At 42.2% G+C, this 215,422-nt stretch overlaps 5 protein-coding genes, 1 long non-coding RNA gene, 1 other non-coding gene and 1 pseudogene across 25 annotated transcripts in view; 5 read left to right on the top strand and 3 right to left on the bottom strand.

The window, feature by feature from the left end:
• TADA2A (transcriptional adaptor 2A) overlaps positions 1–4,576 on the top strand; it is a 49,224-nt gene extending 44,648 nt beyond the window's left edge. For all 6 annotated transcript variants that reach the window (XM_035026626.1, XM_035026628.1, XM_035026625.1 and 3 more), the window contains 2 exons: positions 2,314–2,387; positions 3,714–4,576. In XM_035026626.1, coding sequence (XP_034882517.1) covers positions 2,314–2,387; positions 3,714–3,899 — 260 coding nt within the window. In that variant the 3' untranslated portion in view covers positions 3,900–4,576. The remainder of the gene's footprint in view (positions 1–2,313; positions 2,388–3,713) is intronic.
• A 9,675-nt stretch (positions 4,577–14,251) lies between these two features.
• On the top strand, positions 14,252–40,326 carry DUSP14 (dual specificity phosphatase 14). 3 transcript variants are annotated; one of them, XM_035026623.1, is made up of 3 exons: positions 14,252–14,752; positions 37,371–37,459; positions 39,000–40,326. In XM_035026623.1, the coding sequence occupies exon 3, from the start codon at positions 39,092–39,094 to the stop codon at positions 39,686–39,688; it is 597 nt and encodes a 198-aa protein (XP_034882514.1). In that variant the 5' UTR covers positions 14,252–14,752; positions 37,371–37,459; positions 39,000–39,091; the 3' UTR covers positions 39,689–40,326. The 3 variants fall into 3 exon arrangements, with proteins under 3 accessions (XP_034882514.1, XP_034882512.1, XP_034882513.1); XM_035026621.1 differs by lacking the exon at positions 14,252–14,752 and adding an exon at positions 15,697–15,797; XM_035026622.1 differs by lacking the exon at positions 14,252–14,752 and adding an exon at positions 17,320–17,493.
• A 3,655-nt stretch (positions 40,327–43,981) lies between these two features.
• Positions 43,982–123,878, bottom strand: SYNRG (synergin gamma). Of its 10 annotated transcripts, none has more exons than XM_035026611.1 (22): positions 123,758–123,878; positions 117,558–117,598; positions 113,898–114,019; positions 100,912–101,042; positions 100,011–100,116; positions 99,364–99,475; positions 94,497–94,799; positions 93,377–93,610; positions 92,381–92,458; positions 89,912–90,108; positions 89,055–89,303; positions 87,298–87,431; positions 82,769–82,887; positions 82,511–82,573; positions 76,327–77,274; positions 66,606–67,199; positions 65,123–65,286; positions 64,273–64,326; positions 63,675–63,771; positions 61,651–61,799; positions 45,991–46,101; positions 43,982–44,635 (listed from the first exon to the last, which is right to left on the bottom strand). In XM_035026611.1, the coding sequence occupies exons 1-22, from the start codon at positions 123,832–123,834 to the stop codon at positions 44,504–44,506; spliced, it is 4,215 nt and encodes a 1,404-aa protein (XP_034882502.1). In that variant the 5' UTR covers positions 123,835–123,878; the 3' UTR covers positions 43,982–44,503. The 10 variants fall into 10 exon arrangements, with proteins under 10 accessions (XP_034882502.1, XP_034882510.1, XP_034882503.1 ...); XM_035026619.1 differs by having other exon boundaries at positions 66,606–67,064; XM_035026612.1 differs by having other exon boundaries at positions 113,898–114,016.
• Positions 65,920–66,026, top strand: LOC118025361. The gene has a single exon (XR_004683296.1). It is a non-coding gene; the product is annotated as a U6 spliceosomal RNA (small nuclear RNA).
• Positions 123,879–124,176: 298 nt separating the features above from the next.
• LOC118024645 lies at positions 124,177–127,771 on the top strand. Its single transcript, XR_004683159.1, has 3 exons — positions 124,177–124,369; positions 126,191–126,319; positions 127,685–127,771. It is a non-coding gene; the product is annotated as an uncharacterized LOC118024645 (long non-coding RNA).
• DDX52 (DExD-box helicase 52) lies at positions 125,858–148,692 on the bottom strand. Its single transcript, XM_035026609.1, has 15 exons — positions 148,576–148,692; positions 147,334–147,532; positions 144,070–144,200; positions 142,297–142,482; positions 140,573–140,716; positions 139,851–139,962; positions 138,921–138,993; positions 138,203–138,406; positions 135,698–135,788; positions 132,908–133,030; positions 132,624–132,774; positions 132,339–132,414; positions 130,760–130,831; positions 130,086–130,178; positions 125,858–127,034 (listed from the first exon to the last, which is right to left on the bottom strand). Exons 1-15 carry the CDS (start codon positions 148,660–148,662, stop codon positions 126,977–126,979), a joined length of 1,800 nt encoding a protein of 599 aa, XP_034882500.1. The 5' UTR covers positions 148,663–148,692; the 3' UTR covers positions 125,858–126,976.
• A 13,591-nt stretch (positions 148,693–162,283) lies between these two features.
• Positions 162,284–163,035, top strand: LOC118025025 (annotated as a pseudogene).
• Positions 163,036–193,944: 30,909 nt separating this feature from the next.
• HNF1B (HNF1 homeobox B) overlaps positions 193,945–215,422 on the bottom strand; it is a 52,023-nt gene continuing 30,545 nt past the window's right edge. For 2 of the 3 annotated variants that reach the window (XM_035027360.1, XM_035027361.1), the window contains exons 5-9: positions 214,890–215,050; positions 209,467–209,599; positions 205,633–205,827; positions 203,146–203,264; positions 194,901–194,921 (exon numbers count right to left, since the gene is read on the bottom strand). In XM_035027360.1, coding sequence (XP_034883251.1) covers positions 194,901–194,921; positions 203,146–203,264; positions 205,633–205,827; positions 209,467–209,599; positions 214,890–215,050 — 629 coding nt within the window. Of the gene's footprint in view, positions 194,922–203,145; positions 203,265–205,632; positions 205,828–209,466; positions 209,603–214,889; positions 215,051–215,422 lie in introns of all 3 variants that reach the window. The other variant, XM_035027358.1, reaches the window with a different exon arrangement.

Genomic DNA, 215,422 nt, shown 5'->3' with positions numbered 1-215,422 from the left:
CCAATGTTCATGAGCAGTTAGTTTACTGTGGTTGTATCTACCACAGACTTTGAGATTTGTCTCACAGGGGATCAATTAAAGGATTTGTATCCTGGGGCGCCTGGGTGGCTCAGTCGTTAAGCGTCTGCCTTCGGCTCAGGTCATGATCCCAGGGTCCTGGGATCGAGCCCCGCATCGGGCTCCCTGCTCCGCGGGAAGCCTGCTTCTCCCTCTCCCACTCCCCCTGCTTGTGTTCCTGCTCTCGCTGTCTCTCTGTCAAATAAATAAATGAAATCTTAAAAAAAAAAAAAAAAAGGATTTGTATCCTGAGCAGAAACACAAGGATTTCTTTATAAGTTGGAGACTTGAGGTATTTCTGTTTGTTATCTTTATCTCTTTGGGTATGTCCTCTATTTTGAGGTTAGTTTTCAGAGCAAGCTTAAGCCAGATGTTATCTGGTAATCCTTGGTGCTTGATAAATCAATGAATGGTAATTTGGGGTGGTATGATTTATAGAGCTCTGATCCAAAATTGTAGTGTTTTTTTTGCCACTTCTCTTGGTTATTATTCACCCTGCTCCATATGCTAGATTAGCCACTTTCCCGTATCAGAACATACAGACCATTCCCCTGTAGAGACAGGACTAGTGAAAAAGATGACCCAATTGCAGTTTTACCATTCTTTGGAAGCTTGAAACAATAGACCTTGTGATCCCATTTAAAATCTCTCAGATTCAGGATCTAGGGGTGCCTGGGTGGCTCAGTCATTAAGCGTCTGCCTTCGGCTCAGGTCATGATCCCAGGGTCCTGGGATCGAGCCCCACATTGGGCTCCCTGCTCAGCAGGAAGCCTGCTTCTCCCTCTCCCACTCCCCCTGCTTGTGTTCCTTCTCTCACTGTCTCTCTCTCGGTCAAATAAGTAAATAAAATCTTAAAAAAAAAAAAAAATCAGATTCAGGATCTAGACAGGGCTCAGAGATGGCTACTCTAGGGATACTTTTTAAAAAATTGATTCCTTTGTTTCAGGTGATTATTTCTTAATACTTAAAAGAGAAAAGAGTCTTTTAGAGAGTAGTCACAACAGCTAAATGCAAATTTTATTTTCCAAATTTCTTATTTCTAACCCTGCCCCCCGAATCTAAATACAGAAATACAAATAACAAAAATATAGTACAGTGATAATTAATAATTTGGTGTTTGCATTTTTGGAACCATCTGTACTCATTTATTCTTTGTTGCTTCCTAGGCTGGTATTAGCCTTTCTCGCCCCCTGTATTTAGGTTGAGGAGACCCCTTGTTCCTCTTCATGCTCTCCGTTGCTCCTAAGGCAGTACAAAGTAGAAAGCCTGGATCATTAATTACAACCTAGCCTCTGGTAACTTTGGTGAGGTACCAAATGATTTTAGTCTCCCTTTTTGAACACTTAGGGGAAGGCTAGCCCTACTGGTTATGGAGAAGCTCTTTTGCGCTTGTTGATACTACAGAGAAGCCTGTTTTCTCTCAGAGCAGCCTCTAACACTTGCTCCCTATTTCTCGCCACCTCCTAAAAGGCACCCGCCATAAAACTTGTTAATACATTATTCTACATTTTCTTTTGCCTAACTCAGCCCACCTATCTCCCAACTGAACACTAATCCCAAATATGTATTCAAAACAAAAGCAAAAAATCTTACACATGAAACTTCCCATCCTGGGCAGTGACCTCATACTTGGGTTTCTTTCTCAGTATGTGAGTTCACCTCAGCTTCTGGTTTGCCATATAATGGCTCATTGTTCCTCTGTGTGGATCTTTCAGGTAAACAGGGCTTCTTTAGAAGGAACAGATATTCCCTCACATAATAAATAAGAAGGGCCTTTTGCTGGCCTAACAGTCTGCCTTTGATCCAAAAGCAAATGGTACTTGGTTAATTACTGTGTTTGCCTTGCGCTCCTGGCAGAGTCCTGAGGGCTGGGAAGGGTCTCTCCTGTGGAGCTGTTCTTTCCGTTCATCAGCCGTTGGGGCGGGCAGCGTATGACCGTCCTTCACTGGGTGACATCTGGGCTTTAGAGTTTAGAATCTTACTGGGTTGGAAAGAGTAGCAACTGGGTTGCTAGGGTGTATGTGATTGTGTAGTTTAGCAGAGCAAAGGGCACGTGAATTACCACTTGTATTTTCAGGCAAACATTGGGGTGCCCACGTTGCCAACTAGACTGAGGCCTGAGGTGATGGGTAGAGATTTCTTAGAGCTGGACATCGTGACCTTGTACCTCACTGGCCTGGTTGCAGTGGGCTGTGTTACTTCACACCTGAGGAATTGTCACTCCTATGAAACACATACCTTTTTCTGTGTCTGTAGGTAGACGAAGTGCACCACCCTTGAACCTCACTGGCCTCCCTGGCACAGAGAAGCTGAATGAAAAAGAAAAGGAGGTAACAAAGAGAAGGGGGGCTAGAGGAGCAAGAGTAGGGTTGATTATGACATATAAATCTAAATAATGGTAGCTGTTGTTTATTGAGCATTACCATGTACCAGATACTGTACTAAGTGCTTCATGTGAATGAAATTGTTTATAAACTTAAAATAACTTGTATATGAAAATAGTTATTTCCTATTAGAATGGTCACTTTGATGAGCTCTACATTTATCCCAACAATACAACCATCACTTAAAAGATTGCTTCCAGAGCATGTATGTAAGCCATAAGTAAGGAACTTCATCATCACATATAGTCATATACTAATTTTGATTAAAAATGCCATGACCTACTTTTCTTTTCCACTAAAATCATCAGACTTGTCTTCATATTACTTTTGGCTGTCTCAAAAATTTAAAGCCAGCCTCAAAGGAGTCATCCTCAAGCATTTTCCAAAAAATGTGCCTAGCTCTGAAGTCCATTCCAAAAGAGGAACCCTCTTCTGTTCCTCATGCGCTCCTTTTACAGTTCCCAAGATCAGTCTCCCCATCTGCCACTCCATGTCATTAATTCAGGTCAGACAGTAAGGGGAGTCATGGAGTGGGGGCTGTTAGTCTTTGATTTCAGCCCCCAGGAGCAGTGAAGATTAGTTTGGGAATAGAGAGGAGTGTATATTCTATTTCAGTTTTGCTGAAGAAGGTCACAGGCCTTTCTGAGTCAAGTATTGAGTGGCCGGGAGTTGCAAGCAGTTTTTATCCTTACCCACAAGCAGTGACCTCATACTGCTCATTGCCCTGGGGTGCCGTGGCAGGTGAACTGGGACTGAGCCAGCTTTCTAGATTTTTAGCAGCTGAAGTAGCCTCTTCGCAAGGTCTGTATCTCCTCCTCCTTCAAAGTAGGAAATGTAGTCACAAAAGCAGGGATGACTACTTTATGCCGATACTAAAAATAATGTGATTCACACTTGGAAACCCAAGAATCTGCACCCCCGCCCCTACTGTGCCCTGTGGCTCTTCCCCGACTGGCTGTGTTGGAATGTGCTGGGCCGAGAGCTATGTGGACCCAGGCTGCTCCTCAGGACACATACTTGTGCTCCTTGACAGACCCAGGTGAGCCTGCTGGGAGAGACATCAGACTCTGGCTTTCTCTTCCTCAGTGTCTGTAGTGAGGGAGAATTCTCTCCAAGGAAGAGACTAAATGGAATGTGGTCCAGCCACCCAGCAGCTCCTATAAATAGTTGGAGGTTGATGTCACTTTTTAAATTTTATTTTGGCTATACCTATTGGATTAAATTATGAGAATGACAGATGTTAATGTTTATTAAATTTGCCGTGTCTTGCAGCTCTGTCAGATGGTGAGGTTGGTCCCAGGAGCCTATTTAGAATACAAATCTGCTCTATTGAACGAATGTAACAAGCAAGGAGGCTTGAGACTGGCGCAGGCAAGAGCACTCATCAAGATAGATGTGAACAAAACCCGGAAAATCTATGATTTCCTCATCCGAGAAGGATACATCACTAAAGCCTGAGGCTCTGAGGGCTTCGGATCAGAAATCACAAATTTGGAATGTGGTAGGCCAAAGGACAGCACAGGCATTCTGGAGAGTTTCATTGCTGAGCTGAGTTCTCATTGTAAAAAGAGGGGAAGGACAAAGGGAACCTTACGCTGTATTAATATCTACTTTTCTTTTCCACCCTGCTTTAAAACACTCCTGTTGTTGGTGTTGTGCTGCAAAGTTATGTGCTAGATAAGCTATTATTAAATGTGAGTGGGCCTCTATTCCCAACACCTCTTGTAACTAAAACAAGAACCATAGTACCTCACATCAGAATGTCGGTAGAAATAGAACTGAAGCAGTCTGTAGTCCCGGGAGTCCAGATCTTTGTACTTGGGAAGTTGGTTTTCTGATTATCTGTTTTGCCTTCAAACATTACAGAAAGATCTAAAATAAAGAGAAAGGTTATAGAGTATGAGAAAGCTTTCTCTTTCCTTCTGCGGATTTTTTTAAGCTGATGACTTACGTTTATGAGCAAATGGGAGGAAAAATCTCCCCGTGATGGTCTTGTCCCAAACTACATCTTCCCCTTTTAATGTCTGGCTTTCTACTTGACTGTCTAATCTGCAGTAGACTCTTGAGGAGGTGGCACCGGATATAAAATGTCTGTTATTTTTAGAATTAATGGATTAAAATGTTTTGCTACCTAATTTGTGGGTGTGTCAAGTATTCTGGTAACTAAAGCACACTTAGGGTGTTGAGTGCCCGCCTCATCGTTTCTGCTAACATGTGTGTCCTGGAGTCACCCTGTTCTTACCCTGGGTTTCCCAGGATACCAGGCCCCTGAGGATGGAGATGACACAGCTAACCTCGGCTTTGCTTGGATTGAGACCTAAACCGTAATTTCTCAATGGTGACAGGCTAGCCTGCAAGAAAAGCAACTTTTAAAACAAAAGTAAAGCAGTTCATATATGGGACTCACTAGATATGAGGGTGAGTAACCCCACCACATCTGAAACTTGATCCTCAAACCTTTCCACAAAGTAAGCCAAACGTGGAGTCATGGTTATCCCGTTTCTGTTAGAAGCAAAGTTGTATGTAGAAGTAACTTCAGAATCTGCACAAATTATCTCCAGTAGCTGAATGATTCTTCAATTCTTTCAGCATTCAACATATCTAAGTAAAATATTGTATGTTTTGTTGGAAGTATTTGCTCAAACTTTTTGACTTACGTAAATATGCATGCTTACCTGGGGGTTGCACATGAAAAGGAAACTCTTAGGATCTGAGGGAATTAGAATAAAAGACTTCAATCTTGAGAAAGGGTGACTTGTGGAAATGCTGTCTTGTCTTTACATTGTTATACCTCTTAGAAAATGTGCTCTGCCACTACCATCACCCCTACTTGGTTATAAAGGGATTTCTTCTTGTTCCTGAAAGGTAATTCCTGTTCTAAAAATTGGGGATGCATTAGACACCAAGGTTAGGTGGTGTCTCTTATAGTCCCAAGAGTCCTTAGTCTTGATTAAGGAAGGCTCCCTGGGAGAGGTGAGCTCTTGAGGCAATGAGAGGATTGAGAGGAGAGAGAGAAAGTGGCAGATGGAAGTGGGAGACAGTTGCAGACGTAGTGGGTGGAGGATGATGTGGAGGCAGCAGTGGGAGTGAGGAAAATGATGCCAAGAGGTTTAGTTGGCGAGGACACAAGGGGCAGCTGGGGTAGTTAGGAGTGGGAGGATGGGAGGACAGTCTGATAGAAACCTTGGAACCAGTCAAACTCTGAAAAAACTGATGGGGTGGGGGAGGGATCTAGATTTGATGAGGAAAATGGCATGGTTGAAAATAGTGATAGAAAAATCAGGCTGTAATTTCAAATGATTAGATTTTAGGAAGTAGGGTTATTATTGTGGTAAGCCCAACTGTACAAAATTTATGACCTAGAATCCCTGGTAGGTTTCTCAAAGATCAAGCCATATTTTGGGTAAGGGCTACTCTTCAGTCAGAGTCACCATCTTTTTGCACTTAAAATAGAAAAGCACTTGGTGATATTTGACTTGGCTGGTGTAAATACATTGTTTCCTTCTATGTTCTTACCACCAAAGGAGGCCCTTCTTGTTACTCAAAATTCAGAGCTAGCAAAGGCCTTAAAAGTATACTCCATCCTTCCCCTTTGCTGCTAGACAGAGTTGGCTATAAACCAACTACACTGATCGAGGTCTCTCTTAGTCCATAGCATTCTGAAGAGGGAGCATTTACTCAAACTTGGTGACATCAATACTTTTTACTGTTAGGAATTTTTATTGCAATTTAAAGTTAAAGGTTTCTGCTGGAATTTTAGGTATGTCCTTTTCTGCCAGGGGTGGGAAATAAAGATTAAATTTCTTCCCATGTCATGACCCTTTCCATGCTCAAAGATCTAGACTCTCTTGAGACCAACTAACTCCATGGTTTATCTCTTTTTGGGTTCCAGTTTTCATCCTTTTCTTGTTTACAGTACCCCCTGCGTTCCTCCTCCCTGCCCCCACCTCCCCCCATTTAAATCTGAACTCAGCTAACTAACCAGTCCTTGCTGAGAGGTAAGAACAAGCTTCCTAGTTTTGAGTCATGAAACCAGCTTGTGGTCAGCCAGAAAGGGGAGAAGACCAATGACATTCATCAACAACAACAAAATTCCAGTTGGTAAGTCACTCCAGCTTTAGGAACTCTGTAGCTATGTAATAAGAGAACTAAAATGTCCAGTGTAAAGAATCAGAGACCCAAATTGTAGAGAGAAGCTTGGAAAAACTCGTCCGTAACACTCTTCCATTTATCTCTGGGTAGGAGAGTGGTGCTGTGTTCTAAATAGTACCCTGGAATACTGCCTATCCATTTTTAAGGATGTCTTTGCGGGTACCTTATAGATAGACGCTCTATTACTGTTAACGCAAGAAGCCTTTCCACAGCTCCTATGTACCTGGTTTTTCATTTGTCTGAATTTTTTTTTTAAGATTTTATTTAATTATTTGACAGACAGCGAGAGAGGGAACACAAGCAGGGGGAGTGGGAGAGGGAGAAGCAGGCTTCCCGCGGAGCAAGGAGCCCGATGTGGGGCTTGATCCCAGGACCCTGGGATCATGACCTGAGCCGGAGGCAGACGCTTAACAACTGAGCCACCCAGGCGCCCATCATTTGTCTGAATTTCTAAAAATTAAAGTTTGTTTCAGGAAGTATTGATCTGGAAGTTTTTGCTTTCCTTCCTAGTATGCTTAGCCAGCTGTGGTTAACTTCTCCCTGACCTGCCAGAAAGGGACACAGCCATGCCTGTAGCCTTGTGTAGGAACTAAGACAAAGAATTTCTCAATCAGACACAATAACCACCTCTTCTGAGTGTGATGTGAGATGGAGCCGGATCTCTGATTGCAAACAGGGTCAGAGCAGCCTGGATAGGATAGTCATGGGCATGCCAACATAGGCACTTAATTTGCGAGAACATTAAGTGAGCATTTAGTGAATATTTTGGAACCTAAGTAGCCCATCCGTGTAGTATGCACCAGAACTTAAGTTTGCTGCTTTTGAGGAGTTGGGGGCTGGGAGACGGGGACAGGTGAATCATTTGAGAAGCCAGTTTGTAAATCTAATGGAAGGGAGTTCTTTTTCTGTTCAGTTTTGCCTGCTGCCTTGGCTTCTGTCAGTTGAGATGCGCCATGGTAAGAGTATCGACTGCTCTTTGATTTGACCAGGCTTACTAGTCAAGAGACAGGTATTTAAGGGAAGCGTGATTGTCTTAACATCTGACATTAAAAGTCTCTGTCACGATGAGTTACTTGCTTGTTATGTATTGTGTACTGGGCCCTCTTCCCTGTTAAGAGCAGGAATAACGAGGAAGTTGAGATAAGAATCCAGAAAGTTGACCATTAAAAGGTTTAAAACCCAAAACTGAGAGCTACAAAAAAAAATTTTTTTTTTTTATTTAATAGATGTACCTCCCTTTTGTCTTTGCAAGCCCTATACTTAACCTTTGCCGGCCCAGACTTGTTAGATGTCTTTCAGGGCTGGATAATTAAGTCTGAGCCACTTATTTTCTACTTTGGAGCACAGGAGGTGGATTTCTGTGGCACCACACTAATTATTTGCTTGAATTAATCATTCTTAACCAAGCAACACTTTTTTTTCCGGCTTGCTCTGGTTTACCCTGAGGTCTTCCGTGGAAGCCTGCTAATAATCCTGCCTTGGTCTAGAGTTCTGTTGAACAGAAGTAGCATCTTAGGAAGTGTGGAAAGGAGGAGACCTCATAGTTGTTTTAAGAAACCAGCACTTTATTAATCAAAGTAAAAATGCTGAAATGCTGTCATCTTATCACCCTTCTTCAGTGAACTGACAGCCAAGTTCCAAGTCATGACACTTGCAATGTGTCTCTCTTCTCCTTGGAGAGCTGTCTGCCAAGTATATACTCTGTTTCTGAAATTGTTTGCAATGACCTAACCTTCTCTTTTCTCCCATTAAACAATAGATAACTCCTGATTTGGATTTTCCCCTATGATCACCCTTCATTTAGGGAATTCCTTAAAAACATAAAAATGTATTATTTTAAGAAATAAAAAATTAATGGAACCTGCACTGGGGAGCTTAATTTTTAAGATTTTATTTATTTGGCATGGAGAGAGAGGGAGAGGGAGAAGCAGACTCCCTGCTGAGTAGGGAGCCTGATGCGCACTTGATCCCAGGACCCTGGGATCGTGACCTGAGCCGAAGGCAGACGCTAACCAACTGAGCCACCCAGGTGCCCTGGTGCTTAATTTTTTAATGTTCCCAATCAGTGTCCCCTGTGAGAAAACATACTGAACTGGAGCTAAGTGTCTTACGTTTTATGTCCATTTTCAATCTTAGGATGTTGTCTAAGATGAGAAGGGCAATTTCCAGGGTTATTTAATAGCTTCCCCCCCCACACCCCAGAAATATTGAAAAGGAGTGAAGAGTTCAGAAATGCCATGAAGACACTAGCTCCCAAGTACCAGGGGCCTGAGGGGTGGGTGGACTGATCTGAACTCTCCGTAGAGAAGGAGGGGGCAGCAGGGTTCCCACCCTGACCCCATGGGAATTTGCTGTCTGCCCTGGAGAGGTAGAACGGTTCTAACATACAGTATCCTGTTAGAAGCCTCTTTTTAACCAAGGACAGGCCGCAGCAAAAAAAAAAAAAAAAAAAAAAAGCCACTCTACTGGGGGCAGGAGCCAGAGCCCTTATTTTTTTTCCCCAGAGGAGAGCACTTTGATTTATTTTTACCAGAGGGTATTTTACCTAAGCTCTAGCCACAGATTCGTGACAGCAACGTCAAGCTTACCTGGCAGCCCTCCTCCCCCACCCCACGAAAATCTTGCCTTGTTTCGGGTGTGCACGGTTTCAGATTCAGGACACCTGTCAGATCGAAGTCAGCATAGGTTTAACTTCACAATGCAAAGCAAAATGCTTTTGAGAGCAAAATCTCCCAGGAGTGCCTCCGCCCCCAGCAACTGCAGAAAAGAAGGCGTCTGTGGGAGAGAAGGGTGGCTATAGACGTCATTACATCTTCCAGATCCCAGCTGTGACCTGGCTCAGAGTTTTACAGTTAAAAATAACCATGGCTGAGAGTTGGGGGAAAAAAGTAAACTGTTGGGTCTCCATGGAAACTAGGAGAGGGATAAAAGCAAGTCATGGATTTCCAGCAGATGTGGCAAGATGGGGTGGATATAGGCGTTGGAGCTTAGAGGCTCTCTGGTGAAAGGGGATACCCCAGATTAGCATCCAGGATGTAACCACACGTTGCTCCAAGGCTCTAGGGATACACTTTGCAGTCAAGATATGTTTGCAACTACAGTGTGTAATCTTAGGTCTGGCGAAGAATTATTTGAGGCTTCCAACTTCCTGTAACACAGATTTGCTACTATTTGGCAAAGTAGAGAGCTGGTGAACAACATAGTAGGTTAGATGTCGCCTTTTAACCTATCTGGGAACCTCTGCTACCCCTGCCCCATTCATAGTCCACTCTCATTTACAAAGTCAAAGGCTCAACTTAAGTAGCAATTCATAACTAGAGGGGAAGTCTTCAGGCTCTTGAGTTGACATGGACATTTATTCCCCTTGAGTGGGATCAGGTTTTTTGTCTTTGATGTTGTAGTAGATTATTTACTCCCCTTGAGTGGGATCAGGTTTTTTGTTTTTGATGTTATAGTAGATTATGCAAAGTGGCATTAATTACCCAGGATGTCACATGCTCCCCAGTGTTCATAGCAATGTCCACAATAGCCAAACTGTGGAAGGAGACGAGATGCCCTTCAACAGACGAATGGATAAAGATGTGGTTCATGTATACAATGGAATATTACTCAGCCATCAGAAAGGATGAATACCCACCATTTGCATCGACATGGATGGAACTGGAGGGGATTATGCTAAGTGATAATAAGTGAAATAAGTCAAGCAGAGAAAGACAATTATATGGTTTCACTCATATGTGGAACATAAGGAATAGCGTGGAGGACCACAGGGAAAGGGAGGGAAAACTGAATGGGAAGAAATCGGAGAGGGAGACAAACCATGAGAGACTCTGGACTCCGGGAACCAAACAGGGTTACAGAAGGGTGGGGGGTGGTGTGCAGGGATGGGGTAACCAGGTGATGGGTATTAAGGAGGTCACGAGTGGGGATGAGCACTGGGTGTTATACGCAACTGATGAACCACTGAACACTACATCAAAAACTAATGATGTGGGGCACCTGGGTGGCTCAGTCATTAAGTGTCTGCCTTCGGCTTAGGTCATGAGCTCAGGGTCCTGGGATCGAGCCCCGCATTGGGCTCCCTGCTCAGCTCAGCCTGCTTCTCCCTCTCCTACTCCCTCTGCTTGTGTTCCCTCTCTCGCTGTGTTTCTCTGTCAAATAAATAAATAAAATCTTTAAAAAAAAATTCTAAAAAACTAATGATTTACTATATGCTGGCTAATTTAACATAATAATAAAATTAAGTATCTTAAAAAAAAGTGTGGGCGCCTGGGTGGCTCAGTTGTTTAAGCGACTGCCTTCGGCTCAGGTCATGATCCTGGAGTCCCTGGATCGAGTCCCGCATCGGGCTCCCTGCTCGGCGGGGAGTCTGCTTCTCCCTCTGACTTTCCCCCTCTCATGCTCTCTATCACTCTCTCTCAAAAAAAAAAAAAAAAAAAAATCTTAAAAAAAAATACCAATTCTGGTATTGTTACTACCAGAGGTGATTAACTCACTTGGGGAGAAGTATCTTCTTCATTTACTCTTCCTTAAAGGTTTCTTTAAAAACTTTTTTTTTCGGGGCGCCTGGGTGGCTCAGTTGGTTAAGCATCTGCCTTCAGCTCAGGTCATGATCCTGGAGTCCAGGGATCAAGCCCCGAGTTGGGCTCCCTGCTCATTGGGGAACCTGCTTCTCCCTCTCCCTCTGCTGCTTCCCCTGTCTGTGCTCTCTCTCTCTGTGTGTCAAATAAATAAAATCTTTAAAAAAAACCACTTTTTTTTTCAAGAAATACATGCATATATTCTGTTGTAAAAAAGATTTTTAAACCCCTCAGGGTGCCTGGGTGGCCCAGTCAGTTAAGAGTCTGACTCTTAATTTCAGTTCAGGTCATGATCTCAGGGTCCTGAGATGGAGCCCCGTGTCAGGCTCCATGCCCCACAGAGAGTCTGCTGGAGATCTTCTCTCCCCCTCTCTCTCTGCCCCTCCCCCACTCATGTGTGTGTGCTCTCTCAAATAAATAAATAAATCTTCTAAAAAAATCTGTTAAAACCCCTCTCTTTTCCTTTTTAATAACATTTATATGCTTTCTTGTTACCTGCCCCAGTGTATTAGAAAAACCTGAGTGCTAATTCTTGTCCTGCTACTTAATAATAATGCAACCTTGGGCAAGTTTCTCAGCCCCTCATGGCTAATGTGTGGTTGATAATACCTACCTGACTTAGTGTGATGAAAATGAAGTGGGATAACACACCTGGCCCTCCTTTCTTTTTCCTCCCCATCGAACCTTTGATATTTTCATTTAACTCCAGCCAGGTATGAACAGCGCTTGATTTTCCTGTACCACACAATTCAAACTATGCTAAAGTCTCACAGAGGGACAGTAAGATCTAAAAGACACAGAGCAAATGTTAAAACAGGTAGATGTGCCTTTTTCAAGGATGTTTCTTTGGAATTCTCATCACTGTGCATCACTGTCACAGCCCCAGGGCTGAATTAAGGGCAGAAAGCTTCAGACACAGATATTAAGTGACCTAGTTGTCATAGGTATGTTGTAATATTCCCTTATATAATGCCTAGCTCAAGAAACTTGAAGTCAGGCCACAAAACTGTGTATACACTATTGTAACTGTATAAATAAAACTAAAAAATCATGTATAGAAAAGACCAGAAAGTTGCGAATTGCTGTTTTCGTAAAGTAGTAAAATTATGGGTGATGCTTTCTCTCTCTCTTTTTTGGCAACGTGACATTTGCTTATTAATGGAAAAATAATATTTTTTTAAAGAGATTTTATTTATTTATTTGCCAGAGAGAGAGAGGGAGAGTACAAGCAGGGCGAGTGGCAGGCAGAGGGAGAAGCAGGCTCCTTGCTAAGCAAGGAGCCCAATGTGGGGCTCGATCCCAAGACCCTGAGATCATGACCTGAGCCGAAGGCAGACACTTAACCATCTCAGCTACCCAGGAGTCCCTGGAAAAATAATATTTTATGAGAATGATGAAAACTCTAAAAATGAAGTTTGGAATATTCTACATGTAATAAAATTAGTTAATCCTTATGATAGCCATATAAGGTGCTATCTTACATCTTATAAAATAGCACAAGACTTCAGCAAATTTCTGTAGTAGATAAATGTGTGTGTTTTAAATTCTATTTATTTATTTGACAGAGAGAGCACAAGCAGGGGGAGTGGCAGAGGGAAAAGCAGACTCCCCGCCAAACAGGGAGCCCGATGCCAGACTCGATCCCAGCACCCTAGGATCATGACCTGAGTGAGCCGAAGGCAGATGCCCAACCAACTGAGCCACCCAGGCATCCTGATAAAATGTGTTCTGGGACTATTGTCCTAGTTCTTTTATCTTTTCCACGTTTATGAGTTTCCTCCCAGACACCTGGTGTCCACTGTTCTTCTCCAACATGTCAAAGGACAATAAAGATTTACTTCTTTAGGAGATTTGCATTTTTGTAACTATCAATGGCATATACTCTGGAATTAGGAGCATTAGCAAGCAGGTGTTCGAAACATCTGTGAGCCTTGGGACCTCATGGTACCCAGAAATCAAACTTCTGTAGACTTCTGTAGGTCAGGGGAGCCCTGATCAGAGCTGTTCCCCAATGCTGACAGATACATCAAAGCTGTTGCCAATTTGTTAACCAGAGGCAATGATACGAATGGGAGATGCAACTGTTCTAAGGGACTCATAAAGGTCTGATTAGTCTAATCTAAGTCATTGCCCAAGCAATTAAGGAGAATATTTTTGGAAAAGCGGACTTCAGAAGCCAAGCAGAGTAGAAGTTTCCACTCTGTACTTACTGCATCTAATCAGATCAACTCTCATTCTGCACAGAAGCTGTACTGCTCTCAAGCACTGCTTATTTAGACATAGTGGGGATGAACCACCCCTTCCCTGGGCATAGACAAGTCGTACTTCTGTAGCAGATGGCCTCTAAGATGTATCTACATCTGAAATAGTTGTTATAAAAATATCTATGTACAGTCTAGTAATGTGCTGTCCAGTAAGGCAGTCACTAGCCTCATGTGGCTATTTAAATTTATTAAAATTAATTAAATAAAAAATCCAGTGTCTCAGGCACACTAGAGCCACATTTCAAGTGCTCAGACGCCACATGGGGCTAGTGGCTACTGTGTGCAACAGTGCAGATACAGAACATTTCCATCACATCAAGTTCAGTACTGGACAGTCTGATCTAGAAGATAATACCTTCAAACTGCATTTTTGTAGAGGCACAGGTCAGCCTGCACTTAAAGGTGTAAAGCACCTCCCTGCCCACAGGCATATATATATATATATAGTCACTAAATGGTCTTACTGACTTTAGCACTTCTTCCTACTTTTCCTTAATCTCTAGATCTTTGCACATACATCACACTCAACACAAACTCTGTTTTAGCCCTCCTCCCTCCTTTTCACTGATGAGGATGATTCTTTAGGGTAGATTTAGTTCCTATAATCCGTGAAAATGCCCAGCTAACTAGAGCTGTACTGGAAACCTGCCTTGTGTAAGTAACAAGCTTGAATCTGAAGAGGGATGTATCTGTGTTGCTGAGTCATTGAATTGACTGAAGGAAGGTCTGCGGGGCTGGGGGGGGGGGGGGGGGGGGAAGAAGCTGCATACAATCGTTTCTATTAGAGATTTTGCTATTTTGGTGTTCGCATGTCAAAATAAGTCACTAGATGAATTGGTGGTGGAGCAATTTAGTGCCGGAAAAATGCCTTTCCCAGGCAAGATTCGAACTCCTAGTGTTTTTTCTTGAATCAGATTCTGTTTTGTTCTCTTGCCAAAAAGATTAATTTTGCCGAATTTTAAAGCTTTAACTCTCTCTTTAATGAAGGCAAAAATAAATCTCTCCAGCCCAGGCCTTTTTAACTCCCCTAAGATTATCACTAAAATGCCTTCATGTTATATTTTTGTCTGGGAAACAGAACTTTTAGACATTCCTGCACCCACGGGATGACTCTGAATCCAGTCAGAGATCAGGAAGAGCATGAAAAAGCCTCGGAGCTTTTGGTTGAAGATGCCGGGGAGATGTAAACCCAAAGCGCGTGTTTTTTTGTTTTTTTGTTGTTGTTGTTTTGTTTTTAACCTCCCTCCCCATCCCCTCCCCCCAAACCTAGGACTACTCGTTTGTTCAGCAGTTCTGACGCCAACGATTTACAACGGTGAGGAGCTGGGGCTGGTGAGTAAAGGGGCTGGGCGTGGTCAGGGCTCGGGTGTCTGACTCACTGCGGAGCCTTGAGGAAGTCCTTCATACCTCCCCTCACCTGCCAGGGCAGGTTGTGCTGAGAAAGTCCGTTCGCATCTACTCATGTTACAGATGGGCAAACCTAAATTTAAAAAGACCCTCACAGTGACACAGCAAATAAGCCCTCCACGAATCCATGTGTTCAGCCTGGGCTTCGGACACCCTACAGCTCTACCTGGGAGGCACGGTTTGTGGATCTGGGGTTTTGACAGTCCGATGGCACCTGCGGTGTAGGATGGTGGGTTGGCGGTCTCAGGGCCGGCAGGAGATGACCTATCTATAGCTACTTTTGAGTCTCGGACAAAATAGCCTCCCAGAGTTACTAGAAACTGCCTGTACCTGCCCAAGCAAAATTCATCCAGTAGTTGCCATGAGATGTATTTTCCCTTCACTCTTCGGTCCTAATTCCTGGGCTCTCTCGTGCTGGATACAAGGTGGGGGTGGGGTGAGAGGCGGTGATTAGTCACTTACTGCAGTCTTCACACCTTTTATATTTGTGTTGTTTCCTTGCCTTTAACCCTCTCGCAACCAGAAAGTACCCAGTACACCACCCCTGCTCCCCCGCCCCAACCCCGAAGTGGCGACCAGAGGGGTCGTAGGATGTGAAACACAGGAGACTCCAGGGAACGCCCGACCCGAGGGGCATCCAGGGCAGCGGGGGTGCGCGCCCCGCAGCTCCGCTCGGCGGCGGACGGCGCAGTGCGCACGCGCACCGCCCGCCGCTCCGCGCGTCCCCCGCCGGCTTCCCCCCCGCCCGCAGCGAGCCTCTCGCGCGGAGGCCCCTCCCCCGCCCCGAGCGGCCCGCCCCCCCTCGGGAGAGGGCGGTGGGGCGCAGGGAGCGTGCGCGCGGCCCGCCCCGGGCGCGGGCGGAGGGGAGAAGGAGGGGCGCGCGCGGCGGGTAACCCGCAGAAGCCGGGAGCCGCGCAGGAGGACGGAGTGCCAGCCGCCGCGGGGCCGAGCCGGTAGGGGGCCGCGGGCCCGGGCAAGGACCGGGGGCGGGCGGGACTTGGCTCTGACGCGACCCCGGCGGGGGCTGGCGGAACCCGGCGGCCGGGGCCCCGCGCGACCCTCATTTCTGGAAACTTTGTGCCGGCCCCCACACCTGCTCTCGGGCGGTTCTCGCCTCCTCTGGGCGGCCGGGAGGGGCGAGGCCCGGGGCCCTCCGCAGCGCCCCCTCCTCGCCGGCTCTGGGCGCGCGCCCCCCGGCTGCGCCCCGGTGCGGCCGACGTCCCGGCCCTCGGGCTCCTTAGCCGGCGTCCTATGGGCTCCCCTCCTCTCCTCCTCCTTCCTGACCCTCTGCACTCCGGCCGCGCCATGGTCTGTCCAGCCCCTCACCCGCCATCAGCATCCACCCGCTCCGAGCCTCTGGAGCTGTCGGCGGCTTTGCTTCTTCCATAGGTTTCTGGTGCATTGATAAAAGCAATTTGACTTTCAGCAATGCCAAGTATTCAACTTGAGTGTTTCTCTGCGGTGGTAGATTGGGGTGCACAGTGCTAACGTCTCTTTTTATTTCTCCGAAGTACCCTCCTAAGTACCCTCTCTTCAAAGCGAAGTTGAGTTGTTTGTGTGTGAGAGGAGTCGCCTGCTGGAGCTGCCTTAGTGAATTGTATAACTATATTTTATTTAGGTGGATGTTGCCATTGGTACCAGCAAGTGTTATGGTAACTGGGCATCCCAGAGGCGAGGGAAGGAGGAGTGACTTACAATTGCAGTTCTACTGTGTAGGGATTTAAAACAAAAAACAAAACAACAACAACAACACAACTACCTTGTACTTTTCATCCAGCAGGACCTCAAGGCATTTGGCATGTGCTATAGCCGTTCATTGTAGTTTTATTAGGAGGGGTAGGTAGAGAGCATTGCATCTCATTTTACAGATGTAAAAACAGAAGCAAAGAACCAAGTCCTGATTCTTTACTAATCTTAAAGGAATATGGACCAAGATCTTTAACCCTGAGTTTCCTGGAATTCCTAGTCCATTAGGCTACACAGAAGGAAACTGGAATGTTGGAGCACCCTCCCTGAGATTGTACAGAGCAGTTAAAAGTCAGAGAGGCTGGGGCTGGGTGTCAGCGTGGTTGAGGCTCTGCTGCGTAAGAGTTAAGTGATACTGGACAAGTCACAGCTGCTCCCTACATGTTTCCTGTTGTTTAAGATGAGGGGAACAAAGGTGCTGTCTTCTTCGAAAAGTTGCGTGAGTGTGTCTAGAGGCTCCACTCCCTTGAGCTGCATTTGGTGATTGTTAGTTGTGGTGGATTCATAAAGGCTCCCATTCTTGGGCTCCTTTTAAGAAATGCAGAGAATGAGGCACCCCGGAATGAATAACTGCCTCTTCTTCACCAGGGACACCTGAGAATTCCCGTCAGGGACCGGCTGAGGCAGGGACCCTGACCTGGGGTGGGGGTGGGGGGGGAGGGTTGTCGGGTGGAGGTAGGAAGGCGCCCTGCACAGGCGGCTTTGACACATGGGCCCTATTCCTGCCTCCAGCTCTGACTCATCTTCTGACGCTTGGGGGAGGAGAAGGTAGTTGCTTGATATTTTTGGCTTTCCCCCATAAAACAGGAGACGGTTTCCTTCATTCCAAGTCGTTTTAACGTCAGTGTCAAACGTGTCTATGCTGAGTTCTCATCTGAAATCTGTCATATTGGTTGAATGCAGGTATGATTTCTGTAATATTCCTTAATAGAATGGCATAAATGTGTATTCATATAAAAAAAATACTGCTCAGGTGTGTAAACCCAGGCAATCCTTTAAAGCTATAGCATGAAAACCTTAACATTTTTAAATGATGGTCTATAGGGAGGAATTTGTGTTTGGTAAATTCCTTTGCATTTGGGATTTTAAGGCAAGGTAGATTGAAAATGCTTTTTCTCACTGTCACCAGAAATTCATTAATAATTCTCTTTGTAAAACTTAGAGTTTTACAGATAAGGTTAAAGCCTTCTTTTTAGTATCTTTCCCAAAAGTAACTGCTGTGTATATCTTTATTGATTTGTATATAACTTCTTAGACTTTTCTAAGCATTTTTATGTGTCTGCGCAGTGATTTTTTAATTGAAATGAATTATTATAAAATTAACCAGCTCTGTTCATAGAGTTTTGGCTTCTGTCCACAAGAGGTAGCATGTGTTTTAAGTACAGCTGGTTGTAAAGGTTCATTACCTCTGTAGCATGGTAGTATTTCTCAGGACGATGCGCAAATGATCCCTTCTTAAAAAGCCTTAAAAGCACTTAAATCATTAAGATCCTAGGTGTTACTCTCAGATGAAAATGAAAACTTTTCCATTAAAAAAAATATCTAGGACTACTACTGTATCTACTCTATAAGGAAGCATAAAAGGGAGCGGAAGGCAGGGAGAGTTGCTAAAGCAACAGCCCCTGGGTATAAACTTACAGGTGAACATTTAAGGTAGTAGTTTTACTTATTTATGAAAGCTTCACTGGGAAACAAAGGGAAGTGTTAATGTGGGCACAGTTGAGATCAGTAGTTTCAGGAGACATGTGAGTTCAAACAGAATTCACATCAGGAGTTTATATATTAGAGGACTTTTGCCATGCTGAAGGTCCAGTGCTGAATATTGGGGTAGAAGGCAAATAAGGTCCCTGAAAACCGATGAAACTGATAGGCTAGTAGTGACATTTAGAGAGGGAGTGTTCTTTCCCCACATTGGCCAGAATTGTAATGTTTCTGAATTCTTGGACATCAACATTTTGTTTACTTAACTTTTTTGTGAATTATAACGCACAGAAAAGCATACGAAACAAATGGGTAAATTACTGATTTTTTTTTAAGAACACCCAGCTGTAACCATCTCGAAGGTCAAGAAGCACCTTCCTCCCGTACTTTGCCAATGACAACCTCTCCCCTCACCCCAGAAGTAACCTAGCCTCATTTTTGTGGAAATCACTTCCTTTCTTGTTGCTAGTTTCTCTCTCCTAAATATTAATGTCTAAACAAGTTTGTTTTGTCTGTTTTCATCTTTATGCAAATGGAATCAAAGTAGGTATTCTTTTAAATACTTTTTTTGGGGGGTCAACATCATACGTGGGTGTATATATACATGTGTGTATATAGGAATATACATACAGACACTTACAGTTTTTTAAAATTCTTGCAGCATGGTATTTTTTTAAAGATTCATTTGTGTTGTTATCTGTGACTGTAATTAGTTCATTTTTGTATGAACATAGCACAAGTTAACTGTCATCTGTTGGCGGACAGCTGGGTCGTTTCTGGTCCGGGGCAGTTATGAACAGGGCCTTCAGGTGTGTTTATCTGCAGCTTTACTGGGTGATGCCTCATTTCCTAAGTGGTTGGTACCAATTTACATTCTTCCAGTGGTATCAGCCTTGAATTTATAATCCACGTATTTGTTGTTGAACCTCAGTATGTTTGGATATCACAGTATGTTTGGATAACCACAGTGTGAATGAATGAATGTCACCTAGGTGGTCTGATCCCTGGTCCTTTGTGTACCAGTGTATTTATATATACTTATAAGTTTAATTGTGTGGGTTGGACCAACATACCACCCAAGGCCAGAGATGGTTTTTCCACTCTATTTGGTTGACAAATACCCAAGAAAATCCTTCCCTTTTTTTTTTTTTTAAACAGATGTGTAGTTATAGGAAAATTTAAATATGCAAAGGGAAGAATAAAAGTGTCTAGTTACCTAGAAGTCTTACTTTTCTTAAGGGATTTTTTTTTGAAAAGAAAAAAAGATTTTTTTAAAGTTTGTTTATTTTTTAGTAATCTTTACACCCAACATTGAGCTTGAACTCACAACCCTTGCATTAAGAGCTGCATGCTCTTCCGACTGAGCCAGCCAGGTGCCCCTCCCTAAAAGTCTTTTAAGGGTTTTGGGTGAATCCTACCTCTGGGGCCACTCGATGCTGCCTTGACTTGGTGAATGCCTGCCGTGATGCCCAGCCCTATGTGTAGGTCGGCAGTGCTGGCTTTATAGTGTGTGACGTGTGCAGGAACCCAGGCCAGTGCTTGTTAAAGTACCCTCGGAGGACCCTCCGAGAATGCTGTGTGCGCGTGCAGATCCTTGAAGAGGCACTGAGCACAGACCAAGGCTCCTCTTCCCTTGGCGTTTCCAAAGGAACCACAGCTTCTTTGCTATGGGAATAAAGTACTCTCTTAGAATCTTTAAAATGTACTTCTTTCCAAATCTTCCTTAGTATAACGTAGTAGAGATAGTTAAACCTGGGTTTGAAACAATTTCTGCTTTTGAGAAGACAGTTGCCAGGTTAACTTTAATTGCTTGTGTTTGGTGTTGCTAGCTGGATTTAAAGCTAGGTGTGTGGGGAGTGTGTGTCCAGGAGAGACAGAGGTGGGGGGAGGGGAGAGAGGGAAGGGAAGGGGGTAGGGATAGGGAGAGATGGGGAGGTTATGTCAGGGCAGGTATTTGTTGAGTATCTACAGTGCCTAGTATTATTTGCTAACAGTTTGCTTCCATCGTTAGAGTAGAATGTTCTACAGTTCTGTAGGTTTCGAAAATACCTTCAGGGCTATCCCTTTTCTTAGTTGGTGGGGTAAAGGAAGAATAGTCCAAAGAATGTGAGATTTGTAGTTCTTTTTTTATTTCTTCTGTAAGGCATCTTAGAAAAGGGCTATATGCTCTATTTTCCGGCTTTCATAAATCATGAGAACTTTTTCACTTACATGTTAAAGTTTTTTTCAGATTCTCTAAAATGGTCATAACTTTAAAAACTGTGTAAATTAAAGAAAGTACAAAAAGGAGTGTGCAAGCCTCTGAATCCGAGTGATGGGGGGAGGAGTCCTATTTGTGTTCGTTGGTACCCCTTCCGGCGGGCAGTACTTGATGGAAGAGCTCCGGATTCCACCTGTTGTAGGGAAGGGGGTGGAGGGTGGGTGCCAAGGCTGTGGCCCTACCGGCCACACAACGTCACCTACACCCACGGCCCTCCCAGCTCCCCTTGCCACTTGCCATTCTTGCTCTTTGCACTGACCCAGTTTTAACTACCCCTACTAGGGCACCGACAGTTTGGCCAGTTTCTCCCCTGCCACCGTGCCTTCTCAAAGTCTCAGCCCAAGGGGCCCTTTTTTTTTTTTTTAAAGATTTTATTTATTTATTTGAGAGAGAGTGAGAGAGACAAAGAGCACAGGAGGGGGGAGCGGGAGAGGGAGAAGCAGACTCCCTGCTGAGCAGGGAGCCCGATGCGGGACTCGATCCCGGGACTCCAGGATCATGACCTGAGCCGAAGGCAGTCGCTTAACCAACTGAGCCACCCAGGCGCCCACCAAGGGGCCCTTTTGAAATTCATATGCAACTGCTGGTCTTCTGCCTTTGTCCCAGAATAGTTTCAGCATCACAGGCCTATGCATAGCAGCAGATCTTGATTCCTTAGGTCTTTGAGTTTGTGGGTAACACAGGAGAGGACTCTTCAGGTAGAGCATGTTGCTTCTGTTGAACTAGTAAACATTTCTGTGGGAGATAGAGCGAGCATGGGAAGCACCAGCCTTCCTCGTTTGGAAGAGAGAGACTATGAGGTGAGCTTGCTTGAAGTTTTGAGGAAGTACTGGTAAAAATAAAATCCGGGAGAGTACTGTCAGCTTTGCAAGTTACATACAAATTTGAAATCAAAATTTATAATTAAGAATTTCACTAATTTAGCCCTTGTGCCGCTCTGGTGTCCTTGCCAAGTTCTCTTACCAAATCAGCTGTGAATCTGGCTCCCATGTGAACAGCAGGTGCAGGCCAGAGCCTGGAGGGGGGGTTTGTGTTGACAGCCATTTGTTGTAGTTAATTTTCTTCTATTCCAAATAATTTTTATTTTTAGAAATTTCAATCATATACTGGGGCACCGCCTGGGTGGTTTAGTTTTTAGTTGGTTAAGTGTCCAGCTCTTGATTTCGGCTCAGGTCATGATCTCAGGGTTGTGAGATTGAGCCCCGCGTCGGACTCTGTGCTGGGTATGGATCCTGCTTGAGATTCTCTCTCCCTCCCCCTCCCCCCTTCCTCATGCTCTCTCCTTCCTTCCCTCCCTCTCAAAAATAATAATAAATGAATAAATAAATTGCAGTCATATGGAAAATTACAAAGAACAAATTTATATCATTACCACCCCAAATTGGTGATACTTTCTTTTATCAAAAAAAAAGCAGGGTGAGGATTATAAAGTTGAATCTTCCTTGGGGCCCTTCCTTTCCTTCCCCACTGAGGTAACCATGCCCCATGAATTTGATAGGTTTCACTTCAGCCCACTTGATTTATTTAAATATCTGTTCATTTAAAATAGTGCATTTTTGATGAATGTCAGATGGACACAAATCTTCAATAGCCTTTATTTTTTTTTTCTTAAGATTTTATTTATTTATTTGACAGAGAGAGACACAGTGAGAGAGGGAACACAAGCAGGGGGAGTGGGAGAGGGAGAAGCAGGCCTCCCGCAGAGCAGGGAGCCTGACGTGGGGCTCGATCCCAGGACCCTGGGATCATGACCTGAGCCGAAGGCAGACGCTTAACGACTGAGCCACCCAGGCGCCCCTTCAATAGCCTTTAATTTGCATTGTCACATATGTCGTGTTTAGGGGACAGAACTCTTTCAGGGTTAGAGGTTGTACATCATTTCATATGATTCTTGCAAAAACTGGAGAAGTATTCAATGTTTTACAGAGTTTCAACTACCTGGTTTAAACTTTCAGATAAAGATGATCCAAAATGTAAATGAAGTGAAACTTGTTTTCATACTGGATTACGTCTTTTTGTTTGTTCGTTTGTTTTTGTGGGGCTTGAACTCACAACCCTGAGATCAAGACCTGAGCTGAGATCAGGAGTCAGATGCTTAACTGACTGAGCCACCCAGGCGCCCATCTTCTTATTTTTTTAAGTAGGCTCCATGCCCAACACAGGGCTTGAACTCATGACCCTGAGATCTAGACCTGAGCTGAAATCAGGAGTCTGGACACTTAACCACCTGAGCCACCCAGGTGCCCCTTAATATTATCTTAAATTCCTTTTGCAGAGATACTTGCTAGAAATAAAAATTCCAGGCCTTTACCCCTGGAGATCCTGATTATTATGTCTGAGGTGGGGCCTAGGAATATGCATCCTAACCAGTAGCTGATGTGATTCTCATGCAGCTGTCCTTAGGTCCACACTTTGAAAATATTCCTTTGCCATAGGACGATGGCTTCAGAACATAATTTCAACCACGCCTTTTCTGTAAAGGCCAGGTAGTAAATATTTTAGGCTCGTGGGCCATGTAGTTTCTCCAGCAACTACTTAACTCACTTTAACAGCAAGAAAGCTGCCGTAGTTAATCTGTAACAAATGAATGCAGCAGTGTTACAATAGAACTTCATTCATGAACACTGGTTTTATATGCCATGAAGCGTACTGTTCTTGTGATTTAATTTTTAGCCATTCTGAGCTCATGGGCTATACAAAAACGTGGCGGGCTCGACATGGTCTGTCTGCCGTGGTTTGCCCACCCCTGATTTGAAGCGGAGTAGAGTGAGGTTCACCGGCCGCCGCATTCTTTCATAGCATGTGAATAACAGTAATACAATCTATATAAATTATGCTAATATAGTAATATAATATAAACAATTGTCATAAGAATTACGTATATTGTCCTATTAGACTATTTTTTCAGGAGACAAAGACAAGGGAATAAAAAAAATAAAGACAAGGGAATAACTTCAGGATCCTTTGCCTTTGCACTTATATTTAGCTAAAAACTTGATTCCTCCCTTTGCTACAGGGGGGCCCAGACACACCCAGTTGCCCTCAGAGTGAGGTAGGGCTGCTGTCCCAGCAGGGAAAGGGCACGGAGCTTCGTCGGGTTCCCTCCTTCTAGTAAATTCAAGAGCCTTACGTGGCTGGTTATCTTACTCTCCTCGGGAACTCTAGTGGGTAATTAGATGCCTTTGATTTATAAAGAAAAAACGGGAAATTAATTTATCAATACTTTATAAATGAAGTTAATTTGCTAGGAAATCACCAAAAATGTGGAATTGGGTCATGGGTATGATAAAGAAATCCTTGTAGAGAGAAAGTTGAGGCTCATTGCTTGGGTTTTAAGGGTGTTGGTACATCCACTAAGACATTAGAGTAAAATGGTCGAAGTTTGTCACTTATTCACTGTTGAGCTTTTAGTCCTATGAACTTTAATTTATAAATCCTTTTTTGTCTTCCTTAAAGTAATAATGAACTTTTAAGGACTGAGATCTTATTTATAAAAAAAAAAAAATCTGCATTTTCTGAGATTTCATAGTCTTGCTTCTCAGAGGTGGTAATGACTTTGGCAATTTTGAGGCACATTTTTATCTATTTTGGGTTTAATTGCTGTGTTTTTTTGTTTTTTTGTTTTTAATTTTTTATTATGTTAATCCCCATACATTACATCATTAGTTCTAGATGTAGTGTTCCATGATTCATTGTTTGTGCATAACACCCAGTGCTCCATGCAGAACGTGCCCTCCTCAATACCCAGCACCAGGCTAACCCATCCTTCCACCCCCCTCTCCTCTAGAACCCTCAGTTTGTTTTTCAGAGCCCATCGTCTCTCATGGTTCGTCTACCCCTCCGATTTCCCCCCCTTCATTCTTCCCCTCCTGCTACATTCTTTTTTTTTTTCTTTCTTAACATATATTGCATTATTTGTTTCAGAGGTACAGATCTGAAATTTAACAGTCTTGCACAATTCACAGCGCTTACCAGAGCACATACCCTCCCCAGTGTCCATCACCCAGTCACCCCATCCCTCCTCCCCCTGCTGTTTTTTTTTTTAAAGTACTCTGCATCTAGATGTTATGACCTATATAAATCAAAGTTCACTGCTTAACCAAGAGTCTATGATTCATATTTAATTTTTACCACTTAACTCCTTGAAGATTTTAAAGTATATAGGCTCTGGCACAAATTGGTTTCTAGTTATCACCAAACAGATTTAAATGTGATTGTGGAAGATTTTGCAAGCATTTTCTTGGTTTAGGTTTATCACATTTTTCACATCCTAAGACCATCTCATACCACATAGCAGTTTAGGATTTTTTAGATTCATATCTACATTATTGATAAAGCACAATGAGACTGACCTTATGTGCCTTAATTTCTTTCCTTTGCAGTTTTTGTTTTCTTCCCCAATGAAATGACATTTTGGTAGTCTTTCAATCAGTTGACCTGTCGTGGTCAGATTGTATGACTAATCAACAAATGGACAACTCATGAAAAAGGGGTTCTGGTCCCAGTGGGGTTACTACTTTTCTTTTTTTTTTTTTTTTAAGATTTTATTTATTTATTTGCGAGAGAGAAGGAGAGACAGAGAGCACGAGAGGGAGGAGGGTCAGAGGGAGAAGCAGACTCCCTGCCGAGCAGGGAGCCCGATGCGGGACTCGATCCAGGGACTCCAGGATCATGACCTGAGCCGAAGGCCATCGCTTAACCAACTGAGCCACCCAGGCGCCCCGGGGTTACTACTTTTCTATGTAAAGTCTGGGAAAGCCTCTTAACCTCCATTTACCTCTGATTCCTCATCTGGGAACCATGACAGCAGAACAATACTGATTCACGTGAGGCTGAGCATGTTCATGGAGCTTCAACAAAACAGGCACTGGAGTTTTTTGTTTTTGTTTTTTTTTTCCAGCAAGTCCAGTGGGACAGACTGAGGCTGATTGAGAGCGAAGCTTCTCGCACTTTACTGTTGATATAGATCACCTGGGGTCTGTTCACTGTAGAATCCCATTCCATAGGTCTGGGATGGGGCCTGAGATTATGCATTTCTATCAAGCTCCAGGTTAATGCTGCTGGGTCTGGAATCACACTTGGAGGGTTAGGGGTTATAGAAAAGGGCTTGAGGGCACCTGTGTGGCTCAGTCGGTTAAGCGACTGCCTTCAGCTCAGGTCATGATCCCAGGGTCCTGGGATCAAGCCCTGTGTAGGGCTCCCTGCTCAGTGGGGAGTCTGCTTCTCCGTCTGCCCCTCACCCTGTTCTCATGCTCTCTCTCTCTCTCAAATAAAATCCTTAAAAAAAAAAAAAAAAAAAGAGAAGGGCTTGTGTTCTCTATTTGGAATCTGAAAATAAGAAGGCTCTTGGATGTCAAGAATGGTAGTCTTATTTTTTAAATTTTTTTATAAAGATTTTATTTATTTGAGAGAGAGTCGGGGAGAGTGCACAGAGTGGGCATGGCAGAGGGAGAGGGAGAAACAGACTTCCTTCCAAGCAGGGAGCCCGATACGGGGCTTGATCCTAGGACCCTGAGATCATGACCTGAGCTGAAGGCAGACACTTAACCAACTGAGCCACCCAGGAGCCCATAAATGGCAGTATGTTTTAAGTGGACTGGAGAAAAAGTACGATAGTATCCTCTATGAGACACCTCCCCAAGAAACAGACAACTCTGTTTTTTAGCCCCATTGACTATTTTACTTTGCTTTGATCCTGTGTCTTCTCTGAATTGCTAAGGTACCCACTGTTTGCACCACTCATTTGAGTCACTTAATGGTAGTTGATCTCCTATTGTTATTCAACTGTTTTATAATGTATCTTGTGTCATCTCTTTAAGATGATAAAATCCTAGCATAGGGTGATGGTTTATGTTACACCTTCATATCCTTGTTCCAGCTATTGCTGCCTAGCACACCATTCCAAACTCAGTGGTGTAAAAACAACCATTTTTATTTTGCTCATTGATTCCTATAGGTCAGGAATTTGGACCTCATGTAGTGGGGACAACTTGTCTTTGCTCCACAATGTCTGGGGCCAGTGGTGGGATAGTCAAAGACTGTAGGTGACTCGATGGCTGGGAGCTAGAATCATCGATTTGTCTTTACTCACGTATTTCGTAGTTGATCCTGGCTCTCAGCTGGGACACCAGCTGGCTGCTCTCTGAGACACCTGTGTATGACCTCACCACATGGTAACTGTTGAGCTTCCTCACAGCATAGCAGCTGGGTTCTGAGAGCAAGTCCCAAGACAACAAGGTAGAAGTGTGTGACATGTTTATAATGTAGCCTTTGAAGTATTATTTCTGCTCTACTCTTTTGGTTGAGTTGGTCATATTGTAAGAAGGTCAAGTGGGATGGGAGATATTGTGGTCATTTGTGGCAAAGACCTTTTCCCTCATGGTCATTTGTGGCAAAGACCTTTTGCCTCAATCCCCACATCACTTAGAATAGTGTTGAACACATGGCATGAACTCAGTAAAGACTGTTGTGTGAATGAGTGGCAAGTAATTTTAACACTCAGGTGGATGAGGACCAAATTCAAAAATTCACTTCAGATATGAACAGATTACCCCATGAGACCCAAATAAATATGTGCTTTCACCTTTTATAGTTATTAATACTCTCTTCTCAGTACTCATTCTATTTCCAACATGGGAATCTCTGAACTTATCAGTAAACTTCTTAAAGTCTGTGCATTTATATATGTCACTGTACTGTCATACTTTTTTCCCTGCTCTAATCAGGTGGACTGACTACCCATGTCATTCTTTTGGACTCTAACCAGCAGCTGGTTAGAGTCTCTAAAATGATTGTCCTTTGTTAGGCTCAGTTCATGGGATGGTGGTGCACATGAGGACATAGAGGTGATCAGTCAGATCACAACTATTTAGGCAGTTGCTATACAGCACATTATGTGTCACACTGGGGGAATATCTGTGGCCAAACCAGAATGGTGACTCTGTCCTTAGTTTTATGTGTCTTATGTATGTTTATCCTCATCCCAGGACATCTTCATATCATTTCATTTATGTGGTGGGAAAAAGCAAAAACAACCCCTCTTCCATAAGTAAGATGTTGAGGTGTTTTAGCCAAATTACTAAAGCTTTCCAGACGAGCAAGAACAATTTGTATCTTTTATTTCATTTTAATACAAATATAACTCAACATTTGTTTGAGTTTTATTTTTTTTAAGATTTATTTGTCAGAGAGAGAGAGAGCATGAGCAGGGGGAGCAGCAGGCAGAGGGAGAAGCAGACTCCCCGCTGAGCAGGGAGCCCGATGTGGGGCTCGATCCCAGGGTCCTGGGATCATGACCTGAACCGAAGGCAGACTCCCAACCAACTGAGCCACCCAGGCACCCCTATGAGTTTTATTTTTAAGAGTATTTTAATTTTTTCCCCAGCAGAACACATTTCTGATTTAATAAAAATTAATGAGAAAAGTAGCATTTATTTATTTATGGCAATGTAGGTTAACCTGCTTCTATTTTAAAAAGGGTGACTTTAGCTAGTTCTTTAAAAAAAAAAAAAAACCTTAAATATTTAACAGAAGGAGAAAATGTGATTACATGGGCTTTTCAGGTATAAAAAAATAACAGTGTCGGCCTCCAGTATATACTGTGTCCTTCTGAAATTCCTAAAGCAGCTAAAAGTAATTTAGTCAGATCATTTACACGGTCATCTTTAGCATCCTATGGCCATTTTCTGCTTATTCAATGTGAGAAGAGAGAAAGCAGAATATAGAATTTTAGTTTCCAACAGCTAATTTTAGTGGTTATTTGCTATGATGAAAAAAAAAAAAGCAAGCAAACTAGCCTCCATGGCATTGGGGCGGATGCTCTGAGTACCTCGTGAGCGCAGGTAGCGATTCCAAGGCTGCGCCAGGTACGGACGCCAGTGCTTAATGCAAGGCTGGTGCCCCCATCCCACGACCGCCCAGCGCACGGAGCAGTCCGGTGTTACTAGCTTATGCATCGAGAGTACGGGCCACCGGGACAGACACTAGCTCTGTGTTTTTGCTGAGCACTTTAGTGCTTTGATGTTTATTATTCAGACAGACCAGCAAGATGTTTCTTAGAACTTGTGGGGGGAAAAAAAAAGTACCTCTCTGGGGTTGGTTTAGGATAGGTCCTCCCTTCTGTCTTGCACCCACCCCACCCCCATTCTCCTGGCCCGGAAAGCATTTTTCCCGCCAAGAGATAAATGCAGCTGCCAGAGCAACTTGCAAGGACTGAGTTGACCACCATGGACAGCGACGTGAACGTCCCTGGGTGCTCCTCGGAGACGGGTGTGCTGCAGTGGGAGTGGGGTGCTCACTCAGAGTACCTTGCGGTCGCGGGTCCCCCCAGCCTGCCTCAGCCTCTTACTCCGCTCATAGAGCCCCTCGGCCTGTCCTCCAGTACACGCTGACCGAGATGATTTTGATGAGCCTGTGATGTAATACACATGAATTCTTTCCTTCTTCACGGTCAGAATCTCCTGGTCTTGGCCTCAGAGCACACTAGGGCTTCCTGTTGTGCCTTCCGTGGAACCATTCCCTGCTGAGGCCCCTCTGCTCTCAGGGGGGCCGTCTGTGTCCTGAAGGGTACACCAGTCTGGCAGTATTTCCCTATTCCGGGCCACAGGAGAAACTGGGGTAGCTCAGCCTGTCTGGGCTTTTCTGTAAGCAGCGTTTAACCACTTGTCCTCGGCAGATGCGGGACCCCTTTCCCGCACTGCGGGTGCCGGCTGCTGGTGTCGCAGTGCTGTGAGGTCACAGTCACGCAGGAGGGCAGCGTGTGGGCCTGAGCTAGGAGCCCAGACACCTTGGGCCTTCTGGTTCGGGCACGTCTCGTCTCCAAGTGGGACTCAGCTCGCCCTCTCGGAGCCTTCCATTTTCTGGTCTGTAAAGGGGCCAGGAGCGTTTGTCGGAGCATCAGTAATAGCTGTGCCCTCTGCGTGCTCCCCAGCAGACGTCGTTTCTCTGAGCGTCGGACCCGGCTTTGGCAGGGTGGTGCAGGTTTGCTGGCACGAGACTGGCTGGCAGCAGCAGGGAGGGAGCATCATGTCTGTCTCACTTGGATTCGGCCCTGAGGACTCACAATCTGTTTTCTCTGCAGTACCAAGTACCTTCTCACTGCTCAACAAAGGAGAGTTAGCAGAGTAGGTTAGGCTTCCGGACCACCCATTATTTACCCTTGATGAACCCCTTCTGCTGCGAAGACCGTGAGTCTGGGACCTTTGTCTCAGGAGGGCAAGTGGCTTCCGAACAGAATGATGATTTGGGAGACCACAAGACTGAATTACTAGTAATTAGACAGTGACTAAATAACCTGGTTGGAAGTTTGATTAGCATCTGCCAGATTTTCCTCAGTCAGGAGGGAGTTAGCACCCGCAGTCTGAGAGCCTGATTTTGTGTTTATTACTACAGTGACTTTGCTTTTTAAATCACTGGGATTGTGCCACGGAAGGATGTGGAAGTGGCGCGAGACTGTACTTTGCGGCAGGACAGGATGTTCTCCTATATAAATTCTGCCCATTTCCATCTAAAACACATACCTGCACACATTTCCTTGGGTGACTACTTCCTGTTCCTCTTCATGGTGCGATTTCACCTAAATACTGCGTGTCCGCCGGTATCCAATTGCGGGCCCCCAGAGAAGGCTGGAACCTTGGGGGAGGCAGCACCCTTCAGACGAGGGCAGACTCTGGAACTTACCAGGACCAGCACTCTGAGTGCCTCGGTCTTGACGTGGGGAACCGGTGGCTCACCCTGGCGTCGACCTCTGCAGTGGTTCTCAAAGTGTGTCCTCTGACTGGCAGCATCACCTTGGGGATGCCAGTCCCCCCCCCCCCCAACCTTGCAGCTACTGAATCAGAAACTCCTGGGGTATAGTTCAGAAATCTGTTTTAACAAGACTCTGATGCAGGCTAAAGTTTGAGAATCACTGTATTATGTAGCTATAACTGTTTCATTTATCTTTTTATTGAGGTGTGATTGATATATAACATGTTTCAGGTATACAGCATAATGATTTGATATTTACATTAGCACAAAATGATCATCACAGTAAGTCTAGTAACATCCATCACTATATAGTTACAAATTTTTTTTTGTAATGAGAACCTTTTTTTTTGTCACGAGGTGTGTTTTATTTTCATTAAACATACAAATAATTTGCTATAATATCCCAGGGCAAACCGGAGAATTTGGCATTCCGACTGGGGGGGGTCCCCTCAGAGACCCGCAGGCTGGCAGTGTCGGCACGGAGTGCCCGGGTTCACAGTGCAGCTTGTCTCTCATATCCATCTTGCAGGTGGCTCTTCTTCCTCCACATCACAACTGGGGTGTCTCGAAGATGATGGGGTGTGCAGTGAGAACTTTTAATAAGATTTACTCTCAGCAATTTTCAAATATGCAATACAGTAATATTAACTTGTATAATACATCCCCATGATTTATTTTATAACTGGACGTTTGTATCTTTTGACCTCCTCCGCCCATCTAGTGCCCCCTCCCCCACCTCTGGCAACTACCAGTCAGTTCTCTGTGTCTGTGAGCTCGTTTTCTTTTCTTTTTAGATTCCACATATAACTGATAGAATAATTGTTCTTTCTCTGACTTATTTCACTTAGCAAAATGCCCTCAAGATCTATTCATGTTACCTCAAATGTAAGATTTTCTTTATGGCTGAATAACATTCCATTGTGTTTATATACCACATTTTCTTGATCTCTTCCATCTGTCAACGGACCCGTAGGTGGTTTCCGTGTCTTGGCAGTGAACGTGGGGGTGCATATATTTTTTCAAGTTAGTGCTTTTGTTTTCTTCAGATAAGTACCCAGACGTGGACTGCTGGATGATATGGTAGGTTTTTTTGTTTTGTTTTGCTTGTTTTTGTTTTAAGTAATCTCTACCCTGATTGTGGGGCTTGAACTCATGACCCCGAGATCAAAAGTCACATGCGCCACTGACTGAGCCAGCCAGGTGCCCCTGGTCGTTCTATTTTTAATTTCTTGAGGAATCTCCATATTCTCTTCAATGGCAGCTGCACCAGTTTCCATTGTCGCCAACAGTGCACAAGTTCCTTTTTGTCCACATTCTTGCCACCACTTGCTACTTCCTGTCTTTTTGGAAAAGGCATTGTAACAGGTGTAAAGTAGTATCTCACGGGGGTGTAACACACTGATTTACAGATGTTGAACCATTCTTGCATCCCTGGAACAAATCCCACTTGACTGTGATGTATGATTCTTTCAGTGTATTGTTGAATTCAGTTTGCTAGTGTTTTGTTGAGGATTTTGCATTATGTTCATCAGGGATATTGGCCTGTAATTTTCTTGGGTGTCTGGTTTTAGTATGAACATAATCCTGACCTTGTAAAATGAGTTTGGAAGTATCCCCTCCTTTTGTATGTTCTGGAAGAGTTTGAGAATGGTGGTATTAATTCTTCTTTAAATGTTTGGTAGAATTCACCAGTGAAGCTGAGTGGTCCTGGACTTTTGTTGGAAGGTTTTTGATTTCTGATTCAATCTCCTTACTAGTTGTTGATCTGTTCATAGTTTCTATTTCTTCATCATTTATTCTTGGCAGGTTGTATCTTTCTAGGAATTTGTCCATTTCTTTTAAGGTGTCAAATTTGTTGGTTTAATTGTTTAGTCTCTTATCCTTGGTATTTCTTGTAGTATTGGTCCCAGCTTCCCTTCTTGCATTTCTGATTTTATTAATTTGAGTCTTTTCTTTTTTTCTTGGTAAGCCTAGCTAAAGGTTGTCAATTTTACCTTTTCAAAGAACCAGCTCTTAGTTTCATTGATCTTTTCTAGTGTCTTTTTAGTCTCTATTTCATTTATTTTTACTTTGACCTTTGGTATCTCCTTCCTTCTAACTTTGGACTTAATTTGTTTTTCTTTTTCTAGTTCCTTGAGGTGTAAAGTTAAATCTTTGGAGAGCTTTTTTGATTCTTGATGTAGGCATTTATCACTATAAACTGCTCAGAACTGCTTTTGCTGCATCCCTTAAATTTTGGTATGCTACATTTCCATTTCTCTCAAGGTAGTTTCTGATTTCTTCTATGAGCCTTTGGTTGTTCAGTAGCATGTTGTTTAATCTCCACATATTTGTTAATTTTCCAGTTTTCTTCCTGTAATTGATTTCTGGTTTCATACCACTATGGTTGGAAAAGATGCTAGATACCACTTGCGTCTTCTTAAATTTATTAAGACTTGTTTTGTAGCCTTATAATCTATCCTGGAGAATGTTCCATGTACTCTTGAGAATATGTATTCTCTTCTAGATGGAATGTTTTGTATATGTTAAGTCCATCTGGTCTAAGGTGTTGTTTAAGACCAATGATTCCTTACTGATTTTCTGACTTGGATGATTTATCCATTAATGAAAGTGGATTGTTAAAGTCCCCTGTTATTATTGTATTGCTGTCTGTTTCTTCCTTTAAGGTTAATATTCCTTTATATATTTAGGTGCTCCTATGTTGGGTGCATTATTTTTAAAAGAATATATTTTTTTAAGATTTTATTTATTTATTCATAAAAGACAGAGCGAGAGAGAGGCAGAGAGAGAAGCAGGCTCCCTACTGAGCAGGGAGCCCGATGTGGGACTCAATCCCAGGACCCTGGGATCATGACCTGAGCCGAAGGCAGATGCTTAACCATCTGAGCCACCCAGGCGCCCTAAAAGAATATTTTTTAAGTAATCTCTACACCAAGGTGGGGCTCAAGCTCACAACCCTGAGATCAAGAGTTACACACCCCACTGACTGAGCCAGTCAGGCGCCCCTGCTTGGCACATGATTATTTACAAATGTTATATCCTTTTGTTGAATTGACCCCTTTTTATCATTATGTCATGCCTTTTTTGTCTCTTATTAGTCTTTGTTTTAAAAGTCTTTTTTGTCTGATTTAAATATAGTTACTCTGGCTTTCTTTTGGTTCCCATTTACATGTAATGTATTTTTCTATCCCTTCACTTTCAGTTTGCATGTGTCCTTACATCTGAAGTGAGTCTCTTGTAGGCAACATATAGATGGGTCTTTTTTCATATTGCCATTTTGTTCATTGTTTTCTGGCTGTTTTGTAATTCCTATTACTTTCTTCTCTTGCTCCCTTTGTGATTTGATGATTTTGTGGTATGCTTAGATTCCTTTATCTTCTGTGTACCTACCATAGGCTTTTGCTTTGTGGTTACCATGAGGCTTACATATAACAACTTAAAAGAGTCTACTTTAAGTTGATAATTCAACTTTGAATACATTCTAAAACTCTACACTTTTACACACACCCCCAATTTTATATTTTTGATGTCACATTTTATCTGAGAGCGAGCAAGCAAGCACGAGCAGTGGGGTGAGGGGAGGGCAGAGGCAGAGGGAGAAGCAGGCTCTCCGCTGAGCAGAGAGCCTGATGCAGGGCTCAATCCCAGGACCCTGGAATCATGACCTGAACCAAAGGCAGAGGCTTAACTGACTGAGCCATCCAAGCGCCCCATTAAATTACTTTTTAAAGGTTTATTTTAGAGAGCGCACTTGTGAGTGTGGGGAGGGGGAGAGGGGAAGCAGACTCCCCACTGAGTGTGGAGCCTGACTCAGGGCTCTGTTTCACAACCCTGAGATCAGGACCTGAGGTGAAACCAAGAGTCAGACACTTAACCAGCTGAACCACCCACGTGCCCCTTTGATGTCCCATTTTACATCTTTTTAGTTGGTATATCCCTTTACTAGTTATTGCGGTTATAGTTATTTTTACTACTTCTGTCTTTTAACCTTCATAGTAGTTTTTTTTTTTTTTTTTTTTTAAGATTTTATGTGTCAGAGCGTGCGCACACAAGCAGGGGGAGGGGCAGAGACTGAGGGAGAAGCAGGCTCCCCACTGAGCAGGGAGCTCCATTTGGGACTCGATCCCAGGACCCTGGGATCATGACCTGAGCCGAAGGCAGTCGCTTAACCAACTGGGCCACCCAGGCGTCCCCATAGTAGCTTTATAAATAAGTGACTAATCTACCACCTTTATATTATTCTAAATTTTACTATATCTACCTTCACCAGTGAGATTTGTACTTTTATGTGTTTTCCTGTTATGAATTAGCACCCTTTCTTTTCAGCCTAAAGAAGTCCCTTTAACATTTATTGTAAGGCCAGTTTAGTGGTGATGAACTCCTGTAGTTCAAAACTCTTTCTCTCCTTCACTCCTGTATGACAGCTTTGCTGGGTAGAGTATTCTTGGAAGTGTTTTCTTTCACTGCCTTGAATCGGTTGTGCCCCTCTCTGCTGGCCTGCAAAGTTGCTGCTGAAAAATCTGATCATCTTATGGGGGGGGGGGTTCCCTTGTATGTAACAAGTTCTTTTGCTGCTTTTAAGATTCTCTCCTTGTCTTTTAACATTTTAACAGCTTAATTATAATGTGTCTTAGTGTGTGTCCCTTTAGGTTCATCTTATTTGGACTTCTCTGAGCTTCCTCGATCTGGATGTCTCTTTCTTTCGCCAGCCAGGTTAGGGAAGCTTTCAGCCATTATTTTTCCACGTAAGTTTTGTGCTCCTTTTTCTTCTCCTTCTGGGACCTCTGTAATGTGAATGTTGGTCCACTTGATGTTGTCCCATAAATACCTTAAGCTGTCTTCACTTTGTTCATTCTTTTGCTGCTTGATTGTATCAGGTAGTTCTCCCATTGAAACCCTCTGGTTTATTTTTCAGTTCAGTTAGTGTGTTCTTCAGCTCTATGATTTCTCTTTGGTACTTTCTTACATTTTCTATCTGTTGAAGCTCTATGGTCACTCTTCTCCCCGGTTCAGTGAGCATCTTTCTGACCATTATTTTGAACTCTTTTCTCAGGTAAATCACTTATCTCCATTAAGGACTTTTTCTGAGATTTTATCTTGTTCTTTCATTTGGAACATATTTTTCTGTTTCTTCATTTTCCTCGACTCTGCATTTGATAAAACAGCCACCTCTCCCAGGCTTGAAAGGAGTGGCCTCTTATAGGCAATGAAACTTAGTATTCAGTACGGCCTTCCTTTTGATTTTCTCTCAGACGTTTGTGATTGTCCCAGCAGCCTATTTATTTTTAGTGGCTCCCAGTCATTGCTCGTGTGACAAGACCTGTCAGTGTTCTAAAGGGGAGGATGTCACTCAGCAGCTTTTAATATATGCAGATAAACATAGTCCTATGGGACTGCAAGTGTCAGTCTCCTTGGCCAGCAGAACCCAGTGATCTAGAGGTGTCCCCTGGACAGCAGTAAAAAATCAGGACACCAGACAAGTGTACAATTCCTTTCCAGGAGATACTGGACACTTGGAGTGGGGCAGAGGGAAAGCGCAAAGATGGCGTCCCCTGGCTTTGGTCCCTGGAGTGAGCCCAAGTGGCCCCCAGGCGTGTGCCAAGGCAGAAGCCTGCCCTTGAGGCTAAAGCTCCAGGACAAGCAATAGCCTTTTTCACAGAAAAAGAGTATTTTTTTTTCCCCCAGTTGGCTGGCTGTGCAGTGCCCTGGGGGTGGTGGCCAGTGAGAATGGTCTCCTCGTTTGTTAGTCTCACGGGGCCCAGGAACGCAAGCCCTGCTGAGCACCAAGCTGGCAGGCAGTGGGTGGCCCCTGGCTGGCAGCCACCAAAACCAGGGCACAGACACGTGGAGAAGCTCCTGTCTGGGAAATACTGGCATCCTGGAGAGGACTGCAGTGGATGCTTACATCCGTGTGTGTGTAACTTAGACGCCTGCCCCTCAGGCCCCAAGCTAGAACTATTTTTAAAGCTTTTAAAAAACGTTAAATATGAACATGTCCTATGATCCAGCCCTTCCGCTCCTGAGTGTTTAACCAGGAGAAAGGAAGGCGTATGTCCACACACATACCTACACATGAATGTTTTACGTCACGTTATACATCAGCTTTACTTGTAATAGCCTCAAACTACAAACAACCCACTTTCCATCAGTAAGTGATTAAACCACGACGTGTCTGTGCCATGGACTAGTACTCAGCAACGAAAAGGATGAACTGTGGATATATGCAGCAACATAGGGGAATGTCAAAATAATTACGCTGAGTGAAAGCCAGGCCAAATGAAGAAACAGATCCTTTCAGGAGGATTCCATTATATAAAGTCTAGGAAATGTACACACAGTGACTGAACATCATTGCTTGCTTGGCAGGGGCTAGAGGGTGAGGGAGGGATGAATTAAAGGAGCATGAGGAAACCTGGAGGGGGTGATGGAGAGATTTACCACATTGAGTCATGGTGTGTGGGGTGTATGCACAGAATTCAAAACTCATCAGGTTGTACACCTGGTCAAGTGGTGTGTCAGTCACACCTCAACAGGGCTGTGAAAGTACTTGTGATGGTTACCTGGGAAAAGCAGAGGGACAGGGAGGGGAGGAACACGCTGGAACAGCGCTTATTGGTGCTCATCATGTCGTAAGTAAACGAACAGCTAAGAGGTCCAGTGTGGAAGAGAAGGTGCAGGCTCCGAGTGCCGTCCGGCCCGTCCGGCCCCAGCAGCCGCTGCTCGTGCAGGTCTCCCTGCGTCTGGCCGAGCCGCTGAGTGGACTGAGGGCACAGGGAAGATGCTCTCGCTTGGTCTGCATCTTTCCCAGGCCCCGTGAGCAGTGCCTTATTACATTTCCTCTCAAAAATTTGCCTTTGTTACGGCCAAACCTGTACGTACGGTTGTTACATCATGAGTTACATGTCCTTAACAAAAAGCTGAGACTCCGGTTGCTATTTCTTACTGGTACGTTCTTTAGGTAGCATGCTTTCCACTTGCTGGTTTTATTCCAGTCAGTTTAGTAATAAAACCCAGGAGGAATTCTTTTGAACTTCCTGATTGGCCACATTGTTGCCTCCTTGTCTTTCTGCAGATCTGATTTGTATCCACTGTGATCAGCACTCTCAATTAGGACTTTCCAGATCCTGACCCAGGACTGCGGAGTAACCAGATTCCTCACAAGTGAGTTGGCTCTGGCACCACCTTTGTCTGTGGCACTGAGGATGTTCTTGTCCAACTGCAATCATTTCAGGGGCCCCTACGGTACCCTGGGTGGGGAGGAGCACATTTCCCACAGGCCCAGACTGTATAGTAGTGTGAAGAAGTGATCTAAAATCTCAGGAAACCAGTATTTTCTATTTCTTTTGTTACTGGTGTCCTATATAGACATTATATAATATTAAACACTGTACTGAGAGAAGGTAGATCTTCAAATATTAAACTAAAATTTAATTCCAGCAAGCATCTGAAGCCCGTGGGATTCGTCTTGGAGTTGAGAATTGGCTGAGGAAGGTGATGTTCTCATTTAACCACACCCAGGGTCAGGTCAACTAAAACGCTCATGAACTTAGACTAATGGATTTTTTTAAGATTTTGAGAGAGAGAGGGTGCACATGAGTGGAGGGAGGGGCAGGGGGAGAAGCAGGCTCCCCGCTGAGTAGGGGACCCTGGGATCATGACCTGAGTTGAAGGCAGATGCTTAACCGACTGAGCCACCCAGGCGCCCCTAGACTAATGTATTTATTAAAAAATTAAGTAATCTCTGCACGCAACATGGGGCTCAAACTCACAACCCTGAGATCAAGAGTCACATGCTCTACTGCCTGAGCCAGCCAGGCACCCAGTAGACTAATGTACGATCATGGCCTTCAAAGTACCTGGGATTATTGCCATGGAAATGCCACAGCATGTTACTATTTAGTGATTAATTTATGAATGATGTATTTTAGAGTGTGAGAGTATGTGGAGGGGGGTGTGTAGAGGGGGAATCTTAAGCAGGCTCCACACCCAGCCTGAAGCAGGGCTCAGTCTCATAATCCTGAGATCACAGAGTCAGATGCTCAACTGACTGAGCTACCTAGGTGCCCCTTAGCTATTTTTTTTTTTTTTTAATAATAAAGGGCTAAGGTGACCATATGTCTTGGCTTTTCTGTAACTTATTCTGAATTCATTATCTTTTCAGTTTATAAAGGCAGTTCCTTGAATATATTATCTAATGTATCATTTTTATACTTTGATATCTTTGTAAGATCTCTATGTCTAGAATTAGGTTTAGGAAAATATAGTCATCATAGCTATGGAACTAGGCAAGAGGTATATGAAGGCACATGGCTCTTGGAGCAATCAAAATTTCTAATTTCTTCCTAATTACCAGGGAGCACCACCCCCCCCCCTTCAAAAAGAGCAAGGCCCTGCAAGATTGTTTTTCAGGAATCAGTTGGGCATGTTTTGAGTTTAGAATTATTTCTAAAATAGGACTATTTCCATTTACACCCCCCCCTTTTTTTAATAGAATCACCAGAGAGCTGAATTTTAACATGGATTTTACATGTTGTCTTTGACTGCTTTTCCTGTTAATCAGTAGAAAAGGATTTATCTACATCCTTGAAAAAATGAACCATTTCTAATCCTTTCACCTTCCTAGTGTACAAAACTAGGGAAGGCCGTGATGCATCCAGAATCGGGAGCATTGAAAGTACTGACTGATACCTGTGTTTTTCAGGAAGGAGACGGTGATTTCGGATTCCTTGGTGGAGGAAAACCAAACCCTCTGGTCTTGCTTCCAACGATGCAAGTGTGATCGCTGGCATCTTCATGAGCTCCAGAGGTCACAGCACACTTCCACGGACTCTCATGGCCCCTCGGATGATTTCTGAGGGCGATGTAGGAGGCATCGCTCAGATCACCTCCTCTCTCTTCCTGGGCAGGGGCAGTGTGGCCTCCAACCGGCACCTCCTGCAGGCTCGTGGCATCACCTGCATCGTTAATGCTACCATCGAGATCCCCAATTTCAACTGGCCCCAGTTTGAATATGTTAAAGTGCCTCTGGCTGACATGCCTCATGCCCCCATTGGACTGTACTTTGACACGGTGGCCGACAAGATCCACAGCGTGAGCAGGAAGCACGGGGCCACGTTGGTGCACTGTGCCGCGGGGGTGAGCCGCTCGGCCACTCTCTGCATCGCTTACCTGATGAAATGCCACAGTGTGTGCCTGCTGGAGGCCTACAACTGGGTGAAGGCCCGCAGGCCCGTCATCAGGCCCAACGTAGGCTTCTGGAGGCAGCTGATAGACTACGAGCGCCAGCTCTTTGGGAAGTCGACAGTTAAAATGGTACAGACGCCGTATGGCGTAGTTCCAGACGTTTATGAGAAAGAGTCCCGACACCTGATGCCTTACTGGGGGATATAAAGCCACCAAAGCCTGCATCAGCAGCCCCTTGAGCAGAACCAGCATCTGCTACACACCGTCTGCTCCCCTCTTCACCTTTCTTTTCAAATGGTTGACTTCTGGTTCTCCCTGAAGTGTTTTTTACACTGGCTGTTCAAGTTTATTTTAAAAGCTAGGGAGGGAGGGGAAGAACATGAGGGGAATGCACACATTGCTAGTATCATTTTTAAAACTAAACATTTTGGAATAGTGTTTATGAAAATCTTTAACCGGCTTTTAATCATTTTTAACAATTTGAACAGTTTAATAAACTGTTTGGTTCTGCTGTATTCTGAATCCCATGCCTTTAGGCATCATGGCAGGTGCGGGAGGAGCTCAGTGCAAAAATCACTTTGGGTCCTGATTAACCCTTTAGAGACCAGCTTTGCCCAAGGCTGCCGACCAAACCAATGCTTAGGGACTATTGATACCAGCTTCAGTCTACTGGATTAGCCCTACTCTTTCCTTTCCTATTATTTAGTGACTCTGTAAGTTAAAAACATAAACCTTTATTATCTAGTTGTTAAGTAATTATAATGAAATCTGCTGCAAACACCCTCTTGGAATCATTGTGCCCCAGGACTATATTAGCATTATTTTTAATAAATATACCTGCATAACGTATTAGAATTTTTACTAAGAATGTCAGGGTGTGTATGTGGATGCGTGTGTTGATGCTGGAAGAAAGATGCTCTCCCCTAACTGCGTTAGAATATGGTTCCTGTGACAGCTGTGAATGCTACTTAAAACAGACACCCCAGCTGGACTATGTCAGTGCGTCCGTCCTTGCAGACGGGCAGATACTCATGCCATTCCCGATGCTGGAACAGTGTGAAACGGCATCGAGTGTGCACTCTGAGGAAGGGCCCTGTTTTCAGCTGTCTCTCCGTAACTGGAGTGCACCAAAGCGGGGAGGCCTCCATCGAAGACACTGTTTAACAAAAGCTATGCCTTTGCTGCATTAACACACACAAAAATGCCCTCGGCTAAGCCTCAAGTGATAAGCAAGTAACAATGGCTTCCTTTGTTGAAACTGGAAAATGTCACCCGTTTCACTGCTCCTAAAAAACATGATCACATAGCTCCTCAGGGACTTGGTAGAAGTTTACTTGGTTCTCCCCTATTCCACACCCCTTACAAACTACTGGGAGTCCTCCAGCTGCCCTTGCGTTGTCACGATGCTGCCAGGTAGGTTGCAGCTTGCTGCTTCGCGGAATAATTTTCTAGATTTTTGGCCTATTTTGGCAAGAAGCCATAAATATAATGCCCATGGCTACATGTTTATATGTATTATATTTTCTAGATCTTACCTGGTCTGTGGCAGTGGTTTCCATCCAAATTCTACTTTGTTTCATACCATTTACTTTTATAAACATGCACCATTGTCTAAATAGGAAAATTAAAATGAAGTTAATAGTTTCAATGGGAAAGCAGAGGAACCCATAAATGCTACATCAGCACATGGTCAAACATCAGTCAAGAGAACGAAACAGTCCACGGCTGTGGCTTCTCTAGGATGAAGGCGAACTGGAAGTCTTGTAGTCTGTGGATTAAGAGTCCAAAAATAACCTCCATACTACAGGCAGGGAACACTTGGTGACAGATGTTCTTGGTAGGAAAATTTCCTGCAGAAATCCTGGCCAGCACCACGACTGGGATGTAACTAAGTACTTAAGAAGCCTAACACCTTATCTAAATGTCAGAGCTTATTAGTGGGTCACAAAGGAAGGTGTGTGACCCAGAGGGCGTTAGGGGAATTTCCATGGTGATCCCCGCGCCAAGCAAACATTGCAAATTTCTGTAATGTAAAGGTCCTATAATCTTTCCAAAGCTTGAGATCACACAAGTCATTAAATAAAAGCAGAAGGCATCCTTAAATGACAAAAAATACGTCCGTGCATACAAAACATGAAAATAATTTAAAATATGCAACCTATAGAGAGTGCTAACTAGTAGCCACAGACAAAATAAAGCATGGCTAGTAACACACCCTGTGCCTCTTCTACCTCAAGCGCGTCCAGACAAAAATCAGATTACACAGGGGCGCCTGGGTGGCTCAGTCGTTAAGCGTCTGCCTTCGGCTCAGGTCATGATCCCGGGGTCCTGGGATCGAGCCCCGCATCAGGCTCCCTGCTCGGCCGGGAGCCTGCTTCTCCGTCTCCCACTCCCACACTGTTCCCTCTCTCGCTGTCTCTCTCTGTCAATAAATAAAATCTTAAAAAAAAAAATACACACGGCCCTAGAATGTTGAGAAGCAAAACACAATACCAAAAGAGAAGAGCGCTTACTAATCACCACTCAAGCGGTGGGGCTGAAGCCGCCTGCACGACTCGTGGTACGGAAATAAGTAACCTTGGTTACTGTTTCCAGGGCCACTGGACTCGGCCAAGAAGAGCCGAGGTGAAGCTGAATGCAACGTGGAGCCATTCGAATTAACTTGTGTACATAAAGGACACGCAGTATTATTCCACACTCCCGAAATCCTTATTGGTGGCATGTGAGTGAACAGATGCTACAAGGGGGGACCATTTCTCGTAGCCAAGGCTTCTTGGTGACGTCTGCTGTGTCCTCCTGCACCTCCCATGGACTGACTAAACCCCTCGTGCTTGGTAAGGCCAGCGGCAATTAGCTTACATCCTGGAATCCAGGAATGGAACCATTCTAGTTAGCAGGTGAGCATACTTTTGAAAATGTCATTGACACAGGCCACAGCGACACAGAAATAGTCCATATGGCATTCCCGAAAACTCTCCGCACTGTAAATTCTGCCGAACTGGGAGACGCTCTTACTGCAGGCAAAGGTCGATTCTGTTATCACGGTTCCTTATGGAATGTACAAGGTAGATTAGAAGCCTGCTTGAATCCTGGGGCCCTGAGGAGACGAGGTGCCGCTCAGGCTGACGTGGAGCGCGGAGGCCTCAGGGAAGCCTGAGAAACCGGCCCACTCGTGTGGTTACTAACACTCCGCGAGCCCCACGGAGGACAACAACCCTGAGGGTAATAATTCCGACAGCTGTGTCAGCTGGAGATGAATCTGGAGCAAAAGAGAAAAGCAGATTCATCTCCTCACTTCTCTGCACTCTGGGGCACAGCAAGGGAAAGCAGAAGCCTCAACAAGAGCTCTTCAACGAAAACATTCTATTCCTTTCCTGGAGAAGATGGAAGCTAATGGGTGTAAGATGGAACACAACAGAATCCCTTCAAGTTTTGTCCTGAGAAGGGAAAACAATCTAATTAGTGATGTAAAGTAGCTATTTTATAGACAAAACTAATTTGTTCAGTTTATAAATAAAAACTAACTCGAGGTCAGACAGCCTGAGTCCTACAATGTGAAACACAAGATTCAGAGTCTCTTCATAAAGCACATAACTTAGAATTCAGAGAAATGTATGTCCTAGTTTGGCCTATTCTTCCCAGGACTTGACGATCCTCAACCATTTGGCTTTTTTGTCCCCCCTACTGATTTTATGCATTCAGTTTAAGTGGCAAAGAAAGTTCCCTACACCAGATAGCAAGCATGAGCCTTCTAGAATGCCATCTATTTTAGAACAATTTTCCTCCACGGCATCTAAGTCTCTCCTGCTACCGTAAATAGCCATCTCACTGTTTACCTCAGTAGGCCAGGAACTCTGGCTTCTAGCCCGAACTAATTTTCAGGTCTCTCACATAGATACTTCCAAGTCGGCAGCACTGGTCCCTGCACCACCATTTCTGGAAGTTTGGACACAGGCCACTGCAAAGAGGTTTCATTCAGCTGCCTTTCCAAATCTTGTCTGAACAAAAGGACCACGTTCACAGTCTTTGAGGTAAACCAAAGTTTTCTGTGGAGGCTCCTAAGGGGAAGGCTATTCATCCTGACACACAAGGATTTGGGTCTTTGTCAAAATGAACATTCAATTCATTGCAAAGTGCCCAAGCATATTTGGAGGAAAAAGTCTTCTTGAAAGTTGACAGTGTTAGAAATGAACAAAAGGAGAATTGGTTCAGTTGTGACAGTAAAGTTGGTCAATCTACCCTCACCTACCTGCCCTTGTTTTGTCCCACGGAGACGAGCAGAAGTTTTTCTATAAAAAGAACATCAGTGGACTCTGAGAAACAAACTGAGGGTTCTAGAGGGGACGGGGGGTGGGAGGATGGGTTGGCCTGGTGGTGGGTATTGAGGAGGGCACGTTCTGCATGGAGCACTGGGTGTTATGCACAAACAATGAATCATGGAACACTACATCTAAAACTAATGATGTAATGTATGGGGATTAACATAATAAAAAAAATCAGTTGAATCACAATTTCCCCTTTTTATTCATGTAGATATCGACAAACTAAGTGTGGGTAAGTGCCTTCTACTTCACAGGCCGACAGTGCTCTAGATCGGAGGAAGCCCTGCCTCCAAACATGCTTGCCAGCTGCGGTCCTGGAACTGCTTTTTCTTCAAACATCAGTTCTTCACAGTATCAGTCCTGCAGCAGCAAGTCATTCCTTAGAGAAAACTGTGGTCCACATTTTCAAACATCTTACCAGAGCGAGAGATAAGTTAGCAACCTTCTGGTACCACGTGCAGTCTGGGCAGGGCTATTTTACCTCAAGCCCCCAAGGCCGGCAGTGGGACCGCAGGGGACAAAGGTCGTCTGTAGGAAGGCCTGGGATCCCAGCAGCTCCTCCTCCTGCTGTGGCTCGGGGGGGCGTCTTCATACAGCTTCTGGAGGGAGGCGAACCTTCTGTTTCTTGCTCCCTGTCACCTCACGGGGTGTGAGGGGAAAACCCCCCAACCACCCGGTAGGTACGTTGTCGAGGAGCTCTTCAGAGCAGATCAGGCAGGATGAGGCCGGGAGGTTTTGGTTCAACACAGTTGATCCAGAAGTTGGCACAGCTGGCGTGATACTGGTGTCCCCCGTAGGCCAGCTTGAAACCGTCTGTCTCTGAGCTGAACGCCTGCCGGAAGGAGAGGGACAAGTGGGGCAGGTCAGGCTGCTTCTGCAGCCAAGCGCCGCTCGCTCGGCGGCCAGCACGCACAGCGCTCCGACAGCCTCAGAAGCTGAGCAGGGAGCTACAGCAATTCAAGTGAGGAAGTTCTTCGCTGCTAATTAAGGGTCTAAAAAAATCTTTACCATTAAACCCAGTTCCAGCCAAAGGAGGCCAAATCTTTCACAGAAAAGGCAGACAGAGGTTGAACCGGGGAGACCATGGGGGGTGGGGGTGTTCATTATATGGGGAACTGACACAGCCAAGGGCCGTGGCTGATTTTTACCCCTCACTGTGCCGAAGGAGGCCTGCCCCGAGGCCTGCCTCGAGGCCTGCACGTTAACTATGCGTGCGATCCCCCACCGTCCTCCCATGGGAAAGACACAGGATTGAAAGCTCCCGGGACTAATGCCACTGGGGCCTGATAACTGAATCAACATAATTAAAAAGTCCAACCAGGTACAGGGTTTGTAAAAAGAGATACTAAAGCACGTAAGAATGACTCCCAGATGACTAATGCTTACAGGGAAGTCCCACTCAGCCAGTCCTAACCTCAGCTCCCCGGGGGTTTTCTAAAGCACTACAAGTAAACAGAACTCCGAACCCCAATTTGTTTTTGTCTGATAACTGCGGAATCCTGCTGCTCTTTGATTTCATTCTCTGTGTCACAACTTTGTCTTCCAGAAGCTGCTCCATCTGTTACCTTGTGCATCACGGAGAAAAATGCCCGCAACACCGGAAGCCAATCATGAGCTACAAGTGCGCAAACAAGACACGAGCGCCCCCCCGCCCCCGCCCCAGACACACCCGTTGGTTAAATCAAACATTACGGGAACAGACAGGCCTCGGCAAAGGGCTCCCGGTCAGAACAGTTCAGGATGGTGGCGGAATCCGTGGATTTGCCTTCCACACTCAAAACTGAGATGGTGACACTAGGATAATGTGTGACCGGTTCGTACTTTTTTAGGGTGTTCTTCTGCAGGCTTCTCTTCTTTCTGAAGTAACGCCGAAACCATAAGGTCAACAGAAGTCCCAGAACAGGGCCTCGTGCCTCCAAGTGAAGCCTCCCACATTTAACCTCCTCTCCTCACCACCCCGCTGTGCTCAGGGCGCCGAAGGGAAGGCCTCTGCCACCGCCTCACGCAACCGCTCCCCACACTGGCCTTTTGTAAGGACCGAGGTACTTCTGGGTCCGATTCCTGGGCTTCATCAAAATCCCCGCCTGCAGTCACAGGCCGGGCAGGAAGGGGGCCAGACAGGGTGGTCCCCGGAGGTCACGCGAGGGAGGCGCTTTGCCAGGGGCAGAGGGAAGGCGTGTCACTTACCCGGCTTCTGGAGTCCACGTTTAAAAGGCACACGCCACAGGCAAGTTCCTGAGCATTTTTAATCCCAGGCCGTAGCATACAAGAGGAAAAATCCAGGGAATTTTCATCGGGCTGTGAGGACAAGACAAATGGGTAAGGGCGCAGCAGTTCTAAATGCTGCTGGCTTCACTCCCAATCACTCAGCCCCAACAGGTCTAGCAGCAAATTTTCACTTCTGATCCCATCAGTACAATTACTCCATTTCCCAAATGTTTACTGGGTACCGGCTGTGTTCTAGGTGTTAGGGGTGCTAGCATGAGCAGCAAGCGGTCTGTCCTCTGAGAACTCACAGTCCAGGGTGGGTGGCCGGGTAGGTACCAGGCGACAGGTGACAGAAGAGCTGCACTAGGGCACACGGGCTGGGCGGCACCTACTCCGACCCAAGGGAAAAAGAGCCTGATGGCAGAGGATGCTTCCTAGCACTTAGAAACACCTTGGCTCAGTTTCAAGAGGTATATGCTACATGAAGGGGACAGGAAAGGGGAGGTAAGACAGGAGACGGTATTTATTCCATGCAGAACAAGCAACCAGGCAAAGGCCTCTAAGCAAAAGATCGGCTGTGGGAAGAAATCTAGGGGGTGGGCGCCAAGCTTATGGAACGAGGTAGGAGATGGAACTCTAGCATGAAGGCCTTGAAAGGAATAAAGGAATAGAAGAGACTTTATCTTGGGAAGCCACTACGGGTTCTAACTGGACCATGACAGGATCAGGTCTGTCTTATGGACAGATCCCTCTGATTGCAGTGTAGGCAACCAATTGCGGATGGCAATCCTCAAGGTATGGGCCTCAGTTATGACACTGTTGTAAGTGGTCCAGGAGACAGTGAAGGAACTTAGAACTAGGGAAGCAACAGTGGGGGATGGAGAGAAATGGTCACCTGAAAAAGCCTGCGTGATGTGTGAGATGTGCAAGAAGGGGAGAGGCCTGGGCAGCCAACAGGATTTGCCATAAGGCACATGAAAGGAGACTCATGTTTGGGGCTGGGGGCTGGGGATAAGAGTTCAGTTTGCTGGGACGCTTGGGTGGCTCAGTCGGTTAAGCCTTTGGCTCAGGTCATGGTCCCAGGGACCTGAGATCGAGCCCCGCATCAGGCTCTCTGCTCAGCCGGGAGCCTGCTTCTCCCTCTCCCTCTGCCTGCAGCTCCCCCAGCTTGTGCTCTGTCAAATAAATAAATACAATTTAAAAAAAAAAAAAAAAAAACAGAGCTCAGTTTGGTATATGCTGAGTTGGAACTGCCTGTGGGACAGCCAAGTTCTGATGTTATGTAAGCAGTAAGACAGATATATAGTTCTAGTGCTCAAGACTGTGAGATTTAGAAGTTATCAGCTAGAAAGAGAAATATAAATACAGCATACAGCTATTATCAGTCCTTACTTGCTATGTATCACATCAAGCTCTTCACATGCATTATCTAATTTCTTCCTTACAACAAATCTATGAAATAGGAGTATAGCCCAATGATTAACAGGGCAGGTCCCAACTTTGGAAAGCTGTTAATTTCTTTAAAAAATTTTTTTCTTTTTTGGTGGGCAGCAAAGTAAGGTCTATTGAGGGACAGTAAAGTGATAGTACAAAGCTCCCAAGGAGGTAGGGGACCTGAAGGGGTTGCCCCTTTAAAAAAATTTTTCTTAATTTATTTAAGTAGTATCTACACCCTACAGGGGCTCAAACTCATAATGTCAAAATCAAGAGTCACATGCTCTACTGACTGAGCCAGCCAGGTGGTCCTGGAAAGTTCTTCACTTCTTTTTCTTCAAAAGTAAGCTCCAGGGGCGCCTAGGTGGCTCAGTCGTTAAGCGTCTGTCTTCGGCTCAGGTCATGATCCCAGGGTCCTGGGATCGAGCCCCACATCGGGCTCCCTGCTCTGAGGGAAGCCTGCTTCTCCCTCTCCCACTCCCCCTGCTTGTGTTCCCTCTCTCGCTGTGTCTCTCTCTGTCAAATAAATAAATAAAAATCTTAAAAAAAAAAAAAAAGTAAGCTCCATGCTGCCCAGTGCGGGGCTTGAACTCACAACCTTGAGACGAAGATCTGAGCTGAAATCAAGACTCGGTCGCTTAACCAACTGAGCCACCCAAGCGCCCTGAAAGCTCATTTTTTTTTTTTTTTTAAAGATTTTATTTATTTATTTGACAGAGAGAGACACAGCGAGAGAGGGAACACAAGCAGGGGGAGTGGGAGAGGGAGAAGCAGGCTTCTCGCGGAGCAGGGAGCCCGATGTGGGGCTCGATCCCAGGATCCTGGGATCATGACCTGAGCCGAAGGCAGACGCTTAACGACTGAGCCACCCAGGCGCCCCAAAGCTCTTCATTTCTTAAAAGTTAAAACACATATCTACTATACTATATGAACTTATACGCAATTCCACTCCTTGATATTTATCCAAGAGAAATAAAAACATGTTAACCAAGTCTTGCACAAAAGTGCAACCTCAAAAGTGTTCACAGTAACTCCATTCACATTAGCCAAACTGGAAATAGTACATCTCTATAGAAAATGTATTAAAAACCCATGGTATATCAATACAATGGAATAGGACTCACTGATAAAAGGGATCAAAGTGATATAACAATGTAAATGAATTTTTAAAACATGCTAAGAAGTCAGACACAAAACACATATATACTATGTAATTCTATATGAAGTTCTAGAACAGGCAACTCTATGGTGATAGAAGTCTATGGAAAATAGATCAGTGGTTATTTTTGGAATCAGATCATGGCAAGAGAGAACTTTAAGAGGTGATGAAAGCACTCCATAAATTGATAGGGTGTGGGCTTAGATGGCTAAATGCATTTGTTGAAACCAATTCAACTATGTATTTAAGATCTGTGCATTTCACTAAGTTATCCCTCAATTAAGAAAAACACTTGAATTATAAAAACAAAACAAAACAAGCCAAAAAAAAAAGTTTCGGAAGAGTTGTTTTTTTTTTTAAGATTTTAAAAGTAACTAAAAAAAAAAAAAAAAAAAGATTTTAAAGTAATTTTGACATCCAATGTGGGGCTCGAACTCACAACCCTGAGATCAAGAGTTGCACTCTACTGACTTGAGCCAGCCAGGTGCCCCAGAAAAGTTGTATTCTTAATGTGAAGAAGTTTTAGATATACCTAAACAGATTTATTTTATTTATTTTTAAAAGATTTTATTTATTTTGACAGAGACACAGCGAGAGAGAGAACACAAGCAGGGAGAGTGGGAGTGGGAGAAGCAGGCTTCCTGCTGAGCAGGGAGCCCGATGTGGGGACAATCCCAGGACCCTGGGATCATGACCTGAGCCGAAGGCAGACGCTTAACAACTGAGCCACCCAGGCGCCCCACCAATTAATTTTGATTTTATGTGCCCTTGAGCAGAGATTTCTCAAACTTGGCACCACTGATAACCTGGATAATTCTTTATTGTGGGGCCTGTCCTCTGCACTGGAGGATGTTAAACAGGATCCATAGCCAATCTGGGGGCAAAATCACCCCCTCCTCCACCATTAAGAATGGACTTTCCAAAGAGAAAAAAAATATGCACACATACATACAAATATATATACACATATAAACACACACATGTACATGAGCTTATTATAAATATTTATTGATATAAAGACTGTGAAGCACACAATTTACAAATAATAAAACATACAATCATCTGTACTGCAAATTCCTGAGTCACTTGAGTCTCACAGTGCTGCTTCTGCAAACATTTGCCCAACGCTTGGATCCACAGTCAGCCTATGCTTGTGCTCACCAGAGCGTGGATGTTGTGAGCACTGGGTGGTGGTTCTCCGTTAAGGACTGAGACCGAGGTGGCACAGCAGACAGATCTCAGAATGTCCCTCATCTGTCAGATATGTGAATGACTCTGCTGAATTGGGTAACGGTTCTCAAATACTGAAGAACATTTCCTCAGCTTCCGGTCTATTCACAATATAGCATTTGCGGACCTCCTTGGTATAAGTACTGCCACCGTGGCTGATTTCAAGGTGCCAGTGTGATGTCGCTGAACATGGTGCTGTGAAGAGATGCCTGCAGTACCATCCTATAGTGTTTCCACATGTGAATGTAACAGACTAGGGTGACCAACTTCTTGGTTTGTTCAAGACTGTTCCAGTTTCAGCTCTGAGGAAATCCCTCAGTCCTAAGCAAACTGGTATCAGTGGTTGTCCAAGGATAGACATAAGGAACCTCAAAAGCTAAGAACCAAGTAGGTGGGAACAAGAGGTCAGGATGGGAGTCGATGGCAACCAAGTAAAAGGGTCAAACAACTGTCCTATCTCAAGAACCCCAAACAAGAGCAGTGTAAGTCAGGTGTGAGCAAGTCAGAGGGTTACCAATGTGGGCTCAGAAAGAGGTCTGAATTTAAGATGGCACATGTCGTGCAGTTTGAGGTGATCATGTGAGTGGGTGGCCGAAGTGCCATGGAGACAAGAGTCCCTGAGGCCAGTGGCCAAGGATCTGGGAGCCTGGCATGTTGGGTGGTTTGTCCTCGTGGATACTGAGGTGACCCAGGATGATGGCAAATTCCTGCCAAAATAATAGCTACATCTTTTATACTTAGTTTAAGCTGAACCCCTGAGGAGTTAGTGTACTGTTTTTGTATTTGAAAAATTGTATTCTTCTTCCCTAGGGGAAAAAAGAATGGCTCCTCCCTACAAAAATGTATAGATTATATAGGTCTCATCCCCCCTCCCCCAACTTTTTAAAAAAGATTTTATTTATTTGAGAGAGAGAGTGCACATGCACGAGCAGGGAGGATGCGGCAGAGGAAGCAGCAGACTTCCCGTGGAGCAGGGAGCCTGATGTGGGGCTTGATCCTAGGACCCTGGGATCATGACCTGAGCCAAAGGCAGATGCTCAACCAACTGAGCCACCCAGGCGTCCCTCCTCATCCCTTTCTAATTTGAAATCATAAACTGTGTATTAGCTTCACAAACCTTTCTTAAACTAACCTGAGCTGAATCCATTCAGATCACACCCAGGGAAGGAAGGACAGACAGTTCTCAAAGAAAAGGGGAGGCAGATGTTTCACCGATATGCATGAGGACTCTGACCTTGAAATGAACCTACATGGCCTTAGCCATAGACAATAACTTTTCTAACGCAATCATGGCCAACTCTGGTCAAATCTAGAAGCAGGTTGTACTATACTTTGTTTGCTGTCCCATTTTGTCATCTATAAAATGGTTAACAATTTCACTTGTTCTTCCTACCTTCCTCAGTTGCTGTTGGGACCCTCAGAGATATATAAAAAGTTCTCTGAAATGCTCTAAATGATTATTAAAATTATTTACCTGACAAAATCTAACAAGCTTTTTTAAGAGGTTAAAAAAATAGTAGCACTTCTATAATCTATGTTATAGATATTTATCATGTTACGGAACAAGGGCTATTTGAGAAATAATTAGAATCTGGGAAAACCCAATCTTGAAATCAATCCAATTAAGAAAAGCCCTTTAATATCTGTTTACCAAAGGCATAAGGAAAGCGAATGAAAAGGTCATATTGTAATCTCCCGTGAAAATCATAAGGCTCTTCATAAATTACCCTGTGGTCAAATTAATCTTTTAAATGATAAAATTAACCTTTATAAATACACAACTATAAGCAGGGGGTTTGTTTTGTACATAGAAGCTGCGGGACACCAATCCATGGCCATAATTCTTTAAGAAGGTACGCCCTCTACAGGCCATTTTAAATTGCACATCACCTACATTAACTGGCAAGTGTTTCATGCATTTGGTAAAGATTTTAATAAGTAGTTACAGTATAAATGGCCTGAATACAGTAAGTCCCAAAGTCAGACTGGGATATATAAATCCCGAGTCTTTAGCCAATAATAAACTGCTAAAATGGTGTCCAAGAAAATCATTATCAAGGAAGAAGAACTTGGTAGTAATTGGTGCTCTTTACAAATATCCTCATTATAATTCTTCTGGACAATGGTAGGATGGGCACTTCCTATTCCCTTAAATGATGCATAGCCAAATAGCATGCAGAGTCAACAGACTGTGATCGTAAGTCACACGTGTCACTTCTGGGAGCAAGCCTTTAAGACTGATGTGCTGTTTGTCACGTTCCCTTGACCCTCCCACGGTGATTAGCTATGTTCCACATGGTGGAGGCTTTGTCCCCTAGGTCCCTGAGTGAGAAGGACCTGTCCACAGGGACCCCTCCAACTTGACATGGACATGTAGCAGAAGCAACACAGCTCTGCGGTTTTACGTCACTAAGACGGTGGGGGGAAGTGTTCCCATAGCAAACCCGACCTAGTTTGACTAATACAAAAAATGATCTCGACACAGTTCCACAAGCAATTCTAGACTTTTGGTGCGAGTTACAATGTAACCATTTTTATTCTTAGTTTCAATGTTTTGTCTAATTTTTCCTACTGCTGCCCTAACAAAATAGCAAAAATTTAGTTGTTTTAAAACAACCTCAATTTATTCTCTTATAGTTCTGGAGGTCAGAATTCTAAAGTCGGCCAGCAACATAGCATTCCTTCTGGAAATTCTAGGGGAAAATCTGTTCCTTTACCTTGTCCAGTTTCTAGAGACCACCTGTACATTCCCTGATTCATGGTACCACCTTCTATCTTCAAAGCCAACAGCAGAGAATCTGTCAATCTTTCTCTTTGGTCCAACTGTCATATGGCTTTTTCTTGTGCTCACTTTATGCCTGATAATCCAGGATAAATTCCCCATTTAAAGACCCTTAGCTTAATCACATCTGTAAAGATCCTTCTACCACATAAGGTAATAAATTCACAGGTCCCAGGGATTAGGACATGGTCATCTCTGGGGGTGTGTGTGCCTTATTCCATCTACCCTATCACCTTCTGTCAACTGAGGATAGCCATGCAGAAACATAATGAAGATTTGGTCTCTAAAACAACACGTGCACCGGCAAGATGACAAAAATGCTATCATTATTAAAAATAAACTGACCTCCTGACATGCCACAGCAGTGGGAAGTAAGTACTCTGAAATTCACTGCTTATTTCACATTGGAAGGAAGTACAAAAGAATCTGTATTGTACTGAGGAAAACAGTGGAATCAAAGCCTGTGTGATTTTCAGTTGACTGGAGGTTAGGAGACTAACAGTCCTGTCTCTCTTCCAAGATTTTATAGGGCAAAATGGATCCGTTTTGTTTTCCAGGGCTGAGTCTGTCTTTGTTCCAAACCTACTGCACTTCATCTCTTAGGTAACCATTCACTCATCTCACTAAAATAGATGATGTTTACCTCCTGAGAAACGCCCAGCTCCTTCACAGTTTGCGCCCAGAGGTGCACATGCTTCCACACGAGAGGGCGCTGGTGCATAAAGAGCGCGCTGAAACTCGGCCGGAAAACTCCCCGCTTCGGTAACTATCAGGGAGACGCCGTCTGGAGTCTGGGGCTGTGTACTTTGCTTTCCTCAGCCCAAGCACCACTACTGTGACAGAGCACTAACACTCTAGGACTTTTTCACCGAAGACAGGTAATGCAGCTGCTTCTTGATGGGAATAGTTTCCTGATGTCTTCATGGAAGAAACAAGTCTATTTTTTAGCATCCTGGAAGCTGGCATGGACACAGTAAGAAGAGTGGACTTCTGAAACTCACGATCTCAGGGTTGTGACATCGAACCCCTGGTGGGGCTCCGCACTCAACGCAGAGTCTTCTTCCTCCTCCTCCCTCTCCCTTTGCTCCCTCCCACCCCACTGGTGCTCTCACTCTCTCTCTCTCTCTCAAATAAGTAAATAAATCTTTATTTTTTTTTTAAAGATTTTATTTATTTGAGAGCGAGCGAGCATGCACAAACAGTGGGGAGGGAGAAAGAGTCTTTTTTTTTTTTTTTTAAAGATTTTGTATTTATTTGACAGAGAGAGATACAGCGAGAGAGGGAACACAAGCAGCGGGAGTGGGAGAGGGAGAAGCAGGCTTCCCGCGGAGCAGGGAACCCGATGCAGAGCTCGATCCCAGCACCCTGGGATCATGACCTGAGCTGAAGGCAGACGCTTAACGACTGAGCCACCCAGGCGCCCCAGGGAGAAAGAGTCTTAAGCAGACTCTGCACTGAGCATGGAGCCTGACGCGGGGCTTGATCTTACGACCCCAAGATCACGACCTGAGTCAAACGAAGAGTCGGACACTTAACCCACTATACCACCCAGGCCTCCCGTAAATAAATCTTAAAAAATAAATAAATAAAACTGGGATGTGCATTCAAATTGCTGACTTGTCAGTTTCAGGCAAGGTTCATCTCTGAGCCTCAATTTCTTCAGCTGCAAATGGGGATGGTACCAGTGACCTCACAGGACGGCTACCAGGGTTCAACGAGAATGAATGGAAAGCATACAGCACGACACCTGACAGGTTCTAGTGCAAAACAAACTATTACAGTACTGGAATCAAGAGCCCGACTATAGCAATTTGGTTCACTAAGGAACTTTAAATTTAAATTCTACCTAAAATGAAACAATGGTATAAATAGTTACAAGCTGGGGCACCTGGGTGGCTCAGTCGTTAAGCGTCTGCCTTTGGCTCGGGTCATGATCCCAGAGTCCTGGGATCGAGCCCCGCATCAGGCTCCCTGCTCAGCGGGAGGCCTGCTTCTCCCTCTCCCACTCCCCCTGCTTGTGTTCCCTCTCTCGCTGTCTCTCTCTCTATCAAATAAATAAATAAAATCTTTAAAAAAAAAAAAATAGTTACAAGCTTCCTATACAACCTCGGTCCTGCTTCTCTCTAGTAATGATTTCTTTGCATTGAGTCTCCCATCCAGAGTCCCTGAAGTTTGCAGAGCTTTGTTCCAGCTGAACTACGCAGATGTTGGTTTGTGTCATTTACATTGGCTTATCTATTTTTATTTTTATTTTTTTAAAGATTTTATTTATTTATTTGAGACAGAGAGAATGAGATACAGAGAATGAGAGGGAAGAGGGTCAGAGGGAGAAGCAGACTCCCTGCCGAGCAGGGAGCCCGATGTGGGACTCGATCCAGGGACTCCAGGATCATGACCTGAGCCGAAGGCAGTCACTCAACCAACTGAGCCACCCAGGCGCCCTCGCATATCTATTTTTAGAGTAAGGTTTCTTTGTGATAAGTCATATCTTATACTTCCTCTGGAGAATGCACACTATTCTTCATGCAGTGGGCAATTCAAGCAAGTTTTATAGACCAAAGACCTACAAGTTATCAAAAGGCAATGACATGGTATAATCAGGAATAATGACAATAACCAAGCAGAGAAGGATTGTTTTTCTGTCACAGCTAACTTGGTGAAAAAGGCACAAGTGGAAAAGCATGGGTAATTAGAGGAATGAATACTCAGTTGTGTTCACGTACAATTTGCATGCAGTCCTGGGTTGTCTAGTTGCAGGCTAATTAATCCCTATACTGTTACCCTGTGTCTAAAAAGAATGTCAGGTAACATTACTCACTAGACGCAGATGCTAGATATGGAAGTTCCTCATGGGAGCTTGATGGAGAGGGCATGACTGTCTGGCAACTCTTCCCATTTACCTCACTTTCTGCCACACTGAGGGATTTAGAATCACCACATGTGAACAGGGCAACACTTCCCAGGTTAGATGGGTAACCAGATCCAACAGGCTTTCTTTGAAATCACAAAAGCAAATTCTATGGCTTTTCTTTTTTGTTTTAAAAGATTTTATTTTTAAGTAATCTCTATACCCAATGCAAGGCTCCAATTTACAACCCCAAGATTAAGAGTCACATGCTCGGGGCACCGGGGTGGCTCAGTGGGTTGGGCATCTATCTGACTCTTGGTTTTGGCTCACGTTGTGATCTCAGGGTCCTGGGACCAAGCCCCACATTGGTTCCATGCTCAGCAGGGAGTCTTCTTGAAGAGTCTGTCCCTCTGCCCCTCCCCTGACTCACATGAGTGCATGCTCTCTAAAACAAATAAATCTTTTTTTTTTTAAAGATTTTATTTATTTATTTGACAGAGAGAGAGATAGCGAGAGCAGGAACACAAGCAGGGGGAGTGGGAGAGCGAGAAGCAGGCTTCCTGCCGAGCAGGGAGCCCGATGTGGGGCTCGATCCCAGGACCCTGGGATCATGACCTGAGCCGAAGGCAGACGCTTAACGACTGAGCCACCCAGGCGCCCCAAATAAATAAATCTTAAAAAAAAAAAAAAAAGTCGCATACTCTACCAACTGAGCCAGCCAGGCGCCCCCCTATGGCTTCCCTAAAAAGGTCTGAACAAAATTAATCCTTGGTATAAAAAAAATCAGCACAGGGATGACAATCTCGGAGCGGGATGATGACAAAGAACAAGCATAAGGAACCCTTCTGGAATGATGGGATAGCCTGTATCTTGATAGGGGTATTAGTTGTTTGGGGTACACACTTGTCAAAGCTCAGTGGTTTAAGTAACACAACTTACTGAGTGGTATAACGAGGTTTGCATTTTTCTGGAGGCCGGCCGGCCGGCCGGGGCAGCCTGGGAGGCAAGCCCTTCTCACAAGCAGCAGCGGTAGCACCGGGGAACTGGCGAGTCGGAGGCGACGTGCACAGATGAACCTGGCTTCCACCTCACCCAGTGACAGCAGCTACACCTCAAGAAGTAAATACATGATAGCAACCCATGCCAGGATTCTCCTCAATTTGTCCTGGCCCCAGACTGAAAAGCATTAATACAGAAGGAGCTTGGTTAAGGTGCTTGGTCTTTCATGATAATTTTTCTTCAAAGAGATCGGGACAAGGAAAGATGCTCTGCTATCACAGCCATCCTTTCCCACCAGCAGCAGGAGAGAAGAGATGGGTAGCTGACCTGAGGTATTTTTTTTTAAGATTTTATTTATTTATTTAGAGAGCACAACCGCAAGTGCGGTGGGAGGAGAGGGAGAGAGAGAATCTTAAGCAGGCTCCACACCCGGCACGGAGCCCAATGCAGGGCTTGATCTCATGACCCAGAGATCAAGACCTGAGCTGAAACCAAGAGTCGGACCGTCAAATGACTGGGCCACCCAGGCGCCCCTGATTGGAGGGTTTGTAAAGAAATCTAGTTTTCAAAGCATTAATTACATGAGAAACTGCCACCAAATCAAAGAGTCTTACAATCTAAATGGAAAGGGGAAGGTTCTTAAGCTGCTCTCTAGTCCTGGGATATAAAATAGGGGGAAAATGTACAGAAAAGAACTTGATTTTTCCTATCAAGTTGCTGCCAGGAGAGACGCCTGGTGTTTCACCTCATTAACTCAGATGCTAAGTAATGACCCTCTTTCCCCAAAAAGGCTTTTGCACATCTCTGGTTTTCCCCATCCAGTTTGCCCATTTCAAGGAGGCAACAGAGTATAGTGATTGAAGAGCAGACTCCTGACTTTGAGACTGAACCCAGGTCTAATATCTTGGTGCCTCAGTTTCTTCACCTGTAAAGCGGGGAGAATGATAGTATCTATCCTCAAAAGTTCTCTATTAAGTAAATTAAAAAGTTAAGAGTTAAGAACAGGGAATAGCACATGGTCAGCGCTCAGTAAAAGTTGGCTGAAGTTAGGAAGCAAAAGATGGGTGAATTAGGAGAGACCCAGACACATCATCTCTAGATTGCTAATGCTTGGTCTTAGATATCTTGTTGCTATAAAAACATGCCACAGGTGAGTTTTGAGGTAAGACTTCCGTAAGACTAGCCAGAGAGGCTCAGGTGAAGTAAAGGTAACACCACAGTGAACTCCATGTCCTTCCCTGTCCCACAGCCACCCTTGAATGTCATGAGCCAACCCACTTGGTTTGTAGCTGGTACTTAGAAACATTAGAAAACCCAAGGTTTCGTCACCCAAACACAACCCTATTGTCACTGTGGCTTAGTTCCTTCCAGCCCTGTAGTAGCAGTTCTGTGTTATTTCAAACTTGGTGCTCCTTTAAACAAACGGCCACACAACATCCTAATATGAAGATTCACACAACTGACTTGACTGATCCTCTAGATTTTTCACTCTTAAAAGGACAACTTGTGCATTTATCTTGCTTCTTTTTGTGAGCTTGTATTTAGAACTGTTGCCTTGGGAAGTTTTCCTACAGGCGGGACTGCTGAGCCAACTACTCTGAATGTAAGTCCTTTAATTCATTTGACTTTTACTGGGTATTTATGCAGTGCCTGGCACTGTGCTCACATAGAGAACAAAATATGAACAACATGTGGTCTTGGTTCTTGTCCTCAAGGAGTTCACAGACAGGGGGAAAGTATATTGCTAAATACTCTTTATAGGGTGATACCGATTTATATTTCTTAATAAATTCCCTAAGGAATCATCCCCATTTTACCACATCGACCCCATTAGGATTCCAATAAGCAAACCAAACAAAAACTGGATTTATTATTAGGTAGAAAATGAAATCTTGCTTGGGTCTGAATTAATGTTTACTGATTAGCTGTGCCTCCCCTTTCACAAGTCACATCACGGTCTTGCTCAGATTTTACTGGGATATTGGTCTATTTCTTGTCTACTTGCAGGTTTTCTTTACGGAGCAAAGACGTGAGCCCACCGTCCGTGTGCCCTGCTGGGCTATTTCCCAGTTCCCATTCAGTCTATTTTCCCACATTCAGAATGACTTCCACTAACTTGTACTTGGAGCTACGCCATTTGGCCCATATGGAGAGATTTCCTAAGAAACGACTCCGTGAAAACTACTGCTTTATTTGCTGAAAGGAGGTTGAAGATAACATAGGTTACATTAGTTTCCTCTTTACAAAAGCCCACAAAAGAAATGCTTTCTGGTATCAGTACCAGGAATAATTATGCGTCTCCCAATAGTGGGTGCATTTTTACGTTATGAACACAGTGAATCACGGAACTCATCATGTCTTCTTTAGGTCAATTCCTAGAAAGGGTAAAGTCAACTAACTGTACAGCTCACCACTAGCAAATGTAAGCCTTTAAAAGCACGCACTTTTGTATACTTAACTTCATTCCTGGCTTTATATTATCTTCCCTCCTTTCTTCTTCCCCTGTTTCATTTTTCTTATCCATTTATTTAAAAAATTTAAACCAGTTATTAACATTATGAGGTATAAAAAGTGCGTATCTAGTTTGAACAAAATTGGAAGGCTCAAAAGGGTATAAAACACCACGTACAAAGTCCCACCAAATATTGCATTAGAACACAAAGAAATAAAGGACACGGTCTGGCTTTTAAGGAGCGGACAACCTAGCAGGCAAGAACCAAGCAAACACAAGATTATCAACAGGCACGTTAAGTGCTCGGACAGAGGGAAATGTGGCTGTGGACACACAGGAAGGGCATCAAATTCAGACTGAAGGGCTTTTTGGAATGACTTCTGGGAGAAGCAATGCAGAGTCCAGAGGGAAAAGCAGTCTAACAGAGAAAGAGGCAAAGGCAGTCCAAGGGATGGAAAAGGCCTTATATATTGAGCTAAGGAGTTGAAACTTGATCCTGAAGACTATGGAGAGCCCACTGCAGGATTTTAAATGGGATTTAAATGACACGACTAGACTGGCATTTCAGAAAGAACAGGCTGGGAGGGTGTGCAGGACAGATCGATAAGGGATAACAAAATGAACCAGCAACTCTAGCGATGCGGTCAGAAGTGACAAGGACCTGAGTAATTTAATACATTAAGAAAACTGAGGTTCCCATTTTTATTATACTTTCTAGCTACGATTAATATGTAAGAATGCTATGAGTTTTTGCCAAACTCAATAAATTTAACCTCTTGAATTCAGATTTCTGTATTTCATATCACCAGATAAACATAATTTTATCTCTTTTCAAATATTTATACTTCATTTCTTATTGTACTGGCCAGAACTGTATTTTTTAAACATAATTACCCAAACTGTATGATTTTAGGCTATAAATTGAAAAATAGTCCAAGGGAACAAAATAGAGATTTTGGAAATGATTTAAACTCTTTAAGAACTTAATATTACAGGGGGGCCTGGATGGCTCAGTCGTTAAGCGTCTGCCTTCGGCTCAGGTCATGATCCCAGGATTCTGGGATCGAGCCCCGCATCGGGCTCCCTGCTCAGCGGGAAGCCTGCTTCTCCCTCTCCCTCTCCCTCTGCTTGTGATCCTGCTCTCACTGTGTCTCTCTCTGTCGGATAAATAAATAAAATCTAAAAAAATAACTTAATATTACAAACCAGAAGCAACATAACAATGGTGAGAAGATCCGCTGTTGAAGGCATGTTGTTGGGAGAGTTGGTGTCCGCCTGCCTATCAGCACAGCATGGTAAGAACTGCTTCCCACCCCACGGCTGCGGGCCCACTCAGATGGGTCACACAGTTATATGTGAGGGGGAAAAGAGAAAGGAAGAAAATGGAATAGCATATTTATTCCAGCTGTGGAAGGAAGATAAATTTCTGACTATTGTGAAATAAAGGATATTATCAGAGACAAACTGAATAGGTATGAATATAAAAAATAAAATAGTTTTGCCCAATGAAATGGAAAACGAAGGGAAAATAGAAGATGAAGAAAATAACAGATATAAGCTTGCCAGTCTATGTGTGTATATATAAATCTATTACAAATATGAAATATGTAAGGTTAATAACAGTATTTCATTGAATAGATGGTCAAACGGTCAAAACAGATAGATGATCAACTTACACATAAAGGAAATAGAGTAAATTATCCTTTGGAATACTGCAGAGCCTCTACGAAATGAATGAAACATAAAAACACCTGGAGGGGGGCGCCTGGCTGGCTCAGTCAGTAGTGTGTGTCTCTTGATCTTGGGGTTGTGAGTTCAAACCCCACATTGGGTGTAGAGATTACTTAAAAATAAAATCTTTAAAAACAAAACAAAGAAAACAAAACACCTTTAGGGACTCACTACACACTTGCTAAATGAAGTGGCGGACAAAGAAAGCTGGAACACAGTGTAAAGAAAAGTACATTTATATATTGTTGGAAGCACTGCCCACTAGCCCGAGCTCTCTGGAAAGCCACACAAGAAAAGTAACAACAGCTACGTATGAACGCACGCACGTGTGCAAACACACGTTCCTACCTTTTAAGTCCACTTGGAGGAACTATATCCCAGAAAGGATAAACAGTCATTTGTTTAATGAGATTCAGATGGAACTATTCACAACAGGATGAAGTGGAAATAATCCAAAGACCTAAGCAAGTAAAGAGGCTAAGTGAACCACAGGACAGCAACAACGTGTGTTGCTCAGCTTTTTAAAAGGACACATATGGGGCCATTCGGAACTAGAAGAGCAAACACAGGAACTCACTGAGGCTCTGCAAAATGCGTGTCTATGTATGTGACTTAAGAAGGATGCAGACGGGGCGCCTGGTTGGCTCAGGCGGAAGAGCGTGAGACTCTCGATCTTGGGGTTGTGAGTTTGAGCCCCATGTTGGGTGGAGAGATTATTTAAATGAATAAAATTTGGGAAAAAAAGAAGCAGCAGGATGTTGACAGAGTGAATGTTTTCCTATGCTCTTGATTTCTGTGGCACCGCAGGCCCGGGGGCTAGCAAGAAGCCAAGCTGGTGCTATTCAGCTAACGGTACACTGATCTCCTTCCTTCACCATAAGTCCCACGATCCAGCAGGCACCTCACCTTCATACTGCAGGAAATGCCGCCGCAGGAACATACACTTCGCTTTACACTGAGGTTTCTGGAAAGGAAAGCAAGTGCTGAGCGTCTACCAGCCTTACCGTGAGTGTGGCCAGGGACATGAAGCCAATGAGGTTATTCCATACTTTATCGATGTCCTTCAGCAGCTGCTGGAGCTTCTCACTGCACACTGCGGTGGCTTTTATCCCGAGCTCCACGCGCTTGGTCACTCTGTACACCTCAACGACACCTGCAGGGTGAGAGCGCCAGGTGAGGGCGGGGAGTGCAGAGACGGGCAGCACAGGGCCCCCCTACCGCTTGCTGGTATCTTAGCTGGAAATATGGACTATAATGTACTACTCCCTGCGACCAGTCTACACGGTGCTGCAGTGTAAGAGCTCACACCACCACTACACTACCTGGGTTCAAATCCCGGCTCTGCCACTTACTAGCTGTGTCACTCTGGGCAAGTCACATAACCTCTCTGGACCTTACTTTCTTCATCTGTAAAATGGGCATAATAAAAGCACCTCACCAGAGAGGATTAAATGGGTTAATACTGTAAAAGGCTTAGAACAGTCCCCGGAGAACAAGAGACACTACGGAAGTATTAACTCATTTTTTTCTGGCTTCTTTATAAGTCCATCTGTTTAAGTTGGGAAATCCCATTAAACTGGCAGAAAATGGGAACATCAAAAGCCTAGAAGAATCTGAATGTCAACATCATCACAAAGTAATTAAGAAATATTTCACTTCTCTGAATGCCCAATGATTTACAAACCCTGTGGCTTCATGCATCTTTTATATATACTTAACAGAACATAGGATGGTTCCTCTCCTGTGGTCTCTGAATTGTGGCTGAATTCTTCCAGCCAGGATGAAAGGTGCCAAGTATCTTCACTTTCTAAGGACAGCCACCAGACACATGCCCAACTTCCCCCCGAGCCTCTAGAAGAGAGGACTGGAGGAATTCCAGGGGGTCTTCAGAGTAGGGCAGCAGGAGCTGGGGTACAGCGCTCTGCTTTTCCTCTTCTTTCCCCAGAGGAAGGGCAGGAATGACTGCTTACCCTAAGCCAAGGGAGGGGGCTTCTAAGACAATCTTTCACAGATACCAGGAAATCTAGACGAGGATAGACAGGCACCCTCCTACTGGTCTGTCTGTGCAGTGGGGCTGTGCCTGACTAAGCAGGGGGCAGGAGCTAGAGCGAGGCAGCAGAAGCGAAGGAGAGACCGCATCCCTTTACCGCCTGCTCGGCCAGCGCACGTCTGAGGGACTACCGTGTGCCAGGCACGGGTCAAGGTGTTAGAGGCACAGCAGGGCTCAAAACAGACCGAATCACTCCCTTCCTGGAGGTTCACTCCAGGGAGGGAAAGAGATCATCAGCAAAAATAAGTAAAATATACAAGCTATTAAAGGCGACAGGGCAAAGGAGACAACAAGCAGGGAAAGGGACAGGAAGTGCAAGGGTAGGGTTAGGGGACACAGTTATGAGAAAGGGAGGCCAGGGAAGACCTCACTCAGAAGGTGGCACCTGAGCAGAGATCTGAAAACGACTAGGGTCCAGCGCACGTGGCTCTGGCCATGGCCAAGCATAAACTTCAGGAGGAGAGCAACACTGGACTGGACAGAGACTGGGGTCTCAAGTTGGACTGGGACATTTAATAGCTGAAGATGGTCAGGGAGGTAAGGAATCTGTGAAGTCATTAAGGGGTACAGAGGAAGAATCGACAGAGCATGAGCAAGGTAAGGCATTAATTGGAGACCCAAGAATTTTGCTGAAATCAGGAGTTGGGACGCTTAACTGATGGAACCACCCCAGGCGCCCCCACAAGGATTTCATTCTAATGCCTCATCTAGGTCAGGTTCTTTGATAAACCAGTAATGCAGACCCAAGTTTACACTGTTGCTGGTATGTGTATAAGGACTTAGAAACTTCGCCACAGGGACCTGAAGTCAAACAATTGTTTCTGTGACTTAAGCATCTTACCTACAAATGCAGATGCTACTTAGTGAAGTCACATGTAGCTTTCTGAAAGATCTAGGTTAAAATACTTAACGTAAGGGAAAACTGAAAATATTGTGAAGTGTCAAGATTTTGAATAAGTAAAACACAAAAGAACATACCTAATAAATACTCCATGCCTTGAGCTGACTGGATTACTTCTGTGCACACACAACTACTACTGATTCCATTTAAAGTATCATTTGCCTTCTTAATGACCTACGGGAAATGAAATCACATCACCTTAGATAATCGAGAATAGTCACTGCAAATCAATTTCCTATTAGGAGAAAACCCAACGGAGAAGCCAGGAGGTGTGAAAAAGCACGACAGGCTGATAGATGTTTATGACTATGCGGACACGAATCTGAGAACTTAACTTTAACCCTGAAGAAACAATCCTCCATTTCTCTGGAAAAGAGAGAGGCTCTTTAAATACTATTTTAATTTAGGCAGTGTTAATGATATCATTTTGTTATTTTTTAAACACAGTGACAGGTGAGGACACAAGTGACAAATGAGCCAGTGTTTGCTATCATATATGTGAAAGAAGCCTCCTTTAAGCTGTCTGGCTTTCCATAGAGCTTCCCTTTGCACGAGGCCATTGAGGGAGGGCTCTCCTCGGGTTTTCCTCTGTCCATTCGAATGAACCAAAAGAAGGCAAAATGGCACAAGACAGCACTTACATGCATGTGAGCACCACAAAAATGACATACTCACATCTAGGGCACTCCCCAGGCATCTCTGCCATTCGTATGCATATCTCTCATTCTCCTGTGAAATTTATAACAAGAACTGGGTTAAACCAGAAAGGCCGGAATCAGAGATGACTTCTGTCCATTTAAAGAGCACTAGAAGACTTTCCTTTTTATTAAAACCCCTCTACTTCAAGCACAGTTTATCTTTTGAAACCACTAATGACTATTCAAAATCATTAATACGTGTAACTTCTGAGCACAGGATTTGCGAATCCGAGGGAAATGTTTTGTAGCAGCTTCCCTCTGTAAATGTTGCCTCATTTGTTCTAGTAATAGCGTAAACTGCGTCAAAGGTGCTCACCACACAGATGTTTCGTACGAGAGCCAACCCTAAAGCACCGGCTTCCCGCGCCGCAGCTAGGCCACTGTGCGCGTGTGAGTGACAAGGAGGGCCAAGGCGGAGAGTTAAGAGCATTGGCTGTGGGAGGAAGACAGTGTGGGACTAGGACGCAGCCAACAAACAAAGATCCGGAACATTGTCCCCCTCTCCTCTATTTTGACGTTTTAACGTTCACTAAGTCTAAAACGATAAAGTCTAAGCGCTCAAAGAAAAGTTCCTTTAAACACTTTCGTCCTTGTGAAGTCTCATGAATAATTTCAATTTTAGGGTCACGGACAACTTTTGGCAGATGTCCCATCTGAGAAGTATTTTCATCCAGGGCTAGTGTTACCATCCTCTCCCTCTAGTTAAGTATTTTATGTCTGGTTCCTTGTGACTTTCTGCCCCCGCTTCCGCATAAGTATCTTTTCTTGAGGCCCTCAGTGCCCGGCTGGTCTTCGACCTGCCCCCTGGAGGAAACTGCCCTACTCACCTCCACCTCTCCTGTCAGATCTCTGTACTTGTCACGGACGACAGGCAGGGCCGGCTTCTCACTCAGCGTGTTGGAACGGTCTCTGAAAGGCTGCTCCAAAGCCGGAGAGGGGGAAGGACGGCTTACTTCTTTATCACCGAGGCTCAAACTCCTTTTGTGTGATCCTGGGGAAGCGGATGGCACAGTCAAGGGTCCTCATCACTCAGGTTAATTCAAGCCAAGGCTTTTCCTTGCGAACACGACCCTCTCTTCTTCAGATGCTTATGTCATGAAGCATCCAGAAACACAGTCCTTATTCATTCTTCTCTGGCAAACTATCCAGGCATATCTCAGGAAGAGCGTGCATTTGGTTCTAGACCACGTCAATAAAGCGAGTATTGCAATAAGGGGAGTCAAATGTGCATGTAAAAGTGAGTGTACCCTGCACTGTAGTCTGTTAAGTGTGCAATAAAGAGCATTTTAAATATCAGTGCATAAGGCTTGGGCTGCTTTTCCAGGCCTTAGTCATGGATTTGCACCGAGCTCCTACCTACTCCCAATCCAACAGGAATCAATGATGCCTTTGCTCAGGATGGGCTTAAAGCAGGAAGGGCACACTCAAATGCCTTTGGGGAGTAGGCAGGTCAAGTAAATGACTGAAGTAGGCCAGCCGGAGACAAGAAGTGGTGGGCCTGTGACACCAGGACAGCGCGTCCCATCTGTCAGAGTGCTACTCAGCCCCATGGGATTGTCAAAAGGGGAGACACAGGCTTAGTAGTGTCAGATAGGACAACTTTTCAAGAAAAGCTAGAAATCTAGTGCTCGATTCGGCAGCACATATACTAAAATTGGAACGATACAAAGAAGATTAGCATGGCCCCTGTGCAAGGATGACACGCAAATTCGTGAAGCGTTCCATACTTTTTAACAATAAAAAATTAAAAAAAAAAAGCTAGAAATCTAGACTAGGAAATCTCATGATTCTTATACACTGGCAACTGTTCCACACATTAAAAAACCTTCTGTGTGGCTCAATCAAAAGTCTGCAGACCGGATCCAGATCCATGGCTACCACGTTGCAGTCTCTGGATTAAAAAATACCGTCCATGGCCAGGGAGTAGGAGCGGAGCTAACTTGCCCACAAGTGGATCAAATCCATTTCTCTGGCTCTTTTAACACAGTACCCCTCTAGCCAACATGCTAATGAACAACAGACTCTGAGCTATGTTTGTTTTTAGCCCCAAAAGCAATTATCTGAGGGATATTGGCATGCCTTCAGTTCAGCTGCAAACCTTTTTTACAGCTATGTGTAACAGACCCTGACTTCAGAGGCTGCAAAATCTATTTCCCTCTAAACCAGAGGCCAACTTTTTATTCGTATGAAAGAACATCTTTAAATATCAGTGCATAAGGGTTGGGCTGCTTTTCCAGGCCTTAGTCATGGATTTGCACCGAGCTCCGAAAAGACCATAGAGTACAATAGTCTACACCAAAAGCTACTCACCTTGAACAGAAAGGTCAAAGGTCGCCAGCTCACTTTTGATCATTTCTTCACTGGATTTCATTTTGCTCTGTGAATTGGCCACCAAAAAGTCAAATTTGCTGATTTTGGGCTTTTCACTTTGAAACTCTCCAAAGTCATCTGAACACTCTTTGGGGGTGTCGTGAGAAGTGCTGCTGGAAGCTGGGCTCGGACAGGTGGTCTCCTGGCTCCATTCGGCTGTTGGCAAGTCCTGTCTTGTGAAATCTTTATATTCCCCACTTTCATATTCCTTTTGCTCACTGGCCTGAGGAATCACATCTTTAAAATTGGCAAAAGCTGGGAAGGCGGTCTCTGGAAGAGCATCTTCACTTGCGAAGGTTGTTACTTTGGAGAGAGAGGTCATGGTGAGGTTTTCGGAACTGCCAAATGAAGTCTCTTTCTTTTGAAGAACTGAGGCAGCTGAGGAGGACCCGCTTCCTGCTGAGAGGACAAATGGAGAGAGTTTTCTGCCCTGAGACGCATCATCCCTGTCTGACCAGTCATAGCTCGTAAGTGTGCTCACTGCAAAATTGCTACTGTAGTTTCCAAAAGCAGCATATTTTAAGTCCTCTATATCTGAAAGGGAAATAAGACCCCACGATTAGAGGCAAGCTCGTGATTTAGGCAAAATGCGCTAAACTCTGCAGAAGCAAAATGTCTAGCATATTTGATTAGTTTTATGCTATGCTGGAGTTAACTAAATTTAGAGCTTGTACTAAAATTAAAGGAAGCGGGCTGTAAAATCTGGTCTTTAAAAACCCACATTAGCTTTGAGTTGGCATTTATATTTAGTTACAAAGAGCCATTTTTTTTTTTTAATGTAAACATTACTATAAAAAGACAGGAATATCATCTACCAGTGTATGACATGGTTCAGGTCATTTAATAAACTGTTCACATACAAACTTTCAAATGTACTTACAATACTCCCTGCCTAAAACTGGTCCCTTTCATCTTGACTTGGTTGGGAAAGGTTCCTTTAACACATGGACATATTAAACGTACATGACAAACGACTTAAAAACTGACAATTTCTCAAAAGGGAAGTGAAAATAACGTTACCTAACTTTTAACCCATTCTTAGGAGTCTCTGTCTCAGACAAGATCAAAGGTAAGATTTTAATTAAGCAGTTACTTACCTAGTTGTTATTGTCAATATGGACGCCACACTGCTGTGATGGAGTATGAGGAAAGAAAAAAAATCAATCTAATCTACTTTAGCCTCTAAAAAATAGAATCAAGCTTCTGGGTTCTGGTGGGTTCCTGTTTCTCCTTCAACTATGTATCAGCCCCTCATTAAAAAAAGAAAAAAGAAAAGAAAGAAGAAAAAGAAATGCTGGGGCAGAAGACTCATTTTACAAAGCAGTCTTATTATTCGTTTAAAGAATTTAAGAGGTAGCATAAAACAGCAGAGAGAATGTAAGATTTTGTTTTAAGTAGGCTCCATGTCCAGCGTGGAGCCCAATGTGGGGCTTGAACTCATGACCCTGAGATCAAGACCTGCGCTGAGATCAAGAGTCGGAGGCTTAACTGACCGAGCCACCCAGGCACCCCAAGAATGTAGCTTTTTGATTTAGACAGATCACGGTTCAATTGCACGGTGCCACCTACTGCTTGCGTGACACGACGCAAGTTATTTAACAGTTCTCATAACTTTGGTTTGCTTCTCCGTAAACCTAGCCGACCATGGCCTTGGAAGGGCGGTGCTGTGACGCGTGTAGAGGGCCCAGCTCAGCGCCTGGGGAGCAAGGCGCGAGAGCGGGCCTTGTACACAGCACAGCGGCCGCCGGCCTCCATCTGACATTTAGTTGCTGCCTTAGGGCCTAAAATGGAATTATTTCAGAGTACCAATGAAATGTCAACTCATCCTTTTAATGGTCTTAATTGGGGGGAGTTTCCTGCTCGTTTTCAAAGGGCAAAGCAGCCGAGGCTGCGGAGCCGCGCCTCCCGCGGGCCGCCCGTCCAGTCTGGCTGACCGGCTGAGTTTCATTTCCCGCTCGGCGGGCCAGGCCGAGACTCCCTCTCTCTCACCACCGCAAGCGTGGTTGGCAAGGCAATGCTCGAAAGTCCTGTGACCCAGGTTTTGCTGACTAAGTCAATAGGTGAACCACACTAGGTCCTTGTGTCTGTCTTCCCCTGAGGATGAAGGGATTCCTGACATTTCCACAGCTCTTCTAAGAGTAGACTCCAAACCTCTCTCTTTCTCTTTCAACTCAATTAGGAAATGGGCACTAAATAATAAAAGTGGAAAACCGTGGATTACACAAAAGGCGAACCAGCAAAAAGCAGATAACTTTCACAGAACAGTGTATTTTAAACCTCTGTGGTGTGAACGGTACCCTTCAAATCTGGCTGGTTAAACAGGATGGGGAAAGAAAGATTCAGGTGAGAAATGTACAGTTTAGAATGAATAAAAAGAGGCCCCAGACAAAAATGCCTTCTTGGAGTCTGGCTGTAGTGTTTTGTCCCTCCCACCCCTCCCCCAAATAATGAAAGGGATCAGCAGGTGCCCTGACTCAAATGAGGTGAACTGCAATCAGGAGGCAGATGCAGTTAAACATGAGAGTCGTCTCCAAGGGGTGCATTCAGAAAAATGTCTCACAACATGGGTATTTTTTATTATCAGACCCTACTAGAAAGCTTTTTGGGGAAGCTGTATTATGAACTGCTCCAAGAATCTCATCTACTAAAAGGGTAGCAATTTTCCCAAAGACCAAAGGTAAATTTAATGAAAAGTTAAGCTCTAGTTCAAAAACCACAACCCAGTTGCTACGTTAATAAAAAGACTCTTTTGCGCAATTATGCAGTAAGAAAAAAACAAGGGTTTAAAAAAAAACAAAACAGAAATGATTGTAATATAATCAGGTAAAAGGCATTATAAACAATAAGGGATTACGTTAGCTGAAGAGCTTTTAAATATTTTTATAATACTACAGATCTTCAACAAACCTTACTTTTATTAAAAATGAGAGGCATAACATTTTGCCTTTTGGAGCAATTTACAGAAATGACCAAATGAAAGATTAAAAAAAAATTTATAATAAAAAAAGAAGAGTAAATATACAAGATATACCAAAATCCAGCCTCAACGTTGATTTTAAAATTTTACTTTGCTTATTTGCTGGCTACTAGAGTGTAAAAAAAAATTTACTGAAGTGCAATGCATTTGAACACACAAGGAAGTACTAACACTGAATTACGTAAGGAAAATGAGAACCCTGTCTTTCTAAGTCTTAGCATTTTTAAATAATATAAAAACTGAGTAGTATTTTCTGGAATGGGGAATCTTAGTAAGCCATTTTCTAAGAAAAATGTAGTAAATCAGTTCACTGAGGGAAGGTTAAGCCAAGAAAATTTCTCATTTCCCATGTTAACAAGTCTACATTTTCTAAGCAGTCAAATTACATGTATTACTGTATGATGGTTTTCAAAATATTAAAGCTGCTGTAAGTCCCAAAACGTAAGTGATGGAAACCCTGTCTGGAAAAATGATGTGGAATAACCCACATTTTGTAATCGCTCAAGTTTCTATAGATGGGTTTTTCATTTGATAGCTGAATTCTGAAAATTGCGGGAGAAACAGGAAAAAGAAAACAGAGAATGGATGCAATAAAATGAAAAGAGAACCACTACTGTATTTCCAGTTCTCCTGGAGAGCTCTGGGGCTGTGCTAGGTTGAACAGCAACTGCACACAGATAATAGGCCAAATTGTGTGCTCTAATACTGGTATTTGTTGGCAACCAGGAATGTCCTATTACAAAGGCCAGAGGAATCAAGTAGGCGAGCTCCTTTCCATCATGGAGCTCAAATCAAGACATGGATTTCTTGCTTATGCTGGCAAGTAACCCTAGCAGTCTCTTCCATAACCTCTGTGCAAATCCCCTCTGAACGGATGCTGAAGACAAAAACAAGATATTTCTTGGAACAAAGAATGTGAGCCGCCACCACACGACGCAAAGGCCATACCGATTTCCATGGAAATTTTCTAAAGCAGTAAGCATATGCCCAGGTGATTAAGTTCCTGGCTTTTGAGAAGGGAGTTTAGAAAAAGCAGAAAGGATACATGTGCAAAGTCCACTATTCTCCAGGGTTTCATATAGCAATAAAAATGTTCATGGGACTAAGGAAGAAATATCTTTTAATTTCCAATAGTGGTTTAATCCAAACTTCACATGCCAAAGCAAACCATGAAATATTCATACATCTCAACTTCTTTCCACCCCTGACCCTGTTCTACCTTCACATGCTCTATTAACTATAGAACCTGGCTATGTCCTGGAAGTCTCAAACACACGGAGAGTTAGTTGTTCAAGAAAAGAGGAATGAAAGTGATCACAGTGTGAGTATGACAGGCTACAAAATGCTGTGGTATAATTGCCTTCTAATGCTCCCTAATCTGCATAGAAACCTCCCATTCTTCCTTTGTCCCGACTCACAGAAATCTATGGTTTAAATGATACCCACACTATCTGTAAGTATGCCCACGTTTCTGCACCAGTGCTTTCAAGTTCAACACAGAAAAGCAGCTATTCTGGGGATATTTTAAGTCAGAAGGGGCTGGGAGGCCAAGGAAGAGTTTCAGGATATACAGTTGACTCTTGTATGATACGGGTTTGAACCACACAGGTCCACTTACACGTGGAGTTTTAAAAAAATAAATACAGTTTAGCACTGTAAATGTATTTTCTCTTCCTTGTGATTTTCTTGGTAACATTTTCTTTTTGCTAGTTTACTTTAATACCTAATACATATAACATACAAAATATGTGTTAATTGACTTTATATTATCAGTAAGGCTTCTGGTCAACAGTAGGCTATTAGTCAAAAGCTGTATGGGGATTTTTGGACCACACTGGGGGCAACAACCCCCATGTTGTTCAAGGATCAACCATACAGTGGGACTGCTCATGGTCATCATGAAAAATCTCATTAAAAAACCCACCATATGAGGACAGAAGATGGCAACTGTAGGTGGGGTCTTTTGGCCATGCAAGAGAGAGGGCAGCACCCAAAAGACCCCTTATGCCCGTGACCTTATCATGCTCTCAAAGCCATTGGCCAACATTTTCCAAAACAACTTATCAAAAGAATTCAACTGATGGAAAACAAAGCTAGAAGCAACTCTTTAAAAAGAAAATAATTTGATTTTGAGTTATTTTAGGATTTAGCCCGGCTTCTTCGATACTGCCAGTGTCCCCTTCATGTTCATCTGCTACTTTTAAAAATCAGCAGAGATTTTAATGTGAACAATCGAGTGACTGTAGAATATGAATACACTTGTATAATTTCTCAGGCACTGATATATGACATCAAGCACCAGCTGTATTACTTTACTTGACATAGGAGTAAACAGAACAGTATTTTTTGTTTGAACCTATAGCATAGAGTTCTTCAAGTCTTTATTACAAGTTTATATTATTATATTATTAAATGAACGTGATTATGTTTTACACACAGTTATATTTAGTTATTTTCTGCAGCTTGTTCAGATAAATGCAGAAAGGGCAAAATAAAGCAGTCCCAGATGGACCAATCTAGCATTAGATAATTCCATTGACAAAGGAATTTCCTCACCAAAGCCACAAGATTGGTTTTAAATATGGCACAAGAAAATCCTAAATAAAGGGCAGTTGGTATCATCACTATATGGAGGCTATACCAAGATCTCTTTCTTCCAATTTAGTTTGCAGCACACATCATAATTAAGACATAATATATTTATCCAAACACAGTAATTTGAATGGCAGACTCAGCTTTTCTTTGAATTAATCCAAACCCCAATATGCAACTTTTTTCTTTCTCAAATGGCCTATTTCAGATACTGTGAGTGATCTCTCTGGAATCCTATTCAAAATCCTCATCTAATGGTTTAATCTCCTGTCTGCCTCAAATTTTGAAAAAAGAACAAAGAACTAAAATCTCAAAATATAAGAAAAAAAAAAAGTCAACCGTGGAAACAATCTTTTTTTCCAAGGTCTTTACTGGTCTTGGGTTTATGATAAAAACAAAACAAAACAAAACAATAATATTCCCAAGGTTTTTTGCTATTAATATACTCTAAAATGGAAAAAATATTTTCCAAACTTGGCATTCTCTTATTGCTAACCTTTATGTGTCTTTCTAGAATTGTTTTCTTAAAAAGGAAAGTGGTTTAAAGCTTACTTTGAGGACATCCCCTAAAATTGTTTTAAGAACTTGCTTTATGGGGGTGCCTGCGCGGCTCAGTCGTTAAGCAGCTGCCTTCCGCTCAGGTCATGATCCCAGGGTCCTGGGGTCGAGCCCCGCATCGGGCTCCCTCCTCGGCGGGAAGCCTGCTTCTCCCTCTCCCACTCCCCCTGCTTGTGTTCCCTCTTTTGCTGTGTCTCTCTCTGTCAAATAAATAAATAAAATCTTTTAAAAAAAGAACTTGCTTTATGGACTATGAGTGTAAAAAAAAAAGACTCAGGGTGGCTTCATGATGATACATTCTGAAGCTGGAAAGAACATGCTCTACAATTAGAGCCCAAGTGCCCATCTCAGACTCACACTGAAGTCAGTCCTGAAGATTTCCTGATATTAACACTGAACACTCTCCATTACAGAGATTATCAATTTAAATTCAGTTTTCATGTACTGTGCTCAGAAGTCCATCTCAATACCATTTCATGGTTTATTTTCAGTCAAACTTACAGGTATCTAGTTATTAACAGATGTATCCCCTGTCCCCAACACTCAACTCTTAGATTTGTCCCCTCAGCTGCTCCCTCTCTTGTCTTGGAGACAGGCTCTGTCATGTTTACTAAGCAGTAAGATCTACTCCGTTTTTTCACTAGAAGAAAGGAGTAAACTTTTCCTATTGCATAGTGTAAGGTTAAAGTTAATGTTTTAATCCAGTGTCATGTTAAAAATTTCTATCAATGGAATTATAAGGGGCAAAGGCTAAACCAATACTTTCTTAGGAGAAAGGTATTTGAAGAAACAAAACAAAAGAGAAAGACCCTCTAATCACAGGAGGTGCTATTGCTTTTCACTTGATACGGACCAGGTATTTCTCTGGTCTAACCCTGAAAAAGTACAAATTACACACATCCCCACACTTTCAAAATATGCCAAAGAATTATTTATTAACATAGGACTTACAGATCACAAAAGAGAGTGGTACAGAAGAGCTGGAAAAGAAGTCATCAGAATAAGCATGCAGATCAGTATTTGCAGAGGAATATACCAAAGCAAGTTTGAAAAGGCACATTCACACAGAAAATGTCTAAATTGAAAAAAAAGACATCAGAAAAGCAGCCAAAAAAAAAAATACTAATAATAAGGCGCTGATTAAAATACAACGATTTTCAATGTCAAAGAAGAGCTACTTTACAGGTAGGTAGGTAGCTAGCTACAGAAGTCTTGCTAACCCTTTGAGAGTGGCACAAATGAGGGTAAACTCTTGCTGCCAACAAAACCAGATGGTTGTAAGGACTGCACATCAAGATGCTTCAGTGCCAGAGAGATTAAATTTGGTGGTGGGGACAAAAGCAGCCTAGTTGAAATTATATGCAGCAAGGGCTCAAAGGGTTAAATGTAATAATACGCAGAGAAATCAGGCAATGTTATTAGTATTATCTACCTTCCATACAAAGAATTATAGCAGGAGTTAAAAGAGACAGTATCCGCTTCAGAGTTAAGTTAGGGTTTCTAAACAAGATTAAGGTCCAGAGATAGCAATCTACTAGGTTTCATTCTCTTTTCATCAGCCCCCTTTTTATTTCTCCAACAAGAAGTACCTTTAACCCTCAAACTAAGAGAGCAAGAGACACTGTGGTCAACATGAGGTTAAAGTAAAACCAAACTGCATTGAAGAAGTCCCTGCCATTTACCTTCGACAATACATGTATGCAGCAGTTTTGCTCAGCAACAGTATAGCTCATTGGTGAGACATCAACCCCTTTTACCAACCGCTCTAAAGGGATACTGCTCCTTTCTGACAGGCGGTTTACAGGTCAAAAAGAGGAAACAATCTGCTTTTGAGAATATCCTCAAACTGAAGAGACTTGGCTTGAACATTACAGGTTCCAAGCTGGGGATGTTCCAAACATACATAAAAGAACATGAGCACAGAAGATTATTTTAACAGGTCAATCAAAACAAGCTCGGTCAAAAAAAAAATCTCCCCTCCCCAAATAAAATGAAAAAAATTAAAAAGAAGGAAAAAGAAAAAGACATCCCAAACCTGATTTAGACTCATCTCATAAAGACACCTAGCTTGGCACTATGAAAGAATATAGATTCACTTTCAGAAAAATAGCTTCTAATTAATAACTTTGGAGTCCAAAAGGCTAGTATACATGTCATGAGATTTTTAAATAAAAATCAGATATTTTTCAAAAAACAGAGCACTTTGCAACTGACCACCGTGGCTCAAGCCGCTCATACAAAAAAGAGAAACAAAATCACTCGATCAAACAAACAGCAGCAAAAAAAATAGGAAAACATCTGAGGAAAAGTACAAAAAAAGGAAGTAGACAGTGGGGCGCAAGGAGCTCTGCAGACAGCCCGCTCCCTCGGACAGTACCCTAGCCAGCCGCCGTGTGAGACGCATCCTGCCTCTGAGAACCTGCTCCTGATCCAGCACGCTGTTCAAGGGTACCTCCGACACTTCAGTCGCCAAAGGATGGATGCAATTTTGTTCTCTGACTTACCAACTTGATATATGCAAAAGCCGTATTACTTTGATGTTTCCGCCACAATCTGTAAACTTGGAAGTGTCTTGTGTGTCCCTCTCTAGTTAAAACACAACAAACCCTTCAAATGCGTAAGACGTTCTCTAGAGTAATACAGTAATACTGAGAGAGTTCTCATTATTAAAGGCCACAAAATGGGTTTATCTTTCTACATAACATACCAAATAACAAACCAAAATAAAAACGAGGACACTTGGGAATCTAGTTTTTATGACAGGAAGCTGGACTAGAGAATAAACCGCTCCAAGTAAATCCATACAGAGTTTAGAGAGGGCTCCCTTGTAAGACGTTTTCAAACATTTTATGAGAAAGTTAGTAGTTACCCTATTCTACCATCTACAGATTTGTTACGACTTAATATTTCCAGTCATAGAGTTCAGGCCGAAAACCGTACCTGAATTCCACTAACAACTCACGCCCTCCTCCTTGCCAGACTCTGGCATACAGGACATCCACAGACAAGCTTTCCCTCCTCTCCTGTGGGGACGTGGCCAACTGCAATACAAGCGGCTAGACATTTTTACTTTCTTGGCCTACCGAGAGTCAGTTTCTGTAAACCGAACAGAATACTACATTGGCAGCTGCCAAACAGACCCATGAGAAGAGAGAAGGCGAGGGCAACACTGACCTCACTTACAGAAATAGAGGAACATTACTGACACTGCAGAAGTCTTTGTAAAATTCCTAGTGCTGTAGGGTTCCTTCAGCAGTGGATTTTTATGTGCCTCTAACACCAAGTTGGTGTTCGATTTCGAAAGTAAAAATATTTTAGCGATCCAATCTAAATTCCACAGTATTCATGGGATCCATATGTCCAAGTGTCTATAGAATCAAATTTAACACTGCTTTAATGGGATTGGCAACGAAGATGTTATTAGAAATTCATAAAGGTAAGAGCCAGAGCCTCACTCTACTGTAAATTGACACCCACCAAACCACCTTTGAAATCTACATCACCATCACCAGAGTAATCTCACCAATTCCTCACCTGCAGCAGGAGGATGCTGGCCACTAACTGTTGGTAAATCCAAAGAGCTATCAGACATGACATGCTTAAGATCTCCTCCCACATCAGCCAGTTTCATGTCAAACTGAACAGAGAGTGCATCTTCAGAGTCCTCCTTGCCAACACTGCTGCCGCCGATGGAAGGGAGATCCAAGGACTTCACTGAAGCAGAGTCTTCTTTGGTGTGTCTGAAAGCCACTGATTTCTCGCTCAGGGATTTGTCTGAGTTCACGGAAGAAAATTTACTGGAGTGGAAGTCAGCAAAATCATCATCACTTTTTCCTGAAGGAGTGTTATCTTTCAGTTCTTCACCACCTAGTCCAGATCCTTCCAGAGAAAGTTGTTTGAAGACATCATATTTGGTAGACGCAGCAGCTGAGTTTTGTCCAGTCTTCACTGTACTGCCCGAGCTGCCGGTTAGAGGAACAGGACTAGCTTCCTCTTTAAGGGCATCGTATTTGTCATCGGCCTTTTGCTCAGCTGAAACAGAGCTATTACTGAAAGCCATAAAATCTGCAAAGTCATCCTGCTCCCCAACAGATGCTGGACTAGAATATTCCCCAAAAAGGTTGAATTCTCCAAAATCATCAGCCAGACTAGACATCTTCGTTGATGCCAATGCTGTCGTGGCTGCAGCAGATCCTGCTGGCGGCGGTCGTGTGGAAACAGCTTTGGATGCACTAAATGCAGCTGAAAAAGACAAGGGTTTCTCGCTGCTGCAGTTAACAGAGGAAAACATGTCTAGGTCTGCTAAGTTCAGAGGACTTTTCACTTGTGTTTGTTGTTTCTGTTGTATAGCTCCTGAGGGAAAGGCCGCTGGAAAAGTTTGGTCTTTTGTTGGTGGTTCTAGTGGTGATAGACTGTCGGCAGTTTTAAAATCAGTGAAGCCGTCATCAGTGCCTGCGGATCGGAATTCTGCAAAGTTTTCTCCTGAAAGAAAAAAAAAAAAAAACACAGCCAAATGAATAAGAATGCTGAGCTGAAAACCACATGATGCACAGCATATTAAATTACAAGCATACTTTTAGAGACTATTCTCTCACCGGCTTGACATTATTTAACTACACTGTAAACCCTACCAAAACATCTCTTTGGAAACTACACATCTGTTTCCACCTTGAAGGCTAGTGATACCAAAAGAAATACAAATCAAACCAAGAACACCTAACACTGTCAGTTTCATTTGCTCATCTAAGTGTGCTAGGTCTCCTAGTGCCCGGTCCTCCAGTTGGCCCAAAGCGCTGCTCTCAGGACTTCTCACTACAGCTAGCCAGCCAAGCACACAAGAGAAGGAGAAGTACGTGCTGAAGGATCCCGAAGAGACACACGTTGAAATAATGATCCTTTAAAGATGAAATGTTTTACATGGTGATCAACCAGGAAAAAAATGTCACAGGTACCAATGAGGTATTATGAAAAATCCTGCATCTAATATTTAGGATGTGAAACACTTTGCTCAACGTGGCACTGTAAGCATATTGTTAGATATCTTGTGGTCTTGCTCCAGTATACGGAGGCATTAATTTGAAGGGAACTTTGATGAAAATTTTTGAAAAGGTATCTACTTATTTGCAAAGCATTCTAGCTAAGGACACTTTTTTTTTTTTTTTTTTTAAGATTTATTTATTTAAGAGAGAGAGAGAAAGAAAGCAAGCGAGTGAGCATGTATGCTCATGTGAGCATAAGCGGGAGGGGCAAAGAATCTCAAGCAGACTCTGTGCCGAGCAGGGAGCCTGATGCGGGGCTGGATCTCACAACCCTGAGATCAGACCCAAGCCGAAACCAAGAGTCGGACACTTAACTGATTGCATCACCCCCTGCTAAGGACACATTTTAAAGTGGTTTTTCTATACCCTACAACAAATAAGCCAATCTCATGGAAAAAAAAATCTGAGTACTTGGGTTGTTCTTGAAATCATCCATCCCACTGTACCAATGAGTGCTTATTCTTATTTATTAAAATTCAGAGGGATTTGAGTAAATAACAACTGTATTAAAAATTTCAAAGGATAGGATTTAAACTTTATATTGTGCTATTCTGAGGAAGGAGTTACTGAAAATTTTTTTCATCATTTTTTAGAGAAAATAGGTACAATGTATTTCCAATAAATAAATTGACTCAATTAAGATGCTGATAGAAATCTAGACCCATGATTCTAAATAGAATTCCTTTTATTATCAGAGTAACGTTATCACTCATAAGTATGAGGTTAAGATGCAGATGATCTCAGTTTTTCTAATGCTGTCTGAAGGTCTTCCATAAAATCCACTAGGTTTTACCAAGTAATGAAAATCAAGAGATAAATCAAAATATAAATATAGCTATACCAACATCACTTATGTGAAAATATGAGTGCTATTTCTGGACAGTTATAAACTAAAATATAGGCTTTAATTTCTTTGTCCATTTTTAAAATTCTATTTGTCCCTAAAAATGAGATATAGAAACAGATGAGCTATAAAAGTATATTTCAAACCAAAATCTAATTCTTAAAACTGTCATTAAAATAAAACAGGCTTTAAATATATTGTGTTTGTAACATGATATACACTTTGATATAAGAAGAAAGCATGGAAAACAATGGAAGCTGATTTAATCAATTCACCAGCATAATTCATCAACACAGAGAAATCTATTTAACATTAGGGAAGTTTTAGAAAGAGAGGAACAGCATTCAAAATTTCTGTATTTTATGTTTTCAAGACATACCACTAATAAAACTAAAGTCAATTTCACAAATTGACGGGAGAAGCAGATGTAAAACTTTAAAAAAAAAATCACCCTTACAATTTTGGATAAGTATATTACTGATAATATTTGTATCATTTCTGCAAATGAAAACGTAACAAGCAGCCAATTTAGTCACACTCTATATTTTTGATGTGCTGCTTTGAAATTATCTGTGAAATTGACAAGTTTTGCTTTGTTATTTTTTTTTTTTTTAAGATTTTATTTATTTATTTGAGAGAGAGAGAATGAGAGACAGAGAGCATGAGAGGGAGGAGGGTCAGAGGGAGAAGCAGACTCCCTGCTGAGCAGGGAGCCCGACGCAGGACTCGATCCCGGGACTCCAGGATCATGACCTGAGCCGAAGGCAGTCGCTTAACCAACTGAGCCACCCAGGCGCCCCTTGCTTTGTTATTTTTAAAAAGAAATTTTAAAAAGAAAATGTTATTTTAAAAAGAAATTTAAAAAGAAATTAAAAAGAAACTACAGCAAACTAAACTTACTGATGAATTGTAAATGTTTCCATTAGAAATGTAAGCTGTGTGAAAGGGTCAAAAAGAAATAAAAATGGGTGGGTTTACAAGTTCAAAAACAAAGGGAATTTTGGGGCAAATAAACTAGTTGCAGTCATTGGAAGCTTGCATATCAGAGGGTACATTAATCCTCTGAATCCCCATAAATTCCCCTCTCTACTTGTCACTTTTTAGGCCCTAAAAACATTTCAACAGAGGTCACTTTTTGCTAAAACTTCAGTAAGAAGGGTCACTTCTCCATACACAGTATTTTCCTCATCTCCTTAAATTTATGGTTTAAACTGTAGGGGTAGGAAAAAAGGAAATAACATTAATCTCTGTCACTTAGTAACCTACGAAACCCACAGTTCTGAACACAATACTACATGATTTTTCATAAATTCTAAGACACTAACATACTTGATGCATTCAGGCCAATGTTATTTTTTTTTTTTTTAAAGACTTTATTTATTTGACAGAGAGAGAGGGAACACAAGCAGGGGGAGTGGGAGAGGGAGAAGCAGGCTTCCCACTGAGCAGGAAGCCCAATGTGGGACTCGATCCCAGGACTCTGGGATCATGACCTGAGCCAAAGGCAGACGCCTAACGACTGAGCCACTCAGGCGCCCAGGCCAATGTATTTTTAATGAAAACAGAATAAAATATTCTTCTAAAATGAACAAAGAGTTGGCACCTCTACCTGGAACTCTTTAACTTAAAGTTAAGGCAGGAATGAAAGCAAGCCAACAAACATGGCAGCAACAATATGGGGTTCTGTTACTAAAGTACTACTAAAAGCAGCACTAAGGTACTGTTTCCATTTTGATGGCACCACGGTCTTTCTCAGGAATAACATACCTATGATATGATGATTAATACCACCCTACACAAAGAACTCTGATATTAAACCATGCTCTTTACTCCAAACTTGCCTTGGCCCAAGAGGTAGGTGAGGAAAGCACTGCTGGGAGTCAAACCCAACTGACAAGCCAAAAGTTCCTCTAGGGTTTTTTTTTTTTTTCTGTGTGTGTGTTTGAGATTTATTATTTTAGAGAAAGAAAGCATGTGAGTGAGCAGGGGGAGGGGCAGAGGGAGAGAGAATCCTGAAGCAGACTCCCCGCTGAGCGCAACCTCAGGACCGAGATCATGACCTGAGCCGAAATCAAGAGTTGGCCCTCAACAGACTGAACCACCCAGGTGCCCCAAGTTCCTCTAAGGTTTATCTTTGTACTCCTAGTGCCTAACACAGGCATTGAGGAAAAAAGTTATTACATCCTAAAGGCTTGAATGAAACAAGGCAACACTTCTAGAACTTAACAGCTATAAGGGATTGAATATTTTTAGAATTGGTGGGTCTTTCTTTTTAGAGATATTTAAATAGTACACTTAAAAAAATTTTTTTTAAAGATTTATTTTTGCAACAGAGAGAGAGAATGTGCGCACAAGCAGAGGGAACAGCAGAGGGAGAGGGAGAAGCAGGTTCCCCACCGCCGAGCAGGGGGCCTGATGCAGAGTTCCATCCCAGGACCATGGGATCATGACCTGGGCGGAAGGCAGACGCTTAACCGACTGAGCCACCCAGGCGCCCTAAGCAGTACACTTTTCCCTCGAACTTTCACACATACATTATCTTTCCTATAATCTCCTCTCACCTCCCCCCACCACTCCCACCCTCTTGGACAGAAGGGTGAGAACAAATGATTATCAAGGGATGTTTCAAATTTGAGCACTCAATACACAAAGACAGAATATGGCACTGTACTGAGGAAGAAATCCTCATGAGAGTATACAAATATCATAGCATGTGCAGTTAAGCTTTGAAGGACATAATTTGACCTATGGATTATCTAAACCCTACACATCAGGTTAGGATTTAACCACAAACATAACTTCCAGTCTTTACACATATGGCTCTCAAACTATCATTCTATATTCCTTTCTACTCTCTTTAAGCCCTTCTATAAATCCCTCTTACCTCATCTTATTAAATTATAGCCAATTTTGAAAATCTTGAAAAGACTGGTTGCTACCTTTTCCATAGTCCACAGACTGATAATAGTTCAAGTTCTTGTTAAACGTTAAAATAACTGAGACCAGTCACAGCCCTCCATTTGATACAGAAGTCTAACTTGGCTTGAAGGCTTCCAGTGAAAGAGAAGCACTAGCTTCAAAAGAAACTGCCTTGGGGTGCCTGGGTGGCTCAGTTGTTAAGCGTCTGCCTTCGGCTCAGGTCATGATCCCGGGGTCCTGGGATCGAGCCCCACATCGGGCTCCCTGCTCCACGGGAAGCCTGCTTCTCCCTCTCCCACTCCCCCTGCTTGTGTTCCCTCCCTCGCTGTGTCTCTCTCTGTCAAATAAATAAAATCTTTAAAAAAAAAAAAATTGCCTCAATTTGGGGTTTGCCCTAAATTTTAGAAAATAATTTCCAATAGCTGAACCACATTTTGTTTCCTTATAATTTACAAAGGTACAAAGCCAAAAAACCCTCACACACACACAATATTATAAAGACATGTTCAGGAATATCACTGAAAGAACTATCAAAAATATTTTTTATTAAAAATTGAGGGGTGCCTGGCTGGCTTAGTCAGAGGAACATGCGACTCTTGATCTTGGGGCCATGAGTTCGAGTCCCACATTGGGTGTAGAGATTACTTAAAATAAATAAAATTTTTAAAAAATTGAAGTAATTTAGGGGCGGCTGGATGGCTCAGCCGATTAAGCATCTGCCTTTGGCTCAGGTCATGATCCCAGAGTCCTGGGACCGAGCCCTGGGTCGGGCTCCCTGCTCAGCAGAGAGCCTGCTTCTCCCTCTCCCTCTGCCTGCCATTGTGCCTACTTGTGCTATCTCTCTGCCAAATAAATAAATAAAAATCTTAAAAGAAAAATTGAAGTAATTTATCCATTTAAGGAATCAAAAACTTACCTGAAGATTTACTCTCTGCGGTCTGTTCAAGTTCTCTGAAAGCACTGTATTTATCACCAGGCTCTATGATGAAAAGACAGAAAGTCCATTAAGTTTAAGAACCTTGAGATGAAACTCAAGGAAGGCAGGCAGGCAGATTGGGTTAACCAAACCATACATACTTGACATGTGGTGTAAGCATTTTATACATTTCTCACAAAAGGCCGCCACTAAAAAGGTTTACATTCATAGGTTTATGAATTGACAGTGTGTTTTTACCTCCAAATGGAACAGTATTTTCAGAGGACTTGTCAGCTGTAATTCCTTTAAACACAGCATATTTATCCATCGAAGCTGATGCTTTAGTTCCAGGAAGTGGCATCAACAAAGAAGGGGCACTATAAGGGAAAATGAAATATTTCTTAATGACTAGAACACTGAATCCTTCCCTTATCAAGTAGAAGCTTAGAATTAAAATGGCGAACAGGTACCTGGTTAAAATTCATGGCTCCCTGCTTTAAAAGTTAGCAACTGTTTATATTCACCACAGAGGCGAAAAAACATTTTTTTTTACACATCCTTTTTCTTGTAAAAATATACTGACACACCGCCCACGTGATAATTCTTTGTTTGATTATCTGAAGAGGAGTCAGACCCACAATGACCATCTAATCATCGCTGTAAGTCACAAAAACAGTTGGAATGGCTCTGGAAATAGATTCTTATAGAATGATGACCTCCTAGAATTTTAACTTAAGGTCCATAAAATTGCAAAAGTGAACTGTTCCAAATACGTATACCCAATATTTTAGAGTAAATTCTGTTAACCTTCATATAAATTATTCTTTGAAATGGGTTCAGAATGCAGAGGTAGAATAGTTAAGATAAACATCTATTTATGAAATGTTGTTCAAGCCAAGATGTAAATTGTTCTTACTTGATCTTAGTGCATTGCTTACTGGCAGAAGTTCACACATCTGATAAGCAGCAGGAGAGTTAATACAATTTACATTTTTACAAGGACCACATCAGCGGTTCCAGAAGCTATCTTTGTAGCAAAACAACAATCACTTCAAAATTAGATAACGATACTTTTGCCTGTGGACATATTTCTTGCTGGATGGAAAAAGAGTGTAATGAGTAGTATCTGTGTGGGTAATTCTTGGATGGCTTAAACACATACTATAAAAACATAGCTTTTTTTTTTTTTTCTTATCACACCCAGGCAGCTCCCTGGAAGAACAACTTTACATATGAATGACTACATTCCACCACTAGTTTGTATCATTCAATACCACACACACAAGTTATATAAATGGATTTCTATTGAGTTTTTTGCCCTGAAGCAAAAATCTTTCCACAGTCATTTAAATCATCTTATCAGTGGCCTACAAGCAAGGTAAAAAACCCAGCTCTTGCACATGCATGCTAATGGAGGTCCACAGTGCTTTAGGACTTAGGGCTGTCAAACATTATAATTTCACATCACTACCAGACAGCTGTGATGTATTTGATCTTGACAAACAGGTCATCATCTATACATTATAGGTGGATTTTTTAAGTTCCATAAGCAATTAAACTACAACTCATCGAACAGAATGTTACATATAAATAAGAGTAATTAATGTTTGAGGGAGAAAAAAATCACAAAGTTGAACAACCTATTTGTTTTTCATGAACTGCCAACTTTAGCTACGGTCTTATAAAGCCCACTGGTAAAATCTACTAAATGTGACATATAATTATCATTAATTTTAAAATTATTTTCAGGATTTGAAAAAAATAGAGGAACTTCAGGTCATGAAATACTGACTGAAGTCAACAAAATAAAATTCTACTCAAAAAAAAAGCTGACTCAGACTGTAATTTTATGCATATTACAAATGAATAATTCATTCTAGTTCTCTGAAATTATTTTAAAAAAACCGAACTGTAATCACCATGACAGTGTTTAGGCCAGTTATATAAAGTACATACCTATTCCAAATGTGAAAACTGTTATTTCTACTATTTAATACTAGTGAAAGATACTCAGTGTTTTAAATTGTTTTAAAATTTAAGAACCTGCAGTCTATTGAAAGATAAGACTTAAGAGAATTTGGCTACCAAAAAAAAAGTATTTTGCTTTTTCTCTAGTGCATCCATTTGTTTTACAATTACTCCATGTGGCTGTCATAGATGATTTTACTTAGTTGCTTACCCTGCTAAAGGTAGAGACATTTTAGACAACAGGCTTGAGCCACGGAAACTTAATCAAGGCAAAAGGGCTCACAGCGACCACCTGGATGAATACAGACAGGGCCATCAGTCCACTCGCTCAAAATATCCACAGGCCCTAACAGACTAGTGGGCTACTTGGCATCGCCACCAAATAGGGAAAATTCCATCTGTGGCCATACTTCCCCATCATCCCCCTTTAAAAACAGCCTGCACCCACTGCCTGGTGGCAGATGGTCTCTCCTTTGCTGTCCTCGCGGTGTATTCAATCAACTTCTATCTCCTTTGTTCTGCCTGGGGTGAATCCTTTCACAGCCTTGCACCACGAGCCGTCACCGGCTTCCACCCTATTGTCACCCCACATTTGGGCTGATTGGAGAGACACCACACTAAATACTGCCACTTAAAAAGTAAAATGAAGCTAACCAACTCAAAACCCCTACACCTTAATCCTTTTTGAACTATTTTAGCATTGGTACCCCATGTCTGTGGTGTCTACTGTTCCAGGCTCCCCAGGGCCCGGCTCACAGTTAAGTATTTTGTGAATGCATAAATGAACGACACTGCTGCCTTCCAGATCCCCTTTCATGCTGACTCAAGGGCTAGCTATTTCTCCTCTGACATCCAGTTCGACACCATGTCTGACCAATTTCTCAGACGCACACTTTTCAGTGCCTGACTCTAAACCCAGAGCACCTCTCCACAGCTCACCACAGGATCACTACGGCAGCTGAATTTACCCACACAGTAGCAGGGATCACTTTCCTCAGGCCACTTATTATCTCTAAAACCCTTTACAGATTAGTCACAAATCATAAGCCATCCCACATTGGTGCTGCCCTTAACTAATGAGATTTTTTTTTCACAGACTAACAATACTCTCCACTCCAGCCTACTTAACACCTTACTTGGCTTTTCATCTTCTTGAACAAATAATGCCCCATTTTTTGCTTAAAAATGCTACCCAAGGGGCATCTGGGTAGTTCATCGGTGAAGAGTCTGAGTCACTGGGTGCCTGGGTGGCTCAGAGGGTTAAGTGTCTGCCTTCAGCTCAGGTCATGATCCCAGGGTCCTGGGATCGAGCCCCGCATCAGCTCCCTGCTCAGCGGGGAGCCTGCTTCTCCCTCTTCCGCTCCCCCTGCTTGTGCTTTCTCTGTCAAATAAATAGATAAAATCTTTGAAAAAAGAAAAGAGTCTGAGTCATGGTCTCAGTTTAGATCTTAATCTCAGGGTCATGAGTTCAAGCCCCGTGATGGGCTCCCAGTGTGGAGCCTACTTAAAAAAAAAAAAAAAAGTGCTGCCCAAAGCAGTCTCACCTAGGCTTAGCCATTTATATCATCATTTAACAAATATCCCTTTAAAATAAACTCATAGTATGGAACACAGATCATTAACTAGGGAATTCATTATACATGTACACACACACAAAGACTGAAGGACCAATTCTAAGAGAATTTTATTCTATAGCATAAATGCCCAGATAACACCAAGCTTCTTTAGAGCAGGTACTGCGTTTTCTGCCTTTGTAGTTCTAGTCCTGCCCCAATGTCTGGCGTACAGCAGGTGGTACGTAAATGTTTTTCAGTGAGTAAATAAACAATGAGTGTGGATTCTTAGACATGAGCAAAATGTTTTCATGTAAGCATGGAAGTAATCAAGTCAGAACTGAAAAAAAAGTCTACAAAGTATGACTATGTATGAAAGTAAACTATTATGTGGAGATAATGCCACACAAAATTGCTAATATCCCATATATCTTGGATCTGGCCACCATCTTAAAGTTTCACCCACTGAGACTTTTTTTTTCCCAGAGGAGTAAACCACTAATTTGATGAATCTGGTTTACAACCTTCATACTGCAACACATTCATCCAGTAATCCTTTATTAATTACATAATATGGTTAAGTACTACAAATACAGCCATGAAAGACTGTCTTCAGGTACGACAGCCTAGTAAGGGAAACAGGTAAACCAGTAACCAGGGCACAGATATCTAGAAGGCACCAGGGCAGTAAAAAGGGAAGGGCCCTCATCTTTGAGGCGGCAATTAATGCAGAGAGGTTAGTAAAAACTTCCTATGTTGTTTTTTTTTAAAAGATTTTATTTATTTATTTGACAGAGAGCGAGAGAGGAAACACAAGCAGGGGGAGTGGGAGAGGGAGAAGCAGGCTCTCCGCTGAGCAGAGAGCCTGATGCAGGGCTCGATCCCAGGACCCTGGGATCATGACCTGAGCCGAAGGCAGATGCTTAACGACTGAACCACCCAGGCACCCCTAAAAACTTCCTGATTTTTGAAATAGAACTAGAATGAACTATAGAGAGAATTTCAGATTGAAGAAAGTAAAAGGTCAGAAGCCTGAAAGAGCAGGATCAGTTTGGAGTCGTTCTGGCATGGGTGGAGCATGAGCTGTGGGGGAAGGGCAATGGTCGAGAGAACAGGCAGCAGCCAGAGCACATACAGCCTTTTTCCACGCCAAGCAGAGCTGACAGAGTTGGTGGTGGTAAGGGAGAGCGCAGGGAGCCACAAATAAATGGATGCCTCTTTCTCATTCATTAAACACAATGTTAACTATATTCAACCCTTTTCTACCTGTTTCCATGCTGGGAATTACTTGTTTTTGAAGAAGCAGGCAACTCTTGGAAATCACTGAATGAGTCATCAAGGGAGCCTGACTTAGAAGCATCTTGAAAATCCTGGAAGTCATCTTCTTCTGGTTTTACCACCTAGGTGTATAGAGGACATTTAAAGAGAGAGAGAGAATTGATAAAAGAGTAAGTAACAAATTTACAACTGTCAAACTCAAAAACTACCTTTTAAATCTCCCAGTTTAGGTACCTAAATTAGGTAGGCATGACTATCTAATTTTAGAAGAACACACTTTAGGTATAACACCAACTCAAGTACCTAAGGCAAGAATCTGTCTTGTATTTTTTTTATTTTGGGGGGTGGTGGGAGGGTCACAGGGAGAGGGAGAGAGAGAATCTTAAGCAGACTTCACCCCCAGTGTGGAACCTGATGCGTGGCTCAAACTCACGACCTGAAATCATGACCTGAGCCAAAATCAAGAGTCAGAAGCTGAACCGACTAAGCCACCCAGGTGCCCTGTCTTGTATTTTTATTTTATTTTATTTATTTACTATTTATTTTTGAAGATTCCACTTATTTGTTTGAGAGAGAATGAGAGAGCACAAGAGGGGGAGGGTCAGAGAGAGAAGCAGACTCCCCGCCAAGCAGGAAGCCCGATGTGAGACTCGATCCCGGGACTCCAGGATCATGACCTGAGCCGAAGGCAGTCACTTAACCGACTGAGCCACCTAGGTGCCCCCCTGTCTTGTATTTTTAGATACTCTCTTGTACAAATGGTAAAAGACTGGTTTAAAGAACTAATCTACACAATTTTAAAGCAGCTAAATCATATTTATTACTGAGAACCTGCCATCTTTAAAAAACATTTTATACATGATATAAATTACAAAAGTGATACAAGCTTGTTATAATCCATTAGTGTATGTATAAAGTCAACAATGAACACTGACTCCTAATCACATGCTCTGGAAGTAAGTACTGTGAACAGTTCATTTGTTTTATAGAAAAATGAGCTTATACTATGTTGTTCTGCACTTTAAAAAAAAGATGTAATTGTAAATATAATGTGGACATCGCTTCCATGTTGTACATGTAGTAGTTCCTTCATTTTAATGATCAAATAGCTTACCACTATATAGATGAAGCAAAACTTATTTACCTTCCTTCTTCTGAGGGACATTTAGCTATTTCTAACTTTTTACTCTAATAAACAATGCTATAACAAATATCCTTGCATATTTTTGTTAATCTGAGTTACTATTTCTATGGGATAGATTCCTAATAGTGTGACTGCTAGGTCAGAATATACAGACATTTAGAATTTGGGCAGCTATTGCCAAACCTGCCTTCTAAGAAGGCTGTACCAGCAAACCATTTTCCCTACATTTTCCCTGACACTATTGTTTTCTAAACTTTTTGCTAGTCTGAGAAGTGAAAAATAAATGGAAGCATTTGAATTTCAGGTTTAGTATCCTTTCCAAAAGACACAGTCTAGGAATTCAACCTCATTAAGGTTGATGTTTAAAATATATATAATAAAGAACTATATAAACTTTTAGCCAAAATTCAAATCTCTTAAGACTTAAGAAATTTCATTTTTTTTAAATAATGAGAAATGAAATTTTGTATTGTTTTACTACTGTTTAATTTTCACCTCCAGTGTCCATCATAATACAACAACCTTCTCTGCATCCTTGGGAAAAAAGCTGCTAGATTCACTTTCAGGGATTATTTGGAATATGCACAGCTGCTCCACTTACCTGATTTGCAGGGTAAATTGGCATGAAGCCACTGGAAGCCTGGGCTGCAGCTCCCCCAACTGGTCCAACAAGGTTAATGCCCATGACTGGCTGTCCGAGGTTGAGGGGTATGGAGCCTGCAGGGCCTGAAGACATCCCAGTTGGCTGACTCACCGCAGTAGGCAAAGTCATAGGAAAGCCACTTAAAGTTGGAATAGGAGCAGCTGGAAATTGGTTTAAAGCATCAGGACTCATGGCAGGAACACCCCTCTATACAGAATAGAAGGAAAATGGAAACATTTTAGGGGATTGAAAACCACATATAATCTAAATCCAGCAAAGGGAGACCTAAATGTAAAATCTGTAGTCCTGATAGCTTTCTACACTGAGTCCCAAAACTCATGAATTTGATACAAGAAAATAACTTACAAGGTCCATGTAAACCTAATATCAGGCAAAGAAATGGTTAACACAGCTCAATGGTGACACTATACTCTCTGACAAGTTCGGTTAATTCATTATAATCAAATCATTTAAAATGATTTTGTATTATAAGAAAAATTGCTACCAGACCAAGAATACTTAAATTTAAGGAATTTTAAACAAGGACTTCAAAAACAAGAAGAGTAATTTCATCTATTATTGAATAACTTTCAAGTTCAGAAAGGATACAGTTAGGTCAGAGAATGTTAATATACTAAACAGTCTTTAAACAAGAGAATATTTTACTAGTATGTGCATCATATAAAACTGTACATTTTTGAAGTACTGTATCCTAAAAATAATCTAAATTTTAATGTACAAGGAGTTCTACAAGGTTGTAGTCAATAGGATTTATATTGAAAGTTATTTGATCAAACTTAAGAAACAATGTCTACCTGTGTTACTGCTATCATGGCGAGAACAGTATAAAGTTCTTCCTTAGTAAGTTTGCCAGGTGTAGTTCGATTAGCTAAGGCCCATATCTGTCCAAGAGTTTCCCTGGGAAGTCCAGATGACATCAGGATGGGATAAAGTTTAGCAGTATCTATTCCAGTTGGAGTCACTGTGATTTCTAAAATTTTCTTATAAGCATCTATCAAAGGAAAGACCAGATTACAAATATAAACATATTAAAAGTGGTTGCTCTTTTTTGTTGTCATTGTTGCTTACACAAGAATAATCTTAAGTCAAACTGCTTTAACAGAACTGAAGCCATGTCAGCGTTTGAGTTGCTGTAAAGGTTATTCAGGTGGAAATTTCCAACACACAATCAGAGTCTACAGCTTATATAATACAGGTTGGAACTTGGTCCTGAAGATAAAGATTTGGGGCTAAGGGTCAGAGAAAGTCTTAAAATTCAGAAGATAGTAACAATACTAAGATGGAGGTGGTATAAACAGATGCTTTGCACTTTAAAAGAGAAGTTGTAATGATGGTGGGAATAGTTTGAAAACAGCAGTAGGGAGGCGAGAACTGTACCAATACTACCTGTCTCCTCCCCCAGTGAATTAGAGGTTATGAGCAAAAATAGTACTGGGTAAGGTGCTATGGGAATAGAGCCTTCAGAGAAAGCAATTTTCAGTCAAGCTGATAAAGCAGAATACATGTTTCAAAAAAAAGGAAGGAACTGCTGAGGAGTCTTTCCACAATCAAACGGGGTTTCCGAAGGACAAAATGGGAAAGGCTCTTAGAGATGAGGTTGCCATATAAAATAGAGGATGCTAATATCACATGGGACATACTTTTATACTAAACAATTATTTACTATTTATCTGAAATTCAAAATTGAATAGATGTCATATAAGCTTATTTGCTAAATCTGGCAACCCTAGTTAGACGAGTTTTGGAGGATGACAGTGGGTAGGGCTAAGGCAGACAGAAAAAAAAAATGTTTAAAGCAAAAAATTTACATCCAGGATTTGAATATGGATTATAGGTTAGTAGGTTGGCTATAAAAACACATATTTTGCCTAGGAAATTATGTGTGCATGTATGTTTGGAAGGAGGGAGAAATACAAGCTGGCAGAAAATGGAAGGAACTCCAAAATATATCAGATCTGGGTTGTTTTTTTTTTTAAGATTTTTTTTTTTAATTGATTTGACAGAGAGAGACACAGCGAGACAGGGAACACATGCAGGGGAAGTGGGAGAGGGGGAAGCAGGCTTCCCTCTGAGCAGGGAGCCCAACGCAGAGCTCAATCCCAGGACCCTGGGATCATGACCTGAGCCGAAGGCAAGACACTTAACGACTGGAGCCACCCAGGCGCGCCAAGATCTGGGTTTTGTTTGTTTGTTTGGCTTGAAGACAGAGAGTAAGAAGATGCAAACTGTCTAACGGGCACTTGGAAGAAAACCTATTATTTTTATGTACAACTGAAGTCCCATAGGATTTGGGGAAATTAGCCTTTCAATTGGTGAGTATATGATTATTATATCAAGTAGACATTACTGGTTTTACCCCAAAAAGAAGTTCAGCTACAATTTTCCAGGGATTGGCAAAATACAGCAAACTGAACATGTTACAATATATTAAGATTAACCCATGCTGCTATAATAGTCATTACTGGGGGCACATCAGCCATGGCTCAACAGAGTATTTCCTCGTATCAAATGAATACTATCACAAAATATGCACCTTAGGGATTTTTTTAGCTCAGCAGTAATAATATACATAAAGTAAAAAGTAAACACCACCTTCCAATGTTGAAAAAGATGCTACTTGGTCTTTTACTTCACATATTATATGTCATAAAACAAATATATTTTAAAATATAAAAATTAATCAGCACGAGTTCAGAAAATTACATTAAATGTATTAGTACTACTTTTTTTTTAAGATTTTATATATTTATTTGAGAGACAGCGAGAGAGCACAAGCAGGGGGAGCCAGCAGAGGAGAGGGAGAAGCGGGCTCCCCACTGAGCAGGGAGCCTGACGTGGGGCGCAATCCCAGGACCCCAGGATCATGACCTGAGCCGAAGGCAGACGCTTAACCAACTGAGCCACCCAGGCACTCGTATTAGTACTATTCTTGAGAGGTTATTAATAATCTATGAAATAACAGTATCTTTTAAAGCATGATAAATCTAAGCAAAGCTTTTAGAAATAAAAGTCTATGATGGTCAATAAAACATTAAAGCAAAACATTTCTCCCACATTTATATAGCTATTTCACACATAAGGCTGTCTTTAGAAATATTAGATCTTTAAAATTTTCTGTACTCTTTCAGAAAAAAATAAACAAGAAAAAAGTTAAAATTCCTTCTGTGTATTTTGTAACCACAACAGTAGATATTCACAACTCTGTTTTCAACACTTAAAGTGAAATATCCAGATGGGAATCCTGGACAAAGCAGCTTTTTTACCTGGAACCAAACTCTCATTGTAAATCCAAGGAGGCATTCTGGGCTGAACAGGATCCTGTGAGGGAAATACTCCCACACCTAGGAGATAAGAAACATTATTTAACGTACATAACGGTCCATGCAGATGATGGGGAAATTGCACTGAGTCACCCTTTTTTATAAGAAGAGCGCTGGCTGAAGATACTAAAAAAAAGTCACCAATACGATTAAAAGATTTGGTTTCTAAACAACTCTGTACATTAACTATGTCCTAAAGAGAAAGCAAAAGAAACTAAAATGTACCAAATCAATATTCTGAATCACATGAGGCTTGCATCATTTCACATATTACAAATTAAAGGAGAAAACATGACAGCCAGTGGTTTAAAAATTACACATGTAAAAAAAAATGTAATTGGCTCAAGCTTGCCTTGCAGCTTTTAACAATACTTTGCAAAGTCTGATTTTTTTTTAACCTGAATATAACACTGCTGCCTTAATGTATAGGATTTTTAATTTTTATTTTGTTCAGAAAAAATCCTCCAAAAGTTTGTCTCCTATGCCATGCAAATTCTAATTTATCTCTGCAAGCTGAGTTTATAAAAACTTGGATCTTTTACGCAGCAGTGTGTATGATTTATTTCAGAGAAACAAAACTATTTCTCATTGGTGACTTTTCCAGTTAAATTTTAACTTTCAACCCTTATAGAAGAACAGAAAGTGTAAGAGGGGAGAAAGAGTTTTTATAAAATAAAAGGAAAAGAAATTTAAAATCAGGAATGATTCTGATTTAAAAAACTGGTTATTTTGAAATTTTTAAAAGGAATAACTGTGCTGAAAGAATTCAGAGCAAAATCGTAGGGGTTAATTGGAGAAAGGAATGCATTAACAATATTTTAAGCAAAACACTGATTAGCAAAATGAAGCAGCATTCATTTGAAGATTAATGCTTAAGGTGTTAGCATTTGAGCGACATTTGGTTAAATAAACTTTTTGCTGAGTATTTCATGAGCTCACCACTCTCTTCAATGGACAGGTTTTGGTCTGAAGTCTTTTCTGCCTCTGCAGTGGTGGTACCACTTACACGTCCATCTACAGCACCCCCGTTTTTGGTCGTTAAACTGGGATGGTTCTTACTGGAACCTGGGCCTAGGGCTTTGTGCCCAACTTCAGAAGTATTTAATTTAATTTGTTCCTGCCCAGACGTACTTATATCACAAGATACTAGGAGCTTCTCCTCCAAGGAAGGGCCTAAACAAACAGCATGAAGGGTTATTTGTATAAAATTGCAAATTTTGGATTTTTTTTCAATTATCCATTTCCATCCCCAGATTCTCAAGGGTAGGCCCTGCCACACATAACGTAAATTTTGAAATAATCCAGTCACTACACACTTGTATAGGACCTGAAAGACTTTAGAGGTTTTAGAGAACTTAAACATCATTACCTACTTTGGTTCTCAAGAATTCTATGAGCCAGCAGGTAGAATGGTATAGTGGAAGGAGTGCTACCTTAGGACTCTGACGACCTCCACAAGATAGAGACACTTCTACTCACTGCCCTTGGCCAGTAAAGTTATCTCTGGGTTTGTTTCTACATCTGCCAACTGGGGAAGTTTGGACTAAGTATATGTTTGCTAGGATATATGTCTCAAGAATGAAGGTGTAACTGTCCCCCCTCCCATCTTTTCACAAGTGCTAAACTAAGGTACAGTTTAAAGATTTGTCCAAGGACACACTGACAGTAAATGGAGAACCCGGGCTTCTGCCCCGCAAGTGCTCTACCACTGAACCAGAGAGAGCACTTTCTAAAGCAGCTTTTCTTGATTCATTACTCTGAACAAAATATTGGTGATTTTCTCAAACAAGAGTACTCTGTAGAAATCAGTTTGTTTTTAAAGTTCGAAGGTGGTTTAAATAGCTCCTAATTTAGGAGCAAAAGTTTTAAATCATTTTTCTGGAATGTGAGGCCCCCAGAATTAAAAAATCTAGATTCTTATTTGGGTGAATTTCAACAGTACTCATATATTCAGGTACATGTTTCTTTACCAACAACAGTGTATTATTCTACTTATATAAAAGAAATAAATTATCCAAGATTATCTTAAGAATGCTTTCATTAATATTCTAGGAGTTACCTGCTTTCTGTACATTGTATGAGGCTGCAGCAGTAGAGAAAGAAGGAATTTGCCCAGGGACACCATGTAAGGCAAAAGACACTGGAATCTGACCTGGAGGGAGAGGCTGTGCTCCAGCCTTCTGTGTATGCAACTGGCCAAGTGGGGTGGTGGGATGGAAAGACTGAAAAGGCTGGGAAGTGGAAGAAGGACCACATGTGGGCACTTCAACAGGCCCCTGCATAAAGTCACTGAATTCTTCTTCATCAAGAAAGGCAGATGATGGGGAGACAGTTTTAGTAGAATGAGATGATGTGGAATAATCTGCAAAATGGAAAATGGCAATGAAACACTCAGAAATGAAAATCAGCAAGGAAAAAAGAAATTAAGATGTAGTGCAATTCCAAAAGAGTATCCTGAAACATGAATAGCAGAGGTGAACAAGAACTAACATGCAATGAGAGTCCAATGGAATTATGAAATGAATGAAAAACATTTTGATGTCTATTTACAATTTTTCTCTTTTCAAAAAGCAGTTTTATGGTTATTTTACATTTTGTTCAAAAACAAGAAAATTTAAACTCAAAATTTCCTTCCTTCTTTTATTAGGTTCATACCAGTTTTTTTCCCTGAGACCACTAATAATTTACATCAAAGTGGTGATTACTTTTGACACCCACGTCATGTTTGGATTATATCCTCTCAAACCAGTATGTACCACATGTTAGAAAACCTACCTCCATGCTGCTGAATACATTTTGGACAGATACGTACTCTGATGATTAAATTTCATTATGCCAGTTAGAAACAATGCAGGATAAATACTTGTCATTTTCAATATATCATGCCTAATCCATACACTTTACATACATAGTTCACATCAGTAAAGCTACCACTTGAGGAATGAAAATTACAAAAGAACATTAAACCAAATACCAAGGTGGTACTGCAAAAAGCATCAAAATTGGGACACCATAAAGTGCTAAGTCAAACAACTCAACAATTTAAGAAAGTAAACCCTGACTGAGGACTATGTTTAAAAGATCTTTGGCTCTAAAGTCTATAAACATCATTGCAGCTCTTTACTGTTAAATGTGAGATTTACTTATGTAATAAGCCTTCTCTATAGGGACTTCATTTAGTAATATTATTTTTGCTTCTTATTCTTTTCTCAAAATCCACAAAATTTATTTTAAATAAATCAACTTTTAAAAACTACAGTCACACACAGATACACAGATAAAGGCAACATCGTCCCTGACTATCTCCATCTCTGTCCCTCCATCGTCCGCAGCCAGCTTCAAACTGGACGATGTGCCTCTCAATCTGCCTTTGTTGCTGTTGTTGAGGTGTGGCTAACACACACAGCTTCAGGTGTACAACACAGTGATTTGATAATAGTGTATACACTGTGAGATGATCACCACAGTAAGTCTCATTACCATGTTACCATACAAAGTTACAAAAAAATTTTTTTCTCTCATAATGAGAACTTTAACTTTCAAATATGCACTACAAAATTACTGACTATAGTCCTCATGCTGTACATTACAACCCCATGACTTATTCATAACTGGAAGTTTGAGCCTCTTGAGCTCCTTCACCCATTTCACCCACCTCCCACCCCCTACTTTCCTCTGTCAACTACCGTTCTGTTCTCCTTCCTTTCGTTTTGTTTTTCAGATTCCACATACAAGTAAAATCATATGGTGTTTGTCTTTCTCTGACTTATTTCACTTAGCCTAATACCCTCAAGATCCATCCACATTGTTGCCAATGGCAAGATTCCATTCTTTTTTATGGCTGAGTAGTATTCTGTTGTATACATACACCATATCTTCTTTACCAATTCATCCATCAATGTACACTTAGGTTGCTTCCATACCTTGGCTATTGTAAATAATGCTACAATGAATATGGGGTGTATATATTTTTTTGAGTTAGTGTTCTTATTTTCTTTGGATAAATACCCAGTAGTGGAACTGCTGGATCATATGGTAGCTCTATTTTTAATTTTTTGAGGAACCTTCACACTGTTTTCCACAGTGGCTGCACCAACCTACATTCCCACCAACAATGCACAAGGGTTCTCTTTTCTCCACATCCTTGCCAATACTTATTGTTTGTCTTTTTGGTGACAGTCATTTGTCTTTTTGGTGACAGTAATTCTAGTATGAGGTGGTATCTCATTGTAGTTTGCAATGCGATTTGCATTTCCCTAAAGATTAGTGATGCTGAGCATCTTTTCATGCGCCTGTTGACCATCTGTATGTCTTCTCTGTCAAAATGTCTATTCAGATCCTCTGCCCATTTTTTTCACCAGATTTTTTTTTTTTGCTATTGAGTTGTAGGAGTTCTTTGTCTACTTTGGATATCAGCCCTTATGGATATATGATTTGCAAATATTTTTCTCCCATTCAGTTGGTTGCCTTTTTATTTTGTCGATGGTTTCCTCTGCTATGCAGAAACTTTTTAGTTTGATGTTGTTCCACTTCTTTATTTTTGCTTTTGTTGCCTTTGATTTTGGAATCAGATCCAAAAAAATCATTGCCAAAACCAATGTCAAAAGCTTACCACCTATGTTTTCTTCTAAGGGTTTTATGGTTTCAGGTCTTACATTCAAGTCTTTAATCCATTTTGAATTAATTTTTGTGTATGGTATAAGATAGTAATCTAGTTTCATTCTTTTGCATGTGGCTGTTCAGTTTTCCCAACACCATTTATTGAACAGACTGTCCTTTCCCCATTGTGTATTCTTGCTTCCTTTGTCATAAATTGACCAGATGTGTCTGGATTTATTTCTGGGCTCTCTATTCTGTTCCACTGATCTATGTTTCTGTTTCTATGCCAGTATCATATTGTTTTGATTACTACAGCTTTGTGATATACTTTGAAATCAAGGTACGTCATGATTAGTCTTCTTTCTTAAGACTGCTTTGGCTATTTGAGGTCTTTTGTGGTTCTATACAAATTTTAGGATTGTTCTATTTCTGTGAAAAAATGCCATTGGAATTTTGATAGGAATTGCACTGAAATCTGTAGATTGCTTTGGGTAACATGGACATTTTAACAATACTCATTTTTTCAATCCATGAGCACAAAGAATCTTTCCTTTTTTGTGTGTGTCTTCTTCAATTACTTTCATTGATGTCTTAAAGTTTTTAGTATACAGGTCTTTCATCTTGGTTACATTTATTCCTAGGTCTTTTATTCTATTTGATGCAAGTGGAAATGAAACTGTTTTCTTAATTTCTTTTTCTGATAGTTTGCTGTTAGTGTATAGAAGTGCAACAGATTTTTACATATTGACTTTGTACTCTATAACTTCACTGAATTCATTTACTAGTTCTAACATTTTTTTGGTGGTCTTTAGGGTTTTCTACATGTAAACCTTCTTCACATTTTTAACTACTTTAAATTGCTTTAACATTTACTAAAGTCTAATGCCACAGGAGCAGTCTTTTTAAAAAAGGCTCTCATCTGAAAAATGGGGACACCACATGCTTCTCTTTTGGACACTTCTCCTTTGGATTCATAAAATAGAATCTTCAATGCTTCCAGGTTTTATGAAAGATGTAAAATGAATATCCAAGACTACTGTCTTAATTAATTTTGTTAAAAAAAAAAAAAAAAAAAAGCCATGACCCAATGAATTCCCACCCCTCCTAAAAATGGTTATGAATGTGTGAATTTAAGTTCTCAATTTGGGTTCTCAGACCAGCACTGGTAGAAAATAGTAATAATGGAAAACTGAGAACTACTATGAGTATTTTTTAAATGGACCCTAAATATTTACCAGCAATAAGGCTGCAAATGCTAAACCAATGTTTCTTTGCATTTGACTAGAATTATGTTAATCTATGTGTTATATATATTTGGTTTATAAACTCTCACAGTGATATACATGATTAAGAAGTATAAAATTATGTGATAGTCTGTATATCCCACATTTTAAGGTAAACAGTCAGTGGGGGTAAGGGGATTAATAGATGCCTTTGGTGGGTAAAAGGCTGAAAACTCTTTTTATGCACTTTAGGCCTAGGTATAAGTCCCTAACTGGAGAAACTCTGGAAACTTCTTGCGCTTGCTTTAAAAAATCTTTTTTTGGATAAGTATAAAGCAGTAACTCGAAACAGCTACTGCATGCATGTTGACTGAATTCATGAGACCACTTAAACATCAAAACAATTTATTAACAATGAGATTGTTAAACTACACCTAGTTGTCCAAAAAGGGCATTATATGGACAGAACAGTGTTTGCCCTAACAATGACCATTCATCTCTGCCTTCTTCTTCTAAGTTCCATGCAGGGTCCAGTTCCAAGCATTCCAATATCTATTTTTCAATTACTTCCTGAGTGGTTATTTAGCTTATAATTTTCATTTTTATTTATGTTTTTCCTTTCTGAACTCAATCTGACTGCTATATCCATTCTCTTTGCAAGCTTGCTATATATTTTACTTTGGGGAACATTTGGAATGAGAATCTGAGTATATAATCTAACAAGCGAATTTAATAGGCCAGAGTTAAAGCTGTCCCAGAAAGTCAAGAACTGGTAACTGTGCCGATATTAGATTATTCCCTACTGATATCACCTATAAAAGGTACTACAATACAAGAGTCTAAGATAAAATTTATCAACGTAATATATGCCAGCAGAAAAGAGTACTTGGTTGGCTGAATGATTCAACAACTCTTCATCTATTAATGAAATGTTATTCTTAACCCCTTATAAATTTTAAAACATCCAAATCTTTACTCAGCTTGAAGGATGAAATGAGCACTGACTCTCCACACACACACACACACACACACACACACGTAATGGTCAATTAAACACACAGGAAATCACCTTCCAATGAAAGAAAAATTTTAAATTAAAATTACCTGGTTTCTTAGGGTGTGATGCTGGAGTAGGGTGCATCTTAGCATCTCTGGAAAATCCATCCAAGTTTCCTTTTATGGCTTCCAAAGCATCATCTCTACTCTTCTCTCCCGTCTAAGAGACAACAGATATATGGATATATCTTCAATTACGGCTTACTTCATCCTAGATCCTCCCAAATTAAAAGTATAGATATTGGTCTGTTTTCAGTGTTTTTACCACATACTTCGGATAGGGAATTCTCTAAGTCAGAAAAACACTGATAAGTATATACATATACCAAAGGCATAAAATGACACTCTATAAAACACAAAAATATTAAAGGGTTCATTTATAAATACTTCAGGAAACAAAAGATATTAAGTATCCTATATTGATTAGTATTAAAATCAATTATTAATCTTCCCAAGAAAAGATCACAAACATACCAATGGTAGTAAAAAAAGAGTTGAAAAGATGACGGTTGATATCTCATTCCGTTCAATAATACAGTGTCTTACAGGAAAACAAGAATTCTTCACTTTTAGACTCAGACCCAAATGAATCAACCACAGCCTGAGCTTGGGCTAGTGCCCAAGTGACAGAATCCACTGAATGAGTGAGAGGCATATGCAGGGTGTATGTGGGCTGTGGTGGTGGAATATATTACCTTAGGTTTCACACTACTCAGAAGTCTGAGCTTTTGCTTCTGCTCTTCAAACTGGCGTCTTTTTCTTTCTTCTTCTAAGAGCTTCTGTTGCTGTTCAAATCGTTTTCTGAAGGAAAAACAATCTAGTAAAGAACTAGCTTCAGAGATTATAAACTGTGTTATATTCACACTTCTAATAGTTTCAGCAATATCACCTTACACTTCTAGAACTAAAAACCTCACTGCTAATTAGATCTGATTTTTTATGACAATACTATTTCCCCATTATCTTAATTCCAGAATAAATGAAATGAGTCAACTGTGTTATATTCATACTTCTAATAGTTTTAGCAATATCACCTTACATTTCTAGAACTAAAAACCTCACTGCTAATTAGATCTAATTCCTTATGACAATACCATTTCTTCATTACATTAATTTTGAAATATATGAAATGAGTCCAAAAAAAGATTTACCTAAATTATACACATGAATTTATTTCTTGTCTAATTTGCAAGAGAAAGAGACAATCTTTTGCATTCAAAAATAATCTCCAAAAACAGACAAAGGTAGACAAAAAGGAAACTCTGACTTGGGAAGGCAGTGTTGTACCGGAGAAAGAGCAATGCTTGGGGCATCAGGAGGCCTACATTTGGGTCCAGGCTTTGCTAGTAACTGTGTGACCTGGACTGACAAGTCACTTCATCCTCTGAACCGCACTTTCCCTAAATGTAAAATTACAGGGTTGAATCAGAGGATCCGTAAGGTCCATTCTTGCTTAAAACATATATAATAATGTATTGCAAGTATCTTAAAGGCGACACGACTGTACTGGCTTCAAATCTGCATTAAAGAACATTTGACCGTTCTTAAAAGAGCAGCTATCATGCGTCTTTATGCTTGACTCCTGAGGTCTCTTACTGCTGCTCTTCAGCAAACTGCTTCTGCATGTCTGGAGTATACTGTGGGCCCGGAGGACGCATTCCCAGGAAAGGTGTTTGTCCCAGGTAAGGCATTCCTGCTGCTGGCATTGGTCCCATTGGTATGCCTGCCTGAAAGAAACAAAGGCTTAAAAAACAAAATTCCTTTTATTATTTTTTAAATTTTTAAAAAAGATTTTACTTATTTATTTGAGAGAGAGAGAGAGAGCACATGAGGGGGGGAGGGTCAGAGGGAGAAGCAGACTCCCCTCTGAGCAGAAAGCCCGATGCAGGACTCGATCCCGGGACTCCAGGATCATAACCCGAGCCGAAGGCAGCCACTTAACCAACTGAGCCACCCAGGCGCCCCACAATTCCTCCTCTTAATTGCTACAAAGAAAAAATATGACTTCCATAAATTCTTAATTAATATATTAATGAACTATATGATGATTTTTTAAAATAATAGAGTAAAAAAATACAGGCTAAAAATGGAAATCTCCCCTTACTATCTCACCTCTTTCATTTCCTTGTCTTAGAGGTGACCACTACTAACAGTCTGAAGGCGTGTGTGCATGGAAGCACACACGGGGTATATTCTGGTGAGCTCACTCACCCATACTCCTTGAAAAGATCTTACATGTCTTTGTATTTCCAGCAACAGATTAGAGCTTGGCATATGGTAGTTATTCCAAAAATGAGATTAAACATGCTTTTCCAATAAGTATGATAGGATAATGAATATTTTGATGTTTATTATCACAGACCTGATATCCAAACTTTTACAGAAAGTAAAATGTATTTAATCAGCAATAAATGACATAGCAATACCACAGTATAAAGTTTATTCAAGCATCCAGAAGTAAGAATAGTATTACACAATAGATAATCACAAAAATGTTAATAATGATGATGAGGACACTGATAATGATGATAATGGCTAATTTACACTGAGTGGAAATTCTACTCCTCAGCCTTCTTCCTGAAAGGCTTCCCTTCTGTTCCCTAACTGAAACCTGGCTGTCCCCAGAAGCACTCTCTCATCTGGAGACTGCTGCTTCTCTTCCACATTTCCTGCAAAGAAGGGGAATATTCCTCCTTGCTTCTTCTAAACCTTTTATCTTCTCTCTTCCTTCAAAAACCTGAATACATGCATCCAGCTATTTCAGTCGCCCAAATTGCCTAGTCCATTATTCCAGGATTGCTACTTTCAGTTATAGAGGATGAAGGATGTGTTTGTAATAAAACTGAACTCCCCTAACCTTATACAAACTTGGTTAATGTAAACTACCAAGTTTAAATTACTTTAAGGTAAAGATTAGATTCACACTCTGGGAATTAATATAGTCAGATTTTTATCACTTTTTTTTTTTTTTTTTTAAAGATTCTTTACTTTTAAGTAATCTCTATACCTAAGAGGCTGGAACTCACAACCCCGAGATCAAGTCACATGCTCCACTGACTGAGCCAGCCAGGTGCCCCTCAGCAATGCATTTTTAATGAAGTTTGTTTTTTAACAAGACTAAGATCCATTACTATTATAACAGTAATAATAATAACTAATAATAATAATTACTACTATTCTCATTTTACAGATGAGGAAATTGAAGTACAAGATATTTACCTACCTTACTTATTGCTGGTAAGTGGCAGAGCCAGTATTAGAACCAGGCAGCGTCTGGTTCCAAAGTCCATGTTCTCCACCATTAGGCCATGCTGCCTCTCCAATTACCAACAACTACCACAGATTTAGACTTAAAAACAATTTTTTTTTTTTAAAGATTTTATTTATTTATTTGAGAGAGAGAATGGAAGAGAGAGCATGAGAGGGAAGAGGGTCAGAGGGAGAAGCAGACTCCCCGCTGAGCAGGGAGCCCGATGTGGGACTCGATCCCGGGACTCCAGGATCATGACCTGAGCCGAAGGCAGTCGCTTAACCAACTGAGCCACCCAGGCGCCCGACTTAAAAACAATTTTAATGTGTTCTGTTGTGTGTCTATTCATATGCTCAGTCATATACCTGCTTAATGAATAGTAGCAGCTTGGAAGGCTTATGAGTTTTAGGACCTTACAACGGGAATTACAAATAATTCATATTGCTTAATTACTAACACTTTCTATGCTAAATCTTGGGTGGGGGTGGCAATGTATACTTACTTTTAGTCATAGTGTGGTTCTCTTGCTGCTAAAAATTAGCACTGTAGTCCTAGGATTACATTTATTTTTTTCCAGCTCTATTTAAATATAATAACTTACTTAATCAAGTTCCTATTTTTTTACAGCTTTACTGAGATATAGCTGACATACCACTGTGTAATTTTAAGGTACGCAACTTGCTGATGTGATACACTTACATACTGCAAAATGATGACCAACACAGCATTAACTAACACCTCCATCATGTCACATAATCACCATTTCTTTCTTGTGGTGAGGGATTAAGTTCCTTTTTAAACTGATTTAGTTTACCCAAGGCACATAAAATGCAAAAAACCCCACCCAACTCATATAGGTCAAAAGACCAGATATTCCACAAAAAATAACAAAGAATGAAAGAAGGAAAGGCATTATTATGCACATTGCCTTCCTATTCACAAAATTCTGTTCTTCAAGAAGAATCAAACTTGCTAAATGATATTTTGTCGTTCTCTGACTACTGAAAGGTTTATACATTTTTAGTTTTTTAATACATTCTTTTGAAATCTAGATACACCAAAAGATTAAAAAATACTAATCTTTAGTTATATACTGGGTGGATGACATGACAAAAGAAATAACTCAGAAATCTGAGATATATCCAATAAACTGCTAAAAACACTAAAGATAAAGAAGTTCACTCCCTAGATGAAGAATACTGAAGGCTACTAAAGATTTGAGTAACTGGAGAGAGATGACAGACTAAAAAAGTAAAAACATCAATTTCAATCAAAATCCCAACAGATTTTATGTGGAATTTGACAAGCTTATCTTAAAATTTATATTGAAGAGGAAAGAACCTGAAGGGCTAAAATTCTTTAAAAGAAGAACTAAGAAGATCACACTAGCAGATATCAAGGCTTATCTTAGGCTAGAAAAATTAGGAGACTAAGATAGTTATTGATGCAGGGATAGACAGAAATAGCAATGGGATAAATAGAAGAGCTCTAACTAATCCAAAGCATATAAAGAAATTGGATAGTATAGGAGTAATCTTAGAAATCAATGAGTAAAGAATCAGATATTGATAAATGATTTGGAGACAACTGGCTACTCAAATGGAAAATAATAAAATTAGAACTTTAGACTCACACTGATACCAAAGAACAATTCCAGATAGGTTTAATAAGAAAATATAGGAGAATAATATTATGATCTCAGAGTAGGACTATGTCTGAGACACAAAACTCAAAACCATGAAAGAAATTATTTATCCATCTGACTTAACTTTTACAACACAGGACACCACCACCAAAATTAAAAGACAAACCAAAGTTTAGGAGGAGACACTGGCAACACAACCACAAAGGCAAGATCCCAGAATATACAAGGAACTCTTAGAAATCAATAAAACTGGAACAAATAGCAAAAAAATTGGAAGCAACTTAAATGTCCATCAACAGAAGTATATATACTCATGCACTGGAACACTACACAGCAGCTATATGAACAAACTTGACCACTCTGTAACAGGGATAAATCTAGGGGAGAAACAATGTCAAATAAAAAAATCAAAGCAGAAGGGTACAAAACCTAGAAAATATATAATGTCCATGAATATTCAAACATGTAAAATAGTAGAAGTATAAGAATACATATGAAAACAATAAGCACTGAATTCTTGATAGTGATAACCAACTCTGGGGAAGTAGAAGAATGGAATTGTAACTGTTTTGTTCAATTCTTTTAAAAATATGAAGCAAATACGGTATGTTAAAATTCGATAAAAGGATATGAATATCTTCAAAGAAAATCCTGAGGAATCTACAAAAAAATTCCTAGAATAAGTGAGTTCACCAAAGTTGCAGGTTACAAAACAAACATACCCAGATCAATCATTTCTATATACTAGCAATGAACAGGACACTGAAATAAAAACTACAATGCCATTTACAATTACTCAAAAGAATGAAATGCCTAGACGTAAATCTAACAAAACATTTAAAGAACTTATATGCTAAAAACTATACAATGCGAATGACAAAAATCAAAGACCTAAATAAATGGAGAGACATATCATGCTCATATATTGCAAGAATTCACATATTAAAGATGTCAATTTCCCCCAAATTGATAAAAAGGTAATTAATAATTCCTATCAAAACTCCAGTAAGACTTTTCATAGATATAGACATTATTCTAAAACTTATATGGAAAGATAAAAGAACTAGAATAGTTAAAATAATTTTGAAAAGAAGAACATGGGAAGACTTGTCATATAGCCACAGATATTTAGTCAGTAATCAAAATCTTCCAACAAGAAAAGTCCTGGACCTGATGGCTTTGCTGGTGAATTCTACCAAACATTAAAAAAAAAAAAGTAATAAACAACTTGGACTCCATGAAAACCTTAAAAATTTGTACATCAAGAAACATTATCCACAGAGTAAAAGGAGAGCCCACAGAATGGAAGAAAATATTTGCAAATCATACATCTGATAAGGGATTAATATCTAAAATATATATAGAGAACTCTTACAATTCAACAACAAAAAACTCAATTCCAAAATGGACAGACTTCAATAAACATTTCTCCAAAGAAGATATACAAATGGCCAATAACCACATGAGAAGATACTCAACATCATTCATTAGAGAAATGCAAATCAAAACTACAATGAGATACTACCTCACACCCATTAAAACAGCTACTACCAAAAAAAAAAAAAAAAAACAGGAGGCACCTGGCTGGCTCAATTGGTAGAGCATGCAACTCTTGATCTCAGGTCATGAGTTCAAGCCCCTGTTGGGTGTACAGCCTACTTAAGAAAACAAAAGCAAAAACAAAAACAGAATGGGGGTAGTTCGGGGAAGATGGCAGAGTTCTTTTGAAATCTAGATCCTGGATGAACTAGGATCCTGAGCTCACCTCCTCCCATGGACACACTGAGACAGGAACTACATCTATGTGACTAACTCTGAAAACAGCCCGAGGACTGGCAGAATAGACCTTCCACAGCTAATTATAGAGAGAAGGCCACAATAAAAAGGGTAGGAGGGGAGCTAAATGAAACGGAGACAGGCAACATGCCTGATAAAGAATTCAAAGTAATGGTCACAAAGATTCTCACTGGGCATGAGAAAACAGTGGAGGATCTCAGTGAGACCATCAACAGAGAGATAGAAAATATTAAAAAGAACCAATCAGGGCTAAAGAATTCAATAACTAAAATTTAAAAATACACTGGGGGGAATCAACAACAGATTAGAGGAAGCAGAAGAATGGATCAGCAATCTGGAAGACAGCTTAATGAAATGCAACCAAGCTTAACAGCAACAACAAAAAGAGTAATAGTAAATGAGAACAGGTTAAGGAAACTGCAATATCATCAAGCATAACAACATTCACTTTATAGGGATCCCAGGAGAAGACAGACAGAAGGGGGCAGAAAACTTATTTAAAGAAGTAATAGCTGAAAACCTCCCTCATCTGGGGAAGGAAAGAGACATCCAGATCAGGAATCAGAGAGTCCCCAACAAGATGAACCCAAGGAGGTCCACATCAAGACACACAATAATTAAAAAGAGGTAATAAAGGGAGAATTTTAAAAGCAGCAAAAGAAAACAGTTATATACAAGGGAAACCCCATAAAGCTATTAGCTGATTTTTTAGGAGACACTCTGCAGGCCAGAAAGCAGTGGCATGATATATTCAAAGTGCTGAAAGAAAAAATCCTGCAAACAAGAATCCTCTACCGTGTAAGGTTATCATTAATAATACGAGAGATAAAGAGTTTCCCAAACATACAAAAGCTAAAGGAGTGGGGCACCTGGGTGGCTCAGTCGTTAAGCATCTGCCTTCGGCTCAGGTCGTGATCCCAGGGTCCTGGGATCGAGCCCCACATCAGGCTCCCTGCTCCACGGAGAGCCTGCTTCTCCCTCTCCCACTCCCCCTGCTGCGTTCCCTCTCTCACTGTGTCTCTGTCAAATAAATAAATAAAACCTTTAAAAAAAAAAAAAAAGGCTAAAGGAGTTTATCACTAAACCAGCCTTACAAGAAATGTTAAAGGGAATTCTTTGGCAAGAAAAGGTCATAATCAGGAGTAAGAAAATGATGAAAGGAAAAAAATTTCACAGGTAAATGCAAACATATAATAAAAGTAGTAGATTAATCACTTATAAAACCAGCATGGAGGTTAAAGCATAAAAGCAGTAAAACCAATTATATCTATAAAAATCAGCCAAGTGATTTGCAAAATAGAAGGATGTAAAGTATGACATCATATACATAAAATATGGGGGCAGGGAGTAAAAATTTAGTGCTATTAGAATGAGTTCAAACTTAAGTGACCATCAACTTAATAGACTGCTACATGCATTAAGATGTTATATATGAACCTAATGGTAACTACAAATCAAAAACCTGTAATAGATACAAAAAAAGTAAAGAGAGAGGAATTCAAACATAATACTAAAGGAAGCCGTCAACCACAAGGAAAGACAGCAAGAAGGAACAAAAAAGAATGATAAAAACAACCATAAAGAAGTAACAAAATGGTAATAAGTACACAATTATCAATAATTACTTTATTTAAAAGATCTGTTTTCATTTTAATTTTTTTAAAGTAAGCTCTATGTCCAAAATGGGGCTCGAACTCATGACCCAGAGATCAAGAGTTGCATGCTTTACTGACTGAGCCAGCCAGGTGCCCCTCAATAATTAAATGTAAATGGACTAAATGTTCAAATCAAAAGACATAGGGTGACTGAATGAATAAAAAACAAGACCCACCTATATGCTGCCTACAAAAGACTTGCTTCAGAGCTAAAGACACGTGCAGACTGAAAGTAGTAAGGGATGTAAAAACATTTACCATGCAAATGGAAGTTAAAAGGAAGCTAGGGTAGCAATACTTACATCAAGACAAAATAGACATTAAAACAGACTATAACAAGAAACAAAAGGACAACAACAGAATATAACAATTTTACATATATATATATATATATATATATATATAAAATGCATTTTTTCCAACCACAACAGTATGAAACTAGAAATCAACCACAAGAAAATATCTGGAAATAACACAAATAACATGCTACTAAACAATGAATGGGTCAACCAAGAAATCAAAGAGGAAATCTCAAAATATATGGAGACAAATGCAAATGAAAACACAATGGTCCAAAATCTTTGAGATGCAACAAAAGCTGTCCTATGAGGGAAGATTATAGCAATACAGTCCTACCTCAGAAAAATCTCAAATAAAGAATTTAATCCTACATCTGAAGGAACTAGGAAAAAAAAAAAAGCAAAGCCCAAAGCCAGTAGAAGGAAGGAAATAATAAAGATTGCAGCAGAAGTAAATGAAATAAAGACTACAAAAAAAAAAAAAAAAAAGAACAGATCAATGACACCAGGATTTGGTTCTTTGTAAAGAAAAAAAAAGTTGATAAACCTTTAGCCAGACTCATCAAGAAAAAAAGGATTCAAATAAATAAAACCAGAAATGAAGGAGGAGAAATAACAAATACCACAGAAATACAAAGGATTATAAGAGGATACAATGAAAAATTATATACCAACAAAATGGACAACCCAGAAGAAATGGATAAATTCCTAGGAATATGTAACATTCCAAAACTGAATGAGGAAGAAATAGAAAATTTGAACACACTGGTTACTAGCAATGAAACTGAATCAATAATCAAAAAATTCCCAAAAAACAAAAGTCCAGGACCAGATGCTTTCATAGGCGAATTCTACCAAACATTTAAAGAAAAGTTAATGCCTAGTCTTCTCAAACTAGTCCAAAAAATAGAACAGGAATGAAAGCTTCCAAATTCATTCTACGAGGCCAGCATTATTACCCTGATACCAAAACCAGACAGACACTACAAAAAAAGAAAACTATAGGCCAATATCTCTGAGAAACATAGATGTAAAAATCCTCAACAAAATATTAGCAAGCCAAATCCAACAATACATTAAAAAAAAAATCATTCACCATATCAAATGGGATTTATTTCAGGGATGCAAGGGTGGGCGGCTCAATATTTGCAATTAGCATTGATATATCACATTAACAAGAGAAAGGATAAAAACTGTGATAATTTCAGTAGATGTGGACAAAGGATTTGACAAAATACAATATCCATTCATTCTTAAAAACTCAACAAAATGGGTTTAGAGGGAACATACCTCAATATAGTAAAAGCTGTATATAAAAAACAAACAGCTAACATTATACTCAATAGTGAAAAACTGAGAGCTTTTCCTCTAACACTAGGAACAAGACAAGGATATCCATTCTTACCACTTTAATTCAACACAGTACTGGAAGTCTCAGCCATAGCCATCAGACAAGAGAAAGAAATAAAAGGCATCCTAAATGATAAGGAAGTAAAATTGTCAGTATTTGCAGATGACATGATACTATAAGTAGGAAACCCTAAAGCCTACCAAAAGACTATCAGAATTGATAAATGAATTTAGTAAAGTTTCAGGATACAAAATTAATATACAGAAATCTGTTGCATTTCTATACATTAATAATGGAAGTAGCAGAAAGAGAAATTAAGAAAACAATCCCATTTACAATTACACCAAAAGTCATAAAATACCTAGGAATAAACTGAACCAAGGAATCAAAAGACCTCTACTCTGAAAACTGTAAGATATTGATGAAAGAGACTGAAGATGACACAAATGGAAAGACAGTCCATGCTCATGGACTGGAAGAATATTGTTAAAATATTCATATTACCCAAAGCAACCTACAGATTCAATGCAATCCCTATCAAAATACCAACAACATTTTTTACAGAACTAGAACAAATAATACTAAAATTTGTATGGAACACAAAAGAGCTTGAATAGCCAAAGCAATCTTGAGAAAGCTAGAGGTTATCACCATCCCAGATTTCAAGATATACTACAAAGCTGTAGTAATCAAAACAATATGGTACTGGGGTGCCTGGGTGGTTCAGTTGGTTAAGTGTCTGCCTTCTGTTGAGGTCATGATCTCAGGGTCCTGGGATCGAGCCTGGCATCAGGCTCCCTGCTCAGCGCGGAGTCTGCTTTTTCCTCTCCCTCTGCCTTTCTCTCAATCTCTCTCAAATAAATAAATAAATAAATAAATAAATAAAATCTTAAAAAAAAAAACCCACAAAAAACCCTCAACAATACAGTATTGGCAAAAAAATAAGGACACACAGATCAATGGAACAGGATAGAGAACCTAGAAATAAATCCATGCTTATATAGTCAATTAATCTACAATAAAAGAGAGGCAAGAACATACAATGGGGAAGACAGCCTCTTCAACTAATGGTGCTAGGAAAACTGGACAACTACATGCAAAATAATGAAATTGGGCCACTTTCTTACACCATACACAAAAATAAACTCAAAATGGATTAAAGACCTAAATGTGAGACCTGAAATTATAAAACTCCTAGAAGAAAACACAGGCAGTAATTTCTTTGACATTGGCCATAGAAATATTTTTCTAGATCTGTCTCCTCAGATAAGGGAAACAAAAGCAAAATTAAACTATTGGCACTACACCAAAATAAAATGCTTGTGCACAGCAAAGGAAATCATCAACAAAACAAAAAGGCAACATACTGAATGGGAGAAGGTATTTGTAAATAATGTATTCGATAAGGGGTTAATATCCAAAATAATTCAATATTTATCTATCTATTCAATATATATAATTCAACACCAAAAACACAAACAAGGTAATTAAAAATGGGACCTCAATAGACATTTTTCCAAGGAAGACATCAGATGGCCAAAAGACATGAAAAGATGCTCAACATCACTCATCATCATGGAAATGCAAATCAAAATTACAATGATAACACCTCACACCAGTCAGAATGGCTAAAGTCAAAAATACAAGAAATAACAAGTGTTGGCAAGGATGTGGAGAAAAAGGAACCCTCATGCATCTCTGGTGGAATTCAAACTGCTACCATCACTGTGGAAAACAGTATGGAGGGTCCTCAAAAAATTAAAAATAGAATTACCATATGATCCAGTAATTCCACTACTAGGTATTTACCCAAAGAAAATGAAAACACAGGGCACCTGGGTGGCTCAGTCAGTTAAGCATATGCCTTCAGCTCAGGTCATCATCTCGAGGTCCTGAGATTGAGCTGCACATCAGGCTCCCTGCTCAGTGGGGAGTCTGCTTCTCCCTCTCCCTCTGCCCACAACTTGTGCTCTCTCTCTCAAATAAATAAATAAAATCTTTAACAACAACAAAAAAAAGAAAATGAAAACACTATGTACCCCTATGTTTATTGCTGCATTATTTATAATAGCCAAGATATGGAAACAAACCAAGTGTCTATCCAAAGATGAATGGCTAAAGAAGATGTGCCATATATACACACATATATAATGGAATATGACTCAGCTATAAAAAAGAATAAGATCTTGCCATTTGCCATGACACAGTGAAACAAGTCACTCAGAGAAAGACAAACACTGTATGATTTCACCCATATGTGGAATTGAAGAAACAAAACAAGGGAACCACCAAAAAAAAAAAAAGAGAGAGAGAAACCAAGAAACAAACTCTTAAGAGAACTAGTGTGTGCCAGATGTAGGTGGATGGAAGGAGTGGTGAAAAAAAGGGGATCAAGAGTATACCTATCTTGATAAGCACTGAGTAATATATAGAATTGGTTAATCATTATATTGTACACCTGAAACTAATATAACACTGTATGTTAACTATACTTCAATAAACAACAACAACAATATTGCATTCTATGGTAGATTGTTTCCAGCTATTTGCTGTCTTTACTCAAAGATTATACATTCCTATGTGATGTGCATTCTTCCTGGTATATTCTTCCCCTACTGCTGTTTGTTTTGACCACATTACTTTGGTGAGTAGAAGTAACTGATAAATGCCACCTCTGAGAGGAAGCTTTAGAAGTTGTAACAGTGTTTGGCCATCTCTTTTCCTTATGTCAAGAGTCTGGGATGTCCTAGGTAAGGGTCTCAGGATAAAGAGAACATGGATCAGAGTCACAGCCAACCCACAAAGGACAAGTATCACAAATGAAAAAATAAACTTTTGTTTTTCTAAGTCAGAGATTTTGGGATTGCTATTTATGTAACATAACCTAGCAAAAGCTGAGTAACATGGATTTAAAACCTACAAAAGCTCAATTTGGTGCCATTTCTTCTTTTACTGGCGATGAATAAACAATGATTCTGGAAGTTCTCCCAAATCTTTACATACAACACAGAAGCTTTATTTGCTTAAATGACTTCAACATGACAATAGTTTTAACTTAAATTCCAATTGTAAATGCTGAATATTACTTATTTATAAATTATATACATGCGCTACTGTGCTAATATATCTGTATACATGATAAAACACACATAGAAAATTTTAAATAATTAGCAAAAACAAAATATATGCCATTATAATATTTATTAACAGTATGGAAACTCTTTTTTTTTTTTTTTAAGATTTTATTTATTTATTTGACAGGGAGAGAAAGACACAGAGAGAGAGAGGAAACACAAGCAGGGGGAGTGGGAGAGGGAGAAGCAGGCTTCCCACGGAGCAGAGAGCCCGATGTGGGGCTCGATCCCAGGACCCTGGGACCATGACCTGAGCTGAAGGCAGATGCTTAACGACTGAGCCACCCAGGCGCCCAACAGTATGGAAACTCTTGGTTCTGGCTTATTTGTGAATGAATACATTTATTTTAAAGATTTATTTATTCATTTTAAAGAGACAGTGCGGGGGGAGTGGCAGAGGAGGCGGGGGAGAGAGAGAGTCTCAAGCTCATTCCATGTTGAGCACGGAGCCCAACGTAGGGCTGGATTCCACGACTCAGATCACGACCTGAGCAGAAGCCAAGAGTTGGACGCTTAACCGACTGCACCGAGACGCCCCCAATATGTTTATTTAAAAAAAAAAAAAATTACTGTAACACTTTGGATTCAGCCATTCAAAGACCTGACTCCTGGATTCAGTTTATTTGGCTACTTGGTTTAAATGGATATCATAGCTAAAGAAGATAATTTACAAAGACAGAGAGATCCAAAATGGAAGAGGCCCATCTTAGGCAGTGCTTACTAAATCCTGATACTATCAATTTCATTCACCAATTCTAAAATTAAAATGTAACATTATTTGCTTTATTCAGTCAACATATCACCTGCTCTAACTACATCAGCCTTTTAATGATTCTCCTTCTATCTATTTTTCCCTCCTCTCTCCCTCCAATCCTTCTCTAGTCAGCAGTCAGGATGATCTTTTTGAAATACAAACCTGATTGTATCATTCCACTGCTTTAAACTATTCAATTGAGACAGAATTCAATGTATTAATTTGGATAAAACAGACTTGATATTCAAGACTTAGGTTCAAATCCTGGCTTCCTGTGCTCTGTAAGCATCCTCACAAAGCTGCAGATTCCTTCTCAGAAAAATGGAGACACTACCTCTTTAAAAAGTTATGGGATTACATAATTCAATATAAAGAAGGCTCTAAGTCTTCCAAACAATGACACTGCCCCTTTCACGAGAACAATGTTACTTCTAACAATGCTTCTTCATGGCATCAGGTCCCTGAACTTTCCAAGATGTCATTCTAAAATTCTTCTAAGCCAGGAATCAAAGTAGTCACCACCAGATTTTCCTTACATGATTTATCTTCCCCCATTCTTATGAACATATTTGAAGGAAGCCACCTAAGAGGCAGACATTTCCAAATATAATATTAAGCTCCTGGTATGTAGCTCTTAGTATGTAACATGTAACAACAAACAGTAACTTTGTAAACAATTGGTTAAAGAGGCAAGTACCTGCATGGCAATAGGTCCTTGGGACATTTGAGAACTATAATTCATTCCTAGCATGCTCTGCATATTCGGCTGCATGACAGAGACCATAGGAAATCCTTGCTGCTGCATCGGCATCAGTCCTGCTGAAAAACAAAGGTGTCATTAAAGTCACTGTATTTATTTTTTATTAAAAAAAATTTTTTTTGAGAGTGTGTGTGTGTGTGCACGCGAGCTTGGGAGGGGCAGAGGGAGAGAGAATCCCAAGCAGGCTCCACACCCAGCACAGAGCCCAACGCGGAGCTTGATCTGACGACCCCAAGATCACGACCCGAGCCATAATCAAGAATCAGATGCTTAACCAACTGAGCCACCCAGGTGCCCCTAAAGTCAATGTATTTTAAAGTTTATTTTCTTAAAACCGTAAGTACATGAAGGACTTGTTACCTGGGAGGCAGCACAGTTTAGTGGAAAAAGCACAGGCCGTGGAGACAGACAGACCTGAGTATGAATTCCAATTCCATCCGTTACTTAGCTATGCGATCTTGGGCAAGTTACAAAACTTCATTTGTAAAGTGAAGATAATAACTTTTCTACAGAATTTTTGTGCATACTTAAAAAATGGACAGGATGGCCTAATTGTCATATTGGCCTTCAAGATGGACCCCAGCAATCTCTGCCTCTTGGTACTCATTCCCTTGTCACTCCTCCCACACTGAATTAGGGCTGACCAGTATAACCAATAGGATATGGTGGAAATGACTGTGTATAACTTCCAAGGCTGGTTTCTTAAAAGGCACTGCAGCTTCCTCCTTGCTCTCTTCTATCACTTGCTCTGGGGAAAGCTACTGCCACACGGTAAGAATACTCAAGGTCCTATGAAGAATCCATGTGGCATGGAACTGAAACCTCTTGCCAAAAGGCAGCACAAATTTGTCATCTGTATGAGTAAGCCATCTTGGAAACAGATCACCCAGCCCTAACTAACCTTAAGATGCCTACAGCCCTGGTTGACATCTTTACTGCAATCTCTTTGGTCCTGAGCCAAAACCACCCAGTGAAGCCATTCCCAGATACCTGATCTGTGGATACAATGTGAAATAATAAAATGTGTATTTTTTAAGTTTTGGGGTATTTTTTTATGCAGCAGCATGTAACTATACAATAACATATATACTAATAGCATGAACTGTGGATGCCAATGAGAAATGTCACTTAGTACCTTTGGGACTTGCTTATAACTTCTGTGCCTCAGTTCCTTTTTTTTTTAAGATTTTATTTATTTATTTGACACAGAGAGACACAGCGAAGAGAGGGAACACAAGCAGGGGGAGTGGGAGAGGGAGAAGCAGGCTTCCCGCCGAGCAGGGAGCCCAATGCAGGGCTGGAGCCCGATGCGGGGCTCTATCCCAGGACCCTGGGATCATGACTTGAGCCAAAGGCAGACACTTAACGACTGAGCCACCCAGGCGCCCCTGTGCCTCAGTTTCTTTTCTTTTCTTTTTTAAATTTTATTTATTTGACACAGAGACAGCTAGAGAGGGAACACAAGCAGGGGGAACGGGAGAGGGAGAAGCAGGCTCCTGGCTGAGCAGGGAGCCCGATGCGGGGCTCGATCCCAGGACTCTGGGATCATGACCTGAGCCGAAGGCAGACGCTTAACGACTGAGCCACCCAGGCGCCCCTGTGCCTCAGTTTCTTATCTGTAAAACTGTTTAATACCTAATATGCTTGAAGAAATGGTATTCCTCTTCTCTTTCCTTACATGAATAGTTAATATAACATTTACCACTAAATAGCCATCAGCATGGAAAGTATATAATGCAATGGCAGGAGAACTATCATGAAAATATGATTTAGAGTAAAATAACTCCCAAACTTTTCCAATGAAGTATTCCCAAGAGTGGAGACTAAAGATATACACCTTTGGGAATTTAATAAATACTAAGTGCCTACTATATTTTAGGCACAGTTCTAGAGAGTTGGTATACAACTGTGAACAAAACAAAATCCCTACATGGCCTGAACACAAATTTCAACCTAATTTTGCACTTTATTACATCTGTGTTGGTTCTACTATAAGGAGCTTTTAATCAAATTTTGATTTAAAAAAATTAAAAGTCTGGTAAAGTATGCCACGTTTACCTTGTGAGTTCTGTGTACCTTAAAGGTTATTTATACACAGTTTAATTTCAGAAGCATGAACATCCATATTTACAAGTAACATTATTAGTGGCATTCATTTATTCATTCAATCATTTATTCAAACATTTGAGGGCCTACTCCTTGTCAGGCACCATTCTAGGGATATGGTAGTCTACAAAACCAGGTCCTTACCCTCATGGAACTTCCATGTTTTCCTTCTTGTCCCTTTGGACCTAAAGTTTTGTTCATTTGGATTAGTTTTATTTAATTCTTGAATGGGTAACTCAGGTATCTGGTACAACATTTAAAGGCATGAAAGTATGCACAGTGAAAACTCTCGCTTCTCTCGTCTCCTGTTTACCTACCCATGATCTTGTGGTTACTCTTGCTGTCAGCTTCTTGTATATGCTTTCAGAAATAATCCATGCATAATTTAAAGCCTTGTAATGATCAAAAAGTCCATACTAACATACTTTGTAAAAAGAAAAAAAATCTCAAAAACAATTCCAAATTCCAGAAGAAAAAATATCAGGCAAACTTTTGGGCTCTCTTCTTGCTCCAAATGCAGATTTTTACTTGAAAGTTTTATAAAAATGCAAAATCTTGAGCCACAGTAATGAATAACTCTGTAACGCCTTCCTAAAGAACAAAAGATCTCAAACCATTCAGTCTAAATCTGGGACACATCTAATTACAGATAGCTTAAATAATGCATAAATGTAAGCACAATGAAAATAATACAACTGACCCTCGGAAAAATTTACCTGAAACCCAACCTCCATCACTGATTACAAATGTAGACAAAGTCAGTATGAGCCACTGACCACCTGCTACTGAGCCACTCTTTATCTTTCATCTCTAGTGGTGACCTGGGAGTCTCTGTTTCTCTAGCAATTCCACCATAAGCAATCAACACTGGCTTTGTGAGAAGGGACAGTTTTCAGCAGCAGACTGGTATGTGTCAGGGTGTGAGCAGAAAGAAGAGAAAGGCAGACACATTCTTTCTTCAGTGCTGTGTCCCAGTGGCACAGTGGCGTTGAGTCAAGACTGTATCCCTTCACTACAGTTGCCCTAAAGACACAGCTAGAACTGATATTGGTAGGCCCTTGTCTGAAACAGAAGGGATACACCCAGTAAAGAAATTGAAAAGAATAAAACTGAGACTTAAGAAATAATTTATACTGCATCAGAATATATGCTCTCTTACATACATAAGACCAAATCATATAGAGAAAACATGGTAGTATAAAGTAATTAAAGGGTTCAACAAACGTCCACAGAGACCCTATAATTTTCTATCAGTATGCTGGGTGCTGCAGATACTGACGAGCATAAGGCAGACATAGCTTCTGCCCTCTGGAGCTAACAATCTAGAATTACACAATTTTTGAGAAATTTTAAGAATAGCTGGCATATATATAGGTTCAAGACTGTAGGAAAATTTTACTCTATTTGGCAGCAACAAGACTTTTTTATTCACTTGATTCCCAAGTTCAGAAACATGAAAGTGAAAAGTTTAAAACTTCAGCTTTCACATACCTTGAGGGGGTCTCATTCCACCTGCAACAGGGAACATGAAGCTGAGAACAGAAGAAAAACATATCAGGATTATTTAATATATACAATGATTTCAAATAAAACATGTAATTTTTTACATAAACAAAAGAAGTGTAAACAGGGTCCTGCCATTTGTTCTATAGTACAATACTGAATATCAATACAGACTGAACATCCATAGGATGCATGACAGCATGTTAGCATAGGGAGAAAATTTTTGAACTAGACAACAGAAGACCTTGAAACTGGTCCTGGTCCTGTCACTGTGTGGCTTCTCTAGATTCCAATTTCTCCATCCATAATATGAGAAGGCTGGATTCGATTCAATTCAGCAAACATTTACGGAGTACCTATTACAGGGAGGAATTGAAGCAGCTCACGGTCTTGTTGAAGACATGCATGCAAGCAACTAACTCTAATATCGGATAGAACATGCTAAGTGCTGAGAGAGGTCCAAAATACTAACAGAGATGAAAAGAAAAAGATTAATTTGATGGGGTATAGCTCACAATTTTGTGAAGGTATCTCTTAAGCTGAACCCTCAAAGAGAGTCACACTATAGTTTGAGGGAAAGCTCTGAGGCCAGAGCCGTGTGTTTACAGAAATGATTTAAGGTTGAATATAAGATATAGGATTAGAGAAGCAGACTGTGGAGGACCTTTGATTTTCCTCTGAATACTATATGAAGGCAGAGATTATTGTGGTAAAATACACATCACAAAATTTTACCATTTTAATCAGTTTTAAGTGTATAGTTTGTAGCGTTAAGTTCACTCATGATGTTGTACAACTATCACCATGATCCATTTCCAGAACTTTTTCATCATCCGTAATAAAGACTCTATACCCATTAAATAATAACTCCCCATCACTCCTTCCCCCAAGCCCTGGTGGTCACTATTTTTTGTCTCTATGAATTTGCCTATTCTAGCTACCTCAGATTAAGTAGAATCATATGAGATACTTATCCTTTCTGTACATGGCTTATTTCACTTGACATAATGTTTTCAAGGTTCATCCATGTTGTAGCAGGTATCAGCATTTCTTTCCCTGTTATGGCTGAATAATACTCCATTGTATGTACATACCACATTTTGTTTGTCCACTCATCTGTTGATGGCACTTGGGTTGTTTCTATCTTTTGGCTATTGTGAGTAATGCTGCTAAGAACATTGGTGTACAAGTATCTGTTTGAGTCCTCCCTGTCAATTCTTTTGGAGATATATATATGCGTGTGTGTGTGTGTGTGTGTTCCCTCTCTCACTATCTCTCTGTGTCAAATAAATAAAATCTTTTTTTTTTTTTAAGATTTTATTTATTTATTTGACAGAGAGAGAGCACAAGCAGGAGGAACAGCAGAGGGAGAGAGAGAAGCAGGCTCCCCGCTGAGCAGGGAGCCCGATGCAGGGCTCGATCCTAGGACCCTGGGATCATGACCTGAGCCGAAGGCAGATGCTTAATGACTGAGCCACCCAGGCGCCCCTAGAGAGGCTCTTTTAAATAAAGGTAAAAAAAATAAAATTATGCCCTGGTTGTGAATGAAATAGTTAAGGGAATGTGCATATATAGGGAGAAGACACCAAAGGGCAACTTGGAGAATTCCTATGGTGAAAACTGAGTAAGGAATGGCCACTGAAAACCAAGGGAGTTAGTTATAATTGAGTGATAACTGAGGAAGGACCACATTTCAGAAAGAAGGAAGTAATTACCAGTATCTAATGCTTTAGAAAAGGTGATCAGAATGAGGATTAACAAAAAAAGCTCACTGCTTCCGAAAATGCTGATCTCTGAGTAAACAGTGTCAAGAGGAAGAGAAACTCTTGGACCTGTACGGAGAAAGGTTTAGGACAGAAAAGATATACTTACTAACTGATAAAACAAAGTTTCTGAGGGAATGAGATTAACAAAGGAAGGTAGCAAAAAGGATCTCTTTTGAAAAGGAAGAGAAACTTCTTTTTATAAGGCTGGAGGGAAAGAAAATGGGACAATTCAAGGAAGAAAAAGTCTGAGTGGGAAAGACTCAATTTGGGAGTCAAAGTATCTGAAGGGGGTTCTGAATAATCTTTAAGGAATCTAGTGAAATCCAGGAATTATATGCCAAATTTATGTGTCCTTGCATTTTTCTATTGTATAACACCCCCTTCCCAGGAAAAAGGCTAAAAACCAAACTTTAGAGTCTTTTAGCTCTAAAATATTTTTAATTAAAAAAAATTTTGTAAAGTGGTTTACAAAGTTCTAGTTGGATATCTATCTAGTTATATGTGATTTATAGCTTTGTAGAGGATTTGAACTGTTAGCAAATTCTACTGCTGACAAACAGGCCCACACCCAAAGAGAGGCTTGAATAGTGAACAGCTTTTTTGAACTGCACACAAGATATATTAGTTAAGCTGTGTGTTACCTGGATAAGATGTTTAAACTGCAAGTTGAAATTTGGTAGTATCACTTTTTTTAAAAAGCTACTCACACATACTAAGATTTATAAACTTAGAACCAATGCATTTAAGTAATCAACTTGTCAAGACTTCTCCAAATCAGTCTTAAAGATTACAATTACCAATATGGCTTAGTGGCTAAGTAAAAACCAGAAACTCAAGTTATATTTTTTTTTCCAGTTCAGCCATAAATTAACTGTAAAGTTCTATGCAAACCCCTTCACCACCCTGTCCTATTTCCCCCTGTCAAATGACAACACAAGAACTGTAAGTTTGCCAAGGTCCCAACTAAGATAACCAAACAGATAGGAATAAATGTATAGGATGTATAAAGGTTATCTTGAAAACCAATAAAAACTAAATTAAGAACATTACTGACAAGCATGACTTACTCCAGTAATTATTTAGCAACCCAAACTCTTCAGTGACCTATGTACCATTCATATGATTCTCTGGAATGTTTAGATAACTAACATCAACATGCTTTAAGACTGGTTAGACAAGGGGCACCTGGGTGGCTCAGTTGGCTAAGCGACTGCCTTCGGCTCAGGTCATGATCCTGGGGTCCCGGGATCGAGTCCCGCATCGGGCTCCCTGCTCAGTGGGGAGTCTGCTTCTCCCTCTGACCCTCCCCCCTTTCATGCTCTCTCTCATTCTCTCTCTCAAATAAATAAATAAAATCTTTAAAAAAAAAAAAAAAGACTGGTTAGACAAGCAGCTAAGACACTGATGAGACAGCAAAAGTTTGGCAAAAAAAAACAAAACAAAACCCCAAAACCCAAAAACTGGGCAGCAAGATGACCAACAATTTAATTTCAAAGGTAAAACCACTATTTATTACCAATACCTGAGTATGAAAGCAGAACCAAGAGGTCTACTTGTCACATGCCTGTCCCATTCATCCTTCCCTTTCAGTTACCTTTGCTACTAACCTTCCCTTGGCAGGCATGGACTCCAACAAAACCTCCTAAAGCCTCTCCACCTCCAGATTCTCAAACTCCTAATACAGCTCATAGAGAACAGGTGAGGTGCATCTTCCTAAAGGACCATTTGATGAGGCCACTCCTGGGATTAAAACTACGTAGTAATTCCCCCTTAAGTTGAATTTCCTTCCTTTATATCCAAGGCCACCTCCAGTTTTAGCACAACTTTTTCAGTTTTACCTCACAAAACTCATCTCCCATTTAGTGCCACAATCCATCTGGCCTTACCTGCTGTTCCCTTAGTGTTCAGTAGGCCTTCATATTTCTTATGACAATCCCTTGACCCCTTCCTCTTCCTCCAAATGGGGCCCAGCTGAAATACCTCCTTTACTTTCAATGTAGTTTGAATCCACAAATATTTAGAGAATGTTTTCTATGTTACAATGTACTAGAAGCAGTGGAAGATGAAAAGATGAGGAAGTCCTTAAAGGAGCTTGTAAAAGAGAAGGAAAAACATAGACAAGCTCACAAATGATAATATCCCAGAAGGATACAGACTAATCAAGATCTTTCAATTCTTTTCTCTCCACTGTACTTGTTTTTTGTGTTTTTTTTTTTTTTAAATTATACTTCTCATCTCTTGGGTAAATTTTGTCCTTTATATAACTCTACCATTTATTCTAAAGTAGCCCAACCAGGATACCAATCAAAAGTAGGCTAATGTTAAGGAAGTTGGAAAATGTCATTGATTTTTGTTTAGTCTCTTAGAACAGAAACAAGTATCTAAGAAATATGGTACCTTATAGTTCCTGGATTTTCTCTACTAAAAGCTGAGAAAGATCGCCTGGCTCTTTTTCTTTTCCCTTAAAATATACTTAGGCTATCATAATGTTAACTTCCTTATAAAATAACTTCAGCCCTCACCACTGCTCTCTAAAAACTGTAATATTCTTTCTTTATTGAGCATACAGCTTTTCAGCCTCAGAAAGTTTCCAATATACCTAACAGTTACCATACATTTTGCAAGGTAAGGAACATTTAAGCCACTTTTCTCTCCCACATATCCTCTAGAGTTTTATTTTTATTTTTTAAAGATTTTATTTACTTGTCAGAGCAAGTACACAAGCAGGGGGAGTGGGAGGCAGAGGGAGAAGCAGGCTCCTGCAGAGAGGAGAGCCTGATGCGGGACTGGATCCCAGGACCCTGGGATCATACTAACCGACTGAGCCACCCAGGCGTCCCTCTCCTCTAGAGTTTTAGAATTCGATGTTACTCCAACCACCTTTTATAGATGAAAGAAATTTTAAAACCAATTGAACTTCTATCACAATTCAGGCCATACTTATTTTTAAAAATGAGTGTTCATGGACTGGTGACATTAAAACACTATAAACTAAGGGGGATGATCCACTCAACTTTCTGCACATGGTCCTCCCCCCACACAAAAAACAGAAACCAAACAACCAAAAGAAAACCCATAGGCCTAAAATACCAAATTTATATTTTTTCAGAACTGAGTGCCATGATTAATCATATACTTGGTCAAATTAATGCCACTCAAGAACATTTTAGAAACTGTCATCACCTATAGAAAATAGATTACGTATTTGTCTTCTGCAGCCAGAAACTGACATATCAAGGATTCATGAAAGACTCTAATGAAACAGCGTAGACTGGAAAACAAAAGAAAACAGTTTTAAATCTAAAGTAAAAGATGTGTTGAGGAAATGGAAAATGGGGCTGCACACAGGTGGTTCATTCAACAGCCACTGCCCTTTTTTCCTAGCATATATATAAGCACCTGCAGGAGGTGATAACTTTAAAGACTTCACACTGCTTAGTGTTCCTGACTCCAAAATTAAAACACTGCCTATCAAAATACTAACACTTTGCTTTCCAAAAATAATTTAGGATGAAGATAAAAAACTAATTTTATCTTCAAATGTGTATGCACTGTGTGTTGGTTAACAAAACAAACTCAGACTAGGTCATTACAGAAGTGGGGTGAAAACTTCCCCGAATAAAGGATTTCCTTAAATGATGAACTTGTCAAGTTGCAGACGTTCTTCTCCTTTATCATTCTGGATATGAGAACCACAGGCAATTATTATATGACAGAGGACAGATTTATTTAAGGACTAAGTAAAAGTCTGGAAGCTTTGTTCTAATAACTGTGTAACTGCTGTTTAATAGTGATTTGATTTTAATAAGGAGACAAGTCTTAAGGGTTACGTCTACAAGAGCTCTATTTATTAATTCAAAGGTCTTTACCTTTTCCTGCTGTTTCTCGTGTGTTCCTAAGGTGATAAAAAGGACAGGACATTCTAAACGGGGGAAGACAAATAGTACACACACACAAATCTTGGAATCAGCTGTTCAGTTTTGTGACCAGATTTTTTCAGAGCCTTCACTACCCTAACCCCGGTCAAGCCCGGAAAGCCCTGGGAAAGGGAAGTCTGGTCGCTCGGAGCCAGCCCGGGCTAGAAGCGAGACGTCGGGGTTCCTGCTTTCCCCAGCCCCGGCCGGGTGCCAGCCCAGCCGAGCGGACCCTCACCTCCTGCTCTTCTTCCTCCTCCCCTCCCCGCACTGGGACGCTCTCGCTCGCTGCTCGGCCCCAGCACCAGGGCCCCTGAGCCTGGGAGACAGAGGAGTCGGGCGCCGGGTTTCCCCCGCCCCCTCGGCCTAGGTCCCCGGAGGACCCCTTCTCCCGTAACCCAGTGCCAAGGGAAAAGGGGTCGAAGCGGGCGAAAACCGCCATAACTGCCACACAGCCCTCGCCCCGGCGGGGCCAGCCCTGGGGTCCGGCCCGGCTCTTCACACCCACCTGCCTCCCCCGGCAGCCCCAGCGCCGGCTCCCGCGGCCCCACCGCCGCCAGCTCCCGCTCCCGGCCGCAGCGCCATCTTGCTCCGGGCCCGCCGCCGCCACCTTACAAGCAGCTGTCAGGGGAAGACAGCCACTTCCGGGGCAAACGCCAGCCCCTCCACGCCGCGGACCGGGCGACGGGGCGGAGCCGTGCGCCCACGTGACCCTCCGCGCCCCGTGGGGGGGAGTGCGGCGCGCCCTCGTCACGTGGCCCGACCGCCGCTGGGGGTCCTCCGAGTGCGATTCTAGTTCTGGGGTTGCGTGGACGGCTCAGGGGAGCTGATTCATTCTCCGGCAAGGCCCTCCGGAAGGTCCGGCTGGCGGCCCAGCGGCAAAGCGTTGTCCCTCCGTTTAAAAAACCGTCAGGTTGGTTAGTGAAAAGAGGAGATTGAATCCTGCTTTTTAAATTGGAATGATGGGTGCACGGGTATTTTATTCGTTTTACACTTAAAAGAGTAGGTGGATCCTGGACGCTCCTTTGATAGCTTTACGGCGCTGGTCAGTGATCACCTCTCTCTACTTCTTCCCGAGAATTCGGCAGCTTCCTTTTGGCACCCACCCCAGAAGATAAAGGTATTTAAAATTTAGTGAAGCAGCCTAGCGCAAATAAACCTAGCCCGTATATAAAACCTTCCACGCGCACCGTTCCAATGTGTTTGGTTCTGCCACCATGCCACCCAATAATCCCTGCTTTTCCTATACTTGCAAGCAGGGGCAAAACGGTGTTTGGTAAGCAGTTCATCATTACTCTGAACTTATCTGGGTATATTACATAAAATATATATAAAATTTGGGCATATTTTTTTCCCCTACTCGAACTACTGTTAAGTAAAATACGGAAGTCCGATGTAAGCCTTTTCAAGCCTTCAAGCAGTTTGCTTATTAGCAGGTAGTGAATTAATTATAATTAGCTTTATCTTTCACTCTTGCCCCAAGGCTTTTACAGGGAAACCATTTGTAATAATAGTTATCTTTTATTGGGCACAAATCACTAGTCAGGAACCTTACTGAATTTTTTCAAGTCTTCAGTGTCCCTAAGAGTTAGTATCGGCATTTTGCAGATGAGAAAACTTAAGGTCAAAAGAAGTTGTAATTTGCCTAGGTCATAGAGTTGCAACTCAGCAGGACCAGGATTCAAACCCAGGTGTTACACATAAAAGTCCTTACTCATTTCACTAGCGCAGCTATTGTTATCATGTATTCTCTTTTCATAACGGTCTACTAATTTCATTTCTCTTCTTCTTTAGGTGAAACTGAAATTTGTGTAGCATATAGTCCCAACAGATATAAAAGTGCTAAATTCGGTATTAATCCATTGACAAACCAAGTTAATACTGGTGTATATAGCCACTGTTATTTAAGGATGGGTAGTTACACAGGAGGAAATACTAAAAAGAGAAAATAAAGTCAAATGAAGGGGGTATATCAGGATCATAGAAGATGTGATCTCGTTTCTGCCAGGATACTTTGTTCTCCTTTGCCTGTGGATTCCTACATTTGCTAGACTCAGCACAGGAGGTCAGCCTTCCATGACATTAGATGCCATCCTCTGATGCTTCAGCATCTTGGCCTTATGTATAACACAGCATTTGCCTGCCACACTATTTGTTCCTTTACTCTATACCCACCACTACACTCTAAGGGCACAGACTGTGTTATTAGGCCTTGTATTCCTAACCAAATATATCATGTTTGTTTAAGGAGTATTTGGCATTAATATATAACGTGTCAGGCACAGAGCTAGGCACTTCCAATACTGAGACATAGTTGGTATTACCCCCAATCTCATACATAAAAAAACCAAAGCTCTGAGAAATTAAAGAACCTATTCAAAGTCATAGAGTTGGCAATAGGTGGCACCATCACAACTACCTCCAGGATATATAGAGCCAAGAATCTGTTTGCAAGAACAAAAAAAAAGATCACATGCTTGTATGTATTTTTTGTACCTTGTAGCATACGGTCTCCATTTACATAAATTCTGAAGATGAACAATTTGTCTCATTTAAAATATTCAAGTTGGAGTCTATCTGTCCTGACATTAGAATAAAAGGCTGAGAATAAAGGAAATTAATATGTTTAATTCAAATGCTGCTAAGATTATTTACATTACAGTATTGTAGTAGTACTGTAATAACTACCTTCATGTCAGGTGCCATTGTAAGTACCTTACATATATGAAGTCAATTTTTTATTCCAACTGTACAAAAACTAGCAACTAAGAAAAATCTGCTAATAGTGAATAGTCTCCATCACTGTATAAGCTTGACTCTTTACCTTTGGCAGAGACCTGTCTCCTAAATGGATGCAGGGCCGTAAAGCCTCAGGAAAGACAAGCTGTAAGAGAATGCAGCCACAGGTATATCAAGTAACAAAAACATTCTTCCTTATCAGGATAAAGTGTTTATCAGTTTTCACGCAAAGTCATCTTGAATGGAAAGAGACGGGGAGCATGATTAAATGATGGAAAATGGAAGAAAGAGGGAGGCTGACCATAATCTTGTAGCTGCAACATTATGACAGGTAAGGCATGAGCTTTTACCGATGAGGTATAAGGATATTTAATAGACCAAAGAATTTAAAATCCTAGGGAACTTGAGTAACAAGTCACAGAAGAGGCTCTTTGTTGTGGCTCATTACCACAAAAGGCCATCAACAAATTAAGAAATAGTAAAATAAAGAGAGCAATAGGTCTCTTCTTGGTAGACAGCCTGTGCTGCTTCTTGTCCATTCAAAAAAAAAAGGGGGGGGGGAGAGTGGTGGTGAAAAGGGGCATTTAATCTCAAGGCTTTATTTTGAAATTTGGTTCCAGATGCCCCACCACAGCATACATCACACCTTCCTTCACACTGAAGGAAAAAATCCTTAAGAGTTCACCACATTTGGGTGTTGTTAATTTTAGCATAAGCTTTTGTTCTTCTATAAGAAGTATCTCTCTGGATTCACACCACAGAAATGTGAATGAACGTTATTTCCATTGTGTAATCATTTAAAAGTCACCTACAAATTGAAATTTGACATGATGCACTGATAGTTCAGGATCATTTTTCATCAGTCCCACGTTCTTGTAGTTGATTTCAAATGTTACAGGTGATTACAGGATTTGAAGTATTTCATGAAAACATTCATGCTGGGATCATAAAATTCCATTTCTGATACAGTCTTTTAAAAAGTCTGTTTTTAACTTTTGTCTTCAAGAGCTACTTTCTTCTTGCTGTTCTGACCAGTGACCTTTTTCCTGTGACAAGAAAATTAAAGAAAAGTTGAATCCAAAATTCTAGATATATGTACTCTCTAAAACTCTGCCAGTTTAACAAACATTTCTTGAAACCTGTATAATCAAGTATACGAGGCACTAGGAACACAAGGATGCATAAGACATGGTTTCTGCCCTTTAGGAAACCAAAATCACCTAAGTGAGACAGAAACATCATCGTAAACTACACTACAACATAGTATAAAAGATGGAGTCTGACTCTGACATTACTAATAGTTAAGAGTTCACACTGATTAAGTGCTAGATACTGTTATAAGTGCTTTGTATGTATCAGCTCAGATAATATTCCTAACTTACGAAGAAGATTCTAATATTACCCTCATTTTACAGATGAGGAAAATGAGGCAGAATGGTTGAATAACTTGCTGATCATCACACACTGATAATAAATGTTAGATATGAACCCTGACAGTCTGATTTTAGAGTTTGGTGAATGCCCATCAATTAAGTTAACAGAGGAAAAGGAAAAATTTGGGGAGAAAATAACCAATGTTTGCATTCTACAGTTTAGTAATGCAAAGTTCCTGGATGTATATTAACTTATTTAATCCTCAACCAACTTTGAGTAGCAGAGTTGGCATGACTTACATACTTATTTCTATCATATACAGGGGGAAGTGACTTGTCCAAAGTCACACAGGAAAAGGTGGTATGAGAGCCAATCCTTCGGACTCCAAATCCAATTTTTCCCTCCACTCTACCAGGCTCAGTTTGTAGTGCCTGATGTGAGGTCCACTAGGCAAGAGGATTCAGGTTTATATGGAAATCTGGGCCTGGATATATGGACTTCAGAGTTCTCAGCAAGGTGTGGGATCATTAAAGGAACACCTAGAGTAAAAAGGTAAGCTGGAGTTGGATCAGGTGTTGTTTACATGCTCTATTAAGGAGGATGGCTTTTAAATGTGAAACAATGGACAGGGCGCCTGGGTGGCTCAGTCGTTAAGCGTCTGCCTTCGGCTCAGGTCATGGTCCCAGGGTCCTGGGATCGAGCCCCACATCAGGCTCCCTGCTTGGTGGGAAGCCTGCTTCTCCCTCTCCTACGCCCCCTGCTCGTGTTCCCTCTCTCACTATGTGTCTGTCAAATAAATAAAATCTTTAAAAAAAAAAGTGAAACAATGGACATGACCACAGCATCTTAAATGGGGGGCTTAGGTGACAAGATTTATATCAAGTGTCCTCGAAGTCTCAGTGCAGCTAAGTTTTAACACCTCAAGTGTAAATGCTACAAACATATAAAAATCAACATCCAAAGTATAATTATTATTATTATTTTTTAAAGATTTTATTTATTTGACAGAGAGAGACACAGCGAGAGCAGGAACACAAGCAGTGGGAGTGGGAGAGGGAGAAGCAGGCCTCCCGCGGAGCAGGGAGCCCGATGCGGGGCTCGATCTTAGGACCCCAGGATCATGACCCGAGCCGAAGGCAGACGCCCAACAATTGAGCCACCCAGGTGCCCCCAAAGTATAATTCTTTAAAATATTATGTTTCTTATTAAAATTCAACACAGCCACCATCTTAATACTATATGTGATTTCTGACTTTTTGTTAAAACTTTCATCAGCTGCTGCTCAGTGCCTGAAGAGATTACATTTCTAATTCTAGCTTTAAGTTCACCCACAGAATAATGTTCTGATGCATACACAACAGTTCTGATACAGCTACAAGAAAAAGTCTAATAGATCAGGTAACCAAGGTGGCCAAGCAGGGTGACCATCTCTACCAATCCACTGGTTTAAGTGTCAGCCAGAAACTATTACCACAAAAAATTCAAATAAAAAGTGTTAATACTAAGAACTAACAAAAATGAGTACGTACAGATACAAATAAAATGTTTTATGAATCCTGGAACACTACATCTAAAACTAAGGATGTAATGTATGGTGATTAACGTAACAATAAAAAATTTAAAAAAAAGAGTACATAACATCCAAAAATAAATAAATAAATGTTTTAAGCTTTCAAATGATACTTTTGTTAAGTTTGTTGCATTTATTCTTCCCAAGTTATTAAAGGTTAAAACTGCACTAAAACTTTGGGACACTGTGTATACTCTACATCCTTGAACTTAACATTATACTTCTCACAGTCAATACAAAATGTCAAGTAAGACTCTTGTTCCACTTAGATGGAAAGCATGCCAGTCTTCTTGCCTTTGTTCACCTTGTCCCTTCCATATGCCTAAATTTTGCCTGTCCTTAAAGATAGTTCCAGCTCCTTGAAGCTTTTTGTAACTACACCAATTCAGAGTATTTGTCCTCTCCAAACTTCTATTTTATTTAAAAATTATTCTCTAATGTTTTTTAATGTATACTAGGAAAGGGGTCTCATTTTACATTCATTCACATACCCAAGCACCTGGCAGGAGAAAAGGTCCTTGGTAAATGCCTACATTTTATATATATTAGATATAAACGGGTACCGGTAGAATTTGAAGAGTGTCATTTTCCTTAAATAGTGTAAAGAGTAGTAGAGGTTAGCACAGTCTTGATTACCCCTATCAAAAGGTAGTCCTGTGTATATACTAAAACAAAACAACAATGCTTGAACATCGTCCTAAAACTCAGCTAAACTACTACAAATTTATTCAAGTCATACTTTTTAGAGGTGTTACAAGGTGCTTCAGCATAAGCCTAAGATTATACTGAAATCCTGCCTAGAATAGGGAGCCTTCAGGGAAGATTCCATCAATGTGAGTCAACAGCCCTCACTGCCTCAGCAGTATGTCCTGAAGTAGGCTGTGTGGAGGTGGTGGGCAGTGCAGTTCTAATTCAAAGTGAACTGAAATCATTCTTTCAAAGATGGAAAAAACCAGATCATTAATATACAGATAGAGAAAAATTCTGAGATTGAATCATCCAAGTTCCCAAATCACAGGCAACCTAAAATACATTACTTTCATTACATTCTATAACTGACTGAACCTATCAATTCTACCTCGAAAAATTTATCCTAAGGAGAAATAATGCCTACTAAAACCATATGACAGTTGAACAGTCATCATATACTTACCGTTTATTCTTAGCTTTTTCTAAGAAATATTTTGGAGTTGTACTAATGCTCTCCCTTTCCAATGGCTTCTTAATCATCTTTTTCTTTTGTTTGCTGAAAGTTATAAAAAGAGAAAGGAATGAAATTCAGTAGAACTTAATTGAAAACAGCTTAAGCTAAAACTAGTTTTGATTCTTGATCACAAAAATTCACTTTTTAATCTACTTATGGTTTGTGGTGACACTATATCCACTTTAAAATGCTAAATTACCCAGTAGCATTTAGAGAGATAACCCAAAGGGATGATAAATTTGATCAATTTTTTAAAAAGGCACTGATTAAAATATGTCCTGAGTCACACTTATATCCTGTGCCAACAAGCACTGAAGTTCCACTTGGGGCAATTAACTGCTTTTTACCAGTTTTATGGACTAAAATAAATTCTAAGCATATTTCACTTACATTGAATAATTTTTTAAAAATCTGATTAGCATTTCAAGAATGAAAAAACTGATAAGGAAAGAACATATTCACAGATATTTAAAAAGGAAAATTTTTATCTTAGAATTCCTAAAACTAGTAGTATTGCTAGAACTGTAGTTTTAAGAGTGTGAAAGCAAGAATGCATACGGAGGGATAGAGGGAGAGGGAGAGAGACAGAGAGAGAGATCATCTAGGCAAATTCAAGATTGTACCTTAGTAGTTTTTGGAAACCTTTTATGTATTCTGGCACAGGACATCCGGCCTGCTGTATAACATTGGCAACGCTGAAAAAGGAACCCATAAACATAAATTTGTATCTAGTCAAATTGATGTTTATGTACTTAAACCCTCTGCACAATTTGACAGGAATGAAAACTACACCCACAAGAAAGTAATCCAGGACAGCGTTCTGGTTTGGTTTTTTTTTTTTAAGATTATTTATTTATTTATTTGACAGAGAGAGACAGCGAGAGAGGGAACACAAGCAGGGGGAGTGAGAGAGGGAGAAGCAGGCTTCCCGCTGAGTAGGGAGCCCGATGTGGGACTCAATCCCAGGACCCTGGGATCATGACCTGAGCCGAAGACAGACGCTTAACGACTGAGCCACCCAGGCACCCTTGGGACAGCGTTCTGTTATAAATGATCACCAGATGTAAGCACGCAGGATTGCTGAGAGAACTGTCTGCTGGACTGAAATCCATGCGCCGATGAGTAATTTTTATCTAGCAGCCATTTCTCCCCAACATTTACCAAGCCCTGAAAAGCTACTAACCCAATCTTGGATGAGGACACTGACTAGAATTTATTAGATGATAGTGCTTACTATGCACTTGGCACTGTCTTGGGCTTTTCACATGTAGTGACTTCTTCAATCCAAATCCACACAACAACCCTTTACTAATGAAACACTATTATTATCCCCCTTGCCTGGATGGAAAACTGAGAGGCATGGTTATATTGACATGGAGGTCATGAAATTCACATGCTTGGAGTTAACTGAGGAGATGTAGGTGAATTTAGGCTTTTGGAATAGACTCCCCTACACATGAACGTGTAAAAGTCTGCTCAAAGTATATCCAAGGCTGACAAAGCCAAGGTTCAGAAGGCACAAATCAAAATCTTTGCCAAAACTGATAAACACATCAAAGTACAAACTGCCTCTGGCCATAACTCAATTTCATTTGTTAGAAATGCAAAGTGCTATTATCAGTCTAAAATTACTGTAGGCAGCCAAAATGTAAGAAACTCAGATTTTATTTTAAGATCTATGATGCTGGGCTAAATTAAGACCCAAGATTCTAAAAGTGCATGTGTTACCCAGGCTTCAAAGAGCTACAATTGAATAATATTGGGAGTGTGTTACTGAAACGGTTTTTCCCAGGACTAAATATAAAACTCCATCTGCCCATAAGAGTTAAGGGAAGGGTGCATCATGGTAAGAGATAATTTCGACTGGGCTGAAGAGACTCAGGGGTTAACTTTATTCACCAATCCAAAAACTTCACTATTACATTGTGAGTAATACCAACCAATGGCTATTGGGAGAATCCTGTGAGTTTGAAATTTAATAATGAATATTCCATTATGAATACTTCCAAATTCTAATAATGAAAATGCAAAAACAAAGCCCTTTGATCATTTTTCCTTTTGTCATGGCTAAAACCTGGTTGACTAATGCCATGACCGTATTTGGGACCTGGCCATTTTGTAATTATCTGTTGATTGTGTGTGCATGCAAGAATAATGAAGCAGTCCTGCCACCTTAATACTAAGTTATTTTTCCTAATTTACCTTCTTAATAATGGTTTATCATCTTCAGTGAAAAATGTAACAGCTTTTCCTTTATGCCCCGCTCTTCCAGTTCGACCTAAAAGAAAAAAAAAAAACAAACAAAACCACTTTTCTGGGGAAAGGGAACTTCAAGATTCACGTACAAGTCACTGGCTTTTCACTAAAATGAGCACTACAAAATGAGCATGTTTGAAGGGAAGGAGTAGGCGCAAGACAGACGAGTAGTGCCTGGGGGTGGCAGGGGTTGTGGGGGGCAGAGGGGTAGCAGCAGGAGAGACAACTCACCTATCCTGTGGATGTATTCCACTGAACTGGTTGGGAAGTCATAGTTGATCACCAAGTTCACACCTTTAAAATCAATCCCTCGGGCCAGCAAGGCTGTACAAATAAGAACCCAGATTTTTCCAGCTCGGAAGCTGTGGACTGTGTTATCTCTCTAGTTAATAAAACACATGTTAAATGTTTTAGTACCACTCTAGGAACAGAAAACAAGTACTTTATAAATTTCATGCCAATATTTTAAAGTTAAGTAGTTCTTTATCATTTTGAAAGTATACACTTGACTTTACCTGTTGCTGTGTTCTGTCTGCATGAATAACATCTACATTAATACCTTCATATATGAGCTCATGAAAAAGTTCTTTAGCCCTTTCAATGGACTGAACAAAAACAAGAACAGGTGGATTGAAACCCTAAAAGAGAAAAGGCAAAAATCAGCACATATAACCCATAATCAAGAATACAGTAGCAGTATTTCATATGATTTTAGTTCATAAAAGAACCCAATTCAATTTAGTGTACTTTTTATTGCCAAATTTCTCAGATTAGTATCTGCCTCCATCTTCTTCACCATCCATTCTCTTCTCAACTTGAACTCTAATTTCCATCTTGCTAATTCCAACAATCATGTCTAATTAATCCCCTTTACCTTCCTATAATGATAGATACCCACTCCCTAGAACAATCATCTCTTGGCTTCTGTGCTCAGATTTTTAAATTCTGCTAAAATGCAGTAACTTTTATTAATTCACTGTTTATCCTAATTGTGGGTATTCCTCCAAAGCTCAGTCTTTGGTTCTCAGTTTTCTCAGTATAGTCATTATCTTATGTTAAATATATTCTCAGTTATCAACTACTCACTCTAAGCAGATGATTTTTACATTTCTATCATCAAACCCCACCTCTCTCTCAAACCAGCTTTCTCTATTTTCAATTGCCCTATTAGGGCTTTACCTTTTTATTTTGGTTCATAATCTCCCCTTCTGAAATCTAATAAAGCTGTGAAGCTTTCTAATAGGCAACCATGCATTCACACAAAATCTAACAACTTCAGAGGGTTCACAGACCTCCTAAGCTCATACATGGCTAGAAATCCCTGATATATAATCTCCATGTGAATATCCATGTGAAAACCTTAAAATTCCTAGTGCCAAATGATACCTTTCAGAATAGTAATGAAACGAATGTGCATGGCATGGTGTGCTGAGCACTATTCTAAGTACTATGTTTGTATCAAGTCATTAATACTAAAACAATTCTATGAGATATTATCATTTCCATCTTGCAGATGAGGAAGCTGTGAGGTTAATTTGCCTAAAGCTAGAATTCCAATTCAGGTAGTCTGGCTCCAAAGTTCAAACTCTTAACCACTTCTGTAGTCACTAGGTACCTGCAAACACCTTTCCCTTTCACCCTCTAACTATTCTTAACATTCTACCATTGAGGCTGTCACCCTCATTTCTCTCATTTATTTCCTCCTCATCTCTGACCAGCCTAATTTAACAACCTACTGATTTCTTTACTTTCAGTCTCTTGCCATTACAAGTAATTTAAGTAATTTTCCTTAAAATTCTTCAAATGTCCAGTGGTTTCTCTTAAGGTGACCCCAACCTTCCTGTCCAACCTGATCTTCTTTAATTCTCACCATAAACTCTTTGCCTTAAATTGGTAATCTCTTGGGGCACCTGGGTGGCTCAGTCGTTAAGCGTCTGCCTTCAGCTCAGGTCATGATCCCAGGGTCCTGGGATCGAGCCCCGCATCGGGCTCCCTGCTCCGCGGGGAAGCCTGCTTCTCCCTCTCCCACTCCCCCTGCTTGTGTTCCCTCTCTCGCTGTCTCTCTCTCTGTCAAATAAATAAATAAAATCTTAAAAAAAAAATAGGTAATCTCTTCATAAGTCTCTAAACCCACTGTGTTCCCCTCCACTGCTTAGACTACTCCAGCCGCTCCTCCAACCATCAACTTCCCTTGCCCTTTTATCTCACAGATCTTTCCAAGGACCAAATTAGTAGCATTTCCCCCATAAGGCTTTCCCCAACCAATTCAACTCTCCCTCTTGGCCCCATTATGACTACATGGGTGCTTAAGAAAAACACTCTATAGCCTTTTATGACACTTTACTGCAAACTATCTTACACAAGTCTATATCTAAGATATTTCCCCTAAAAAAAGACTAAATTCTAGGGGCAGGGCTTAAGATTTCTATTTGTTTTATTTTCCCCTGCCCTAACCCCTCACAGTTAACTTTTAAATTATGGCTTCTACTCAATATTTACTGAAAGGATAAAAACAGAAAACCACGGGCGCCTGGGTGGCTCAGTCGGTTAAGCGACTGCCTTCGGCTCAGGTCATGATCCTGGAGTCCCGGGATCAAGTCCCGCACTGGGCTCCCTGCTCAGCGGGGAGTCTGCTTCTCCCTCTGACCCTCCTCCCTCTCGTGGTCTCTGTCTCTCATTCTCTCTCACAAATAAATAAATAATAAAAAAAAATCTTAAAAACAAAACAAAACAAAAAAAACCCAGAAAACCACACTCAGTGTCCTACTCATTCTACAATGCTCCTAGAGTTCTAGAAGAAACCAGCAGAGGGATTGGGGGAGATGAAAAACAGATGTACATGTGGAAAAAGGAGACTTTTAGGGCATCAGGTAGGTCTTTTCCTAGCCCACCCTGAGCTGGGAACAGAAAACTTAATCTAATCTAAGTGGTGAGCCTCCCTGCTCAGGACAACAGTTGACTCAATGTGCTTAAGAATTTACCACTAGATTACTAAGTATGACACAGAAATAGTGCTCGGCCTCCCACCAGTCATATAAGATTTGATGAACCTGGGTGCCTGGGTGGCTCAGTCGTTAAGCGTCTGCCTTTGGTTCAGGTCATGATCCCAGGGTCCTGGGATCAAGCCCTGCATTAGGCTCCCTGCTCAGTGGGAAGCCTGCTTCTCCCTCTCCCTCTCCCACTTCCCCTGCTTGTGTTCCCTCTCTTGCTGTGTCTCTCTCTGGCAAATAAATAAATAAAATCTTAAAAAAAAAAAAAAGATTTGATGAACTTCATCAAAATTCAAGAAGATAGCCCAAATATACCTTTTTAACAAGTTCTCTCATGGCCAGAAGTTTCCCAGTCTCAGACCCAACAAAGAGAAGCTCTTGTTCTACAGTCTCTACTGCAGAATTCCTGAAAAGAAAACATACCTTGTAGATTGCAAGAGCCAATTTTTGCTTTTCCCCCGAATTCTAAATAAATGAAAAAATTTACATTTAACCCCAACAGAATCAAGTTTTCCATTGTCAATATAAGCATTTAATTATTTATACTTTAATATGAAGACAAAGTTATTTATTTATTTTGAAGTTTAATTTATTCACGTAATCTCTACACCCAACATGGGGCTTGAACTCATCACCCTGGGATCAAGAGTCGCATGCTCTTCCGACTGAGCCAGGCAGATGCCCCAAAGTTATTTTTATTTTTCATTTGTTTTTGAAAAGATTTTATTTATTTGAGAGAGAGAACGTGCGTGCATGCGCAGGGGAGGAGCAAAGGGAAAGGGACAAGCAGACTCCACATGGAGCCTGACTCGGGGCTTGACCCCACGACCCTGAGACCACAACCCAAGCTGAAACCAAGAACCAGATGCCCAACTGACTGAGCCATCCAGGTGCCCCCCAAAGTTATTTTGAAATGTTTTATTCTAATTATAAAAATGTTATCTAGGGGCGCCTGGGTGGCTCAGTCGTTAAGTGTCTGCCTTCGGCTCTGGTCATGATCCCAGGGTCCTGGGATCGAGCCCTGCATTGGGCTCCCTGCTCAGCTGGAAGCCTGCTTCTCCCTCTCCTACTCCCCCTGCTTGTGTTCCCTCTCTCGCTGTCTCTCTCTGTCAAATAAATAAATAAAATCTTAAAAAAAAAAGTTATCTAAAGAAAATTTGAAAAATAGGGAAAAATGTAAACAGTAAAACAAATTGTCTACAATTCTACCATTTTAGAATAAATTGTGACATTTTATTGTAGTCTAATCATAAATTTTCATGTATCTAATTATTTACATACAAAAATTTCTAAAAATAAAATTACTGGATAAAATAATGATAACTTTTTAAGGTTATTACAGGTCTGAGCTTTTTCTCTTAACGATTCAGAAGAGCTTTTTTATAGACAGTTGGGGGTGAGCCTTAAAAGGCTTTATAAACACTAATAAGATACTGTAGTAGAGGGGCGCCTGGGTGGCTCAGTCGGTTAAGTGTCTGCCTTTTGCTCAGGTCATGATCCCAGGGTCTTGGGATTGAGCCCCATGTCAGGCTCCCTGCTCAGCAGGGCGTCTGCTTCTCCCTTTCCCTCTGATCCTCCTCCCCGTCTCTCTGTGCTCTCTCTCAAATAAATAAAATCTTAAAAAAAAAAAAAGTTGCTGTAGTACATTACACTGCATCATAAATATTTTTTCCCTTCTGTTTTCTTTTCTTTTTTAAAAAGATCTTATTTATTTGACAGAGAGAGACAAAGCGAGAGAGGGAACACAAGCAGGGGGAGTGGGAGAGGGAGAAGCAGGCTTCCCACTGAGCCACCCAGGCACCCCTCCCTTCTGTTTTCTGCCTTTATATTTATGGTGTATTTGTTCTTTCTTTTTATAAACAGAAGTTTTTAAGTTTAAAGTATTTTTTATTGTTCCATTTGGCTTCTATTTTACTTAATATGGTATTCAAGCACTTTTTAAAAAAAATATATATTTACTTAAGAGAGAGAGAGAAGGAACATAGAGGTAGAGGGAGAAGCAGGCTCCCTGCTGAGCAGGGAGCCCGACATGGGCTCAATCCTAGGACCCTGGGATCATGACCCGAGCTGAAGGCAGACACTTAACCGACTGAGCCACCCAGGTGCCCCCAAGCACTTTTTCATATAGCTATAGTCTTCATACTTATCATTTCATGGGTCACATAATATTCTATCACGTGTCTATATTACAATTTCCTAAAACATTTTTCTACTAGTGCACATTCATTTAATATAAAATGCTTCCCCTAATATTTTTTAAAAGGATTATAAATCAAGTGGCCCTATGGTCCTACTTAAGCCATCAAAGAAACTAAATCCTCTGGGTGGCTATAAAGCTCCTTTCACACTTTATGGATAGATGGGAAAAATCAACTGAAAAAATAATGACAGAAATACTAATATGATAATTCGAGAATCTCCCTTTGGATTATTCTAAAATAGAAAATCCTTGGGGCGCCTGGGTGGCTCAGTCAGTTAAGTGTCCGACTCTTGATTTCGGCTCAAGTCACGATCTCAGGGTTTTAAGATTAAGCCCCATGTCAGGTTCTGTAGTGGGCATGGAGCCTACTTAAGACTCTCTCTCTCCCGCTCCCTCTGCCCCTCCCCCTTACCTTTCTCTCTAAAAAATAAATAAAATAAAATAAAATAGAAAATCCTTACTCAATCTTGACTTTAAAGAATACATGTCCTTCAGTAAAACTCTCCCTGTTTTTAATCTAAGGCCAAACAACCTATCTCGAGTCTTTAAAAAAAAAAAACAAAAACAAACGGACTTGTATTAAAAAAAAAGTCAGAGGGATAACAAAGAAGAACAATTACCTTGCTCCAATGGATACAGTAATGACATTGTCCAGGTTGAGTTTGCACCACTGCTCAACATCATATGCAAAAGTTGCACTGAACATAGCTCTTCTGACCTTAGGAGATGTGCAGGCCAGGAAAATGGAAGCCAGTTGGTCTCTGAACCCAGTTTTGCCATCTTCAAACAGTTTGTCTGATTCATCTACTACCAGCCACTCAACACTGAGAAATAGCAAAACATCTTGTGGGTACTGAACTGGATGGAAGATCCAAGACACTTCACTAAACTGTGGGGACACATGAACCAGTCAAACCATCATGGTACTTCTCAGATCCACACATCATACCAGAAAAAGGTAAAAGAAAACTCAGCAGGAAAAAGGTAAAAACAAGATAAACATTAAGCAATGTCCTATTCCTTTAACCTCAAAGACATGAGGTTCCATTAGCAACAACAGAGCTTCACATAAACCTTATAAACTCCATCACCATTGCTGAAAGAAGTGAAAACATCTAGGGGAATTCTATACTAACTGCTTATCAGAATCTGTAACTTTCTTCCAGACCAGACAGTTACTTTCCTACGAGTCTAATGAAAACTATTATTCTCAGCACCAACACTGACTGAAAGCTGGCAGAAAGCAAGCTCCAACGGGCCATAAGACAAGCAGTCAAGGGCAAAATAGAATCAACTAAATGAAAATACACACAGAAGAGATTAAAATATTATCTGTACCTTGTTAAATCTATTCCTGGAGGATCTTGCTTTAATAAATAGATTAGTCGATTTGGAGTAGTCACAAGAATATCTATAGGAAAAACAAATGATACAAATTGCAAAAGCAAGATTCATCTCTCTTAAACAAGGGAATTAAGCCTCCTGAATTTCAGTGAAGAACCTGAAGAGGGGAGAGGAGGGGGAGGTTATACTTGCTATCTTACTACACCAACGCCACAAAAGTTCTTTCTTATTTGTAAGCTAATATATGTATTTTTTAATCCACGATAGCATAAACTACTATATGCTTACTTTTCCTTTTATTATGTTTGATCTGCCTTCTCAACTTCTAAGAGGCAAGAACACTATAAGCCAACTGTTATTTTCAAATATTTAGTTTTGTTTTTTGGGAAAATCCTTTCTTTAAATGAAATTTTACTCAGAAGCTCAAAATTAAAGACAGGTTAAAGCTGATTTTCTGACTGATATAGGGTAGGGATGTAAGCCATTCTAATCTGCAGAGTATTTCCATGGCAGATTAAAAATCAACAGTATAAAGCAGGGTTTCTCAGCCTTAGCAGTACCGCCATTTTGGTTCAGATAACATTTTGTTGTAGGGGACTGTCTTGTGCATTGTGGGATGCTGTTACCTCTACCTACCATAGGTTAGTAGCACTCCAGTTTTGACAACTTAAAATGTCTCCAGATATTGCCAAATGTCCCTGGGGTGGAAGGTGAGGTGGGGGGCAAAACTGCCTCTGGATGAGAATCACTGGTATATATTTATATAAGTACCGAGTGGGAGTGGAGAAATCTCTTTCAGTTTCTCTAAAAACCAAACTAATTGTGTGTACGACTACACTTTTAAGAACTCTTAGGTGGCAGTTAAGGATATTTGTAATTTGCAAATCCCTTATATGCTCTATATCTCAAGCATGAGTCCCTTACCAAACTTCTTAGATGATTTAGGTCCAAATTTCTTGGCTGCCACTGCCGCTTTGTGGATCATGTGTATCCTGAATCCTGTTCCCTCCGAGATTTTTACTAACTCTCTGTGAATCTGAAATGGCAAATGACAAAAATATTAGCTGCTAAGATACTTAGATAAGATGTATAGTCTTGTTTACATTATTAAAATAAACCTATTACCAGCCCATGAATAACTGAAATTAAACCCATAAAAATATGTGCATTAACCTGGAATCTCAGCATTTTGCAATCTGCTACATACTGTTTTTGGAATACAGTGCTATTAGAAAACTATCTCATGCTTGGCATATATTTTCTATTAAGCACCTTGGAAGCGTGGAGCAGGTCACTGTGTAGTTTTTCTTTCTCAAAAACTGAGATGAGGTTTAATTTTTCTAGGTGAAAAAATACATTTTAGAGAGGGACTATATATTCCAGTAGCCTCACCTTAAAAGATCTTAGAGCATTTGCCAAAGAAACATCATTAATGTTTAAATCATTGTTTTAGAAAATTATAAAAAGATTCAAAAAAACTTGCCCATGTGTAGTAAGTTACAGAACAGAGTAAGATACAGTACAGAGTATTTGCCTATGCCAAAAGACATGGGCCTTACTCTTTTTGAGACCATTTTACTACCCTCAAATAAGAAATGACTAAAGCAAACACCAAATACATCCTCTTTCGAAGCTACAAGTCATACCTGGTTGGCAAGTTCTCGTGTTGGTGATATAATCAGAGCTCTGAAGCCTTTATTTGTGGGTTGTTTTAGTTGCATCAAAATGGGAATGCTAAAAGCCAAAGTCTTTCCAGATCCAGTAGGAGCAGAAGCCAGAAGTTCTCGACCCTAAAAACAAGGTATATTAAGTATAAGGTAAGTACATAAACTTTTCAGAGCCTGGTCAAGTAATACAACCAGCCATAGAAATAACAAAATAATCATAATGAATGTAATCATTCATCTTCCCACCGCTTGTCTAACTTTTCCCATATTTGCTTTTCTAACATCATCCACCCTTGCCACCAGTGCCCCAAAGGAGTTTCTGACCATTGCCACCAAATACCATTTGACTTGGGTAAAGAATATGGATAACTAAAATCCAAAGATAATTCAAAACCTCAAGTATTTCCATTATTTCCATTTTTCTTTCCCATCAAATTCTCTTATCAAAGCAAAATTATAAAACCAACTTTTCCCCCTGATATCTGTACTGCTCAATCCCTAGGGATGGTTTTAATAAGTAACAGAATGGCTAAAGATAAGAAATAAAAAGTGGCAATAACTTGAGTGACAGTAATTTATAGGTGACAGTCTTCAAAACGTCACTATGATTTTTAGAGCTTTAAGCTGAAGTTGTAACAGAAACAATCTTAGATGAAAATCAGAAGCAAATTTACTATAATGTGAGACAAAAACATCATTCAAATGTATTCTCACTTCAGTTCCCAAAGAAAACAAAAAGGACTAGTACGGATGAAAAGGGAACTCCTATTCTTTGGCTTCATGGGGGAAAAAGTCAGCTCTCATAGGGACAAAAAAAAAAACCTCAGAAAAATTTAATTTCCGAAACTCTTAAGTTAACCCATGCCTTTATCAGTAGAATATAAACAAACTGGGGTACTTTCAAACAACAGAATACTACTCACTGACAAATTATAAATGCAATGTGAATGAATCTCAAAAACAATATACAGCATGAGAGAAACCACAAATTAAAAAATAAATAATGGATGATACCACTTATATGACATTCTATAGAAGAGGCAAAACTAATACATGGCAATAAACATCGGAACAGCAGTTCCCTGGGCAGGAGTGAGGTGTGGACTGAATGGAAATGGCACAACAGAATTTTCTGGGGTGAGAGCAATGTAACACGTCTCTGCTGGGGGGGATAGTTATACAGTGTATGCATTGTCGAAATTCATTGAACTATGAACTTACAATCTATGCATTTTATTGTATATAAGGTATACTTCAGTAACAAAAAGTACTGGGGAAAAAGAAGTCAGCCTATGTACAAGAATTCGCTATTTCTGAAATAGTTCCTAGGAATAATAAACTAAATCATGGATGGATAAACAGAACATAGCCCTTATCCTCAGAGGGTTTACACTCTAGTAAAATGTAAAAGGTATACACAAGTAATATAACTATATAATAGGGTAAAGTTTAAGATAAATGTTGCCAAAAAAAAAAGACACTAAATACCTTGGAGAACTGGTGGTTGAGGGAAGAGTGTTGGTAAGAGAAAAAGATCACATCTAATTGTAGTGATATGGAGGCCCAGGCATTTGAGATGGACCTTAAAAGCAAAGGAAGGATTTCAACAGGGAGAGACAAGGTAGAGAGGAAGACTTCAAAAACAGGGAAGAGAATGACCTAAGACACAGAGGAAGGAACGTTAGAGGCATTCTAATACTCACATGCAGCATAACTGGAATGGCTTGCATTTGGATTGGTGTAGGCATCTGGAAGCCTGCGTCTAGAATGTTCTGAAGCAGTCGAGAATTGATTTTATATTCCTGGTCAAGTTGCTGAAATGTAGCAATTGGGTCAGGAAGATCAGTTCCTTGGACATGAATTTTGTGTTTATTCCGGAAGAAGTTTATCTGAAAAGTGAAATAAAGGGGTCACAGACTGTCACATACATTGTAAGATGTTGTAAAGCAACAGTAACGGTTTCTAGGATAAGCTTTAGTAACATGTGAAACTTTCTGGTTAAATTCCAAGCCCTAAAAGATACAGATATTAGATATACTTCATGCCCTTTCACAGACAGAAGACCTTTGTAACCACAAAACCTATCTATCCATTTTCTTGTATTAATGTGTCAGTGGCATGAGTAATGGTTATTTATATTAATGTGCCACAATGATAATCGTAACTTATAATTTTATATAAGCTTCTAGAAGGCAGACATTGAATCCATCTAGTTTTTTCTTTATATGACAGCACACAAATGCCAATGCTTTTTGATGATTTATTCTAAACTCTATTTATTAAAATTGAGGGCCAAAAGCAGAGTCAAGTGGTGTTGATTCGGTTTGTTTTCCCATTCTGTGAGAATGACAGCCAAATGCTGGATTCAGGGTTACTGAAGTGAGCTGAACAGTACTCTCCATCTGCAACATAGCAGGTGTGCAGCAGACATGACAATGATGTATTTGTTATTTGCTCTGTATTCTACTCCACCCCAAGGTATAAAATAGGTTTCTTAATTCTAACTCTTGGGGCACCTGTGTGGCTCAGTCCATTAAGCATCCGCCTTTGGCTTAGGTCATGATCTCAGGGTCCTGGGATGGAGCCCAGAGTCGGGCTTCCTGATCAATGGGGAGTCTGCTTCTCCCTCTCCCTCTCCCCCTCCACCCTGCTCGTGCTCTCTCTCAAATAAATAAATAAAATCTTAAAAAATAATAATAATAATTCTAACTCTCAAATCTCTATCAGAGGAAATCTTTCTAAACCAGTGAGTGTCACGGGTCATGATCCCAGGATCCTGGGATGGAGCCCCGAGTTGGGCTCCCTGCTTGGCAAGGAGCCTGCTTCTCCCTCTCTCTTTGCTGCTGCTCCCCCTGCTTGTGCTCTCTCTGTCAAATAAATAAAATCTTAAAAGAAAAAAAAATAAACCAGTGAGCTTAACAAAGAGGAGAAAGGGAGCAAATTTTATGTTTATCAAAGGGGGTATGAATTTTAAAAATTTCACTCCAAATGTGAATTTAGACAGGTCAAAAATTCACAGTATATAGTATATGAGAATATGAGAAGAAACACACACACACACACACACACAAATCTTTTGACCTGTTCAAGTTTCAAGATACTTTCAAGAATTTTAAACTTTAGGGGTGCCTGGGTGGCTCAGCTGGTTAAGCGTCTGCCTTTGGGTCAGCTCATGATCCTAGGGTCCTAGGATCAAGCCCCTGCTCAGCAGGGGAGTCTGCTTCTTTCTCTCTCTCTTGCTCACTCTCTCAAATAAATAAATAAATAATCTTTAAGGGGGGGGAATTTTAAACTTTAAAATTTTCAGCCACAGCACAAATACCTACTTTAAGTTTCCATTAGAGTGAAATCTAAACTAATATAATTAATCTTCTATCTTCATAAAACTATATTCACTTTTACCAAGAGAATAACCCAAGGACAAGGAAAAATTCACTAGGTCAGAAAAGAAACTGGGGCTAAGACATTTTTCTAACCTTTTCTTTTCTGAGATTCTCCAACTTTCCTGAAGTTAGTTTATTTTCTCTTTTAATTTTTTTATCTTCAATCTTCGCTTCCACAGATGATATCCACTGTATAGTAGAACCTTCTTCTTGAGAAGTAATTTCTAAAATATATATTAAAAAATCAAAAGATTTTTAAGTGCAACATTCTTGGGAGTAGCAAACAGGCCACAGCATCACGTTAAACAAAAGTAAAGTACTAGCTAATACAACAGAGAAAAGAAAGTAATAGGAGGAATAACAATTGGAAAAAGGAGAGGCAAGTTCTCTGTCAGTAAAATCAGAGCTCTGAAGCTCATTCTCTTCTTTTCGTTAGTTATTTCAGCTGTGTGATATGTAGATGACTGTATACTTGAAAACAGTAACAGATTAAATTGAAAATACTTAAGTAAGAGATTTCAATAAGGTAGCCAGCTCTTCTATATTCAACCAGTTAGAAAATAAATGATGAAAGAATAGATTTCACTTTTAATAGTGATGAACATAGCACAGTACTTATGGACTAGTCACTGATATAAAGATAGTAATTCTCACTAATCTATAACTAAAATTAGTTCAATGGGAAGTCATGGCAGGATTGTTTTGGAAGCCAGACTAGCTGACTTTAAAAGTTCATGTGGAGGGGCGCCTGGGTGGCTCAGTTGGTTGAGCATCCAACTCTTGGTTTCAGCTCAGGTCATATCATGGTTGTGGATTGACACCTGAGTCAGGCTCTGCGCTCAGTACGGAGTCTGCTTCGGGTTCTTTCTCCCTCTCCCTCTGCCCCTCCTCACTCACACTTCCTCTCTCTCTCAAATGAAAAAAATAAAATCTTCAAAAAATAAAATAAAAATAAAGTTCTTTCACTTCACTGAGGTACCACTGATATACAATAAATTGCATTTATTTAAACTATACAATTTGAGGAATTTTGACATATGTATACATCTGTTAAATCATCATTACATTTAAGTTTATTTCCATCACCACCCAAAATCTCCTTGTGGCCCCTTGTAATGCACTGCTCCATCCCTAAGCAACCACCTGTCTGCTTTCTGTCACTGTAGATCAATTTGCTTTTTCTGGAATTTTATATAAATGGAATCATGTAGTATGTACTAAATTTAGTCTGGCTTCTTTCACTCAGAATAGTTATTTTGAGATTCATCCACGTTGGAGCATGTATCAATAGTTAACTTTTTATTTAAAGGTAGTATTCCACTTTATGGATATATAAATTGTTTATCCTAAGATCCTTATCCTAAGATCATAAATTGAAGGACATTTGGGTCATTTCCAGTTTTTGGCTACTGAAAATAAAAGCACAGTGCTATGAACACCTGGTAGAAGTCTTTGTGAGGACACAGATTTTTCCTTTCTCTTAGGTAAATTCTTGGAATAGAATAGGTGGGTCATATGGTAGGTGTATGTCTAACTTTTTAAAAAAGTCCTTTGTCAATTTCTACCCTAAAAGCCTACTGAAATTTTAACTGAGTTTGTTTTGCATTGATTCTATAGATCACCTCAGGGAGAAAATATTTAGTTGTCCAATCAAAACATGGTATGCCGCATTACTCTGTACTATGCCACATATGTGCTACATTATAGTACATATCTGAGTGTTTCTGGTTGCCCAACAGTTGAATCCTTTTCCCAAGTTTGTGGCAGGTCTTTTTTTTCTTTTTTAACTACTCTTGGTGGAAGTCTTTATCGAACTTCCTTGCCGTCAGGGAAGTAAAATGTGTAAAACTGTAACAGCAAAAGTGTGGAACCGAAGTCAATGTCCCTGACACGTGGACTTGTCAAGTCAATTACGGAACATCCTTATAATGTGTAATGGCATACTATACTATGATTCAATGAACAAAGCAGTGGACTTCCTACTGATACAACGTTTCTGGTGGACAATTTCAAGGTACCTAAACTTAAAATAAACCTATTGGTTAACTCTGAAATTCCATTTCTAAGAATTTATCAGATATACCCACATACACACAATGATAAGTGGGATGGCATTTATTGCAACACTGTAATAGCAAAAGTGAGGAAACAAACTAAATGTCCATCACAAACGAACTTGTTAAATCAATTACGGAATGTATAATGGGATATATTTTGTGTTAAAATGAAAAAGGCAGGGCACTTCCTACTGATTCCAAACAATCTCCAAAATATATCCATCCATACATACATACATATATATATATATATATATATATATATATATATATATATATATATATTTTTTTTTTTTTAAGTGGAGGAGGAGAGAAGGTTCAGAATAGAACAACAGATACAGTATGCTATTGTTCAGGTTTTTTAAGGGAGGTATAAATATAGTGAATAGATATCTTTATAAAAATACATAAGAAAATGATTAACAGCAGTTGCCTCTGGAGAAATAGGGGACTAGAAATAGTGGGAAGAAAATTTGCTTTTCACCACTGTATAACTTTTAAAAACCAGGTCTAATGGGGCGCCTGGGTGGCTCAGTTGTTAAGCGTCTGCCTTTCACTTGGGTCGTGATCCCAGGGTCCTGGGATCGAGCCCCGTGTCAGGCTCCCTGCTCAGCGGGAAGCCTGCTTCTCCCTCTCCCACTCGCCCTGCTTGTGTTCTTGTTCTCACTGTGTCAAATAAATAAATAAAATCTTTTTAAAAAATAAATAAATAAATAAAATAAAAACCAGGTGTAAGTATTTACTTTACTGAAAAAGGTAAATGGCTAGGAAACTTAATAGATATAACCAAGAAAAAGATCATATATCCCTAATGTACAGAAAAAAAAAAACCCTGTGAAAAATAGGCAAAGAGTAAGAACCAAAAATTCACAAATGCTGAGATGTAAATATCCACTAAAGCATATGAAAACATGCTCAACCTCACCAGTTATCAAGAAAATATATACAGAAATTAGTTTCATTCATTAGGTTGACAAAGAATTTAAGACCAATACTATCCAGCATTGACACAGGTGTGGGAAGTCATTTTTCATTATCTATTCAAAGAAAGAAGTGTGCATACCCTTTCAGCCAGTGAGTCCACTTTGGGAATGGTAATTACAGAAATAACAGAACCTGTACAAAAGGATATATACACAAGTATTTTTATTGTAGCAATATTTGTAATGGCAAATACCTGGAAACAACCTGAATGCCATTAACTAATGAATGACAGTATACTGATTTGTAACCTTAAGCCTGTATTATTTTTGTAACTGGAAAAAAAAAAAAGAGGAAAAAAAAGAAACTAAGAACTAACCTGACATCATCATTTTCCTCTTTTTCTTGCTCTGTTCCCTCTTCTTTTCAGTTAGGCTGTCTTCTTTTTTCTCTTCATCTTTAAGCTCCTGATGAGTTCTTGATGCTCCACACTCACCTGGGACAGACTTCTTGTTTCCAAAGAAGTCCAGTCCGTGCAGCACCTCTGAAGAATCAAAGTCATGTTTCCTTTTTCCTACCTAAAACCCAAAAAATTTAAAATGCAATCTACTGACTGACTACTTTCACCCAAGCAGTACTGGCAGTAAGGGCGTGGGTCTAATAACTCCCCACCTTTTTTTTAATCCTTTCACCAAGTATCTGTTGAGCTGGCAAGTGTGTTTGAGCAAATGGAATACAAGATGACTTTTCTGACCTTTTAACTGTAGTAATAATCATAACAGTAATTACCATTTATATGCTCATCAGCATAACACCTATATGCTGTCAGGCAGACTTCTAAGCATGCTTATATATATTAAATTACTTCATCCTCCAACAATGCTAAGGGGTAAATAGCGATATTACAGATGAAAAAAAATCAAGGCATTAGGATGTCAAATAACTTGAGGTCTCAAAAGTTGTGACAGATCCAGTATTTGGACCCAAATAATCCGGCTCCAGAGTTCAAACTCAACAACTACACCTACCGCCAGAGAAAGGAGAAATACACGTGTTGCTCAATGTCAAGGCTGATAAGATTTTCCATAATTGGGTCCCAACTAACTTCTCCCGATTTACCATTCACCCACTACTTAACTATGTAAGAGTCCCCATTTCTAAGTCGCTCTTCTCACTGGTTACTTAACACGTCATGAGGTTACAGGAATAAAAAGACTCATGTCCACTAAAGGTGTATGCATGCCAAGCCAACCTGGGTAGACTAGAGTGAAAGAATCTGTTCTCTTCATTCTGGGTTCATTCTGTTTTCGAAATTCCTTTCTACCAGTTTCGGAGAAAAAGCTACTTTTGAAAGGATTCTAACTGTGCTTTGAATAAACTAAAAAGCAGGGAGGGAGAGGAGTTTCTGTGCTAGGCCCACCGAAGTCTACAAAAGAATGGTAAGAGTTCACTCCGATGGCAGCACTTGACCAGATAGGTCTGAGCACGAGCCCAACGCAAAGAGGGAACATGCCCCACGACCAGGCCGCGGTCTCCCAGCGCCGGCTCTCCCAGCAGCCAGATCATTCTCGGGCCCCTGCGCTCTCAGTGACTGGGGCTTCTGTTTTCCTGCGTACAGTACCTGGAATCGCGCTGCGTCCGCAGAAAAACGTCTCACGTCGAATTTGGCCCCCACGCCAAGCCGGCGAAAGAGATCGTGAGCATCCATCTTTACCCAGAAAGCACCGCGGTCCCAGGACGCCTGCGCAGAGAACTTCCTCCCCCAGAAGGTCTGGGGCTGGGCCGTGGGCGGAAGTGGTTCTGGGGGGCGGAGCCTGGCGGCTGCGAGAAATTAAACCGTTTTACCTCCTATAGCCCGACATTATCTGTTCTTTTCAAAAATGTTTATCAAGATCCTCTTATGCCGGGCACTGTTCTAGACTTTTATGGGTACTTTGGTGAACAACACCTTAAGATTCCTCACCTCAGGAAACTTACATTTTAGTGGAGACAAAGATATTGTTAAATAAGCAAGATAATTTCCGAAAGTGAAAAGTGCTATAAAACAAGTAACGGTGTAATTGATAGAGAAAGGGACGGGAAGCCACTTTTAGGTAGCTTAGTCAGGTTCATTCTGGAGAAGTGATATTTTAGCTAAAAGAAGGCAGCCCTTCCCAGATCTGGGAAATGCATTCCACATAGAGGAAACACGTGTCTGAAGAAGGGGAAAGGTTTGGAACAGTGAGGAATAGAAGGCCCAGGTGACTGGAACCAAGTTGTAATGAGGAAGTGTGATACAGATAAGGCTGAAGGGGCAAATAGAAACCAGATCTCATAGAATCTTATAACAGAGTCATGGTAAGGAATTTGGATTTTAATCTAAGCTCAGTGTGAAGGTATTAAAATTTTTTTTGTACTGAGAGAACAACATGATTTAGCATATCACTTTATATTTATTTTCTTCATTGTAATGTACAAAATTATTCACTTATGCATCGCCTCTCTCTGTTCTAGAATGAAAGTCCATGAGCATGGGGATCTAATTTGCTTTACTGCTGTATTCCCAGTTTCTGTGCACTCTTCAATAAGCATTTGGTGACTGAATAAGTGAATGTTTCATAAAAGATTACTCTGGCAATTTGGAGAATGAATCCTAGAAAGGCTAAGAGTGGACAGAGGGAGGCTAGTCAAAGTAGAAATGATGATGATGGCTTGGATTAGGGTGGGTCTCTGTACTGATGGAAATGAATGGATAGATTTGGGATATATTTTGGAGGTAGAGCTAAATGTACCAGATTGATTTTATGTGGAAGTGAGGGAAAGGGAGGAATCACAAAGACCACTCCTAGATTTTTTGCTTGAAACCCTGGGTAGATGGTATGCCATTTACTGAGCCAGGAACCATTATGGAAGAACAGCTTTTTGGTGAGGATGAGATACAGGAGTGGTGGTGGTGGCGAGGAATCAACTGCTATGTTTTGGACATGTGAAGATGCCTAGTTGACTTTAAATGGAGAAGATGGAGATCAATAATGCAACGGAGAGTGGAGACTGGTGGACTGGGGGTGGGATGAGATTTTGTCAGGGAGCATTGGAGGGTTGGGAATGGAAGAAATGATATGAAATAATATCCTCTAGAGTGGGAAAATGAACTTAGTAGGACAATGCATAACTGCTGAGCAGTGAATGCCCATTTGAGTTGGAGACAGTGAATTAAAAAAGAAACCAATCAGCATGAGTCAGCTGCTTAGATAAAGGTGTGAAGACATTGTAGTGTTGAACTTAGCCAGGGTTAAAGTTTTTTCAGGTAAATATGATAGAGGGTTATGGCAGAATTCTTTGTGCCTCTTTCCCCCCGATAAAAAAAGGCCCCTAGAATTGGTGGTTCAACAGAGGTTTAGCATCCTGAGACCTAAGAAGGAAGACCTAGGGATGGCTCTCCTTATTAAGAATAATGCTCTGGGGGCACCTGGGTGGCACAGTTGGTTAAGCCTCTGACTCTTGGTTTCTGCTCAGGTCATGATCTAGGGTCGTAAGATCAAACCCAATGTTGGGCTCTGTACTCAGCAGAGTCTGCTTAAGACTCTGTCTCCCTCTGCCCCTCCCCCATTCTCTCTCTCAAATAAATAAATAAATAAATCTTTTTTTTTTAAGATTTTATTTATTTATTAAGGAAAGAGAGAGAAAGCACAAGCAGGGGGAGTGGAAGGCAGAGGGAGAAGCAGGCTTCCCACTGAGCAGAGCCCGATGTGGGCCTCGATCCCAGGACCCTGGGATCATGGGCCCGAGCCAAAGGCAGACGCTTAACCGACTGAGCCACCCAGGTGTCCCAATAAATAAATCTTTTAAAAAAAGAATAATATTCTGGATTATTTTAATAATCCATCATGCCTCTCTTCTTTCAGAGTAATGAATTGTATTGAATGTTGAATATGTGCTATATACTTTACTTTCATAAGCATATAGTTGGTGTTAAACAAGTCTAAATTTAAATACCTCCCAGCCTCTCCACCTAATAGCTGTGACCTATTCAAATTAACCTGTCTAGAACTCATTTCCTCATCTGTAAAATGAGGATCCTGAGACTTACTCCAGGATTCTTCTGAGAATTAAGCTAGGCTCATAGGCAATGGTGTAGAGTGGAAAGAGCATGAGTGTGGAGTATCAGAAAGACTTATGGGTGGGGGCGCCTGGGTGGCTCAGTTGGTTGGGCGACTGCCTTCGGCTCAGGTCATGATCCTGGAGTCCCTGGATCGAGTCCCGCATCGGGCTCCCTGCTCGGCAGGGAGTCTGCTTCTCCCTCTGACCCTCCTCCCTCTCATGCTCTCTGTCTCTCATTCTGTCTCAAATAAATAAATAAAATGTATTTCTTAAAAAAAAAAAAAAAAAGAAAGAAAGAAAGACTTATGGGTGAATCCAGTTGTATCTACCTAATGTGATAATCTTAGACAAGTTATTTCACTGGTCTGTGCCTCAATTTCCTCATTGGTAAAATAGGGATTATAGGATTATAATATCTACCTTGAAGGTTAGGAATAATATGATTGTTCACCACACAGGGCTCAAAATGGTAGAAGTAGGTCAGGATACCGTATATATACATTTGCTAATATATAGAAATTATAGTTTTGAATAAAGCATTTGGAATAAAATCTCATAAAAGTAGTGCTTAATAAACATTAGTTCTTTTCTATCTTTCAGCCCATTCTCCTAGTTGAGTAGTTCTTGACCCTCACTGCACATTAGACTCCTCCGAGGAACTTAAAAAACAAAAAAGATGGGGCACCTGGGTGCCTCAGTTGGTTGAATGTCTGACTCTTGATCTCAGAGTGGTGAGTTCAAGCCCCACAATGGGCTTCACGCTGGGCTGGGAGCCTACTTAAAAAAAAAAAAAAAGAAAAACAAAACAAAACAAAAGAAAACTGGGTCCCAGAAATTCAGGTTTAACTGTTTTAGTGTAGCAGGCCTATAATTTCTGAAAGCTTCTCAAGTGATTCTAATTAAAGTCAGGGTTAAGAATCACTGCGGGGATGGGGAGATGGGCAAAATGGATGAAGGTGGGTGGGAGATACAGGCTTCCAGTTATGGAATGAATAAGTCATGGGAATAAAAGGTACAGCATAGGGAATATAGTCAATGATAGTGTAATAATGTTGTATGGTGACAGATGGTAGATACACTTGTGGTGAGCACAACATAACACATAAACTTATAGAATCACTGTTTTATACCTGAAACTAATGTAACACTGCGTATCAATTATTTTCAAGAATTTTTTTTAAATTGTGAGATGTGAAGAATTTGATGAATTAGATTATATAGTCATGATTTAATCAAGTGGATGACATCAGGCCTCATTATGTCTTAAAATATTAGTTCCATTTCTTTCCTCTTTATAGCCCCACACTACATTTTGAACATTTAAAGTAATCGGTATGTATTTGCCAAATTAGTGAACATGGAGAAATAGGAACTCTCATACACTGTGTTAAAAATATATGTACTTCTGTTAAATGTATTTGTTTTAAAAATGTAAAAATGATTCAGCCACTGTGGAAAAAACATTTGTTGGTTCCTCCAAACATTAAACATAGAATTACCATATGACCCAGAAGTTTACCCCTAAATATATACCTAAAGTAACTGCAAACAGGTACTCAAATATGTACATGTACATGCATGTTCATAATAGCACTACTCAAAAAAATTAATGAATAAATTTACTTTTAATATTTAAAAATCACTGCTAGAATTATCTTTCTGAAGGCCCAATGGGACCATGTTGTTTCTCTGCTTAAAAACCTCTCATAATTCCCCATTTTCTGCTGAGTGTAGTCTGAGCTCCTGTAACTTGTATGCCAGGCCCTGAGCAATGATTCTGCTTACTCTCAAGAAATATGACATACTCCCATGAATAATTTCAGCTGGGGTTCAACTCCCCCAGCCCCCACCCCTTTTACTTACCAGCTATGTGACCTTAGGACAAGTTATCCTCTCTAAGCTTTAATTTTATCATCTCGTTTTGGCTTGGCTTCTTCTGACTCAGAACCTTTGTACATATTTTTCTTTCTTTTTGATATGGCCTCTCTCCTTTTCCTGGCAAACTCCTTGTATTATTCAAAACTCAGTTTTATATCTCCTCTCCTCTGTGAAGCTTACCCTGAATGTCCCCTCTTTGACATAGTCTGTCTTCTTTCCATGAGTTCTCGTGCCACTTTGTAAATACCTTTATTTTAGCTCTTTTCCTTTTGTGTTGTAATTATGCTTCCACATCTGTCCCACACAAGACTTTAAGCTTTTTGGGGGATTGGGCCTGTATCTCACTTATTCTCATATTATGTTTGCTTAGCATGGAGCCCGTTTCATAGTAAGTGGCCAATAAATCTTGTTGAGTTAATGAGGTGAAATAAAATAGACAAAGATCCCTGAAATTGCCAACCTTGCGGATTTAGGAAAGGACCTATGTCTTTTGCTTGGTGCTTTGTAATAAATTGGGGCTGAATAAATAAAGTCAAATAGGAACTATCAGAGTTCTATCAATTCTGATCTTGACAATGTCCAGGTGACTCATTAAAGGAACATTTCCTCTTGGGGAAAAAACAAAACAAAGCAATTTAGAACCACTGTCAATAAAAGTGGCAAGGAAATTGAATCATATTTTGTATAACTGGAATTTCTCCAAAAACCAGTATGGTCTGACTGGTGGACACTCATGGTTTCTCAACTGTAGCAAGTGAGAACACAAAGTCTGGATAGCACTGTAGTGGGAGCTACTTGGGATATCTTGTTTTTATGAATAGAGGGGTCACTCCATGCCTTAAAATTATGTTTCTGAAAATATTTTTTTTCTTCTCCACTCTCCACCTATCATACCCCAAACTTTGTGGCTGTTGTTTTCAGTGGGCTCGGCATGGACTAGGGCCTAGGGATACACAGAAGGATTGGACACGGTCCTTGCTCTCGAGTAGCTTCAAGTCTGCTAAGGGTAGAGAGCTATTTTCAGACAAAGCAAGAAGATTATATACGTACAGTCATGTAAGTTATAGCAGGTAAGGGAGTAGTCACTCTGTGGTGGCAGGATAGGATGGGCTTTCTGGAAAGTTAGGAAAGGTTTATAGGGGAGATAAATTTGGCATACCCTTAAAAAATAAGATGTCAACAAATTAGACAAGACAGGTAAAGCTATTTTAAGTAAGGGGAATATAACAACAAATGCAAAGTGGTATGAAAAAAAACCTGTTGTGTTTGGGGATCTACTAGTGGTTCAGCAAAGCTGGAAGTGGATAAAAACAGACTCTTGGGATGCCTGGGTGGCTCAGTCCGTTAAGCATCTGCCTTCGGCTCAGGTCATGATCCCAGGGTCCTGGGATTGAATCCCGCACTGGACTCCTTGCTCAGCAGGGAGCCTGCTTCTCCTTCTGCTTGCTGCTCCCCCTGCTTGTGCTCCCTCTCTCTCTCTCTGACAAACAAATAAATAAAATCTTAAAAAACAACAACAACAAAAAACCAGACTCTTAACAGAGAACAAACTGGTGGTTGCCAGAGGGGAAGTGGGTGGGGGGATGGGTGAATAGGTGAATGGGAGAAGAGTACACTATCATAATGAGCACTGCGTAACATATAAAGTTGTTGAATCATTATATTGTACACCTGAAACTAATATAACACCATATGTTAATTATACTGGAATAAAAATATAGAAGCTTAGTGCAGAGATCTAGTGGTTTGCCAAACAGAAGAAAGTGATCAGCGTCTTACTTTCTAATATTCCTCATCCCATGAGCCTCAGTGTAGGGCTACCCTAGGAGTCCTTTCATTCCTTACATCTTCACAGAAATTTCATAGTTGGGACCAAAATAAAACAAACAACAAATCTTTTTGCCATTGATACAAAATATATTAAATTGCCTTATTTCTGGATGGAAAGATATATGACATAAGTTACTTATTGACATGAAGTTATAAATTCTAATAATGAAGGAGTTAATATGAATAAATAATTTGCATGCATTTGTATTAATTTAAAAAAAAAAGGTGGAAGCAGATAATGCAGCAAGAGATGGAGTTGGATGGTGGGTAAGGACTGGACCCCATACCCCTTATAGGATACCAAGGAGTTTTGACTTGATCTTGTAGGCATCCAGCCATTAAAGGATGTTAAGCAAGTGATATAAACAGTTTTTAATTTTACAAGATCACTCTAGTAGCAACATGGAAGGGAGGCAAGTCTGAAGTCAGAGACCAGAAGAAAAGTGCAGTAGTTAGTCTAGCGAGGGGAAAAGGCAGTAGCAAAAGGGAAGAGGTTAAAAGAGCAGAACTAAGGGACAATAAGGTAGTAACACTGCTAGAACTCCCTTAGTGATTGGATGGAGGAAAATGGGGAGAGGGAGAAAGCTAAGATAACTCCCATGTCTCAAACTTATGTGACTGGGTGAGAATGGCTTTGTTCATGGAGATGGAGAATACTGGAGGGCTAGGTTTGTGTAAGGACAATGTAATCAGTTTAATTTTGAGTAGGCTGAGTTTGAGATTTCTGTGGGACACCTGAGTGGAGTTCCTAATGGTCATTTGGAAATGGGAATTATTTGTTTGCAAAGGGAGCTAGAGACTTCTAGATCACAGCTTCAGGGGCTTAATTAAAATGTAAGTTGGGGTGGGGGGAAAATAATAAAATAAAATTGGGGAGAGGGTGATGGGACAAAGATAACAAATCAGCAGCCACTCACACTTAGATGAAAAATCTCACTGTCCCTGGAGCTAAGTTTTCAATTCCAAATTCTCAAGATTCACCAGTACTATAGTAGGTTAAAGATCCAAATCAAGGGGGTGCACCTGGATGGCTCACTTGGTAGAGCATGGACCTCTTGATCTCAGGGTTGTGAGTTTAAGCCCCAAGCTGGGTGTGAAGCCTAGTTAAAAGGAAGGAAGAAAGGGAAAGAAATCCAAATTTTTATACTTTTTGTACCTTTTTTTTTTTTTTTTGCCAATAAGGGTCAACAGAGTGTACTTTTCAGGCTTTAATATAAGTATAATGCAATGTAAATGTAACCACTCAAATATTCTTGTAATCAGGACAGAATTCAAGTAAATATCACCAGGACCAAAGCTGACCTCACGGTGGCACTCCAGTCTTGTCAGAATAAAGGGTTCTGGAATCATGTTACTACTAACTTGTAAGTGGATGGTCCACATTGAAGTAAAGAGTTGGCATAAACTCTAGGTCCATAGACCCCACAGTGAAACTTCCTGGGGAGAATTTACAGGGGAGGATATGCTTTTCTGGTTTTAAGAATTTATTTGAGAGAGAGAGAGTGATCGAGAGAGAGAGAGGGAGGGAGAGAAAGCACGAGCTAGGGGAGAGGGGCACAAAGGTAGAAAGAGACTCCCCACTGAGCAGGGAGCCTGACCCCAGGACCCTGTGATCATGACCTGAGCTGAAGGCAGATGCTTAACAGACTAAGCCACCCAGGCGCCCCTGCTTTTCTGGTTTTTGTTGTTGTTGTTTTTAAGATTTTATTTATTTTATTTGAGACAGAGAGAATGAGAGAGAAAGAGAGCACATGAGAGGGGGGAGGGTCAGAAGGAGTTAATATGAATAAATAATTTGCATGCATTTGTATTAATTTAAAAAAACTCCCTGCCAAGCAGGAGTCCCTGCAGTGCGGGACTCGATCCCTGGACCCCAGGATCATGACTTGGGCCGAAGGCAGTTACTTAACCAACTGAGCCACCCAGGCGCCCTGCTTTTCTGAATTTAAATCAGCTCTGACCTGAGGCTGGATCAATAATATAGGTCTATAATATACAGAATGTCTCCATCGAAAACAGAAATTCAATCAGGGCTTAAAACTAAGGAAAATAATATTCACATTATTAGTTTTTAATAGCTACCATTTACTGGTGCCTATTGTTGGCTGCACATAGTTCTGGGTACTTTTCATATTAGAAGAGCTCATTGAAGTCTCACGACAGTCCTATGAGATTAATAATTATTCTTGTTTTTCTGAAGAAGAAACTGAGGCTCAAAGACATTAAATAGCTTGCATCTGAAATTATATAGGTAGTATGCAGCCATGCTGCATTTTGAACCCAATCTGTGTGATTCCCAAACCTGAGCTCTTTAAGCAACACTGCATTGCTTCATCTTAGTGATGCCAAGATTAAAGCAGTAACAAATGAAATGTGGTTTTCTTTGGGTATAGATGTTTGGCATGAGGTAATTTCAATAACACCATATTTTTTTTAAAAGATTTTATTTATTTATTTGAGACAGAGAGCATGAGAGGGAGGAGGGTCAGAGGGAGAAGCAGACTCCCTGCCGAGCAGGGAGCCCAATGCGGGACTTGATCCTGGGACTCCAGGATCATGACCTGAGCCGAAGGCAGTCGCCCAACCAACTGAGCCACCCAGGCGCCCTCAATAACACCATATTTAAGAAGATATAGTGAGGACCCCTATTGTGAATTTGAAGCCTCATCATGAAACTCTTCCCTGCATACGAGAAACATGAGGATATTTAGAGTCACGTGTATATCCCACAAGGTACTTATTAATTACAAAGAGAAAAACAATAAATTTACAGTGGAGAATCCTTGCGGACACTATGTTAATAAAATCATCAAAGTATAAATGATAAAGCAAATGTGGTAAAATAACAATATTTGTGCCATAGAGAAATTTTCCTTTTATAGTGGAAAAGAAAAGGGGGGACAAGGGAGGATTTGTTGACATCAGTCAGCAGTGGAGTGGAGGACTAATTTTTATCTTTGATCTTCATCTGTGAAAGCTCAAATCCCACAAAGGTTTCCAAATGAAACATTTACCTTTCTAAGGGGTAAAGAATTATTGGGGAATCCTAGACTCTATATAAAGGAAGACTCCCAAAAGAAAGACATAAATAATAAAACTCCAGAATAATATTATTATACTGACCGTAGACTAAAGAGGTGGGAGTTGGTTGTCCTTCCTTCTACAATGCTTAATCAAGAGTATCAAACCATATTTATAAAGCATTTTTAAAATGCCTTACAGACTTCAAAGCCGTAAAGCTTCTCTGCATCTCCAGGCATTAATGTCCACATTTTGTATATTTTCAGCCTAAGATAATTACCAATCTGCCTATTTTTAAAAGAACTGTTCTTTTAGTGAGAAGGAAATGACATCTGGAGAGCTTTTTGTTTGAAATGTCGGTGTTTGCATGATTTACAGTATAATTAACCAGCCTTGTAGCACCAGCAAACTCGCTCCCCCACTATTCATCACGTTTCCAGTGACTTCAGATCATCAACTCTTCGGGGAGGAAATCCCGCCTCCTTAATGATGTAAAAATATTATGTCATCCCCATAGATAGAATGTGATCTATCCTTATATACCTATCGTTTTTCAGATCTCAGGGATTTTTTCCTTCCTTATTTTTGACATTACCCTTGGTGCTAAAATCTAATTAAACACACACATACAAAATCTAATACTTAAGAAGAATTTTGTCATTCAATTGCTTATAATCACCAGAACACATTTATTAAGATAAAATTGTGCTGCTTAAAAGGCATAAAAGCCTAGTAGCCCAGAATCTAAAATAAAAATACCTATATGGATAAACACATAATGAACATTATCACAAAAATGACTTTAAATCTCTACATTAAAAACTTATTAGGTATCTAAAAACTTCAAAAGTCTTTACTTTTGGCCTAGTAATCCTACTTCTAAGAATTCACCCTAAATATACACCTCCAACAATATGGAAATACATGTGCACAAGGTCAATTATTGCTGCATTGTTAGTATTTGCAAAATATTGGAGACCATCTAAATGCTCATGTAGAAGAGAGTGGTTGAATGAACTATGGTGCAAGCACGTAATAGAGCACCTACACATCTCTAAGAAAGAATGAGGTAGATGTCTGCAAACTGATATGGAATGATTTCCAGGGATATACTGTTTAATGAGAAAAGCAAAGAACAAAGCTACCTTTTGTGTAAGAAAAAAAGGGGGCGGGGGAAGGGAAGTGAGAAAATATGCATGTGCTTGCTTTTTGACCAAAAAGGAAAACAGGAAAGATAAACCAGAGACTAACAAGATTGGTTATTTATAGGAGGTGGGTGGGAATGTGTTTGGAAGTGTGACGGGGGGTTGGGTATTGAGCAGAAGATGGAAAGTGACATTTCTCCTGAATATTACTTTTTGGGTTTTTTTTTTTAGACCTTTTTTTCATTCAGCATCTTTTTTTTAATTAATTTTATTTTATTATGCTATGTTAGTCACCATACATTACATCAATAGTGTTTTGATGTAGTGTTCCATGATTCATTGTTTGCGTATAACACCCAGTGCTCCGTGCAATACGTGCCCTCCTTAATACCCATCACCGGGCTAACTCATCCCCCCACCTCCCTTTTTTTAAACATTCTTAAAAAAGATTTCATTTATTTATTTGACAGAGAGAGAGAGAGCACAAGCAGGGGGAGCGGCAGGCAGAGGGAGAAGTAGACTCCTCGATGAGCAAGGAGCCCGATGCGGGACTTGATTCCAGGACCCTGGGATCATGACGTAAGCTGAAGGCAGATGTTTAACAGACTGAGCGACCCAGGTGCCCCCTGAATATTACTTTTTGTATGGTTCTATCTTTTAGAGCCATGTTAATGATTCATATATTTAAAAAAAAAACAACACATATACACACACAAATAGGGGAAAATCCTAATAATGGAATATGAACAAATCAACCTAAGTTTCAAATGAATTATATAATCACACTGAAATGCAGGTGTGGTGGGAGGGAAGGGAAACTAACTCAAGCCAAATAACTTGAGAATATAATTTTTTAAAAACTATATACTCTCAGACTAAAGAAAAAATGAACTATAAAACCGACAGTGGTTGGCTTTTGTCTTTGTTTTGTTTGTTTTTGGTAGCAATTCTAAAACTACTTTCTGTGTATTCTGGGATTGGGTAAATAAGTAAAAATATTATGGACAATGGGATTCAAATTTCTTACTGAGAGAAAAGAGTTACAAATAGGGGAAGAGAGAAGAGTAGAATATATCCTATAAGCTACCATATGATCCAGCAATTGCACTACTGGGTATTTACCCCAAAGATACAAATGTAGGGATCCGAAGGGGTACATGCACCCCGATGTTTACAGCAGCAATGTCCACAATAGCCAAACTGTGGAAAGAGCCAAGATGTCCATCGACAGATGAATGGATAAAGAAGATGTGGTATATATATACGATGGAATAGTATGCAGCCATCAAAAGGAATGAGATCTTGCCATTTGCAATGACGTGGATGGAACTGGAGGGTGTTATGCTGAGCGAAATAAGTCAATCAGAGAAAGACATGTATCATATGACCTCACTGATATGAGGAATTCTTAATCTCAGGAAACAAACTGAGGGTTGCTGGAGTGGGAGTTGGGGTGGGAGGGATGGGATGGCTGGGTGATAGACACTGGGGAGGGTATGTGCTATGGTGAGTGCTGTGAATTGTGCAAGACTGTTGAATCATATATCTGTACCTCCGAAACAAATAATGCAATATATGTTAAGAAAAAAAAATAAAGAAGAAGATAACAGGAGGGGAAGAATGAAGGGGGGGAATCGGAGGGGGAGATGAACCATGAGAGACGATGGACTCTGAAAAACAAACTGAGGGTTCTAGAGGGGAGAACTAATGATGTAATGTATGGTGATTAACATAACAATAAAAAAGAATATATCCTATAGTACTGGATTAGAGTTGGACAAGACAGTATGAACTCATGGCTTTTAATATAGATAGATATGGATGTGTGTATATATGTATATAATTTTTTAGCTCTGTCCACTGAGAAAGCTCTGAAGCAATGATACCCCAGGAGCAATAAGCACACCTAGCACCCAGAACATGGTTTCTAAATTCCATTTGCTATGAAAGGAACCAGGGCTCCTTGGAGAATTGGCTGGTTCCAGAGCTAGAGCTGGGAAAGAATAAGATGAACCTCATATGATGCCTCATAGTAAGCTACTAAGTTAGAAAGTGCTCAAAGGATGGTGGGACCTGTCCAAATGATAAAGAGCCATACTGAAAGGTCTCCTACCAGCCAAATCTGGGACAATTAAGCATCAAAATAAAAAATGATAGTTATGTATTATAACCCATGGAATAAAATAAAAATATGTAAACACATAAATAAATTAGAAATGTGGGACAAGGGAAAATAAGCCTTTACAGTAGAATGTCAGCTAATAAATGTAGAAGGAATGATGGATGAGAAACAGGATATTTACATAGTCACAACATATGTTCTCATAAGATATTTATTAATTACAAAGAGAAAAGTAGTAAATTTTATAGTGGTAAAATATGAATGGGAAATCTTGGTGAGAGGTATACAGGAATATTTTTGTCTGTTTTTACAACTTTTCTGTAAGTTTGGAATTATATAAAATTAAAAAGAAATGGTAATTAAAGCACTTCCAAGGAATTTCCTAAGCTACAGCAAGACAAAACTGTCATCAATGTATAGTGAGTTGATTCTGCCTGCCTCCTTAGCAGAATAGCTTATGGGAAGCCATCATTTGGGGAGAAGGGAGTGGTGGGAGGTCAAAAACCTTATTAGATGTTTCCTTGAACAAATGTTAAAAAAATATTGTTTTGGTTTTTTTTTTAAGATTTTATTTTTTTTAAGTAGCCTCTCGCTACACCTAATGTGGGGCTCAAAATTACAGCCCCAAGATCAAGAGTTGCATGCTCTACTAATTGAGCCAGCCAGGCATCCCTAAAAATATTTTGTTGAAAAGATGTAAGCCTGTTGGAAAAGAGTTTTTGATAGCAATTTTTAAAACTCCCTGTTAGGTACCAGGGACAAATTCTGTTTCTAGTTGTTAAATAAACAGTTGGATGAAGATTTCAATCCCAGGAGACCTAAAAATCAAATAAATCAAACAATAAAGAAATGGAGTAATTTCTGTTCTCTTCCCAGATAGTAAATTTAAATAGAAATTTATGATTATTATGGCAGTTACAAAGTCTTAACGTGACTGATGCATAGACATACTCCAAAACTGTTTTTTTTCTATTACATAGAAATAAGTATAAGATTGGGCGCCTGGGTGGCTCAGTTGGTTGAGCGACTGCCTTCGGCTCAGGTCATGATCCTGGAGTCCCGGGATCGAGTCCCGCATCGGGCTCCCTGCTCGGCAGGGGGTCTGCTTCTCCCTCTGCCCTCTTCCCTCTCGTGCTCTCTGTCTCTCATTCTCTCTCTCTCTCAAATCAATAAATAAAATCTTTAAAAAAAAAAAAAGAAAGAAGTATAAGATCATTGAAAAGAACTGTCCTGGGGAGAGAGGACACTGAGGGCCTGAGAAGCCAACTGCACCTCCAAGTGGTTTGAACTTTGAGATTCTTGTAGTCCTGATGAAGAGTTTTAGTTTCCTCAGGTTTATGACACTTGAAACTTCAATAGTTGAGGGTTTATGCACTTCGGGACCAGTCAACACCGCAGAGTTCAAAGTACTAAGAGACAAGAGATCAAAATGGCTTCCAGAGGAAAGACAGAGACAAGCAAATTAAAGCAGAATTTAGAAGAACGGTTAGACAGAGTAATGCAGCAATTACAAGATTTGGAGGAATGCAGAGAGGAACTTGATACAGATGACTATGAAGAAACCACAAAAGGAAACTCTGGAGCAACTAAGTGAATTTACTGATTCACTGAAGAAAATTATGCCCAGAAATATGACTTTGGTAGATGAGCTAAGTTGAATGTAACTGGGCTAACCAGGCAGCTATCAGCCAGGCCTTTCAAACCCCAGAGGTCATCAGATAACTTGCAAAGAAACAACCATGTCAGCTTCAGACAAGGTTAGTAAAGATGGATAGAGATCTCATGGTGGGAAAGCTGGAAAGAGTCCTCTACACTCAATAGAAAGTGGAGATAACTAACAGTTCTCAGGACACTTGGAGAGAAGCTAACTGCAGATAACAAGACCTTCTTGTCAGCAGATGCAGGTGCTCTACTCAGCCAGTTTGAGAAAGTCTCTACAGACCTTGGCTCTGGAGACAAGGTTCTTGCATTGGCAAGCTCTGAGGCTGAAAAAACAAAAAAGTGACATGGTGTGGAAGCTTGGCACATGGAGCTCATTCTTGATGCAAATGGCCATTTGTCTTCTAGGGATTTTGAATCATTGCAAAGAAATCAAGAGATTCTTGAAATGCATTGATAACCTAAGAAAAGGTGACAGAAAAACATACTTGTGGCTTCTGGTTATACTCTTCATCATTATGCTTTGTGTAGGGCTGCCTGCCTGAGTGATCCGAGACTTGTTGGGATGAGTGACCCATTGCGCCTTATTCATTATGTCTTGTGGGTTTGAGAGAGAACAGAAAACAGTTTCTCTGCTTGTTTTTATTAAGCCTCCTTGTTGTTTTTGTTTGTTTTAAGCCTCCTTGTTTTTTGTTTTTCTTTTTTTTTTTTAAGATTTTATTTATTTGAGAGAGAGAGAGAGAGCACAAGCAGGCGGAGGGTCAGAGGGAAAAGAAGAATCAGACTCCCCACCAAGCAGGGAGCCCGATGCGGGGCTTGATCCCAGGACCCTGAGATCATGACCTGAGCCAAAGGCAGACACTTAACGACTGAGCCACCCAGGCGCCCCAAGCCTCCTTGTTTTTAAGTGCTGATAATAAATGAGAAAATGTGAACTAAAAAAAAAAAAAAAAAAAAGAACCCATCCTGGTAACCTGGTAATGAGGTGATAATACTACTCTCGTGACAACTTGCCAGATACTATTCTTTTTTTTTTTTAAGATTTTATTTTTTTAAGTAATCTCTACATCCAATGTGGGGTTTGGACTCGTGACCCTGAGATCAAGAGTTGCATGCTCCACCAACTGAGCCAGCCTGGCACCCCCATCAGATACTATTCTAAATATTGTTCATATATTAATCCATTTAATCTCACTGCAACCCTGTGTAGTAGACACTATTATTAGACTCAGTTTACAATTGAGAAAACCAAGGTTCTCAAACTTTCTTGATTAACTGTGGTCTTATTGTCTTACTAATTTTTTCATGGTAACGCACACCAAAAGAAATACTTAATAATTCCATTCATTAAGTTGTTAGATCCAAATACCATTTTTTTTTTTTTTTTGGAGAGAGAGAGAGCATGTGTGAGCAGGAGAAGGGGTAGAGGGAGAGGCAGAGAGAATCTTAACCAGGCTCCACGCTCAGCGAGGAGCCCGATGCAGGCTCAGGACCTTGATCTCAGGACCCTGAGATCATCCTAAGCTGAAATCAAGAGTTGGATGGTCAACCAACTGAGCAACTCAGGTGCCCTGTTAGATCCAAAGATCTTAACATATATTTATGATTTCACAATTTAGTAGCCATTAAAAATAGAAACTGAAAGAGCAAATAGTATTCTTATTTCATTTTTAAATAATCAAATTACTTGCTAATTGGATATGTGAGCCTGTTGGGTGCTGCACAACTTTAAAGCTCAGATTAGGGCGCCTGGGTGGCTCAGTTGGTTAAGCGACTGCCTTCAGCTCAGGTCATGATCCCACAGTCCTGGGATCGAGTCCCTGCTCTGCGGGGAGCCTGCTTCTCCCTCTCCCACTCCCCCTGCTTGTGTTCCCTCTCTCGCTGTGTCTCTCTCTGTCAAATAAATAAATAAAATCTTTATTTATTGTTTTTTAAAAGATTTTATTTATTTATTTGAGAGAGAGAGAATGAGAGAGAGCGAGTACATGAGAGGGGGGAGGGTCAGAGGGAGAAGCAGACTCCCCGCTGAGCAGGGAGCCCGATGCGGGACTCGATCCCGGGACTCCAGGATCATGACCTGAGCCGAAGGCAGTCGCTTAACCAACTGGGCCACCCAGGCGCCCATAAATAAAATCTTTAAAAAAAAAAAAAAAAAAGCTCAGATTAGATGCTGCCACACTCATTTCCTGCTCCATACTGATATTCATGCAGTACTTGATTTCATCAGAGCAACTGCAGGAAACCCAGCTTTGCAAAGATATGACATCATCAAAACCATGATCTACCTCATACAAGAAGATCACATAATTTCTTTTTTTTTTAAAGATTTTATTTTTAAGTAATCTCTACACCCAACATGGGGCTTGAATTTATAACCCCGAGATCAGGAGTCACATGCTCTATCGACTGAGCCAGCTGGGCACCCCTTTTTTTAACTTTCTTTTTTTTTTTAAAAAAGAAGCTCACATAATTTCTTTTCTTTTCTTTTTTTTTAAGATTTATTTATTGGGGCACCCTGGGTGGCTCAGTCAATGAAGCATCTGTCTTCGGCTCAGGTCATGATCCCAGGGTCCTGGGATCGAGCCCTACATCGGGCTCCCTGCTCAATGGGAAGCCTGCTTCTCCCTCTCCCTCTGCCAGCTGCCCCCCTGCTTGTGCTCTCTTTCTCTCTCTGTCTCTGTCAAATAAATAAAATCTTTAAAAATTTTTATTCATTTATTTGAGAGAGAGAGAGCAGGGGCAGGGGAGAGAGAGTCTTAAGCAGACTCTGTGCTGAGCACAGAGCCCAACGTGGGGCTCAATCTCACAATCCCAAGATCAGAACCTGAACCAAAGCCAAGAGTTGGACCTCCATCCGACTGCACCACCCAGGCACCTCCCCAGAAGTTCACATAATTTCTAACAGATGTTGAGTATCACTGTGATGCCCTTAAAATTTAAAAATATTCTATGTTTCTAATAAAGGCCATATATGAAAAGCCCCAATAAATATCACACTCAATGGGGAAAAACTGAGAGCTTTCCCCCTAAGAAGAGGAACAAGACAAGGATGTCCACTCTCACCACTTTTATTCAACACGGTACTGGAAGTCCTAGCCACAGCAAACAGACAACAAAAAGAAATCAAAGGCATCCAAATTGGAAAGGAAGAAGTAAAATTTTCACTATGTGCAGATGACATACTATACATAGAAAACCCACCAAAAAGCTACTAGAAGTGATAAGTGAAATCAGTAAAGTCATAGGCTATAAAATCAATGTACAGAAATCTGTTGCATTCCTGTATACTAATAATGAAGCAGCAGAAAGAGAAATTAAGAAAACAATCCCATTTACATCTGCACCAAAAATAATAAGATACCTAGGTATAAACCTAACCAAAGAGGTGAAAGACCTGTATTCTGAAAACTATAAAACATTGGTGAAAAAAAAACTGAAGATGACACAAAGAAATGGAAAGCTATTCCATGCTAATGGAGTGGAAGAACACATATTGTTAAAATGTCTATACTACCCAAAGCAATCTACAGATTTAATGCAATCCCTATCAAAATACCAATAGCATTTTTCCACAGAACTAGAACAAACAATCCTAAAATTTGTATGGAACCACAAAAGACCCTGAATAGCCAAAGCAATTTTGAAAAAGAAAAGCAAAGCCAGAGGTATCACAATTCCAGATTTCAAGTTATATTACAAAGCTGTAGTAATCAGAACAGTATGGTACTGGCACAAAAATAGACACATAGATCAATGGAATGAAATAGAAAACCCAGAAATAAACCCACAATTATACGATCAATTAATCTTTGACAAAGCAGGAAAGAATACCCAATGGGAAAAGACAGTCTCTTCAACAAATGGTGCTGGGAAAACTGATCAGCTACATGCAAAAGAATGGAACTAGACCACTCTCTTACACCATGCACAAAAATAAACTCAAAATGGATTAAAGACCTACATGTAAGACCTGAAACCATAAAAATCCTAGAAGAGAGCACAGGCAGTAATGTCTCTGATATTGACCGTAGCAACCTTTTTCTAGATATGTCTCCTGAGGCAAGGGAAATAAAAGCAAAAATAAACTACTTGGACTACATCAAAATAAAAATTTCTGCACAGTGAAGGAAACAATCAACAAAACTAAAGGGCAACCTATGGAATAGGAAAAGATATTTGCAAATGACATATCCAATAAAAGATCAGTATCTAAAATACATAAAGAACTTATACAACTCAACACCCCCAAAACAAATAATCCAATTAAAAAATGGGCAGAAGACATGAACAGACATTTCTCCAAAGATATCCAGAGGGCCGGGTGCCTGGGTGGGTCAGTCGGTTAAGCAACTGCCTTCGGCTCAGGTCATGATCCTGGAGTCCCTGGATCGAGTCCCACATCAGGCTCCCTGCTCGGCAGGGAGTCTGCTTCTCCCTCTGACCCTCCCCCCTCTCATGTGCTCTCTCTCTCTTTCTCTCTCTCAAATAAATAAATAAATAAATAATCTTAAAAAAAGAAAAAAAGATATCCAGAAGGCCAACAGACACTTGAAAAGATGTTCAACATCACTCATCATCAGGGAAATGCAAATCAAAACCACAGTGAGATATCACCTCACACCTATCAGAATGGCTAAAATCAAAAACACAAGAAATGAGTGTTGGTGAGGATGTGGAGAAAAGGAACCCTCGTGTACTGTTGGTGGTGGGAATGCAAATTGGTGCAGCCACTGTGGAAAGTAGTATGGGGGTTCCTCAAAAAATTAAAATAGAATCACCTACCCTAAAATCCTGTAATCACACTACTATTTATCCCCCAAATATAAAAACATTAATTCAAAGAGATACATACACCTCTATGTTTATAGGAGCATTATTTACAATAGCCAAAGTATGGGAGCAGCTCAACTGTACATCGATAGATGAATGGAGAATGGATAAAGACGATGGGATATATATATATATGTATATATACATATATATATATAATATTATTCAGCCATAAAAAAGAATGAAATCTTGACATTTGCAACAACATGGATGGAGCTAGAGAATATAATGCTAAGTAAAATAAGTCAGTCAGAGTACCAAATGATTTCCCTCATATGTGGAATTTAAGAAACAAAACAAACAAGCAAAGGGGGAAAAAAAAAGAGAGGGAGAGACAAATCAAGAAACAGACTCTTAACTATAGAGAAGAAACTGATGATTACCAGAGGGGAGGTGGGTAGGGGGATGGGTGAAATAGGTGATGAGAATTAAGGAGTGTTCTTGTCATGATGAGCACTGGCTGATCTATGGAATTATTGAATTGCTATATGGTACACTGAAAACAAATATAACAGTGTATGTTAACTATATTGGAATTAAAAAAATAAAAATAAATAAATAAAATATTCTATGTTGTCCCATAGGCTTGCTGCTATGGCACCCTGTGGTACCTTGGGACCCAGTTTGAGAACTGTGGATCTAACACAGAATTATTTTCAGTTTGAGGGATAAAACTCTTGGGGAAAAATAAAACTCAGATTATCATATTTGATATTACTTAATTTGTGTGAATGTTAACAAATTGCATAAAAAGTTAGTATTTTTATTCATTTATTTATTTATATTTTTAAAAAAGATTTTATTTATTTATTTATTTATTTATTTATTTATTTTAGAGAAGAGAGCATGTGTGAGCAAGAGGAGGCCCAGAAGGAGAGAGAGGGGGAGAGAAGAAGACTCTGTGCTGAGCTTGGAGCCCAACATAGGGCTTGATCTCAGGACCCTGAGATCATTACCCTAGCCAAAATTAAGAGTTGGACGCTTAATTGACTGAGCCACCCAGGTGCCCCAAAAGTTGGCATTTTTAAAATCTTGCTCTCCATGTATCTTTTATTTATTTGTTTGTTTCCTTGGATCTTTTATTTTTTAATTTTTTAAAAGATTATTTATTTATTTGAGAGAGAGAGAACGAGCAGGGGGAGGGGTGGAGGGAGAGGGAGAAGCAGACTACCTGCTGAGCCTGATACAGGGCTTGATTCCAGGACCCTGGGATCATGACCTGAGCCAAAGGCAGACACTTAACCAACTGAGCCACCCAGGCGCCCCTCCATGTATCTTTTAAATGTATGTCTCTGATTTTGTTTTGTCTAATTGCTTTGGGATAGACTCCTATTTTGCAGATGACCAAACAGAAAGACAGTCATCTGGGGGCGCCTGGGTGCCTCAGTCGTTAGGCGTCTGCCTTCGGCTCAGGTCATGATCCCGGGGTCCTGGGATCGAGCCCCACATCAGGCTCCCTGCTCTGCCGGAAACCTGCTTCTCCCTCTCCCACTCCCCCTGCTTGTGTTCTCTCTCTCGCTGTGTCTCTCTCTGTCAAATAAATAAAAATCTTAAAAAAAAAAAAGAAAGACAGTCATCTGGAATGAACAATGAAATGTTACACCTTATTGGTCAAAGGTGAATCATTGCATTTAAGGAGTGGGAAGCAAGGACAGTCCTTGATAAACACTTCAGCTGATAATATATTTTCAGCTGATATATATATTTTAAAAAAAACATTATGGGGGCGCCTGGATGGCTCAGTCATTAAGCATCTGCCTTCGGCTCAGGTCATGGTCCCAGGGTCCTGGGATCGAGCCCCGCGTTGGGCTCCCTGCTCCGCGGGAGGCCTGCTTCCCTCTCCCACTCCCCCTGCTTGTGTTCCCTCTCTCGCTGTGTCTCTCTCTGTCAAATAAATAAAATCTTTAAAAAAAATAAATAAAATAAATAAAAAATAAATAAATAAACATTATGCCATCAAGTGCATAGGTGAACTCTAGGAAATTTGCAGGTTTAGCTGAACTTCTCTTTTAAGCAAATTTATTATTGAAAATTTCAATGTTCTAAACCAGTACACGAGGGGCTTGTTTGTTTTACAAAAGAATATTATTTGAGACTCCTTGGTGCATTTTTTTTAAGAGAGGGAGAGGGGTGGGGCAGAGGAGGAGGGAGAGAACGAGAATCTTAAGCTGACGGAGGGGCTTGTTCTCACAATCCTGAGATCATGACCTGAGCCAAAATCAAGAGTCAGACACTTAACCGACTGAGCCACCCAGGCACCCTGACATTCCTTGGTGCATTTAAAGTATGATGTGGTTCCCTGAACTTAAGATGTATTCTAACTTTTTTGGGCGCCTGGGTGGCTCAGTTGGTTAAGCAACTGCCTTCGGCTCAGGTCATGATCCTGGAGTCCCAGGATCAAGCCCCACATCGGGCTCCCTGCTCAGCAGGGAGTCTGCCTCTCTCTCTGACCCTCCCCCCTCTCATGCTCTCTATCTCATTCTCTCTCTCAAATAAATAAATAAAATCTTAAAAAAAAAAGATGTATTCTAACTTTTTTGAACACATTATTATAGAAAATATCTTGTTTACATTGCATTCTGAGTTTCGTCTTGAAGAGGATAGGAAGCAAAACATTCATCTCCTAATTGTGTACAAAGGAAAAATGAGGCAGAGAAAGAAGTGAGTTTAGCAGCAACAGTAAGAAATTAGAAGGCATCACCTACTCTGCTGCGTTATAAAAAATCATGTAAGGCATGTTAGTCTCTAACCATCATAGTTCTTTTCACAATAAGGTGATGATATACAACAATCAATAAAATTAAAAATGCCCATTTTTTTACAATGATTTTGTGTTAAACTTAGTGTATGTGGTTTTTGCTCAAGAATTTAACTCTCGATTCTACTGACTGTGCTGACATGTCAAAGTAGTGCCGGTCTATGGTATTCCGTGAGTGATGAGATTGACGTAGGCTTAATGACAGCTGGGGGCAAATGCTCACCGCTAGTTTACTCCTAGAGCCATGATAAAGGGTTTACTTTGATTAGTGTGACATCAGCGTCTATTAAATATCATGAAGAACCAAGGAAGTTTTGCTTCACTCGGCCATCATCATCTTGATGGCTGATTGACCCAACAAACCTGGGGTTCCCAGAGCATTGAGGAAAACAACTCTGAAGCATCTCTGCAACGTTATTCTGCAGCTGAGACTGAAATCTTCCTTGGGGCCTCTGTTATTCTAATTCTGGGGAAATTACAGAGCACTGCCTTCCATAGCCAGTTAGCTGCATGTTGCCCTTTTCTTTTCACTGTTCAGACTGAGTACCTTTAGGTACTCAGGGATTCTTTAGGATAGAAATATAAAGGCATTTCCCTGGGTCCTTGGGAAAAGCAGGGAAATCTAAGATAATCCCAGTGGAGAAGTGGTCTTTTATAGATCTGAATGCTAGACCTATTGTTGTTTAGGAAGTCTTCAGGACTGTGAGCCATAGTTCCCTATCCAAAGTTTCATTTAAATGTCATGATGAATTGGTTGCAAAAAGAGGATGGGGAGGAATGTGAAAGGGTTTGTATAACAAAGAACCATAAATCATCTCTGGTGCAGTGGGCCCCCTATCATTCAGCCTGTGGGCTTCTTGTCAGAGGAGCTGCAGGGAGAAAGAGAAGAGGGATAGGGTCTTCCCATTGTGGGGCGGCAGCATCCCCCAAACCAGGAGAGCCACTTACCCCCAACCAAATCCTTCCCAAGGTTATTCATTTATTCACTTAGGGAATGAATGATAGGGACAAGGAAATCTCCGTCGAGTAGTATGTACTATAGTGTAAGGCACCATGCTAGATGCTATTGGGGTGGGAGGAGGAAGGGATTAGGGGGGTAGTACCGAGATGAATAAGACACAGGACCTGCCTTAGTATTTCTTAGACATGCCTGTGGCAAGGACTCTGTCCACCCCTTCAGCATAAACACCAGTACATAATCAGGGTATGCCTCGCTTTATGAAACAGATGGATTTCTGAACCTTACCAGCATTAAAGTGAATTTCCATCCAGCGATTCTCCTCTACATTCTCCATAAAGCCGTCCGTGTTCCTCCAGGTTGGAATTAGTTTCCTCCTCCCTCACATTCCTGTCCTCCTCTCTTTGCGTACATACCATATCTTCATCAGTAGGCCTTTTTGGAGGCAACCGTCCTAGGGCAGAAAGTAGAAAGAGTCTGGGCCTGGAGCCAAATGGGCTCAAAACAGAATCCCAGCTGCACAACTTATCAGCCGCATGCAATCTGGATTAGTTTCTCAACCTCTCTAAGCCTCAGTTTCCTCCTCTGTAAAATGGGAATAAAAATAAGTTCCTATGTTCAGAACTTGGTGACGATGAAACAAGATACGGTATGTCGGTGTTTAGGAAAGTGCCTGGAATACTGTAAGACGCATTCAGGAGTTGTTTGTCCTTACTGTTCGGTGCTTCACAGGCGAGGAAACCGAAGCTCATAAAGCTTAAATAACTTAGCTACATTATAACCGGGAGGAAGTATGGCGCTGCTCTCATGTTCCTTTCCCGCCATTTACGATTTATACAACCCTGAACAAATAATTTCATTTTTCTTAGTCTTTATTTCTGTATTTGTACAGTGAAGACAATGATGGCTTATAACACCTGCCCCATTGCTTATATTATGAGGATTAAAGGAGATGATGGATGTGATGTGATTGGCACATGGGATGCTCTCAGAAAACTGGAAGCCACTATTTTTACCAAAAGTCACCCAGTTGACAAGTGGCAGGACCTGGATTTAAATGCAATGGGTCTGAGTCCCCCAAACTTGGCCTTTTCTAATAAACTCATCACAAGTTCCCTTGTTCTCTGAGTTAGAATTCTAAAGAATTAGCAGATACAATGAACACTTAGAAGGCTTCTCTCAAGTGCAATAAAATTAGTTCATTTTCCTCTTTTGATGACTGCTTTACCTTATTTCACAAATAGGTATTCACACACCCATAATCTTGAACTAGTCTTTCCTGTCTTAATCAACTATATATATGTTATATATATATATGTATATACACACAGAAATTATATATATATAGTCCCCCAGCCTCATACAAGAATAGCCAACATCTCAAAGGAGCATACTGCTGACTTTCCAACTCACAGAAATCTTCAAAAACACTTGCCTTTGAAAGAAATCATCATCCCAGGGAAAGCATTACAGGGACTCTCTTGCGAGGAGGACTAGGATTAAAACTCAAGCGTGTGGAATGAAATCCAAGGGAATAGGAAAAGCAAGAGCTTGACTTCTTCCTCCCAGCAAGCCGTGCCCGGTAATACTGCCCCTCCCCGCCCCCAGGAGGGGCGAGAGCCCAGCCTAGGGTCAAGGAGTGGTGACCAGGTTAGCAACAAGGGCAACAGAGGGAGGAGACAAAGGAACAGCAAGTGGAAACGGCTGGCTGAATGCCTGAGCATGTTTCTTTGCTGAAAGAGAATGGCCCGACAACTGGCTCAAACTGGGAGAGAGGAGGGTGGATGGGAAGAGGACAGCTAATGGATGGGGTGGCCCAGCAGGGGTCAGAGGTCATGAGGGCAGTCAGTGAACTAATTGGCCACTCTGCATATTCACTTTCTGCTTCTAGCCTACAGCTGAGCCTTGAGAGAAAGCCCTGGGGTTGAAGGGGCTTTATTTATCCCCCAAGATTTGAAGCTGACTGGTGAAAGGCAACTGAAACTGAAAAGTGAGATCAGGACCCTCTTTTTTTTTTCTCCAGGATCAGTTGACCAGGAACAGCCTTCTGCAAAGGAAAATGCTAGACTCCACTTCATTTGATCACTCATTCATTCATTCGTGTATCCCTTCCTCCTAATCTCCATATGTCAACTAGAGGCCCTAGGACACATTCCGGATGGGAAAGGATTGTAGACACCTATAGCTTAGAACACAGATTATCAGAGTGAGGCCTGGCTTTAGGGGCCATCTGATACCCCTCTCGTGTTTCATACTTAAGGAAATGGGGAGAGCAGTTTGCTCAGGCTCACAGAGAGGTAGCAGAAGGGGGAGCAGAGCCCCAGCCTTCTCACTCTATTCAGACATTTTTCTATCACACTCTTCTCAGAAACATGTTAACTTTGAAAACTTGTACGGACAGGTAGGGCTAACAGCTCAGCCTCTGGCCAGACAGCCTGGGCTGGAATGCTAGCAACCAGTGCTGGGGCCTTCAAATAGTTACTTAACCTTTCAAAGCGTCAATCTGCTCATCTGTAGAAAAACAAGGATTGTTATGCGGATTAAATGAGGCAAATGCATGTAAAGAGAGCATGTGCTTCAGTTAAATGTTAACTATTACTATTACCACTGCTATGACTTCAGAGCCAGGGATAGACTGGCTTACGATAATAAGCATGTAGCACAATGCACACCAAGCCTGTCTTCCCATGGGCAACCCGTTCCAACATGAAAATCCTCATTCCCCCTCAGTTAAGAGACCTCGTGAGGACCGGAGGGAAACAGGGGAGTCCTGTCTGAACTTTCTGCAGACAGAGCTGTCCAAATTTGGAACCAGCTGACTTGCGATGAGTCAATACATGCAAAGGGCCGAGAACAGCGCCAGGCACACAGAAAGCACTCACTCAAGTTCGCTAGTTGTTACTGGTAATGTTATCGGGGATGTGGGAGCTCTTTGTCATCGCAGATTCAAGCGTAAGACTGGTTTACCCTTGGTCAGGCATGTTGTCAGGGAGCTTCACAGATGGGAAGGAGGGCTGACCAAGATGAGGTCTGAGCTTTGTGAATTTTCTTTGTAGCTTTTTTGCCTACCTCTTCCCAGGATTCTGAAGCAGACCATCACTCTGGTACCATTACGTGTGGATTCCGGAGCAGGTAAAAAGATGAAAATATAAGAGATGCGGACCATCTATAAACATGGGCTCTCCAATCCCACCTGGGACTTTACATTAGGAACATGTGGGGTCACTGAGTTGAGACCATGAGCTTCAACCCAAAATTTATTTATTTTTTTCCTTTTTTTAAAATTTAAATTCAGTTAATTAACATATAATGTATTATTGGTTTCAGAGGTAGGGGTCAGTGATTCATCAGTCTTATATAATACCCAGTGCTCATTACATCACGTGCCCTCCTTAATGTCCAGCACCCAGATACCCCATCCCCCCACTCCACCCCACCCCCCACCCCTCCAGCAACCCTCAGTTTTTCCTGTGATTAAGAGTCTCTTATGGTTTATCTCCCTCTCTGGTTTTGTCTTATTTTTCCCTCCCTTCCCCTACAATCCTCTGTTTTGTTTCTTAAATTCCACATATAAGTGAGATCATATGATAATTGTCTTTCTCTGATTGACTTATTTCGCTTAGCATAATACCCTCTAGTTCCATCCATGTCGTTGCAAATGGCAAACTTTCATTTTTTGATGGCTGAGTAGTATTCCATTGGTTCAACTCCAAATTTAACTTTGAAGCTCCCTTTTGTCACCTGTTTTTTTCCACTTCATTCATTCATTCATCCAGCACTGAAGTATAATTTATAGACAATAAAATGACAGATCTTAAGTATTCAGCTCAGTGAGTTTTGATAATTACATACACTCATGTAACTTCCACTCAGAGCAACGTTTAGAACAGTTCTATCACCCTCTTTGTCCTTTCCAGTCAATCCCTTAATCCTTCTCTTTTCTCTAGGCAATTCTGGACTTCTATCACCCTAGATTCATTTTGCCAGTTGTTGGATTCCACACATTTTTGTATCTGGCTCCTTTTCTTAAACATATTTTTGATATTTATTCACATTGTTCATGTATTAGTTGTTCATTCCTTTTTATTGAAATATACTCCATTGTATGAATATACCACAACTTATCTATTTTCCTAGGATAGACATTTAGTTTATTTCCAGTTTTTGGCGGCTTTGATTATTCTTATATATTTTCCTGAGCCTCATTGCATTTATATTTTAATTATGAAATAGATACAGTACAGTTCAGAGAATATTACAGGTACTCATGTTAAATACCCATATTTAATAAAAGTTAACATTTTGCCATATCCAGTTCATTTTTTGAAGAAAGTCTATAGATTTAGTTGAAACCCACTCTGTATCCCTTCCCATTCCTATTCTCCTCTCATACTTCAGCAGTATCCACTTTTCTGAAGTTGGTTTGAATTCATTCTATGGTTTTATGTATTTAAGAAGATGTCTGTATGGATGGATCTGTTTTCATCCAATATGGTGGACACTTGGTGGGCCCTTTCCATCCAGAAGGCCATGTCTTACTTCTGGGAAATTTTTCTTGGATTATTTATCTGAGAATGTCCTCTCTTATGTTTTCTCTGCTTTCTCTGGAATTCCTATAATTCAGATGTTGGACCTACTGCATTGGTCTTATTTTATTTTCTCTCCTATGTTTTTTTTTTCTTTCTCTTTGTCTTTTATTCATCTTTCTGGTTATTTTCTCAGCTTTATCTTCCAATCCATTTATTAAGTTTTCCATTGAAGTTATCATCTATATTTTTAATTTCTTTTTTTATTTTAAATTTCTAACATTTTTTAAATTCCCTGAATGTTCATTTGAAAGTTTCCTGCATCTTGTTTTATGGATGTAGTAATATCTACTCTTACCTCTCTAAGAATAATAATTATAATCTTTTTATTATTTGTTTAGATTTTTTTTGTTTATTTGTTTTTAGTTTTCTTTTCCTGCTTAGAATCTGTTTTCTCCAGGTTGCTTTTTCCTGTTTGTTGGTTTTGGTCTCTATTGTTCATGTTAGAGGCCTTCTTCAGGAGTCTGGTGATCCCTGGATGCTCACTAATATTTAAACATGGGGCACTAAAAAATTGAAAGCTCTGAGTTTGAGATTATGGTGCTCACTTACCTGGCTGGGCCATGTCCTTGGGGGAACCCCTGATGTCAGAAGTGTTAAGCATTTCCCCTTGGACTAGTCAGAATCCTTACAGAAGCATTTCCCAATCTCCTTCCTGGAGGGTATAGGCTCCCTCACTTCATCAGCATTTAATATATAAACATTCACTTAATCCTCTTGTTCTCTGTATAATAAACTGCCCTCACATTTGTCTGCTTTTTTCTTTTTCTACAGACTCTTTGTTTTATTCTCTTCAAAGTTCTGACTGCATGAAGCAAGAAAGGAAATCTGGGAACCTGTTGGCTTTTTAAAGATTTCCATCCAATCTTGATTATTTTTCACTCCATCTTCATCCTCATTGCCTGAGGTATCTGGTAGACCAACATGGGTTACTTCCCAACTTTCTCCACTTCTAGATTGAGATTCAGCTTTCTTTAGTTTTCTGAGTCAGTTATCTCTCATTTGTTTGCTTTCTAGCTTCCAAAATTTTATTGCTATAGTCTCTCCTCCCATTCTCTTTATCATTGTGAGTTTATGCCTTTTATAAAAAGAATCTGCTGTCATCTTAGTGAGGTTTTTGGAAGAAATGACAGTATGCTCAATCTGCCATATTTACCTGGAAGTCATTCTTATTGTGATTTTAAGTTGCATTTCTCAAAATACTGGTGAGGTCAAGTATCTTTGCATATGTTTTTTTGTCCACTGGGTTTCCTTTTCTGTGACTTGCTTGTTCATATTCTTTGCATATTTTTTCTCTTAGGTTTAGGGTCCTTTTTAAAATATTGACTTGTGGGGTGCCTGGGTGGCTCAGTTGTTAAGCGTCTGCCTTTGGCTCAGGTCATGATCCCAGGGTCCTGGGATCGAGCCCCGCACTGGGCTCCCTGCTCTACCAGAGCCTGCTTCTCCCCTGCAGGGGGGAGTGGGAGAGGGAGAAGCAGGCTCCCCACTGAGCAGGGAGCCCGCCTGAGCCTCCCAGGCACCCCCGATTTGTTAGAATTTCTTATATAATTTGTAACTTAGCCTTTGTTAGTAGTATTCATTGTAAAGATTTTCTCCCACTTTGGAGCTTGACTTTTCATTTTGTAGTGTGTTTTTCTATTTCAATAAAATTAATATAGGGTGCCTGGGTGGCTCAGTTTGTTAAGCGTCTGCCTTTGGCTCAGGTCATGATCTCAGGGTCCCAGGATCGAGCCCCCTGTTGGGCTCCCTGCTCAGTGGGGAGTCTGCTTCTCCCTCTTCCTCTGCCCCTCCCCCTGCCCATGTGCGCTTGTGCTCTCTGTCTCTAATAAATAAATAAAATCTTTTAAATATATATATACAATTAACATATTAAGCACATTTAATATATTAAATCTCCATTTTAACACAGTCAAATTTATTCTTTATAGTATCGTGCTTTTTGGGTCTTACCTAAGAAATCCTGCCCTACTCCAAGGCCACAAAACTATTCTCTGATATTTTCTTCTAAGAGTTTTAAAATTTTGCTTTTTCACATCAAAGCCTTTAAGTTGCTCTTTATATACAGTGTAAGATAGGAAGTTAATTTTATTTTTCCATATTGGTAATCAATTTTTCTAGCACCACTTATTGATTGCCCATCATTTTCCCAGTGATCTGTGATGCTATTGCTGTAGTATACCAAATTCTTAAATGCGTGGGTCTATTTCTGAGCTTCCTATTCCATTTCATTGGAGTTACTTTACTCTCTGTGTGTCAGAATCACACTATTTTAATTACTATAGCCTTATTAAAAATTTTCACTTGTGGTAAAGCAAATACCTCCTTCTCCTTCTTCAAAATTGTCTTTACTATTCTTGGCTCTTTTCTATCATATTTTAAGATTAGCTTGAACGTTTCTTGTACACAGATATGGCTAAGTTGAGACTGTTACTAGAACTATATTGAATTTATAGAGTAATTTGGGATTTAAAAAATAATATTGGGTATTCCATCCATGAACATGGTATATTACTGTATTTATTTAGACCTTCTGACTGTCAATAAAGTTTTATAATTTCTCCACTTGAATCAACACTTCTTTTATTAGATCCATTGCTAATACCTATTAGTTTTTGTGGATATGGTGACAGGAACTCTTAAAGATTACACTTTCTAATTAGTTTTTCCAGGTATATAAGAATGCTTTGGATTTTTTGAAATGTTGAGTCTGAATTCAAGAACCTTGCACAATTCTTGTAATCATTACAAGAATCGGTCTATAAATTCTCTTGGATTCTTTACGAAGACAATCATATTGTCAACAAATAGCAACAATTTTATTTTTTCCTTTCTAATCATTACACCTTTTATTTCTTTTCTTGCCTTATGGCATTGCCTGGGATAGCCAGTAAAATATGGATGAAAGTGGTGAAAGGTGATAGCTGTTAGTTAGAGGAACATGTCACCTTAACTATGATATGTCACTAGAGCTACTGGCTCTGGAGCTATGCTGTGTCTGATAGCTCTGTACCAGCAAAATGTATATGTCTTTGGTATCTGAGAATAGGCATTTTTATTGTCATTTAATAGATGAAGAAACAGAAACTCAAAGAGGTCAATAACTTACTTAAGACCACATAGATAATAAGTGGAAGATTCAAACCAGAATCTTCTGTTTCACAGTCAAATGCTATTTCCATGATTCCAAACTTCCTTCTAGCTAGCTGTCTGTGCTAATGTGTCACCTTTCTCAGACAACATATTGCATTTTAAAAGAGATATTTCAGAACAAACAATGGTTTTACCCAGTTAGATGACTCTAATAGTGGGAGTGGTAGGCAGATATTGTTTTGCTTAAACAGAAGACTTGTCCTACTTATAACTTCAAAACAAACAAACAAACAAACAAACAAAAACAAACTCACAGACTCTTAAGAGTTGAATGGCTTCTTATCTTTTCCAAGCTCTTATTTAATGTAGTTATCCCTATACCACATCCCTGAGAGATCATCCTCCAGCCTTTACCTACTGCTAGGGTAGGTTCACTTCATTGACAAAACAGTTGAACAATTGTCATGTGGATCCACAATCTGCCCACAATCTGGCCCAGAGAGCAATGCATTTTCTCCTCTACATTCAAGTATTTGTTCTCCTTAGCTCTTCCCTGTGAGACTACTCATCTCTAGGATGTTCACTATTGTCTACATGAGATAATTTCCAGACTTTTCACCATTCTGATTATTCTCCTCTCAATGCCTTCCAGTTGGTTAAATGTCCCTCTTGAAATGTGATGCCCAGACTTTAAGGTGGGGTCTGATTGCAAATAAGTGGGGCTCTTGTGTCACATGACCCAGACACAGCACTCTAGATTTTTGTCTTCTCAGCAACTATGGCACATTGCTGACTTAAGTCCAGGGTTAACTCTTTGGCTTTTTTTCCCATTCCACCCCCTGTACCCTTTACTGCAGCACTTTGGAGCTCTCTAGGTCAGGGTGAGGTCTGTAGGGAGGCAACTAGGACAGAAATCTACTCTGTGACAGGGACAAAAGGGGAAGCATCGGGGCGCCTGGGTGGCTCAGTTGGTTGAGTGACTGCCTTCGGCTCAGGTCATGATCCTGGAGTCCCGGGATCGAGTCCCTCATCGGGCTCCCTGCTCGGCGGGGAGTCTGCTTCTCCCTCTGACCCTCCTCCCTCTCATGCTCTCTGTCTCTCATTCTCTCTGTCTCAAATAAATAGGTAAAATCTTTAAAAAAAAAAAAGGGGGGGGAAGCATCTGCAGCTTGGAGGCTGCCAACAGGTTACCACGAAACACCTGATTAGTCAGGGGTAGGTGAAGTCATTTAGGGCTGCTGTCCTGGAACAGGATAAAACTCAAATTTCAGAGCATCGGTACTTTGAGATTTTTGCTATAGAGTTTAAATTTCTTACATGAAACCAGAAATCTCATGATTTTTAAAACCTTCTTAAGAGATGATAGAAGAGCCCCAGGAAGGGAAGAGACAGCAGGAATCAGAGTTCTCTGCTCAGCTTTATACCGTCTGGTTTAGTGGGGTTACCATCATCCATCCTTCTATCTGACTAACACAAATGAATTTCAGGACATGCCTTTGAGATGGAAATTCTAGCTGCCCAAATCTCCCTTGCTCCTGTCCTGTTCACAAACCCATACTTACAAATCAATAAGCCCTCCCCTACCCCAACCCATGTTCCTCGTTTCCACCAAATATTTGGAATATTGCCTGGACAGTATTTACAAGGACAGCATCGTGTGACTCCAGTGTTGACAATACAATAATAAAAATAGCAACCATGAGATGGCACTTAGTACGTGCCATCCATTTTCTAAGTACTTGATATATATATTAACTCATTTTGTCTCGACAACAGTCCTTTGCAGTAGAAACTACTATTATCATTGTTTTACAGGTGAGGAAACTGAGGCACCAAGATTAAGTGCCTGCCCCAGGTCATGCAGCTGAAAGTGGTGTGGACTCCAGCAGCCCCGTTGTGGTGTCTGGGCTCTAAACCACCGTGGGTGCTGCGTCTCTAAACTGGGAAGGGAGCTACCTCGGATGCCCCATGCGTGGGACCTGCAGCCCCAGACCTGGGTTCCTGCCCCAATTGGTTCCTTCACCAAATAATTTCCTCTGGTTATAATCACCAGCAACATCCCTTTCTGAGTGTAGAATCTTCCAGTAGGCTTCAGCCCCTTTACAGATGAAGAAATGTAAGATCTGAGTGTTAAATCATGCCCTCAGGGTCATGCAGGGAATAAGTGACAGAATTAGGATGTGAACCCAGCTCTGGGTGACTCTAGTGTCCCCACACCTTCCCTTACACTACAGTGCATCTACTGTGGGGCCATCTATTCAGAAAGAGCCTAGACACTCTCAGTATCATCTTCTGTGGGGGATGGAGAATGTGGGGGAAGGGGCATTCTTCAGGGAAAAAATCATCATAGTCATCACTATTACCGTCTTGTTAAAGGTCTAACTGTGTGCTGGATGCTACAATCTGGGAAGACTTTTCACGCCTCTTTGAGGATCCCTGAATATATGAGTGTTTCATCATTGACCTGGCAGAAGTAAGTTGAAGGGTAAGGAAGGCCCCCATAAGTCCTAAGATAGGTTTCTCCATTTCTTGAGCTGATTGGCTGGATTAATTTATTGCTTTTTCATATACCATTCTCTGCTCTGGCATTCAGATCAAGCATAAACATTTGTTTTCAGAATGTGAGTCAAGGGCATGATTCCTAGAGAACCATAGGCTGGTGTCTGGGATCACTGGGCTACGCACATTCCCGTGCACACGTATGCGTATGGACACACGTATACCTGGCATGGACAAGCACACACACTATACCACCACATTCGTGGTGAGCAGTTCCTGGAGTAGCTAGCGCATGGGGTCGTGGTCTCCGTTCCCCAGTACGTTTGTGTGGCCGGTTACACCGTCCCGTGGCGGGGTGGAGCCTGCCCTCTCTGACTGAGTCCTGGCTGGGGCAGTCCTTCCAGAGGTGTATCCAGGGGCCTATCAGGCCTTCTCAGCACATCCCCTGGTCTGGCACTGGCAGGGCAGGCCGGCAGGAATGCCCACTTCTCAGCCCCCGCGGCAGGGTCCTGTGCTCTCGGCTGCCCCCCACCGGCCAGCAGTCCTCTTGCAACGATGGAGGGACGCTTTCTTAGGTCAAAAGCGAAAGCACTGCTGCTGCCCTGTGGCCCGGCAAACAAGCCGCCGGCTTTGAAGTGCCAGGGGGTGTGCTCAGGCCGGAGTGGGGAGTATGAAGGGGGGGCCCGCAAGCCTCCCCCGAGCCTGGCTGTGTTTGTTAACTCCACCCGCCCGCCCAGGTCGGCTGTATTTGACGTCTCAGGGGAAGCGGGAGGAGGGAGGCATGCTCCGGGGGTCCTCAGAGGGCTATGTTCAAGGCTTGCTGAGCCTGCGGTCCTACTTAGGAGCTGAATGCAGACTAGGGGCCGAGGCCAGAGGAGGCCTGCCACGGAAGCCCCCTCCCTTCGAGGTGGTCTACGGGGGGTGGTCCAGGGCAAACCGCCCAGTGTTCTGCTTCCCTTGGGCCATGTTTTTACTCAGGTGGCATCAGGTAAGAATGAATGGCAGGGGAAGACTGGAGGGAGAAAGAGGCATCTAAAGGCAGCACTGGCGCTTTTAGTGGCCAGGGCCCCGCCGTTGCCACTTACGGAGTCTCCTTCTCCCCTTCTCCCCTCCACCACCAAGCAGCCCAGGGGGGCCCCCCCCCCCTTTGCCCCCCCCCCCCCCCCCCCCCCCCCCCCCCCCCCCGGCCCCCCGACATGTGCTATGGGACCTTGCCCACCTGACCCCTCCCCAAGGCAATAAAATGCACTGGGTGAGGCCCTCGGGGGTGGGGGGGAACATTTTGCAGAGTAGAAGCCTGGGTAAGACAGTGCTCCCCCTGGGCTGGCTCTCTGGGCTTGCCTCAGGATTTCACTGCCTTCCAAAGCAGGTTTAAGGCCTTTCAGGCATGGGCCACAGGGAATGAGACAAGAGACCAAGCATTATTATTCAACCAGTTCCATATCCCATATGACATTCGCCATGAACAGCTTCCCCCTCCCCCTGCCTCTCTCCTCACTCCTGTTCTCCCTCCCTTCTGAACTCCTCTATCTGCTCCACCCAAATGTGCACACTTCTGCCAGATTCTCCCCTCCCCACAGTGCCCCTCTCCAGTCTGTCCCTGCCTACCTGCCCCCCTGTCCTCCCCCCAATGTCGCGACTGAGAAAGAGCCTGTTGACAATAAGACCTGGAAATCTGGAGTTATAAATCCTTCTAGCACAGCCGTCCTATCTCCATGCTGAAGCTTGTGGCGCCACAGGAAGGCTCACCTGCTTGTGACCCATCCCCTTCCTCCCCCGAGTTCTCTGCTCCTCCCCTGCAAACAGGGGACAATGGGCAGATGGGAGGTACCTGTCTCAACAGGTGTTAGCCTGGCCTCACTTTCCTACAGGGTGATGGGGAGGTCACCCTCTGGCCCGCCCACTCTGGGCATTCCTGTGATTGTGGAAGGCCCCCTTCGACGCCATCCTCCTTTTGGTTCCCCCCTGATTTCAGCTGTGGGAGGCCAAGCCCACTTCAATGGCTTTAGAAGTTTCCACGTCAGCCACCGGGTCCACTGGCCAGAGAGCAGGCGGCGCTTGTACTCTCCGGGAGGGGAGCTTTCCCTGCTAAACCACAAGCCCCTTGAGGGAAGAGACTGTTTCTTGTCACTGAATCCCTATGCCCAACAGACTGCGCAGAACACAATTACTGGGTAAACGACTCATAACTATCTGGTAAATTGCTGTCATGCTCATCACCAGGATATTTATTGAGGGCATCTCAGGTGCAGAGACCCCACTAAGCAGTAAGGGGGCACAAAGGTTAATTAGACATCATTCCCACTTTCGGGGGCTTACACCAGAATCAGGGAGACCCAGAGGAGCTTCACTTGCCACGCGGTCAGAGGAGGGAGCGAGGGAGCTGGAGCTGGGGGCCCCGGGGAATCTGCTTTGGTAGCCAAAGTTTGACGAAGAGTAAACTAACAGCAGATAACCCCAGACCCAGATCCTGGTCACTGGGGATCTCTGCATATTCAGAGCAGGGCTGTTAACTCACTGGCTATCTGCCTGTCTAGCTTTTTCCTATGTCATGTCAGTGTCCTCGTCTCAAAAATGTGAATAAAAGTAAAAAAGTAGTGTCTCTGTTTGGAACGAATTTCTTAAGCCCTTAGCCTGGGCGCAGAGGAAGTAAAACTTGCCCCCACCGTGCTGTGAGCTGTATCCATGCTGTTTGGTTTGGGCTCCCCGTCAGGAGGAAGGAAGGAGGAGGTGCAGGTGTCTGTCTGGAGTTCAGCTCATCCTAACTCACCTTGATGGAGTGGCTCATTGGAGCTGAGAGCCGTGCTGGCCACCAGAAAGAGAGCAAATGATAATGGGAATGTAACCCCTCTTCTCGGACAGGGGACTTATGTCTCTGAGAACCTGGGAGAAGGACAGCAAGCTGATCTCATGGAATCCGAGGGTCAGCCCAGATGGTGGGAGAGACTATTGCTGTCCCAATGCCACTGTCCCATCAAGGGCACTTTCTCTGCATGGAGTGGGGGTCTAGCATTATGCACGGGTGGTGGGGGTGTTGTCAATGGGTGGCATTTTCTGCACGGCTCTTTTAGGCCAGTGTTGCTACTGAAGTACCATTCATGGCAGAGAAGAGCAAAGTCACGCTTCTGAAGGGACCTGGGGTTTTAGATCACAGCAAACAGGAGCTTTCTTTGAAGCCCCATATTTTAGCTCAAAAATGTGTGCAAATTTGGTATCATGATCATGCATTTGCTCTTGTATAAAAAATGCAGTTAAAATTACTTATTTCTGAATAAAATTGATGCCCTGGGAAGATAAGCTATTTTTCCTGTGGCCTCTTGTACTCCCTATGGCTCACTGCCCTACGCCCGTTTGAGAAGCATCCCTTTTAGGACATCAGACCCATACACAGCACCACATTCAGCGGTACCATCCTGAAGTGGGTCCTAACATGCTTGCATGGCCATGCCCTTGATACCAAAACATTCCTCTGAGTCTGTCCTATGTTGACCTGGCCACACACTCCTCCGGCTTGACCCACAGGATCATCCCTTCCCCTCTGGGCTTATCCTGGTTCCTCTAGCAGGATTTGGAGGTCAGGTGGCCTGTAACGCTGCTCCCCAAATGTCCAGAGACAGTGGCCCTAAACCTTTTTGCAGTCTCCTTCACAGGGAACGGGCAGGGCAGGCAACAGGCGCGTGAGAGCCTGAGCGGCTTGAAAACAACTCCTAAAGTGGATACTGAAGGAACTAACTACCTAAAGGCCTAGGAATTGTCCTTGTGGCTGCCGGGGCGGGCTTTAGCACCGAACCCCACCTTGCTTTCCCTGACATAATTGTTCCATCTGTACAAGGGAACTAGGAATCAAGGCTGCTGCTTATCTGATGAGGCAGAAGCTAGGTGGCCAGAAGTCCACTGTAGGTTTGCTATGGATTCAGGGTATCAGTGGTTTTCAGATTTAAAAAAAAAAAAAAAAAAAGCAACCCATTGAATTATTCATTCATGCATTCACACATGTGTTTATTCATTCCTATGAGGTACTGGAGATAGAATGGTGACCAAGAGGGACATGGTCTGGGCCCCTTTAGAACTTGCAAATGGGAAGCCCTCAAGTGCCACCTTCCCCCCTCTTCCCCGGCACCGCCTGCAGAGGGGGCATCCATTTCCCACTTGGCAACATGGCCGCCCTCAGACCTCTGGGGAAGCCCAAGAAGTTCATCCGGCACCAGTCAGACCGATATGTCAAAATTAAGCACAACTGGTAGAAACCCAGAGGCACTGACAACAGGGTGCACAGAAGATTCAAGGGCTAGATCTTGATGCCCAACATTGGTTACGGGAGCAACAGGAAAACAAAGCACATGCTTCCCAGTGTCTTCTGAAGTTCCTAGTCCACAATGTCAAGTGCAACAAATCTTACTGTGCAGAGATTGCTCACAACGTCTCCTCCAAGAACTGCAAAGCCACCATGGAAAGAGCAGCCCAGCTGGCCATCAGAGTCACCAAGCCCAATGCCAGGCTGCACAGCCCAGAAAATGAACAGATAGACAGCTTATGTGCACGTCGTATTTATGTTAATAAAACCATAAAACTACAAAAGAAGAACTTACAAATGGCAGACAGAATTAAACAAATAATCTCCAAGGAAGTGAAAAAACCTCAGACAGGGCCGGCCCAGGGCCTTCTGCCACCCCAGCTGCCCTGGAATGTTCTGCCCAGAAGTGTAAGTACATAAAGAGCAGGTTCTGGACTAAGTCAGAGGTAATGGTGGATTTACCATCTGCAACTTCTTGTTTGAAGGTCAAAAACATAAAACAAGATTCCCCTCCAAGTCTGCCCGCCTGCCCAACTGTGCCAGGACAACGCACCAAACCCTGCATGTGCGAACACGCTTGAGGGTGAGGAAGTTCAGAGTCTCACTGGATCCTCAGTTTGGAGCTGTGACACAAAGTGGCCCCATTTCACAGATACACAACCTGAGGCCTCAGAGAAGTAAAGCAGCCCCTTGACACTCACTTGATGAGACCGAGATGGTCACCAAGGGGGTGGGAAGGAGTAGGGCTGAGGGTGTGACTCTTGGTTCTAATGAGCAGTGCTGGGTTGGAGGCCTCCAGCAACTTGCCAGACAGACCCCCATGGTTCTGGAGACGCTGGCCCCTGCCTCTTATCTTTCTTCCCCATGATGTGTGTAGATCTAATGGCTCTCGTGCAGAAAAACTCTGGACTCCAAACCTCAGCTCTGAGCTGGTGGGACAATGGACACATGGGCTTTGGAATGTATGCAAACAACCCAGAGCCCTGTCCCCCTCCTCCCCAAAGACTGACCAATGACCCCGACGCCCGTGCCTGGATTGTTCCTAAGAAACCTAGTGTGGCTTTGGCCACTGCCTGACAAAAGATCGTCACACTTTTCTACCCTTCACTTTTGGAGTATCTTCATCTGAACCTGCGCTTCAACCACATTTGGACTAAGTTTGGGCGTAGAGCTAATCCTGTTTAGAGTCACCTTCCTATGACATTGAGGCCTCCAGGAGAGTCACTGAAAAGTCTGTGAGGTCTGCTAATTCCACCGAGAGTGAGGAATGTGTTTATTCTTCCATGGGGCAAAGATCCCCCACTCGAACTGACGCTGCCACATTGTGTAACCAGGAACATGGGCTGTTGCTGATGTAAACACATGGCCAGGGGCAGACCTGCCAGGAGCTCTGTCTCCTTTTCCCAGAGGTGTTTCTTATGAATGGTTGTGCCCAGTGAAGCAATTTCCTGCCTTGTAAACTTCTGCCCAGCAAACCACATCTCCTAGCTATCGCTGCCTGGCTCTGGGTCATAAAGCAATTCCCCAGAGACCAATCTGAGCCCGATCAAGAGTCCTTGAGTAACAAGAAAATTACCCTCCACCTGCAGACGTAATGACACTTTGCAAGCTGGTGGCTTTGCAGTTACTGAACGTAAACATCACATGCCTTCCCCCATGCCTTCCCTCTGCTCATCTGAGATGTGGGGCCCACATATTTGATTCTCAGACTCTGGTCCACTCCTTGGAGGCACTGGCTGGCTAGTGACCCATTACCTTGACCTGAGGACCTTGCAGCCTGGAGAACATATTTCACTGTGTCAGATCATGATTTACAGAACCAGGGCAAGAGAAGTTCAGGCAGGGGTCCCAGGCATACAGAAGACAGAAGGTCTGGGCCAGACAACACTGGGAACTCATTGATTTGGACATTCATTTTGCATGTTGTGGTCCCTCGATGTGGAAAGTCTCCCCCACCCTGCTTCTGCCTGGTGAACTGTCACTCATTCTTTATGACGTAGTTCAAGTGTCTTTCAAAGAAACTTCTCTGATTTCTATCTAAACAGAATTGTTTCTATTGTCCTACCACTCTGCCTTCTCACACCTACACACTGCAGTGCAATCACCTGCTAATTTGTCTGTCTCCCCAGCCAGGTTGGGAACTCCCTCAGGGCATCTTGGAACCCCCAGTATCAACCACACTAAACCGGCTCAAAGTCAGTGTGCAAAAGAGGTTTGTTGAATGAATGGGTAAATGGGAATCTATTATGTCCCTCTCCACCATACTTTGATGCTTTGCATAATGAAAACATGCAAAGAACACAGTTAAAGGAACGAAGACCTGGGCTGGGCTGGTGAAGAAAGGCATCGCCTAGGGGTTCTGTCCTTGAGAAGGTTGCAATCTGGTCACCTTCCTGTGGATGATAGGAATATTTGCAGATGGGGTACAGAGAGTGGGCCCATGGGTAGATAGAAGTGGTTTGTTGTTGTTGGTTTTCCTTCTTGAGTGTCAGCTCAGGAGCCACAATGGGTTCCAAGCTGGCCTAACTAGCCCTAGTTAGCTACTACACTAGCCATAAGACATTACCTAGGACCTCCATTTTTATCTATTTCCTCTCTTATCCCCATTTATAAAAGTGATAACAATGAGGGGCGCCTGGGTGGCTCAGTCGGTTGGGTGTCCAACTCTTGATTTTGGCTCAGGTCATGATCTCAGGGTCCTGGGATTGAGCCCCATGTCGGGCTCCTCACCCAGCAAGAAGTCTGCTAGAGATTCTCTCTCTTTCTCAAATAAATAAATAAAATCTTAAAAAAACAGTAATAACGACTTGCTCCTTCCTTTGAAGTTTGAGGAGTTTGAGATGGTGGTGGTAGGTAGACAGTGGATCATTTTTCAGACATTTGACTAGTAAACTCCATGGCATACATACACACATTCATTCATTCAAACAGTATTTACTGAGCACTTAATTTGTGCCAGGTACTGAAGGATGGGGTCCAACCAGTGAACAAAACACCAAGTCCCTGTTCTCATAGAACTTACATCCTAGTCAGGGGAAGACAGACCGTGACAGTGGGGTTGGGGTCCGTCATGTCTTCTCATGTAGTCCTGGAAGGACTGGAGGCTAGTAATGAACACTTATTGAGCACTTTCTATATACCAGGCAAAGGGCTTGATGCACCTTGCATCTCCGTTAATCCTTATGACAACCTTATTTGCAGATATGGAAACAGAGAGGCTAAGTACATTTCCCAAGATCGCACATCTAGTAAGTGGCAGAGCCTGGATTTGAACCTAGATTTTTACTGCCCTCCAGCCTGAGCTCTTCACTACAGCTCTGTACAGCAGCAGCAAATACTTACTAGACGAACAAAGAAGTGGATGAATGGTTAACCCTAACTACAGTGGTAGCCGGTTTTGCTTCCATGATACAAACGTGAGCAACATGTTTAAGTTTTTCATTTACTTATTAATTCAAGCTTCTCCAAAGTATGGCTCCTGTTGAAAATAGGTTTCCTAAAGATTGAGAAACAAGCACCTTTCTCCTTACCACTCATGTTTCCTGGGCAAGGCAATCTGTTTTACGAATAAGATTTTTTTTTCTGCCAGGTTTATTGAAAAATAATTGACATATAAAACTGTATAACCTTAAGGCCTGCAGCATGATAATTTGATTTATATATATTGTGAAGTAATTATGAATTTTTAAAAAAGATTTTATTTATTTATTTGAGAGAGAGAGAGAGAAAGAGAGAGAGAGCAGGGAGGGGCAGAGAGAGAAGGAGAGAGAGAATCTTAAACAGGTGCCACACTCAGTGCAGAGCCTGATGTGGGGCTCGATCTCATGACCCTGAGATCATGACTTGAGCCAAAATCAAGAGTTGGACGTCCAACTGACTGAGCCACCCAGATGCCCCAAAAGTGACCTTTTTTTCAACGGTTTTTCTCCCCGAGCCTAGAAGAGTATGTAGCACATAGTAAGTACTCAATAAACATGGGTTGGATGAATGACTGAATGTCATGTTAGTGCCCCTGGAGAGCTCCAACATCACGTCTCTGATAATAGCAGGCACAATCCCACGACCTACTACCAAGTTGCTTCCTTAAGTGCCACTTTAAAAAATATTTGAGGTAGAGTCCATGATCCGACAGCCCTGTTTGTCATTTTCTACAACATCAGTTGCTATTTCCTCCTTTGTTCAGGCCCCCAGACCTCGCAACCACTTTCAGCGCCTCTCTTTCTCAGACTCTGCGTGCAAACCACTGGGAAATCTTGGTGCCTCCAAATCCTCTCCCTTCAAGAGGACATCCACAATCAGACCCCCTCTCTTCACCTCCACCACCAGCCCCAGTCTCAGGCCGATGACAGCAATGGCTTCTGATGGTTTTCCGCTGTCACTCTTGGCCCCTCCCTACAACTCAGTGGCCAGAGTGAAAACAGAAGTTCCGTCCCTGCTCTGTACATAACTGATGGCTTTCAGCTCCTTCAGAGTAAAAGCTGGGTCCTCGCGGCAGCTTACAGCAGTCCCTTCAGATGGTGACAAGGCCCTCTGTCATTTGTCGTCATGCCTCACACCCTGCTCTCCTCCCTGACCCACCATTCTCCCTGTCACTCAGCTCCAGCTCCTCTAGCCTCCCTGCTGGATCTCTCATAGGTGGGTGGTTTTTTTTTTTGTTTTTTTTTATTTTATTTCTTTGTCAGAGAGAGAGAGTACAAGCAGGGGGAGCGGCAGGCGGAGGGGGAATCAGGCTTCCCACTGAGCAGGGAGCCCCATGCAGGGCTCGATCCCAGGACCCTGGGATCATGACCTGAGCCGAAGGCAGACGCTTAACGACTGAGCCACCTGGGCGCCCCCTCGTAGATGGTTTTGTCATCACACACCATTCACAGTTACTGCTTGTCTCCCCGACCAGAATGAACTTCAGGAGGGGAAGGATTTTTTTTAAGTAATCTCTACACCCCAAGCAGGGCTCGAACTCACGATGCCGAGCTCAAGAGTCACATGCTCCACCGACTGAGCCAGCCAGGCGCCCCAAAAGGGGGACGGATTTTTATGTATTTGGTTCACTGATGTATCCGCAGTGTCCAGAACAATGGTGCCTGGCACACAATGGGTGTCAGTAAATATTTCTTGGATAAATAAATGAGACATTATTTTGGACTAGATGATGTTTCCAAAGCAAAGGGATACGCAGAAGGCCTTCCAATATCAGGAAATGAGACACATTTTCCTTATACTGGGATTTTTTGGTCTTTTAAAAAAAATTAGCTTTCTCTTTTTATCCCATTTGTAATTGAGAATAATTTAATATAATTGGCTTATTAAGGCTGTCTGGACAATAGGGCACAGAAGAGAAACCTGCCTTTTGGGAACGTAACAGTATGTAGGAAAATTAAGTAGGTGGAGACTGCAAACAAATATCTCGTGTTTGTGTTGCGTGATCTGTTGGCATAAACATACATATGCAGACTGTGTGAAAACTGCTTTGATGATTCCTGCTTTTGATGTTACCCCCTCCCCCCTCGTTTGCTCTGCTCTGCTCTCCCTTAGAACGTGTTTCCTCTCTCTCTGTGCGCAGAGCGCTGTACATACACCCAGGAAAAAATGGTCATTCAGGCGTGTGTGAAGTCCTGCATACCCCAAAGATTCATTTAAAATATACGGTCATGTTATAAATCTTGGCTGACAACCTAGTATTTGCCTAGCCAGAATGACCTCTGCACCATAACTGGGGGCAGAGGGTGGGGGAGAGAGGGAGAGGGAGGAAGATAGAGTGGGAGGGACAGGCTTTATAAGTGTTCGGTTTAGCGGATTGCGGCTTCTCATGAATATTCAGCCTGTTTGATGCAACTGGGGTGTGTCTGAAGCATTAAATCATGAATATGTCATAGTCACTGCACTGGCAATCTTACATTCCGGAGCAGATTTTGATGGCGTGTGTTTGAATTAATTCCTAATTCAAACGGGGCACATCAGCCCTGATTTTCCTTGGGAAAATTTTTTTGCTCCTATTTCTTCCTGACCCACACCATTCCTTGCTCCGGGCAGTCCTCCTCCACGGCCCCCACCTACCTTTAGTCTGGGCCCCCTGGCTCTCACCCTTCCTGCAAAGTCACCGCATTTTACCTCCTTCTTTTCCTTAGGAGACAAAGACTCTCCTCAGTCAAGCCTTTCCTCTCTCACCAGACCCTCCCTGATTCATCCTTCGTTCCCTGCTGGATTTGCCATACATCATAGAAATGAACAACATCAGTTTACCAGTAATTGGCAAGTTTTCTTTACCAAGTATCAAATTTGTGATGAGGTGATCTGGAAATAGCAACAAAGCCCAGAAGGCTACATGAGAAGTCACTGTGGGATGACAGGATACTAACACAACGTAGCAGGTACACTTCCCACGTGCTTGACACGTATCAACTCATTTACTCCTCAAACAGTCTTATACAGTAGGTCCTATTATCATCACTCAATTTTATGCAGGAAGACAACGAGGATGGGGTTAAGTGCTGGAGTTGGAGATTCTAATCAAGGCATTCTGGCTCCAAAAGGCATATCAAAGACTTGCCCCCCCACCCCCCAGCTGTGGGCCAAGAGCTGAGATTCCCTGGGTGTCTGCATTGTGTTCTTATCCACCTGAATCTAGCAGCTAACCATCCAGTTATCTCTGCCTTTGGTGGGGAATAGTCCACTGTTTGGCGTGGAAAAAGTTAAGGCAGGTCTTCGTTACCAATTTCATTTCTTACCCATGGGTGTTAAAATGAAATCTGCTTCCCCAGGGCTCACCCTAGAAAATGACAGTAGAAAAAACAAAAACAAAACAGGTCCATCTGTCTGTTAGTCTAGGCTCCAGGTGTAAAGAGAGAGCCTGGAAATGTCAGTCCATGAGGTTCTGGAGGAAGAATGGAGGTTTTTAGTTGCAAGTGAATCTTCAGTGTGGATAATTCCGCCTGAAACCTCCATGGTGACCCCCTTGCCCCCCTTAGAGCCAGTGTAGGAGGTCCCTGCTTGATGCAGAAGGGAGATGCTAAACTTGCCAGCGTTGTTTTCTATGTGTCTTGGTTTCTATAGGGTTTGGTTAGGAAAAGTCCCTAGAGACTAGCCCCACCCATCCATCCTCGCTCCCCTCAGCCTCCAGCTCTGTCCACACGACCTCTTGGATGAATAAGACCTTCTGGGTTCTCAGGGTTATTGCAACAATGCAAGATCTAAATCTGTCAAATGCAGATACTTGCTGTCCCAGAAACAACATGAGTCCGGATATAGGGTTCCAACTGAGACTGGGGCTTGAGGCCTATATTCCCTTCCTCTTCCTAGAACTCACAGGAGCCATCAGCTAGTGACAGTGGATCTTGGCCTCTCTTAGCACGTGGTGCTTGGCTTTGGCCCCCACTCCTCTCAACCCAACCATGAGTTTTCTCTTGACCCCTTCGGCTCCAATTACATCGTCGGGGGGGGGGGCCAGGAACCAGAGGAGGTCGGCATTTCCATATCTAGCCATCCCTGTCCTGGGCACACAGTAGAACATGTTCTCCATAAATCTGCACAGCTCACTGTGAAGTGCATCTTCCACTGCACTGGGATTTGGAAAAACCTGTTTCTTGGGGCCTGCTCAGCAGAATTCCCTTGCTCACACCTTCCTGGGAAAGAACCACATGCTGGTAGGGTCTATGCTGTACAAGAGGATACAGCAAAGCGGACAGATACATCCTCCTTCTTCCTGGAGTCAACGCTGGATTTGTGGCAAAGCCCCTGCGGGTGGAGGGTCCAGACCTTTGGCTTTTCACCTTTTGGATGAGTTGTGTTCATTAGTGTCCTTGCCAGAGTGGGAAACCCGGGCAAGAGGCAACACTCACGGGAGCCTGTTCTCCTAGTGACTAATGGCTCTAGGGAAGGAAGGAAAGGCTGGGGTTAATGCTTAAAATGAGGCTGAAAAAGGTACCCACAGGGTTTCTATTCTTCCCACTTTTTATCTGTTCCTATGACCAAGAGTCACCAAGGGCTGGCTCTATCCTTCACTCCTGTGAGCTGTGGGGAAGGCAAAGGTGTTGCCCTCGGAGGGGCTTGCGCAGTCTGGCTGGGGGTATCGACTCTTCTGACCTTAGCAGTGCAGCCGACACGGAGACACCGGGACACGCAGCCACGAGCCCGGTGGAATGTGTGGAACATTCCAAGGGGAGTCGGGCCGGGGCTGAGGGGGTGGGGCGTTCTTGGCGGAACCTTGGCAGACAAATCGTCAGAGACAGAAATAGGAGACTCTGGGCAGTGATAAAATAAACTGTTTTAATGGGAGGCTTTTGGAGAGAGTCATGCTTTCTTGTGCTGTCAAGCAGCCAGTTGTCCTGCCTGGTGGCATCTTGGTGGTGGATTGGCTGAACCCCCAGCCCCGCCGGAAGCTAGGGTATCAGTCTGCCGCCATGTGCGGCCCCTCCAGGATCCAGAGGTGTGTCTTCACAACAGGAGGCCGGCGTTAGCTGGTGGTCAGTCCCACAGACACGGTCCTGATGTGTGGGTGTGTGTCCAGGCCGGAGGGAAAGGGGGAGGAGCTTTCACTCCCGACTCAGGCTATTTCTCCATGGAGGGGGGAAGGGGGCCAATCACTTGGAAGATTCAACTCCGACCTTTACAAAGAGAACTAATAGACACTTTAGTATTATATACAGGGTGGGGGGGGAGGAAGCGGAGGGGCAATTGCACTTAATTACATTAGGTTATAGTTTACACCCATTGGAGAAATTTACTTCTTCAAAAGAAATCTCAAGATCAGCTGGGATGGGGTAGGGGGCGGGAGGCTGCTCATATTTACAGTGTGTTTGGCTCAGTTCAATAGCACGTGTCCTCCTCATTTCAGTAACAGATTCAAGTTTTTCACATCAGTTTGTTCGACGAGGGAGCGCAACGTAGACACGACAGCTTTCTCTCTTCCTCCTCCGTGGTTTCTCGGCTCCCACCCGTGGGCCGGATGGGAGTCCTGGACATCTTGGGAGAGACATGGCGACAATACTGCGTAGAAGGGGAGGGAAGCCGCACTCTGGGCTGTGCCTCCCAGCGGGCTGTCCTTGTCTGTCCGGGACACCAGCGGGATGTCAGGTAGGCAGGGACCTCTCTCGAAGGTGCCTGTCAGGCCACTGGCCTTTTCCGTGACAGCTGCCTGGAGGCGGACGGTGTGGCAAATAGGGTCCTTGTTGCTGTGCACAAAGTAAGTGATGGGTGGGCATCACCAGGCTTGGAGGGGGCACTGCAGAGAGAGGAGAGAGAGCTCAGCGGCGTGCATTCAGCAGGGACGAGGCCATTCATTTGGCTTCTCCAGGGGAGCCTGGACCCCACTCAGCCAGCCGCGGGCTGAGGACCCCCAGTGCCCGCTCAGTGCCCCCGCGTTGGTGCTATGCTCCCTTTAGGGAAACTCGCGAGCCAGGTTTCCCGGCCACTTCAGAAGACAGCAGTATATTGCTGCAGACCTTGAAATAGTCATAACTTGCTGACCTTTATCCTGAAGTCAAGCTCCTCTTTCTGTGAGCGTGGGGTTTACAGCGTGCTCGGTGTGGTTGCTCAACGGCAGCTGGACGGCAGCTCTTGCCTCTCGTGGAAGTAAGGGTCCTCTTCCTAACACCTCTAAGGGCAGGGGTCCCCTAGACCACTGATCCCCAAATTTTAATGGACCCATGAATACCAGAGAGCCTGTGAAAAGGTGGATTCCGATCGAGCGGGCTTGAGGTGGGGCCTAAGCACCTGCATTTCTAATCAGCTCCCAGATTGGCCAGAACTGATGACCTACTTGAGCAACAGGCCATAAAGCACATAAGAAAATCACCACTTGCTCACGGGAAGGCGTGAGGGGAATTGCAAAGTGCTTTCTACAGGCTTGTTCCTATTAAGACAAGAACTCTGGGCTGAAGGCCTCCGATGCCAGACTTCCAGGTGGGCGGCGGGGGGTGGTGGTGGGTGGGCAGGAGACCCCAGAATGGATGGAGAAACCCCCCGAGAGGAGCCACGGCCCACATCCTGGGGTGGCCTCCCCTTCCAGGGCCCTGGGCCTCATTCATTTTGGCCGTCGTGGAACATCATTCCCGTCCTTTTTCTCCAGGGAGGCCCTTTTTGCTTCCCTCTGTCTCTTCCTTCCCTTTCATTTGTTTTGGCATCTAAGGGGAAAATTCTGCCTTTTGGCTTAATGGCTCCTTCTCTAAGGATCTTCCTTCAACACTCAAGAGCTTATATGTGCGTGCATACACACACACACACACACACACACACCTATCATTACTACTAAAGGCCTATTATTGCATTATTATCTCATCAGTGCTCCCAGCCATAATCCTGTACAAGGTTGCCATTATGCCCATTTTACAGATTAGGAAGACAAGCTCAAAGAGAGCCAATTACCCGGTTTCAGAACTAGGACAGCATAGAGACAGAGATTCAAACTGGTTCTGGGTGCCCTCGGGCACGTGTTCTTTCTAATATGCTCTGAGGTTAAGAGTCTTCTCCTAGCTTTGTGCTCTTAGTCCGGCACTCTCTCTGTGCCTCAGTTTTCTCACTTGTGAAATGGAGGTTGTTGAGGAGTCAGGCAAACTGATACATGGGAAAGGCTCAGAATTAACACTGGGGCTGCACAGGGTGCCTGGGCCTGCGAGCCCTCTTCAGAGTGTGATTGCATTCGAGGGGACAGGTTTTGACCCTTTTAAATTCTTGAGGCCCTGGTCAGGGTCCTCTGATACCCTTTGCCTCCTCTTCCTCTCGCCACCCACCCCCATTTTCGAGTCTCTTTACTTCCCACTATCAGCCTTTTTCCAATTTTCAGATTTCAGGTGAGGAGAGAGAAAATGGCTCGTGACCTTGCAGGTTTCAATAGGAGAGCAAACAAGAAGGGCAGATAAGGAGACGCCAGCGAGATTCTATGACCTGTCATTAGGGATGGGCTTCCCAGCTATCAAATGTTTGCTCACATAATAAAATGGTGGCAGAGCCCTAAATGTTGTCAGAGGTACTAGAGTTATTTGTCCCTTTCAGAGTCTAAACACAAACAGCTGATAAGGGGTGCACTGGGGTCCCTCAGAACCAAGGCCTGGCACACCCAGCCCTGCGGGGGCCCTGCCCAGAGGATCTGGAAGGGGTGGTAGTAGCTGTGGTAACAGTTAAGGACGTCCTCGCTCTAAGGGGGCTGATTACATATGGCAGGAGCTAATGTTTACTGAGGTCCTACTATGTGAGGCACTGCGCTAAGTAAGGGCTTTACATGCATCCTTGTATTGGATTCACACATCAGCCCTTATCATTCATTCATTCAACACGTTTTTGAATGCTTTCTACAGGCTTAGGGCTTTTTTAGGCACTGGGCATATGCAGCCATGAACAAGACCCTGTCCATATCGTCACAGAGTTTATATTCTAGAGAGAGTTTTGAATAATAAATAAGTAAATGAATATACATATGTGTGTGTGTGTGTGTGTGTGTGTATATAGTACACGTGTATATAAAATAAAATTTCAGGTAGAGATGAATGCTCTGTAGAAAAAAATATGCATGATAACAGGTTAGACTGATTTGAAGGAAAAGGGAATAATTTACAGAGGGCAATCAGGAGGGGCCTCCTTGAAGTGGTCACATTTGAGCTGAATGAGATGAGGGAGCAAGCATGCAAAGATGTGCATTATGGAGCCCACAAATGCAGAAGTCCTTAAGTGGGATCACCTCAATTATGGCTCAGCTGAAGCCGAGGGGAAGAGGGAGGTGGGGAGGGAGGTGAGAAGGGCAGGGTCAGCAGGGGGCTGATCACACTGGGCGCTAGGAAGCCTTCATTTTGGCTTGGTTGCAATGGGAAGCTATTGGAGTTTTGATGGGGCAGGGGTGACATGATTGGTTTCCCCTTTTGAGAGATAATTCTGGCTGCTACGTAGTGAGCAGACCATAACCACCATTGTGGGGCAGGAGTGAGAGTGGGAGTCGGAAGTTGGGGCCACTGTAGGGAATCAGTGAGGGAAGGGGGTAGACTGGTAGGGAGGTGAGAAGCACTCAGATGTGGGATGCATTTTGCAGGATCCCTAGCAGAACTTATCCAGGGACTGGTTGTGGGATGTGCAGAGGAGAATCAAGGAGACTCTCAGGTATCTCCCCTGAACAACTGGTACCATTTTTGGAAATGGAGAAGCCCAAGGAAGAAGCAGTTTGAGTAGGGAGAAACAGGGGCAAAATGAAGAGTTCCTATTTTAGCGAGGCTTATCATGCCAAAGATGCATTGGATTTATGAATGGGCATTCAAGGGAGAGGTCTGTACTGGAGACAGAACTACTGGATCCATCAGTGTGGACACTTGATCCAAAGCCATGGGAGTGGAGGAGATCATCCAGGAGTGACCACAGCAGAGAATGAACCCCAGGGCCCTCCAACAACTAAATGTTGGGAAGACAAGCTGCCAGCAATGGAAATGAGGCGTGCCACAGTGGAGAGAACCAGGAATGGGTACTGTCCTAAAATCCAAGGGAGAAAAGGAGGGAGTGATCGGCTATGTCAGAGGCAGAGATGGAAAAGTACCCACTGGTTTGACAACATGGTGGTACCAGTGAGCTGGACAGGAGAGGTTTCAGTGCAGTGTGAGGCTGTCAGGAATGGCCTCAAGACAGAACTGGAGCTGAGGAAGTAGAGACAATGAGTACAGATAACTCACCGCTCTTATTACTAAATTAGACTAATTATGGCTCTATTAATTAAAAGTAATGATGGAGCACCTGGGTGGCTCAGTTGGTTAAGCGTCTGACTCTTGATTTTGGCTCAGGTCATGATCTCAGGGTCATGAGATCGAGCCCCTATGTTTCGACCTGTGCTGGGTGTGGACCCTGCTTACACTTCTCTCCCTCTCCCACTGCCCCTCCCCTGCCTTTCTCGCCCTCTCAAATTAATAAATAAATGTCATGATTGTACTTCCAGTTTTACCAATGAGGGAATTGAGGCCTAGAGAGATTGTAGGTAACTTGCCCAGAGTCTCTCAAGAGAAAAGTTTGTGCTCCTCAACACAAGGAAGATGACTTCCTTCTACCTTCTGAGTGTGATGGTCACGGGAGAATAAGTGCCCTTTGCCATTTACAATCTTCCTTCCTAAGTTTGAGAGACACTCAGGGTTGCCAAGTGGGGGGAGCCCAGTTTGCCCCAGCTGCCATGGGCGGGGTGTTTTGAGCCAAGTACCGAGCTACGTATGTTACAAGACTTACTGCGTTTAGTCCTTTTAATGATCCCACGGAAGAGGAATCATCATTTTCACACTATAAGGGAGGAACCTGACGCTCAGAGAGGCTAGGACTTTTCCCTGAGGTCGCACAGGTAGAAAGTGGTAAGATCTTAGGCCTGGGTTGGCCTAACTGCCCAGTCGGTGCTCCTAATCATCACACCGTCCTGCCTGACCACCAGTGGAGAAGGCTGGGACATGAGCAGCTGCCGGAGATTTCTGAGAGGCCGTCCACCTCCTTCTTAGCACCCCTGAGCAGTGACTGCTGGTGGGTGGGTGGGTGGGAGGGGCCTCTCCTGACCTCTCTGTAAACTAGGAAGCGGAGCAGTGGGTTCAGAGGTTGTGGAAACAGGATTCGGTGTGCAGCCTGCCCACACTTGTTCTAACCCATGTCAGTGCCTTGCTGAGGTCTTGTTCCAGACTGCCGGGCATTGTTTCCAGGAGCTCGGGCACAGACCCACTCAGATGGTAACTCACCAGCACCCACGGTTGAGGAGGAGGGGGAGGGAGGCACACAGAGCTGTAGGAGCTGCAGGTGAGAAAGACCCAGCCCGGAGGTTCCTGAAATGTGATCCACCCGGCCCTGGGGCAGGTCTGTCCTGACAACGAAAACACTGGGATCGGACATAAGTTCAAATCCTGGCTTGAACCTTATGCCTACATAACCTTGGGTCATTTTTTCTGAGTGCTGAAAAAGGGACAGGAGAAGGTGAGCGTGGTAGAATGAATCTGGAGCGAGTCCAGCTCCAGATTTATCATCTGTGTGAATTTGGCCGGATCCCTCCCCACTTCTGAACCTCAGTGTTTTGCTCTGTAAGTTGGGCATTAAAAATATCTACCTTGCAGAATGGGAAGGAGGGTTAGCCGGGAAAAGTAAGAATGGCAAAGCACCTGGAGTGTTGTTATGCAAACGGGAAGCACTCAAAAATGCTAGTCTGAATGCATTCATTCATTCATTCATTCATTCATTCATTCATTCATTCATATTTACTGAACGTCTACTATAGGCCAGGCATTTGGCTAAGCACAAAGGGTTCTGGTGCTCTGAGAGGCCCCTGCATGATTTGCTTTTTTTCCTGGGAGTCCGGGAGTCCTGGGAGTCCAGGGAGGAGAGCACATGTGTGAGTCAGCATAAAAATGGGAAGCAGGTCTCCGGAGCCCAGGCCCAAGAGGGGGGATGTGCTTGAGAGATAGTCCTAATCCTGAGAAATTTTATTGACAGAACCTCCTCTGACCCCATGTGGACCAAGCAATGAGTTAAATTTTGAAGGAGTCAACAGAAGGTATCTCCCAAAGGATCACAGATGGAAAGGAGTGAGAGGCAGGGAGTTAGCACATGGAGTACCTCACCATGTCCCAGCCACTCTCTCAGGCCCTGGGAATAACCTGTGAGATGGGGGTAGGATTTTCCCCAGGAGAAATGCAGAAATGGTCCCGCAGGGTGAATTAACCGCCCAAGGTCACATGGGGCAAGGCTGCTGGGAATAACCTGTGAGATGGGGGTAGGATTTTCCCCAGGAGAAATGCAGAAATGGTCCCGCAGGGTGAATTAACCGCCCAAGGTCACATGGGGCAAGGCTGCCGGCTTTTCCTAGCACTCCGTGCTGCCTCTCAAGGAGTGATGTCCAGGACGCTTGGCTTGGAGCCTCTGTGCACACTAATGGCCCCATTCCACGCACACAACAGCCTACGGAAGAGTCGGAGAAGCCCCCCCTTGGGGTGTTCAGCTGTTGAGCCCAGCCATTCCCCCAACATGTATGACCAAAGAATCCTCCTTTCCTCACACCATGCGCCCCCGGTTCCCAGCAACAGTCTTGCAACTCATTTTGGAAAACAATACTTTAGAACAAAGAGAAAACAGAATTGCCACCAGATCTCTTTCAGAATTCATTTCTGACCCTTTGCCTGGGGAACAAAGTTGGTACAAATTTTCTCCACCTTGGATCTTTCTGTCGGGAGGCAGCACCTTTACCCTGGACTTCATTGTGCTTTCCCATTCCTCTTCTCCTTCAGTCTGGAGGAAGAAAGTTGCCTGATGGGGACACCTACGTGGGCTGAATTTTATGCTTGTTCCTGACCGCTGAGACCTCAAAAGCAGCAAACGCTGTGGGTGTTTTAGAGATGGAGATCGGAAGGCAAGTACTGTTGAAGTGGAAGGAGGGCAGGATTTAGAGTCAAAGCCCAGAGTCTGAAGGTCCAGCTCTAGAACTGACCACCTGTGAGACCTTGGGCAGGTCACTCTCCCTCTCTGAGCCTCAGTTCATTCCTTTGTACCAAGGAATACTTGGTACATTCCTTATACCAGGCAATAAAAAGAAAATGATGAGATCATGTTCACGAGAAGTAGAAACCTGAAGGGCTCCGTGAATAGTTTGATCCTAAATGTAATCATCCTTCTCATCATCCCAGAAATGAGTGTACCACGAGACTCCTGAACCGCCCAGGGACTTAGGGACAACTTCACGGTGGTTCTGGAGGGCTGTTCATGCAGCTTCAAGGTCGGCTGGCCACTCTGTCCAGCGGAGGGGAGAAGCCATTTGGGGGCCAGTGCCGTGTCTCAGAGAGCACCTCGGAGTATTTTGATTAAGAGACCATTTCCTGAATTCAGAGGGCTTGTTTCAACAAGCAAGCATCAAAGTCAACTTGGGAAAGACAGGAATAATTAATCAGAGCCCTGTCTAGGGCTGACCAAGCGGCAGATGGATTGATAAACCTTTCAAAGGGGAAGGTATTCCCAAGCAGGGCCGCTGCGCCTGGCTGCCCCCCTGATTGAGATTTGTGAGCACAGATAAATGTTTTCCCTGCTCACTACAAAGAGTGGGAAATCGCACGGGAGTCGAAGGGCAGGGCAACGGGGGGGGTGTCCTTTCATCTTCCATTGGGTGAGAGAAGAGTGGCAGAGCAGGTCCCACACACCTTTTCCTCTCCCCCCAACTCCAGAGCCCAGCTGCCTAGGCCATGTGCGTGCGTGTGTGCGTGCGTGCGTGTGTTCACGAGCGCACACGCACACACCCAAGACGTGCCAGGCACTTAATCTCCATGACCTCATCGAATCCCCAGAACAAGTCCATGCTATGACTCTCATTTTAAAGGTGAAGAAATGAGGGCTCGGGGAGGTCAAGGTCACCAAACAAGGGGCAAAACCAGGAGTAGAACCCACCTGCTCTATAATATGGCAGGACCAGGAGGAGATGTGGGCAAAGGGAAGAGCAGAGAACCCAAGCCCATGAAAGAACCTGCTTGGTAGCACATGGCAGTGAAAGAGGTGTGAGTTGCAGGACTCGGATGGAAAAAAGACCATCAACAAGACCAAACCCCGCTGAGAGCCTCTGACACGAAGTTCAAGGTTGTCGCCTACTTATCTAGTAATCAATAGAGGCCGGACAGTTCCCACACCGCACAGACCCCAGCTCCTAAAAGGTCCTATTGTATTATTCTGGAAGTGTCCTGCGTGTTCAGACTCTTGTCCCGTTTCCTAACTCTTTGTGTCCCGTGACAGTCCAGCTGTCCAAGCTGTAGTGACAAGCCTTGTCTTTGGTTGGCTTTACTGCTCCATCAGCTCTACCTGGAGGTGGGAACTAGCCATCCACTGAGAGAGTGACAAAGCCTCTGGATTTCCCGCTTGTAGTGCACTGGGAAGTCAATTCTGAGTTTCTTGATAAAACAACAAGTAGACGCAGGCCCCTGTAAGGCCCGACTGTCTACTGGGGAATCTCCATGGGTTGGGAGAATTGGGTCATTCTCTGGAATTTACAGTGTTCTGGGTCCCGCATGGGTCCTGGACGGGGGAGTCAGCCTCAGGACCCTGACTCTCTACTCTTTTTCCATTGATTGATTTGTGGAGAACCCTCAGGGATCCCTCTTGCAAAGCGTGAAATGCTACAGAGGGTGTGACTTTTCCGAGTCGCCCTTGGAAACACCTTTTCCATGCACCACTGTTCAATCCACTGGGAAATACTCAGTCTCAATACCTAAAGACTCTGTGTAATCCAGGCTCCAGTGGTTTATCAAGCCCTGGTCATCTAGTGCTTCTGTTGGGATAGCTGGGGGAGCAGGACGTCCTTTTGGCCTGTGGCCCATCTTCCTTGCCCTCTGACCTTGGGGATTCATTTAGCAAGTAACCAGGGGCCTGGGAAGGACCAGGCTCAGTCCGCAGGGCACTGTCACCCTTTCTGCGCATCAACAGCCTGGGTCGTTGCCCCCGCCCCCCCTCGTTGCCCCCGCCCCCCCTCCTGCTGGCATTACCTGTTTACTGGAAGACATGTTGGTAAGCGTACTGATGCTGCTTGTATCTGTGACCACCATCGCAGATGGAAACCGGGAGGTGTGGGAATACTGGGGGGGTTCCTGCTTGTGTGTGTACACTGGAGAGACAGAGTGGAGACACGGTCAAGGCGCAGATCACACAGGCGTCAGCACAGCTACAGACCCCCCATCCCACACCATAGCTCCCGCGTCCCCAGGCAGAGAAAAGCGGGGCAGCGCTGGCGATGTTTTGGAAGGCGGTGTGACACGGTAAAAAGAACGGCCACGCGTTCGAATTCTGGCTCCTCGATTAAGTTACGTAACCTCAATTTCCTCATCTGTAAAATGGGGATGATAGCTGTTGTAGGATCAGAAAACATCATGTGTAAAGTACTTTGTATCAAATAGACAAACAGCTTTGCACAGTGTCTTGTCGATAGGAATGGACAGCACTTCTGTTCTCCTGACTTTCAATTAAATGTTAGATGCCTACGCATCAACAAATGGCCCTTACGCATACGTGGTGCATCGGATATTTTAAGTCCAAAAAAGTTCTAAGTAGCTGGCAAACACAAACAAGCTGGCCAGCACAAGCTTATCATATCTGCCATGACTCAAGAGCCAGGTCTTAGGCAGGCAATTATAAACTGATTAATAATTATAATTAGACATGGGTATAATTCATTGTGTAATTCTGGGTTGTTCCAATTTGTGCTAAAATGACGTCATAGGTCATACTATGCCATCACAGAAAGTTGAAGGATGATAGACAAGGGGAGACTAGATGCAAATAAAACCTTCAGGGACATGTGACTCATTTTCCAGTTTTTCCAGTACTTGTTCGCTAAGTCTAGAACCTTTTGACTCATGTGATTTATCCATTAGATTCATATAAATTCGACCAACTAACAGAAGCATGTGGATATTTGGCCACGAGGGAAGGAGCAGCCAATTCTATCTACCACAGCATCCCCTAGTAGGGGACGGGGTCATGGTCACTGCCTGCCACCCCAGCTTGTCCCTCCTGTGGAGGGAGGCTGGTTGTTGTCTGGTCCTGGGGCCCCCAGCTGGGGCTCAGCAGTCCACAGGTCATCACTGGGGACCACTCTCTGACAATCCCACCTGGGCCTGGCGAGGGGCAGGGACAAGTGGGGGCATATTATCGGGTCCAGAATGGAAGGAAAGTGCGTACATGTGGTCCCAGACTCTGCTACAGGTTATGGCAGATTTTTCCAGAAGCCACAAAAAAATGTGATTGGAATGTGAGATGGTGCTTAGAAACCAGCTCTGCAGGCCTGAGGTGGGGAGAGCGCCCCGAGGAGAGAAGAAGGCTGAACTTGGCTGCTTTTCCTCAGACGCACAGCTCTGTCAGGCAGCCAGGGGAGAAACAAAAATCCTCTTCCCCATTCCTGCCTCCTATTAAACAGTCCCTTAATAAATCATCACCTGCATTTCTGTAACTCTTATGTTTACCAAACACAGTTCATACCTATTCTTATTTCATCTCCATAATCACTCTACACTATTTATCTCATCTCCATAATCATTCTACATTCCATTTTATGGATGAGGAAATTGAGGCTCAGAGTGGCTAAGTAACTTTACCAATGGCTACACAGCTGGTAAGCCTCAGAGCCAGGATTTAAATCCTAGGTTTGTCTGACTCCAAGACGAACACTATTCCAGAGACTTCTCTGGTGTTCCTGTGGGACCCTGCCTGCTGTGATTTCTCCCCAAACTTGTAGGCCAGGGGCTGTATCCTGATCTGGCCAGAGGGCTGGCTGGGGGCCTGGGGCTCAGGATGGAGGGCAGAGATACAGTGGCTGGAGTGGGTGGGAACTAACTGGTTGAAAGACAGGCCTTAAGAGTAGGTGGAGAAATAGGATATGAGAAATAGCCTGGGGGCGGGGGGAGCGCAGAAGCACTACTGTTCCTTATCCAAGATGGCACGCAAGTGGTATTTTCCACCTCTGTCCGTGGTTCTCGATTAGAGATGTTTGGGGTGTGTCAATTGGACAGCATGGGGATTCTAGAAGATTCTTCAACTTCAGGGAATGCAAATTGCATGCCCACTCTTGTCGTTTGGTAACGGTGGCTTGGAATTTTAGATTGAAAGGGCTAAGTTGAGGCTCATGGGGAAAAGGCGCTGTGGCCGCCTGGTGGGATTGTCCATGGGTGCCACCCCTGCACTCTATCTCCAGCCCCCCTTTGCGCGTAGGCCTCCACTGTCCTCTTCAAACCTTCCCCCAGAAGTCACGGAGGTAGAGGGTAGGTCTAGGAAAGGCAGAGACCACACAGCACAGACCACACAAGGGTTATGCTGAGAAATTGTCTGGGTTGATAACAGGTAGGCAAAAGTGACCCGATCAGTACACTTCCTAGCAAGTACAGATCCAGAGAGGGCAATGCGGGCTACTTAGGGCCCTTGGTGGCGCCCATCCCCACTCCCACCCCCCACACTCCTACCCCCGACGCCTGCGTCCTTACTGTGCGAGTTCTGCAGCTGAGTCACGGCTGCCATGAAGGGCTGCTGGGGCATGTGGCTGCCGGGGCTCTGCTGCATGAGGGGCTGCTGGTGAGGGCTGTGCAGCTGCTGGGAGAACTGGACAGGCTGCAGGGCTGCCAGGCTGCCGGCCACACTGTTGATGACGGGGACACTCTGTGCTTGGGAAGTGTTGAGGCCTGTGGGAGCAAGAGGGAAAGATCAGAGGTGGCTGCGGGGATAGGGAGAGGTGAGTGCCCGGGAACAGTCATTAACTGAGCCCCTGCTATGTGCCAGGCACAGTGGGGCCTTGCATGAGAGATTGCCTGGGAAATGGTTTTATGGATCCATTCTACAGACAAAGAAACTGAGGCTTGGAGAGATGGACTTGCTCACATTCCACAGTGGGTTGTGGTTGGAAAAGGGCTTACACAGATCCGAGGCCTGAGAACCATCCTCCCAAACTTGGCTCCCCTGAGGTTGCCAGGACCCTGGGAAGGTGGCCTCTAACGAGCCTACTCCCTCCAGACCTGACTCCAAGAGAGGCCTGCCTGGGTGCCCTGAGGGCAGCTAAAGGCCCTCACTCTAAGGCACAGATTATGGCCCAGACCTGTCTGTCCAGCAGAGGGCAGGAGTGTTCAGGAACTCACATTTTGATACAAAAACAAACCCCCCCCCCCAAACCCCAAACAAACAAAACACAACAACAACCTGCACCATCCCAGGAGTACAAAGACCCTCATTTAGCGAACTGGTGCAAAGACCCTGGGGAGGTCAGATGCTTATTCTCTTGACCGTAGCAGAGAGGGGAGAAAAACACCAGACCTCAACCAGTCTCTGAAGAAGACATGTCTTATCTGGCGGCACAGGGCTTGTGGCACAAAAGGTCCAGGTACTGGGAAGAGGAAGTCGTAAGTAAAAGGTTGGCAGTTTATAGGGGCTCTTGCCATCTTTCTGTTCTGGAGGTGTGAGGCCTCTGGGGTCCTGTTCTGCGTCCACATCCTGAGGCCTCTTCAGAACAGGGGCCAGCGCTGCAGAGACTGGGTTCCCCTCCCCAACTCCATGTGCTCCCTGGGCGGGAATCTGGGGGAGACAGCCAAGCCAGGGTGGGAGTGGGGGTGAGAGGATCAGGGGCAAGACACCCCGACCTCTTTCCTGGAGCTGCCAATGTTCCTTTGACCCTGCCTTCTGTGAAACTGGGGGCAGGATGGAATGAAGAAGAAATCCAGAAAAAGGTCTCTTTCAGGCAAGCATGGAAGGGACACCCAGAGAGACTTCCCTGAAATGGAGAAGGTTCCAGAAGCAGGTTTGTGGGAAGTCCTCCGTGGAGATAGCACGAAGACCTCAGCTGTTGCTTACTCAGGGCTTTAGCTGATATGGTTATCAGAAACCTAAAAGGTGAGACCCCTGAGCCGAAGTGAAGGGAGAATAAGCCCCCTCCTGGCTCTTCTGGGGCAGGGGAATGGGGCCGGGTCCTCTGATGCCATTCAGACCAGCACTATCTCCCATTCCCCAGGGGCTCAGCTCCCCAAGCCCGAGTCTCACCTGATACCCTGATATCCCATTTCCCTCTCCCACCTTCCACTGGGGTCTCCTGGGAGGCCCCATGGACTTGCTGTTTTCCCAGGAGCCTATTACTCTGCTCTTTTGGGAAATCTCTTCCCAGAAGCGCCAATTACCCTGTTGAGAGTGGATGACATTTGAGGGCACAATTCTGAAACCTGCCTGGGCTTTAGAATCATCTGGGGGAGCTCTTCAAGAAATATACATTCCTCCGCCTCACCCAAGACTTAATGAGTCGGAACCTTCAGAGGTGAGGCCCAGGAATCTTATTTTCAACACAGTCTGTGATCCTGCTGTGCCTCAATTCCAGGACCGAGAGCCACTGATGTCATTCTAGCTCCCACGGAGTGTGACTCGTGGCCTTTTCCCCTGTTTTCTGGGCACTGGCTACTGCCCGAGAAGCATGCTGTCCATCCAGCGGACGAATAGGGAATGAGGGCTTGGCAGGGCCAAGTGCTTTGCTATCACGGTCTGCCTGAGGCAGGACCCTCAGACTCAACGGGACAGGAGTTGGCCACACAGGAGGATGCCTGCAAGCAACTCTGTAGCCTGACACTCCACCGGCTAGGACCGCGCGTCTCGGCCAAGTTTTCTGGTGATCCTCACCATTCTTCATGCCCCGCCCACCCCACTCCAAGCACACACATGCACATGCACCATGAACACCCTTCCAAGGGCAATGTACACTCTGGTGCTGCCCACCTGCAGTAGGAGGTTAAGGATATAGCAAGAAGCTGGAGAAGTATGGGAGGAAGAAATCAGGAGGAGCAAAATTGAAAAAAATACGGAACAGCTTCCGGGAAAATTTTAGTTGAGAGAGTGCCTAAGAAAATATAAGAAGTGTGTGTGAGTCGGCCAAAGCTTGATGTGGGAAGAAAGAAGGTTAGGTGGGATGGTTTGTGTATCTTTTTGGTTGTGGAAATGAAGAGGTGACATAGTTTACCCATGGGTCTTTTAACCAAATCTTCTAGAAGGCAAGCAAGCTGGTTTTAGGTATCCTATCTCAATCTCAAACCCTGGTGTTAGTATGGTTACCATATTCCTGTGAAAAGGCAGTACGTTTGAAATAATTTTTTATTTCGTGAGTCCTCTAAAAGCTTCTCTAGTCCCGTTTCTCTCTGCAAAAAAACAAAACAACTGCAGAGTACATCAATTTCCGAGCAGTTCAAGATATGCTCAGTAAAGCTCTGTGCTCTCATGGGCCTAGCCCTGTTTTGCCCTCCAAGAGCGCATAAGGCATTCTCCTCAGAAGTGATCTGAGTTGCCACCTTGGCTAGAGCTGACTTAGAGAGAAGAGGGAAAGAGGAAAAGGCAGGAACAAAATAAAGAGGTGGTGGGTGTGGGCACTCGATACAGGGAGGCCACAAGGACAAGGGGGCGATATTAGGTGGAGAGAAAGATGAGCAATGTGCCATCCTCAGATCTCTCCCGAGCCTTCTCGGGAAGTCTTCCCAGTGTCACACAGTGATGACTTGGCCTGAGCTGTCATGAGGAAGCTGAAAACACACTGAATACTCATCAACATGAGAATTCTGAGAGCGGCCTCCACAGATGCGGTCCCCGTCAGCCTTCCCGTGGCCTGAACTGGCCCATCTGTGAGGGGCTACAGGCTCGCCGTGGAACAAGAGCCTCCTAGAGCTGGAAGGACGGGGTCCATCCCCCGTCTTCAGGCATGTTTCTCCTTAAAGACTCAGAGATGCTACAACAGTTTCCCTCGGAGTTCTCACTGTACTTTCACCACTGGCCAAAGAGGTGTCCTATGACCACACCAAATTCCCTGTTTAGAAGGAAGCCCATCACTGCTCCATCTTGGCCAACACAAAGAAACATCAGCACAACTTCCTGGAACATCTACCACATCCTTAGGGGTAGAAATGAACACGAGACAAAAGTGTAAGCTATGATATTACACATACTCACGCTTTATAGATTTACAAGCATGTCTCTCTGCACTGTCATTTGATCACCTCAGCAACCCATTTTACAGATGAGGAAACTGAACCTCATTAAGGTTAATGATTTGCCCCAGGATGCTCGGCTGGTGAGCCATGACCAAGATTCGACGTGACTCCATTGTCTTCTCTTTCTTTAGGCTAAACAGTCCAAATATTGTTGAGGAGAGAGATAAGGAACTAAACATAAGTGGAATCAAATCTACAAGAGGCGGGTGAGTTTGAAGGGGGCCTTCTATAAACCTTTTTTAAAATCAGGTTGACTTACTGCCCACCCTTCTTCTCCCTGCCCCCCTAGGTTTTGTGACCAAGAACGGAGCTTACTTTGTGCAATGGCCATGACTCCAGAGAGGGGGGTCATGATGAGGTTTTGAGATTGCTGGGGATTATGGTGGGACAGGCTGTGGATATTCGTCAGGGTGCTGACAGGGGGCAAACCACCTCCGGAGACGGAGATCTGCTGGAGAGAAAAAACAAGAGCAACGTGAGTGCAACCGGGACTGCAATGAGCGGTGTCCAAAATGACATGGCTCAGCAATTCCTCTGCACAGCTAATTCACTCATCCATCCATCCATCCATCCATTCGCTCAACAATAATTATGAAGCATCCACTGAGGCGCAGGCACTGTTCTAGGTGCTGAAGATTGAGAAGCAAAATATACAACAATCCCTTCCCTTATGGTGCTTCCATCTGTTGACCGTCTTTGAGTTACCTGCCTGCCTTAGGGATTCTTCTGCTCCTGGGTATTGTGGGACTGTCCCTTGCTCAGTTTGGAAATATCCTCTGTTCTGCTCCATGCCTTCTCTCTTCCTGGTGCTAAAGATATGTGATTGCTAAAAATAATGACTGAAGTCTAACCTAGTGAGAGCAGATTAGGGACTAGGCAGAAGGGCAGGAAAGCTCTCACCGATACAGGCCCCACTAAGTACCACTCATACGTTAACCAACAAACCTCACTGTGGTTCCGTGAGGCAGACGCTTCATGGTAGATCTGTATCAGGTAGATATGGTATCAGCTAGATACATCCACCGTTTCACTGATGGAAAAACCGAGGCTCAGAGTAGATATGTATATTGCCTAAGATCCAATAACCCAGCAAGTGGTATATCTGGTATTTAAACCCAGGTCTGCCTGACTCTGGAAGTCAAATTCTTACCTTTTATAGAGGACCTTTCCCCACTCCTGCAATTATTACTAAGGGTTGGGGGGGAGATCCGCCATCATTGGGCTTCTCTACCTTTTCCCAATCTCCACTATGCATTAAAGATGTTTGTTGTTTTGGTCAAGGAGCTGATATCATAATGACAAAGATACTAAATGATAAGCCCTGGACCCCAAGGCTTGTCTTTTACAAGCATGTCTCTCTGCACTGTCATTTGATCACCTCAGCCACCCATTTTACAGATGAGGAAACTTGCACCATTATATTTTAATGGCAGATGAGTAAGAGAAAGCTACTGGTTTTAATGAGTTTATTACACACAGGGCCACTTTGCATCTTTTCATTGGGGGAATCAAATCCTTTTATTTATTCCTAATAGTGTCTTTTCCTTATTGATTTTCTTCAGCACACATGCTGACAGGGTCTCTTCCCTGCTAGCACTAACATGTGCGTACGTCTCACTGCCTTGCTTAGACCTTTCGAAACAGTATTGAACAATAACAGCTGTCACAGATGTGCTTGCTTTGATTCTGATGTTTTCAGAACTGCTTCCAATGGTTCCCCATTAATTATAAGGAGCTATCAGTTTTACACATACACACACGCACGTGCTTTTTTTGGTGACAAAGTAGTTTACTATTTATAGTGTTAAAATCATTTCTAAAATTATTATTAAGAAAACATGTCTCGGGCGCCTGGCTGGCTCAGTCAGTGGAGCATGTGACTCTTGATCTTGGGGTTCTAAGTTCGAGCCCCACATCGGGTATAGAGTTTACTTAAAAATAAAATCTTAGAAAGAAAGAGAGAGAGAGAGGTGGGGGAGGAAGAAGGAAGAGAGATGTCTCCTGTCATTCTGAACTACTCCAGACATTCTTGATGGTATCAGGACCACTCAGAGGTACTTTAGGATTAGGATACATACATTATGTCTGAGTAGGCCAGGTGCCTTCTTCTAGAGCTTGTCAAATGATGGGCCTCACACTAGCACCCAGGTAAGACACTATCTCCTGCCCTGACCTTCTGGTCAACCCCATAGCTTCCAAGGTTAATTTGAAAAAGAAAGAAAGAAAAAAACCAAACAGGTTTGTTTGTGTTTTTAAAATGGGCATCAAGAAATCAGTTGGGGGGGGTGTCACATGACCAAGAAGGAATTCTGACCACATCAAACAAGAGAGAACCAGCCTGTTCGCTGGACTTGTTTTTCAAAATGTCAGAGTCATTAAAAAAAAAAAGAAAGAAAGAAAGAAAAGAAATCAGTAACCTGCCTTCAGACTTCCTTTGGGTAATGTAGTCCCTTTGGAGAAAGTCAATGAAGTGACGGCAATCTCTGCCGTTTCAGTGCTTGATTTTCATGGTGAAAGAGAAATGCAGATGCCAACCATAAAAACAACTTCAAGGTACACGGCTTTAGAGTTTGTGAAGTGCTTCCACTGACTGTCCTCAACAGATACTGACACAAGTGGGGAGGGCGTTCTCACCACTGCCCCTACGGTAGTTACCAGTTAAGAGACTGATCCTCCCGAGAGTGGACAGACCAGCCCTATGTCACTTGACTAGTGAGTGAGGAAGCCAGAATTCACACTCGGTTTTGCTGAGAGTTCAAATCCCTTCCACCTGCTACTTTTGCGTAACCTTGGTCAAGTTCCTTCCACTCTAAAATGCAACCAGTATTTTCTACTTGCCTCCAGGACTGAAGGAAGCCAGGGGCTGCCAAGGACACCAGTCATGACTCTTACATGGTAACTCACTGCGTTTGCATTACGTGAATGGGGCCATTTGCAGTACTTTCCCTCATGCTAAGTGCTTCATGCCTACAGCCTACGAGGTTGGTGTTACTATCCCCACACTGTGGGCATGGAGATGGAAGTTGAGAGAAGTTAAGAAATGTGCTCAAGAAGTAGTGTTGGTGTTCAAAGCAGGCCATCTGCCTCTAAGGCCTGAGCTCTTCCCTGTTAGGCCATACTGCTTTGATACTGTGAAAGTATCCAGGATGTGCTTTTTAATTTTTATTGTTATTATTTTTTATTAAGTAAACTCTATATGCCCAATGTGGGGTTTGAACTCATGACCCCGAGATTAAGAGCCACATGCTCTACTGACTGAGCCAGCCAGGAGCCCCAGTATGTATTTTTTTTTTTTTTAAGATTTTATTTATTTCCTTGAGAGCAAGCGAGCATGAGCGGAGTGGGGGGAAGAAGCGGAGGGAGAGGGGTAAGCAGACTCTGCGCTGAGCACAGAGCCCGACACGGGGCTTGATCCCACGATCCCAAGATCATGACTTGAGCCAAAACCAAGAATCGGACACTCAACCAACTGAGCCCCCCAGGAGCCCCCCAGTATGTGTAACCCTAAAGCTGGCCAGCTTTTTGTCTATGCACTCAGGTACGGGAGGGGGACAGACAGTGCAAAGGAAAACTCACATGGATCAGCAATATTTCCAAAACTAATCCCTGGGGGAAGATTTTGAATTCACATCCTACTGAACACATCACTCCTTGCCCAGGGCTTACCCAAAGAACTGCAGCGCTACAAGTCATCCTCATACCAACCCCACGACGCAGGCATTATTCTCCCCCATTTTACAGATGAGGAAGCTGAAGTTAAGCAACATCGATCCTATTGCTGATAAACAACAGAGTCCAAGACATGGACACATGGGCTTTCTTGCCTGCATTATTTTTAACCATATTCCACTCTTGCCTTGGTAGACCACAATCTGTGATGGACCTGTTATATATTAACAGAAAACAGATTCTTGCATGTGGGCAACCAGTAATAGTGACATAACATACGAGCCAAGGTGTTGGAGACTAGTAAAAAGCCGGTCCCTGCAAACAAGCTTCCAGGTGTTTGCTAACGTTGAGGTGTGCTCTCTTGGTCAATCATCAATCCAATAATATACTACCCAAGAGGGCACTGCTGAGCGGAACAGGAAGCAAAAAGTGAGTCTGCAGACTGCCTTTGGAGGAGCTGTGGCTTGGGGTGAGGCTGCCTGCCTCTTAGGAGAAAGAGCAGGAGGGTCCAAACCCCAAGGACCTTCAAGCGAGAGGAGCAGAGACTTGGAGGGTTTCGTGGACTAAATCAAGACCTCTTCCATGAGACCCCCTTCTCCAGAGCAGCGCGGGCGATCCTTACCCCTAACCTATTTGGGTCTCAAAGTGACTCATAAGGACTTGCCTATGCCTCTCACAAGGTAGCCGCACAAACTGTTCTTCATGAAGAAGCAGCTTACGGGATGAGGGGAGGGCAAGGGGGCTACCAAATGCCTCCCCCAGGAGTGCCTTTTCATTTTCCTTTGCACAGACGGCTACCTCTGTTAGCAGTCTGCACAGACCATGACCCAGGCTAGCACTCCCCTTGGAAACTACACGCTGTTTTCTCCTCCAGGGAGCTGGGGACTCAATCACCTGTGACTTACCATTCCTGTGTTGCCTACACAGCGGGCACACGTCAAGGTCTGAGATGGCATCTGCTCCCTGTCCCCGTCCCCCGCTCGGGCCCCCACCTGCCTCTGGGTCAGACACCTCGAGGGAATGTGTGCAGCTCCACCTTGAGCGTCAAGCCAGGAACCTGTGGCTCCTCCCCCACTGAAACCCAGAGCAGGACCCAAAGAATCGGGTTTTCCATTTCCTACCCTTAATGGTGTTGTAATGCCTGTCTCTCACCGGCGGCGCTCCCCTGCCCTTGTGTGGCTAGAGAATTAGAGCCTTGAAAATTCAATGAGTCTATCCCTCACCAAGTGTGCTAAACTTACATCTGGGTGTGGGCTGTGGGTATGACCACGGAAAACGTCACTCAAAGAGAGGAACACGGATATTCTTGACCATCTGACGCTGTGCTGAGCGCATCTGTTCCCCCAACAACCGTATTGTTATTACCCGCATTTTATAGTTGAGAGAAGGAGACCTAGAGTAGTTCAGTAACCCGCCCAAGGCTACACAGCTATTAAGTGCTGGAGCTGGGATCTGAACCCTGGTCCCTGGAACTTCAAAGTCGGTGTCTCTCACTCGTGGGGCAAGCATCGCCCCGCCCCACCTGCCCTTTTTTCCGGTGCTCTTCCCTGATGTGCCATCGGATGTCCCAGCTCAAGAAGCCTCTCTCCACCCCCCTGCTACCCCTAAATCCTGTTTCTCTCCTGGCCGGCAGCACCAGGGGGTGGTGAAGAGAAAGAGGGGGTTTGTTTCAAAGTGAAGCCCTCTCTGAGGTGAAAAGACTGGCTTTGGAGGCCTTGGTGGTGGTGGGGGGGTGGGTATGAATGAACATTTTATCAACACACATGTCATTGGCGGCCCCAAAACAAACAGTGTCCCACCCGGCTTGCTCCTTTATGAGGCATTCAATCAATAAAACGAGAGCAGAACTCTGTCAGATTTATTGGCCAGGTTCAAACTGAACACCTCTTCCACCCGCCAAAGGCTGGGTCACTGGTCCTACCTTTCCGTTCCAACTCTGGACAGCCCCCATTTTCCCCGACGACCGGGCTACAATGGCTCATTGTTTGAGGCAGGCCTTGTGAGAAGTTGTGTTTGTTTTGCCTCTTATCTTATCAGCTCCAGAGCTACAATGGCCCAGGTGTACTCACCATTTTACCATCAGGTGAGAGGAGACTGTGGCCAGGGTCCAGACTGGCTGGAGAGACTTGCTGTAAAACAGACTGGCTGGTTGCCATGGCATTGTTGCTATGGTGGCTGATTGTTGAGGCGGAAGTGACCTCACTGTTCCCCGGCTGGCTGTAGCGGACGCCTGCAAAACAAGACAGACCCAACAGCAGCCGTGAGGGACCCCAGGGCCTTGGAACACGGAGTCGGCTGCCCTGGTTCGCAAGGGTGGCCGCCAAGAATGTCCAGTTGGTGCCTTCTCCTCCCCTGTCCGCCCACAGGAAACGCTGGCCTAGGGGAAAGGTGGTGCGGGCTCGACTTCAAATTCCAGAACGTAAGCTCCTTGAGGGCAGGGCATTTTTGTCCGTTTTGTTTTGTTCATGGCGGTATCCCTAGTGTCTTGGCACTTGGTAACCACTCAATATGTATCTGTCAGAGGAAAGAAGGAAAGAATGAATGGAAGGAAGGAAGAAGGAAGGAAGGAAGGAAGGAAGGAAGGAAGGAAGGAAGGAAGGAA

Source organism: Mirounga leonina, unplaced genomic scaffold (assembly GCF_011800145.1).
Source record: "Mirounga leonina isolate KUSES-001 unplaced genomic scaffold, KU_Mleo_1.0 Mir_200, whole genome shotgun sequence".
NCBI classification, from domain to species: Eukaryota; Metazoa; Chordata; class Mammalia; order Carnivora; family Phocidae; genus Mirounga; species Mirounga leonina.
Note: the sequence above shows the minus strand (reverse complement) of the source record. Positions and strands in the feature narration are given on the sequence as shown.

Coding starts and splice junctions, on each gene's coding strand:
- DUSP14 (XM_035026623.1), top strand. CDS start 39,092: ATGAGCTCCAGAGGTCACAGCACACTTCCACGGACTCTCATGGCCCCT.
- SYNRG (XM_035026611.1), bottom strand. CDS start 123,834: ATGGCGCTGCGGCCGGGAGCGGGAGCTGGCGGCGGTGGGGCCGCGGGA. Junction 90,109..92,380: donor CAATGAGAGTTTGGTTCCAG/GTAAAAAAGCTG, acceptor TTCCTTTGATAG/ATGCTTATAAGAAAATTTTA. Junction 82,888..87,297: donor AATTCCCAGCATGGAAACAG/GTAGAAAAGGGT, acceptor TTTCCCTTATAG/TGCCCCTTCTTTGTTGATGC.
- DDX52 (XM_035026609.1), bottom strand. CDS start 148,662: ATGGATGCTCACGATCTCTTTCGCCGGCTTGGCGTGGGGGCCAAATTC. Junction 138,994..139,850: donor TAAATCATCTAAGAAGTTTG/GTAAGGGACTCA, acceptor TTTTTCCTATAG/ATATTCTTGTGACTACTCCA. Junction 130,179..130,759: donor GGTTTCCAAAAACTACTAAG/GTACAATCTTGA, acceptor TATAACTTTCAG/CAAACAAAAGAAAAAGATGA.